Source organism: Leucoraja erinacea, chromosome 1 (assembly GCF_028641065.1).
Source record: "Leucoraja erinacea ecotype New England chromosome 1, Leri_hhj_1, whole genome shotgun sequence".
NCBI lineage: Eukaryota > Metazoa > Chordata > Chondrichthyes > Rajiformes > Rajidae > Leucoraja > Leucoraja erinaceus.
This window is the reverse complement of record NC_073377.1, coordinates 52,847,192-53,135,549: the sequence shown is the minus strand read 5'-3', so window position 1 is coordinate 53,135,549 and position 288,358 is coordinate 52,847,192. Positions and strand designations below refer to the sequence as shown.

Below are 288,358 nucleotides of genomic sequence, written 5' to 3'. Positions count from 1 at the left end.
GCCTCGTGGGGCTTCAATTGGCCCATTCAGTCTTCCATCGCCCGGCGTTGGCTTATAACCAGCCGCGGGATCTTCCATCGCCCGGCAGGGGCTTCAACATCAGGAGCCTCGATTCCATCAACGCAGCAATTTGACCATGGGGCGATGAAAGATCCCGCAGCCGATTTTAAGCCGCGCCGGGCTGGGCGATGAAAGGCCCCGTGAACAGGCCAATTCAAGCTCCGCTCTATGATCTTTGCTTCACCAGAACGTCTCTCTCCTCCATCCTAAGTCCCACCCCCCTACTTCCACCTCTGACCGACATCTCTCTCGTCCAATCGCCGCCCTCGATCATCAGTCCCACCCCCACTGTCTCGCGGAAAGCGGAGATTTTAAATAGATTTTCTTTTACACCAAATTTAAAAATCCGATTACAAAACATGGGGAGGGGGGGGGATTGTCCCCCACCTCTCAAAGCATGGAGGGGATGTGTCACCCCGTCCCCCCCCAGGATTTCTGCCAATGCCTGAAGGTGTGTGGCATTGAAACTGTGGCAGTGTGGCATTTGTGCAAAGATCAATCAATATTTTAAGATTGTGGACAGTTTAAAAAGCAGCCATGTGAACAGAGGTTTATCAGCTAGTGCAGAAACAGTGCCTGCAGGCATGGCAAGATCAATCAAGTGACAGAAACCAGGGCTTTGTATACACAGACCTGGCATGAGGAAAAAGAGTGACACTGAACTGGTTACTTTCTGCATTGAAGGATTACCATCCAGAGAATTCTAAAAATGTTTTTTTCCAAGATTCCTGTTCAAAATCGCCGGAAATGATAGTGAACTAATATGCAGCAGTAGGATGGATAACTGAAGCAGATTACTGTACAGAGGAGATTGAGTTACATTACAGGTCATTCAACATGCCAGCTCTGTAAGAGTTGCTTGAGATCATTGCCGTAGGTTTATAAGTCAATCTTGTTTACAAGAGATTTACTTAGATGCAACTGATTGACTGCAGTGAAAGTATTACTGGTCACAAACCATGGTTTCTTAATGGCTGTGTGTGTGGGTCAGAAGCATATGATGTGCATTCAGGCAAAACAAAGCAAGAATAGTCATGTTGGGGAAAAAACAACCTTAGAAGTACTGTCACAGGTTAATATCTCGTTCAGAAATTTCAAAAAAATAAAAATATTGGTTTTATCTTTGTCTGATAAAGATATGGGGCCATTTATATGATACCAATGAAATGATTGAAGTATTCAAAGTAGAATGCTTATTTTATTTAAATTGATGCCTTTGTCAACAATTATGTGATACCTGGGATGACAAGTTTTTGTTTGCATCATATTAGAACTGTACTCCAGGTTAGAAGAATGATGGATGATCTCAGATTCAGTTTAAGATTAGTTTATGGTCATTGTCACAAGAGAACAATTACATTGTTGTTTATGTGAAGTTCATAGAGTAAATAGTATACATACAATAATGGCAAACACAACACTAAATACAAAATTGAGTTCAAAACAGCAGAATGGTGCACAAATTGCAGTTCAATCTGAAGTTCTGCAAAATAATCCGAAAGTACAATAACACAATAATTGAATTAGATAGAATTAAGAGTAAAAGTACCCGTCAGCATTTCAGGAAGGGTGTGTGCAAGAGGCAACTGGTTGAAGAAAAAGACACAAAGTGTTGGAGTAACAGCATCTCTGGAAAACATAGTTTGGGTTAAAGTCTACAATGGGAATGAAGCTGTTCTTAAGTCTCGATATAAGGGCCACTTAGGCTGTGGGCCGAGGAGCTTTATTCCAGTGTTTCGTGACCCAAGTCCAGATATGGGACCTGAACATGTGGCTGAGGAACTGGTGCACGGGGCAGGGATTTAGATTCTTAGATGACTGGGATCTGTTTTGGGGTAAGGGGGAACTGTACAAAAGGGACGGATTGCATCTTAACAGGTGTGGGACCAGCATTCTGGCAGGCAGGTTTGCCACTGCTACACGGGTGGTTTTAAACTGAATAAGGGGGATGGGGTGTCGAATGGGATAGTGGAGGATGGAGTTAAAGGGAAAGGGTTTCTTAAATGTGTGAGCGTAGAGACAGAGGGGTGTAAAATGAGGGTAGAAGCAATAGGTAGCAAGGTGAAAAGTAAAAGTGGCAGGTCGGCAAATCCAGGGCAAAAATCAAAAAGGGCCACTTTTCAGCATAATAGTATAAGGGGTAAGAGTGTTGTAAAAACAAGCCTGAAGGCTTTGTGTCTCAATGCAAGGAGCATTCGTAATAAGGTGGATGAGTTGAGTGTGCAGATAGCTATTAATGACTATGATATAGTTGGGATCACGGAGACATGGCTCCAGGGTGACCAAGGCTGGGAGCTGAACATCCAGAGATATTCAATATTCAGGAGGGATAGACAGAAAGGGAAAGGAGGTGGGGTAGCGTTGCTGGTTAGAGAGCAGATTAACGCAATAGAAAGGAAGGACATTAGCTTGGAGGATGTGGAATCGATATGGGTAGAGCTGCGAAACACTAAGGGGCAGAAAACGCTAGTGGGAGTTGTGTACAGACCACCTAACAGTAGTAGTGGAGTTGGGGATGGTATCAAACAGGAAATTAGAAATGTGTGCAACAAAGGTAAAACAGTTATAATGGGTGACTTCAATCTACATATAGATTGGGTGAATCAAATTGGCAAGGGTGCTCAGGAAGAAGATTTCTTGGAATGCATGCGGGATAGTTTTCTTAACTAACATGTAGAGGAACCAACGAGAGAGCAGGCTATTCTAGACTGGGTATTGAGTAATGAGGCAGGGTTAGTTAGCAGTCTTGTTGTGCGTGGCCCCTTGGGCAAGAGTGACCATAATATGGTTGAGTTCTTCAATAGGATGGAGAGTGACATCGTTCATTCAGAAACAAGGGTCCTGAACTTAAAGAAAGGTAACTTTGAGGGTATGAGATGTGAATTGGCCAAGATAGACTGGCGATTGATTCTTAATGGGTTGACGGTGGATATGCAATGGAAGGCATTTAAAGACTGCATGGATGAACTACAACAATTGTTCATCCCAGTTTGGCAAAAAAATAAATCCGGGAAGGTAGTGCATCCGTGGATAACAAGGGAAATCAGGGATAGTATCAAAACAAAAGATGAAGCATACAAATTAGCCAGAAAAAGCAGCCTACCAGAGGACTGGGATAAATTCAGAGACCAGCAGAGGAGGACAAAGGGCTTAATTAGGAAAGGGAAAATAGATTATGAAAGAAAACTGACAGGGAACATAAAAACTGACTGCAAAAGCTTTTATAGATATGTGAAGAGAAAAAGATTAGTTAAAACAAATGTAGGTCCCTTGCAGTCAGAAACGGGTGAATTGATCATGGGGAACAAGGACATGGCAGACAAATTGAATAACTACTTTGGTTCTGTCTTCACTAAGGAAGACATAAATAATCTGCCAGAAATAGCAGGGGACCGGGGGTCAAATGAGATGGAGGAACTGAGTGAAATCCAGGTTAGCCGGGAAGTGGTGTTAGGTAAATTGAATGGATTAAAGGCCGATAAATCCCCAGGGCCAGATAGGCTGCATCCCAGAGTACTTAAGGAAGTAGCCCCAGAAATAGTGGATGCATTAGTGATAATTTTTCAAAACTCTTTAGATTCGGGAGTAGTTCCTGAGGATTGGAGGGTAGCTAATGTAACACCACTTTTTTAAAAAGGGAGGGAGAGAGAAAACGGGGAATTACAGACCAGTTAGTCTAACGTCGGTAGTGGGGAAACTGCTAGAATCAGTTATTAAATATGGGATAGCAGCACATTTGGAAAGTGGTGACAAAGTAAGCATGGATTTATGAAGGGTAAATCATGTCTGACGAATCTTATAGAATTTTTCAAGGATGTAACTAGTAGAGTGGATAAGGGAGAACCAGTGGATGTGTTATATCTGGACTTTCAGAAGGCTTTTGACAAGGTCCCACATAAGAGATTAGTATACAAACTTAAAGCACACGGTATTGGGGGTTCCGTATTGATGTGGATAGAGAACTGGCTGGCAGACAGGAAGCAAAGAGTAGGAGTAAACAGGTCCTTTTCACAATGGCAGGCAGTGACTAGTGGGGTACCGCAAGGCTCAGTTCTGGGACCCCAGCTATTTATGATATATATTAATGATTTGGACGAGGGAATTGAATGCAACATCTCCAAGTTTGCGGATGACACGAAGCTGGGGGCAGTGTTAGCTGTGAGGAGGATTCTAGGAGGCTGCAAGGTGACTTGGATAGGCTGGGTGAGTGGGCAAATGCATGGCAGATGCAGTATAATGTGGATAAATGTGAGGTTATCCACTTTGGTGGCAAAAACAGGAAAGTAGATTATTATCTGAATGGTGGCCGATTAGGAAAGGGGGAGATGCAACGAGACCTGGATGTCATGGTACACCAGTCATTAAAAGTAGGCATGCAGGTGCAGCAGGCAGTGAAGAAGGCGAATGGTATGTTAGCATTCATAGCAAAATGATTTGAGTATAGGAACAGGAATGTTCTACTGCAGTTGTACAGGGTCTTGGCGAGACCATACCAGGAGTATTGTGTACAATTATGGTCTCCTAATCTGAGGAAAGATGTTCTTGCCATAGAGGGAGTACAGAGAAGGTTCACCAGACTGATTCCTGGGATGTCAGGAGTTTCATATGAAGAAAGACTGGATAGACTCAGTTTGTCCTCGCTAGAATTTAGAAGATTGAGGGGGGATCTTATAGAAACTTACAAAATTCTTAAGGGGTTGGACAGGCTAGATGCAGGAAGATTGTTCCCGATGTTAGGGAAGTCCAGAACAAGGGGTAACAGTTTAAGGATAAGGGGGAAATCCTTTAGGACCGAGATGAGGAAAATGTTTTTCACACAGAGAGTGGTGAATCTCTGGAATTCTCTCCCGTAGAAGGTAGTTGAGGCCAGTTCATTGGCTATATTTAAGAGGGAGTTAGATGTGGCCCTTGTGGCAAAAGGGATCCGGGGGTATGGAGAGAAGGCAGGTACAGGATACTGAGTTGGATGATCAGCCAAGATCATATTGAATGGCGGTGCAGGCTCGAAGGGCCGAATGGCCTACTCCTACACATATTTTCTATGTTTCTATGTAACTACATGAAATTTTCACATATTGTGTAAAAAAATTATATAAATCACCCCTGAAACTCGTCATGAACAAGACTTGCACATTTTTATTAAATTAGAGAAAAACCGGAAAAATTTCGGGTATTTTTAGTCGAATCAAAGCACGTGTAACATTGAGTTGTCTGCCAGTTGGCCAATCACGCGTTTTGTTTCAGGCTAGCACACAACATAGCTGAGGGGGCTTCACTGATGCCTGTTTTACTGGAGATTCTGATTAAGGTTCTTTGTCGTGGAAACTTGCAGCAGGGTAATTGAATTTTGTGAGAAAAGCATTTAGTGAGAAAAGCATCTGAAAAATGTGCAGCTAAGTGGATAGAAGTGGAAGAAAGTCTCGAAGGCAAAGTCCCTGCTGAGGTGCTGCAGTCAAACTTTGTGAATCAACGAACTGTACGTATTGGTGGAAATGTGTCAGCCTTGATAACAATCAGCACGGGAGCACCTCAAGGCTGCGTGCTCAGCCCCCTGCTGTACTCACTCTATACTCATGACTGCGTAGCCAGTCACAGTGCGAACTCCATCATCAAGTTCGCTGACGACAACACGGTTGTGGGGTGTATCACTGATGGAGATGAGTCGGAGTATAGAAGAGAGATCAAGCAACTGCCCATATGGTGCCAGCACAATAACCTGGCCCTCAACACCAGCAAATCCAAGGAACTGATTGTGGACTTTGGACGGAGTAGGAGGGGGACCCACAGCCCCATTTATATCAACGGGTCGATGGTGGAGAGAGTCAAGAGCTTCAAATTCCTGGGCGTGCACATCTCTGAAGATCTTTCCTGGTCCGAGAACACTAATGCAATTGTCAAGAAAGCTCATCAGCGCCTCTACTTCCTGAGAAGATTACGGAGAGTCGGTTTGTCAAGGAAGACTCTTTCTAACTTCAACAGGTGCACAGTAGAGAGCATGCTGACCGGTTGCATCGTGGCTTGGTTCGGAAATTTGAGCGCCCTGGAGAGGAAAAGACTACAAAAGGTAGTAAACACTGCCCAGTCCATCATCGGCTCTGACCTTCCTTCCATCGAGGGGATTTATCGCAGTCGCTGCCTCAAAAAGGTTGGCAGTATCATCAAAGACCCACACCATCCTGGCCACACACTCATCTCCCTGCTACCTTCAGGTAGAAAGTACAGGAGCCTGAAGACTGCAACAACCAGGTTCAGGAATAGCTACTTCCCCACAGCCATCAGGCTATTAAACCTGGCTCGGACAAAACTCTGATTATTAATAACCCATTTTCTGTTATTTGCACTTTATCAGTTTATTTATTCATGTTTGTATATATTTATATTGTGGTATATGGACACATTTATCTGTTTTGTAATAAATGCCTACTATGTTATGTGTGCTGAAGCAAAGCAATAATTTCATTGTCCTATACAGGGACACATGACAATAAATTCACTTGATTCACTTGAACTTGAACTTGAACTGAAAGGTAAGAGCTAAAGTCTGAATTTATGAAAATTAATCTGCATGGACTTTAATTAATTTAATTGCACCCTTCATAATGTGAAAAAATGGGATTTGGAGGCTGTACATTCATTCATTCATTCACTCACTCACTCACTCATTCATTCCTTCATTCGTGCATTCATTCATTCACTCACTCACTCACACTCACTCCCTCACTGAAGTGGGCGCATGTGCGCATGTGTGGAGCTCTTCTAGAGTGTGCACATGCACAGGACATTTCTAGAGTGCGCATGCGCAGGACATTTCCGGAGTGTGCGCATGTGCGAAGTATTTCGGGCGGGAAAAGTCTGCGGAATCAGCCATGTTTGCCAGACGTTTCTGAGTTTGTGTATTGCAGAAATAAGTTGCTTAAAGCTTAAATAAAGTTAAGTTAATTACGAGTAGTGAAAGTTTCATTTATCTCACAACAATTTAAGCAACTTATCTCAGAAGTCAAACAGTCCGACTTGGGATGGAGAAGCTACTGAAACCACAACGCTTGGATCTGGATCCCAACTCACCTGCTGCTGCAAAAAATTGGAAGCACTGGCTTCGTATACTAAATAACTTCTTTGATGAGTGTGGCAATGATGCACCAGACAGACTCAAGACATTAATAAGCTTTGTCTCTTCTGATGTACATGATTACATAGAGGAATGTACAACTTATGATTCTGCTATTGATGTACTAAGCAAACTCTTCGTTAAGACGTGATATTCGCTCGACACCTCCTTGCTACTCGGAAACAAAAACCTGGTGAGTCACGATGAATTTTTACAAGAACTTCAAAGACTTAGTAAAGACTGTGCCTTCAAAGCAGTTACGGCTGATCAATATCGACAGGAAGTTATTCAAGACTCTTTTATCAATGCTTTGGCATCGCCTTTAATACGACAGACTATTAGAACACAAAACCTTGGATTTACAGTCAGCTTACAATCAAGCTTACTCTTTAGACTTGGCTCAGAAAAATTCAGATGCTTATGGCATCTAATGTGTATTCTGCTGCAACTACTACAAAAGAATTTCACCCATGTACTAATATGGAGCAAACGGAAACAATTTCTACTGATAAAGGTTCCCTTGCCGCAGCATATAATTATTCAAAAAGGAACTGTTACTTTTGTGGGGGTAATATTCATAAGAGAGAGACATGTCCTGCTCGAGAGGCAACTGGTAATAGTTAACCATATAACAATTACAGCACGGAAACAGGCCATCTCGGCCCTACAAGTCCGTGCCGAACAACTTTTTTCCCTTAGTCCCACCTGCCTGCACTCATACCATAACCCTCCATTTTCTTCTCATCCATATACCTATCCAATTTATTTTTAAATGATACCAACGAACCTGCCGCCACCACTTCCACTGGAAGCTCATTCCACACCACTACCACTCTCTGAGTAAAGAAGTTCCCCCTCATGTTACCCCCAAACTTCTGTCCCTTAATTCTGAAGTCATGTCCTCTTTGTGGCAAGAAGGGACATTATTCTAGAGTATGCAAGTCCAAAGCAACTACTAAAAGTGTGACTGCTGCCATATACACGCCTTCTTTATGTGCAATTACAGCTGCATTTCCTCAGAGCTTGTCTCATGCAGCTACAACGGTATCCATTAATGGCCATACACTTAATGTACTACTTGATTCTGGCAGTTCAGAAAGTTTTATAAGTGAACAAGTTGTGTCCCGACTAAATCTAACTATAATTCCTTCAAATAGAGAAATCTCGATGGCTCTGACAACTCTCAATACTCAAATTATAGGATCTTGTATTGTAGACTTTATTCTGAACAAAACTAGCTATAAATCTGTATGTCTTGGTATTTTGAAAAATTTGTGTAGCGATATAATTCTAGGTCAGGATTTCCAGAAACTGCACAGATCACTTCAAATAATGTATGAAGGAACTATGCCTGATCTTGTATTGTCAAAGCCACCAGTATTGTGTGGTTTTTCTGCTGCATCTGTTGAATGTCCTTCATTATTCACTAATTTATCCTCCAAGTGCAAGCCAATTGCTACAAAATCAAGACATTTTAGTAAAGATGATAGGAACTTTATCAACACAGAAGTAACTAATCTTTTACAAGAAGGGATTATAGAACCCAGCTCTTCCCCTTGGAGGGCACAAGTTGTCGTGGTTAAGGACCCCTTGGAGAGACATAGAAAGAGACTCTGCATTGATTACTCTCAAACTATAAACCAGTTCACGGAGCTTGATGCATATCCATTACCTCGAATAGAAGAGATTATCAATACATTAGCTAAGTATAAGATATTCTCTACTTTTGACTTAAAAATGCTTACTATCAAATTCCTCTGAAGGAATCAGAGAAGAAATACACTGCGTTTGAAGCAAATGGGAAATTATATCACTACTGCAGAGTTCCTTTTGGGGTAACTAATGGCGTGGCTGTTTTTCAGAGAGAGATGGACAAACTTGTTGAACAGGAAAACCTTAAAGATACTTTCCCTTATCTTGATAATATAACTATTGCAGGAAAAGACCAAGCTGAACATGATGAAAATGTACAACGGTTTTTAGATGTTGTACATTCTAAAATCTAACATTAAATGAGGCTAAGTCAATAACATCAGTATCATCGATTAATATTCTTGGTTATTGGGTTGGAAATGATATAATCAAGCCTGATCCAGAAAGACTCCGCCCACTCCACCTGTTCCAGCAACATTAAACTCTCTACGAAGAGTTCTTGGGATGTTTGCATATTATGCTAAATGGATACCAAATTTTTCTGATAAAATTCAACCTTTGATTAGAGCAAAATCTTTCCCCCTTGACTCTACAGCAATTGGTGCCTTTACTTCTTTCAAGAAACAATTGGAATCTGCGACATTACACGCCATCGATGAGGATCTCCCCTTTGTTGTTGAATGTGATGCCTCTGATTTAGCAGTATCAGCAACATTAAATCAAGGAGGACGACCAGTTGCTTTCATGTCTCGTACTCTCCAAGGTAGTGAATTGCACTACCCATCCGTCGAAAAGGAAGCTACAGCAATTATTGAAGCAGTGAGGAAATGGAGTCATTTCCTTGCTCGCCAGCACTTCACTTTGATAACAGATCAGCGTTCAGTAGCTTTTATGCTGGATAATCGGAAACGAACGAAGATTAAAAATAGTAAAATTCATGAATGGAGGATTGAATTATCCGCATATAGTTATTCAATTGAGTACCGCCCTGGTAAGGATAATGTTGCTCCGGACACATTAACTCGAGCATTTTGTGCCTCTGTTCATTCTTCTGCACTCACTGATCTTCACAATGGGCTGTGTCATCCTGGAGTCACTCGTTTGTTACACTATGTTCGTTCCAAAAACTTACCTTTCTCTACAGAAGATGTGAAGATGACATGTGCTTCATGTAGAATCTGTGCTGAATTAAAACCAAGGTTCTGCCGTCCTGAAGAAGGAAGATTGATCAAAGCTACTCAACCGATGGAACGTTTGAGTATTGACTTAAAAGGGCCTTTACCATCCTCCTCTCGAAATTTTTATATACTTACCTTAGTTGACGAATATTCGAGGTTTCCATTTGCCTTTCCTTGTCCAAATATTTCAGCTGCTACGGTTATCAAATGTTTAGATCAACTGTTTTCATTCTGTGGATTTCCAAGTTACATACATTCTGATAGGGGCACCTCATTCATGTCAAAAGATTTAAAGGACTACCTTTCTAAGAGAGGAATTGCAACAAGTAAAACAACACCATATCATCCTATTGGAAATGGTCAGGTTGAGAGGTATAACGGAATCATTTGGAAAGCAGTGAAACTGGCTTTAAAGTCGAATGATATACCAGATCAGCAGTGGGAATGTGTTCTACCAGATGCATTACACTCCATCAGATCTCTACTGTCAACTGCTACCAATACTACTCCACACGAACGGTTCTTTAACTTCAAACGGCGTTCTTCTAGTGGTACTTCTCTGCCATCATGGTTGACGAGCCCTGGGCCTGTGTTGCTTCGTCGGTATGTCCGATTAAATAAGAATGAACCTTTTGTTGATGAAGTTGAACTGACTGATGTCAACCCTTCTTATGCAACTATCAAGTATCGGGATGGACGTCTGTCAACTGTCTCACTTTGTGACCTTGCACCATGTCCATCTTCTCCATCAGCTCCGTCACTTCCTGATAACACTAATCAAGAACTTCCTCCGTCAGCTCCGTCGCTTCTTGATAACACTAATCGGGAACTTCCTCCGACACTTCCAGCATCCTCTATAGAAACTTCTACAAGAAATTTTAAAATTGAAAATCTAAATAACAATATGAGTGAAGTTGATGACCAAGCAATATATCTACCCCCAGCTATTGAAACACCGGTATCTCTTGAGGCTCCAGTGCTGCGACGGTCATCAAGACGTATTAAACCTCCTGACCGTCTCAACTTATAAATAGGAGGGGAGAATGAAGTGGGCGCATGTGCGCATGTGCGGAGCTCTTCTAGAGTGTGCGCATGCGCAGGACATTTCCGGCGTGTGCGCATGTGCGAAGTATTTCGGGCGGGAAAAGCCTGCGGAATCAGCCATGTTTGCCAGACGTTTCTGAGTTTGTGTATTGCAGAAATAAGTTGCTCAAAGCTTAAATAAAGTTAAGTTAATTACGAGTAGTGAAAGTTTAATTTATCTCACAACACTCACTCACTCACTCGTTCACTTATTAATTCATTCATGAAGTTGAGGGCCTAAACTATATGTATCAATAACAAGGTAAATTAAAAATGTTCACTGATGCCAGCTTGTTGTAGGGTAATAAGTTTTAACTATCTAATCTTGGAGCTGCCTGCGATAACTTACCGGGAAAAGGTGCTCCGATCGCGGGGCCTATGTATTTAACATAGTGAAGCCGCGGTCTCAATTAAAAAGCATCCGATTCGCGGGGGGGGGGGGGGGGTGGGGGGGGGATAACTAGTACGTACCTAAAGTCCTCAAAGATTTGACAGAGTTAATGTTTCCTCATCGTAACACAAGCTGAAATATAATTCTGGTTGGAGCAGTGACATACAGCAACATGGCAGTGGAAACAGAACACCGACATAATACATCCCACTTCCTACTTCAGTCTTGGAGAACTCCTGAAATTCTTCATATCTAACAGCCATTACACAACGTCAAACATACAACATCAGCATGCTATTTCCTGATCACTTTCGGTAAACTTCGAACATATAGTCAAAGCTCGATATATGAATGAATGAACGATGAGTCATTATTGGCCAAGTATGTACACATACAAGGAATTTGCCTTGGTGCTCCCCTCGCGAGTAACAACACGACATACAGTAAACCATTAAGAATAAAACATAACACGTTAAAACATTATAGTTTAAACAAGTGAATGAAGTAAAATACCAGAGGAAAAAGAGGCTACAGACTTTTGGTTATTGAGTAGAGCTACTGTTCATGGAAGAAAGCTTTTTATGCCTGACTGTGGCGGCTTTGACGGTCCGGAGTCGCCTTCCACAGGGAAGTGATTCAAAGAGTTTGTGGCCAGGGTGAGAGGGGTCAGAGATGATTTTACCTGCTTGCTTCCTGGCCCTTGCAGTGTACAGTTCGTCAATGGGAGGAAGGTTGTAGCCAACAACCTTCTTAGCTGATCGAACGATTCGCTGCAGCTTCCAGATGTCGTGCTTGGTGGCTGAGCCAAACCAGACTATGATGGAGAAGGTGAGGACAGACTCTACGATGGCCTTATATACCTGTAATTGGACGACCATTGCCCATGGCAGATTGTCTTTTCTCAGCTGCCGCAGGAAGTACATGTTGTGCCTTTTTGACTGTGGAGTCGATGGTATCAGTTATGTTTATCCTCTGCCACTTACACCCAGACCTAAGTTGGATTTTGGATTCTTACAGCTTTTGGACACTGCATCGGGGGTGAAAGAACTATTCCCTCTAACCTAGTCATGTGTCCCAATCTAGTCATCTTTCATTTTCTCTCATTCAGATATTCATCATAATATTATGAGCTATTGTGAGTTCTGGTCTCAATATAGTTTCCAATTTGAAAAAAACATTGCCTTTTTGATGCTGATGATTTTAAGCTATCATTTTGAAAACAAGATCTTCATCAAAATAATACCTCACTCATTGATAAAAAAAAAGTGCTTTTAATAGACAATAGAAAATAGGTGCAGGCATAGGCCATTTGGCCCTTCGAGCCAGCACCACCATTCAATGTTATCATGGCTAATCAATTCTAATCTGTACCCAGTTCCTGCCTTCGCCCCATATCCCCTGACTCCACTATCTTTAAGAGCCCAATCTAGCTCTCTCTTGAAAGCATCGAGAGAACCCGCCTTCACCGCCCTCTGAGGCAGAGAATTCCACAATCACCACTCTCTGTGAGAAAAAGTGTTTCCTCATCTCCTTATTCTTAAACTGTGGCCCCTGGTTCTGGACTCTCCCAAAATCAGGAACATGTTTCCTGTCTCTTGCGTGTCCAAACCCTTAACAATCTTATATGTTTCAATGAGATCACCTCTTACCCTTCTAAACTCCAGAGTGTACAAGCCCAGCTCTTCCATTCTCTCAGCATATGACAGTCCCGCCATCCCGGGAATTAACCTTGTAAACCTACACTGCACTCCCTCAATAGCAGGAATGTCCTTCCTCAAATTAGGGGACGAAAACTGTACACAATACTCCAGGTGTGGTCTCACTAGGGCTCTGTACAACTGCAGAAGGACCTCTTTGCTCCTATATTCGATTCCTCTTGTTATAAAGGCCAACATGCCATTCGCTTTCTTCACTGCCTGCTGTACCTGCATGCTTACTTTCATAGACTGCTGTACAAGGACCCCCAGATCCCATTGTACTTCCCCTTTTCCCAACTTGATGCCATTTAGAGAGTAATCTGGCTTCCTGTTTTTGCTACTAAAGTGGATAACCTCACATTTATCCGCATTAAACTTCATCTGCCATGCATCTGCCCTTTCCCCCAACCTGTCCAAGTCACGTGCTCTCTCATAGCATCCTCCTCACAGTTCACACTGCCACCCAGCTTTGTGTCATCTGCAAATTTGCTAATGTTACTTTGAATCCCTTCATCCAAATCATTGATGTATATTGTAAATAGCTGTGGTCCCAGCACCGAGCCTTGCGGTATCCCACTGGTCACTGCCCACCATTATTCGTCCAATGAAATTATTCCTCTTGAATTGGCATTCTTGTAATGTGTGGAAAGAAGCAGCCAATATGATTGAATTGCGATAATGACTGGACAATCTGTTATGTTGAATGGGGGATATTGGCCAAATCACCAAAGATCAATGGTTCAGTGGTTCTTCCCAATATCTTCCCTGCTCTTCAAAATAATGATTTAAAATCGGATGGAGCCTAGTTTAAGTTTTCATCTGAAAGACAGCAACTCTACCAGTCACTGTGTCTTCAATACAGAAATGGATTGATATACATAGGCCTCCAAATAGACAAGACATATGTTGACAGAAAGACATACACACATACAAGTTACGGTTAGGTAGACCCAACACTGAATACACATACAATTAGAGAAATACATGTAATAGACACAAAACATAAACACCCAATAATTCAAACAATTTTTGTTTATGTACAGGTTATATCTTGAAATAGAATATATTTGTTCAATTACGTTTTTATCTTTATGCTCCAAGATATTTTGTCAGATTTACTGCTCCTGCATGTTGTTATTATGGTTAGCACGCAATGGAACACCTAGAAATAATAACTGAAATATTTAAAGTTTATCAAAATATATTTGGAAGTTAAAAAAATAGCTCTTAGCTATTCCATACTCCTATTTGTTAATCTGTGAAAATAACTCTTGAAAATCATACACATATGGTGGAATTTACAGTTATGCAGATTCTTGGTAGATTTAATCTTCTCAATTTCGTTGATGCAAGGTTGATAATTTGGGGATGATGTATCAATCATCATGTACAAGAGTTGTTGGCTCAAATCAAATCAAGTGAACTAGTAAAATAAGGAAAGGACTTTATATTTTCAATGTACATTGGTCACCAGTTCTCTTTTACCTTAAATGTACCAGAAGAGATTTTCAGTCAGAGGTTGCTTAAAATGAAGAAAAATCACAAAAAATGAGCTTCTTATTGAGCACAGATCATGAATCTTCATTGCAGTATTTTAGAACATTCAATGTCAAAGATTTTGATATTTTAATAATAAAAATAACGTCTGTTCAATCAGGGAGCGGAAGTGTCCATACCGTTGCCAAATATTTTGTTTATACTTAATAAACATTTAAAATATAATAGTGTAATTGTAATATTGATGTCTAAATGAAATCAGATGAATTATTTAACATGGAACAGAAAAAAATCTGAAAGTGGAGTAAATGACACAAAGCAATGGTTTCATATATTTACCATCGCAGAGTCAACAACAGATGTAATGAAAATGTAATAGAAAAGGAAGTGCAGATAACCGTTTATACCAAAGATAGACACAAATTGCTGGATTGACTCAAAAGATCAAGTAGCATCTCTGGGGAAAATGGATAGGTGACGATTTGGGTCGGGACCTATTGGTCACCTATCAATGGCCTAATATAGGTCCCAGATCCTTGACCAGGATGCTGGGACTGAACTGTTTGAATTAAAATTTCTACCAAATTACAACACAAAATGAAAAAAATAAATTAGTGAAACCACAGGAAGTCAAACATTCCACAACAGATTGAAATGATAAAATAATTTACTATTCACAGTATTGTTTGGGGAAAATACTTTCCTGTGAGAAATAATGTTACTTGTTGGTTTGCAAGTCTAGAGTGGTAAGATTGGAAGATTTGCAATAAGCAACAAAATGTTTATTTTATGAGCAAAGTTAAGAACCAATGAAGGTCTGGAAAGGAGAAAACGCCTTTCTGTCAGAATTATTCAGTGCATATTTATACGGGATGTCTCCACTGGAGCCAATGCTTTCTTTGTGATATTTTAGATGTTTGCATTTGTACACAATATATAATTAAGGGATGGTTCTGTAAAATTAACCAACTGTTTGTGTATATTTTATCTCCCAAACATATAGCTAATAATTTACATCTAAATTAGGCTTTATAGATAAAGCCTAATAGATAGCCAGTTTGGTTTTAAAGCTAACATGGCTGACTCGTCTATGTATGCCCTAAAGGAGATTGTAAACAAATACAGAGGAAAAAACATCAGTTCTTATGTGCTTTATTGATGCTTCCAAAGCCTTTAGACCGTGTTAATCATAGAAAGTTGTTTGTTAAATTGGGTCAAAGAGGGGTGCCTAAATACATTGTGAGAATTCTGGCCTACTGGTATGTCCACCAGACTATGCAAGTAAAATGGGGGCAATAGGGTCTCAGCCCAATTTGGGGTTAGCAATGGTGTTAGACAATGGGGAAATGGTACAGTCCTTTTTAATCTTTATATTGATGATCTGTCCAAGCAACTAAAAGCCTGTAATACTGTGTGCATGATTGGTAATACTTTAGTGAACCATATTATGTATGCAGATGATCTTGTGGTGTTCAGTTCATCTAGCGCTGGTCTCCAGCAGCTCCTTACTATATGTTCTCTGTATGGTGTGGAACCTGATATCAAATATAATGCTGGTAGGAGTGCTGTTATGATCTGTAGAACCAAAGAGATCACTGTGGCACAAAGGCACAAAATTTGGCCAGTCCTCTTCCATTTCCCCCCGTGGTCGGGACCAGAGTCGGTTGGCTCTTCCCCACCGGAGACCGCAGCTTTAGGTTGGTGTAGGCCGCAGGCCGGCGGTCGAAGATTTAAGGTCCCCGACGCGCCGCAGCCAGAAGCACCACAGACCGCAGGGCCGGTGGTCGAACTCCCCTCCAGGGGTGATGGTAAGTCCACGCTGGGTCAGCGGTAGAAGTAGGCTGCGGGCCGGCAGTGATGGCTTCTTCTTCCCCCGGGTCCCACATGAGGGATCCCAGGCTGCAGACGCCGCGCCAGCTGGAGCTCTGCAGACCGCGGCTTCAGGCTGCCAAGGGCCAGCGAAATGGAACGCTCCGCTCCACGCCGAGAGTTCGCGCTGCGCCCGCCGCTGAAGCCCCAAGCGCGTCTCCGGGATAGGCCGCCCAATCCTCGTTGTTAGGCCACGGGGGAGTCGACCTGGAAAAATTTGCCTCTCCGTGGAGGAGGCGACCAAAACTATTTCCCCCAACCCCCCCTCCCTCCCCCCATGCAAAACACACAAAGAAACATTAAAAACATACTTTAAAACATACTAAAAAAACAACAAAAAAATTGAAAAAAACGGACACGCTGCTGACGGGGCGCCGGCTTGCAGCGCCCCCACCGACCAATCACATATACTGCACACTTGTGGTCAAACTACAGGAAGACAGGTTTACAGAGACTAAAGATGGCGTATAATTATGCCATGAGAACACTGTTAAGGAAACATAGATGGTGTAGTGCCAGTGAAATGTTTGTGGCTGTAGGAGTCAGTACTTTAGAAGCTATCCTAAGAAATCATATGTATCAATTTATTTGCAGGATTAATGACTCTGAAAATGTAAATATCTTGGTCTTATCAAACATAAGGTTTAGCACTACATGCTACCAATCCCAGCTGTGGAGACATTGGTATAGTTGTCTCATTGTCGGACTGATCTTTATTTTTATTCTGGATTTTAAATCATGTATTTTGTTTTTATGTATAATTGATGATGCTCTTATAAGTAATTTACTAAGCTTTTATAAGTATTTTATTGTGTTTTTATATGCAATGTATTATCATGTAATGTTGTCTCTTGTCTGGCCCTAATAAAATAATGTATTAATATCACCCATCATGTAGTTGGATACTTGGCCATAACAAATAACTGAGCCATCAATCTCCTTTTATTTTTTACAGCAGAGTACAAACATAATTTACTCATCAAATCAATTTTTTCTTGATCACTCATCAAATCAATGTTTTGATATAAATGCTGCAGGCACACACGAGGTTGCAGTTTTTGCCTCAGAGATCTGTATTATGAGTTTGGTGTGAGCCTGCCCCAAGTTGCCGCCAAATAAGCAATCTAATTCACAGTGGATTAAGAAAAATGAAACTGAGAAAACAGAAAACTAGCTAACATTGTTTGGTTAATTACATTGTTGGCAATAACCATTATGCTCCCCAATCTAATTATGAATTCCATCACTTGAAATGCAATCAACTTGTCTTAATGTTTCTCTCTTTCTGTAGTAAGTCCAAAATTGAGCAATTTGTTTCTGAAATATATGTTGAATTGGTTCTCAGTGAGAAAACAGCCATAGAATTGACCCGGCATTCTCCCAATATCCCATATTAACTCCAATGTAGATAAACAAAACTATGGAGAAACAACTATGGAGTTGATAAATAAGGCATTTCTGCCTTTCTCAGGTGGAAGGTAAATTTATTCCAAAAAATCTTGAACAAGGAACTAATCTAACCTTCTAAAAAATAAAGTGATTTAAATATCCTGTGGTAACTTCCTAAACCTGAATTGTAGCACGGAATTAGAAAGGTGAGAAAAGTTAACACACCATAGATTTTATGCATAAATGTGATTTTAATCCATCAATTTTGATAGAACACTATGTATAGCATTTTGTCAAAAACAGGGCGGAACGGTTCAAAGGTTCAAATGGTATTTTATTGTCACGTGTACCAATTAAGGTACAGTGAAACTCAATTTACCACAGTCATACTAAAAAAAAAGCAACAAAACACACAACTACATAAAAGTTAACATTAATATCCACCACAACGGATTCCCCACATTCCTCACTGTGATGGAAGGCAATAAATTCTAATCTTCTTCACTCTTCATTCTCCCGCAGACAGGGTAGTTGGGGTAATCGAAGATTCCACGTCGGGGCGCTTGAAGCTCCCACGTAGGGGCGATCGAAGCTTCGGTGATCGGGGTGGTCGAAGCTCCTGTGGCCTGGAGCTCCCGAAGTTGGTCCCTAACCAGGGACCACAAGCTCCACAAGGTTAAATCCTCCCAGCAAGAGGCCGCCATCTCCTCGATGTTAGGCTGCAGTGTGGACGGAGATACAATACAGAAAAAAATAATTGCATCTCCGTCGAGGTAAGAGCTTTAAAAAAGTTTCCCACAACCCCCACATAAAACAAATCTAAAGAACACTAAACCATATATTTAACACATACTAAAAAACAACAAAGAAGAAAAGGATGAGACAGACTGTTGGCGAGGCAGCCGCTGCAGCGCCACCTGGTGGTTCTAGAAATCTGAAAGTTCCCTGTCAGAATACTTTGTAAGTCTCAAAATGTTTGCTGGAATAATGGTGCTGAGGCCAAGTGCCAGCTCTTTGACACCTGCTCATGCCTACCTCTTGATTATGACCGCACAGATGAACACCTGGCCGTCATCTCCAAAACCATTTCTGATCTCGTCACCTCTGACCATCTGCCCTCCACATCCTCCAACTTTATTGTTCCCTACCCACGCGCTGCCTGCTTCTATCTCCACCCCCATAAAATGAATCAGAAGAAGGGTCTCGACCCGAAACGTCACCTATCCATGTTCTCCAGAGATGCTGCTTGACCTGCTGAGTTACTCCTTTTGTGTATTAACCAGCTTCTGCTTTTCCTTAGCTCTAGGTTTGAATGAGTTCTGGCGTAAATTAAAACAAAGAGGTTAGGTAACAGCTCCACTGTAATTTGGCTTGTGTTCAGACCAGGCAGGTTTGGTGTTATTCTGTGCAGCTTCAGATTTTCTTCTTGCATGGGTCTGAAAGCCAATACCTGCAACAGCTGAACTCCATAAAAAACCACGTGGAGACCGATGTTATGTTACATAAACACTGACACAACTTTGGGTTGTTTCCAAGGGAATTAACTAATTTGTATTCAGTTTGGACATACGGAGCTGTCCTTTCACATGTAAAATATTTAAAGGACCAGAGAAACATAAAACATTTATGACACAGAAGAGAGCTCATGGCCCATTGTGACTGCATTGGTTGAAAAGAGCTACGCAACCTAATCCCAGCAAGAGGTCCATATGCTCATCTAAACTGATACACTTACAAATTCATTGCCAGGCCTGAAGATTAATTGGCATCGTAAACTAACTTGTCTCCAGTCCTGAAGTATCGTGGAGCAGTGGTAGAGTTGCTGCCTTATAGAGCCAGAGACCAGGTTCGATCCTGACGATGGGTGCTGTAGTTTGTATATTCTCCTTGTAATTATGTGTGTTTTCACCAGGTGCTCCAGTTTCCACACACACCCCAAAGATGTACAGGTTTGTAGGTTAATAAGCTTCAGTAGAAATTGTAAAATGTCCCCAGTGTGTAAGATAGTGGGAATATATGGGGTTATCACTAGACACCGTGGACCGAAGGGCCTGTTTCCACGCTGTATTTATAAAGTCTAAAAGTCTTCAGTGCTGCCCTCTATCCTTTCAAAGTATTATTACTCTTCTCAAACATCAGCAACCCTTTTGTTTTTCCACTGTACTGAAATTACCCTAATCAAAGTCACAAATGGCCTCCGCATATCTTGAAACAAGTGTAATTTCCTCATCCCCCTTTATCTCTTTGGAATCTTTAATGCAGCTATCTGCACCATCTTCCAACAATAACTCCTTGTGCTTTTGGCTCAGCATCCTATGCATCATTTCTTTCTTGGGATCTAATGGCAGTCCCAGCATCTTTGGCATTGGCTTCTCGTCATGCCCTTTATTGCTACTATCCAAAGAACTGGGGTCAGTTTCCACATTTCCTCTGTGATTCCTGGCTCATTCACTCCGCTGCATGTCCCAACCCATCACCCGGCGTGAAGGTAGATGACTTCACCCACTGATGAGAGAAAACTGTTCCTTCCTTACCACAGCCAACTGCTCCAGCACATTTAGTGTACACTTTGCATCTTTGTGCTACACTTGTGATGACTCTCTTTTGCCTCCAGGATAAAATGATGTGTGGGGCTCCTTACAGAGTGATACTTGGTGGTAGGGTGTTAAACATGGACGTGATGCACCACTTAAGGGGCTGTCCCACTGCGGCGACCTCATCCGCGCGTTCAGAAGAGTGTGCCCTCGACTCATACTCGCAGCATGATCGACACGAGGTCCTAGGAGGTCTTTGTAATTCTCCTTCATGCTCGAGAGTAGTCCCCGCGTCCTCGATACCTCAGCTAGGTCGCGGCGTATTTTTCAACATGCTGAAAAATGCCCGCGAGTAAATAAGGTCGCCATGGAAAAAATTAATCTTTTTTTTACTCATGGGTTTAGTCGAAGTAGGTCCTAGTAGGTCGGCATGTTATTCGTAGGTAATTGAGGGTAGTCAAAGGCAATCGTAGATAGTCTTCAACATAGTCGAATGGAGGTCGAAGGAGGTAGTCTTCACTCTCCTCTATTCGGTGTCCAATTTTCCCGAAGCTAGTCTTCAACATAGTTGAAGGAGGTCTTCAACATGATACTTTTTCAAACTCTCCTAAACTCGTCCAATTAGGTCGCCGCAGTGGGACAGACCCTTTATGCTTTTCCTGCCAAAACACAAGTAGGATGTTGAGAAGAAAGTAGTACTGAGCCACCCTGAACATGCAGGTGGCATGGTGCTGTGCATGTACTCCAGTTGAGGATACATTGTGGTGAATCTTTAACATGTCAATCCCAGTTCTGGAGCAGGCTATCCCGCTTCATTATCTCCACCCTATTTCTAAATCCATTCCTTAAATGGTGTAACGACTCAGAGGGACGTTTGGTCCTTTTCAGTTAGTGGTCTTTTTAAGTTTAGTTTAGAGATACAGTGGAGGAAACAGGCCCTTCAGCTCACCGAGTCCATGCCGACCATCGGTCACCAGTAGTTCTATCCTACACACTAGGGACAGTATTGTATGGAAGCCATTCAACCTACAAACCTGCAAGTCTTTGGAATGTGGGGGGAAAATGGAGCACTCAGAGAAAACCCACAGGGAGAACGTGCAGACTACATACAGACATCAACCATAGTCAGGATCGAACCCGGATCTCTGGCGCTGTAAGGCAACAAATCTGTCGTCCCTTCACCCTACGTAGTATGAATAGTAAGCTTGCTGGGCTAGTTCTTTTGTTGCTCGCTATGTTTGGGAAGAAGTGCTGAGATGTAGGAAGTGGCGAAACACATAGTAATAAGGAAGCAGGATAAATAATGTGAGGTCATAAACAAATGTCTACATTTAAAGAGCCATGAGGTATCCATGGACCTCCATTGACATCCAAGGTGAATTCACAGGATACCCTCTCTACGTTTCAACAATTCCAGTTTCAACATATGACAGTCCCCCTATCCTGGGAATTAACCTCATGAACCTACGCTGCACTCAATAGGAAGAATGTCCCTCCTCAAATTTGGGGACCAAAACTGCACACAATACTCTGGGTGTGGTCTCACGAGGGCCCTGTACAACTGCAGAAGGACCTCTTTACTCAACTCCTCTTGTTAGGAAGGCCAACATGCCATTCGCTTTCTTCACTGCCTGCTGTACCTGCATGCATACTTTCAGTGACTGATGAACAAGGACCCCCAGATCCCGTTCTACTTCCCCTCTTCCCAATTTGACATCATTTAGATAATAATCTGCCTTCCTGTTTTTGTCACCAAAATGGATAACCTCACATTTATCAACATTAAACTGCATCTGCATGAATGTAACGCGTATAGCTTGGACCCAATAGCAGCTCAGAATCAGGCAGGTATAATTGGTAATGAACTTTATTACAATACTGTAACACAGAGTAGTAACGCAGGAATGGGTACACCGTACTCACACAGAGGCTCAGGATTGAGCGAGGGTTCCGAAGAGGGGCAGGCAGGAGACGTAGTCGGGGTAGCGGAAGGTCCGGTAACCAGGAGATCCAACACACGATGCAAACAAACCAGCGAGGGACAGACGAAAGGAGAGTCGAAGCCAGGCAGGAAGTCGAGGAGCCGTTGCAGGGATACACCAAACAGCCCAGGAGAGAGGCAGACAGAAACCAGGAGGTACGGGACGAAGGCCGTGGTCGGGGACAAAAGGCTGAGGTGATATCCGGGAAGACGTCAGGACGGAATGGTCAGGGGCAGGCAGGTTTGAATCCGTGTAGGCAGTCGGGAAATCGCTGGAGAGTCTTGCATGAATGCTGAGAACAATCTGGCACTGTGTGAACGGTGAGGAGAGTCTATATACTGGGTTAATTGGTGATCAGAGGCAACTGAGTGCAACTGGTGAGGAGAGTTGGGCTGATGAGAGGGGAGTGGCAGGCGAGGAGAAGGAGGGACCGGTGGAAAAGTACTGGGTGAAGTGGATGAGAATGAGGAGAGGGCAGACTGTGACAGCGCACTCACCCATCCTGTCCAAGTCACCCTGCATCCTCATAGCATCCTCCTCACAGTTCACACTGCCACCCAGCTTTGTGTCATCTGCAAATTTGCTAATGTTATTTTTCATCCCTTCATTCTAAATCATTAATGTATATTGTGAATAGCTGCGTTCCCAGCAGCTACTCTTTGTTTCCTGTCTGTCAACCTATTTTCTATCCATGTTAGTACCCTGCCCCCTATACCATGTACTCTAATTTTGCCCACTAATCTCATATGTGGGACCTTATCAAAGGCTTTCTGAAAGTCCAGGTACACTATATCCATTGGCTCTCGTCCATTTTCCATCCTCATAAAATTCCAGAAGATTAGTTCCGTTTCGAAACTCCATGCTGACTTAGCGATCTGGTTACTGCTATCCAAATGTGCCGCTATTTCATCTTTTATAATTAACTCCAGCATCTTCCCCACCACCAATGTCAGGCTAACTGGTCTATAATTTCCTATTTTCTCTCTCCCTCCTTTCTTAAAAAAGTGGAATAACATTAGCTACCTTCCAATCCACAGGAACTAATCCTGAATCTAATGGAAAATGATCACCAATATGTCCACAATTTCTAGAACCACTTCCTTAAGTACCCTTGGATGCAGAACATCAGGCCCTGGGGATTTACCAGCCCGGTCCCATCAGTCTACCCAACACCATTTCCTGCTTAATGTGACTTTCCTTCAGTTCCTCCGTCACTCTAGGTCCTCTGGCCACTAGTACATCTGGGAGATTGTTTGTGTCCTCCTAAGTGAAGACAGATCGAAAGCACCTGTTCAACTCGTCTGCCATTTCCTTGTTCCCCATAATAAATTCATCTGTTTCTGTCTTCACGGGATCCACATTTATCTTAACTATTTTTTTCTTCTTCACATACCTAAATAAACCTTTACTATCCTCCTTTATATGGCTAGCCTGCCTTCATACCTCATCTTTTCTCCCCGTATTGTCTTTTTAGATATCTTCTGTCCCAATCCTCTGGCTTCCCGCTCATCTTTGCTATGTTATACCTCTTCTCTTTTATTTTTATACTGTCCTTGACTTCCTTTGTCAGCCACGGTCGCCTCTTACTCCCCTTACAATCATTCTTCCTCTTTGGAATGAGCTGATCCTGCAGCATCTGTATTATTCCCAGAAATACCTGTCATTGTTGTTCCACTGTCATCCCTGCTTGTGTATCTTTCCAGTCAACTCCTCCCTCATGCCTCCATAGTCCTCTTCGTTCAACTGTAATACTGACCACTTCTGATTTCCCCTTCTTCCTCTCAAATTGTAGATTACATTTATCATATTATGGTCACTACCTCCTAATGGCTCTATTACCATGAGTTCGCTTATCAAATCCGGTTCATTACACAACACTAAATCCAGAATTGTCTTCTCCCTGGTTGGCTCCAGTACAAGCTGCTTTAAGAATCCATCTTGGAGGCACTCCGCAAACTCCCTTTCTTGGGGTCCAGTACCAACCTGATTTTCCCAGTCTACCTTTATGTTGAAATCTCTCATAACCACCGTAGCATTACCTTTGTTACAAGCCAATTTTAACTCTTGATTCAACTTGCACCCTATATCCAGGCTACTGTTTGGGGGCTTGTAGATAACTCCCATTAGGATCTTTTTACCCTTACAATTCTTCAGTTCTATCCATGCTGACTCTACATCTCCTGGTTTTATGCCACTCCTCGCAAGGGACTGAATTTCATTCCTTACCAACAGAGCTACCCCAACCCCTCTGCCCACCTGCCTGTCTTCTCAATAGGATGTATACCCCTGAATATTCAGTTCCCAGAACTGGCCCTCTTGCAGCTATGTCTCTGTAATTCCCACAACATCATACTTGCCATTTTTTAAAACTGAGCCTCATGCTCATCCACTTTATTTTGTTATACTTCACGCATTCATATACAACACTTTAACTTCAGTATTCACCTCCCCTCTCACACCGATCACTATTGGCCCTGACCTTACTCTCCTATCGCATCTCGAACTTTCCTTCCCATTAATTCGGGAGTCTTTCGTAACTTCTCCTGTACTCACTTCCACTTTAGCTCCATCTTTAGAATCCCAATTTGTCAACACCTCCCTCTCGCTATGTATTTTAAATCCACACGAGTAGCACAAGCAAACCTGCCTGCCAGAACGTTGGTCCCTCTCCAGTTAAGGTGTAACCGGTCCGTTTTCTACAGGTCACCCCTACCCCAGAAGAGATGCCAGTTGTCTATAAAATATGATTGCAAAGTATACATTATTACCGGTCAGTAGTAACTATGTGGTTATCACCAAACTAGTATGAATGTTAAATCCACTGTAATTAAACCCACTGGGTTTATCTGTTACACTGATTTCTTTTGTCAGATCACGGACACTGGAATGTAACAAGTCCCAATAAAGATGGAAAGATAAAGACATAGAACTGTACATGCTGGTGAATACACAAAAGGACACAAAGTGTCTTGCTGGAGTAACGCAACAGGTCTTGACCCAAAACATCACCTATCCATGTTCTCCAGAGATGATGCCTGACTTGTTGAGTTGTTCCAGCACTGTGTGGCCTTTCAAGATCTAAAGATCATTTCATTCACCGCAGGAAGAAATACATGAGATATATAATGCTTATTTTAACCCACAAAGATAATTGAAGGTAGACAATCTCCAGGGCCTGATCAGATATATCCATGGACGTTGCAGGAAACTAGAGAGGAAATTGTGGGAGCCCTGGTGGAAATTTACGAGTCGTCCTTAAATACAGGAGAAGTGCTGGAAGACTGGTGGATGGTAAATGTTGTTCCTCTTTTCAAAAAGGGCTGCAGGGAAAATGCTGGGAACTATAGGCCAGTGAGCTTAACATCTGTAGTTGGTAAGTTACTGGAGAATATTCTGATGGATAGGTTATACAGGCATTATGATGGGTAAGGGCTGATTATGGATAGTCAGCATGGTTTTGTACATGGGAGGTCGTGTCTCACAAATCTGATTGATGTTTTTGAAGACCTGACCTAAAAGGTTGATGAGGGCTAAGCTGTAGATGTTGTGTACATGGACTTCAGTAAGGCATTCAACAAGGTTCTGTATGGTAGGCTGCTCTGGAAGGTTAGATCGCATGGGATCCAAGGAGAGATAGCTGAATGGATAGCAAATTGGCTCCATGGAAGGAAGCAGAGGGTGATGGTGGAAGGTTGCTTCTCGGACTGGAGGCCTGTGACTAGTGGTGTGCCTCAGGGTTGGGTGCTGGGCCCGTTACTGTTTGTCATCTACATCAATGATTGGATGAAAACATACAGGGCAGGATTAGCAAGTTTGTTGACGATACAAAAGTTAGTGGTTTTGCAGATAGTGAAGATGGTTGTGAAAGATTGCAGCAGGGCCTGTCTCCACACTATATCACTCTATGACTATATTCTTTTAGAAGGAACAAACTTTGTAATTTGTCATCATATAGAATTTATGATGTCTTTCATGATCCTTTCAGAACATCCCAATATATTGTGCAGCCCTTTAAATACTCTTGAGGTATCAGATGTGTAATGTTGGAAGCATGAGCAAAATACAGAGTCTTAGAGGAACTCAACAGGTCAGGCAGCATGTGGGGAGGGGATGGACACCCGATGCTTCAGGTTGGGACTCTTCTTCAAACATCAGACTGGTGACTGAATACGTCACCTGTCCATTCCCTCCACAGATGCTGCCTGACCTGCTAGGTTTACCGCAGAACTTTGTGTTTTGATATCAGTTCCAGCATCTGCAGTTTCTTTTGGTTCCAATGTAGGATGCACAAATCAAGCATGATTAGGATTATCAAAGGCTGTGTATACTGGAATCTAAAACAAAAACAGAAAATGCTAGAAATACTCAGCAGGTCAGGCCATATCGGTAGGACAAAAACAGTCAATGCTTTAGTTCGGAAACCATTTATCAGAAAGATTATTAGGATTATGTTGTTGTTACATGAGCAATGTCCAGACAGGTTGATGTACACAAAAGTATCAAGATTCTTATCATGAAGGCACTGCTTGAATTAAAAAAAAACCCAGGAAAAACAGGTTGAAAAACCTCAGGAAAAACCTTGAAAAATGGCTATTGGCAGTTCTTCTAGTTTCTGAATTGTTTGGGTATTATTACAACATTCCTTTGATGCAAAGGACAATTAAAGCACTGTTCATTAGTTGCTTCTGGCTACGTCAGATTTGCCCAAAACTTGCAGTGGAGCTCTCTCCTGCCCTCGAATCTCTGTCCTTTGTTTACTGACACAGATGTACTTTGTTGTCAAACATGTCATTCCACTTATTCTTCAAATCTTTCATGACTGATCTTTCTCTGTCACCCTCTATGGTTTGTTTTTGGGTCTAGAGGCGAATATTGCTGTCACTAATTCATTCACTCAGACACAGAGTTTCAGGTAATCAACATTTGTGGCAGTTAATATTCAACTGAGTTCAGAAGTGTGTGTGTACAATTTTGCAAGGGCTGACCAGGTTTCTTTAACAGTCTACACCAAACGTATTGTAGAGTCATAGAGTGATACAGTGTAGAAACAGGCCCTTCGCCCCAACTTGCCTACACCGGCCAACATGTCCCATCTACACTACTCCCATCTGCCAGCATTTGGTCCATATTCTTCCAAACCTGTCCTATCCATGTACCTGTCTAAAGGGCCTGTCCCACTTAGATGTCCTTGGCACGCAAATTACGCGACCTCGTGGTCGCGTTGAGGCGCACGGGCATCGTGTGGCCGTGCGGGGCTGGTCCCACTGAGAATCGCGGAGGGGTATATAGTTGTGCGCGACATCGCGCGGGGCTCCGAAATTTTTGTAGCGAACAAAATCTTCACGCGCCAACAGCCTTTCGCGGAACTAACGGCCAAAGTGGGACAGGCCCAAGACCCTGGCACGACACAACGTCTCACCTCCAACAGCAGCAGAAACAGGAAAACGATCGCCAAACTTGGCCTGCGGCTCACGGCCGTTGCGGTCCGGATCCGCCCCCACTTCTACTCCCAGAGCGGGGCCAAGAAAATTGAAAATAGACACAAAATGCTGGAGTAACTCAGCGGGACCGGCAGCATCTCTGGAGAGAAGGAATGGATGATGTTTCGGGTCAAGACCCTTCTTTCAGACCGAAGAACCATCACCCATTGCTTCTCTCCGGAGATGCTGCCATTCTCGCTGAGTTAATCCAGCATTTTGTGTCCAACTTCAAATTACATTACACGCTCCAGACGGCTGAGCGGTCGAATGAAGTTGTGCGCGACCTTCGCGAGACCATAGAGGCTCAACGCAACCACGAGATTGCGTAATTAGCGTGCCAATGACACGTAAGTGGGACAGGGGCTTCACTGCTTCTTAAATGTTGGGATATCTACCTCATCTGGTAACTTGTTCCATGCATCCACCACCCTTTGTGTGAAAAAGTTACCCCAATGATTCCTATTAAATCTGGCCATGTGTAATAGGGATCGATGTGAAAGGTGAGATGCGTAAGGAATTAAAAGTATTGGATATGAATGCGCAAAGTATAAGAAGTAAAGTAGATGAGCTTGAGGCTCAGTTAGAGGTTGGTAGATATGACATTGTGGGGATTACTGAGACATGGCTGCAGGAGGATCGGGCCTGGGAAATTAATATTCAGGAGTATACATCCTATCGAAAGGACAGGTAGGTGTGCAGAGGAGGGGGTTAGCTCTGCTGGTGAAGGATGGAATTCAGTCCCTTGCGAGGGAAGACATAGGGACTGACGAGGTAGAGTCACTGTGGATTGAGATGAGGAATTGTAAAGGCAAGAAGACACTAATTTATGTTACCTACAGACTCCCAAATAGTAGCATGGATGTAGGGTGTAAGTTGCAGCAGGAGTTAAAACTGGCATGTAACATAGGTAATGCCACTATGGTGATGGGGGATTTCAATACGCAAGTAGACTGGGAAAATCAGGTTGGTTCAGGACCCCAAGAAAGAGAGTTTGTAGAATGCCTCTGAGATGGATTCTTAGAGCAGCTTGTAATGGAGCTGACCACAGAAAAGGCAATTCTGGATTTAGTGTTGTCCAATGAACCAGATTTGATAAGAGACCTCGAGGTAAAGGAACTGCTTGGAGGTAGTGATCATAATATGATTAGTTTTAATTTCCAATTTGGGAAGAAGAAGGTTCAATCGGAAGTATCAGTGATGCAGTTGAACAAAGGGGACTATGAAGGCATGAGAGGGGAGCTGGCCAAGGTAGACTGGAAAGGGATCCTAGCAGGAATGATGGTGGAACAGCAATGGCAGGAATTTCTGGGCATAATCCGGAAAACACAGGATTATTTCATTCCAAAAAGGAAGAAAGATTCTAAGGGGAGTAGGAGGCAACCGTGGCTGACAAGAGAAGTTAGGGATAGAATAAAACTAAAAGAAAAGATGTATAACACAGCAAAGAGTAGCCAGAAGCCAGAGGATTGGGAAGCTTTCATAGGACAACAGAAGGAAACAAAACTGGAAATACGGGCTGAAAAGATGAGGTACAAAGGGAAACTGGCCAGGAATATAAAGAAGGACAGTAAAAGCTTCTTTAGATATGTTAAGGGAAAAAGAGTAGCAAAGTCAAATGTGGGTCCCTTGAAGGCAGACAGGGGTGAAATTATTATGGGCAACAAGGAAATGGCAGAAGAGTTGAATAGGTACTTCGGATCTGTCTTCACTAAGGAAGACACAAACAATCTCCCAGATGTACTGGAGGACAGAGGATCTAAGGGGGTAGAGGAACTGAAATAAATTTTCATTAGGCGAGAAATAGTATTGGGTAGGCTAATGGGACTGAAGGATGATAAATCCCCTGGACCTGATGGTCTGCATCCCAGGGTCCTTCAGGAAGGTGGCTCTAGAAATAGTGGATGCATTGGTGATCATTTTCCAATGTTCAATAGATTCAGGATCAGTTCCTGTGGGTTGGAGGATGACTAATGTTATCCAACTTTTCAAGAAGGGAGCGAGAGAGAAAACGGGGAATTACAGACCAGTTAGTCTGACTTCGGTGGTGGGAAAGATGCTGGAGTCAATTATTAAAGAGGTAATAATGGGGTATTTGGATAGAAGTAAAAGGATTAGTCTAAGTCAACATGGATTTATGAAAGGGAAATCATGCTTGACTAATCTTCTGGAAATTTTTGAGGATGTGACAAGTAAAATGGATGAAGGGGAGCCAGTGGATGTAGTGTATCTAGACTTTCAGAAAGCCTTTGATAAGGTCCCGCACGGGAGACTGGTGACTAAAATTAGAGCACATGGTATTGGGGGTAGGGTGTTGACATGGATAGAAAATTGGTTGGCAGACCGGAAGCAAAGAGTAGGAGTGAACGGGTCCTTTTCAGAATGGCAAGCAGTGGCGAGTGGAGTACCGCAAGGCTCGGTGTTGGGGCCGCAACTGTTTACCATATATATTAATGATTTGGAAGGGGGAATTAGGAGCAAACTAGCAAGTTTGCGGATGACACAAAGCTGGGTGGCAGTGTGAATTGTGAAGAGGATGTTAGGAGGTTGCAGGGTGACCTGGACAGGTTGAGTGAGTGGGCAGATGCCTGGCAGATGCAGTATAATAGAGATAAATGTGAGGTTATCCACTTTGGTGGCAAAAATAAGTAGGCAGATTATTATCTCAATGGGGTTAGGTTAGGTAAGGGGGAGGTGCAGCGAGACCTGGGCGTCCTTGTACACCGTTCACTGAAAGTTGGCATACAGGTACAGCAGGCAGTAAAGAAAGTTAATGGAATGTTGGCCTTCATAACAAGAGGATTTCAGTGTAGGTTCTTCTGCAGCTGTATAGCTCTCTGGTGAGACCAAATCTGGAGTATTGTGTACAGTTTTGGTCTCCTAATTTGAGGAAGAATATCCTTGTGATCTGTGCAGCGTAGTGCAGCGTAGGTTCACGAGGTTGATCCCTGGGATGGCGGGACTGTCATATGAGGAAAGATTGAAAAGACTAGGCTTGTATTCACTGGAGTTTAGAAGGATGAGGGGTAATCTTATAGAAACATATCTATATTACTAAATCTCTGATCTTGACCGCTCTGTGTTCGATCCTGAGTACAGGTGCTGTCTGTATGTTCTCCCCGTGACCGATATGGGTTTTTTCCGGGATCTCCGGTTTCCTCCCACACTCCAAAGACATACAGGTTTGTAGGTTATTTGGCTGGGTATAATTGTACATTGTCCCCTTGGTTTATACTCTCTAGAATTTAGGAGATTGAGAGGGGATCTTATAGAAACTTACAAAATTCTTAAGGGGTTGGACAGGCTAGATGCAGGAAGATTGTTCCCGATGTTGGGAAAGTCTAGGACAAGGGGTCACAGCTTAAGGATAAGGGGGAAATCCTTTAAAACCGAGATGAGAAGAACTTTTTTCACACAGAGAGTGGTGAATCTCTGGAACTCTCTGCCACAGAGGGTAGTTGAGGCCAGTTCATTGGCTATATTTAAGAGGGAGTTAGATGTGACCCTTGTGGCTAAGGGGATCAGAGGGTATGGAGAGAAGGCAGGTACGGGATGCTGAGTTGGATGATCAGCCATGATCATATTGAATGGCGGTGCAGGCTCAAAGGGCCGAATGGCCTACTCCTGCACCTAATTTCTATGTTTCTATGTCCCCAGCGTGTCTAGAATAGTGTTCGTTCATGGAGAACGCTGGTTAGCGCAGACTCGGTGTGCTGAAGAGCTTGTTTCCATGCTCTATCTTTAAATTAAATTAAGTGAAGCTTCATTAGCCTGCAAAAATCTCAGCACTGCCAATTTGAACATTCACTTACTCTATCACTGGGCCAACAGGGCTGTACAGAGGAGTACAGCAATTTGCTCAAAACCTTTTTACAGCATCTACCTAACTCACCAACATATATCAGCTAGAAGGTAGAAGGTTAGAAGCACCACTCACTCAAAATCGTATGAAATATTGACATGGAACCACAGTACAACTCATTCATCGTCACTGAATAAATGTCCTGCCATTCTCCATTTAACAGTACTTTCGCCACAACAATACTGCCACCACAACAATGCAAGGAAGTGGCTCACCAGGTAATTTAAGCTTTGATACATATAGGTCTGAGGAATAAACTCTGGGTTCACCAGTGATGCCAATATGTGTAGGAAAGAACCTCAGATGCTGGTTTAAATCAAAGATAGACATAAAATGCTGGAGTAACTCAGCGGGCCAGGCAGCATCTCTCTCTAGAGAAGTAATGGGTGACGTTTCGGGTCGAGACCCGAACCCAGACTGATGTCAGGGGAATGGGCGGGACAGAGATAAAATGTAGTCAGGGACAGTAACACTGGTAGGAGAATTGGGAAGGGGGATGGGATGGAGAGAGAAGGAAAGCAAGGGCTACTTGAATTTAGAGAAGGCAATGTTCATACCGCTGGGGTGTAAGCTACCCAAGCGAAATATGAGGTTCTGTTCCTTGTGTGATATTGACGCCTGGTGCTCGTCTGTGGGATCATGGTCCAAGGATCCTGTGAACACAATATCCTGTAGATTAATAAATTAAAAGGAAAATTCCTTTTGGGATTGGTGTGGTTCTCGGCAGCTGTCTTCTCCTTGATAGAACAGGCCGCCTGTTACTAATCAGCAGGCTGGCTGATTCTTGGCGTATAGCTATGCTCCCTTTGGGTAAAGAGCCGGTGAGAAGACTGACTGCTAGCTCCTTTCTCACTCAGTGATTTGCCAACTTGCCTGTCAATAACATTATTTAACTCTGACTGACCACCAGTCACGTACAGCCCCACAGCCTTTCCAATATTTTCACCTTCAGCTGCATGTCAAGAAGAAATATCCATCATCATAAATGAGTGTCGCAACTGAAAAAAAAGACTGCAGCTCACTGTAAGCTGACCATTTCTTCACCTGCCCATCTGCCTTTTATGCACACTTTTAAAGCTTAAAGCCTGTGACATTTTGATTGCATTTGCGTGGCTACACGTGTTTTTTTTAAAGACTCACATCCATCTCAAAGTCTTTCATGAAAATATCAAAATGTGTCCTGACACCTTTTGGTTTGGCAGAAGAATTTTTCTTTTGCTTTTCCCGTTCTATGCATCATCTCTACTGGTGAATGGTACGGTTTAGTGAACGAACCTCTATGCAGAATTGTACCATGATTATCTGTGTCAGACTGAGCACGAGGAGTGTTAACCGCTATTTTCAGATGTTAAAAAATCGGAAATGTATTAACTTTTCCCTAAAGGCTCATTGCAACTGCAATCAATAATTCATTATACTGGGATTTATTTTGCAGGCCTTGGGAACGGAATGTCCACCTGGTTTTAGAAGGTATCCCTGTATGAGATGCGTATCCCCCTTGAGAAGAGTCTGCAACCTGACAGTGGTTGGGGCAGATTAGCAGGTGTCGGCAAACTTGCCTAGAAGCGAGTACAACTTATGACGGTATTTATGGAGGCTGAAAAGCAAGGTTTTGCTCTGAACTGGTGCTCCCCCTTCCATGGAATATTGGGCCTCAACTGCACGTGCATAGTTGCAATTCCTGTGCTTTAGCAGCAATGGTATTCTGGTCAGTTGTTGGCATTCTGGTCAGTTCTCCAGGTAGAACGGAATGTTAAAAACGTACTACAGGAATGACTCAAGCTTTTATATAAGAAGTCAATTGTCATATTCCTTAAACGGAACAATGAAATTCATACCTGCAGTAGCACAACAGATATGTAAGCATAGTATTCTACAAACACTATAATAAAAAAAACAAAAACAGTTTGATATATATAGATAATAATAATCCATAGACAAAAACAATCCCCCCCTCAAGTCCATGTAGTTTGAATCTTATTTGGAGGTTGATGCATTTAATGGTCTGATGGTTGTTGGGAAGAAACTGCTCCTGAACCTGAACGTTATAATTTTCAAGCTTATGTACCTTCTTCTCAAGGACAGGAGTGAAATGAGAGTGTGGCCGGGTGGTGCGGGCCTCTGTTGATGCTTGCTGCCTTTCTGAGCAACTCTTGTAGGTCCCTTCAAGGGTGGAGAGGTCAGTACCAGTGATGGATTGTCCAGTGTTCACCACTTTTTGCAGTCTTCGTTGTTCCTGGGCATTCGAGTTACCGAACCGGGCCTTGATGCAACCAGTCAATATGCTCTTATGCTGTACACTTATAGAGGTTCAACAGAGTATGTGTTGACATACTGAATCTTCTCAGTCTTCTAAGGATGTAAAGGCATTGATGGGAATTCTTTATGATTGCATCATTATGCTGGATCCAAGACAGATCTTCAGAGATATGCACACCCAGGAATTTGAAGTTTCTGACTCTCGCCACCATCACGCCATTGATGAAGACAGGTTTGGGGTTCCTCGTCCTGCTTCTTTTAAAGTCAACAATTGGTTCCTCTGTTTTACTGGCATTGAGAGCAAGGTTGTTCTGGAACCATTCGGTCATTCGATCAATCTCCCTCCTCCACACTGACTCGTTGTCGTCCATAATTCGTCCCACAAAATTTAAAAACTGCTTGACAAAGTTATGGTTACAGCATGGGTATATGCTGAAAATTGTGATAACGTGCCTTTCTCAATCTTTTTAAAGCACTTCCACCTCCTGTGGCTATACGGAATAACCTGCCAGAGGAGGGAGTTGAGGTAGGTTCTATAACATTTAAGACATTTGGAAAGGTACATGGATGGGAAATATTTATAGAGACATGGTCCAACCACGGGCAGAGGGAACTCGAGTAGAAGGAGAATCTTGGTCAGTGTGGGCAAGTTGGGCTGAAGGGCCTGTTTCCATGCTGTATGACCCTATGACTGAGTTTTCCGGTGTAGTGGGGATGCTTCATTACACTTAAGTATTGTGTCATTTATGTACACATATAAATATAATTACTGGCATTTTTAACTGGGAAACAGCAGCATCTTTCGAAGATGAAATTACTTGGCTGCTAGTATAGGGTATTTACATTCACCATTGAAACACAAACCTTTCTATGAGAGGCCAGGGAAATGAAGAGTATTCCTGTGATCCCATAAATCAGATTTCTCTGTCCAGAATTGTTCCTACAATTTTCCTGTGAGAGATGTCTAAAACTTCCTCTTCTCAACTTACATGGGAGCCAAAACTGACCTACATTTCACTTGCTATAGTCACTCTGGGTCTTTTTCCATCCCTGAGCATCCGCTGAAGCGGTCCAGCAAATGTTCTTTGCTATCTCCATCCGTGTTGCCCTATGCTTTTAATGACAACATTGTGGCAATGGGCAATGGAATGAATGTGAAGGTTGAAACTCAGGTTAGAGTCAGGCAGGTACCAGTTCTCCTACATTTCTCATCTGTTTTGTTATATTCCTGTTTACCATTTTAAAAGATGGTTATGCTGTTATAGAATATGTTTGACAAGTTGTCATCACCTTTCTCAGTCAAGCACAATGGGTCGTGTATGAGCATGCCTATATACCCTGGAGCTCAAATGCTGAAGAGTCTGAGAAATGTAGACCAAGGGTCCTTGTTTATATTGTGTTGTGAAACTGAAGGTGCTCTCCTAATATCCCAAGCCTAATTTGTACGGATAGAATCTAAGATTGCACTGATGTGTGTTATAATGACAAGTTAAATTCTATAGATGTCATGTGTCTCATATTTGCATCCTATATAGGTCAGTCAGCACATTGGGCCTGTGCCAGTTTTCAAAACAACCTCATTTGCCCTATTCTCCCAGTACACTAGGCAAAGAGTCGTGGAGTGATACAGTGTGGAAACAGGCGCTTCAGCCCAACTTGCCCACACCGGCCAACTTGTGCATTTGTTCCATATCACTTCAAACTTGTCCTATCCATGTACCTGTCTAGCTGGTTCTTAAATGTTGGGCTAGTCCCTGCCTCAACTACCTCCTCTGGCAGCTTGTTCCATACACCCACAACCCATTGTGTGAAAAAGTTACCACTCAGATTCCTATTAAATCATTTCCCCTTCACCTTAAACCTATGTCCTCTGGTCGTCAACTCAATTCAATTCACGTACTCTGGGAAAGAGACTCTGTGCATCTATCCAATCTATACCTCTCATGATTTTACACACCTCAATAAGATCATCCCTCATCCTCCTGCACTTCAAGGAATACAGTCCAAGCCTACTTAACCTTTCCCCTAGGGCTAAGACCCTCTAGCCCTGGCAACATCTTTGTAAATCTTCCCTGTACCCTTTCCAGCTTGACAACATCTTTGACTGATGAAGGCCAATGTGCTGAATCCCTTTTTGAGGCCTCTTGGATAGAAAATATCAGATTCACTACTGTCACGGTACAGTAATTTCTGTTCTGTACAAATTCTGTTCTGTATGGCTGATCCCTTATTTGGAGCCAGGTAAGAAATATGACCACATCTAGTGCATCAAGCCATGTAAAAATGCTTTTTGTAAGAATGTGGTTTCATGCAATGCATTCTCATTCTACTTTTATACTTGTACTTTCGTGTCTATTTTTGCATTTTTTTTAAAGAAACGTCAAGTTGGGAAAAGGGGAAGTACAACGGGATCTCGGGATCCTTGTACATCAGTCTATGAAAGTAAGCATGCAGGTACAGCAGGCAGTGAAGAAAGCGAATGGCATGTTGGCCTTTATACCAAGAGGAATCGAATATAGGAGCAAAGAGATCCTTCTGCAGTTGTACAGAGCCCTAGTGAGACCACACCTGGAGTATTGTGTGCAATTTTCGTCCCCTAATTTGAGGAAGGATATTCTTGCTATTGAGGGAGTGCAGAGTAGGTTTACAAGGTTACTTCCCGGGATGGCGGGACAGTCATATGCTGAGAGAATGGAGCAGCTGGGCTTGTACACTCTGGAGTTTAGAAGGATGACAGGGCATCTTATTGAAACATATAAGATTGTTAAGGGTTTGGACACGCTAGAGACAGGAAACATGTTCCCGATGTTGGGGGAGTCCAGAACCAGGGGCCAGTTTAAGAATAAGGCGTAAGCCATTTAGAACGGAGACGAGGAAACACTTTTTCTCACAGAGAGTTGTGAGTCTGTGGAATTCTCTGCCTCAGAGGGCGGTGGAGGCCGGTTCTCTGGATGCTTTCAAGAGAGAGCTGGATAGGGTTCTTAAACATAGCAGAGTCAGGGGATATGTGGAGAAGGCAGGAATGGGGTACTGATTGGGGATTTCAATAAGATAAGATATTATAAGTGTTTCAATAAGATATCCTCTCAACCTTCTAAACTCCAGAGTGTACAACCCCAGCCGCTCCATTCTCTTAGCATATGACAGTCCCGCTATCCCGGGAATTAACTTTGTAAACCTACGCTGCACTCCCTCAATAGCAAGAATGTCCTTCCTCAAATTAGGGGACCAAAACTGCACACAATACTCCAGGTGTGGTCTCACTAGGGCTCTGTACAACTGCAGAAGGACCTCTTTGCTCCTATACTCGATTCCTCTTGTTATAAAGGCCAACATGCCATTCACTTTCTTCACTGCCTGCTGTACCTGAATGCTTACCTTCATAGACTGATGAACAAGGACCCCCAGATCCCGTTGTACTTCCCTTTCCCCAACGACGCAATTTAGATAGTAATCTGCCTTCCTGTTTTTGCTACCAAAGTGGATAACCTCACATTTATCCACATTAAAATTCATCTGCCCTTCATTCTCATAACATCCTCCTCACAGTTCACACTGCCACCCAGCTTTGTGTCATCTGCAAATTTGTTAATGTTACCTCACATTTATCCACATTAAAAATCATCTGCCCTTGCCCACTTCTCATAACATCCTCCTCACAGTTCACGCTGCCACCCAGCTTTGTGTCATCTGCAAATTTGCTAATGTTACTATGAATCCCTTCATCCAAATCATTGATGTATATTGTAAATAGTTGCGGTCCCAGCACCGAGCCTGCAGTACCTCACTAGTCACTGCCTGCCATTCTGAAAGGGACTCTTTGTTTCCTGTCTGCCAACCACTTCTCTATCCATGTCAGCACTCTACCCCCAATACCATGTACCCTAATTTTGCCCACTAATCTCCTATGTGGGACCTTATCAAATGCTTCCTGAAAGTCCAGGTACACTCCTGCTAAAACCAATGGGCTGATGTGTAGTACGCTCCGGAGCGGAATGTCAGCCTTTTCAGTAAACCCGACCCGACCTTGTAAATCCCTCTCGTAGTGTAATCAGCGTTGCAGGGGAACAGTTTGTGTGTGTGATAGTGTTAGACCCATTATTCATAATTTTGTGAATTCATAATTCTGCTATTTTTGTTAATGATTAATGTCAATAAATTATAATTCTGTTAATTTTCTTTTTTTAATGTTTTTTTTCATTTTCTTTATTTTAAGTTTTTTTTTAAATTCCTTTTTAATGGTTCATGTGCTGTGTTTGAGTTGATGTTTGTATTAAACTTGCACTCTGTAATTCATTGTAACGAAATGGTAGCCATTGTAAGCAGGATCTTTGATTGTAGATAGAAGTGCGGAAACGGAAGACGGTTACCTAAATGGGGCCGAAGATTACCCATGAATCTGCCCATGACCCTACTACGTCTTTTTCGTCAAGTGGGCTATCTTGCTTGCTATAGGATCTTTGGTCTGAAGAAGGGTCTGGACCCGAAATGTTGCCTATTTCCTTCGCTCCATAGATGCTGCCTCACCCGCTGAGTTTCTCCAGCATTTTTGTCTACCTTGGAAAAAAATATGGTTTAAATCTCATTTAATAAATATATAGACATCTAAAAGAGTTTCTTAAGACAATTCCAGATGAGATTTTCATCCTATCACAAGCTGCTGAAGATCTATATTCTTTGCAGAACAGTGATGGAGTAACTCAGTCCCACATCGAATCTTCACCTCTCCATCCCCTCCAGACACTGAGTTACTTCAGCAATTTGCGAATTAGTGTTTTTTTTGTGTAAATCAGCATCTGCAGTTCCTTCCGTCTATATCCATTGGAGTTTAGAAGAACGAAGGGTGATCTTAGTGAAAGGAGGTGATTTAGAATTGTGATGAATCTGTGGATTTCTGGTGGGTTTGCTCGGTCGCTTCATGACTAAATGTATATTATTTTCAAAGGTCGGGCAGGCAACTGGCACTGAAGAGGAGACAAAGCTTCTCCGCCCCATCGCCAATCCCACCATCTCTTTCAACATTGGGCGCCTCATATTTTGCTCCGCCAGCGGTCGGCGGGAAGAGGACGATAGTTTCTCCAGCTCTGCTGCGGCCCACAGATCCTCTGGACACAGATCCTGTGCTGCAGACCCACAGATCCTGTGCTGCAGACCCACAGGACCAACTGCTCGCGGCTCTGTAGGTGTTTGCTGCCGCGCCCAGGGCAGCGTTCCATTTCACCCGCCTGTTGCTGCGGCGGCGGCGACGCCATTCCCCATTCCCTCCGCACCATCCACACACTCATCCCCTCTCACACACACACACTCATTCATTCTCAAACACAATTGTCGCCAAAGTTCCCGCCCACAGATCTCCGCTATAAGACGTTTGTTGCTCCCGCCGCACATCGTTGCATCGCGCGCACTTCCGCTTCCGGTGCAGAAGGCGCCGCGTACCGTTTCCGCACGCGCAAAGGCCGGGCCACTACTTCCGGTCCGTGCGGCTCAGGTGAGAAAGCGAGAGAGGGATGTCGGTCCCGGACCCGGTCCCGGAGAGAGGGGGAGTTACAGGGGGAGGGGGAGGGAAGGCGCTGGGAAGGGGGAAGAGGGCCAAATACAAAGTGAGCGGTGAGAGGGAGGTTCAGATGGAGAGGTGACAGGAGAGAGGGATGGAGATTCCAGGGTGAGGGTGAAATCCTGGGAAAGAGGAAGGGAGAGGAGTGAGTGGGATAGATTGAGAGAGGGGGAGTCGGGGAGGAATAGGGGAGAGGGACAAAGATTCAGGGGGCGATCCCAGGGTGAGGGGAAGAGAGGGAGATCCTGGGGTGAGGAAGATTCCACAGGGGTGGACTGGGTGGGTTGGCAATGCAAAGGGAGAGGACACTTTAGGTTGGTTTGGCGTGGATTAGATTAGTATAGGATGTGGAGTGGAATGGGACCAGATGAGGTTAAGATGTCGAGAAGACGTGATGGAGTGGGGAAAGACTGGGGGTAAGGCAGGGATTGGGTTGGGATGAGTTGAGCTGAAAAGAAGAGAGTGCATTGGGTGAGATGGAGAAGTCTCCCATCCCATGTATGCGATGGGAGACATGGCTTGGGTGTCATAGTGATTGATAGGATCTGATAGAGACAAACGTGTGGCTGGGATTTATCAGATTGTGAATAATAAGGGAGATTTGGAAAATGCCATTTGCTGTATTTGTATGATGTTGTTTAAATGTGGATCTATTTGATGCTAATGATTTTCCTTTGCAGACAAGAGCTTAGTTTCAACAAGTATTATAAAATCTGTGGCTTCTGTAAAGACTGTAAAGTGGACTGAAACTTTGGGTTTTTATCATGTAATGAGAATTGAATGCTGTATGGTGCAGGAAGTCAGCATGAGATAAATGATTCCGCAAGTAATGAATGTGAAGCAGGTAGAAAAACTGAATGGCCAACGTTTGCTATTTCTTAGATAACACCATGAAGGATTAACCACATTAAATATTTTGAAAGCTATCCCCAACTATTTTTGAGTATAATGCATGTATTTTTACCTTTTAGTTTAGAGATATAGCGCAGACAAAGGCCCTATTGCCCACCGAGTCTGCCGACTGGCGATCCCCGCACACTAGCACGATCCTACATACTAGGGACAATTTACAATCTTTATCAAAGACAATTAACCTACAAACCTGTACATCTTTGGTTGTGAGAGGAAACCAGAGCATGTGAGGAAAACCCACACAGTCACATGGAGAACGCACAAACTCCATACAGACAGCACCCATAGTCAGGATCAGACGAGGACCCTGACGCTGTAAGACATCAACTCTTCGGCTGCACCACAGTGCTGCCCATTCGGAGTACAACTTCATAATTAGAGGCACAGCTGGAATCCAGAATAGGCTGGAATGCGACCTAACTGGTGTTTTCCATCCTGATGTCAACATGAGGGATTCTCACACGAACTTGAAAGCACAAATGAAATGGAGTGGGGGATTTGGTGGTGGTTATCAATGGAAATCCTGTTTTGAGCACATTAAGGAACAGTTAAGTGAGCTAAACTGATCAGCAAGATAGAAAAAGTCACTGAAGGAGTGATGTAGGAAAGAAGGCTTGCATCTCACGTACGTGGCACCAGTATCAGGATAGGAATCTGCACCACTAGGTTGGGCTCTAAGTAAACCAATATCCTGGTGGGAAGGATAGAGATGCTGACCATAAGGATTTTAAACTAAGACCCGCTGAGCACCACCAGCAGTTTATTTTTCGGATAACCAGAGAGATTAAATTTAAGATCATCAGAAAAAGGAAGGAGCACTCGGGCAAATTATTTTGTGTATAAAACTGGACGAAACTTGTAGAGGCAGAGGATAGAATAGTCTCTGAAAGGGCAATAATTAAAAAAATATTAAGAAAGGCAAATGTATGGTTGAAGGGTGATACAATGCAGCTGAGTGCGTAGCTCCTTATGATGGGTATCGAGGGCTGAATTGATTCCTTTGTTTATGTAGTCCTCAAATAACTATAAAGTGTTCAGAAATGTCATCAGTGCTGTAGTGATTTGAGCTTTCGAATCTAGTTTCTACAACAATGAGACAAAATGATTGACTGTAAAGATGTTATGTACTATAGTTAAAAATCACATCTCTCTGGGAAGAAAAACCGATGCACGATTCATTTTCCACCAAGCGCAACTCAAAACAACTAAGCTGCTTATCTCAGGGGGAAGATAACAACTGCCTGATTTAAGACAATGTCGGCTTTTGTTCTGTGAGCACAATGTAGGATTGTTTGGAAAGTTCACTGGATCTGCAGAAGGGTCCTGATCCGAAATGTTGCTTACCAATGTTCTCCAGAGGTGCTCCCTGCTGAGTTACTCCAGTCTTTTAAGCCAATTAAACTGATTAGAGAGAAAAAAATATATATATTTTTATGATTATAGTTAACTTTATGGGACTAAAAGGAAACTCAATATTTGTTCTAGTGCAGTACAGGGGTTTGGTCCACTGAGACTCAAGTCCATGGAAAGCCACATATGTTGTACCTCTGGAGCAGAGAAGTTGAATATTGGCAACAAATTCTCCTTGACAAACCATGTAGCAGTTATGGCCAAGAAAGCACACCAACACATCAACTTCCTCAGCAGACTAAGGAAATTTGGCATGTCCTCACTGACTCTTAACCAATTCTACAGATGCACCACAGAAGCATCCTTTTGGGATGCATCGCAGCTTGGTTTGACAACAGCTTTGCCTGAGACCACAAGAAATTGCAGAGAATTGTGGAAATAGCCCATTCCATCACATTAATCTGTCTTCCCCCAATCTACTCCATCTACACTTCATGCTGCTCCGGGAAAGGAGCGAACACAATCAAGGACCCTTTTCACCCTGCTCCCCTTCTCCCCACTCCCGTCGGGCAGACGATACAAAAGCTTGAAAGCATGTACCACCTGATTCAGGAGCAGCTTCTTCCCTGCTGTTAACAGACGACTAAAAGACCCTTCCGTCAGCTAGGATACAGTCCCGATCTCCAACCTACCTCATTGCAGACCCTGCACATTTTTAAAATCTGCACTTTCTCTGTAATTGTTACGCTATAATACTGAAACACTATTCTGCACTGTAATATTTTTCTCGTTGCACCCCTTGTACTCGTGTGTAGCTTGATTGTACCCATGTACAGTATGATTTGATTGGATAGCATGCAAAAAGCTTTTCATCGTATCTCGGTACATGTGACGATTAATAAACTGATACCAAGTGGTCGTTTTCAAACTGAGCAAACTATCAAACTAACCTGCAATTCCTAATAATTTTGATATTATTCAGCGTAATTGAGTCGACATGAATACACTTTTCCTATTTTCAGTTTCAATTTTATTAAATTACATGTCTGGGTCAAAATCTACTTCAATAGTCGATATAAGGAACAGTTTATTCTAATCATAGTTACATTGAAATGAAAGATGAGCATTTTCAATGTACAAATTATGCTGTTTGAGGCTGTGTTGCTCAGATTTTCAGCTGGAAATAATAAATGATGAAGAGCAAATGCTGCTGGATAACAATAGACATGACAAATCAACCAGGGAATTCCCAAGATATTATCAAATAATCTGTTGATTAGGTTCACATTACAGATAGCACAACAATATTAGACCCGGGTAGACATTGGTTTACAGATCTAATTGATAAAACCATACAGTGAATAAAACAATATATTTGGTATAGGCTTTCTGATTCAAAGTGTTTGATTAATCCCAGATATGAGGTCTCTGAAAAGCTATTGCAAAGTGTTTAGCTGATCCTCAAGAACCATGCACAGGAATTCTACCTGAAAGGTTTGTTACAGTCCTTGATGATTCTTTATTTTAATTTCCTTGTATTCTCATCTTCAAACTATAAGGTAATGTCATTACATTTCACACAAATGTTATAGGTACCCTGTATTGTAATTTTGAAGTGAATGTGTGTGATGTCCATTAACAGAACCCTAGATGTACATGTAATTTCCAATTTGTTTTCTATTGCAGGCTGAAATGAACAAAAGGAAGTCTTGCTTACACTGTGTTTCCTTTTACTGTGCATTTCCAATATAATCTGGTTATCGGCCTTTTTCATTGAAGTCACTTTAGGGTAAGGAGTTTCATTCTCAGATGGAATAGCTTAATTGCTTAATTGTGGAGGAACAAGAATGTAGAATGACGGTTATCCTGAGTTTTAGTTTAGTTTACAGATACAGCGCGGAAATAGGGATTTTATTAAAGGGCATTTTTATACATTTTGGTTTCACCATGTAGAAATTACAGCTGTGTTTATACGTAGTCCCCCCCATTTCAGGGCACCATAATGTTTGCTTCACAGGTGTTTGTAATTCCTCAGGTGTGTTTAAATGCCTCCTTAATGCAGGTATAAGAGAGCTCTCAGCACCTAGTCTTTCCTCCAGTCTTTCCATCCCCTTTAGAAACTTTTATTGCTGTTTATCAACATGAGGACCAAAGTTGTGCCAATGAAAGTCAAAGAAGGCATTATGAGACTGAGAACCAAGAAAAAAACTGTTAGAGACATCAGCAAAACGTTAGGCTTACCAAAATCAACCGTTTTGAACATCATTAAGAAAGAGAGCACTGGTGAGTTTACTAATCGCAAAGGGACTGGCAGGCCAGTACCACACCTGTAGTATTGTGTTTTTGGTCCCCTAATTTGAGGAAGGACATTCTTGCTATTGAGGGAGTGCAGCGTAGGTTTACAAGGTTAATTCCCAGGATGGCAGGACTGTCATATGCTGAGAGAATGGAGCAGCAGGAACTGTACACTCTGGTGGAGTTTAAAAGGATGAGAGGGCATCTCATTGAAACATAAGATTGTTAAGGGTTTGGACACGCTAGGCAGAAAACATGTTCCCGATGTTGGAGGAGTCCAGAACAAGGGGCCGCAGTTTAAGAATAAGGAGTAAGAAGCCACTTAGAACGGAGACGAGGAAACACTTTTTCTCACAGAGAGTGGTGAGTTTGTGGAATTTTCTTCCTCAGAGGGCGGTTGAGGAGGTTCTCTGGATGCTTGCAAGAGAGAGCTAGATAGGGCACTTAAAAATAGCAGAGTCAGGGGATATGGGGAGAAGGCAGGAACGGGGTACTGATTGGGGATGATCAGCTATGATCACATTGAATGGCAGTGCTGGTTCGAAGGGCCAAATGGCCAACTCCTGCACCTATTATCTATTGTCTATTGCCAAGGAAGACCTCCACAGCTGATGACAGAAGAATTCCCTCTATAATAAATATAAATCCCCAAACACCTGTCCGACAGATCAGAAACACTCTTCAGGAGTCAAGTGTGGATTTGTGAATGACCACTGTCCGCAGAAGACTTCATGAACAGAAATACAGAGGCTACACTGCAAAATGCAAACCACATGTTAGCCGCAAAAATAGGATGGCCAGGTTACAGTTTGCCAAGAAGTACTTAAAAGAACAACCACAGTTCTGGAAAAATGTCTTGTGGACAGATGAGATGAAGATTAACATATATCAGAGTGATGGCAAGAGCAAAGTATGGAGGAGAGAAAGAACTGCCCAAGATCCAAAGCATACCACCTCATCTGTGAGACACGGTGGTGGGGGTGTTATGGCCTGGGCAAGTATGGCTGCCCAGGCCATAATATCTTCATTGATGATACAACTGCTGATGTTAGTAGCATAATGAATTCTGAAGTGTATAGACACATCTGCTCAAGTTAAAAAAAAAAATGCCCCAAAACTCATTGGCCGGCAGTTCATTCTACAACATGACAATGATTCCAAACATACTGCTAAAGCAACTAAGGAGTTTTTCAAAGTAAAAAATGGTTAATTCTTGAGTGGCCAAGTCAATCATCTGATCTGAACCCAATTGAGCATGCCTTTTATATGCTGAAGAGAAAACTGAAGGGGACTAGCCCCAAAAACAAGCATAAGTTAAAGATGGCTGCAATACAGGCCTGGCAGAGCATCACCAGAGAAGACACCCAGCAACTGGTGATGTCCATGAATCGCAGACTTCAAGCAGTCATTGCATGCAAAGCATATGCAACAAATCACTAAACATGACTACTTTCATTTACACGACATTGCTGTGTCCCAAACATTATGGTGCCCTGAAATGGGGGCACTATGTATTTTCTACATGGTGAAACCAGAATATATAAAAATGGTCTTTATTAAAATCTGACAATGCACTTTAACTGCATGTGATTTTTTTTTCTATTACAAATCTCAAATTGTGGAGTACAGAGGCAAATAAATAAATGATGGGTCTTTGTCCCAAACATTATGGAGGGCACTGTGCCTGTAAGTCTGGAGTGTGGGAGGAAACCGAAGATCTCGGAGAAAACCCACGGGGAGAATGTAAAACTCCATACAGGCAGCACCTGTCGGGATCGATCCCAGGTCTCCGGCGCTACAAGCGCTGTAACGCAGCAACTCTACCGCTGCGCCACCGTGCCGCCCATTGATAGTTACTCTGCAATTCTCCAGCATCAGCAGGAGCATGCAGCAAATGATATTTTGCAGATCCTTCCCCTTCTGCTCTGCAGTGCAACTATGAAGGTGTAGACTAGAAAATATTCATGTTAGTCTGTTTCAATATCATGACTAAGAACAGTAAAGATGAAGGCTATAACCAAGAAGATAATGGGGGATGATACAAAGAGTGCTTCCAACATAATGAGTAATTGTAGTCCAAATGATTTATCTTTACTTTTACAGGTCTTGGTGTCAACAAGAATGTTGGACATAAGAGGTTGGGCAGAGTACATTGTGGAATGGGCTGCAAAAGACCCTTATGGTTTCCTTTCGGCTGTTATCTTGGCACTAACTCCACTGTTCATAGCTAGTGCAGTACTGTCATGGAAACTGGCAAAAATGATTGAAGCAAGAGATCGAGAACAGAAGAAGAAGCAAAAGCGTCAAGAGAATATTAACAAAGCCAAGAGACCAAAGAAGGATTGAACCCGTAACCAAGAAACATTCCCTTTCTTGAACTAAAATACAGCTTGTTTTGCATATTTAACAATTACAATTATATTTGGTAATAACTTCAAGAGTGACACCATATTTCAAATGGTTGCTTCTTTAGATCTGTGCTTCTGCTTTCTAATAATTTGTTGTAATTTTTATAATGTTCATTAATTATTGGGATAATCACTAGTGCGCTACACCTAATTTTTCTACTTTGTTTACTATTTGAATTGAGTATATACATTTCTAATTCCTCAAGTACCTGTTCCATAATCTTGTGACTGAAAACATACTGAGAAATCGCACTGAAATCATTACATTGATGCAATATCTGCTTACTATTTCTAAATTATAAAAACTTGTAATTTATAACTGGTTCTATTTTTGTTTAAAGGCCTGATGTTACTGACTGAATTCAATTAATGATTGCAAAGTGATGAGAGAAGGGAAACACCCGAGATAATTTTCTTTGGTGACATGGTGCACATTAAAGTCTTCGAATGGCAAGGTTTCATTGGCATAGTCTTTAGCAAATCTCGACTTCTTTGTTACATTGAACAGTCTAGACTGGATGTTTGCATGGATTCACCCTTTTGAATCATATTCTGATATTAGCCTCAAAGACACTGATCGCAGGGGGCTTCAGGGATCGTGTACATGTGTCATTGTGATATTGTTCTCTTGTTCAAAGTCTACATTAATGGCAATGAGCTCATCTGCAAATGATGCATCATTGTCACTTATGCTACCTGGTTTCGCCTTGTGGAATGCGATTGTGTGCAAGCCCTGCCACATTAAGAGAGTCAGTGAACCTAGCTCAGTCCAGTATTGTCTTTGTGCTCATAATGGCCTTCAGGAGGTTTTTGCTGGAATATTTGCATGCTAATGGTTCACCAGTCCTAAACGTCACAGATCTAGCCCTCAGCAGATTACAAAGCACCTGGTTCATTCAGTGCTTCTGGTTGGGGCAGACTGGGAATGTTTTTATCTGTATATACATGTCCACATATTTTGTTATGAAGTCAGTGACCAACCGTGCACTTCTGTTGAATCCTTGAATTTGGCCCAATCCATCCACTGATTCAAAGCAAATATTCTCCTCTGCCTGCCCTGACCAGCTCTTTGTAGCCCTCTTTGCCGTTACCATATTCCTCAATCTGCCTGTAGGCACAAAAACAACCACAGCCAGGTGGTCAAACTTTCTAAAGTACGGGAGACCTGATGGTAGTATAGCAGTGGTCGAGTGTACGGTGTTGAAGATGGTGTATTAAAGGTGGCTTTGCAGACAAGTGAGCCTAGTTGATGTCCCCAGCAATGATTTGGAAGGTATTGGGAAATGTTATTTTGTGCTTATGTCATTCCCCGAGTGCCAGCTTGACGTCTGCCTGAGGCAGGCTGCAGTCAGGAAGGCGGCTGAGAACAGTGGGCATCTAACTGCCAGACCCCTTGGCACTTTCAAGATGGGAGCAGACGGAGGAAAACAACAATGTCAGTGAGTGGGCTGGGGTCTCACTTCCTGCGCCCTCGTAGAGGTTGAATATGGGGGGCATGGAGGCTGAGCGGTGGCTGACCAAGGGAAGGGATGGCGCATTCTTAGGTTGATGTGCGATTTGCCTGGATTGAGGTGTCCTTGGAGTGGGTCGTTGGAGGCCCTGCAGCAGCCCGGGGCTCTGTTAGATCTGGTGCTGCTTTTCAAGTGGCCAAGCTTGCAGAACAGACATGGCCAGCTGCGGCACAGAATGTTGCGGCATCATTGGAGGACATCACCACATCACCTAGCCAGGACAACCCCTGCAACTCCAAACCAGTTCCGCCACCAGGACAATGGACTTATGGCCAAGTTAAGACACAGCATTTTTAACAAATCTGAACTTGAAATGTACAAGATGGTTCCAGAAACGTGGCGATTCTTAAGTACTTTCTCAGTGTAATCTACTACCTTACACTATTTGTAGTTAGGTATGATTGTGCATAATATACAGTGAAACTTAATGAACTATGCAAAATAAAAATGCCTCTGTACCTCGATGCATGACAAAGTACCATTGAGATGTTCTAGGATGGGGGAGTGGGAACGTGACAAGACCACCATATTCAAAGACCATGATGAGTTTATCCTGAAACAGATGACACTGCATCTTTTCCTGCAGTCGAGTCCATTCTGTACGGTGGGTGGTAAAACATTGGCTGGAGCGCCGTGTTGGAGAGAAACAATGTGTCATGTCTCTGTAAGTACACAACTTCATGTTTAGTTTAGTTTATTTAGAAGATTGAGGGGGGATCTTATAGAAACTGACAAAATTTTTAAGGGGTTGGACAGGCTAAATGCAGGAAGATTATTCCCGATGTTGGGGAAGTCCAGAACTAGGGGTCACAGTTTAAGGATAAGAGGGAAGTCTTTTAGGACCGAGATGAAAAAATCATTTTTCACACAGAGTGGTGAATCTGTGGAATTCCCTGCCACAGAAGGTAGTTGAGGCCAGTTCATTGGCTGGATTTAAGAGGGAGTTAGATATGGCCCTTGTGGCTAAAGGGATCAGGGGGTATGGAGAGAAGGCAGGTACAGGATACTGAGTTGGATGATCAGCCATGATCATATTGAATGGCGGTGCAGGCTCGAAGGGCCGAATGGCCTACTCCTGCACCTAATTTCTATGTTTCTATTGTCACAAGACTAGACAGTACATGATTACAATCCAGCCATTACAATTTAGCCCATTCACATAGGCTAAAGAGAAAACTGTCCCTTTGCTTCCTCAGATGCTGTTTGACCCACTAGGTTCCTCTAACAGCTTGTTTTTCACTCATCTCACTTAATGCAACCTGAAGTGATCCTGTGGTCCAGATCGTAATCTAGCTGATGAGAGGACAGTTCAGTTGCTTGATAACAGCTGGGAACAAATGTCCCTCAGACACGGCACTTGCTCTTAGGTCTTCTCTCTTGTTCTCCAGTGACTACATTGGCCAGGAGGATGCTAGAGCTGTGGGGGTGGTCACATTCTTGAACACTCCAGTCTTTCCTGAGGCATCCCAGACACCCACATTGTCTAGGACCTGAGGCCTCCACAACACCGCCAGGTGATGTACGTTTTCCACGGAGCCGGATTTGCCAGGGGACTGTAAGATTCCTAATGCATTTAAATGGCTTAAAAGTCCATTTTCTAGCACTGCATTCTGGTTTCTGCAGATTTCAGCTTTAAAAATTCAAAACGCATCTGCGTTCCCTGCATGCTGCCTGCAAACGGTGCTTCTATCAAGTGGTGTCCTGAGAGAGATGATTTATCAGCATAATTTAAACTCTTCGACTTTAAAGCTGTTGTATAATTTAAGCAGCATTCTTTCCCAGTCCCTTGAAATATGTCAGCTGACATTTACAAATGACCACAATCAATTAAACTTTTCTTCAATTACGCTGGGGTTACCCACACCTCAGCCCACAAGTTTTAAGGTTCATCAAAATCTATAGGGTCTGGGGAAGTTTTAGAAGATCCAAAATTGCAGGTCAGCGTTTATTGTCAATGTTGGTAATGAAATAAATTATTTTTTGGAATGGTCTAACTTAACTACTAAGTCTTACATTTTGTGAACATTATTTTATGAACCTGCTATATTTATTATGATAGCATTCCACCCTCCTTTTCAATTGTGAAGAAATTGTTAATCTGAGTTAGTGGAAGAGGTGGGCCATAGTATTCCGTTACCGAGGTAGGATTACAGTTTGGGTGGTCGGTTCAGGAACCTGATGTTTGTTGGAAAGTAGTTATTCCTGAACGGGGTGGTGTGGGACCTCAGGCTCTGTACCTACTTCACAACGGTAGCAACAACCCTGCAGAACATGGACAGGTGGTGTTTCAGGTCAGGACCCTTCTTCAGACTTGTTTTTCTCTATGATGTGTTTTGCATTGTGTCATAGTTGAATGAAGTCTCAACTAATAAAAGAACTGTGGTGCATATTTTCATTTGTATCATTGATGAATATCTTGTTGGATATATAAATTCACTTGAATAATTTCAAAAGAGACTAAATGAATCTGAGGAAAGAAAGACAATAGGTGCAGGAGTAGGCCATTCGGCCCTTCGAGCCAGCACTGCCATTCAATGTGATCATAGCTGATCATCCCCAATCAGTACCTTATCCTGCCTTCTCCCCATATCCCCTGAAAGGCAGTGAACACTGAGGTACAGCTGTACTATCAGCAAGAAACAATTCCAATTGTATTGGCTGGGTATATGACTTGAGTATAAAATTAGTATCCTGAAACACAATGATCATGCTTCATTACTTTTGAGAAATTGAAGACTGGTGGATTGTTTGAGGTACAATACATCTATGAAAGAACATTTGGCTATTCAGAACATTTTATTTATTCCCTGAACTACCATTAACTAGTATGGTCAATTTTACTGGTGAACTATCCTGGTTAAATTCAGCATTATCATTACTCCTCCCAATATATAAAAAAAAATCAATCAGAACAGTGTAAATATTCTAAAAGACCATTATGATTATGATTGACCCTGGGGAGTTGTGAAATACATTGCCCAGTACTATTAGGAAGAAAGTACATGCTTTCTGTGAAATAGTCATCAGCTCTAATAAAGGAAACCGAACATCATTGATGGGTAAAAGACAATATTGTGCGATAAAAAACAGGGAATTATTTAGTGAACAGAGCAAACATCAAAATGGTCCATAGAGGATTCAATCACAACATTCTCAGTTATGGTTGCAATGGGGTTCTGCAAGATTCTTCTGCACATACTGTTATGTTAATTTTTCCAGCTTCAGATGGTTTTTCTGAAAATGCAGTGTGTGTGATTTGAAGAGCTACAAAGTTATTCACCCCAGTCAATGTGGTAATCTATTGTCACTTTGGTGTTCCCTTTGTACTGTGAAAGTTTGATCTGATTTTAGTTTAACTGTGGGTGGCTGGATTCTTTGATCCATGCGATTTTTATCTAATGGCAATATACCACAGTCTCCACCTCTCATGAGTTGAACAAAACATTCTCAGAAATTATAACATAGAGGCAGGGATGTTGATTGTGAGATAATTTCCAGCTAAGTAGTCCACAAGATGGCCATTACAATTTAGATATTAGTCTTCTGGTATTTGTGAGAGAACTTTGGAAAACTCGGAGTCAAGAGCACTTCAGATAAATCATAATCCAGTATCAAGGTTCTCTTCAAAATTCATGATGAGATTTGAACTTGTACCTGTTCAAGTTGTATTAAAACAGTCAGTCAACTTGAAATACAAGTTCTTTATTAAGTATATGCACAGAGGGAACATATTACGGTGCTATAAGCTCTAGACTCCAGGACTAATTAACAGGCTGATGGCTAAGGTGTCATTATATGCCAGCCGAATGATATATCGAAAACTCAGACTGGATTACGGACCGGATGTACATCATTGAACACAGACACCTCCAGATTGAAAATCCTTGAGAATACTCGTCAGATGAGTGAGAAAATAACATTAGCTGGAGAACATCCCTGCCTTTCTTCAAAAAGCCTTGTAATCGTTTGTTTCTTCTTATGAGGTCCAGTGGAACATAGTATCTATCTATACATAACTAAAACTCTGATCTTGTGCTCTTCCGGCTTGCGCGTTTTTCCCATTTGTGCAAAAACGGTGCACGATAGCGCTACATTATTTCGCCAGCTCACTCAGCGTTCTCCTGTGCTGCGAGTGCATCAAGTTTCGTTCCGATTGGTGGCATATTGTAAAAGTTAGCGAGGTTTAACAATCTTAAAAACCGCGCGTGCGCAGATCGATCCCCTCCTGCCAGTCAACGCCGCGCGGATTGGTCTCTTCTCCTGTCACACCCCGGGACGGTCCACCCCTTCCTGCACCATCGCGTCTTTACAGGAGCTGAGGGACGCTGTGGATGGCCGGAACCGGAAGCAGCGCGGAGTCGGAGATGTCGGCAAACGGAACGCTGATCCCGGCAGAGGAGAACGACCAGCGACCACTGTGAGTCCCCATCGCACCACCAGCTCTAGCCCCTTCCCCTCTGGTCCCCCCTCTGCAGTGATACCCCCCCTCTCCCCCATGGATCTTCCCCCCGTCTTTTCTCCGAGCTCTCTCTCCCCCCGCCCCGCCCACACACCTCTCCCCCCCCACAACCCCCCCTGCTCCCACACACCACCCCCACAACCCCCCCTCAGCCACACCCATCCCCCTGTCCACAACCCCCACAAACACCACCCTCCCATGTCCCCCTGCCCACCCACACCCCCTCCCACATCTTCCCCTCCCCCACCCACACCCCCCCCCCCCACACCATCGTCTCCCCCCTCCTGCATCCTCTGCCCACACAACCCCCCCCCTACCCTCCTCTCCTCCCCCCCCCCCCCCCCCTCACCAACCACCCCCCCCCCTTCCCTCTCCTCCCACACATGAAGAGGAGGGGGAGGGAGTGCTGGGGGATGAGGGGAAATGAGCCGCGCCTGCACAGTTAGGGGCTATGGGTGAGTGGTAGAATTTTGCATTTTGGAATGGGTTGCGTTGGGGGACCAGGCCTCCTGTGTGACTGGGACCCAATGGGTCCCACTTAGTCTAGTTTCAGATATAAGGCACAACATCCTACATTCTGGCACCCCCTCATTAAGAAGTCTCAGTCTAGAAGTAGGAGTTCCAGCTTCCGAACTGGCAACTGAACATCTCGATCCAGAGGTAAGTGTGCAACAGCAAAGCCACAATGACATTACATTTGCCTTTAATCTCTAGTGATTTCCTTTCCCCAACCATCCTCATTTATAACTAATACCTCACTGCAAAAAAAGATATACAATTCTTTGAGAATATACTGTCTTTCCAAAGTTATCTGTGGATAGAAAAGAATAAAGGATGTGCTCGACATCTCCTTGATGCAATATCCCATCAAATCCATAAGTTCCACGAGTGCTCAAAGTGGAGGAGCATTACGGATCGCATGACACTTTTTATACTTCCTGCAGATATTGGCATTTCTCTCATGGGACCTATTAAAACCCGAGTGCTTGGTCTTCAATTACTGCAACAGTTTCTGGGATAGTAAGTACATTGAAGAAGAACAGATTGCTTAGACTGGGACCATCTTCCCTATGGTTTAGGAAAATGAGATGTGACCTTATTGAAAGAATTCATAGAGGGCTTGACAATGTAGATTTAAAGATCCCTAGTCTCTGAATAGGGGGCACAGCTTAGAATGAGGGCACGGCCATGTCAGATTGAGAAGAGAGTTTACCTCACCGGAATGGTGAACCATTGGTGTTCTCTACACTGAAGGGCTGAGGAAGCTCAGTTGTGCGTTCTCTCAGGCCAGACACAGATCAATAGATTTTTTGACAAGGGGCTGAGGTAAAAGATCAGCCATGAACGATGAATAGTTGAGGGGATGTAATGAAACCTAAAGGACTGCCAGATGCCCATTGATTATTTTCTTGTCCTTGTATTTGTCGACAATTTAACCTCTCAAGTCGTTGTAGGAAGTGCACAATAAGCACAAGATAATACTCTTGAAAAAAAATCATTTAATTCAGGTATGATTGGCAGATGGTTGGACAAAGGCCAGAGATGAAAATTCAAAAAGTGTGAGGTCTGAAATGTGAAACCAGAGGAAGGAATATGGGTGGAAAGGGGAGAAGTGGTGCATATGCAGGTGTGATGGGAAAAGAGGGGTTGCTTACCAAAAATTACAGAATCAAATGTTCGTACTGTTAAGTTGTAAGCTATCCAAGCGGAATATGGTGTGCTGTTCCTCCAGTTTGTGTTTGGCCTTAATCTGGCAATGGCAGAGACCCAGGCCAGAAAGGTCAGTATGGGAATGGGAAGAGGATAGAGTGGTTAGAATGGTTAGAAACCGGGAGATCCGATACGTTAAGCAGAACGTTTGCCTGGTCTCGCCGAATTGAGGAGGCCACATAAGGATCAGCAAATGAGTCAAGACCCTTTCTCTGAGTCCAGCACCTGCAGTTTTTGGTCTCCAAAGTTTAATGGGGTATGGACCAAATGCAGGCAAATCATGGGCCGCGGAACCGGTGGGGTGGGGGGGGGGTGCAGCTCCCTCACTTTTTTGGCTAGACACGTTTCAATGTCTCCGGCTTTGGACGAGGTGCTGCTGTGCTCTGAGCAACCTTGTCGTGGGTTTTGGAGAGGCGGGGCGGAGGGAGGGATAGAAGCAGAAGCAGCAGTGGGGGCAGATGTGGACGGGGAGCCGGGGCTGGCGAGTGTTTGCGGGGCTGGCGAGCCGCTCGCTGCAGCTCCGGCTATGGAGCAGCCTCAGTGCAAGAGTCCCGGGCCTCGGGTCGAAGGCAAGGAGGAAACGTTGCGACGATGCCCTGAGAGTCTCTGTGCCGAATTCGCCCTGGTGACCGGCATGGACCAGGTTGCAGCTCGGTGTATCCTGGAGGACAACCAGTGGCTTCTGGAAGTAGGTACCAAGCACTGGGTAGAAGTGGTGGAAGATAGTGGCCTTCAAATGGGGGTGGTTGGAGAAAGCATCCTGCTTGCCTAGATTTTCACTCTTACTGTAACTGCAGGAAAAATGTTCCTAATGTTGGGGGAGTCCAGAACCAGGGATCACAGTTTAAGAATAAGCGGAAGGCCACTTGGGGCTGAGATGAGGACAAACTTTCTTCACCCAGAGAGTTGTGAATCTGTGGAATTCTCTGCCACAGAAGGCAGTGTAGGCCAATTCACTGGATGTTTTCAAGAGAGAGTTACATTTAGCTCTTTGGGCTAGCAAAATCAAGGGATATGTGGGAAAAACAGGAAAGAGGTACTGATTTTAGATGAACAGCCATGATCATATTGAATGGCAGTGCTGGCTCGAAGGGCTGAATGGCCTATTCCTGCACCTATTTTCTATGTTTCTATGCTTGAGTATATGGCAATAAAACTTGACCACTTGATTTTGAAGCATTAATGCATGGTGGAGGTATAATGTAGTCATAGTGATACAGTGTGAAAACGGGCTCTTTGGCCCAACTTGCCCACACCCGCCAACATGTCCCAGCTACACGACCTGCTTTTGGTCCATATCCCTCCAGACTTGGCCTATCCATGTATCACTGTTTCCTAAATGTTGGGATAGTCACTGCCTCAACTACCTCCTCTGGCAGCTTTTTCCATACACCCACCACCCTTTGTGTGCAAAAAGTTACCCCTCAGATTCCGATGAAATCTTTTACCCTTCACCTTAAATCTGTCCTCTGGTCCTCGATTCACCTGCTCTGGACAAGGGACTTAGTGCATTGAAATGTAAATTTCTAATGCATTTTATATTTCTCGAAAGTTTTACTTTAAAAAAAGTAAGGTTTCCACAAACATAAACCCCCTTTATTAATGTCATGGTTTGATGATTCTAAATCAAAATGAAATATACGTCAAAAGGAGAACGCATACTTTCAAAATACTCTGATTTTTTTCCCCCGAGCAAAACATAATTCGTATGACTTTTCAAAATCAGGAAATGTTATGATTATTTATTTTCCCTTTTCCCAACTTTTCCAAACAAAAAAAAAGCACTGAAATTAGAACACATTTAAACGTATTTTTGTCAAATTTTCTGTACCGTGGAAGGCACTGGCATCGATCCGGGGCGGGGGGGGGGGGGGGGGATATATCCCCCCACTTTTTGAGGTGGGGGATGGCCTGTATTATTATCCCCCAGTTTATGGAGGTCAAGCAATAACAAAATTAATATCACCGGCTCATTAATATCACCTGCACATCTCTCATGAAAGCCCGACATCTTAAAAATACTTCAAATAAAAAACATTGAAATCATACTTCTAGAATGCAGTAAACATGAATTCAATACATCAAATTTCAAAAGGTCCCCACCCTCCCCCCACTCGGTTGCTCCACTCCCTCGCCATGTAGCCCCAAGGCCAGTGATCGTTCAGCCCCCCCACTTTCAAAAACGCTCCGGCCCCTGCAAATGGGACACGAAAGGCATCTTGGACAGAGTTGCGTCAAAGGGCCTGTTTCCATGCTGTACAACTCTATTACATCAGGAACATTCACAAATTAGTGAAACATAATGATTAGTTTTCTATAAAACTATATCCTCTTTTAACATCCATCGTCAAGCATTTTTCGCTTTGCATTTATTCACTGGACATTGCTTTCCCTCCACTTTTGTAAGGAACTTTTGCTTTGTATTTTTTAAACTATCCTCGTAATTTCATTGCACCTTAAACTAAAACAATGATTTTCAAACCTGCTGCACAAGGGAAACTATCAATATGATATACTTCAGTGGACCCGTCTTAATTTCTGATAACTGGCAGTAAGCAACCTGAAGAAAGCCAATTAAAAGAAGGATCCAACAACAGATTAAAATATAACAAACTCAAGACATTTGAAAACCTATAGATTAAAAAATAGAGAGTATACTTCCCAAATAAAATAATCACTACATGCATTCAGATTTTTATTTACAATTCAAAAAGTGATGATAAAATGTTCTTTAAGGCCAATAAAATCTATTTTTTCTTGCTGGAGTTTTCTGGCGGTAACCAACTTCCAGGTTGGAAAGTATTTGCAGTACTACTAGGTCCTGAAGATTGTTTATCCTTTTCAAAGTAATTTGCAGAGGCATGCCCTTTAATTTGAGTTTGAACTGGTCGTGTCACAAGGCCTTCTTCATATTCTTTCTCTTTCCTTATCTCTTCATCTTGCTGAAGTTCACAGACCCGCAATTTAATCATTTGTCGATATTCTTCATTCTGCAAAATTTCCTTTTGAAAATACAAAAAAACACAAATATTCTATTTAGATGAACCTGTAAGAAATTCAGTTTTACATTGAACTTATTTTACTAACAATTTAAAAATCCTAAAGGAAATATCTGAAACAATATAACTGAATCAGCTACTAGATCTCAAAATTTTCCAGCATAGGGTTTCCTCTCTTTGAGGCTCAAGTTTTCATTCACTATTCGCATGCCATTTCCAATGCAATAGAACAATGCCATTACGTTACTTTCTAGATAATCTTCCAAAGAGCAAATCACTCTACCAATCTGCCCCCATTGTAAAGCACTGGCCACTGCTAATCAGGTCAGCAACAGACCCTGGAACGCCGGGACCACTTTCCGTACCTTTGGACCTACATTTCATGAATGATGAAATCCACCACTTCCTCGGCATTATTTTCAGCAGACTGCGGAAAAGTGTAATCAAAGACCAAGACGTCAAACCTGGCACCAAACCCTTTGCCTTTAGAACGGCAGTGACCCCGGTTTCACGTATGGTTCAGACGTCTGATAACTTAGTTGGCGCCTCAATGCACTGGAGAAGCACCACTGATGCTGTCTAGGCCTGGAAGTGCTCAATTCCAGGCCTATATTCTCTGTGTACAGATTCTGATCAACCAGTTCCAGTGGTTGGACCACATCATCCACTGGTATTAGTAATGGTGATTGCTGCAAAAACCTATCTGGTTGTCAAAGAAGACTTTTAGATCAAGGTATTAAAAGCTGATCTTACCCGATGAAGCCCATTCAATCCCAAGAAAGAATGAATGCAAACAGAGGGGTCAGTCGTCAGCAGAAAAGTGGGAATTGAAATTTAGTCTGCAGAAGTGTGCATGGGAGTGTTTTGTGGAAGGATATCCAAGGCCAGGGAATATAGAACTACTGGGAAGAGTAGAAGACGAAAGGTGGGAGTTTGCCTCCGCAGTAGCAGCTATGATGGGTAAGAATGCATTTCCTTTATTGGCCAAGGCAAGGCCCAAAATCTCATGGAAAGTGGGGAGGAAATTGTGTTATAATGTATGAAATACTAGATAGGCCACAGCTGCTTCCAGTACTGCTTGGTTGTGAGGGCTCGAGAATGTTTGTTATCATAAACCATTGACTAAAAATTGAAGCAACTATCTGCAGCCAGAAATGTTCTGTGAAAAGTACTGTGAAGATGAAAGGTAGGGAGTGCAAGGGTCAGCAACTTTAGATGAATAGAAATGTTGTCAGTTTACAAAAAAGGAAGCAAGCGTAAGATATAGGAAGCAGAAATCTGACAAGGTTCCTAAAGAATATAAAGGAAGTAGGAAAAAAACTTAAACCAAGAAATTAAAAGGGGCAAAATGGGCCATGAAATATCCTTGGCAAGTAGGATCATGGCATTTAAACATATATTAAAATAAGATAGGTGGAGAAATGGTAGATCCACTTGGAGCCAGAGGAATGTGGAAGTTGGCAAGGTCCAATATAAGTACTTTACATCTGTATTTACTGAGGAGAAGGAAATGGATGATGGCGAGATCAGGGAGACTTAAAAAAAAACATGCATATAATTGAAACTAGTTAAAAATGTTAAAATAGAGCAAAAAGCTTAAACATTCATCCTCCCATTTCATACATTGTTAACCCTGGCAAGCATATAAAATAAGGGATGCTGGAATCTAGAGCAACATGCAAGTGTTGTTTCATATGAAAGACATTTGAAATAAATTGACACCACAGCACATCTGAGAATCTCTATACTATTAAAAGTCTCATCTTGGATGTATGTATACGTGTGTGTCTTGTCTGTGTCTTTCTACTTTCATCAAACGCCACTCGCTTACGCAGACATTTTCATACATTATTAATCACATTAACCCTGTCGACAAAATAAACTGCTTCACATTACATGCTATATTTCAAAAGTTACAGTGTTTTAAAAATATCGAAAACAAACTTTTAAAATAGCAAACCGAGTGACGTCACAAAGGGGTAGTGGGCAGCCACCAGCTTCCAGTGACGTCAAGGGGAGGGCTGCATTTAAATTAACTTTCCACATTTTCCGACCAAGCCTTCAACTATCACCACCACGGTTGAAGTTTTTCATGGCCTTCACGGAGGGATAGAGACAGCAGCAGTGAAGGAGACATCGAGACCTCAGCAGTGAGGACTCGCGACGATTGGGTGAGGCATCGTGAAGGTGAGTCGTCGCGGCGGAGGTGAGGCCTCACGGAGATGGAGCAGCGGTGGCAGTAGGGGAAAGTAGCGGTGAAGGAGGGATTGGGGGAGTGGAGGAGAGGGGAAAGATCCTGGGGCGGTCAAGAGGGAGAGTGGGGGGATTGAGGAAGAGGAGGGGGTAGGGAGGGTTGCCATGTCAACACTCCCTCTCTCGCCCCCTCACTCTCTACCCTCCCTCCTCCTCTACCCCCTCCCTATCTACCCTCACTCCCACTCTCTCTACACCCCTCCCTCTCTACCCCCCACCCTCTCTACCCCCCCCTTCCTCTCTACCCCATCCCTCTCTACCCCCCTCCCCCTCTACCCCCCTCCCTCGCCCTCTCTCCTCTACCCTCCCCTCACTCTACCTCACTCCCTCTACTCCCCTCCCTCTCCACTCCCCTCCCTCTCTACCGCTCTCTGAGGGATGAGGAGAAATGAGCCGTGCCTGCGCAGTTAAGGGCTAAGCGTGAGTGGTGCAATATTGCGTTGGGGGAACGGGTGAGTGGTGGAATATTGCGTTGGTGGGAACCGGTTGTGTAGGGGGAACGGGTGAGTGGTGGAATATTGCGTTGGGGGAGCAGATCCAACGGGTCTGCACTTGGTCTAGTAGTTTTTTTAAACTGATGGATTCCAAACTTGCCAGCAGAAAAAAATATATAAAAATCATGTTTTTGGTTGGACAATGACTTTCGGGGATAGGTTTAGGGGAAAGAGTTATAGTTTTAAATGGAACCCGTGTAAGAACTTATTGACCCAGATGTGGTTAAAATTTGGAACACACTGTTTGAATTAATCATGAAAACAGAGACTCTCTGAACATTGAAGAAGTATCTAGACAAGCATTGCCAACATGTAGGTGGCTATGGACCAAGTGGTAATCAAATGGGAAATCAGGAGTCTAAACTATCTGCTGCCCCAATTCCCAGGTAAGTGATTGGATTTCAGAAGCAGTAAGGCAGGGGAGTTCGACATCGTGGTTTAAATAAGAAGAGTGCAGCCTCAAGGACATTCAAAAAATCAATTATTTAAAATCTGATACTAAGAATTATTTTTGGATACAAAAGAAAACAAGTTATGATTTTTGGAACAAATGAACATTTTTTTTACACAGATAAAATTTCCATCAAGATATTTGATGAGGAGGTATAAAAAGTGAAGCTTTTCATTTTTTAATATCATAGTTTGATTTCAAATATTAAAATGTCTGCTTTGTTTCACACTTACATAAGTTCTTTGTTAGGAGGAAGAAAGGATTTAAAATGCTAAAAGATAATACATCAGTAGATGGCCTCTGATCATTGTCTCCATGCATACAATTGGTGGAGATTGTGTTTTTCTGAATTTTCTAGCTTCTGTCTTTACATATATACAGATACAGTGAGAGACAAGCTCTTTGGCCCACTGAGTCTGCGGCAGCCAGCGATCACCCTATACGAACACTATCCTACATACTAAGAACAATTGATAATTTTAACCAAAGCCAATTAATCTACAAATCGGAGCACCCAGAGAAAACCCACACAGCCACAGGCGGAATGTACAAACATCATATAGACAGTCCCCATAGATAGGATCGAACCCGGGTCTGTGGCACTGTAAGGCAGCAACTCTACTTCTGCACTACACTGTCTATAGTCACTGCTCTCCTCTTAAAAGTGCCCCTTTAACTTATTGCCCCTAAAATATATGTACTTGGCTCATTTTATAAATAGCTGCATTTTATGGGAATTGGGGCATAAATGGTGCCAAAATCTGGCAACTGTTGCATATGGACTCAGTGGGCTGTCTCTATGCATTATGTGCTTAACCTGTATTGTCTTTAAGTACGGCAACAATCTTCTTGATCTGTATGCAAAAAAAAGAATCTCACTGTACCTTGGTGCACTAATTATAATGGAACCATTAAAATGTTACAACTGTTAAACCACAAAATGGTACATGTTCGATTGCTTTAATTGCTTGTGATTCTTGGATTTTTGGAGCTAAAAATAACCTATATTACTGACATATAGTTATTCTTATCGCACGATCCGTTTTGGGAGATCACTTGATCTGTTTTGTCATTCTTTGCAGATTCGGCATCATATGAAAACCTTTCATAGACTCTGAATATCTGCCAAACTAATAATGAAGTATATTGGCCAAAGTCTATGCACAATTGTGGTCAATGGCTTATTTTCTGTCAGAGTCAAAATGATGTCGCCAAGACAACATAGTCCAATTGTATACATTACAATTTCTGTTATTCAGTGTTCATCCTCATGTATCTTTGGTGAGCATTGTCATAACAAGGGGATTCTGGATATTTTTACCACAGGGAGAGGATAGGGTATATGATATACTGGTTACTTCCGAACCAATAATCTCACCGCAAATAAGCTGATGGTAAAGCTGTAAGAAAATACTGTCATATTCAGTTGGAGTTTCACAGTATCCTGACTTGTCGTCTTTCATTTCTTGGCAAAATCCTGGTATTTGCTACATAACAAGGACTACAAATGTCCAAGAAACCCCATTATGATCTTCTCATGGGCAATAAAGGATGTGTAATAAATGCCAATGAACAGGGAATGGTCATGTTCAGAGAATAAGTTTTTTTAATAAGTAATTGTTAATTTGATAAGTTGACAATTAACAGATGTAATAAAAAATGAATTGGCAGATTCTGTGAAGCAATCATTGCAGGCATTTTTGTAAAGCTTTGAAGAACAACTCCATTACCAGATAAGATATTATAACTTGCTATTAGATTCCGACAATATTGTACATGTCTTCAAGCAAAATATATAATTACTTCTTTCATTAACTGAATCCTATTTAATATTTTGTGATACAGAGGCTATTTTACTTGCTCTTAATTTCTGGATTTGTGATCAAACTCTCTGAGATTTGTCAAATTCATTTTAATTCATTTGCCTGAACACAACTGCATTTTTTCCAACCCATTTAGACTCTATTGTCACATTTTAACGATATCAATAAATTGCTTCGGTTTTTTCACGAATATATATATGTTTAAGAGAGAAATAGTTTGTGCACAATTTTACGCAAATTATGTATTTTTTTTCCCCAAACAGGGACATTTAGTCAAAATATGTGAATATTTACACGATATTAAATTAAAATGTAGTGTTAATTAAATTTCAACATGCAATTAATTGATAGGTTTAAATACAAACTATTCTGATGGAAACATAGAAAATAGGTGCAGGTGTAGGTCATTCAGCCCTTCGAGCCTGCACTGCCATTCAATATGATCATGGCTGATCATCCAACTCAGTATCCTGTACCTGCCTTCTCTCCATACCCCCTGATCCCTTTAGCTACAAGGGCCACATCTAACTCCCACTTAAATATAGCCAGTGAACTGGCCTCAACTACTTTCTGTGGCAGAGAATTCCACAGATTCACCACTCTTTGTGTGAAAAGAAATTTCTCATCTCAGTCCTAAAAGACCCCTTATCCTTAAACTGTGACCCCTTGTTCTGGACTTCCCCAACATCGGGAACAATCTTCCTGCATCTAGCCTGTCCAACCCCTTAAGAATTTTGTACGTTTTTATAAGATCCCCCCCTCAATCTTCTAAATTCTAGCGCGTACAAGCCATGTCTATCCAGTCTTTCTTCATATGAAAGTCCTGCCATCCCAGGAATCAGTCTGGTGAACCTTCTCTGTACTCCCTCTATGGCAAGAATGTCTCTCCTCAGATTAGGAGACCAAAACTGTACGCAATATTCCAGGTGTGGTCTCACCAAGGCCCTGTACAACTGCAGTAGAACCTCCCTGCCCCTATACTCAAATCCTTTTGCTATGAATGCTAACATACCAATCGCTTTCTTCACTGCCTGCTGCACCTGCATGCCTACTTTCAATGACTGGTGTACCATGACACCAAGGTCTCGTTGCATCTCCCCTTTTCCTAATCGGCCACCATTCAGATGATTAGTCTACTTTCCTGTTTTTGCCACCAAAGTGGATAACCTCACATTTACCCACATTATACTGCATCTGCCATGCATTTGCCCACTTACCCAATCTATCCAAGTCACCTTGCAGCCTCCTAGCATCCTCCGCACAGCTAACACTGCCCCCCCAGCTTCGTGTCATTCGCAAACTTGGAGATGTTGCATTCAATTCCCTCGTCCAAATCATTAATATATATTGTAAATAGCTGGGGTCCCAGCACTGAGCCTTGCGGTACCCCACTAGTGACTGCCTGCCATTCTGAAAAGGACCCGTTTACTCCTACTCTTTGCTTCCTGTCTGCCAGCCAGTTCTCTATCCACATCAATACCGAACCCCCAATACCGTGTGCTTCAAGTTTGTATACTAATCTCTTATGTGGAACCTTGTCGAAAGCCTTCTGAAAGTCCAGATATAACACATCCACTGGTTCTCCCTTATCCACTCTATTAGTTACATTCTCGAAAAATTCTATAAGATTCGTCAGACATGGTTTACCTTTCATAAATCCATGCTGACTTTGTCCAATGATTTCACCACTTTCCAAATGTGCTGCTATCCCATCCTTAATAACTGATTCTAGCATTTTCCCCACTATCGATGTTAGACTAACTGGTCTGTAATTCCCCGTTTTCTCTCTCCCTCCCTTTTTAAAAAGTGGGGTTACATTAGCTACTCTCCAATCCTCAGGAACTACTCCAGAATCTAACGAGTTTTGAAAAATAATCACTAATGCATCCACTATTTCTGGGGCTACTTCCTTAAGCACTCTGGGAGGCAGCCTATCTGGCCCATGGGATTTATCGGCCTTTAATCCATTCAATTTACCTAACACCACTTCCCGACTAGCCTGGATTTCACTCAGTTCCTCCATCTCATTTGACCCCCGGTCCCCTGCTATTTCCAGCAGATTATTTATGTCTTCCTTAGTGAATTCTCATTGCTATTCTGAAGATTGGATTTTTCTTCATTATTCTGATGAAAATTTCTGTGCATAAGAGGAACCAGCAAACTATAGTGTATCAAACTATATTTAATTTTAAATTCAGGAGGCAATTCTTGAGTGATATGATGCTGATCTTGCAGTTGTACATTGTTAGGTAATTTATTTAAAACTTTGTAAATACTTTCAATAAGAAGATCTTGATACCTACCTCTGTAGTGGGTGGCTCTTTTCTGGTTCCTCGTATCCAAGCTATTAAAAAGGCAAGAAAATTATTATTTACTAAAAATCAATACCATCACATTTTCTCATGTACCAAGAAAGGAAAGGATTATTACCTGTAAGCTAACCCACCACAAGATAAAGAACTAGATTTCCTGATGATGAATTAAATTTCTGAAATAGTCATTTGTATTTTAACTCTGGACATATTACTGAGTTGGTGATTAAACAATGGGATAACGTTAGTTGAAATGCAATTGTTTAAAAACTTGCACAAGTCAAAGAGCTCATATAATTAAACAAAAATTGCAACTACTGGAAATTTGAAAGAAAAGCAGAAAATTGTGCATAAAGTCAACAAATAACGTGGAGAGAGAGAGAAATGTTAATATTTCAGGGCAATGAGATTTCAGGAAAAACTGTGATAGTGCAATGCTTTAAACTGCATGGACCTTTGGAAGAAAGCTGTCATCTGTTCTGCAGCTGCATTGATGCATGCACAACTGCACAACATCTGCAGTTCCTTCCCACAAACAATGTTTTGTACAACAGCAGCATGACACCCTGACTCTTGCACTCAATGCCTTGGCCTATGAGGGCTAGCATTCCATATGCTGTCTTCACAACCGTTTCTACCTGTGTTATCACTTTCAAAATAATTATACACTTGTACCCCTAGGCTTCTCTGTTCAACGGCATTCCTCAGGGCTCCAATTGCAACTTCCCCAAATAGGACTTCAACTTGTGGACCAATCTTTTTTTTTTCCTTAACTAATAGAATTATGGTCACTGGTCCCAAAATGCACCCCCAGTGACACGTCAACTACATGTCCAGCCTCGTTTCTTAAGAGGTCAAATGTAGCCCCTTCTCTAGTAGGGCTCTTTACATATTGCTTCAGAAAATGTTCTAGGTAAGAATGAACAAATTCTGCCACAATTAATTCCTGAGCACTGAGGCTGTCCCTTTCAATATTAGGAAAGTTAAAATCACTTGCTGTTACATTCAATTATTCCTATACCTACCTGTCGTTTGCCTATGTCCATAATTTTCACATTACAAAATAAATTATGATGTCAAGTGCAGGATCCACAATGAGGTAGATTGCGGGGGGGGGGGGGTCAGGAATACATCCCTTAGTTTGCGAGAGGTCCATGATAATAGTTCACTGCACTTTGAATGGTGCACTTCACATCCATTTGACCAGGCAAGAGATTTTATTCAACATTTAACACATAATATTATGGAAATAGAGTATTGAATCTACAATTTTCAAAGGCAAAAGCGTGACCAATGAGCCGTGCTGATATTTAAAATATCCCCAGGGATAATGGAACAAATGCCATATCCTCAAATGAAAGCACACCACATCCTATTAAAAAAATATAAACTTCGAATTTATGGGCCAGTTCAGTTGTCATCAGTAGCTAAAATATCGTTTATAAGAGACTGTTGCTGCTTATTCAAAATAAAGCCAGCCATAAAATTGCTTTACACTTAGGTATCCAGTTGTAACTAAATCATTTGCCAAATAAAACAATAGAATTAACAATGTGTGATTCTAGCTTATGTCATTCTTGATATTGAATGGACATGGCCACTTATAACAGAGAAAGTTTGCTTTTGGCACCAAGCTGTGTGCTTGGAGTTTGAATTCTATTAATCTCACCATGTAATCAATGAATGCATTATCAATTAAGTAGAAAAGCTGAATCAGATATTTAGTTTGAAGAATTTTTCACCAGTTGCAAATTTGTTACAATATTTTCTCATTGCGATTCACTGTACTGCAAGGGAACAGCTCTTACCTGGGCCACAGATTACATCTGCACTATGGAAAACTAAAAAGACTGACTCTGACTTAACTGATGTACAAAAGCAGAGTTGACAAAATCATTAGAAGTATTTCTTCAGCAATTACAATAAAAATACTGGAAATGAAAATGTTTAAATACTTAAAACACCCCTTGCTCCATTAAAAAATTGCTGTAGTTTAAAAGTTGTAATATTTTTTACAATGATTCACTTGAAAGGAGCCATAACACTAACGGAAATTTTATGTTTCTAGGTGGCCTTTAGCTAAACGTCATCCATTTGGCAGGTATTCTGTGGATTGTATAATCTTGTGTTTTTATTTTATGTTTCATTCGGCAAAGACACCCAGCAACCAGTTTAAAATCATATGCAGAATAGATAGGGTGAATGCAGACTTTTACCCAGGGTAGGAGAATCAAGAACCAGATGACATAAGTTTAAGGTGAGAGGGACATAATATAATAGGAACCTGATACACAACCTGGGGGTATATGGAATAAGCTGCCAGTGGAGGTAGCTGAGGGAGGTACTGTAATCAGCATTTAATAGACAGTCAGGCAGGTACATGGATTGGAAGAGTTTAGAAGGATACTAGACCAGGTGCGGACCAGTTGGGCCCGTCCCCAAGGCACTGTTCCACCACTCACCCACAGCCCCCAACTGCGCAGGAGCGGTTGAGGGGTTCCCGTTGAGACGCCAGAGATCCCTGTTGTGACGCGAGTCACGGAAATCCTCCCCCAACTGTGCCTTGCCATCCCTCTTCCTATCCATATCCTCCTTTATTCCCCCTCATCCCCCAGCACTCCCTCCACCTTCTCATCACCCTCCCACTTCTCTCCTCCTCCCGTCCCCCCCTCCCTCTCTCTCCTTTCCCCTACCCTCAGTCACTCCCTCCCTCCCTCCCTTCCTCTCCCCTCCCTCAGTCACCTATCCCTCCCTCCCTCCCCTCACCTCCCTCCCCCCCACTCCCTTCACCTCCCTCCACTCCCTCCTCTCCCTCTCCCCCATCCTCCTTACCCCCCCTCCCACCTCCCCATCTATTCTCCACCCTCCCCCACTCCTCCTCTCCCTTAATCCCCCCCCCCCCCTCACCTCCCCCAGGATCTATCCACCATGGCACCTTTCCCCCACTGCCCTCCTCTCCCTCTATTCCCCGACCCTCCCTCCTCACCTCCTGCCCTACCTTTCCCCCCCCGCTCCTCTTCCCACCCAACCCCTTCCTCCTCTCCCTTAATCCCCCCGGGACGGGGACTACCTCCCTCAAGTCAAGTCACACATCCCCAGGAGATCTCGATGTAAAGAAAGTGGCCATGGCCCCGGACTTCCTCCAGCAAGTTAGCAATGAAGTTGTACCTGAGGCGGGGGCTGTCGGGGAGGGCGAACGTCCTGGAGCCGGGAGAGGGAGAGGCGGAGGCTGCGGCCTACCTTGCCCTGGGTGCCGCTCCTCTTCCTCCCCGCGCTCTTCCTCCTTGCGGGCCCGGTGCCACTCCTCGGGCGGGGACCTCCTGTACCCCCCTCCTCTCTCCTCTCCCTCTATCTCCCTGCTCCCCCACTCCCCCCTCCTGCCACTCTATCCTCCCTCCTCTCACACTCTACCTCCTCACCTCTCCCACCTTCCCCTCCTTCACCCTTCCATACCCCCCCCCCTCTACCCCCACTCCTCACCTCCCCCCTATCCCACCCCCCCCCAATGAAACTCACGATTAAAAATAAAAAAAACTACACAAAATATATGCGGTGATAATTTGCTTTCATTCTTATTTTGCGATTTATCATTAAAATTTTACTAGCTAAAAATAATACTTCCCTTCTGGACCTCCCTTAAGTCTCAAGCGGTCACCTATTGCTCTCTCATGAGAGAGCCAATTTTACAAAACTCCTACATTTCCAACCTTTTAGCATTTCCAAAAAATCACTATGCGTCTATAACTTCTCTGCCCTTCCTACAATAATGCAATGGTTCCCAAAGCAGAGTATGATTATTTGACTAGAGCCATAAGAATTTTCACATTCAATTTCAGCCTGTAATTTTATATCAAATGTAAAGAACAGTTATTTCTTTATTGCTATTCTTTTACATTTGCACCATCAGTGTATCTATTCACCAGGTTCCTTTCAAGAAAGGAATATATATGAATTAGGTTGCATAATAGAACATTTTGCAACGAATGGACATTTAAGATAAAAGTATTTTTACTATTATGGAAATATAGAAAGCAAAATAATGGATTTCACCTTGTCCTCTTTTGGCTTTCACTTCTAAGTACAACTTTTCAGTGACTCCAGATTTTGTCCTCTTAAGCATTCAAGGCCTTTAACTGTCCACAAAACATTGTGCAAATGTGGATTGAAGGCAATGTAATGAGAAGCAGAATGAAGGAAGCACAATGGGGCATGGTATCGTCATGGAAGCCAGGACTTTGCATTAATGATGCGAAAGTCAGTTGTGCTGTCACAGTTGACCCTGAGCCTACAACACACAGATACGGAAGTTCTGCTACCAATAGGGAGCAGTGGGCAGGTGCTATAGACCTGCATGGGAAGGTAGACGCTCCCGCCCCCATGAGTCTCGGGCAGATGGGGCTCGTCAGCCTGGGAAGGCGGTCCATCTAGGAGAGGGAAAACTTTGATTTAAAATCTCCACTGCCTTGTGGCCATATCCAGTCATAGAAAAGACTCCTGGAGTAAACCTAAGGTAGTTTGTCGTTGTCTACAACCTCGCTCTGGTAGCTCCTGCGATGGCGCTGGTGCCAAACTATAACGGCCCTGCTGTTCCTTTGGATCGATCAGCGACGTGGAGAGGGGCGACGTGCTGCATGGGCAACAGCCTGTCCTCCATATGACATCACCCAGGCTTGCATCCGACCACACATCACCTGCAAACTAGGATGCATCACCCATGGTCAGTCATGACCGAGGGGGAGCCTACTAACTACCAATAGACATCCTGATAATTACAGAACTGGTGTTTAAAGTATTAAAATGATTATGGAACAGTGCCAGCAGGAATTTGAAAACAAATTAAAGAAACAAGTACGTATGGAAAAGGGGTTGACTTATAGCCATGCAATTCGCTTTAAAATGTCCCAACATCTATACTCAATACCCCGACAGATGAAGGTCAATGTTCCATGAAGCCAATTCTCTATCCAGTTAGCCAGCTCTCCATGGATCCCATGTGATCTAACATTACAGAGCAGCCCACAATGCGGAATTTATCAAAGGCCTTGCTGAACTCCATATGGACAAGGTCTATGTCTTTGCCCTTGTAGACATTTTGGTTACTTGTTCAAAAAACTCAGATTCATAAGATGATCTCCCATGTATGAAACCATGCTGACTATCCCAAATCAGACTTTGTCTATCCAAATGCATATAAATCTTATCCCTCAGAATCCTATCCAGTAACTTGCCTATCACAGATATTAGGCTCACTGGTCTATGATTCCCAGGCTTTTCCTTGCAACCCTCCTTGAATAGATGCACAATACTAGCCACCCTCCATGAACCAGGGTCCTCAGGGAGGTGGCTCTAGAAATAGAGGATGCATTGGTGATCGTTTTCCAATATTCAATAGATTCAGGATCAGCTCCTGTGGATTGGAGGATAGCTAATGTTATCCCATTTTTCAAGAAAGGAGCGAGAGAGAGAAAACGGGGAATTACAGACCAGTTAGCCTGACTTCGGTGGTGGGAAAGATGCTGGAGTCAATTATTAAAGAGGTAATAATGGGGCATTTGGATAGCAGTAAAAGGATTAGTCCAAGTCAACATGGATTTATGAAAGGAAAATCATACTTGACTAATCTTCTGGATTTTTTTGAGGATGTGACAAGTAAAATGGATGAAGGGTTGCCAGTGGATGTAGTGTACCTAGACTTTCTGAAAGCCTTTGATAAGGTCCCGCACAGGAGACTGGTGACTAAAATTAGAGCACATGGTAATGGGGGCATTGGATAGACAATTGGTTGGCAGACAGGAAGCAAAGAGTAGGAGTGAACGGGTCCTTTTCAGAATGGCAGGCAATGGCGAGTGGAGTGCCGCAAGGCTCGGTGTTGGGGCCGCAACTGTTTACATATATTAATGATTTGGAAGAGGGAATTAGGAACAACACTAGCAAGTTTGCGGATGACACAAAGCTGGGTGGCAGTGTGAACTGTGAAGAGGATGTTAGGAGGTTGCAGGGTGACCTGGACATGTTGAGTGAGTGGGCAGATGCATGGCTGATGCAGTATCTATATTACTAAAAGTCTGATCTTGACCAAATCCTGTTGTTCTGTATATTGATTTTAGAAAAAACACTGTCACTTACGGGCGTGATTTTTGGCCATCTTATTCAGAGTCCCACTCCGCTGTGCAGGACAAGAGGATTTTTCCACATCGATGAAAAATAAAAGTTATTAGTGTTTAAAAAATGTTGAGATTCTCTCTCCTGAAGGCCATGCCCCTTCTGGAGGGACTATAAAACCCAGAAGTGTTGAGTGCCTCAGTCAGTCTCTAAAAGATGGGGGAGTGAGAGGATCACGTCTCTCAGTCTGAGCTGTGAATAACACTGAACACATGTCTACTAAACTGTGATTGTGGTTTAATTGACCTTCAGTACCCTTAATGTGGTTTGAAAATGAAAATGTGGTTGGTTTGAAGTGAAGCACAGCAAATGGCTGTTGGTGGTGGTTGGTTTGAAGTGAAGCACTGCAAATGGCTGTTGGTGGTGGTTGGTTTGAAGTGAAGCACTGAAAATGCACTTGAATTCGGTGGCCTTGCACCCTGCTTGATGTGGTAGGAAACTGCACCTGAATTTGGTGGCCTTGCACCCTGCTTGATGTGGTAAGAAATTATACTTGAATTTGGTGGCCTTGCACCCTGCTTGAAATGGTAGGAAACTGCATTTGGATTTGGTGGCCTTGTATCCTGCTTGAATTGGAATTTCAAGGAATAGCCTTGAGTCAACTGCCAGCCCACCAACCGTGAGTGAGCTGCCAGCACATCAGGCTTGAGTGACTGAGCAGCCACCCTAAGAATCCATTTGGCCCACAATGTCCATACTAGCCCTCTGGAAACCAGTCCCTTCAGTCCACAATACCTATACTAGCGCTCCAGAAACCCCACCCCCGCCCCACTGGCCACCAATATTGGATTTGGTGGAGAGGTGGAATATTGCATTGGGGGACCAGCCCTCCCGTGTGAACATAGGACCCAACGGGTCCCACTTAGTCTAGTAATATAAATAAATGTGAGGTTATCCACTTTGGCGGCAAAAACAAGGAGGCAGATTATTATCTCAATGGGGTTAGGTTAGGTAAGGGGGCGGTGCAGCGAGACCTGGGCATCCTTGTACATCAGTCACTGAAAGTTGGCGTGCAGGTACAGCAGGCAGTGAAGAAAGCTAATATAATGTTGGCCTTCATAAGAAGAGTATTTCAGTATAAGAGTAAAGAGGTTCTTCTGCAGTTGTATAGGGCTCTGGTGAGACCACATCTGGAGTATTGTGTACAGTTTTGGTCTCCTAATTTGAGGAAGGACATCCTTGTGATTGAGGCAGTGCAGCGTAGGTTCACGAGATTGATCCCTGGGATGGCGGGACTGTCATAAGAGGAAAGATTGAAAAGACTAGGCTTGTATTCACCGGAGTTTAGAAGGATGAGGGAGATTCTTATAGAAACAAATAAAATTATAAAAGGACTGGACAAGCTAGATGCAGGAAAAATGTTCCCAATGTTGGGTGTCCAAAACCAGGGGCCACAGTCATAGAATAAAGGGGAAACGATTTAAGACAAAAACGTTTTCACCCAGAGAGTTGTGAATTTGTGGAATTCCCTGCCACAGAGGACAGTGGAGCCAAGTCACTGAATGGATTTAAGGGAGAGTTAGATAGAGTTCTAGGGGCTAGTGGAATCAAGGGATATGGGGAGAAGGCAGACACGGGTTATGGATTGGGGACGATCAGCCATGATCACAATGAATGGCGGTGCTGGCTCGAATGGCCTCCTCCTGCACCTATTTTCTATGTTTTCTATGTAACCATCCTAACGTTTTCAGCTTGTCGTTCTCCATGGTAAAAACATACTCGTTGAGGACCTCCCGTGGCTCCAAACGGAGATGACAGTTTTGGCTTCTGAGGGGCCCTCTTTTCACTCTCTAGTTACCTTTGTTCCCTTAATGTATTTATAAAATCTCTTTGGATTATAGTACACTCCCAATAAGGTGATCATTCCCTTTTTATTTCTCAGCTCATCTTTTACCTCCACCTCGATCTCCTGTAGCACCTATACCCTGGAATATTAAGCTGCCAGTCCTGTCGCTCTCTTAGACAGGTTTCCGTAACTCCCCTAGTGCATCCGCTTTACTTGTCAGGTCTCCCCCACTAAATCTATTCGTAAAGGCCTTTAAAAAGAATAAATCTGACAATATATTTGATTTGTTATCATTTTCCATACTTTGGTAGTTTTCTTATTCATTAATTTTTAGTTATTGGGATACATGGCACAATTTTTTCTGTTTATTCAAAAGTGCTATATCTTTGTTCCACTTCTAGCCAAACTAAGAAGAAAATGATTCACCTAATTATTATGGTTCTGTCATTCAATGAAGAAAAATAAAGATTAATTTATTTCCCCTTTAAATGGAATCGTATGTCTTTATGGTTTTCCAGCCAGGAAAAAGGCATCAGTATAATTCTAGGACAATGGGCAAAAAAGCACAGAAATAAATGTAAGAAGATGTAGGCATAGTATATGATAATACTGAGGTCATGCCATTAAAAAAATAAAAGGGAAGGTATAAAAGAAAAAACAAAGTGACTCAATATTTGTCAGAAGCAATGAAATTACAAATAATATATGTAAAATCGGCTGTTGAAGGATTTCTAACTTTCAGAATTTCAAGTATCAAAAAGGAATACCTTCTATTATCGACTGCATGCATTACTGAGTGACTTAAGCTATATTTTACGACATAAAAATCGACATAAGACATTGTAAATGCTTTAATTATAAAAAATAAGCAGAGCACTGAAAAAGTACTCTCTGGAAAGGATAGCAATGTACCTACAAGCAATTCAATGAAAGGTGCATTTGTAGGTCAAAGTGGCGAATAAGCCCTTTGTAAATTATGTTTTTTTTTAAATCACATAATAAGCTGCTGTAGGTCATCCCATCAGCATACCTCTAGACTTCAATAGTCTTTGTTCACTTTTTAATTTATATGCTCATTAGTATGTATGAGCTTTTTGTCGATTAAATTCAACGACGAGTGGTGAATACACCATAATGATCATAAAATTTAGTGTTCCAATTAAACAGCATTGTAATCATGTTGTTACTCTGAAGAGACAAGGTGACACTAACATTCTGGGAGCATCATGCAATTACAGAATTTCCATGGGCATGGTGGAGATTCGCTTTTAAAAACCTAATTGACATAAACCTGTGGTGGCAAATAATTTCAGCTCTGACCCTGTGAAGTACTCTTACATCTAAATCAGAAAGGATGTGGATCCTTGAACGCATGGAATACCCACTCTTGCATAGCACTAGCTGCATTTTAGAGAATGGTTTTCGATGTGTAACACATGAAACTGAGGTCCCCTTAGTAAAAAATGCTGTGGAGAATTGTTCCTTGCACCCTGGCCACAAAATACAGTTAAGAAATGTTACTGAAGCAGATTAATTAAAAAAAAATATTTTTTTATTAGAAGTAATGTACAATAATATAAAACATGAATAACATATTACATTTCATGTACAACTTCTAAGAAAAGCAAGAAATAAAGATAAAGAGAATATTATATAGCTCGAAAAAGAAAACAAGAAGGTGATGTGAAATAAGAAAAAAAAAGAATAGAGAGAAGAAAAAAAGAGAAATTGAAAGGGATATACCTACGTATCTTTACCCACCCCTCACCCGGTTCTGAAACAATTAATTTCTAAGGTTGTGTTGCACCACATGCTTGTAAAAAGTTGATAAATGGAGACCAAATCTTTAAGAATTGGTCTGATTTGCCTGATAGGACGAATCTCATATCTTCAAGATGTAACATTTCCGACATGTTTGAAATCCATATTTTGTGTGGGTGCATTTTTCTAGTATGTAAGTATTTTTTTTGCCGTTATTAAGCCATAGTTAAGTAAGCATTTTTGAAACGAAGTCAACTTACATCCGTCTTCCATTGATCCGAAGATAATCAGTTCTGTATTGGGGTTCAATTTTATTTTAAATAATTTTGTGAAAATTCCAAAAATTTCATTCCAAAATTTATGAAGTTTTATGCAAGAGACTGAAGCAGATTAATTGATGATTTTTCCTGACTTTTGTTTTGGGGGCTTTCCAATGGGTTGCTTACATTATATATATGCAACATGTCAATTATGTCAAAAGTATTTTTATGGATCCTTAGTAAAAAAATATATTATAAGCTCCAAACAATGAATTAATCCAGAATGTTTTTCTAAACAAACTCGATTCTGCCTAAATTTGTAAATGACAATTCTAAATTATAATTACTTGAAACACCAAAATCTAAGTAATCTTGTTGCCATTATTCAGATTCATATAATTTTTCATCACAGTACTTCCTTCTGAAAAAGGAAAGGTTTAGATAAAATATTAATTAAAAAAGTTGGCAATAGAAGATTAGACAACAATTTGACTTTAGATATTCTGGTTTAGAACCCCTTTATTATTATAGTCTAATTTTACTTTAGTATAATACAATTAAAAGAAAATTAATTAATATTCCAAGATACATTTACAGTGCATTCAGAAAGTATTCAGACTCCTTCACTTTCTCCACATTTTGTTACGTTACAGTCTTATTTTAAAATGGATTAAATTCTTTATTTTTTATCATCAATCTACACACAATACCCCAGAATGGAGAAGTGAAAACTGGTGTTTAGAAATTTTTGCAAAGTAATTAAAAAGAAGTAACTAAAATATCACATTTACATAAGTATTCAGACCCTTTGCAATAACATGGCATGTTGGCCTTTATAACAAGAGGAATTGAATATAGGAGCAAAGAGGTCCTTATGCAGTTGTACAGAGCCCTAGTGAGACCACACCTGGAGTATTGTGTGTAGTTTTGGTCCCCTAATTTGAGGAAGGACATTCTTGCTATTGAGGGAGTGCAGCATAGGTTTACAAGGCTAATTCCCGGGATGGCGGGACTGTTATATGCTGAGAGAATGGAGTGGCTGGGCTTGTATAGTCTGGAGTTTAGAAGGATGAGTGGGATCTTATTGAAACATATAAGATTATTAAGGGTTTGGACACACTAGAGGCAGAAAACATGTTCCCGATGTTGGGGGAGTCCTGAACCAGGGGCCACAGTTTAAGAATAAGGAGTAAGCCTTTTAGAACGGAGACGAGGAAACACTTTTTCTCACAGAGAGTGGTGAGTGTGGAATTCTCTGCCTCAGAGGGCGGTGGAGGCAGGTTCTCTGGATGCTTTCAAGAGAGAGTTAGATAGGGCTCTTAAAAATAGCAGAGTCGGGGGATATGGGGAGAGGGCATGAACGGGGTACTGATTGGGGATGATCAGCCATGATCAAATTGAATGGCGGTGCTGGCTCGAAGGGCCGAATGGCCTACTCCTGCACCTATTGTCTATTGTCCATTGTCTATTGACCCTAAGCACACAGCCAAGATGACACAGGTGTGGCTTTGTGACAAGTCTGTGAATGTCCCTGAGTGGCCCAGCCAGAGCCCGGACTTGAACCCAATCGAACATCTCTGGAAGGACCTGAAAATAGCTGTGCATCGATGCTCCCCATCCAACCTCACAGAGCTTGAGGGGATCTGCAGAGAAGCATGGGAGAAATTACCCAAGTACGGGTGTGCTAAGCTTGTAGCGTCATACCCAAGAAGACTTGAGGCTGTAATCGCTGCCAAAGGTGCCTCAACAAAGTACTGAGTAAAAGAACTGAATATTTATGTAAATGTTTCAGTTATTTCTTTTTAATTATTTTGCAACCATTTCCAAACACCTGGTTTTGCTATTTTATTATGGGGTATTGTGTGTAGATTGATGATATCAAAAATAAATTTATCTCATTTTAGGATAAGGCTGTAACATAACAAAATGTGCAAAAAGTGAAGGGGTCTGAATACTTTCTGAATGCACTGTTTATTAACAGGAGGTTTGAAATTAATTGGAACATTTTTAATTTTAATGGTTTTTAATAATTGTCATTTAAATAATAGCATTTTTGTAACCCTATGTTTGATATCCTCAATATCCTGTATATTAAAGAAATAGGTGCAGGGCAGTAAAGATCAGATGTGATTTTAATGAATGACAGAGCAGGTGCAAGGGGTGGAATGCCCTACTTCCACCTCGATTTGAATTGAATTGGATACATTTTATTTGCCAAGTATGTCAAGAGTCAAGAGTCAATTTAATTGTCATTTGGACCCCTAGAGGTCCAAACGAAATGCCGTTTCTGCAGCCATACATTACACACAGATGTGATTTTAATGAATGACAGAGCAGGTGCAAGGGGTGGAATGCCCTACTTCCACCTCGATTTGAATTGAATTGGATACATTTTATTTGCCAAGTATGTATACATGCAAGGAATTTGCCTCTGTGCTTTGCTCGCAAGTAACAACACAATATACACTAAACAATTAACAATAAAACATTATAATTTAAACATGTGAAGAATGAAATAAAATACCAGAGCAAAAGGAGGCTGCAGACTTTTAGCTGTTGAGTAGAGCTACTGCTCGTGGGGAAAAAAAGCTGTTTTTATGTTGGGCTGTGATGGCTTTGACAGTCCGTTGTCGCCTACCAGAAGAAAGAGCTTCAAAGAGTTTGTGGCCAGGTTGAGAGGCGCCGCCTACCTTCCCTTCCTCAGAGAATTTGCCTCTCTTACCAACACGATATACACTAAACAATGCTTCCAGAAATAAAATACCAGCCTTGCAGTGTACACTGCTCATGTTCGTCGACGGGCGTCGCCTTTCAGAAGAAAGTTTCAAAGAGTTTGCCAACAACCTTCTCGGCTGATTTGAATGATGCGCTGCAGCCTCCGGCTGCATCCGGATGTTGTGCTTGGTATCTGAGCCAAACCAGGCCATGACGGAAAAGGTGAGGACAGACTCTATGAAAGCAGTATGAAACTGGACCATCATTGCCTGTGGCAGATTGTGTTTTCTCAGATGCCACAGGAAGTACATTCTCAGTTGGGTCTTTTTCTTATGTATTTAACTGATAAAATCTGTAGATAGCACTTACTGAGGTTCAAGCAAGGTTAAAAAATGTCAGTGTGATTAATAATAAAACAAAACCTTGTTGAATGCAAAAACTCAATCTATGTGAATGCATTTTAATTAAATGCTTCAGGATCCATATCAAATTAAAGAATATTTTTAATTTTCTTAAATGGGGTTGGAGGTGTAGAATGACTGGACATCCATGGTGAAGATGAGGGAATGGGGGCTTAGAAAACGTTAGTCCTGGAGTCGACGAGTCCATGACTGTCCAGTCACTCTACAACTCCATCCCTCACCAGGGGGGTCTCAAAGCCCTCCGTTTCGTCCTTGACCGTAGAACCAACCAATCCCTGTCTACGAATACTCTTCTCCGTCTAGCGGAGCTGGTCCTTACCCTTAATAACTTTTCATTTGACTTCTCCCATTTCCTCCAAATACAAGGCGTAGCTATGGGCACGTGCATGGGCACTAGCTATGCCTTCCTCCCTGTAGGGTACGTCGAACAATTCTTGTTCGAGACGTACCAGGGCCCTATCCCCAAACTCTACCTCCGCTACATCGATGACTGCATTGGTGCCACCTCCTGCACCCACACACAACTCACTGACTTCATCCATTTCACCACTAAGTTCCATCCAGTACTCAAATACACCTGGACCATTTCCGACATTTCCCTACCATTTCTTGACTATCTCCATCGCAGGTGATAGACTACTGACCAACATCCACTATAAACTCACTGAATCCCATGGCTATCTGGACTGCACTTCTTTCCACCCTGCTTCCTGTAAGGACTCCATCCCCTACTCCCAATTCCTCTGTCTATGCCACATCTGCACCCAGGATGAGGTGTTCCACACCAGGGCATCGGAGATGTCCTCATTCTTCAGGGAACGGGGGTTCCCCTCTTCTACTATAGATGGGGCTCTCACCAGGGTCTCTTCTATACCTTGTAACTCTGCTCTCACTCCACATCCCCCCCCAATCGTACCAAGGGCAGAGTCCCCCTTGTCCTCACCTTCCACCCCACCAGCTGTCACATACAACAAATAATCCTCCGACATTTTCGCCACCTCCAACATGATCCCACCACTGGCCACATCTTCCCATCTCCCTCCCTGTCTTCTTTCCACAGAGATCGTTCCCTCCGTAACTCCTTGGTCAATTCGTCCCTTCCCATCCGAACCACCCCCTCTCCGGGCACTTTCCCTTGCAACTGCAAGAAATGCTACACTTGTCACTTTACCTCCCCCCTTGACTCCATTCAAGGATCCAAGCAGTCTTTCCAGGTGCGGCAAAGGTTCACCTGCACCTCCTCCAACCTCATCTATTGCATCTGCTGCTCTAGATGTCAGCTGCTCCACATTGGTGAGACCAAGCGTAGACTTGGCGATCGCTTCGCCCAACACCACCGCTCGGTTCGCAATAACCAACCTAATCTCCCGGTGGCTCAGCATTTCAACTCCCCCTCCCATTCTGAATCCGACCTTTCTGTCCTGGGCCTCCTCCATGGCCAGAGTGAGGACCACCGTAAATCGGAGGAGCAGCACCTCATATTTCGCTTGGGCAGTTTGCACCCCAGCGGTATGAACATTGACTTCTCTAATTTCAGTCCCTACTTTCTACTCCCCTTCTCAACTCTCCCTCAACCCACTGGCTCCTCCTTTTCCTTTCTTCTCCCCCCCCCCCCCCCCCCACCATCCTCACATCAGTCTGAAGAAGCGTTTTGACCAGAAACGTTGCCTATTTCCTTCGCTCCATAGATGCTGCCTCACCCGCTGAGTTTCTCCAGCATTTTTGTCTACCTTCAATTTTCCAGCATCTGCAGTTCCTTCTTAAACATGTAAACAGCCCTTCCTTTTTTTTTACCTCCTGTCATTTTACTTTTCTCTGGAACCCACCCACTTCAAACACCCTTTTATGTTCATGTTGTAGGAGCAGAATTATGTCATTTGGCCCATCAAGTCTACTTTGCCATTCAATCATGGCTCATCTATCTTTTCCTGTCAGCCCAATTCTCCTGCCTTTTCCCCATAATTCCTGAAACCCTTACTAATCCAGAATCTATCAATCTCCACCTTAAAAAATATCTATTAACGTGGCCTCCACAGATTTCTATGGCAATGAATTCCACAGATTCACCACCCTCCGATGAATAAATTCTCCCTCATCGCATTTCTAAAGGTACGTATTTCTATTCTGAGGCTAAGGCCTCTGGTCCTAAACTCTTCGACTAGTGGAAACATCCTCTTAACATCCACTCTATCCAGGCCTTTCACTGTTTGGTAAATTTCAATGAGGTGTCCCCTCATCCTTCTAAACACCAGCGAGTACAGGCCCAGTGCCATGAAATGCTCATCATATGTTAACCTAATCATCCCTGGGATCATTCTCGTAAACCTCCTCTGGACCCTCTCCAATGCCAGCACATCCTTCCTCAGATATGGGGCCCAAAACTGCTCATAATAGGCCAACTGCCTTATAAACTGCATTACATCCCTGTTTTTATATTCTAGACCTCTCTAAATAAATTCCAGTATTGCATTTGCTTCCCTTACTACCGATTCGACTTGCAAATTAACATTTTGGGAATTCTGCACCAGCACTCCCAATCTCTTTGCATCTCCAATTTCTGAATTCTCTACACATTTAAAAAATAGTCTATGCCTTTATCCCTACTACCTAAATATGTGACTTCACACTTTGCTACACTGTATGTATTCCATCTGCCACTTCTTATCCCATTATCCCCTGTTCAAGTCCTTCTGCAGAGTCTCTGCTTTCTCTACACTCACCTACCTGCCCCTCCGCCAATCTTAAACTTAGCCACAAAGCCTTCAATTCCAGATAAATTATATATTACGTAAAGAGTAGTTGCCCCAGTACTGACCCCTGCCGAACATCGATAGTCACTGGCAACCAACCTGAAAAGGCCCTCTTTATTGCCACTCTTTGCCTTCTGCCATTCAGCCAACCTGCTATCCACGCTAGTATCTTCCCTCTGATACCACGGGCTATCTTCTTTGGCAGCCTCACATGTGGCACCTCATTAAAGGCTTTCTGAAAATCCAGGTAAACAATATCATAGAAACATAGAAACATAGAAATTAGGTGCAGGAGTAGGCCATTCTGCCCTTCGAGCCTGCACCGCCATTCAATATGATCATGGCTGATCATCCAACTCAGTATCCTGTACCTGCCTTCTCTCCATACCCCGATCCCCTTAGCCACAAGGGCCACATCTAACTCCCTCTTAAATATAGCCAATGAACTGGCCTCAACTACCTTCTGTGACAGAGAATTCCAGAGATTCACCACTCTCTGTGTGAAAAATGTTTTTCTCATCTCGGTCCTAAAAGACTTCCCTCTTATCCTTAAACTGTGACCCCTTGTTCTGGACTTCCCCACCATCGGGAACAATATTCCTGCATCTAGCCTGTCCAACCCCTTAAGAATTTTATAAGTTTCTATAAGATCCCCCCTCAATCTTCACTGACTCCACTGACTCTCCTTTGTCTATCCTACTATATATATCCTCAAATAATTCCAACAGGTATGGCAGGCAAAATCCTTTTCACAAAGCTATGCTGACTTTGGCTTATTTTATTATGTGCTTCTAAGTACTCAGAAACCTCATCCTTAATAAACCTCATCCTTTTAGCCTACCAATACATAAAAGGTTGTGGAAAGTCTGTTAGAAAAAGGGATTGGTATAGAGAGATTGCCACAGACAGTGTGTGCTGAAGGGCATGTTGTATGTTGTATGACTCTATGAATTTTCATTTATCTGAAGCTCAAGAAACTCTACATCATCCTCAATGAAGCAGCCTTGATTGATATCCCATCCACCACTATAATCATTTATTCTATACGCAACTGATATACAGTGGCTTAGTTTAGTTTACTTCAGAGATACAGCATGGATAACAGGCCCTTTGGCCCTTTGAGTCCATACCGACTATCAATCACCTGTACACTAGTTCTATGTTATCCCATTTTCTCATCCATTCCCTACAAACTAGAGGCAATTTACAAAGGCCAATTAACCTACAAACCCGCATGTCTTTGCAATGTGGGAGGAAACCGGAGCACCCAGAGAAAACCCACATGGTCACAGGAAGAACATGCAAATGCCACACAAACAGCACCCGTAGTCAGGATTAACCCCAGGTCTCTTCTGCATGCCACGCACGTGTACTACCTGAAAACTATACTATTGTTACTGGCCCAATCCATTCTGACAACACTTCCCAAGTCTGTGACTTCTACCACCATGGATGTCAGTAGAGGCATGGGAACGTCACCCCCTGCAGGTTGTGCACCATCCCGATCCTGGAAGTATATTACTGTTTCTTCACCAGCACTTGGTCTAAATCAGACAGCTCCCTTCATCGGAAGGATTGTTGTGGTTCAAGTGATATACCAACAGTAATGTCCAGTTCCCCAAAAGTGAATAAAATGTTTAAAAATAGCCCAGTATAATGTTAGCCTTCATTCAAATATTTACTGACTAAGATTTCAGCTACCACCCAGAATATGCTCTGTAGAAACCTCTAGAGCCTTGGTTTTAACATTATCTGCTTATTTTCCTGATAAATGGGGTTACATGATAAATGTTATCGAAAAAAAATAGTAATAACCTTAAATTCACCCTCACTTCTTAATTTTTAATTTGTGGCTAATAGTAGTTAAATTCTTCATAATAGTGAACAATTTGATTGAATAATACATCCTCTTGTTTCTGATCTAAAAGGGGGATTTGTATACGAAAGTGACAAAGACGGATTGTATTGAAACCGGAATGCAAAAGGCAAGCCTCGAGAGAAAATTTGTTACCTCAACTTAATCATGCTTTTGTGATGCATCTGTTTGGGATTCTGCTCCAATGATTCAAGAAAATCAAGTACATTTATTAGACCCCTATTGGGAATGTGAATCCACACACACATCTGGCTGAATTCTGGAGACAAGAAATGAACAGAGGATTAAAGGGACGGCAAATCTGTGAGGATCTGACCAAGTACAAATACTCCCTGACTCACGTAAGGGTTACGTCCCACGGACCCTTGCGCAAGTCATATTTTACGTATGTCGGAAACGGAAGTACCACTGGGCATGCATAAATGTACTATTCAATGCAGAGACCACGTGGGAGTTCCAATGCAGAGACAATGTGGGAGCATTCGCGATAACAGCTGACTGGCTTAAGGAGACGGCCGCATGCGCAGTAGCACACTGCCAAAACTACAGAGCTTAAAGGATTGCTTAAGTAACTGCGTGTTTACGTACGTTGCCTGTTACATAAATCGGGGAGTGCCTCTATTCCAAAATGTTATTGTAAACAGCTGATGGCTAGTTGGGATACTGACTTGAATTACCCTTGAGGAAGAGAATCCCCAAAGCAAACCATGCTCTGCAGTTTCCACTAATTTTCACGTCAAGAAGATAAGCTAAAAAAAAAAATCAAAATCTCGTGAGACAGATATCTAGATAAAGAAATGTGGCAAAACTGACTTTCATTTATTATAAATGTAGTGTCTTTCATGACCTAATGTCATCCTTTGCAGACCGTGAAGTACATTTGAAGTGCAGTCCCTCATAACTGGAGAAAAAAAAATTAATTCTTTGGCTGGTCTAACAGTTTGGGACAAAAAAGCATTTTTCTATTATCACACCTTCAAATGCCCATCGATCCTTTTTCATCATAGTTTTGCCAAATCTATCCATCTCCCAGTACAGTAATTTCCATTGTGGGTAAAATCAAATTACTCATCGTCCTGCAACCACCTCCCACTTTTCCCTCCAGAGTTTAAAATAGGTATTCACCGACTGAATTTGCAATTATTGTTAAATTAAATTTCATGTTCATCAATCCAATTCAAGTAATCAAACAAATCTTGAATGAAAAGCTGAAATAAATAATGGTAAGCATGAAACTATTAGAGTGCTGTACTGATTGATTCACTGATATCCCTCAAAGAATGAAATTTTCAATTCTTGTCTAAACATGCAACTCCCAACCAACCAATTTAGGTGATTCTGAACATCTTCTTCAAGTGGAAGATGCTTTCAGACTGAGGAATACCATGTCCATAGCACTTACTCATAGCATTTTCCCCAGCCATTTTTACTTAAGATGAAGAATTCATCAATGCAAATCTTGTAACCCTCATTGTGGGTGGAGAGTCACGCAGAAAACCTTCCTGACTCCAGGGTTTGTCTCTTTCTATTACAGTAGCACTCAAGATGTTGAAAGCAGGAAAGGCCCCCAGACCTGACAGCATACACCCGGAGTTTCTCCTATATTCTGGAGACGCTGCTACCAACTGGATCCGACAGTACCTGTCGACCTCCATGAAGAAGTGCAAAATCACAAAAATCTGGCGTTGTGCAATAGTCATCGCTCTCCCGGAGCCGAACAAGCCAAAGGATGATCCTAAAAGCTATCGGCCCATCTCGCTCCTCTGCATCCCATACAAACTCCTTGAGAGGCTGATCCCCGGGCGTATCAACCTCATCATAGACCCTCAACTACCCCACGAGCAGGTTGGTTTCCGCCATGGTCGATCTAAAACTGTAACCCTCCTCACCCAAGACATCGAGGTCTGCTTTAAGGCAAATGAGAAAGCAGGAGCTGTTCTTATAGATCTGATAGCTGCCGATGCCACCTTGTGGCACCGGGGACTAACTGCAAAGCTACTTCGGGTGCTGCCAGACAGGCACATGGTACACTACATCATGGAGCTCATATCAAACCGCAGCTTTGAGCTTAAGACCAGTGATGGACAGCAGAGTAGGCTAAGTAGACTGAAGAATGGCATCCCACAGGGATCCGTCTTGGCTACGCTGCTTTTCAACGTGTACATCCATGACCTCCCAGAGACCTTCGCTGGAAAACATGGGTATGCTGACGATCTAGCCATCCTGATGAGACACAAAGAGTGGAAGACAATCTAAAGCTCCTTGAGTCAAGACATGGGGACTTTGGCAGTATACCTACGAGCTGAGCAAAGTTCTGAATCGCAATAATCCCTCGCTACCGGCTGCAAAACGCACCCGTCCCCCACCCATTGCGGGGGGTGGGGCAGAGAGGGAGCGTGAGGGGGCAGAGAGGGGTGAGGGTGCAGAGAGGGAGGGGGGGGGGCAGAGAGGAAGGGGGGGTAGAGTTTGAGGGGTTTGGGGGGGTGGGGCGCATCGTCAGGGGAGGAATGGTTTCCGAACCTCGCTCCTGGCTTCAGTCTGCAGTCAGGGCCCGAGAACGGTTGGTCGGGGTGACGTCACTCGCAGTGCGAGCAAGAAGACAGTGTGTTTTTTTTCAAACTGTCTTGCGAGCGGCGCGGCCGGGCGTCGTGACTTGCAGCGTGTGAACACAACGTGCAGCCATTGTGACGTAATCAGCCAAAACCGTTTCATTTTCTAAGTTATTCGAAATTTTTAAATTTGAATAGTAAAGATTGAAATTTTCAGGTAAGCCGATTTTTGACTTCACCGGATAAATCTCTGCAGGAATATGTAAATATTTTATCGTCAGTGTGTCGTTTTTTCGAGCATTATGATTATACACACATATACATACACACACGGACGTCTACAAGGCAGAGTCCTACCGAATGCGAAGGGCGGTGAAGGACGCAAAGAGAAGGTACAGGGACAAGATGGAGTTACAGATGGAGCAGCAGGACACCAGAAGCCTGTGGCAGGGGCTACGGATTGTAACCAACTACCGAAGCACCACTCCCTCATCCGCATGTGCCGGCACCTCCCTAGCTGACGACCTGAACTCCTTCTACGCTCGTTTCGAGAGGGGCAACACCACTCCAGGTCTGCCGACTATCGACAATACCGACAGCGGGCTGGCTACCGAAGCTGAAGGGAGGAATATGCACACATTCTCGCTGTCCGAGCACGACGTGAGGAGGGCACTGACACGGGTGAACACAAGAAAAGCTGCAGGCCCCGATGGCATCTCGGGGCGAGTACTCAAGTCCTGTGCTACGCAGCTAGCTCCAGTGCTCACTACATTATTCAACCTCTCCCTGGACAAGTCCGTGGTCCCTGCCTGCTTCAAAAAATCCATCATTGTACCGGTACCAAAAAATGCCTCCCCAGCCTGCCTGAATGACTACCGTCCGGTGGCCCTTACCTCGGTAGTCATGAAATGCTTTGAGAGGCTGGTGAAGAATCACATCTGCGCCTTCCTCCCTCGGAACATGGACCCGTTGCAGTTCGCATACCGTCCGAACAGGTCCACGGACGATGCGGTCTCCCAGGTCTTGCACACCGCTCTCTCCCATCTGGACAGCCAGAAGGGGGGCTACGTGAGGATGCTGTTCATAGACTACAGTTCAGCCTTCAACACGATAGTCCCCACCAGACTGGCCGGGAAGCTACTGGAATTGGGGCTCAACACCTCCCTGTGTGCCTGGGTCCTGGACTTTCTCACCGCCAGGCCCCAGGTAGTCAAGATGGGAGGGAATACATCGAAGTCCCTCACCCTGAGCACAGGATCGCCCCAGGGTTGTGTCCTCAGCCCCCTATTGTACTCCCTGTACACACATGACTGTGTGGCTAGGTTCAGCTCCAATTCAATAATTAAGTTTGCTGATGACACTGTGGTGGTGGGCCTGATCTCAGACAATGATGAGAGGGCCTACCGGGAGGAGGTGGCTGATCTAGCACTCTGGTGCCAGGAGAACAGCCTCCTCTTGAACATCAAAAAAACGAAGGAGCTGATCATGGACTTTAGGAGGGCACATCATCCGAGGACGTACACTCCATTGAGTATAAATGGGGATCCTGTGGATAGGGTGAACTGTTTTAAATATCTGGGAGTCCACATCTCTGAGGATATGACATGGTCATCACACGCCTCAGCACTGGTGAGTAAGGCAAGGCAGCGCCTTTACCACCTCAGGCAATTGAGGAAATTCAGAGTGTCTCCGAGGATCCTCCAGTGCTTCTACGCAGCGGCGGTGGAAAGCATCTTGTCCGGGAACATTACCATCTGGTTCGGGAATTGCTCTGTCAAGGACAAGAAGGCTCTGCAGAGAGTAGTGCGTTCGGCCGAACGCACTATGGGAACTTCACTCACCCCCCTGCAGGAACTATACAACAGGAGGTGCAACTCCAGAGCAAACAAAATCATGAGAGACCTCTTCCACCCCTGCAACAGACTGTTCCAGCCGCTACGGTCAGGCAAACGCCTCCGTTGCCATGCAGTGAGAACGGAGAGGTTGAGAAGGAGTTTCTTCCCAGAGGCAATTCGGACTGTAAACGCCTTTCTCACCAGGGACTAACTGTACAGAACGTTTTTCCTTCTATTATTTATTATGTAAAATAATATGTGTGTTATGATTGTGTTTATAATTTGTTTGGTTGTTTTGTTGTTCCGCGAGCATTGCCACTTTCATTTCACTGCACATCTCGTATGTGTATGTGACAAATAAACTTGACTTGACTTGACATAGTCATACACACACACACACATCCAAGATCAAAGTTTTATAAGTATATAGATATGTTATGTTCATTGTGTTGACCAGGAGCAGCTGCTTCACTTGTTCTGGTTGGAGGAAGTCTGTCTAATGTGAACATATGTATTCAAGGAAAGGATGACAGTTGACGGGGTTTAAATTGTTCTGTTTTATTAAATATTTGTATTTTCAAGACTTTAATATTTCAAAGGAGCATCAAACAGTCATGTAAATAAAGTAAACCAAAAGAGCATGTCACAATGGACAATGCCTTCCTTTTTATTTCATTTGGTAGCAGTCGGCATCGTGGCAAGGTGAATTTATTGCACATCATAATTTGCCCTGAGAAGGTGGTGGGTGGTAAGCTACCACTTACAGCAGCTGCTGCTGCTCACCATTTGAATGAAGGTAGGACTACAGTACCAGCATGTCGACCCAGTGACAATAATATGTGACATTGAGACAATTTGTTGGTGATGATGTTCCCATATTGTTATCCTGGTTCATCTTGATGAAATTGTGCGCGTGAAAGATTTTGTAAATGCTATAGCGTATTTTGTAAACAGTACACACTGCACACAGAGCAGACAATGTATACATGCATTCCGAGGTGACATGCTGAAAAACCATTCTTACCTTCCCATTCAAAGGGAATGTTTCCTACTTCATAGTCAATTTCCTTTGGAATGACTGCTTCTATTATTCTTCTTGAGCGAATAGTCTGTCCTAAAACCAAGCAGAGAGCACGTTGAATAGGGTTGGTAACCTGCAGGAGCAGATAGCCACATACGATTATGATGTATTGATGATAACTGGAACACAGGTCAAAGACCAGGACAGAATTTAGCAAATAATTTCTTGATTACTAGGTGAATTGCAAAGGAACGGAAGGAAAGAAAATTGGCAGAGTGGCAGTACTGACCAAGGAAGAAATGATGTTGCAGGTGATAGAGGTTGCCCATGCGATGAAATAAAGAATCAATTGAAGTTAGAAGAAGGGAGCTTCCAGGCTTTGACAGTTTTATATGGGTTAACATATAGGGAGGAAGAACAATTCAATAGGAAATTACAGAAATGTGTACAGACTATAAAGAGGTGACATCAGGGAACTTCAACTATGTTGATTTTGAATGGAATAATATTAAAGAAAAAGGAGTGATTTTCATTCAGTTAAAAAAAGAGGTTCTTCTAAAAATGTAAGTTTGAAGGATCAAGGGTCACAATTTTGAAGACATGAGAAAAAGATACAGGACAGCAGCAAGGATGTTTTATTTAACAGAAATCCCTCAGAGTGGTCATGATCTGGAACTCACTCCCAGTAGCATCAAACAATGTTTTCATGGATCAATTATTAAATCACAACGCAGCATTTAAAAAAAAATCATGTTTTATTTTAAATATTTGCCAATGCCTGTCCACTGCCATACCTTCAATATGGCTTCCCAATCTATTACAGGCAACCTGTCACTTGTTCCTGCAGAGTGTCTTTTGTTTCTACTGAAAACCTCAGACTCTGACTGAAATGTATCATTTTCTAACTTTATCATACAATGGTCATTTTTTCCAAGGGATCCTTTTATAATAAGGATATTAATTAAATCTACCCCATTGCACAGTATCAGACCTAAAATAGTATTTTCCCTGGTCAGTTGCTTAATGTACTGATCTACAAATCCATCTCGTATACATTCCAGGAATTTATCTTTTTCATTCTTACAACTAATTTACTTTTGACTACTTTATACTTAGTCAGAAGTCCCTAATGTACTTCTCATTTCCTTATTTATAGGTGACCTGCATCATATCTCCCATTTGGAGACCTTTAAACAATTCCCACCACTGTTTTATGCCTCTTATGTGCCTGTCCCACTTATGAGACTTTTCAGCGACTTCCGGTACCCGTCATAGGTTGTTGTAGGTTGGCGAAAATTTGCAACGTTGAATATTCAGCGGCGACCAGAAAGATGCTATGACTCTTTGGGCGACTGAGGAGACTACTCATGACCATACAGGCGACACCCTGGTGACATTCACGGGGTGAAACCTGTATGGTCATGAGTAGTCGCCCAAAGAGTCATACCTTGTTCTGGTCGCCGTTGGATTTTCAACATGTTGAAAATTTTTGACGACCTGTGACGACCTATTGCAGGTGCCGGCAGTCGCCGAAAAAGTTGCGTGTGGGACAGGTCCATTACTGCTTCTTAGCACCATCCCAATTGATTCTACTTCCATATCATGATCCGTGAGCCAAAGTCCTTCCTAAGCACCATACTGATGTTACCTCCTTTTTCCTTTTTGCCTGTACTTTCTAAAATGTATGACAGTGGACAGGCATTGTCAAATACTCTGTAATATTTATTTCCCAGGTTCGGGCAGCCTGCTGTTATGTTTCTGTTACAGCAATTAAATGTTATCCATTAACAACTATTTACACTAAAAAAGAATCCACCTTGACACGAATGTAGCATGCATTTGAGAGAAGCACCTTTAAATTTGGCCTTAAAGTTTTTTCATATTTTGAACCCCCTTGCTATTTGACTTTATTTGCACTGTCCATTTATTTTGTACTGTCAAGGGTTGATATGTCTCTTTATTTTGTGATCTGGTTCCTTTTTACACCTTCCTACCCTATAATAATTTAGATTATCACTTAAAGACATATTTATTTTTGTTCAATGAATTCATTCATCTTTTTAATTAAAGCTGTAAATAGTACACATGTGATCTAATCGCTAATGCCAAGCAACTAGACAGGAGTTCTTGATTAGTAGGGGTGACAAACGTTGCAGGGAGAAGGCGGGAAAATGGGGTTGAGAGGGAAAGATAGATCAGTCATGATTGAATGGTGGAGTAGGCACGGTTGTTCAAATGGCCTAATTCTGCTCCTATGACATGAACTTATGAATTGCCCTTCATGTTCTGGTTCTGGATGATTGCATAAACTTTACTCATCAAAGTCTCATCAAAGATCATCACAAACATCCTAGGTCTGATTCCACTGTAACATTAAACACAGCTCAAACAATGATGATCGCTTCTAATTAACAATACGGTTTTAATCACACAAAATACATAACGTTTTTTTTTGCATTTTTCAGCCGACTGTTATTTGTCATGTTTTTTTTTGCCTGGTCACTATCATTCTTTATGGGAATCATAAGATACAACTCATTGACAAACACAGATGTCAATATCAGCTAAACATTCATAGCATTCAGACCCACTTAAATCTCTATTTCAAATTCACAGCTCCAGCAAAAAAAACACAGGCTCTCTGAGATAAACCAGTAGGTATTACTAAATACATTTGTAAATTTAGTCTTATTTATCAGCACTGCATGTTAATTCACATGTTCCTTTTAAATAATAATCTTCAATGCAGTGAAAAGAATATTATGGGATGACATGTAAAAAATTATTTCCACAAAAGTTTGAAATACATTGGCTTAACTTAATGGTGTGTGGTCAATTCAATGTTATCATTGTTCATGACTGACTTTTATAGTCACTAGCTTTTTATTCAAAATGTATTCAATTAGTTTAATTGATTTTATTCCATAATTTGAACACGTTTCTGCAGACTGATCCCTGAAGAAGGATCTTGACCTGAAACGTCACCCAATCCTTCTCTCCAGAGATGCTGCCTGTCCCATCCAGCATTTTGTGTCCACCTTCAAATTAAACCAGCATCTGCATTTTTTTCCTATAACTCAGCATATTGATAGTTTAGGGCTTGGGATTTTCAGAGTTAAATAACCACTATGCTGATCAACCATGAATTCAAATTTGAGCATACTATTGTATAATTTAAATTGAATTAATCAAATAAATCTGGAATAACAGCAGGAATCAATAACACTGACCAAGAAATGCTGAAATGTTGGAAAATCCCTATCCCCGATGACTTTCAAAGATGCCATCCTTATCCACTTATGCCTATACTTGATTCTCAACTTGCATCAGCTTCATAGCAAAAGGATTTGAGTATAAGAGCAGGGAGGTTCTACTGCAGTTGTACAGCGTCTTGGTGAGACCACACCTGGAGTATTGCGTACAGTTTTAGAAACATAGAAACATAGAAATTAGGTGCAGGAGTAGGCCATTCGGCCCTTCGAGCCTGCACCACCATTCAATATGATCATGGCTGATCATCCAACTCAGTATCCCGTACTCTGCCTTCTCTGATCCACTTAGCCACAAGGGCCACATCTAACTCCCTCTTAAATATAGCCAATGAACTGGCCTCGACTACCCTCTGCGGCAGAGAGTTCCAGAGACTCACCACTCTCTGTGTGAAAAAAGTTCTTCTCATCTCGGTTTTAAAGGATTTCCCCCTTATCCTTAAGCTGTGACCCTTTGTCCTGGACTTCCCCAACATCGGGAGCAATCTTCCTGCATCTAGCCTGTCCAACCCCTTAAGAATTTTGTAAGTTTCTATAAGATCCCCTCTCAATCTCCTAAATTCTAGAGAGTATAAACCAAGTCTATCCAGTCTTTCTTCATAAGACAGTCCTGACATCCCAGGAATCAGTCTGGTGAACCTTCTCTGCACTCCCTCTATGGCAATAATGTCCTTCCTCAGATTTGGAGACCAAAACTGTACGCAATACTCCAGGTGTGGTCTCACCAAGACCCTGTACAACTGCAGTAGAACCTCCCTGCTCCTATACTCAAATCCTTTTGCTATGAAAGCTAACATACCATTCGCTTTCTTCACTGCCTGCTGCACCTGCATGCCTACTTTCAATGACTGGTGTACCATGACACCCAGGTCTCGCTGCATCTCCCCTTTTCCTAGTCGGCCACCATTTAGATAATAGTCTGCTTTCCTGTTTTTGCCACCAAAATGGATAACCTCACATTTATCCACATTATACTGCATCTGCCAAACATTTGCCCACTCACCCAGCCTATCCAAGTCACCTTGCAGTCTCCTAGCATCCTCCTCACAGCTAACACTGCCCCCCAGCTTAGTGTCATCCGCAAACTTGGAGATATTGCCTTCAATTCCCTCATCCAGATCATTAATATATATTGTAAATAGCTGGGATCCCAGCACTGAGCCTTGCGGTACCCCACTAGTCACTGCCTGCCATTGTGAAAAGGACCCGTTTACTCCTACTCTTTGCTCTCCTACTCTTTGGTCTCCTAATCTGAGGAAAGACACTATTGCTATAGAGGGAGTACAGAGAAGGTTTACCAGACTGATTCCTTGGATGGCAGGACTTTCATATGAAGAAAGACTGGATAGACTCGGCTTGTACACGCTAGAATTCAGAAGATTGAGGGGGGATCTTATAGAAACGTACAAAATTCTTAAGGGGTTGGACAGGCTAGATGCAGGAAGATTATTCCCGATGTTGGGGAAGTCCAGAACAAGGGGTCACAGTTTAAGGATAAGAGGGAAGTCTTTTAGGACCGAGATGAGAAAATCATTTTTTACACAGAGAGTGGTGAATCAGCTCGAAGGGCCGAATGGCCTACTCCTGCACCTATTTTCTATGTTTCTATCAGTGTATTTAACTTTCAACTTTCCTCCAAAATACCCCATAATAACCACTCAGTTGCACTGAGTGAATAAAAAAGTCAAGAACCATGATAAAAATGAGCTGATCACAGTTCATCAACCAAGGCCAGTGGCTTTCAATGTTTTGACCAGAGAACCACAACTGAAATCTCTACTGGACAGTATCCAAAGTGACAGGCTGCTTCAGGCTGGTTATGGAATTTTGAAAGAAAAAAAGGAAAATGTATTTACAATTGTCAAGCCCCAGCTAGCTTGAGAATTGCGTGGTAGGCAGTTGATTGGAGGAATTCATTGAAACTGACCGAATAGTGAAAGGCATTGAGTAAATGTGGTGATGATGTTTCAACGAGTGGAAGAGTTATTAAGGACTAGAGGCCATAACCTCAGAATAAAAGCACGTACCTTTAGAAAGATGATGCGAAGGAATTTCTTTAGTCGGGGGTGGTGAATCTGTGGAATTCATTGCCTCAAACGGCCGTAGTGGGAGGTCAATGGATATTTTTAAGACGGAGTTTGACAGATTCTTGATGAGTAACGGTGCCAGGGGTTATGGAACGAAGGCAGCAGAATGGGATTGAGAGGGAAAGATAGATCAGTCATGATTGAATGGTGGAGTAGATTTGTTGGGCCGAGTGACCTAATTCTGATCCTAGAACTTATGAACTTATTAGAATTAGAATTAGATTCCTTTATTGTCATTCAGACCTTTTGGTCTGAACGAAATTATATTGCCTGCAGTCATACACAGAACCAATAAAAACAAAACATATAATAAACACAATTTAAATATCCACCACAGTGAGTTCACCAAGCACATCCTCACTGTGATGGAGGCAAAGTCTTAGTCTCCGTCTCTTCCCTCCTTGTTCTCCCTCTGCGCTGAGGCGATCGATCCAGGCCGGAGATGCCGCCCTCCAGTCCAGTGGAGTGGAACAAGGTCAAATGAGCATGTAGTGGATCACACACTCTTTTGCAAAATGGCAGATAGATTTCAACCCAAGCAAATGTGAGGTATTGCACTTTGGAAGGTCGAATGTAAGTGGAAAGTATACAACTAATAGCAAGACACTTAACAGCACTAATGTACAGAGGGATCTTGGGGAGCTGCCTCGACAACAGTCTGTCAGTCCCTTCTTTGTTGTTTTAATAATGTGTTAAATGTATGTTTCAGAGTTCTTTCACTTTGTTTTATGTGGGGGTGGGGGAGGGGGTTGGGGGAAACATTTTTTAATCCCTTACCTCAACAGAGATGTGATTTTCACTGTATCATATCTCCATCTGCACTGCGGCCTAACATTGAGGAGTTGGCGGACTCTTGCTGGAGATCGAATTGGGAGCTCCAACCGCGGAGCCTGCGAACATCGCGGAGCTTGCGATCCCTTTGCCGGGGATCGACCTCTGAGCTCCAACCGCAGGAGCCTGCGAACTTTAACATCGTGGTCCCTGGTTAGAGACCGACTTCGGGAGCTCCAAGCCGTGGGAGCTTCGATCGCCCCGACACGGGGGCATCGACCGCCAGCTGCGGGAGTTTCAATCATCCCAACGGATGCTTCGACTGGCCCGACCACGGGAGAATGAAGAGGGAAAAAGATTGGACTTTATTGACTTCCATCACAGTGAAGAATGTGGGGAATCCGCTGTGGTGGATGTTTATGTTAATTTTTATGTAGTTGTGTGTCTTGTTGTTTTTTTTAGTGTGGCTGTATGGTAATTCGAATATCACTGTACCTTAATTGGTACACGTGACCATAAAATACCTTTGAAACCTTTGGGTTCTAGTCCACGGCTCCCTGAAAATGGCAATACAGGTACCAGCTGTGTTATTTCAGCATTTTGGAAGGAAAAGTAATGAGGGATTGACATATTTGTTCAAGACACTAGATAGAATATAAAGCAACTTTAAAAAAGAATAAATTCTGTCGCCCAAACTGATGACCAAAGATTTACTTGTATATGAAATCCCCACATTATTGGGGGAATCATGTAAACTGATGCACGTTCCAAAAAAAAGCACACTCCTAACCTCTCTGCAATTTTCTGTAATGCCAAGCTGCGAAGAAACACGTCAGAAAAACAAGATTGTGTTGATTTATTTACTGTTTTTCACACAAATTCAGTGAGTCCATTTTATTCTGTATCTCAAATTTTTGGGTCGTGAATTGTGAATTCTGTAGGGACGAATTTCCATGTAATGTGGAGGTCGACTGAATAATTAAAACTAAGAAATACACCCTATCAACATTTATTTTCCTCAATGAACAATATAACACATAATCTACTACTATTATCTGATGAATGAAAGAGTATATAACTATCAACTTAGATCATCAATTGTTTCATATTCTAGTTCACTGCAATTTGGTTAAAGTACATCCAGAGAGAGCAATTTATGCATCAGTATACATGATCCACAATGTTATTACAGGATAGCTGGAAGATTGATAAAGATGCCAAGGGCACACAAGTGTCACAAATTATGAAACAATGATATATTATGCAATATTCAACACAGTAATATTCCTATTACATTTGTCCAAAGTGATTAATGATGATTCACTGCAGAATAAATATTCAACATCCACTGTCTTTCTGCACTGCTGTTGTTATCATCAGACACACCCAACAGAGGAGGTACAGTGCATTCAGAAAGTATTCAGACCTCTTCTGATATTTCAGTTATTTCTTTTTAATTACTTTGCAAAAATTTCGAAACACCTGTTTTCACTTCCTCATTCTGGTGTATTGTGTGTAGATTGATGATTAAATAAATGAATTTAATCCATTTTAAAATAAGGCTGTGACGTAACAAAATGTGGAAAAAGTGAAGGGGTCTGAATACTTTCTGAATGCCCTGTATATTAATTGCAGACCTTGATCTTTCACAGAAAGAAAAATGCTAAATAATCACCTGAAAACATCAGGATTCTTCACAAAATGTGTTTTAATAATTCTTGGTCTCTTTATCAAACCCCAAATTTCTCCTTCTTGTCCAAAAGTCGGCACCTGGTGCCAGGATTAGCTTCTTTACTGCGAACTTCTGGCAATGGGCCGCTGTAGGCCTTGCAGCAGCCGGCGGAGTGCATTGATGAGGCACTGCTGGACACCCCACAGAAGTCGGACAAGCATGCAAATCAGCCTGCAGCAGAGAGGAGCGGCTGTTGAAACTGACAGCATTGACAGGCCAGGCCGTTTCCTGCTGCTGCCAGGACAACAGGCCATTCAGGCCAAGATGAGACCCTATTTTTAAGAACTTGTATCTTGAAAGTCCGGAAACATGATGACTGTGGACTACTGCAAAATAAATCTCCTATTTTTACACTACATTCATTGTACTCTTCTGCTTATGTATAATTGTTATGTATAGTATGATTTTATTGGATTGTCTGAAAATAAAATCTCACTGGATCTTGGTACATGTGACATAAAAGCACAATTGACTGAAGTACATAAAATAGCCATTTTTCATTTGTATATTGCATCACGGGTACTGACTGGGAAACGTATGATCCTACCCTTACCCAATGTCAATAATTACATATTTTTCAATTCAAGTCATCAAAACAATAACTAGGACTACTTTCCCCTCTCGAAAGTAATAGTACAATAACTAGTTTGCATATCAATGTCAGTTATTGTTTAGCAGCCAGCTAACCTCTATTTAGCATTGGTCCAAACATGGACAAGTGCTGAATTCCAGAGGTGAGGTGATGGCGATTATCTTCTACCAGCGTTTGATTGAAATGCTACTAATTTAAAAATCAGGTTGATTATCCCATATGACCTAGCCAAAATTCATTACCTAAACAATACTTTATCACTAAATCAAATTATTGTACCTTTGACACAGTTGCACGTGGGAACTTGCTGAGCATTAAATGGCTCCTATCCTTTCTACATTTTTAAAGTACTTCATTAATTATACTTTGTGACAACCAAACTATTGAGCCATTATATAAATCCAATTTGGTCTTTTCTTTACACCACCCAAACTGGAACCACCAATTAGACCAAAGATAGAATCTTTCTGTCCCTTAATAACAGTCTCTGATTTGTCCCTGCTTTTCCAAGTAATCATTAATCCTGTCCTTCAGAACTTTTTATCCAACAACTATCCTATTACTGATATTAAGCTGGAAGTTTGGTGATTGCCAGGCCTTTTCCTGCTGCCCTTCTCGAAAAGGGGAACTGCATTTGCAGTTTTCCAGTCATCTGGTCATCGGCGTCACTCGAAACGAGCATGACTGTCCTCTCCTCTCCACAGGGTCGTCAACTTGTGGGTCTGCAGATGTCCGTAGAGGCCGATCCACGATCCACACATCTTGGTGCAACATGGGTAGTGGAGACTGGTGGTGGTTGGTAGTCATTGAGCCCTCTTCTCTCTCTCCTTACGGTGCTGTCTCTTTGTCTCTGCGACATGGCGTAGTTCCATTTAGTGACGTGCAGCTCCTTCCTGCACGGATTTCCTCCAGGAGCACCTGTCCAGTGCAACTGTGCTCCCAGTTGCTCGATGTGATGTGGAATTTCTTCAGACTGTTCTTGATGTTGGCCTTGAAGCGTTTCTTTGGCACGCCAGGGGCTCGCCGACCTTCCTTCAATTGAGAGTACAGGATTTGTTTAGGGAGACGTGTGTTGGACATGCGGATGACATGGCCAGTCCATCAAAGTTGGTGCTGCATTATTGTGGTGGTGACGTTGGTCATATTGGCTTCCTCCAAAATGCTGATGATGATGCGTTTGTCTTACCAGCCGATCCTCAGAATCTTTGATGGTATTATTCCAGGGCTCTCAGGTGCCTGCTGTAGGTGGTCCATGACTCGGCTCCATACAACAGGGTGGAGAGGTACTTCACTCACGGCCATCAAAGATTGAAAATTCTCGATCACAAGCAATTTCTTCCCTTGCTTGCTGCAGCAGACTGGAAGAATTCTGAGACTAATTCGGGATTTATGAGTTTTTGTAATGGAGCCCACTGAACAGTCTACACTTCAAACTTTTCAATTTGACCAAATTGTCATTACTCAAGCTTTAAAGTTACCTGTTGAGGGTTCAATTGTATAACAATCAATCCACTAATACTCCATTTAATAGTAGCTTCCACTCTGGATCCTTAAGGGCCTGTCATTTGGGCGTCATTTACCCGACATAATTTACGCGTCACGACCCACGACGCGTGCGTCGTGACACGTGCATGGCGTGAATTACGTCCGCATGGCGTGAATTATGCACGCATGGCGCGTGGTGAGGCGTGGTGGTGTAGGCAGTGACGCGCGGTGCCCCAGGATTTTGGGATTCTCAAAATCCTCGCGCGCCACCTGCGTTACGTGCAAATGACGCCCGAGTGGGACAGGCCGTTTATTTTATTAGTTTTTAAAATAATAAAATCTAACCTATAGAAGCACAAACAAAATGAGCCACTCTATGGAGGGCAAACATGCATTACAGATTTAATGTTGAAAAGTTTCAGCTGCAGTGAAAATATAGGTTTTTCTTTGCAGACCCAGATGCAGGAGTTACATTTTAATTAGTGGTATTCTTAATACATTGAACAGTACAACACAGGAACGTGCCCATCGGCCGACAATGTTTATGCCGAACATGATGCCCAGCTGAACTGATCTCATCTGCCTGAATGCGATCCATATTCCTCCATTCCTTGCAAATCCATGTGCCTATCTAAAAGCTTCTTAAACACCACTATCATATCTGCCTCCACCACCTCCTCTGGCAATGCATTCCAGGCATCTGAGTAAAAATAAGAACTTGCCCCGCACATCTTTTCCCCCTCTCACCTTAGAGCTATGTCCTCTCGTATTGGACATTGCCACCCTGTCTATCTTATCTATGTCACTCGTGATTTTATATAATTCTATCTACCCTCTCCTCAACCTCCGACGTTCTTGAGAAAACAACCCAAGTCTATCCAACCTTTCCCTGTAGCTGAAAGCCTCTAATCCAGTCAGCATTCTGATAGACCTCCTCTGTACCCTCTCCAAAGTTTCTACAACTTTCCTGTAATGGGGCGACAAGAACTGCACTCCAAATGCGGCCTGACCAAAGTCCTATAGAGTTGCATCAAGACTCTTATATTCAATGCACCCAGCAATGAAAGCAATTATACGAAATGCCTTATTTACCATCCTATGTACTTATATTGCCACCTTTAATGAGCTATGAACTTAGATTCTTAAGATCCCTCTGCACCTCAATCTTGTTAGGGGCCTTGCCATTAACTGTATACTCTCTCCTTACATTCAACCTCCTAATGTGCAACACTACACACTTGCTTGGGTTAAACTCCTCCTGCCATTTTTCAGCACATTTCTGCAATTGATCCATATCTTCCAGCAGCCTTCCTCACTGTCTGCAACTCCTCCAATTTTGGAGTCGTAGCAAGCTTATTCATCAACCCATCTACGTTTACGTTTAGGTAATTAAAAAAAATACAATTTAAAATAATTATTGTAATATCTTGGATTAACAAAATTATTGGGATAATAGTAAGTTAATATCTTTGTTCTAAAGACTATATTCTGGTGCATTTCTATGCCCTAAGCATTAGGTATGTGCAATAAGATAAAGTCTACACTAATTAATAACTGGGAACATCGAATATGCATTAATTCTTCACCTTGAAGAACAATTTAAACAAGTTTGGTTTACTACTATTGTCACAGTTTTGAGATACTGTGTTAATGAAAACATTTTTTTGTATTCCATCCAGGCAGTTCATACAATACATAAAGATATTTTTTGCAATATCTTGGATTACAGAGTACATTTGAGAGTCCAATAAAAGGATGAAGGAAGCTATTCTTGAGTCCAGTGCTACATGCTTTCACACTTTTGTTTCTTCTGCCCGACTTGAGAGGGGAGAAAATACTATGACCAGGGTGGGAGGGGTCCTTGATTACACTGGCTGCTTTCCCAAGTTTAGGCATTATAAACTTATCCAATGGAGGGGAGGCTGATCTTCATGGGACAATTTTCCTATGACTCGTCAACATTTCCTCCCAATACTCTTATAGTATTTTATCTCTGAAGGCAAATTGCTCTTTAATGCAATAGGAATTCCCTTTTTTATTTGTTTATTAAAATTCATATTATCTTGATGATGTGATTTTGAAGTTCACTTTTAGCAAAGTAGATAAAATGTATTTTATAGACTGATAACTACAGCACTAAACACAAAGTATCTCTAAGAAAACTGAGGAAGATATAACCCATTACCCCCAGACCTGAACACTGTGCTCTGCAAGGAAAGTGGCTGGAATAAACATTAATTTCCCTTATTTGCGCTTGCATGGAAATTGAAAAGCACAGGCTATTTTTAATTAAATTTTCCGATGTTGATCATCTTATAGATGACCCGTGATAGCTAAAATGTAGAAACAGATAACTATGGATGCTGGTTTATACCAAAGATAGACAAAAAGTGTTGGAGTAACAGTGAGTCAGCCAGCATCTCTGGAGAAAAAGGATGGGTGATGTTTTGGGTCGAGACCCTTCTTCAAAGCACTTTCTGTCCATCTGTAGGTGGCACTCTGTTGGGAACTCCAAGCCTGTTTTCATATTTTTGGAATGTGACATCTGGCATGACTCTCTGCATAGCTGGTTTACCTCACGGAAATGCAGGAATTGTTAAAACAACACAAAATAGGTCCAGCAAGACTGCATTCTGATAACTTGCTACCTACATGATGCATAATTGCCTACATAAAAAGGGATCATAGCCAGAGAAGACCTCTTGGAATTATTTTACAGTGTCTTGCTGACTAGTAGTGTTCTCGATACATTAACTGACCCTTTAGGTCTTAGTAATTCTCTTTTCTGTTCTCCCTCACTCAGTCTAACCTACAACCCTTCTGACTAGTAGCAACCAGCGTTGCCATCAAATCATCTGACAAAGTCAAGGACCCAACCGTCAAAGAAAAATTAGAGACTGTACTTCTGCACTTCCTTGTGTCTCCATTTTTATTCAATATTCTGTTTCCTTAGATTACTGCAACGTCTGTTGGATGCAGCCCCATTTCCTGCACGTTTAAGCTCTGAGCAACTTGAGGTTTACTGGCTGCCTGTTTCCTATTTATTGCAATCAGAACAATTCAAGAAAGGGAAATAATTATAAACAGTGCATATGTATACATGGATTTGATTATGCTAATGTAGAAACTTACTGAAGGTCAATTATGAAATTGTGTTTTTTAAGTTTATTGCTCGGAAATCAAATACCATTGATATAAACTAACAGAATATTTGGTCTAATGAAAACTTCAGTTAGCCTACGAACAAAACATCCAAATAATTTATTTATTCAACATTGTTTATGCACTTCTGTTTAGCTCCTAAATTTTACTGTTATCTAGATAACTGGGAACTCTTTGCAGTCAAATCAATAATGCTTATTCCATTGACACCAAAACACTCAAAACCAATACAACAAGCCTTAAGGCAGTAGCTTACTTTTCCATTATAAGAATGAATATAGCCCCACCAGCTGTGACAAGTACCCAAATGTAATTTTCCGTACTGCCGGCATGAAGCAGCCATATCTCCATTTAAAGATTTCATAGAAAGATAAAAACAGAATATTCATTTTTCACTAATGCACTTGGGGAAATTTATTTCATCTTGTCTATCCACAGAAATCATCAGGGGAGAAAATATTTTCAATTATTTTTCCAGTGACTTTTCTCCCATCAATAATATCACATTAGATGCAGTGGTGCATGGACTGACATTTCATAAACAGGTCATCTGTTAACTCACTGGTTGTAGAAAATGAAACATAGGTTTATGTGAGGAAGTTATTCAATTTGTAATGATTTGAAAGAGCTATTGGAGTAATTAAACTTGCTGGGGAAAATCCAGGTATGTGAACCGTAAACTTGAACTCATCTACAATGCTGCAAGCATTTTCTGTTAGTGAATGTGGACAGCCACGTGGAAGGAGGAGCTAGCCATTCAGTTAGTACTTAGACATTTTCAGACTTCAAGCCTGTAGATTTTTCGGGAAAGTTAGTTAAACAATGAAGTAATCCATTTGTGCATCTTACTCATCGTGTCTTCTGTGCAACTCACAATTTCTCCCTATTCTTTGCTTTCTCTTACATTTTCAAATTAAAGTGTAAATAAGTAACTGTCTTCGTATCATCCTCGCTCATTCTTTCATAGAGACATTGGATGATAACCAGCAATATAAATGGTGTGTTTTTATAAATAAAACAATTTAGAGATACAAAAGAGCTGAGCCTGCAACACTACAGACCTCCGCTCTGTTTGCAATAACCAACCTGATCTCCCGGTGGCTCAGCACTTCAACTCCCCCTCCCATTCCGACCTTTCTGTCCTGGGTCTCCTCCATGGCCAGAGTGAGGACCACCGTAAATTGGAGGAGCAGCACCCCATATTTCGCTTGGGCAGCTTGGGCACCCTAGCAGTATGAACATTGACTTCTCTAATTTCAGGTAGTCTTTACTTTCTCCTCCCCTTCTCAGCTCTCCCTCAGCACTCTGGCTCCACCTCTTCCTTTCTTCCTCCCCCCCCCCCACCCCCCCCCCACACCCTCACATCAGTTTGAAGAAGGGTTTCAACCCGAAAGGTTTAATATTTCCTTCACTCCATAGATGCTGCCTCACCCGCTGAGTTTCTCCAGCATTTTTGTCTACATACCACAGACAAACCTGTTTCTGCCCAGTTCACATGAAAAGAGTAATTGATCACATGACAATTCTTAAAGAGGTTACAATTTTATCTAGGTTACAGCAATAATCAAAATGATGTTTTCAATTATTTTCTAAAAGGAGGACTAATTTGCGAAAGGAAAGAAGTGTCTTTATTACACTTGAAGATATACACAGATCATTTGCCGTTTAAACATCAGCCACTGGAAAATGGATCCATTTTCACCACAGCCATTCCTCAACTTATAAAGAGAATGTTTCCTGAAAAAAGTTTTGTTGAACAAAATTTTGCAAATGCATTATGGGCATTTTGAGATAGTGTATTCACAGGAGGTGAGTGTGAGGTTATTGTTTGTTAACATTAAAGGCATGTTTGTTCATTCAGTCCACATTCCTCAAAGAGTCAATACTTCTAGGTCAAAAATCTATAAACTAAACATTCATATGAGGAATATTTGTAAAAGATAATCATTTTCCTTTCTCTCTAACAAAATTGTTGGCATATTTTCAGGATTGAAGTAGCACTATAGATAGAGAAATGCAGTGTATTCAGATTTCCAAAAACATTCCATAAAGTGCAACATAAGAGATTACTGCCCAAGGACCCAAAGGCAACACATTACTATGGACAGAAAAAGTAGGTAATTTTCAAGTCGGCAAACGGCTGGTGGGGTGCGGCAAGGTTCAATGTTGGGGCCTCAATTTACAATGCATACGAATGTCTCTGATGAAGCAACTATCCAAGTGTATTACTCCTACAAAGATATGTGGGTAACTAAGTTAGAGTGTCTGCAAGTTTATATGAACAGTAAGTGAATTTGCAAATGACACAAAGGAGGAGAAATACAGTGCCCTTCATAATGTTTAGGACAAAGACCCATCATTTATATATTTGCCCCTGTACTCCACAATTTGAGATTTGTAATAAATAAAATCTCATGTGGTTAAAGTGCACATTGTTAGATTTCAATATAGGCAATTTTTATACATTTTGGTTTCACCATGTAGAAATTACAGCTGTGTTTATACATAGTCCCCCCATTTCAGGGCACCATAATGTTTGGGACACATGGCTTCATAGGTGTGTGTAATTGCTCAGGTGTGTGTAATTGCCTCCTTAATGCAGGTACAAGGGAGCTCTCAGCATCTAGTCTTTCCTCCAGTCTTTACATCACCTTTGGAAACTTTTATTGTTGTTTATTAACACGAGGACCAAAGTTGTGTCAATGAAAGTCAAATAAACCAATATGAGACTGAGAAACAAGAATAAAACTGTTTGAGACATCAGTAAAACCTTAGGCTAACCAAAATCAACTGTTTGGAACATCATTAAGAAGAAAGAGAGCACTGGCGAGCTTACTAATCGCAAAGGGACCGGCAGGCCAAGGAAGACCTCCACATGACAGAATAATTCTCTCTATAATAAAGAAAAATCCCCAAACACCTGTCCGACAGATCAGAAACTCTTCAGGAGTCAGGTGTGGATTTGTCAATGATCACTGTCTGCAGAAGACTTCATGAACAGAAATACAGAGGCTACACTGCAAGAAGCAAACCACCGGTTAGCTGCAAAAATATGATGGTCAGGTTACAGTTTGCCAAGAAGTACTTAAAAGAGCAACCACAGTTCTGGAAAAGGGTCTTGTGGACAAATGAGATGAAGATTAACATATCAGAGTGATGGCAAGAGCAAAGTATGAAGAAGAGAAGGAACTGCCCAAGATCCAAAGCATACCACCTCATCTGTGAAACACGGTGGTGGGGGTGTTATGGCCTGGGCATGTATGGCTGCTGAAGGTATTGACTCACTTATTTTCATTGATGATATAACTGCTGATGGTAGCAGCATAATGAATTCTGAAGTGTATAGACACATCCTATCTCCTCACGTTCAAACAAATGCCTCAAAACTCATTGGCCGGCGGTTAATTCTACAGCAAGACAATGATCCCAAACATACTGCTAAAGCAACTAAGGAGTTTTTCAAAGCTAAAAAATTGTCAATTCTTGAGCAAGCAAGTTAATCACCCGATCTGAACCCAATTGCGCATGCCTTTTATATGCTGAAAAGAAAACTGAAGGGGACTAGTCCCCAAAACAAGGATAAGCTAAAGATGTCTGCAATACAGACAGGCCTGGCAGAGCATCACCAGAGAAGACATGAATTGCAGACTTCAAGCAGTCATTGCATGCAAAGGATATGCAACAAAATACTAAGCATGACTACTTTAATTCACATGACATTGCTGGGTCCCAAACATTATGGTGCCCTGAGATGGGGGGACTATGTATAAACTGCTGTCATTTCTACACGGTGAAACCAAAATGCATAAAAATGGCCTTTATTAAAATCTGACAATGTGCACTTTAACCACATGATTTTTTTCTATTATAAATCTCAAATTGTGGAGTACAGGGGCAAATAAATAAATGATGTGTCTTTGTCCCAAATATTATGGAGGGCACTGTACATGTTATCCATTTCAGTAGGAATAATAGAAAGTATTATTTAAATAGTAAGACACAAAGTTAGTGTGCAGGTATCAAGTAGTGATGACGCAGTGGCTGCCTCGCCAGCAGCTCATCAGTCCTTTCACCTGTTTTGTTATTTTTAATGCGTCTAAATGTATGTTTTAATGTTTCTCACTATGTCTTATGTGGGGGGTGGTGGGGGAAACCTTTTTTCAGTCACTTACCTGGACGGTGATGCGACTTTTCTCCGTGTCACATCTTCGCGTGTCTCCCCCCCTCGCGGCCTACCAACTGGACTGGTGCGGCCATTCTACCGAAGACCGGCCCAGAGCTTCAATAGCGAGCGCAGCGCAGACATTACCATCATGGAGCAGGGCGATCCCTTGCCGGGGATCAGCAGTGTTGGAGCTCCGTCCAGCTCGGCCTGTGGACTTCGGAAGCTGCGGTCTCCGGTAAGAAGCGGCCAATTCGGAAACTCCAAGCCGCTGAGTGTGTTCTGCTCCGTTTCGACGCAGGAGTTTCGATCATCCCGGCGAGAGGGCCTGTACATCGGGCCGTCCGTAGCAGCGACTGCGGAGGGTTCTAGGCCCCGACTACGGGTGAACAAAGAGGAGGATGACTGAACTTTATTGCCTTCGATTACAGTGAGAAACGTTGATTCCGCTGTGGAGGATGTTTATGTTAAACTCTATTGTATATTGTGTTCTTTTTATTCGTATGGCTGTACGGTAACTCAAATGTCACTGTACCAATTGGTACATGTGACAATAAATGTGAACTTGAACTTGACTTCTTCCAGCTTTCTTCTGCTCCCCTCCCCCCCCCCCCCACCACAATCAGTCTTGCCCCGAAACGTCACCTATCCATGTCCTCCAGAGATGCTGTCAGACCCACTGAGTTTATCACAGATGAGTCCCTCTCACGTATCTCCTCTGTATCCCGTAATTCGGCTCTTGCTCCCCCTCCCCCCAGTGGCAACAGGAAGAGTACACATAGTCCTCACCTTTCACCACATCAGCCATTGCATACAACACATCAACCTCCGACAGTTTGACCACCTCCAACGAGATCCCACCATGAGTCACATCTTCCCAACTCCACCCTTTTCTGCTTTCCTCATAGACCATTCCCTCCACAACTCCCTGGTTCACTCATACTTTCCCACCCAAACCACCACCTCCCAGGTGCCTTTCCCTGTAAAACCCAGGTGCACCACCTGTCCCTATACCTCTTCCCTTAAATCTGTCCAGTGACCCCGACTGTCCTTTCAGGTGAGGCAAAGGTGCACTTGCACCTCCTCTAATCTCATCTACTGTAGCCTTTGTTGACGGTGTGGGCTCCTATATATTGGTGAGACAAAACACAGACTGGATGATTGTTTCGCTGAACTTGGCCTCCTTAGCCTTTCACGATCTCCTTTCAGCCAAACATTTTAACAATCCTTCCCTTTCCCAGGCTGACCTTTTCGTCCCGGGCCTCCTCCAGTGTCAGTGAAGCCACACACAATTTGGAGGAACAGCACCTCATATTTTGCTTACAGCCCAGTGGTTTGAACGTTGATATCTCTAATTTCAAGTAACAGTTGCATTTCCTGACCCCCTAAGTTGTCCTGCTAGTTCCACTGATCGTATCCTTGTATTCCTACATTATTACCTCTTCCACAGCTAACAATGGGACATTATAGGTTGCATCCTGCCTTGGTCATTTGTTGCCAGCCTTGCTTTGTTCTGGCCTTTTCTTACCTCCAGTTCCCTCCCCTATACTTTCAGTCTGAAGATGGGTCCCAACCCGAAACATCACCTTCCTTTTTCTCCAGAGATGCTGCCTGACCTGGTGAGTTACTCTAGAACTTTGTGTCTACCTTTTCCCGGTAAGTTTTCGCAGGCAGCTCCAAGATTAGCTGTTAAAGACTTATTACTCTAGAACAGGTTGGAATTAGTGAAAATGTTTAATTGACTATATTATAGTTTAGGCCCTCAATTTCATGAATGAATGAGTGAGTGAGTGAATGAATGAATAAGGAATGAATGAATGAGAAGATGTAATACAATAGCTAATGAAAGAAATATCACACATCATAAGCATTAGGATACACGCAATATTTATCCTTGGCAAAAGTGATCTGTGACCAATCTCTATTACAATTTAACTATAGGCTCCGGTGGCACCCCTACTCATTTGGCAAAAAAAGACACAAAATGCTGGAGTAACTCAGCGGGTCAGGCAGTTTCTCTGTAGAAAACGAATAGTTGATGTTTCGGGTTTAGGAATAGTCACATTCTGAAGCCTCACCAATCCATGTTCTCTAGTGCCGAGTTAGTCCAGTAATTTGTATCTTTTTATTGTAAATCAGTATCTGCAGTTTTTTCATTCGGTGGTAGATAAAGAAAGGAACAAGTAATTTTCTTTCCTTGCCTCATGTATCCTGCAGTAGTTGTTTCCTTTCTGGGCTGTGGCGTCCCATGATCCTGAAAGCAATTATTCCCCTGTGAATTCAGGATTTGGCAGGCTGGTCAACCACTGCTTAAAAACATCGAACACCAGCATTCTATTAACATAGCCAAATTTCTGGCAAGACTCACTTAAACAAAAATAAGAACCAAGAGTATGGCCAGATTTCCCCCTTAATGTCCTGCCCATGTAAGCCACTGTAGTATTAGTCATTGCCAAGATCAATAATGTAAAAACAAATTAAATTTGGAACTTTATTGGCACAACTACTCTACAGGTCAGTTTTTATTCCTTTGCAGGATCAGGGCAGACAACAGGGCAGAACTAAACTGAGCTGAAACTGAAAAAAAAAGACATCCTAGCTCTTGAACTGCCGTAAATTTCCATACAAAGGTTGTCCCACAGTAAAATTGGCATGGGAGTTCCGGGAGATAGACTTCGGGATAATGGATACGTGACAATAAACTAAACTGAAATTGAAACATTTCTAACTCTACATTGAGTACACTAAAGGTGGAAATATTTATTCTGGCTGATGCATAAGGTACCAATGTAACATGCACAGTGTTAAGCTTCAAGTTTGCTGGAGCTGCTTCAAGTCCTGCTTCTGTAGTCAATACTATGTTTGCTAAGCTTCTGGTCAATAGTTGATAGTGGTGGACTTCACAGTCGTAATGCCGCTGGATGTCAAGAGTAGTTGGTGACACTCACCATTGTTGGAGATAGTCATTGCCCCGCACTTGTCGAGAATGATTGTTATGTGCCATTTATTAGTTCATGCCTGAATGCTAGATGCTTGCCAGCAAGGACTGGCTCATTTATTGAAAGGCAAATGTACTGAACATTAACCAATAATCATAGATCCTTACATCTGCCCATATGATGAAAGAAATATCACTGAAGAAGTTAGAAATACCCCAGGGAATTCCTTAAGTGATATACTAGAGCTGAAATGATTGGGCTCAACACACTGTCCTTGCAAGGTAAAATTCCAGTCACAAGAAAGTTCTCCGATTTTCATCAAGTTCTGCTTTTTCAGGGTTTAAATCTTATTTATTTAATGCTTCAGAAGCTCAGATGAGAAGGCAACTAGAGACATTGAAACATAACATACTACATGTAGCATGTCACTCGGATTCAGGTGAATATGCAAAAAGAAAATGTAAATTATCTATATTAAATGACAAGAACTAGAAAAGGTACCCCTCTCTGGCCATCCCAATCTCAGTCTCTGTCTATTTCCACAGTTTAATCCTCCACTCCCCCAGTGGTAATGTGCATGACATTTTAGTTATCCTCCCCCCACTCCCCCAGCCTCAACGCAATATTCCCCCCACAATGCAACCTCCTCCTCCCCCACTTTCCCCCCCCTCCTCTCCCTCCCTCACCCCTCCCTACCCCTCAGTCACTCCCTCCCTCCCTCCTATATCCCTCTATCCCCCCACTCTTCACTTCCCCTATCCCACCCCACTATCCCCTCCTCCACTCTCCCTCTCAATCCCCTCATTCTCCCCCACTCTTCACCTCCCCAGGATCTTTCCCCACTCCTCCTCCCCTTTCCCATCCCTCCTTCACCTCTCCCTCCCTCTCCTTTTCCCTACCCTCAGTCACTCCCTCCCTCCATCCATAAAAAGCGGCATCTGCAGTTCCTTCTTCCACAGGTCACACAGCTGCGGTTTAGATCCTGTTGACTTGATGATTGGACCAGTTTGCATCGTGTTTGTGTGTGTTTGTGTGTGTGTTTGTTTGTGTGTGTGGGTGTGTGTGTTGTGTGTGTGAGTGTGTGTGTGAGTTACTCAAACTCCGCGCAAACTGCTCGACCACCCTGCAAGCCGACTCTCCTTCCCTCCCTCTGCCCACTCAGGCTCAGCCGCCGCTTGCCCAACCCCGTCCTGCTCACCTGCCTGCTCGCTGCCGCCGCCGGGCCGGGCCGCGGGGGGGATGGTGTCGGCGTTCGTCACGGTGAGCAATACGAGTTTTGATGAGTTGGTGGAAAAGATCTTCTTCGGCAACGGCGGCGGCGGAGGAGACGGACCCAGGGAGACGGGTAGATGGGACCACCATTGCTGAGGAGGGTGGGCGGGGGTGAGTGAAGAGGGAGAGAGACGGGACCAGGGCCTCCACTGGGACTTCACTGAACCCCCCCCGCGGCCACCGCCGGTGGTGGGGGAGATGATAGACAAGGTACTGTGAGGAGAGGAGAGAGGAGTTTGTGAGTGAGACGGGAGAGGTGGGAGAGGCTGCGGCAGCGCAGGAAGAGGTGCCGCCATCCCGGCCGTGGCATTGATTGACAGGAGAAGAGACAAATATGTGTGGCGCTGATTGAAGGAATCTGCGCACATGTGGTTTTTAAGATTTTTAAACCTCGCTAACTTTCACAATAGTTCACCGATCAGAACGAAACTTATTGCACTCGCAGCACAGGCGAACGGTGAGTAACTTGCTGAAAAATCATAGCGCTATCATGTACCGTTTTTGCGCAAATAGAAAAAACGCGCAAACCAGAAGAGCACAAGATCAGAGTTTTAATTATGTATAGATATGGTCAGCAGTAATTACACTGAAATTCTTGTATATTTAAGACACAAATGCACAACCATACTCTATATAAAAATAAACAGTTCTAGGCTATATTGAAAATAAAAACTAGGATGGTGATGGTGAAAATTTGTTTAATTGGTTTTCAGTTTATTTTATTCATGATAGGAAAGTCCAGTCATAGATTTCCTAAAAGTTATGCAGTACAGGTATAAGTAAGTTACTAGAATATAGTTTATAATATAGTTTTCATAATTTGATCTTAAATCAATTTCCTTTTGCCAAATGCAGTGATAAGCTTTTATCCCTCTGGGAATTGTACATTTATCCATTTATATTGCAGAACGTTTTAAAAGAAATGGTAATGGTAGTACCTCAAAAGATGGAAGAACCACAGATTTTATCATTTCACCTCCCCTGCAGGCAATGGCATTTGATGATGAAAATATAAATTCAATCAGCAATTCAAATTTCACGAGATGTCTATCTTCATGCTGAATTTCCATCAATGTGTCAAAGCAAGTCGTGAATTCTCCTCTGAGAAAATACGTTGAATTGCAAATTTCAACAATTCCACCAGCATTTGAATTTCAACAGAGGGGACATCGAATGAAGGAAATAAACAGACACTGCTTCATGAAACAAGATGCTTCACACTGTGACCATTAAGGATCACTGCTGTGCTTGAATCATCAAACCACATGCCACAACGTGGTATAATCAAGCTAACAGGGAAGGTAGAGTAGCTGTGAAGTGTTACTAAAAATATTGAATTTGTTCGGAATAAGACAGTGGAAAAAAAAAACCGCAGACACTGGAAATCTAAATAAAAAAAAAAAGAGAATATTTAGCAGATCAGAGATCCTTTGTCAGAATAAAAAGGGGAAAAAAATAAGCTGGTAAAACTGCAGGAAGGGTAGGGGAGAAATTTCACTGATAAGGTAAAACTAGGGTGACCATGAGGGTAAACTGTAAAAAAAAATTCTGGTCAATGAGTGAATGGGATCAGTTAGAGCAGGGGTCGGCAACCTTGTTCTGCATAGGGGCCGGGACGCATATCTGTGAGCGGATGGCGGGCCACATCTATCACGTGTACACATGGATCCCGCCCCGGATGGCAGGCATCAAATCACGTGTTCACAGACGGTAGCCAAAAATGCTGGAGAAACACAGCGGGTGAGGCAGCCTCATGCCATCACCCGCTGAGTTTCTCCAGCATTTTTGTCTACCTTCGATTATTCCAATATCAGCAGTTCTTTCTTAAATGTGTTCACAGAAGGTGCTTGGGGCGCCAGGCCGTTGCTCAGGGCACTCGGCGGGCCGGATGACAACGGGAAAAAAAGCTGCCTGCGGGCCGGATGATTTTGGGTATCGGGCCGCATTCGGCCCGGGGGCCATAGGTTGCCGACTCCTGGGTTAGAGGATGAGAACATTGACAAAATAACAGAGAAAAATCAATGTAGGAGCTACAAAATGCTGAGCAGGAAGATGCAGAGCCTAAGCCCACCAGGTTAAAATTTAATTATCAGTATAGGACTGTGAGTGATAGATCAGAGTGGGATTTGAAAAAATAGACTGGGAGACAACAGGCAAGCTCAGAATCACTCCAGATTACTCCTGCTGTCTGAACGCGTGTTCCACAAAATGATGCCCAATCTGCATTTGGTTTCTTCAACGTAGAGGAGACTGCATTGTGAACACCAAATGCAGTACACTTGATTTGAAGCAATCATAGCACTACTTCCCCAAACATAGTTTATATATAAAACTGTAAGAGGTCTGGTCAGAATGTTGTACCTTTGAAACGTATTCTCCAAACTGCACAACCTCCTACTTTATTTCAGAAATACTCGTTTGTTTAAAGCAGCATTTTGGATAATTGGTTTAATTCTGTACATGTGTTATCTGATTAAATCTTAAGAAACTTTAAGATGTCTGAGCTTCACTGTTCTGTTTGAACTGAACTAGGAATATAATTTTCCAAAAGGCAGTAAAAATTTGTTGAAAGGTAAAATGAAAACAGAAAATGCTGAAGATACTCACTCAGCAGATGACTTGAAGTGATCAAAGTTTGGATGAAAGACCACTGAATTGAAATATGAACTCTCTCCATAAATGTTTCCTAATCGGCTGAGTATTCCCAATAATTTTGGTTTTCATTTTAGATTTCCTGCATCTGCAGCTTTTTTGTTTTTCAATAACATTTCAAGATTTCAGTTCAGGGATGAATGCGTAGAACAAGTCTATTTCGCAATAACCCATTCAACTGCTGTTAAAGCACTATAGTGTATATAATGGTAACTGTAACTTTAAGAACTGCGTAGCAGAATGGTATGATTTCTGCAGCAACTGATCAAATTTTGTTTGGCTTCGACTTGGAATACAGATTTCCAGTCCAGTTTCAGTTAGCTGAGCCAATTTTTTGCCCATCAACGTTCGTCTATTGACATAACTTGCGACAACTATTGGCAACTTCAGTCTTGCCTTTGTGTTGACCAATGCATCGATAGCACATATCTGTGCTTTTCCCAGAACTTTGCTGTGATGGCCTTTTCCATGTCTTGTCATGCGTGTTCTGGAACTGCCTTTTGACTGTTGACTGTGCCAGCATGTGTTGATCTAAACTCATGTGCACTTTGACATGCCATCACCATGACACAAATGATTTCATTCTAGTTCTCAGGTCTTAAAGTTACAGTTACCATTATATACATTAGAAGAACAATTACCATTTTTAGTTCGTTTTTGCAAAAATTAAAAAATAATTGATTGTTTTTAGAAATCACCCTTTTAATTGCTTTGTAATTTAGCATTGCAAATAATTGTAGTGTTATGTTATCCCTTTTATTGCTTAATATTTACCTAACCCTCTATCAGCCATCCATTTATTTAAAAAAAAAGAGATTTAACAATAGCTCACCTATAACTTGCCAGCTCACCTATAACATACCACCTCTCTTTTCAAGCTTACTCCCCTCAATTCCAATAAGAAGGATCCCAACACAAAACATAGTCTGTCCATTACCTCCATAGATGCTGGCTCACCTGCTGAATTCCTCCGTCAATTTGTTTTTTTGCTCTGTAATTTCTTGTGTTTCTAGTTTCAGATATGACTCAGAATTAAATCAGAGTTTTATTCATGAAAACCTAAGAAAAACTATCTGGGGTTTTCAGTTGAATATGCTAAATAATCCAATATGCACCAAATTTCAGTTGATCTGTCCAAACAACTGATTTAAACAAAAACAATAATCCAGAAACCAGACCAATGATTGGGTGATATTAATTCTCCCCCTCCCCCCTTACTAGTTCCACTGTTCCCATCCTTGTGTCCCCTTGTTATCACCTCTTCCTCAATCAACAGAGGGCCATTATAGGCTTCACTCTTCCTTGGTCATTTGTTGCGGGTCCTGCTTGGTTCTGGCCTTTTCTTACCTCCAGTTCCGGGAATTTATCGGGATGCATCACTACTTGATTTGGGAACAACTCCATCCAAGACAGCAAGAAATTACAGCAAATTGTGGACGCAGCCCAGGCCATCACACAAGCCAACCTCCCTTCCATTGACTCCATTTATACCTCTCGCTGCCTTGCCAAGGCCAGCAGCCTAATCAAGGACGAGTCGCACCCTGGCTATTCCCTCTTCTCCCCTCTCCTACCGGGCAAAATATATAGGTGTGAAAACCCACACTTCCAGATTCAGGTACAGTTTCTTTCCAGCTGTTATCAGGCAACTGAACCATCCTAGCACAACAAGAAAGTAGTCCTGAACTACTATCTCCCTCATTAGTGACGATCAGACTATCTTTGATCGGACTTTACTGGCTTTATCTTGCATTAAATGTTATTCCATTATCATGTATCTGGACACTGTGAATGACTTGATTGTAATCATGTATTGTCTTTCCGCTGACTGGTTAACCCGCAACATCAGCTTTTCATTGTACCTCGATATACGTGACTAAAACTAAAGAACTGAGCTATACAAGGAGAGATGTACAGTACAAGAATATGTCCTTCGGCCCATAATGAATGTGCCAAACAGGATGCCTACTTGCACATAATTGATATCCCTCCATACCGATATGTCTACTCAAAAGTCTTTTAAATGCCACAAGACCAGTATTCCTTTGGGTTTAGAAGAGTGGGATGATTCTTGCAGTGTGAATGCAGGGAGCATGTTTCCTATGTTGAGTAACCTTGAACCAGAGGTCACAACCTCTCAATTACGTGTACGCCATTTAGAAATTGAAGAAGAGAAAGTTCTTCACTGTCAAGGTGGAGAATCTTTGAAATTCCCTACTTCACATGCCTCTGTAGGCTCAGTCATCATTCATTCAAAAGAAAGGGTTATAGATTGAGGTAAATGAAGGGAATTGAGGGATATGTGGATGATGTAAGAATATGGAGCTGAGATAGAAAATCAGGTTCAGTGGAGCAGGCTAGATGGGCCAAGCAGTTTACTCTTACTGATAATTATTATATTCTGCTCCTAGATATCATATTCCCAACTTGCATATCGTGTGATAGACACAAAGCGCTGGAGTAACTTTTATAAATTGTAATTTTATATCATGTTTCTGCCATTCTGAGTATATTCGGCATTCAAAAATCAATTGAAAAATGCTGCTTTTTGGTCATTTTAGAAATGGGTATTACAAATAGAGGAGCTGTACAAGCAGATAAAAACAGCACTATAACTATTCTGAGTAATCCTTTTATACATTATGAAACTATAGATATTTACATCTCATGTTTGAAAGTATGTCTCCTCTGTCTGTACAAAATAAAATGCATTTTGTGACAAAACTGTCATGCAAATGAACCAGAAAGGCTGATTATTCTAGCATGAAACCAACTTGATGGATTGGTCATGTAATTATAACCACAAGTACCTGCATATTCCCTTCAAACAGAGTAACTCTGCAAACAATTTAAGTGCTTGCAAGCTCACAGTGTCTGGTTTAATCTGACTAAAAATTGAAATGAACTATTATATTTTACCTCCATCCTTCAACTAATGCAGTAGGCGAGATGGAAATCATAATCTATGGTATATCAACCATTTATGGGAAGCGACTTTTATATTTCACCTTGCAATAAATCTACAAATTGGCAGTTTAGCGATTTAACTAAAAGCATTTATAAATCCATTAAAAAAAAATAAAAAGCTACTAAAAAACTATTTACCAGATGCATTTGATTTTCCTGTGGCTCCAAATAGATCCATATTAGCGCCTATTAAGTGTTCATACGCCCAATGAAATGGAGTGATTTACATTTTGAACAGAATTTATCACATCATAACACGCAATGGAAATAAACTTTGTTACGATTAGCCTCTTTTAAATAATGAGGATTCTGATGAAATTAAATAACACCAAGTCACACATTCTCATCTTTTAGTGCAGACAACTTAGGTAATTCAGGGGACCTTTTAAGAATAATGTGCACTTCAATATTGCTCACGTGGAGAGTAAATGTCAAAGCTTTTTTAGGAATTGAATAATAAAAAATATTGCATTCCTGTAGCATAGAAGTAGATATTGTTAAATAATATAAAAAGATTTTGGACACAATCAAAATAATAGAGGAGTATTTCCTGTTACATAACTAGCTCAGCATTGGAAATCTGAATTTTTAATTGTCAGCTATGAAGAGCATTAATTCAGCTTTAATTTAGCTTTTTTCATATGCAAAAGAGAATTGTGTGCTTGCATGTCACAGAAAATGCATTTTAGATCTTTCCATTAACCAACTGTGATATCTCAGGTATATAATACAAATCTAAGTTAAGGTGTTTCTTTCAAATCAATGACATAAAGGATCAGAATGCAACAAAAACAATCATTCTGAAAACTGAACTAGAAACAGCTTTAGCCTTTATAAACTGCACTGATTATTCTAAATTAGACTTTTTGTATTGTACCGAAGTTCTGTTAACAATAAATAATTAATGACAACAGTTTGTTACTGCACTGCTGATGTGGTAAGCAAGAAGCACAGAGTACCGATTACCAAAGTAATAATATACTTTATAAGAACGCACAAAGATTACTAAAGCTTCCCAATCTAGATGTCAGCAGATCCAAGACAATGTAATGGAAACATAATTTTTGTCATGTAATTATTACAGCAGGGCATGCTGGGAAGGGTGGTGACATGTTGATACTTGCTAGATATTTGCCTTAAAACCCTATTGTATAAATTATATGGTGGCACCGTACAATGGCAGCCTCGTCCATTTCTTTCTTTGTTGTTTTTTAGTATGATGTTAAATATATGTTTTAGTGTATCTTTAGCTTTGTTTTATGGGGGGTGAGTGGGGGTTGGGGGAAACTTTTTTTAATCTCTTTTCCCTACGGAGGTGTGATTTTTTTTTCGTATCGTATCGTATCTCCGTCCACGCTGTGGCCTAACATCGAGGAGCTGGCAGCCTCTTGCTGGGGACCGACTTCGGGAGCTCCAACCATGGGAGCCTGTGGACTTAACATCGTGGAGCTCGCGGTCCCTTGGTTAGGGATCGACTTTGGGAGCTCCAACTGCAGGAGCTTCGACCGCCCCGATAGCAGCAGCTTCCATTGCCCCGACACGGGAGCTTCGATCGCCCCGACTACGGATGGTTTGACTGCCCCGACCGCGGGAGAATAATGAGGAAAGAAGATAAGACTTTATTGCCTTCCATCACAGTGGTATGTGGGGGAGCTGCTGTGGTGGATGTTTATGTTAACATTTATGTAGTTGTATGTCCTGGTGCTTTTTGTCCGGTATGACTGTGTGGTAAATCAAATTTCACTGTACCTTAAATGGTACACATGACAATAACGGACTATTGGTCTAGTATTATTGATGAAGCCGAGTTTTAGTTAAAAATATAAGAAGATATTAAATTGGTTTCTGGGCTAGCTTACAGCTTATATTTAGTGTCAAGTTAGGCTTGCCTTAGGTTGTGGGTGTGGTAGATAATAAATCCTATAACATTGTCTCCCAAGTGACAGGCAGAGAGAGAAGCAGCTAAAGATATCTTTGAAGTAGAGATCAAATGACCAATGTTTATGGGGGAGGAGGTGATAGAGGAAGAGAGACATAGGTGGTCACATCTTTGTAAACAGATGGACTAAGTTTAGGAGGAACCAAGTGACAAAGAAAAAAAACCCAGGAAAGTGGAAATCAAATGACCAATGTTTATGGGGGAGGAGGTGATAGAGGAAGAGAGATATAGGTGGTCACATCTTTGAAGCAAGAGGCAATAAAACAGATGGACTATGTTTATGAGGGACCAAGTGACAAAGAAAAAAAAACCAGGAACGTGGAAATAAAATGATAAAGCAGATGGTCAATGTTTTTAGTATATCTTGTACCATGTAAACAAAAGGCCTTTGATGTGATGCAATCTGTGGAAACCTTTTCCTGTACCTCTGACATGATTAATGTCTGTGGAAGGCGTTAAGGGGAAAAAACCCTATTTAAGGCAATGTAATTCTGTTGTTCAGAGAAGAGGACTGGGGACAGTTGAGTGTCTGCATTGGTCACTTAGCTGGAATCCTCGCTCCCTTCCATCGGCCGATGTTAAGTAAAGTTTTGAACTGGTCTACCGAACAGTATGTGTGGTGTCTGTTTATTAAGAAGCGAACCTGGTTTAGTTAAGATAAGTAGCTTTTTCATTATTACAATTTATAAAAAGAATACTTGAAAGAAAATCAGACAAACTAACAAACCAAATCTTAGGGACTATGGTTATTACCAAAACATACAAATTACTACAAATCTTTCTGTTTAACCTCCAAGGAAAACCTGTATGCTGTGTTGAATTGCAGGTAATTTTCTGAAAAATGTGTTATATGCTGCTTCAATATCAAAACCATATAACAGCTTTGAACAACAAAGTGAACAAACTATTTTCTGCAATTTATAATGGTTTCCCATTAATCTAAAAGGTATGAATGAAATGATTGAGATGTAATATTTAACATAATATTCTGCTCTTTTCTGGAACAAAGACCTGGGAGGGATGTCCAATTTCAGTTCAATTTAAAAAAGAAATTAGCTTAATTTATATGCTTTGTATATCTAGCATTTTTAAATTTCCAAATAGTTTACTGTCTCTTTTTACAAAAAAAAACGATTGAAGTAGTCAGAAAAGTCAGTCATAAAGATTTCTGCTCAAATAATGTATCGCAGTACAACTTCAAATTACTTTCTTCCGTGAATAACAAAGAACAAAAAAATCTACATATCAATTATACATGCATGTATTGACAAGATCAGTATTTACTGCCCACCCATATCACACCTTAATAACGAGATGTCCTGATGAACTATTACGGTCCTTCGGGTCAGGTGTGAGATAGGTTTGTGAGTAGGAATTTGATTTTTTTTCTCTTTTACAGGACGTAGATTCACTGGCAAAGACAGCATTTAGTTTAGTGTCCATCTTTTATTATCTTGGAACTGTGGTCATTTCAGAAAGTAGTAAAAAGTTGATTGCCATGTTGTGGGTCTTGAATCAGATAAAGTCCCACCTTCGAGTATTTGAAGGAATTTTTGTTCACCATTGCAGAGATATATTTTCATGATATATTTTCCATGATATATTTAATACAAATAATTTAAATTCACAAGCTGCCAAAATGGGAGTTGAACTCTATATGGTCAGACCACTTACTGTCGAACCCTCATCAGTGGTTACGAGGACTGTCACGTGACGTCATGGGTTAAGGGTAGTGTCCTGCTACACCAGCAGATCTTACCTTGAGATCATGAGTCAACAGGCAGCTCAGCTCGAGTCAACACCCTCGCTCAGCAGCAGCAACAATGACTCTTATGTCAGAGAATCCCAAATGCACATTTATATGTTAAACTTATCTCACCGAATAAAGTAACCGTTTGATCACGAAGTTTGGGCTAGCTACATTATCTTTTTTTTTTACATGATTGCTGGCTCTGTAACTTCTGTTATTGTCTATTTTCAAATGTAGACAAATTAGGCAAACTCTGGCTTAAATGTACCAGATTTATATGATTTATAAATAATTAAAAACAAAACAGAAAACATTGAAAAAGTAGCAGGAAGCAGTTAAATATGTCATGTCAATAACCTTACATCAGAGCTGGAAGCAGCTTTTGAGCAAATACAAAGGCAAGAAATGAGATTGTGGAAACCTATAATGGAATGGTAATAAGCAAGATTGATCTAATGGAAAAAGGAATGAGGGCAGAAATGATCTTAATTACTAAATCAAAGAAAAGGCAAATCAAAGAAAAGTGCTAAATTAGATTAGTATAAATGGATACTATTTAGTATAAATGGATAGTATAAATGTATCGATGGTCAGCATGGACCCGGTTGATCAAAGAGCTTATTTCTCTGCAGTACATCTTAACACAGGCTGGTTATCCTGTTGCAGGTGAATCAGTGACCAATTACCTAGCTATTCCACAACGTCTGGAATTTCCACTTTACAAATGGATTCCATTTTTACAGGCATCCATAAGTTGACATTGTCCACGTCAAAAAATATACAAAATCACTCAATACGGCAACCAGCCCTCCACGAATTTGTAATGAATTGTTTGATGAGAACCAATTAATATAAACATTTATTTCATGATCTCCACTACCTGGTTACAATGGTACAGAATCAGAATTATCCAGTGGTCAATGCCTTGCTTCGATGCATGTGAAGTATCAGTAGCTGTTTGGCAGTGTACTGTTGTCCAAGCATCAATAGAAGAGAAAGCTTGTCAATTTCCCGAACAGTTCTCAGCAGTGGCCTGCCGCAGTCAAAGTAGCAGCCCGCGTTCTTAAGAGACAATGGTAAGTGATTACTGCAGGGATGTTACATAGCGGCGGCGCTGAACTTTTCATCGGGAGCCTGGGATCTCGCGGCGAGATCGTCAGTGGTGAAGCTCCATCGAGCGCGGCCTGGTGGCTTCGGAAGCCGCGGTCTCCAGTAAGGGAAGCGGCTGTTCCAGGTGTTCCAAGCCGCTGAGAGGGTTCTTCCGACGCCAGAGCACCATCACCCGGCGAGAACGGCCTGGAACATCGGGCCTCCGTAGAGGCGACTGCGGAGGCCTCAATAGGCCCGACTATGGGTGAACTGGGGATGGGGACTGGACATTGTGCCTTCCCCCACAGTGGGAACCATTGTGGTGGGATGTTTTTATGTTTATTGTTAAATTTCTTTAATGTTATGTCTAATCTTTATCTGTGTGCTGCATGGCAAGACAAATTTCACTACACCATTTGGTGCATGTGACAATAAATGTCCTTTGTTCTTTGTTAACAGTTCGGTATGAATTTGAAACATTCTATCCAGCTGCGTTGCTGTGGCACACTAGCCAGAAGGTCTGCAGCAGTGTAAAATGATGAAAAGCTATCTTAAAAGGAAATAACCAGCTTTTTCTAATATGCTTCCAATTCCCAGCATCTAATATTTTGTCTTTGTTTACTGTACATACTTTTTAACGTGGTTTTGGATTAAAAAAATCTGCCATCTCCTGGCCAGTCTGCTGCAGTGAAACAGTTCTCAGGTTCATTACTCTTCTACCATTTCAATCCTGGACAAAACGAATGCTGCAATTAAATAATTACTGAAAAATATTCCCCTCCATTCCTTGTCACAACATTATTACTCACGATGTAATAATACTAGCAACACACTCTTTGAGAATATAAAAAGTATTCATTATGTATTCAATTATTTAAGAATTTGTTGAGAAACTGTAAAGCCTTGGTGTAAAAGGACGCCGTATGAGGAACTATAGAATAAAGTATGGATTGATCACTTGGTTCAGACAGGATTAAAATCCTGAGGTCATGAAAAATGCCAAATAAATTAAATACATTTATTTCCTTTACAATGTCTGGACCCTTTGATTAGAAAAAATGTAAATGTTATCAAAAAATGTCAGCAAGTTTCATGAGAAACCTAGCCTACATGCAGTGCATATTTTGTTGTTTTTATGTTTTTTTTGTCAAAGATATGTAGAGTGCATACCTCCTAAATACTGTCCAATGATGTATTTTGAATGAAACACCAAACTGATCCCCATCTGCCCTCTTGATGGGTGTTCAAGATCCTATGACACTAACAAAAAAAGAGAACAGGCTAATATTTATCATTAAACTAATACAATTAAAACAAATTATCTGGTTATTGTGGGCACAATGGCTGCAGTATTTACCACATTACAGCAATTACTATTTTTCATAACCATAAGATCACTCAACATTTTTGATTTAGCCAATCAGTGGCAGGAATCTGGGAAGGGTGTCTCATGCATAAGCAGCAAACCTTCCTGCGAGTGCGTAAAAACTGTTTGGCCAGAAGAAGTTTACGGCACACATTGCTTCCTGATGATCTCACCCTGGATTCTCTGCAAGAATTGCACCAGCTTTGGCCTGTTACTCCAAGCTGAACAGGTGTCGATATTTTGTAGATGACAATAAGACGACTGAATTTCTTGAATCATGTTGTCAATGACAACTTATCATATCAAAACTTTGGGCCTTCACTAATTCACATGCAATCCTTGAGTTGGCCACAGAACACAGCCTTTGAAGTGTGCACTCCACTCATCACTGACTAAAAAAAAGCATCCAGCAGAACTTACATTGACTGCAAGATAAACTTTGTATGAAACTTGATGATAGAAATCTATTTGTTCTGAACGATGCCTGAATGGTTCTTGAGGTTGCTAAGGTGGAAGCTTTCAAATTTCATTCCTACTTGGAGCAAATTACACTGCTTTTACACTGGAAACGGATAATATGATGGGCACAGACTTGACAGGTTGATATCATGTGCCTGGAGCACACTGTCCATTGTAAAATTGGGATGCTCTATGCAATTCAGACGTCCATGCATCTCATCGGAAGCAATTACAATGAGCCAAACAGAGCAGATAACCTCGACACAGCATACTCATGCATTCGTAAAGAAAGCCAATCAACGGCTCTTCTTCGTTAGAAGATTGAAGAGATTCACTATCTCGACGAATACTCTCTGGAACATCTCCAGGTATACAGTAGAGAGCATATTGACTGGTTGCACTACAGCCTAGTTCAGCAACTCAAATGCCCAGGAACAAAGGAGATTCCAACAAAATGGTGAACACTACCCAGTCCATCATGAATGCTGACCTCCCCAACCACGAGGGAATCTACAGGAGACGCTGTCCCAAAAAGACAGCCAGCATTATCATGAACACTCACAATTCATCCCTGTCATCGGGAAGATGGGACAGTAAACCCTTGCTATAATGGACCACAGGGGGGAAGGAATAGTGTCCGTTATTGTTGATTGTCCACTATGGTTGATTGTCCACTATACCATCAGGGGCGCTGCAGGATTGGCCTGTTTGCTTTTTTGTCTTTTTTTTTAAACCATTTTTAGTGTGTGTTAAAAGTCTGTGTAAATGTTCTCCAGTTTGTTTTATGTGGGGGGGTGGGGGAAACTTTTATGTTCACTTTCTTACCTTACCGGAGATGCGATTAATTTTTGGATCGCATTCTCCGGTCGCTCTGCGGCCTACCGTCGATGGAGCTGGAGGCCTCCTCGGACTGACCTCGGGCCCCACGGCGGAGGCGTGGACTTAACATCTGAGCCGATCCCTTGCCTGGGATCGCTTCAAACGTGGCCTGCAGACTTTACATTGGGAGCTCAGGGTCTCGTGAGAGGCTGTGGATGTCAGGAGCTCCAATGCCGCGGAAGGTTCAACCAGCCCCGATGCCGAGTTCGATTGTCCGGTGCGGGGGAGCTGACCTACCCCCGATGCAGGAGCTGATCACCTCGACGGGGAGGGCCCACGGCCGGCTACGGAAGTCAAGATCATCCCATCAACGAAAGCACGAGGCCCCCGACCGCGGGAGAGCAAAGGAAAGAGATTGAACTTTTTTTCGCCTTCCATCACAGTGAGGTGTGTGGAGGGTCACTGTGATGGATGTTTATGTTAAAATGTGTTTTGTGTGTTCTCTTGCTTTTTATTTGGATGATTGACTTGGCAAATTAAATTCCTCTATGTTGCAAAACATACTTGGCTAATAAAGTATTATTGTGATTGTGATTGTGATAACCGAGTAAGGGGGGTAAATAATAACTAGTTTAACCCAAGGCCCGGTGGGAAGAAACATGGCGCAGTAAGAGGAGGGTTAAAGCAGCGGGAATTCACACTTCCCCGTGACTTCCGCAGACTCTGGTCCCACATGGGATGCTCCAGTGATGGGCCTGGTAGTCAAACTACCTTCACGTCGCTCTCTCTCTGCACTCCTGCAACCCGGAAGCACGCCATGTGGCGCCACCTCAATAGGTAAGTTGGCGGAAGTGGGGGCGGTGCAACAGTAGCCTTGCGCCATTACCAGGCGACTGAGGCACACGTTGTCCGGGTGACACAGAAGCAGTGGCGCACGCTGCGTCTGCATGCAACACCCCAGGACCTCACTTTGTGGCAGATGCTGCAAACCTATGCCCAATGCAATGTTCTTGAGAGTATTTTACTGCTTGCTCTCCCCCTGCCTCCAGCTTTTCCACTGCCCAATGCTGCATTGCGTGCCGCCCACCAACAACTACCAAATATGGACGCCTCGGTCCACTATAACTGAAATCCGTTATTTAGATGTCTGTAATCGTGAAGGTTTACTGCATAGGAATCTGAAAACTGTGAAGTCTTCCCAACCAGGTTTAGGAACAGGGTCTTCCCAACAATCATCAGATAATGAACACGATGAACAACTAAACTCCAAACTGTCTTGGTTGCACTTAAGATTTTGGTTTTGCTTTGATCTGTACTATGCTTTCTTTTTATTTATTGAACTTTTTTGTTTGTTTGTTATGTTATCCATTGAGTACTGTGTTTACAAACCTGTTGTGCTGCTGCAAGTAAGAATTTAATGGTTCAGTTATCCATTGAGTACAAGGTGTTTACAAACCTGTTGTGGTGCTGCTGCAACTTCACGCCGGCTAAGAATTTCACCAAAGGTCAATGGTTCCCCCCTCACGTGACAGAAAATTTCGTTACATATGACACGCACTTTCCCACCCGTTAAAAACATCGCTTGATAAATCTCGGGTTGAAGCAAATTCAAGGCAAAATAGAAAGTGAGGCAATTACAAGGGGACATCAGCTTGTCAGTTCAAACATCATCGGTTCCTGCCTGGTGGCCATAATATCCTTACCAGAAACCGAGATGATGAACATTACAAGCAACTTCACGCCGGCTGTCACAACGCTGTATTGGGGCGACACACTCACTCTTTCTCCTCCAGCCCAATGTCTCGGGGAGAGGCGGCGCCCACAATGTGATTTTTGATTAGTACAGATGTCAGAGGTTATGGGGAGGAGACATGAGGGAGAGATAGATCAGCCATGGTTGAATGGCGGAGTAGATTTGATGGGCCGAATGGCCGAATTCTACTCCTCTTCCATATGACAAGTGTCAACGTCCACTCACCCGTCCACGTCTTCTGCTGGGGCACGTAATAATACTTGTTCCCCAACTGATCGGTGCCCACATGATGTTTCACAAGCCCAAACATTCGTGTCAGTAGAGTCCGGATTGGATTCATAGCGGAGGCAGCGCCACCACACAGACTCTGGTATCTATGCTCTGTCTGCACCAGACCTCTATAATCTTTGGTCTGTCTGCACCAGACCTCTATAATCTTTGGTCTGTCTGCACCAGACCTCTATAATCTTTGGTCTGTCTGCACCAGACCTCTATAATCTTTGGTCTGCACCAGGGTCTGGCACTTTCCCTGCACCCCGTCAACATTGAAGCCGCCCATTGGTGCGCGGGCGGGCGGGCGGCAGCAGCCAACCCAACGCCTTCTCTTTGCCTCCGCCCGCCTCTCTCAACATGGCGGCTGTGGAGGCCGTTGTCATGTGAACGTCCTGCACTCGGCCCATTGCTGGCGGCAGACCCCGGTCTCTGGTCGCCACCCTCGCACCCCTTGGTGGGGCAATACAACGGGCTTGGGCTCGATGCGGCTGGTCGGGGTTTCACGGCGATGCTCGCCCTTTTGGCAGCTCGGCGGAGCGGCTGCGATGATCCGCTGAGAGTGAAGCGAGCCGAGTCCACACGGAGGTTAGTGATGGAGTGAGCGCTCTTGCAATTAATCATCACCTGTCACAACGCAGGAACAAGGGCGCACCATGAGCTAACTAGTGTAACTAGTGTAACATCAGCAGTTTGCTTTTGATGTAAACAAAGCGGATAATACTGGACACGCGCAACTGATGAAGTAGCGACAGTGGAGACAGAGAGAGTTTACAAATCAAAACGTTTTCACCAGAATTAATAAAGATTTGTTGAACTGAAAGTTCCATAGATCCAAATAGTCCCTCGGTGTGAACCAACAATTCACTGGCACTTCTTCCACTTTAAGTACGTTTTGTATTCAGCATTCGCTCTTAGGTTTGAAGAAGGGTCTCGAGCCGAAACGTCACCCATTCCTTCTCTCCTGAGATACTGCCTGTCCCGCTGAGTTACTCCAGCTTTTTGTATCTCTCTTAGGTTTACACTTCTTACAACCCTGCTTCCTGCAAAGATTATCCCCTACTCCCAATTCTTCCGTCCATGCACCTTTTGGCCCAAGATGAGGTGTTCCAAATCAGGACATCCCGGATGTCCTCATTCTTTAGGGAACAGGGTTCCCCTCTCCCATCATAGATGAGGCCCTCACTTGTGTCTCCTCCATACCCTGCAGCTCCGCCCTCCACCTAGTCATAGCAGAGATAGTCCCCCTAGTCCTTACCTTTCACCCCATCAGCCGTTGCATACAACACATAACCCTCTGAGATTGTTGCAACGCTAATCCCAGCACTAATTACATCAATCATCTCCACCCCTTTCTGTCTTCCACAGAGAACGGTCCCTCCACAACTCCCTGGTAACTCATCCCTTCCCACTTAAACCACCCCCTCTCCAGGTACCTTCCCCTGCAACTGCAGAAGATGCACGGTTAGATGGGATCCAAGGAGAGATAGCTGAATGGATAGCAAATTGGCTCCATGGAAGGAAGCAGAGGGTGATGGTGGAAGGTTACTTGGAGGCATATGACTAGTGGTGTACCTCAGGGTTCGGTGCTGGGCCCGTTACTGTTTGTCATCTCCATCAGGGGCCTCATCTTTTCAGCATGTGGGCCACATTATATATTTGGCACATTTTTGCGGGCAGTAGGAAAAAATAAAGAAATGACACATACGCACACATACACACACACACTGACACACACACACACACACACACACTGACACATATACACCCACACACTGACACACACATATCGAAACGCACACATGGACTCACAGACAGACAGAGCCACACACAGGCTCGCACACAATCTCTCTATCTCTCTCCCTCACACACATACACATACACTGTGATCACCCCTCAGGCATATTAACAAGGACCCACGCATGCATTATGCTCACCCATCGGGCACATATACACACACACACACAGCCGGCTACCGATCCACCGAGGGAGGGAACCGATCCACAGGAGGGAGAGAGAGAGAGAGAGATGGGGGGGGGGGAGAGAGAGACACACAGAGGGGGAGAAAGAGACAGAGAGGTGGGAGAGACAGAGATACAGAGAGACGGAGAGAGAGAGGGAGAGAAAGAGAAAGAGAAAGAGAAAAAAGAAGGGCAGGAGTGGATTCCCCTGGCCGCACCGGTGATGAAACCGAATTTTAGTTAAAAATATAAGAAGATATTAAATTGGTTTCTGGGCTAGCTTACAGCTTATATTGAGTGTCAAATTAGGCTTGCCTTAGGTTGCGGGTGTGTGAGATAATAAATCCTATAACATTGTCTCCCAAGTGAGGAAGTGACAGAGAGGAAGAGAGACATAGCTAGTCACATCTTTGTAAACAAATGGTCTATGTTTATGAGGGACCAAGTGACAGAGAGGAAGCAGCGAAAAGAGCTAGGGTGATCTCTGGAGATAAAATAACCTAAAGCAAATGGCCAATGTTTTTAGTATATCTTGTACCATGTAAACAAAAGGCCTTTGATGTGATGCATTCTGTGGAAACCTTTTCCTGTACCTCTGACCATGACTAATGTCTGTGGAAATTGCTAAGGGGCCAAAAAAGACCCTATTTAAGGCAATGTAATTCTGTTGTTCAGAGAAGGTGGCTGAGCACAGTTAAGTGTCTACATTGGTCACTTATCTGGAATTCTCGCTCCCTTCCATCGGCCGATGTTAAGTAAAGTTTTGAACTGGTCTACCAAACAGTTTGTGTGGTGTCTGTTTATTAAGAAGCGAACCTGGTTTAGTAGTTATAAAAGTAACTTTTTCACCGGCACGCATCGGCGGAGACCCGGTCAAAGGGTCCATGTCAGTGTGGCAACCCCAGAACGGGAGCTGTTCATGGGTCACCCTCACGGGGGGAGACTGCTACACACCGACCCTGGCCGACCCTGCCGCCAACCAGTTCCCCTCCTCCACCTCCTCCCCCTCCCCCTCGCTCCACTCCCCACCCCACGCTACCACGTGCCTTTGCAACACAGGAGCAGCAGTAGAGTCGCTGCCTCACAGCACTAGAGACCCGGATTCCATCCCTACCACGGGTGCTGTCTGTACGGAGTTTGTACCTGCGTGGGTTCTCTCCGGGTGCTCTGGTTTCCTCCCACACTACACATTTGCAGGTTAATTGAATTTGTCCCGAGTGCATGTAGGATAGTGGTAGTGCATACGGGCATCATTTCGATGGGCCGAAGGGCCTGTTTCCGCGCTGTATCTCGAAAGCTGCGCTACCTCAGAACCTGTTAAATAGCCCGCCTCATGGAGCTTGCTGCGGGCTGGATAAAATCTTGTGGCGGGCCAAATGTGGTCCACGGGCCATAGTTTGGAGACCCCTGATCTACATCAATGATTTGGATGAGAACATACAGGGCAAGATTAGCAAGTTTGCTGATGTTACAAAAATAGGTGGTTTTACAGATAGCAAAGATAGTTGTGAAAGATTGCACCAGGATCTGCATTGATTGGCCAGGTGGGCTGTGGAATGGTTGATAGAATTTAATATAGAGAAGTGAGATGTTGCATTTTGGGATGTCTAACAAGGGCAGGATCTGCACAGTGAATGTTAGGCCACTGGGGAGTGTTGTAGAGGAGAGTGAACTAGGAGTGCAGGTGCATGGTTCCTTGAACGTCGAGTCGCAGGTAGATAATGTGTTCAAAAAAGCTTTTGGTACATTGGCCTTCATCAGTCAGAGTATAGAAGTTGGGAGGTCATGTTGCAGTTGTATAAGATGTTAGTGAGACCGCATTTAGAATATTGAGTTCAGTTCTGGGCACCATGTTATAGGAAAGATATTGTCAAGCTTGAAAGGGTCCTGAGAAGATTTATGAGGATGTTGCCAGGACTAGAGGGTATGAGCTATCAGGAGTGGTTGAGTAGGCTGGGTCTCTATTCCTTGGAGCACAGTAGAATGAAGGGTGATCTTAAAGAGGTATACAAAATCATGAGAGGAATAGATCAGGTAAATGCACAGAGTCTTTTGCCCAGAGTAGGGGAATCGAGGACCAGAGGACATAAGTTCAAGGTGAAGGGGAAAATATTTAATAGGAATCTGAGGGTTAATTTTTTCACACAAAGGCTGGTGGGTGTATGGAACAAGCTGAGGTAGTTGAGGCTGGGAATATCCCAACGTTTAAGAAACAATTAAACGGGTACATGGATGGGACAGGTTTGAGGGATATGGACTAAGCGCAGGCAAGTTGGACTAATATAGCTGGGACATATTGGCCGGTGTGGGCAAGTTGGGCCGAAGGGCCCGCTGTGACTCTTTAACACTTGTCCCAATACCTCCTCCCTCGACTCTGTCCAGGGACCCCGACAGTTCTTTCAGGTTAGGCACAGGTTCACTTGCACCTCTTCCAATCTCATCTACTGTGTCCATTGTTCAGATGTAGACTCTTATACATCAGTGAGACCAAACATAGACTGGGCGATCGTTTCGCTGAACACTTTTGTTCAGTCCGCCTGAACCTACCTGATCTCCCGGTTGCTAAGCACTTTAATTCTCCTACCCATTCCCACACTGACCTTTCTGTCCTAGGTCTCCTCCATTGTCAGAGTGAGGCTAAACGCAAATTGGAGGGACAGTATCTCATATTTATCACAGCTTACAGCCCAGTGGTATGAATATTGATTTCTCCAACTTCAAGTAACCCTGGCATTCCCTCTCTCTCTCTCTAACCCTCCCCCACCCAAGTCGCACCAGCTTCTCGTTTTCACCTAACAAACAGCTAGAGGTAGCCTGTTTCTATTATCACCGTTACGTTTTTGCGTATCTTTCATTAATTGTTCTTTATCTCTCTACATCATCGCCTATATCTCTCGTTTCCCTTTCCCATGACTTTGTCTGAAGAAGGGTATTGACCCGAAACATCACCCATTCCTTCTCTCCAGATATGCTGCTTGTCCCGCTGAGTCACTCCAGCTTTTTCTGCCCCTGTTAGGTTTAGGTTAGGTTCAGGTTTATTATTGTCACGTGAACCGAGGTACAATGGAAAGCTTTGTTCTGTATGCTTGCCAAACAGATCAGATATACTATACATAAATTAAATTAAACTAAAGTACAATGGTTAGAGCAAATGCAAATATACAAAGTGCAGAATATTGCTCTCAGTATTGTAGCGCATAGTAACGTATCAGGTCTGTAGACAACGTCCAATGTCTTCAGTAGGTTAGAGGTGAATTGGACATTACCTTAACTTATGGAAAGCTCTGTCTTCTACACTAAAGAAATGAAATGCTTAATGGTAAGCAAAACACAAACTGTTGGTGGAACTCAGTTAGTCAGCATTTGTGGAGGGAATGGAGAGACAACATTTTCCGTCAAGCTTTCTTCAGAAATATGGAATGGGAGAGAAAGCTGGAAAAGATAGGTGGAGTGAAGCAAACCCAGACAAATTATATGTGGATATGGATGAGGTGGGTAATTGGCAGATGGATGGAGATAGTGAAAAGGGCTGGAGGTGGAAAAGATACAAAAGGGTGTAATATGGAAAGAAGTGGAGCAGTGAAGTGTAAAGCTGGAGTGATGGATATGATGGAAGTGGGAGGGGAAAGATGGGGATAAAAATAAATATGAGACATGGGGATGGGAGAGGAGTGCCAAGGAGAAAAAGCAGCAAGGTGACTGGGGTGGTGGGGAATGATGAAAGGAATGGGTAGGCATGGGGTGGGGAAACAGGAAAGGGAGGGGTTGTTTGGGGAAAGGGGGGGGGGGGGCGGGGGGTGGAGCAGGTGCTACTTGAAATTGAACAATTCAGTGTTCAAGTCATTGGGTTGCAAACCACCCAGGTGAGATATGAGATGTTGCTCTTCCAGTTTGCATCTGGCCTCACTTTGGCAATGGAGAAGGCCCAGAGCAGGAAGGTCAGAAGGGGAATGGGATGGGGAGTTATAAAAGGTCAACTGTGAATAGACACAAAAAGCTTGAGTAACTCAGTGGGACAGGCAGCATCTCTGGAGAGAAGGAATGGACAACGCTGCGGGTTGAGACCCTTCAACTGGAAGCTCCAGCATAGCCTTGGCGGATAGAGCGTGTGTTCGGCAAAATGGTCTCCAAGTCTATGCTTCACCTGAAACAAATTCTAATTTTCTCCTTCTGTAGGTAACTTTCCCGTGTTTCCAGCATTTTCTGTTTTTGGTTGAGATTTCCAGCATTAGCATTATTTTTTATATCATTTAAGATGGTAAATAGCCCAAAATAACATAGACATTTGATTAATATCCCACCTAATCCCTCTTTTCAATTCCTCACTACTGCATCGAATATCAACATGGATTATCATGTTTCAGATTCTGTCATGGGGCTTAGTTCCATAATGCTCTTTTTTCCCCCTTTTACATTTTCTGGAATTTGGGCAACCCCTAGCAATTCAGCATTTTGAAGGGACCATTCCCTTCGCAACTCCCTGATTCACTCTCTGACTGGAGGATGCAAAAAACTGAGGTTAGAGGCCAAAGTTGCAAATGTTGTAATTTAGTTACAGAGTATGGGGAGAGGGATGCAGGGGAGATGGATTAAGTAGGTGATAGAGAAGAAACACGTTGGTTTATATCTTCCCAATATTCAATCCCAAATTTTCAGCTCATCAAGCATAGCATATCGATCAAGCAGTGTGACAAACAAAATATACTTAGATGAGATAGATGTGTAGTGTCATCAGTGTATATGTGTAATCTCACATTGTTTGCTGTTAATCAAACCACGAGACACTTGTAAAGGAAGAAGAGGATGAGATTGAAGAGATTTGACGACTCTGGAATGAACAATATCATGGCAAGAAAAGAGATCATTACAGAGCCGAATCTGGCTACAATTATAGAGATATTAATGAAACCAAGAGAGGGCAGTCTCGTCCAACTAGGTGATGGAGGAAGCAAAGGACAAAAGCACACAGAAGTTCAATGGAGTTATCATTAACTGTTCTTGTATTCTTGTATTTAAATTTTATTGTCGTTGCCTCACTTTGAGACAACGAAATGAATTTCCCGTACAGCAGTATCGTTAAAAAAAATCACAAGAAAAATAATAAAAATAAATAATAAATAAATAATAAAACATATTAAAAAAATAAAATTGAAATTGAATTAAAAATTTAACAAAAGCACAAACACAAAAAGTCCACAACACAACATAACATAAATGGCACCCAGGTGAGGACGGCACCATAGTCCAGCCAGCCTCCCCTCCGTGTCCATCCGTAGTCGGGGCCTTCCGAGCACCTGCAGTCGCCGCCCCGGGTGGCCCGATGTTCAGGCCCTCACGCCGGGCTGGTGGAACGCTGACGCCGAGCCCCGACGGTGAGCATCCTCCTCCTCAGCGGCCCAGACCTTCTGATCAGCCGCCTCCCGCTGCTGGAGTCTGCCGCTCCTGAGTCCACAGGCCGAGCTGGGCAGAGTCACAGGACCCCGCGCTGTCCATCAGCGCCGCCCGCGTTGGGAGCTCTGCAAACCGCAGCTCCTTGATGTTGGTGCAGCAGGTCCAGCACTCCGGGCTCCAGACGGCGACCCCCGGTAAGGCATCGCCAGCCCCGCGATGTTCCAGCGCTGTCCCGCCGCTGCTGGAGCTCCGGTCGATCCCGGCAGGAAAGGCCGCACCAATCCAGGTAGGTAGGCCGCTGTGGGGGGGGGGGGGGGGCGAGGACGCGACTCGAATAATAGTCGCGTCCTCACCAGGAAGCGGCTGAAGGACGGTATCCCCCGCACCGTGCCCTCTTCCCCCACAAAAAAACACAAAAAAATACACTTTTAACATAACAAAATAAACAAAAAAAACAAAAAGATACCGGGCTGTAGGTGGAGGCTGCTGGCACCAGCGCCACCGGAAGTTCTAGCTCAATCCTGCCAATTCTTGAGTTTTTTTCTTGAGGAGAAATATTTATGTATTCCACACTGTCATTTAATCTCAGTATTGCTTTACATTACTTTATTAATATAGTTATTTAGACTTCCGGTGGCGCTATGGTGGCTTAGGGCACGCACTATTCACGTCCACACTGTTAAAACGCCGAAAAACTACTGAAAATCCAAATTGGACAGATCTAAAAATACTCACCGGCAGACGTTCAGCAGTCGCGTAAGTAACGTCATCAGAACGCAACCCCCGTACTTTTAATAAATGAAAGGTAGGCGTCTGCCTAAACGGCCGAAACATCAACCGAAAGTTACTGAAGGCCAAGAAGAAGCCTCGACCTCGAGTATGGCACACCCCAAGAGGAAGCAGCATGGCAAACTCTGGGTTTGGTGCAGGAGATCCATTCAGCACTGTGTCAGGAGCTTTCGGCTGCGAAGGCAGAAATCTGTGGCAAGATTGACAAGATTGATGCCCGTATAGAGGAGGTGAATTCCAACCTGAAAGGGGAAATCCACAGGCTTGAAACCGACATCAGCCGTAAGTTGGAACCTATCCTTGCTACTTCACAAAAACAAAGTGAGGCTATTCGGGAATTGGAAACTACTGTGGCTTCAAATGTCAAGGCAACAGACCGGCTGACAGCTGAGGTGGAACGTATCTCCGGGTTACTAGCCAAAGTAACAGAAAAATGTCTTGATTTGGAAGGGCGCTCTAAACATCAGAACCTAAGGATTGTTGGAGTGAAAGAAGGCAAAGAACGTGGCCGAAATCTTCGAGATTTCACGGCTCAACTACTTCAAAACGTACTCTCTTTGGATGAAAAACCTAGACTTGACCGGGCTCACAGAGCTCTGAGAGCCCGGTCATACAGCACAGCCCCACCAAGACATTTCATCCTGAGGGTACATCATTGCCATGTTCTAGAGGACATTCTGCAGAAAGTTGCCAACAACAGAAACCTAACTTTTTAAGGTGAAAACATACGAATCTTCAGAGACTTTCCTGCTGAAGTCATTAAGAAAAGAGCACTCTTCTCCAAGTCAAGAGCTATTTTGAGGGACATACCAGACCTCCGATTTGACCTATTATATCCTGCCAAATTGCGAGTTACTTATATAGGGACTGAATCCTTTATTACCGATCCTGATAAAGCATTCAAGTCTGCCCAGGACACTGTTTGAGAAAGTTTTGGGAGAGAGGGAAGGGAAGAGGGAGAGATGGAAAAAGGAAGAGAGGGACAGGGGGAGAGAGAGAACAATTGTGTGAGACCGGTTGGGAAAGCGTTGGAAAGTTTTGAGAAAGTCTTGGAAAGATTTGAGAAAGTTTTGAGAATGTTTTGGAAAGTTTTGGAGAACTTGAGAGAGGGAGAAAATGAGTGTGTGAAACCGTTTGTAATCAATAAGTTGTTATAAATCTACTGACTTAGAGTCGAATAATATGTCTAAACAGTATTAATAGAAAGTTAAGTAATAAGTGCCGTATATTAGTTAAACTTCTCAATATTCAACTACTTAGTTAGAGCACCAAGATACTTAACTTCTTGGGAATGTTGATTCCCTGACGGAATTAAATGCTGTTAAACATTTTTAAGGTTTGTTCTGTTTAGTTTTTATTAACTCCTTAAGGTGCGGAGTTATTTAATATTATCTATCCTACGGAAGCTTTCACTAATCCAACCACCGTTGGGTGGTATTCACCAGCAGCATTCCTATATGCTGTAGTTTCTGTTGTTTCTCTTTTTCACTTTATAATTTTGTTATTAAATATCTTACCTATCTTTACTAATGCACATTTTTCTTGGAGATATCTCTGGGGGATAGGGGAAAAGGGGATAGGGCTCACCCACCCAGTAATTAAAGGAAATATTTCAAATAATGTGTTGGACCATTTAAATCAAAAGAGACCATGTAAGCTTTACAATGCAAGATGATGTAGCTAGGAAAATAGGAGGAATTACATTTTGTAGTTGGAATGTTAGAGGCGTTAATGAGCCAATTAAAAGGGGTAAAGTATTAGCCCACTTCAAATCTATTAATACTGATATAATATTTCTTCAGGCCGCACATCTCAAAAATGGAGCTCACAACAGGCTGAAGGGTAGCTGGATTGGTCAATTATATCATTCTACGTTTTCTTCCAAAGCAAGAGGAACAGCAATTCGAATTCGTAAAGGTATAGCATTCAAACGCAAATCCACTATAGCTGATAAGGAAGGCAGGTGCATTATAATATCCGGGGAATTGTATTCAACTCAATCAATTGACTATGGTGAATATTTATGCTCCTAATTTAGATAATCCCCAATTTCTTAATAAAATATTTAATATAATTTCAGACTCTGGTCAGCAGAATTTGATAATGAGGGAAGATTTAAATTGTGTATTAGATCAATACTTGGATAAATCTTCACGTCAAAGGAAAAGTACTTCAAAATCGAGTGAACTTTTAAACAATTATATAAATAATACAAACATGTGACGTATAGAGGATTGCCAATCCGTCTGGAAGAGAATACTCTCTTTATTCAGGTGTTCATAAAATTTATACTCAAATTGACTATTTCCTGGTTTATGCCAAACTTATCCCTTTTACCTACAACCCAAAATATCACAACATTATTATTTTGGATCACTGTCCTCTCACTTTTTCAGTAAAATTGGAAGGAATGTATAATAAACAATCGTTTTGGAGATTCAACCCACAAATACTAGCTGAGGCAAGTTGTTGTGACTATCTGAAGCTACGGATGAAAACATTTTTTGAGACAAATGACCCCCGGTATTTCTCCATCTTTGCTGTGGGAAACTATTAAAGCCTATGTTAGAGGCTGTATTATTGCATACCAAGCTTTTCAAAGAAAAATAAGACTGAACAATTGGAATTAGAAAAACAGATAAAACAGTTAGACCTAGAAAACGCGGCTGACCCAACCATTGCAAAACATAATAAGATAGCTGCATTAAAATTTAAATTAAACCAGATTCTCTCTGCAAAAATTATTAGGGTTTTTCATTATACTAAGCAAAAAATTGTTGAATTTGCTGATAAACCACACAAGCAACTAGCTCGTCAACTCCGCAAATTAGAGAATGACCAAACAATACACAAAATTAGATCAGAAAAAGGAGATCTGCATACATTGCCTAATGATATTAATGAAAGATTCTTACAATTCTACCAAACACTATATTCATCAAACACAACAGAATAGCCGATCCTGCAAAGATGAAAAGTTTTCTTGAGAATTGCAATCTCCCATTCCTTAATTAGGAGGAACGGGATGAATTAGGAGCAGAGATAACAACAAAAGACATCGTAGAGACTATTAAATCATTGAAAAGTGGAAAAACTCCTGGCCCGGACGGGTTTAGTAACAAATTTTATAAAAAATTTAATGATTTAATTTCAAAAAAAGATAAAAATCTCGTGGAGCCTGGATCCTATAGGGCAATAGCCCTTTTAAATACGGATCAGAAGATACTAGCTAAGACTTTGGCTTGTAGATTATGCTTGGTTATCGGTAAACTAATACATCCAGATCAAACTGGGTTTATACCTAAACGACACTCATTTTATAATTTGAGACGTTTGTTTAACATAATATATTCGCAGAGAATGCCAAATGAAGATCTAACAATTATTTCTCTAGATGCAGAAAAAGCTTTCGACCAAGTGGAATGACCTTATCTTTTCACAGTTTTGGAAACATTTCAATTGGGAGAAAACTTTACTTTATGGGAGAAGCTTTTTTACACTAATCTGACAGCTAGAATACTGACAAATCAAATGCTTTCACCTACATTTTATTTATCTAGGGGTAACAGACAAGGATGTGCCCTTTCTCCAATGTTATTTGCTTTAGCCATAGAACCTCTTGCCGAGAGTATCAGGTCCCATTCAGGCATTTATGGATACAATACCAAATATACCACCAATAAAATCTCGTTAAATGCAGATGATGTACTTTTATACATTACTAATCCCCTTGTTAGTATTCCAAATGTTCTAAACATTATAGAACAATTTGGTTCTTTCTCTGGTGGTGGGGTGACTTTTGATGTAGGTGGGGGCAAGCCCGTTAAGGGCTTTGTAGACATAAAGAAAGATCTTGAAATTTATTCAGAACCGCACAGGGAGCCAGTGGTGAGAGGCCAGAATCGGGGTGATGTGGTCCCTTTTTCGGGTGCCCGTCAGGAGTCTCACTGCGGCGTTTTGGACCAGTTGCAGGTGGGACAGGGAAGATTGGCTGATGCCAATGTAAAGGGAGTTGCAGTAATCGAGGCGGGTGGAGATAAATGTGTGGATGATCTTTTCGAGGTCATCAAACTGGAGGAATTGTTTTATTTTAGCTATCGTCCGAAGCTGGAAGAAGCTAGCTCTTCACTTTTTTTTATTTTAAGTCCTGTCCAAAAATGTTAGTTGGAGGTCTTTTTTGTGGTGGGTGGGGGTGGGGAAGGGGGAAACTTTGTTTCTTAGTCCCTTACCTGGTCGAAGAGGCAGCATCCCTCCGAGATGCTTCTTCTCCCCGTCCTCGCGGCCTACCATCGAGAATGGAGCGGCGTTTCCTGTCGGGACCGGCCGGGACTAGAGCATTCGGCGGCGGCGCAGCGCTGGGACACCATCATGGAGCGGGTGATGCCTTACCGGGTCGCCGTGCGGTAAGCTCCAGAGTGCTGTGGCCACCGACTCCCTACATCGCGGAGCTGTGGCTGCGGGCGTCTGGCCACGGGCGGCGCTGGATTTGGAGCGCCGCGGAGCCTGGGATCTAGTTTGCCGGGGTCGGAGCTGCCCCGGTCTCCGGAGAGGAGGCAGCCGCTCCAGACCTTCCAAGCCGCTGAGGAATGTTTCACCCGACGCTGGAGTTCCATCTTCACGGCAAGAGGGCCCTGAAAATTATCGGACTGGCTGCAAGGCCACAAATGGGCCCCGACCTCGGGTGTTTCACAGAGGAAGAGGACTTAACTTTCTGGTGCCTTTCCCCACAGTGGAATTTTTTGATTCTGCTGTGGGGGGACGTTTGTGTTGAAATCTGTAATGTTTGTGTCCATTTTTTTTTTTTTTTAACCTTTTTCTATGGTTTGTATGGAAACTTATTATATATTTTATGTAAAGCACTTTGGTGTCAATGCGAGTTGACTTAAAACGTGCCATATAAATAAAACTTACTTACTTTACCACGGCATTGACTTGTTTGTCAAATTTCAATGCTGAGTTAAAAATCACGACAAAGTTTTTGACGTGAGGTTTGAGTAATGGGGTAAGGCTTCCAAGGCTGCCTGCTATCATTTTGATTGAATCCGAGGGGCCAAGAAGGATGACCTCAGACTTACTTTCATTAGTTGGAGGATGTTCTGGGCCATCCAACACGTTATATACTCGAGGCAGTGGATAAGGTTCAGTAGATTTGATCGGTTTTTGGGCTTCAGGGGGAGATAGAGTTGTGTATCATCTGCATAGCAATGGAAAGAAATGCCGTGCCTTTGATTGACTTGGCCTAAGGGGAGCCTATACAGGGAGAAGAGAATGGGGCCAAGGATTGAACCTTGTGGAACCCCACAGCAGAGGCTAGCTGGGGAGGAGAAAGAGTTGCCTTATTAGGGATATTAGGAATGTCAGAGGGCTGCCCTAAGTTAACGATATTCCTAAGACGCTTCCTTGACTATGGTTTAATAACTGCGAAAAAACGTATACTTAAATTCTTGAAAAAGATCACATGTCCCACAGTGAAAATGTGGATCACAGAAATGACCGAGACACTACATTTAGAAAAATTAAGGCTTGTTTTGTCTGACAAACCAGATACATTTTCCAAAATATGGTCTCATTTCATTGAATTTCTTCAACAACATAATGGTTGAACACAAATTCAAAACCGACACTAGGGTCGGGTGAGCGGGCGTAGTGAAGGGTAGTGGGACATATCTCTGCTTTTTTGCACTTCTTCGTTAGTTCAGGGATTTTTCTTTTTTCTTTTTCGTATCTTTTTCGAAATTTTCTTTTTCCTTTCTTCTTCCTTTCCCTTCTTTCCTTTTTTCTTTTTTCTGATTTACTTATTAGTTTATAAAATGTTAAAACCAAAGCTGTACGAAAATTGTATAATTGTTATGTCGATTACTTTCTCCTTGTACAATTGCTTCTAATAAAATAAATATTTAAAAGAAAGAAATATTTATGTATTCCACACTGTCATTTAATCTCAGTATTGCTTTACATCACTATTATTATAATTATTAATACATTTGGGAATTTGTTCAGTAGGCAACAAAGAATTCAAACAAAAAGAATCAATTGAAAATGAATATTATTGTTAAAAATAAATCGGTGTTGGTGAAGGTAAACACAAACTTTCTGAACATTGATTTTCTTGTGATTAGATTGTCTTTTCTTTTGGGGCTTGATTGGAGTTAATCGCTTGAGGCATGTTGTACGGTCCTCTTTCAGGATTATGTATGCATGAGAGGATTTGTGGTAAATGTCCGTCTCTAGCAAAGTGATATGTTAGAATTGGAAAAGTGCAACTAGAAAGTGGGGGAACTAGGAGATTTGATGTCCAGTGCAACTCAAGACTAAGAGGCCCAGTGATTTTCCTTTTAAACTTATGTGAACGAAAATCCATTGGTATTTTGAAAACATAATGTGTAAATATTTATTTCTTTATTTTAATATTCAGAGTGTTAAATCTGGAATTAAACAACGACAGGGATGTACAGCGAATCCATGGAAGTGGAATTAACAGTCTTGATATTGATCCTGTTGAGCAAAAGTAGTGAGTATAACTATCAATGTACTGCATATCTATATTACTAAAAGTCTGATCTTGACCACTTCCTGTCGTTCTGTATATATATTTAGAAAAAAACGCTGCCACTTACCTCTGGGAGGGGGGAGGAATTATAAAACCCGGAAGTGTGGGTGTGGCTCAGTCTCTTGCAAGATGGGGGAGGGAGAGGTCATGACTCTGTCTGAGCTGCGAATACACTGAACACACTGAATGTCTACTGAACTGTGAATGTGGTGTTTATGTGGTGTTTTGTGCGGTTTTATGGTGGTTTCACCCTGCTTGAAATGGTATGAAACTGCATTTGAATGTGGTGGCCTTGCCCCCTACATGAAATGGTATGACACTGCATTTGAATTTGGTGGCCTTGCACCCTGCATGAAATGGTATGAAACTGCATTTGTTGCACAGGGTATTGGTGAGACCACATCTGGAGTATTGTGTACAGTTTTGGTCTCCAAATCTGAGGAAAGACATTCTTGCCATACTTGACGTGGTATGAAACTGCACTTGAATTTGGTGGCTTTGCACCCTGCTTGAAATGGCATTTCAAGGAATAGCCGTGAGTCAACTGCCATCCCACCAGCCGTGAGTGAGCTGCTAGCACATCAGGCTTGAGTGACTGTGCTGCCACCCCAAGAATCCATTTGGCCTACAATGTCCATACTAGCCCTCTGGAAACCAGTCCCTTCAGCCCACAACGCCCATACTAGTGCTCCAGAACACCCCCCCCCCCCCCCCCCCCACTGGCCACCAATATTGGAATTGGTGGAGAGGTGGAATATTGTGTTGGGGACCAGCCTTCCCGTGTGAACATGGGACCCAACGGGTCCCACTTAGTCTAGTCTATATTACTAAAAGTCTGATCTTGACTGCTTTTGGCCCACTGTGGTGCGATTTCTGATAGAACGCCGTCACCTAAGGCTGTCATTTTTGGCCATCTCGCTCGGAGCCCACGTCCGCCTTCCTGGACCAGAGGATTTTTCCCATCGATGAAAAATCAGAGAAAAATTAATGTTTTTAAAACATTTGCCATTCTCTCTGCTGCCCCTGCTGGAGGGAGGGGGAGGGACTATAAAACCAGGAAGTGGTGTGCCTCACTCAGTCTCTGCAAGATGAAGTAAGCCAGAGGGTCACGTCTCTCTGAGATCTGAATAACACTGAACACATGTATACTCTACTGTGAGTCCCCTTAATGTGGTTTGAAAATGAAAATATGGTTGGTTTGAAGTAAAAAGGCACTGCCTGCAAATGGTTGTTTGGGTGCTTTGGCTTGAAGTTGAAAGGCACTACTTACTGCAAATGGTGGTTTGGGTGCTTTGGCTTGAAGTTGAAAGGCACTATTTACTGCAAATGGTGGCTTGGGTGCTTTGGCTTGAAGTTAAAAGGCACTTCTTACGGCAAATGATGGTTTGGGTGCCTTGGCTTGAAGTTGAAAGGCACTACTTACTGTAAATGGTGGTTTGGGTGCTTTGGCTTGAAGTTGAAAGGCACTACTTACTGCAAATGGTGGTTTGGGTGCTTTGGCTTGAAGTTAAAAGGCACTATTGCAAATGCACTTACTTCTTGTTTGCACTATATATTGATTTTAGATAAAAACGCTACCACTTACGGCTGTGGTTTTTGGCCATCTTACTCAGTCCCCCAGCAGGTGCAGAGAATTCTTCCAATCAATAAAAAATAAAAGTGTTATTAGTGTTTAAAATATGTTGAGAATCTCTCTCCTGTCAATCACGCCATGAAGACCACACCTATTCCGGTGGGAGGGGGAGGGATTTATAAAACCCGGAAGTGTGGGTGTGGCTCAATCTCTGCATGATGGGGGAGGGAGAGGTCACGACTGTCTGAGCTTTGAATCAACTGAACACACTGAGTGCCGACTGAACTGTGAGTTTGGTGTTTTGTGTGGTTTTATGGTGGTTTTACCCTTCATGAAATGGTATGAAGCTGCATTTGAATTTGGTGGCCTTGCACCCTGCTTGAAGTGGTATGAAACTGCACTTGAATTTGGTGGCCTTGCACCCTGCTTGAAGTGGAATGAAACTGTACTTGAATTTGGTGGCCTTGCACCCTGCTTGAAGTGGTATGAAACTGCACTTGAATTTGGTGGCCTTGGATCCAGCTTGAAGTGGTATGAAACTGTACTTGAATTTGGTGGCCTTGCACCCTGCTTGAAGTGGTATGAAACTGCACTTGAATTCGGTGGCCTTGCACCCTGCTTGAAGTGGTTGGAAACTGCACGAATTCGGTGGTCTTACACACTGCTTGAAGTGGTATGAAACTGCACTTGAATTCGGTGGCCTTGCACCCTGCTTGAAGTGGTTGGAAACTGCACTTGAATTCGGTGGTCTTACACCCTGCTTGAAGTGGTGGGAAACTGCACTTGAATTTGGTGGCCTTGCACCCTGCTTGAAATGGTAGGAACATGGATTTGAATTTGGTGGCCTTGCACCTTGCGTGAAATGGAATTTCAAGGAATAGCCATGAGTCAACTGCCAGCCCACCAGTCGTGAGTGAGCTGCCAGCAGATCAGGCTTGTGGGACTGAGCTGCCACCCCAAGAACCCATACCAGCGCTCCAGAAAGCCCCCCCCCCCACACTGGCCACCAATATTGGAATTGGTGGAGCGGTGGAATATTGCTTCGGGGGACCAGCCCTCCTGTGTGAACATGGGACTCAACGGGTCCCACTTAGTCTAGTCTCTAATAAAATTTAAATTTTCTTCAGAGTTTCTATTTACTGCTGAGGAATCAATAGGCACAAATTCCTTTGAGAAATGACAAATGGAGTTATGAGTATCAAATCTTAATCTTTGAAAATTGTGTGCTTCTCTCACATCCAGGAGTAAATATAACTGTGTATTCAAAACCTTTTGTCATTTATTATATAATATAAGCATCATTTTATATCTTAACCTTTGAGGGTGGCACGGTGGTGCAGCAGTAGAGTTGCTGCCTTACAGTGAATGCAGCTCCGGAGATCCGGGATCGATCCCGAATACGGGTGCTGTCTATACGGAGTTTGTACGTTCTCCCCAAGACCTGCGTGTGTTTTCTCTGAGATCTTCAGTTTCCTCCCACACTTCAAAGAAGTACAGGTTTGTAGGTTAATTGGCTTGGTAAATTGAAAAATTATCCCTTGTGGGTGTATGATAGTGTTAGTAAGTGGGGATCGTTGGTCGGCCTGTTTCCGCGCTGTATCTCTAACTAAACTAAACTAACCTAACCTACAATTTTAAAAACTCTTTTCTCCCACTGTTATATTAAATTGTGGAAAAACCATGAAGAACTCAAAAAGAGTCAATTGAAAATGCATCACTAACTTTTCTCCCCAGTGATGTTATGAGGTTTTTCCTCTGCACTGTCTGTTTTTACCTCGGGTTTCAATATTTGTAATTTTTCACATTTTATTTAAATAATTAATCAAAAGATGAAATGTCTACATTGTTCTTAATGAAGGGTCTTATCACAATGCAAATTGATTTGAATACTTTGTCACATGTGACAAGTCTCAGTGAAATTCTTTGCTTGCATACCCAAGGTATGCAAATAGTTGCCCATAAAGGGCGCTAACAAAGTTACAAAGTACCCCTGCACCAGGTCCCCCTTTGTTAACTCTCCCTCCCCAGCACCAGGTCCCCCTTTGTTCTATCCTCCCCCCTCCCTCCTGGTAGCCCCCCCACGCTGGGTCCTCCTTTGTTCCTTCCCTTGGCAGCGGCGTCCTCACTCCACGTGGTTCGTCCTCATCAGTCGGCGCCCCCATCGCCAGACCGACCTCTCCACAATCGCTGCCGGGTCCTCTCCAGACGCCTCCGTGGCGTGCTGACCCAAGCCCCAGCCGTGGGGTCCGTCGTCTCGCGCCATGCGGGCATCGACCTTGGCCGCAGGCTCCACCAAGCCAGGCTCCATCAGCTACGTGTTCCGTCGGTCATGGGCGCCAACTCGTGGTTCTCCGGCCTCGGCTACTCCGCGACTCACCGCTAGTAGATTGGGGAATGGGGAAGTTGATGGGGTTATGAGAGGATATTTTACAATGTGTATGGGATTTGATGATTAGCATAGACATTTAGCTTTAAGGCCTGTGTCCATGCTATATCATTCTGACTTCACACGTCCATGAAAATGTTGTTTAGTTTAGAGATACAATGTGAACACAAGCCTACCATTGCTGTCCATTGGTCACCCGTACACTTAACCTATGTTATCCCACTTTTGCATCCTATACACTAGGAGCAATTTACAGAAGACTATTAACCTGCAACCCTGCATGTCTTTGGGATGTGGGAGAGCACCCAGAGGAAACCCACGCGGTCACATGGGGAACATACAACCTCCACACAGATGGCACCCGTAGTTAGGATCAAACCCAGGTCTGGTGCTGTGAGGCAGCAGCACTACCGCTGCTCCACTGTGGTCATTGACAGGAAAATCTTCATCCATAAATTTTCAAGTTGTAACTTGTTTTCCAAGGAAACTACCAGATACTTTTAAGAATTGGAATCTATATGGTACTGGATGAGCAAACTATGAAGGGCAGGATAGGCATCCTGTTTGAAACTAAAATGTAATGTTCTTGAAATAGCACAAACAGCTACAGTGTGCCTATACTGCAACTTTTCTAGTTTTAGTCCAGACACACTGAGTTGGTTGCATTATTCTACTATTATTAAATCTTGTTTATACTTTTAGCATGTTGTCTGGTGGATCAGATGGTGTTATTGCAATATACGATTTGGAGAATGCCACAAAAAAGCTACAGTATACCTGCAAGGCAATCTGTACAGTGGGCAGGTAAGAACATTTTATCAATAATGTGCTAACCATGCCATTTTAAATGTGATTGTTGATATAAAATAATATATATACAAATTATATTTTTAAAGGTCGCATGGTCATGTGCACAAATTTAGCGTGGAGACGGTTCAGTGGTATCCTTGCGACACCGGCATGTTTACATCAAGCTCTTTCGATAAAACGTTGAAAATATGGGATACAAATAGACTGCTGGTAAGTATAAAGAGAAAGTATTCCCCCCCACCCCCCTCTCCCCATCCCACCCTGCTCCCCTCCCTCCCCATCCCCCCCTCCCCCAAAGCTCCCTCCCCATCCCTCACCCCCTACCCCGCTCTCCTTTCCCTCCCAAATCTATCCCGTTTCCTCCTCCTCCTCCCTCCCCTCTTCTCACTCCCCCCCGCAAACGCTGTTTGGGAAACAGACCATAGAGGGAGTACAGAGAAGATTCAACAGACTGATTCCTGGGATGTCAGGACTTTCAAATGAAGCAAGACTGGATAGACTTGGCTTGTTCTCGCTAGATTTTAGAAGATTGAGGGGGGATCTTATAGAAACTTACAAAATTCTTAAGGGGTTGGACAGGCTAGATGCAGGTAGATTGTTCCAGATGTTGGGGAAGTCCAGAACAAGGGGTCACAGTTTAAGGATAAGGGGGAAATCCTTTATGACCGAGATGAGAAAAACATTTTTCACACAGAGAGTGGTGAATCTCTGGAATTCTCTGCCACAGAAGGTAGTTGAGGCCAGTTCATTGGCTATATTTAAGAGGGAGTTAGATGTGGTCCTTGTGGCTAAAGGGATCAGGGGGTATGGAGAGAAGGCAGGTACAGGATACTGAGTTGGATGATCATCCTTGATCATATTGAATGGTGGTGCAGGCTCGAAGGGCCAAATGGCCTACTTCTGCACTTAATTTCTATGTTTCCCTCTCCTCACCCCTCTCCCTCTCCTCACCCTCTCCCTCTCTCCCTCACCCCCCTTCCCTCTCTACCCCACCCCCTTCCCTCTCTCCACCTGCCCCCTTCCCCCTACCCCTCTCCTCCTCCCTCTCACTCCCCACTCTTTACCGTCTCTCTCCACCCCTCTCCCCCTCCTCCCCCCCCCTCCCCATCCCCCCCCTCCCCCCACATCTCTCTCCCCATCCCCCTCTCTCACCCCCTACCCCGCTCTCCTTTCCCTCCCAAATCTGTCATGTTTCCTCCTCCTCCTCCTCCCCCTCCCTCCCCTCTTCTCACCCACCCTCCCCCCCCACCTGTGAGTTTGGGAGGTGGTTAATTTGAGTGTGATGCCGCAGCCCCTACTCACCCTCCCCAACCCCCCCCCCGCAAACGCTGTTGGGGAAACAGACCCAACGGTCTGCACTTGGTCTAGTATATTACTAAAACTCTGTTCTTGACCGGTTTTGGCTTTCTGTGCTGCGGTTTCCGAGAGTACGCCGCCACCTACAGCCATCATTTTTGGCCACCTCGCTCAGAGCCCCCCTCCGCCGCATGTATGCCAAGGATTTTTCCTGTAGATGAAAATTGACAGAGATATTAATGTTTTTACAACATTCCCCGCTGGAGGAGGGAGAGGGAGGGAATATAAAACCAGGAAGTGGTGTGCCTCAATCAGTCTCTGCAAGTGGTGTGCCTCAATCAGTCCCTGCAAGTGGTGTGCCTCAATCAGAGCTTTGAATGACACTGACAAATGTCTACAGCACTGTGAGTACCCTTAATTTGGTTTGAAAATGAAAATATGGTTAGAGGTAAAAAAGCACTGCCTGCAAATGGTTGTTTGGGTTTGGGTTGAAGTAAAAAGGCACTCTCTTCCCCCCCCCCCCCCCCCCTCCTCATTCTCCCTACCTCTACCCCTCCCTCTCCTCTTCTCCTCCCTCTCCTCTCCTCCTCTCCACTACCCCTCTCTTCTACCCCCCTCTCCTCTCCCCCCTCTCCTCTCCTCCCCCCTCCTCTCCTCCCCCCTCCTCCCCTCCTCTCCCTCTCCCCCCCATCCACTCCTCCCCTCTCCTCCCCCCCCCTCACCTCCCCCCCTCTCCTCCTCCCCCTCACCTCCCGCTCCTCTCTCTCTCTCCCCCCCTCTCTCCCCCACCCCCCCTCACCCCTCACCCCCCCCCCCCCCCCCTCTCCTCCCCCCCCCCTCCTCCTCCCCTCCCCCCTCCCCCCCCCCCCCCCCCTTCCCCCCTCTCCTCCCCCCCCCTCTCCCCCCCCTGCAGGTGAATTTGGTTGGTATGACAGGTGTGATCTTTTCCCTGTTGATATGCATTGTCAATACAAATAGAACCAGTAGGGGTCATCAGATACCAATGAGGAAGTAGAGCTTTCAGGGATTCTGCATCCAGAAGTTACATATCAGAGATTCAATAAACAGGAGAGATTTTTGGAAATACAGGAAATAAGTGATTTTCAAGTCTTGAAAATAAAACAGCAACACCAGAGGTATTCAAATCAGGTAGAACTCAGATTTGGCCTCTGCTCCATGCTAGTTGGCTAAAAGCATTCAGTGCGATGATGGTGATATAATTCTATGTGACTGTTGAAAGCTTCTGTATTTTGTTGTTGTTTGAGAGAAAATACAAGAAAACTATCCAGTACAAAGCAATTTCAGATATATTGTTTCCATTCAGACCATTCATTTGCAGCTATTAAACTAACCACAGGAAAAGTGCTAGCCCATCCAAATGTGCTTGACTCTCTTTTATTTCCTTTGTTTTTGCTCTTTACAAGCAAAATTTCCATTTAATTTTCTACAAGGATATTCTATGAACGAGAATATATGGTGATAAATCTTTATTCTGTCTTTTTGATTTGCTGTTGTATTGTGTTGGCTCCATCATTACACTGAGTACAGATTGATTATGTAATTAACAGATAAACAGAACTTCAAGTCTAAAGTTGGGTATAAGGCGGATAGCAGGAGAATCAGTGGGTAGTAGATGCCACATTATTGCCGACTTCATAAGGAGATGTGTGGAGGAGTGCGTTGGTGCCAACACCATCTGATTGTTCCCCATCTATAAGCCTTGGTTGATCCATGAGATCCGTAATCTACTGAGGACCAGACCTGCGGCATTCAAGTCAGGCAATCCAGAGTCGTACAACATGTCCAAGTACAATCTCCAGAAGGCCATCCAAAATGCAAAGAGACACTTTTCGAGTAAACTGGAGACTCAGGCAGCTCGAGCTTGACAACTGTGGCAGGACTTGCATGAGGTGAAACCAAGTAGCTCAAGTGACAGTAAAACATCACTCCCAGATGAGCTCAATACTTTCTACGCTTGGTTCGAAAAGAAGCACAACAATGTAAGATCATGGGGCCTCCACAGAACCTAACGACCCTGTGATCTCAGTCCCCGATGTTGATGTCAAAAGATCCTTTTCTAGTGTGAACTTTAATAGTTTACCTGGCTACGTTCTCAATACTGGAGAACAAGATGACCTGCTTTAATGACTGCCGACCACTGGCACTCACGTACATTATGATGAAGTGCTTCGAGAATTGGTTTTGATGCAAATCAGCTCCTGCCTCAATATTGACATGGATCCACTTCTATCGGCACAATTCTAGCAGATGCTGCCTAACTGCTTCTCCAATCTGTACTGGACCACTTAAACATCAGCAACACATACACCAGGCTTTTATATCAACTACAGTGTTCATCGCCATCATCCTTTTCATATTAATATTCATATTATTAATATGAACTTTATTTAATGAAATATTAAGTACTTAAAAGTAGTTTTTCTGAAATAGCAAAGTTTTTATGCACTATGTCTAGTAGTAGCCCCGTGATGGGTGATGCATCCTAGTTTGCAGGTGATGTGTGGTCGGATGCAAGCCTGGGTGATGTCATATGGAGGACAGGCTGTTGCCCATGCAGCACGTCACCCCTCTCCACATTGCTGATCGATCCAAAGGGATAGCAGGGCCGTTATAGTTTGGCACCAGTGCCGTCGCAGGAGCTGCCAGAGCGAGGTTGTAGACAACGACAAACTACCTTAGGGGCTCTGACTCCAGATTTTCTTGAGGTTTACTGCAGGAGCCTTTTCCATGAATGGATATGACCACAAAGCAATGGAGGTTTTAAATCGGAGTTTTCCCTCTCCTAGATGGACCGCCTTCCCAGGCTGATGAGCCCCATCTGCTCGAGACTTATGGGGGCGGGAGCATCTACCTGTGCAGGTCTATAGCACCTGCCCACTGCCCTCATGACGGAAAGCTTATTTATACATGTTATAAGCCATTTAATAATAATAATTTGTAAACAATTGTTGTTACTGATTTTGGAATATTGGATTGTAAATGTAACGGAATGGCAAAGCAGCAGCTTCTGCAGAGAAACAGGGATCCACAGCAAGCTCTGGATTCCCACGTTTCTGTAGCACATCAATAGTCCAGAAGCTGCTTTCACTTTAATGGTGAATTGAAGGCAAACTCGTGCGGTCCTTAAAATCACAAAATCCTATTCAGTTTTTGAAGCATGGAAATCGTTTCCCATTACAGAAGTATCGCAGTATTGTTTTGTATGACAATGAAATGAAATTGTGAAATACTGTTTCAACTGCAATTTTTTTTCACATAATCTAAAATTGCTTTCTATTCATACAATGCCCTTTGTGAAGAGTTGAGTGAATTTTTTAGAAAATCAATAAAACACATTTTATTTTACAGCCTGCTGAAGTGTTTACCTTTGAAGGAACAGTCTACTGTCATCATATGTCACCAATTGCAACCAAACACTGTCTGATAGCTGGTTAGTATAATTATATGTTGTTGTATAATACAGCAAGGTAGTTTGCAATGTTATTTTTTTTTTCCGATTAAAATAATCTACTAAGTGCTCCCCAGAGATTCATTTCTTGAGGAACCTCAGGCTGGGATGAAACCTATGATGGAACTTTAGTTTAGTTTATTATTATCACGTGTACCGAGGTACAGTGAAAAGATTTGTGCTTCATGCTATCCAGTCAATGGAAAGATTATACGTGATTACAATGAAGCTGTTCACTGTGTACAGATACAGGATAAAGGGAATAACATTTAGTGCATAAGTCCAGTAATGTCTGATTAAAGATAGTTTGAAGGTAGACAAAAATGCTGGAGAAACTCACAGGGTGAGGCAGCATCTATAGAGCGAAGGAAATAGGCAACATTTCAGGTCGAGACCCTTCTTCAGACTCAAAGATAGTTTGAAGGTCTCCAATAAGGTAGATGGATAGTCAGGACTGCTCTTTAGTTGGTGAGAGGATGGTTCTATTGCCTGATTACAGCAGGGAAGAAGCTGTCCCTGAATCTGATAGTATGTGTTTTCAAACTTCTGTAACTCTTGCCGGATGGGAGGGGGGAGAAGCGAGAGTGACCGGGGTGAGATTGGTACTTGATTATGCTAGTGGCCTTGCCGAGGCAGTGTGAAGTGTAGATGGAGTCAATGGAATTGTGGGATGAGACAGCTGGGAAAGAACTACCAGCACATTGTCAATTTCCTAACCATAGAGCTCCCTTTTTCTCTGTAACCAAACTGTTGCATTACAGCTATGACACAGACATCTACTTGACAAAATGGAAACCTGGCCAGGTTGGCTTCGCCATGACAAATAAATCTGGTCAGTTGTACCATTTGTTGTCTTTGAATCAATAACAAAAATGATTAATTTTGTCAACAAGGGTGCTGTCAAGTGGTATTTACTCACCAATATCTTGTTCAGAAATTAAATAACTTGCTCAGCCATTCATTCTGAAGAGCGAGTCATGTTATAAGGTCATAAGTAATAGGTGCAGAATTAGGCCATTCGGTCCTTCAAGTCTACTCTGCCATTCAATCGTGGGAGATATTGAAGGGAGACAGGGGAGATATTAAAGAGAACATTCAAGTCATGTATTTATTAATTGATATTGGACTTGAAATATTCAGTGAGAAGAATTACTATGGGATTACTTTCTTTAAACAAATGGCTTATTGCTTTCTGTGTTTCAGTTGGTACCAAGAATCCTAAAGTACAGCTGTGTGATCTTAAATCTGGATCCTGCACACACATTCTGCAGGGTAAGTATTTAACCAGAAATCTAAGAATTGATAATCAGATTAAAATTAGTTCCTTATACAGTGTTAGTGCAATCTGACTTTTGTCAGCTGGACAGCACTAAAACGAAAATATTTATCATGTCAGGGAGCATTTGTGGAGAGAGAGAAATAGTTAATGTTGCAGACCATTCATCTAAATGAAATTGCACGTGATTTCAACGCGCTTTATTATTGTAGCCTGTTTGGAAGATTTATTGAAACCAGTAAAAGTTCATAACATAAGGTATCTACTATCAAAATATTTTTAACAAAATCATTTTGGCAATAGGATTTATATGCTTCTGGCAATGAAGAAAAAGATATTTGAAAATTAAAACATAGCCCTTTATCCGAAATGTTTAATGCCACAGCCTAAAAATTAAATTGCAATAATATTTTGATGCAATAAAAAACAAATGCTTGTAGGACATAAGGTAAAGGCAAACTCTTTGGGTGAAGGCCATGGTTCTACAAAATAATAAACCTAAAGGTGAATGTAATAATAAAATTAGTTAATCATCAAATCTAAATAATTCACCACCACCTCTGGGATCCATCACAAGTTACATCTTCCCATCTCTACCCTTTTCTGCTTTTCACAGACACCATTCCCTCCACAACTCCCTGGTTAATTTGGTGATAATTTCGCTGAACTCCTCTGCTCAGTCCAACTAGGCCTTTAGGGCGCCGTCCTGTATGATATGGCTGCCCAGCCTGCAGCTGTCCGTCTTTTCATCTCTTTTTTATTTTTAGTTAGTTAAAGTGTTTTTGTTATGGAGTTCTAGTCTTTTTTTATGTGGGGGGGGGGGGGGGGGGGGGGGGGGGGGGGGGGGGGGGGGGGGGGGGGGGGGGGGGACACCTTTCAGGGTCCCTACCTGGTCGGAGAGGCTGCTTTTCTCCGGGCTGCACCATCGACACGTCCTCGCCGCCTACCAGCGGGCCATGAGCGGCGTTTTCCTGAGGGGACCACCCAGAACCTCGGCTTCGGCGGCGGCACAACGCTGGAGCGCTATTGAGGAGTGGGCGATGCCTTGCCCGGGTCGCCGCGCTGGAGCTCCGATGAGCTAAAAACATTGCGGAGCGGCCAGCCACGGGTGGCAGCGCTGAACTTTCATCGGGAGCCTGGGATCTAGCGACGAGATTGCCAGTAGTGGAGCTCCAACCGGCGCGGCCTTGTTGGCTTCAGAAGCCGCGGTCTCGAGTAAGGAAGCAGCCGTTCCAGGTGTCCCAAGCCGCCGAGAGGATTCTCCCGACATCGGAGCACCATCACCCGGCGAGAACGGCCTGGAACATCGGGCCTCCATAGCGGCGACTGCGTAGGCCTCAATAGGCCTGACTATGGGTGGACATGGGGATGGGACTGGACTTAGTGCCATCCCTCAATGGAAACCATTGTGGGGGATGCCTCAGGGATCTGTGTTGGGTCCTTTGTTGTTTGTCATGTACATCAATGATCTGGATGAAGGTGTGGTAAATTGGATTAGTAAGTATGCAGATGATACCAAGATAGGGGGTGTTGTGGATAATGAAGAGGATTTCCAAAGTCTACAGAATGATTTAGGCCATTTGGAAAAATGGGCTGAAAGATGGCAGATGGAGTTTAATGCTGTTAAATGTGAGGTGCTACACCTTGGCAGGACAAATCAAAATAGGACGTACATGGTAAATGGTAGGGAATTGAAGAATACAGTTGAACAGAGGGATCTGGGTATAACCGTGCATAGTTCCTTGAAGGTGGAATCTCATATAGATAGGGTGGTAAAGAAAGCTTTTGGTACGCTAGCCTCTATAAATCAGAGCATTGAGTATAGAAGCTGGGATGTAATGTTAAAATTGTACAAGGCATTGGTGAGACCAAATCTGGAGTATGGTGTACAATTTTGGTCGCCAAATTATAGGAAGGATGTCAACAAAATGGAGAGAGTACAGAGGAGATTTACTAGAATGTTGCCTGGGTTTCAACAACTAAGTTACAGAGATAGGTTGAATAAGTTGGGTCTTTATTCTCTGGAGCGCAGAAGGTTAAGGGGGGACCTGATAGAGGTCTTTAAAATTATGAGAGGGATAGACAGAGTTGATGTGGACAAGCTTTTCCCTTTGAGAATAGGGAAGATTCAAACAAGAGGACATGACTTCAGAATCAAGGGACAGAAGTTTAGGGGTAATATGAGGGGGAACTTCTTTACGCAGAGAGTGGTGGCGGTGTGGAATGAGCTCCCAGTGGAAGTGGTGGAGGCAGGTTCATTGGTATCATTTAAAAATAAATTAGATAGGCATATGGATGAGAAGGGAATGGAGGGTTATGGTACGAGTGCAGGCAGGTGGGACTAAGGGGAAAGAAAAAAAAAAAAATGTTCGGCATGGACTTGTAGGGCCGAGATGGCCTGTTTCCGTGCTGTAATTGTTATATGGTTATGTTAAAGTTCTTTATTATTGTCATGTTTGTATTCTTTTTTTTATGTGCTGCATTGGCAACAGTTCTTTCCTACACAAAATAATTCATTGGTTCTCTTTCAGATTGCAACATGGAATGTCTTATTTAATAAACATCAAAATAAAAAATAAGTACTTATCTAAGGCAGCACAGTGGTGTACCTAGTAGAGCCACTGTTTGTTTACATCAGAGACTTGGGTTCAATCCTGACCTCGGGTGCTGGACGCACTAGTTTCTTCCCATAGCCCAAAAACCTGTGGGTTGGTAGGTTAATTGGCATTGCAAATTCTCCATAGTGTGTAAGTGAGTGGTAGAATCTGGGAATAGTCAATTAGAATATGGGGGGGGGGGGGGGGGGGGGGGGGGGGGGGGGGGGGGGGGGGAATGAGGTTAATGCCGGATCAGTGTAAATGGATTGTTAGCATCGACCCAATGAGGAGAGGAGATTGTTTCTGTACTGTATCCATTTGACTGTATGGATGATTTATGTGCTCCTTAATTTTTTTTTCTCCCCCACCTATCAAACCCATGTTCTCCCTTAGGCCACAGGGGTGAGGTGTTATCTGTGAAATGGTCACCACGTCATGAACATATACTAGTAACAGCAAGGTAAATGTTCTTATTGATTATCTCTTTATATCTAGCATTCCCACATATTCCTGATAATGTGTGAAAAATTCCTTAAAGTTATTAATAAGTTCGCAAAATGATAAACTCATTTTTTGCCAGCTTCTCGGACAACTTTCTCCATTCCATTTTTCTCTAAATGATAACAGAGATAACTTTGATGATGCAGTAATGTAAAAAGGGTGAAAGCTTTTTATATCTCCCAGATTTGTTTTGTCATTGTATTTATATATATATATACCAGACCAAGTGCAGACCCGTTGTGGGGGGGAGGCAGCATGCAGCGTCACACACACTAACTATCCCCCCCCCCCCCCCCCCCCCCCCCCCCCCCCCCGCATACATGTTAATTACCCCTTGATATTATATTAATATTATCAATTTGCTCCTTTTACCCCATAACCACCCTATCTACTGACGCATAGCCCCCAACTTGCAGTCACATCTAGAGGGGGGGGGGGGGGGGGGGGGGGGTAGAGAGTGAGGGCAGAGAGAGAAGGGGCAGAGACATAGAGAGGGGCAAGAGGGAGAGGGGAGGAGAGAAGAGGTAGGGTGGGTGAGGGGGGAAAGGTGGGGGAGGAGGGAAGAGAGGGGAGGGGAGGAGAGAGGGGGTGAGAGTGAGGGAGAGAGAAGGTGGGCTGAGAGGGGGGTGAGGGAGGGGGAGGGGTGCGGAGCAGGGAGGGGGGCGGGAGGGTGGAGGGAAAGAGGGTTGGGGCTGTGGAGGGGAGGGGGTTTAGGGGAGGGAGGGTGGGGGAGAGAGAGAGAGAGAAGGGTGGAGGGAGGGGGTGCTGAGTGAGGGGGGAGAGGGGGGGGTGAGGGTGAGGGGTGAGGGGAGGGGGGAGAGGTGGGGGGGGGGGAGGAGAGAAGGCGGTAGGGGGGTGTGGAGGAGAGGGAGGGTGGGGGAGGGGGATGGAGGGGGAGAAAAAGAGTGGGGAGAGAGAGGGGGGGGGGGGGGGGGGGGAGGGAGGGGAGGGGGGGGGGAGGGAGAGAGGGGGGGGGGGAGAGAGAGAGTGCCTTTTTACTTCAACCCCCCAAACAACCATTTGCAGGCAGTGTCTTTTTACTTCAAACCAACCATATTTTCAAACCACATTAAGGGCACTCACAGTTGAGTAGACAAGTGTTCAGAGTTATTCAGAGCTCAGAGAGATGTGACCTCCATCTTGCAGAGACTGATTGAGGCACACCACTTCCTGGTTTTATAGTCCCTCACCCTCCCTCCAGCAGGGCCAGCAGAGAGAATGGTGAAATTTTTAAAAACATTAATATCTCTTTGTTTTTTCATCGATGGGAAAAATCCTCTGGTCCACGAAGGCAGACATGGGCACTGAGTGAGGTGGCCAAAAATGATGGCCATAGGTGTCGACATTCTCTCGGAAATCGCAGCACAGTGGGCCAAAAGCGGTCAAGATCAGACTTTCAGTAATATACTAGACCAAGTGCAGACCCGTTGGGTCTGTTTCCCCAATGGCATTTGCGGGGGTGGGGGGGGCTGCGGCATCACACTCACACTAACCACCCCCCCAAACACACAGGCGGAGGGAGGGGGGAGAGGGAGACCCGGTTAATTTGGTTTGAAAACATAGTATGGAAATGCTAAAGCTGTGTTGCATTTGGTTTGGAAATGCTAAAACTGTGTTGCCTTTGGTTTGGAAATGCTAAAGCTGTGTTGCCTTTGGTTTGGAAATGCTAAAGCTGTGTTGCCTTTGGTTTGGAAATGCTAAAGCTGTGTTGCCCTTAGTTTGGAAATGCTAAAGCTGTGTTGCCTTTCAGGGCTCAAAATTAGTGGTTGCCCGGGTGCCATTAGCCACCCAAAGTGCCGCCGGGCAACCTAAACGGCGAGTCACTTTGTATTGTATTGTATTCAAATTTTATTGTCGTTGCCTCACTTTGAGACAACGAAATGAATTTCCAGTACAGCAGTATCGTTAAAAAAAATCACAAGAAAAATAATAAAAATAAATAATAAATAAATAATAAAACATATTAAAAAAAATAAAATTGAAATTGAATTAAAAATTTAACAAAAGCACAAACACAAAAAGTCCACAACACAACATAACATAAATGGCACCCAGGTGAGGACGGCACCATAGTCCAGCCAGCCTCCCCTCCGTGTCCATCCGTAGTCGGGGCCTTCCGAGCACCTGCAGTCGCCGCCCCGGGTGGCCCGATGTTCAGGCCCTCACGCTGGGCTGGTGGAACGCTGACGCCGAGCCCCGACGGTGAGCATCCTCCTCCTCAGCGGCCTGGACCTTCTGATCAGCCGCCTCCCGCTGCCGGAGTCTGCCGCTCCTGAGTCCACAGGCCGAGCTGGGCAGAGTTACAGGACCCCGCGCTGTCCATCAGCGCCGCCCGCGTTGGTAGCTCTGCAAACCGCAGCTCCTTGATGTTGGTGCAGCAGGTCCAGCACTCCGGGCTCCAGACGGCGACCCCCGGTAAGGCATCGCCAGCCCCGCGATGTTCCAGCGCTGTGGCGCCGCTGCTGGAGCTCCGGTCGATCCCGGCAGGAAAGGCCGCGCCAATCCAGGTAGGTAGGCCGCTGTGGGGGGGGGGAGGACGCGACTCGAATAATAGTCGCGTCCTCACCAGGAAGCGGTGGAAGGACGGTATCCCCCGCACCGTGCCCTCTTCCCCCACATAAAAACACAAAACACAAAAAAATACACTTTTAACATAACAAAATAAACAAAAAAACAAAAAGATACCGGGCTGTAGGTGGAGGCTGCTGGCACCAGCGCCACCGAAGTAAGTACAAAGAGCCCGGCCCTTTCTCCCCCCCCTCTCTCTCCCCCCTCTCTCTCCCCCCCTTCTCTCTCCCCCCCCCTCTCCCCCCCTCTCTCCTCCCCCCCCCTCTCCTTTGGTTTTGAAATGCTAAAGCTGTGTTGACTTTGGTTTGGCAATGCTAAAGCTGTGTTGCCTAATTAAAGTTGCCTTGCCTAATTAAAGTTGCCTTGCCTTCTATAAAATTAAAAGTCTAATCTTGACCACTTCCTGTTTGCGCTTTATTTTGATTTTAGAAAAACGCTACCACGCTGTGATTTTTGGTCATGTTACTCAGTCCCCCTCTGCTCATCAGGTGCCTAGGAGTTTTCCCATCGATGAAAAATAAAAGATTTATTATTGTTTTAAAAATGTTGATTCCCTCTACTGTCAATCAAGCCATGACGGCCACGCCTCTTCTGGTGGGAGGGGGGAGGGACTATAAAACCCAGAATTGTGGCCGTGGCTCAGTCTCTGCAAGATGGAGGAGGGAAAGGTCACGACTCGCTATCTTTAGTGGCCTTGCACCCTGCTTGAAATGGTATGAAGCTGCACTTGAATTTGGTGGCCTTGCACCCTGCTTGAAATGGAATTTCAAGGAATTGCCTTGAGTCAACTGCCAGCCCACCAGCCGTGAGTGAGTGAGCTGCCAGCACAACAGGCTTGAGTGATTGAGCCGCGTCCAAGAATCCATTCGGCCCACAATGTCCATACTAGCCCTCTTGAAACCAGTCCCTTCAGCCCACAACAGCCATACTAGCGCTCCAGAAAGCCCCCTCCCCCCCTGGCTGCAAATATTAGAATTGGTGGAGAGGTGGAATATTCTGTTGGGGGGCCAGCCCTCCCGTGTGATGCTGGGACCTTACGGGTCCTACTGAGTCCAGTACTTAATTAAAACTCTGATCTTGTTATCTTCCGGTTTGGCGGTGTTTCCAAAAGCAGCTTGCGATAGCGCTACGAATTTTTGCCAGTTCACTCACCGTTCTCCTGTGCTGTGAGTCCACCAAGTTTCATCCAGATCGGTTGAATGTTGACAAAATTTGCGAGATTTAAAAAATCTTCAAAACCGCGTGTGCGCAGATCGATCTCTTCTTCTGCCAGTCAGTGCTGCGCGGATTAGTCTCTTCCCCTGTCACTCCCCGGGACGGTCTGCCCCTTCCTGCGCCATTGCATCTTTCCTGGAGCTGAGAATTGGCCCACGGAGGTTTCCAACCAGACTTTCGGAGGCACCCGAAGCAGCCCAGCCCAGCTCCGCGCAGCCCAGCCCGGCGCAGACCCAGCCCCGCGCAGCCCCAGCATCGCAGCCTCAGCCCAGCCCAGTGTCGGAGATCCAGCCCGGCCCAGTCGGAAATGTCGCCGATGTCACCAAACGGAAAGAGGAGACTGATCCCGGCGGAGGAGAACGACCAGCGACCAGTGGCTGCTGTGAGTCCCCACCGCACCGCCAATTCCACCCACTATCCCTCTGGTCCCCCATGGTTCTTCCCCCGTCTTTTCTCCGAGCTCACTACTCCCCGCCCTCACACCCCTCTCCCACCCCGCCCACACACCCCTCTCCCCCCACACAACCCCCTGACACAAAATGTCACCTATCCATGTCCTTCAAAGATGCTGCCTGAGCTGCTAAACTACTCCAGCATATTGTCTTTTTTGTAATCCGGCATCTGCAGTTTCTTGGTTCTACTTTTAACTATAATTATCCTAATCTTTTTATTTTTCTTAAAATTTACAATATTCTCCGCAGTTTCCAATATATACCAATCCGTTTTCATAACACGTATACATGACCGATCTTAAGTACTTTCAACACCCTCCTTGAAATTTCCAGGATGGCTCAAATTATTTGCACATGGACTTGAAAAGCAGGAGAGAATTCCTGTCACAGTTCGGTTATTTAATTCAGTGATTAAATATGCCTGCAAGCCAGAACACGTGACATGATGAGTCATTTAATTTTGGTTGATTCTGCAGTGAAATGATGTAATTGGCTTCACTGATCCTAAATTTGGAAAGAGATTACAAGATCCTCTATTTTGTAATCTCACAGAGATTACAAGCTCCAGAAATAGTGGATGCATTAGTAATAATCTTTCAAAACTCTTTAGATTCTGGAGTAGTTCCTGAAGATTGGCGGGTAGCAAACGTAACCCCACTTTTTAAGAAGGGAGGGAGAGAGAAAATGGGTAATTACAGACCAGTTAGTCTAACATCAGTAGTGGGGAAACTGCTAGAGTCAGTTATTAAAGATGGGATAGCAGCACATTTGGAAAGTAGTGAAATCATTGGACAAAGTCAGCATGGATTTACGAAAGGTAAATCATGTCTGACGAATCTTATAGAATTTTTCGAGGATGTAACTAGTAGCGTGGATAGGGGAGAACCAGGGGATGTGGTGTATCTGGACTTCCAGAAGGCTTTTGACAAGGTCCCACATAAGAGATTAGTATACAAACTTAAAGCACACGGCATTGGGGGTTTAGTATTGATGTGGATAGAGAACTGGCTGGCAAACAGGAAGCAAAGAGTAGGAGTAAACGGGTCCTTTTCACAATGGCAGGCAGTGACTAGTGGGGTACCGCAAGGCTCAGTGCTGGGACCCCAGCTATTTACAATATATATTAATGGTCTGGATGAGCGAATTGAAGGCAATATCTCCAAGTTTGCGGATGACACTAAGCTGAGGGGCAGTGTTAGCTGTGAGGAGGATGCTAGGAGACTGCAAGGTGACTTGGATAGGCTGGGTGAGTGGGCAAATGTTTGGCAGATGCAGTATAATGTGGATAAATGTGAGGTTATCCATTTTGGTGGCAAAAACGGGAAAGCAGACTATTATTTAAATGGTGGCCGATTGGGAAAGGGGGAGATGCAGCGAGACCTGGGTGTCATGGTACACCAGTCATTGCAGGTAGGCATGCAGGTACAGCAGGCAGTAAAGAAAGCGAATGGTATGTTAGCTTTCATTGCAAAAGGATTTGAGTATAGGAGCAGGGAGGTTCTACTGCAGTTGTACAGGGTCTTGGTGAGACCACACCTGGAGTATTGCGTACAGTTTTGGTCTCCAAATCTGAGGAAGGACATTATTGCCATAGAGGGAGTGCAGAGACAGTTCACCAGACTGATTCCTGGGATGTCAGGACTGTCTTATGAAGAAAGACTGGATAGACTTGGTTTATACTCTCTAGAATTTAGGAGATTGAGAGGGGATCTTATAGAAACTTACAAAATTCTTAAGGGGTTGGACAGGCTAGATGCAGGAAGATTGTTCCCGGTGTTGGGGAAGTCCAGGACAAGGGGTCACAGCTTACGGATAAGGGGGAAATCCTTTCGGACTGAGATGAGAAACACATTTTTCACAGAGAGAGTGGTGAATCTCTGGAACTCTCTGCCACAGAGGGTAGTTGAGGCCAGTTCATTGGCTATATTTAAGAGGGAGTTAGATGTGGCCCTTGTGGCTAAGGGGATCAGGGGGTATGGAGAGAAGGCAGGTACGGGATACTGAGTTGGATGATCAGCCATGATCATATTGAATGGCGGTGCAGGCTCGAAGGGCCGAATGGCCTACTCCTGCACCTAATTTCTATGTTTCTATTTGTGAAAACTTAGCCGACGTTCAACTTCTTGCAGGAAATATTCAGGAGACCTTGACTGAATCATTTTGTGGGTAATCCTATGTACTTTTCTACCATGCTACAAATTATTCCATGGTGACTGTTGATGTACATTTCTAAAGATTTTTTCAAATTATCTTTCTCTTAGTGCCGACAGCAAAGTTAGGTTATGGGATATACGGAATGCTTCTGGAAGTTTAATTGTACTTGACCAGCACAATGGTGAAATCGCTAAATCATCTTCAGAGTCAGGTAATAAGCTTATAGTATTTTTCTCCATAAGATATATTCGTTATTTTAATACAAGCCATCTCATTTAATTTTTCCCCTGCAATCTTAATCTAGAACGCAAATTAGTGATATATTTTGTTACATCTGTGGGGGCGGATGGTATCCCAATACTTTTAAATGGTACCACCCTTTCTTTGTGGTAATGTGTCACTCTTGCTGATGTTAAATCCCACTGTTTGCTATGCTATATTTACAATTTGGACTCTGTTCACAGTCCAATAACATGAGTCAACGTAACAGGAGTCTATTGTGTCATGCTGAATATTTCAGGGCTGCCAACTCTCACGCTTTGAGTATGAGAATCATGTATTTGGCCAAATTCTCACACTCTGGTGTGAGAAATTCTGTGGTCAACGTGAATTTCAAAACTCATATCAAGTGCATGGGCCGCGGGTGTTGGAGAGCTGGGGCTGAAGGAGGGATGGAAGCAGAAGCGGCGGGGGCAGATGCGGACGGGAAGCCGGGGCTGGCAAGTGTTTGCCGGGCTGGCGAGTCACTCGTTGCAGCTCTGGCCATGGAGCAGTGCAAGAGTCCTGGGCCGTCGGAGGCGTCGGAAGCGTTGCGCCGCTGCCGTTAGTCTTTGTGGATTAGGCAGCGTCTCTGGAGAGAAGGAATGGGTGACGTTTCTGATCGTGACCTTTCTAAGAATCTCTACCCAAAACCTTTAGAAGGGTCTTAATCCGAAACGTCACCCATTCCTTCTCTCCAAAGACGCTACCTGTTCCTGCTGAGTTGCTCCAGCATTTCGTGTCTCTCTTCGGTTTAAACCAGCATCTGCAGTCCCTACTCACACAATGAGACTCAAGGAGACGGCTTTGCAACTAGTACCAGGTAGTTGTCGGTTGGGGGAGGGACGGAGATAGAGGGGATGTTAAAGAAATCAATATTCATAGTCAATCGGGGAAATTTAGTTGATATCTGTCTTTAAATTGATATTTTGTTCATCTTTAAATGTAAGCCTTGGATTCATGTATCATGGGAACAAATAAGCAAAGGCAAGATGGTAAATATAAACTACAAATTAACTTCAGAAAATGAAACTCGTAGAGATGAACTTTGCTCTTCACTTTGCAAAGAATAACCTCAGAGATTATGCAGTAAATGCCTTTCAAATACTCTGCAACCTTGGGATAATATTGTTCATGTTCATATCCGATAGGTAAGTCTCGATTTGTTCAATATTATAATTAGTTCAAAGATACAGACCTTCGGCCCCTCAAGTCCGTGCCAACCATCGATCACCCGTTCACATTGGTTCTACGTTATCCCACTTTCTCATCCACTCCCTACACACTAGGGGGCAATTTACAGTGGGCCAATTAACCTACAAACCCGCATGTCTTTAGGATGTGGGAGGAAACCGGAGCACCCAGAGGAAACCAACGCGGTCACAGGGAGAACGTGCTAACTCCACACAGACAACACCCGTGGCACATTAATTGTAATGCTAATACTTGGGCCTCCGCTGATATGCCGGGATGCTTACCCAATATTACTGATTATTAATCCATTGTATTATTGATTATATATGTTGCGCCCGTTCTCCTTTATGTATACATTGTGAACGGGGTGCTTGCATTTACCGGAGAGCGCACAACAAAAGCTATTCCCTGTACCTCGAACAGGTGGCAATAGTAAACTAAATCAATCTATTTACATGTATCTGTGTGTTGCTTTAACCGGCCTGTTAAGGTGCAGCAACTGAGAATGTCCTTGTTCTGATGTTGCTGCACGCGACAACTAAACACTTTTATCTTCATTCTACACTTGAAATTACCACAATGACATTTAACCGGCATTTGGACAGGTACACGTGTAGGAAGGAACTACAGATGCTGGTTTAAACCGATAGACACAAAGTGCTGGGGTAACTCAGCGGGTCAGGCAGCATCTCTGGAGGGAAGAAGTGGGTGACGTTTCTGGTCAGACTGAAGCACTGGTTAATTGGCTTGGTATAAGTGTAAATTGTCCCTAGTGTATGTAAGATAGTGTTAATGTGCGTGGATCGCTGGTCGGTACTGACTTGGTGGGCCGAAGGGCCTGTTTCCGCGCTGTATCTCTAAACTGAACCTTGTCCGGCTAGCAGGGCTGTGTAGGGCTGAGTGCCGGGACACGGTGACATCTGGCTCTGATCTCCACAAAGCCAATCACGTATCGAGCAGCGCCACAGATCAATGGGCCTCTGGTGCTTGGAATCTGGTGGTTGTTACTCTGGCTTTTTGTGTCTCAGTGACTTGGAGAGTGGGCTGGACAACGAGTGACGCAGCTGGTTGCGGCTCCCCTGATCTACCCTATTCCCACGCACTTATGGGCCTGTCCCACTGAGGCGACTCTTTAGGCGACTGTCAGGGACTAGTTTTACTAGCATTCACCTACGCCACCTCATGACACCTATGACAACCTCCAACCGCAAAAATTGTTGCCACTGTTGCTTGTAGTCGCCCAAAAGATCGCCTAAGTGGAACAGGCCCTTCAGGCTGTGGGACGGTGCATCCTGGAGGACTACCAGTGGCTGCTGGAAGTAGGTACCAAGCACTGGGTAGAAATAGTAGAAGATAGTGGCCTTCAAATGGGAGTGGTTGGAGAAAGCATCCTGCTTGTCTGCTAGATTTTCACTGACTGTAACTGCAGGTAAAATGTTCCCGATGTTGGGGGAGTTCAGAACCAGGGATCACAGATTAGGAATAAAGGGTAGGCCAGTTCGGACTGAGATGGGGACAAACTTTCTTCACCCAAAGAGTTGTGAATCTGTGGAATTCTTTGCCACAGAAGGCAGTGGAAGCCAATTCACTGATTGTTTTCAAGTGAGTTACATTTAGCTCTTGGGCTCGCGAAATCAAGGGGTATGGGGAAAAAACAGGAAAGAGATACTGAACCGCCATGATCATAGTGAATGTCAGTGCTGGCTCGAAAGGTCAAATGGCCTATTCCTACACCTATTTTCAATGTTTCAATGCTTGAGTATATGGCAATAAAACGCGACCACTTGATTTTGAAGCATTCATGCATGATGGAGGTATAATGTAGTCACAGTGATACAGTGTGAAAACAGGCCCTTTGGCGCAACTTGCCCACACCCGCCAACATGTCCCAGCTACGCTACCTGCTTTTGGTCCATACCTCCAAACCTGTCCTATCCATGTATCAGTCTAACTGTTTCTTAAATGTTGGGATAGTCCCTGCCTCAACTACCACCTCTGGCAGCTTGTTCCATACACCCACCAACCTTTGTGTGGAAAAAGTTACCCCTTAAAAAGTTACCTCTTAAAAATACTTCAAACAAAAAACATTGAAATCATACTTCTACAGTGCACTAAAACATAGAAACATAGAAATTAGGTGCAGGAATAGGCCATTCGGCCCTTCGAGCCTGCACCGCCATTCAATATGATCATGGCTGATCATCCCAACTCAGTATCCCGTACCTGCCTTCTCTCCATACCCTCTGATCCTCTTAGCCACAAGGGCCACATCTAACTCCCTCTTAAATATAGCCAATGAACTGGCCTCAACTACCCTCTGTGGCAGAGAGTTCCAGAGATTCACCACTCTCTGTGTGAAAAAAGTTTTTCTCATCTCGGTTTTAAAGGATTTCCCCCTTATCCTTAAGCTGTGACCCCTTGTCCTGGACTTCCCCAACATCGGGAACAATCTTCCTGCATCTATCCTGTCCAACCCCTTAAGAATTTTGTAAGTAACATGATTTTAATACATCAAATTTCAAAAAGTCTCTATCCTCCAAACCCCCCCCCCCCCCCCCCCCCCCTACACCCACCCGCAACTCGGTTGTTCCACTCCCTCGCTGGATACCCCCAAGGCAAGTGATCAGTGATGGCTCAGTTCCCCCACTTTCAAAAACGCTTCGTGGCCCCTGGTTCAGACAGAGAGCACTGCCAGATGTGACCGTGATGTCTGGATCCCAATGCTCAGCGCTTCGGAGTTGGCTAATGTGATTGATTTGTAATTAGCCTGATTGGTATTGTAGCTCCCAAGTAGTACACGAGGCCCGAGGTCGTGGTTAAATACGGGGTTTATTTTCGGCTCCAACCAACCCGTGAGAACTGAGCCAAAAACAAGGTAACAAAAAACAAAAACAAACAAAATAAAAATACAGTTTACAAAATACATGCATGTACGTCCATACAGCAACACAACACCACACTAACCAAGCAAATAAACAACATACCTCGTCCACTGCTTACTACTTAAGAGGTATTTCTTGGTTTCTTCTTAGTCATGGCTTCTGTGTGCGCCAACAACCATGCCACCCGTAAATTAAGTCGGTAATTAGTTCCCCCCTTAGGAACGCTACTATTTCAGGTAGGAACCAAAAACCGTGAGGTTCAGAATTTAACTAACTGCCGATGTGGGACAGTTACAGTAATTATTTGACTAAACCTTAATTTATTAATGCGGAATATCCAGGGGTATGGGATAATTGTAATATTAAAATGACATGCAAGGTGTCAGGCTGTCTGTCACAACATACAGCCCTGATAACTCATTATTTCCTTCAGTTAAATATTGGGAAGGTAGCACTATTGTCATTTGCCACTCAACTATTATGTTTGTTTACCTCACTGACTATTTCTAACCCCCCCCCCCCTTAAATTCATTTGACAGGTTGAATAGAAATGTCCCCAATCTCGCTGTTTTATTAATTGAACACGTAGATGAACATCCTCAAGGAGTGTAATCAAATAGAAACTGATTCAGATGCGATGATTAAGAGCTTGTTCAAAGAAGGGGCATATTGAAGTGGCGGCGCTGCCTTGCAGCTGCGGCTCGCCTGCAGTCCGTTTGTCTTTTAAAAAAAATTTTCTTTTGTCCCGTTGTTACAGTTTATTTCAGTTTATTTGGTTGTGTATGTGTGGGGAGGTGGGAGAAACATGTTTTTTGACTCTTCCTTCGGGAGGGGGATGCGACCTTTCTTGCCGTATCCTCCATCTCCGTATCCGTCTGTGCTGAGGCCTATTGCGGAGCTAGCGGCCTCCAGCTGGGACCGACCTTGAGGCTCCAGAGGCAGAGCCAGCCAGGACTTACCAAAGCGAGGCTGGCCGACTTCGGGGCTGTCGTGGCGTTGCGACCTGACTTCCGACCCGACTTCGGAGGCTCGGCCGCGGGCCCGTGAACGACATCGTCGGGAGCTTGCAGGTCACAGGTTGGTGACCTGTTTTTCCGGAGCAACAACAGCTTCATCCGCTGGACTGGAGGGCGGCAGCTTCGGCAGCTTCGACCACCCCGGGCCGCGGAGTTTGACCCGGCCCATTCGCGGAGCTCGGATTCAGCCGCGGGACTTGCTTACCATCACCCGGCGGGGTCACAGCATCGGAGGCCTGGATCGCCTCAGCGCAGAGGGAGAGCAAGGAGGGAAGAGACAACGACTTTGGGGCTTTTTGCCTTCCATCATAGTGAGGAGGTGCCTGATGGACTCACTATGGTGGATGTTAAACTGTGTTGAGTGTGTGTTTTGTTATTTATTCTATATTATGACTGCAGGCTAAACCATTTAGTTACATTGAAAAGTGCAATGACAATAAAATTGAATCTGAATTTGAATTTTAAAGGAGTGACAGAGATATTTGCAAGGGAATGTGCGAGGAGGTTATCTGTAGTTTTAGCTTGAACCAGACATCTGAAGATTCAAAGTTTAATATAGTAATTGTGCTGATACTGACTCCAACCAACCACATAATGAATATAATCCATTCCAGAGGTTTTATTTTTCTGATACCATTTAAACTCACTTGGATTTCAATCACTTTGTTTGGGAATGGGGAGCATTGGAACAAAAATTTGCCCTCGGTACATATTAACTGTAATGTAATAATGTATGCATGTTGGTAGGTGCAATCAAAACAAAGATCTTTATATCATTGTTGTGTTATGAATACCACAGAAAATATTATGTACACTCAAGATCACATTTAATAGAATAATATTGCTTAAATATATAGCTATTGGACTTTGCATTTCGGAAAAGTCCCAGCTGAAAGGAAGACTGCAAAATACTGAAAATATTGGGGGTGAAAATGACTTCAGGACAGTTTGTTAGGAAAATGAAGTAAATAGTAACAGAATACGTATGCAGCTGAGTTAGTATAATTTTATGGATGAGAAATTGTGTTCAACCAATTGATTACTTCTTTGACAATGTAACTAGCATGTTAGATAACAAGGAATCCAATGGGTGTAGCAAATTTTGTTATACAAAATTTGGTCTGTGAAGTGCCCCATGAAAAATTACCATATGAGATAAGCACCTGTGAACTTGAACGTAATAGGTTAAGTCCAAGGGGTCAGATATGGGGCTTTATGTGTGGGCCAGATATATTGTCGGTGCAGAGGGGCGCGGAGCAAGGCCAAGTGTGCATCCAGAGTCAAGGTCTGGAATAGTACTAGGTGTGCAGTCAAAGCTGGGACCAGGGGAGTGTTCAGCACTGGGAACCTAAGCAGGTAAGCAGCTGTGATCAGGGTAGAATAGGGGGCCAGGTGTAAGGCTGGACTCAGGATCAGGAATGAGAGAAGGTAAGCAACTGGAGTCAGGGTCAGGAGTAGTACCAGGTGTGCAGTGAGACCCAGGTTGGTCAACATGGACCAAGTGGTTGATTATAATCTGATTTCCATACATGAATACACTGAGATCATTCATGTTCTGCACCTGTTGATCAGAGCCTGGCTTTACTGTAGAATGTAATTAGGAATGTAATTTAGCATAACCTTATTCATAGCTAATCCAATTTAAAGCATAAATATTGCATTCAAGTGTAAGTTAAAAGGCTCGCTACAGTATGAACCAAACTGCACAATTTCAAGCTGAAAAATGCAAAAGCTCCCTACCATGGGCGGGGGGGAACCCCCCACCAACACCTTACCCCCCTCCCCCTCCCCTCGGTCGCTATGCTCCCTCAGGCTTGGTCTCTACACTCCATCGGGCTTGGTCTCTCGCAATTTCTCACTCCCAACTCTCACCCAATGTTGGCAGCTCTGATATTTGCACATGTTCTTTTCACTAGTGATCACCAGTGGTCAGTTGTGACAGGTTGCCTCAATATGCCCCTCACTGCCTCATCAACATTATCACATCCCTAAGGGGGATCACCTAATTTACTTTGGGACCTATAGATAACAAGTGAAAATTATTGCAAATGGTGGAAAACTAAAGTAAAATTGGTAAATTATTGAAAGGTGTTGAAAATCAATCCTCCTGAAAATAAAAAATATGGGTCAAGGATTTAGTTGTAAATATCCATCAAATTTCTTCTATGTTGACATGGTACTGATTTTATAATGATCTCTAACATTAATTATTGGAGAAATATTCATAACAAATTTATTTTCTTCTTTAACAGCCAACACTGCTCATAATGGACGTGCTAATGGCCTCTGCTTTACTAGTGATGGGCTTCATCTTTTAACTATTGGTACAGATGATCGAATGAGACTCTGGAATAGTTCCACAGGGGAAAATACACTGGTACTTTCTATTTTGTACGCATCATAAACCTAAATTGAAAAGATTTCAATTGTAATTTAGTTATTGAGTATTTTAAGTGGTTGTTAAATAGTTTTGCTATAATATAACTGGTAAAGTAACAAAATATAAATGCAAAATGACAAATTATTGAAACCAAACCATGCTAGAAATGCACGTCAACTTGGATCTGTAAAGATTTTATATTATGAACTGTTGATCAAATTTGAATGGATTTTTATTAATGGATTCTAGGCAAGTCCAGCAGTTTTGCTCAACCTAGTCCCCCAATGCAATCCGTTCCCCCAACGTAATATTCAACCACTCACCCGTAGTCTCCAATTGTGCAGGATGGGTCATTTCCCCTCATCCCCCAGCACTCCATCCCCCTCTTCTTTCCCCTCTCCTCCTACCCTCCCTCAATCTCTCCCTGCCGGCGCCCAGGAAGGTGGGCGCCGGCAGGGAGGCGGGCCGCGGTCGGTGACTGACAGCGGAGGCAGTCAATCATTGCTGGAAGGGGCGTCGCCGTCCCGGCCGTGACTGACAGGAGAGGAGACCAATCTACGCATGTGCGGTTTTAAAGATTTTTAAACCTTAATAACTTTTAAAATAAACCACCGATCGGAACAAACATGGTGCATTTGCAGCACAGTGAGCAAGGTGGCCAAAAATCGGAGGGCTATTGCATTCCGATTTTGCGCAAATGTAAAAACAACGCAAACCGGAAGATAACAAGATGAGAGTTTTAGTTATGAACTAGACTAAGTGGGACCCATCGGGTCCAAGCTTCACACGGGAGGGCTGGTCCCCCCAACGCAATATTCCACCTCCCCACCAATTCCAATATATACACACACACACTCTCTCTCGCTCTCTCTCTCGCTCGCTCTCTCTCTCTTAAACTCACTCACACACACGTCTCTCACTCACACATACACACAATAGACAATAGGTGCAGGAGTAGGCCATTCGGCCCTTCGAGCCGGCACCGCCATTCAATGTGATCATGGATCATGGCGGATCATCCCCAATCAGTACCCTGTTCCTGCCTTCTCCCCATATCCCCGGACTCCGCTATTTTTAAGAGCCCTATCTTGAAAGCACCCAGAGAACCCGCCTCCGCCGCCCTCTGAGGCAGAGAATTCCACAGACTCACCACTGTGAGAAAAAGTGTTTCGTCGTCTCCATTCTAAATGGCTTACTCCTTATTCTTAAACTGTGACCCCTGGTTCTGGACTCCCTCAACATCGGGAACATGTTTCCTGCCACTTGCTTGTCCAAATCCTTAACAATCTTATATGTTTCAATGAGATCCCCTCAAATCCTTCTAAACTCCAGAGTGCACAAGCCCAGCTGCTCCATTCTCTCAGCACTCTCCATTCACCCACCTTCCACACCATTCACACACTTCCATTCTACATTCACACACACACACACATACACTCACACACATACACTCACACACACACACACACACACACACACACACACACACACACACACACACACACACACACACACACACACACACACACACTCAGATACACACACATACACTAACACACACACTAACACGCACACACACACCCACACACACACTGACTCACACACCATATATATGACAGTAAACTTTCTTGAATCTACTCAAACGGCTGAGCGCGGCCTCTCCACTATGGGCTTCCGCAGTCAGCGGCACTTCCGCAATCAGCGTGACCTCTGCACTTACCGGAAATTACGCAATCAGCGCGACTTGTCCACTAAGAAGTCACGAAATGAGCGGGACTTTTGGACTAAACACAGTCGAACCGTCGGAAATAAAGCATTTATTCTTTCCAAACACAGTCGGACCTAATAAAGCATTTATTCCGTCCAAACACAGTCGGACCTAATAAAGCATTTATTCCTTCCAAACACAGTCGGACCTAATAAAGCATTTATTCCTTCCAAACACAGTCTGAGCTAATAAAGCATTGCAGTTTCAAGCACGGGCAGGGCAGCAAGCCAAACAACTCATGGCATTGTCATTTCATTTCATTTCCAATTGAGCATTGCCTTGCCTTGCCTCTGACAGTCCGGAATCGCCCTCCAGAGGAAAGTGATTCAAACAGTTTGTGGCCAGGGTGAGAGGGGTCAGAGATGATCTTACCCACTCACTTCCTGACCCTTGCAGCGTACAGACATCAATGGAGGGAAGGTTGCAGCCAATAGCCTCCTTAGCTGATCGGACGATTCGCTGCAGCTTCCAGATGTCATACTTAGTGGCTGTGCCAAACCAGGCCATGATGGAGAAGGTGAGGACAGACTCTATGATGGCCTTATAGAATTGGACCATCATTGCCTGTGGCAGATTGTGTTTCCTCAGCTGCCGCAGGAAGTATAGATGTATGTATAGATTTTGTACAAAATGGAAGTTGATGGGAAGTCAGGAGATGTGTCATTTGCTACAAGAGTACGGGCGGCACTGTGGCGGCATGGTAGAGTGGCTGCCTTACAGGGCCAGAGACCTGGGTTCGATCCTGACTACGGGAGCTGTCTGTACAGAGTTTGTATGTTCTCCCCGTGATCTGTGTGGGTATCCGGGAAGCTCCGGTTTCGTACCACACTCCAAAGACATACAAGTTTGTACGTTAATTGGCTTGGTGTAAATGTAAATTGTCCCTCGTGTGTGTCAGATAGTGTCGGTGCTGGGATCTCTGGTTGGCATGGACCTGGTGGGCCGAAGTGCCTGTTTCCGCACTGTATGACTAAACTAAACTAAGTACCCTGCCTCTGACCTAGTTCTGCAGTTAATATATTTACGGGGCTGGACCAGTTAAGTACTTTGGTTAATGGTAACCACGAGGGAGTTTGCAGTGGAACGCGCAGGATTGGTGATGGTATTGAATGTCAAGGAGAGGTGATTACATTCCTGAAATGCTATTCCAATGGAAGGTCATTGAGTGGAAATATTAACTCCGTTAATCTCTTCACAAAGGCTGGCTGACCTGCACGGTATTTACAGCAATTTCTGTTTGTTTGGTTATACTCTCTTGCTGGAGATGGTTATTGCTCAGCACTTGTGTGACCCAAATATTATGCCACATATCATTCAAGCCCGAGTGCCATCTAGGTCATGCTGCACCTTGATCTGAGGAATTATGAATAGAAATAAACACAACAGGTGAACTATCCCATTTCTCAACTTGAGATAGAGGCAGGCTATTGATGCAGCAGCTATAGTTTGTGCAGCCTTGGAAACGATCCTGCATTGCTACTTGCCCAGGGCTAAGGTGCTTCTTGATGCCATGCAATGACATTGACTCATTTTGTTCCAATGGAGAAATTTCTTTTTCCTATGGGTTGAATGTTTTAGTCCACTGTAAGACTAAAGCATGAGGTTTAATGTGAGGTTATCCATTTTGGTGGCAAAAATGGGAAAGCAGACTATTATCTGAATGGTGGCCGATTGGGAAAAAGGGAGATGCAGCGAGACTTGGGTGTCATGGTACACCAGTCATTGAAGGTAGGCATGCAGGTGCAGCAGGCAGTAAAGAAAGCGAATGGTATGTTAGCTTTCATTGCAAAAGGATTTGAGTATAGGAGCAGGGAGGATCAACTGCAGTTGTACAGGGTCTTGGTGAGACCACACCTGGAGTATTGCGTACAGTTTTGGTCTCCAAATCTGAGGAAGGACATTATTGCCATAGAGGGAGTGCAGAGAAGGTTCACCAGACTGATTCCTGGGATGTCAGGACTGTCTTATGAAGAAAGACTGGATAGACTTGGTTTATACTCTCTAGAATTTAGGAGATTGAGAGGGGATCTTATAGAAACTTACAAAATTCTTAAGGGGTTGGACAGGCTAGATGCAGGAAGATTGTTCCCGGTGTTGGGGAAGTCCAGGACAAGGGGTCACAGCTTAAGGATAAGGGGGAAATCCTTTAAAACCGAGATGAGAAGAACTTTTTTCACACGGAGAGTGGTGAATCTCTGGAACTCTCTGCCACAGAGGGTAGTAGTTGAGGCCAGTTCATTGGCTATATTTAAGAGGGAGTTAGATGTGGCCCTTGTGGCTAAGGGGATCAGGGGGTATGGAGAGAAGGCAGGTACGGGATACTGAGTTGGATGATCAGCCATGATCATATTGAATGGTGGTGCAGGCTCGAAGGGCCGAATGGCCTACTCCTGCACCTAATTTCTATGTTTCTATGTTTAGAGGTCTGAATTAAAGTAATTTTGGCAATAACCAAACTGAGCATCCATGAGTCGGTTATTTGTAAGTAACTACCACTTGACAGTATAGCAGGAGGCAGAGGTGCATTAATGACGATACTACTGACTGAGGATAGTTCAAATGCTAGGCAAACCCATTGCTTTGCTGATGATTCCGGTCTTATTTCTTAACTCTTTACATAGACTACTGCTTCATCTGGCTAGCATGTAGTCAAATGTCTGGGTTTTTAAATATTGATCCTGAGATACTTTTCAACAGTTTTCATTGAACCAGGACGTGCCCTGGCTTGATGCCAATGCTGAGTCATGAAGTGAATGTTCTGGTGGAACACAGATCCATTGTTGCTGAAGGTCCATAGGACCACATGGGACATCCAGTGTTAAGTTGCCACATTTGTTCTGAGCCATCTCATTTAGTTTGATATTAGTGCCATATAGTTAGACGAATTATATTGTTAGCATGAAGGTAGAATTTCATCTTCTCAAGGGCCTTGCAATGGTCATTTTTGCAAATATAACTGTGGCTAAGTACAATTGCATCTGCTGGATTAGTTTGGAAGAAATCAAATAGGATTTTATCCTTATTTTTGTTCCCTCAGTATTTGCCTCCGTCTTAGTATTTTAGCAATGTCCTTTACAAATGAATTCCGTCTGGATAACAATTGTCATAATAAATAATGATGACAATAGCAGGTAAATACATTTGAGGATTGATAAGAAGAGTCAATAACTATGGACTTTCATAAGGTTTTTGACCTGGTCTCATAAAATAAATGTGTGCAAAATTATAACACACTTGGATTTGGGAGAATGTATTCTTTACCTAGAACTGCAGGTTTTGCAACATAGGTTGTGCAAGATAATTAAAATGAGAAAAATCACAGAGGAAAACTGGAATAATTGAATAAGTAACTGCAGATTTATACTTTACAGGTGAACTATGGAAGAGTATGCAATGGAAGCCGAAAGAATCTCAAGTTGGCGGTGTCCCATGGCTGCAGGCCAGATTTTGCCTTTGTTCCTGTTGATAGCTGTATTGCCGTTTATGATATCTACGCTGGTCAGCTGCTAACAGAACTCAGGGGGCATTATAATTATGTAAACTGCTGCACATTCCAGTCTTACTTTCAAGTAAGTAAATTGATTAGTCTTTATTTTCATTGCTGCATTAAAAAGATCTTCAGCTAACACATAAAAAAAATTAAAAACAAGTAGAGTAGTGCAATTAGAATTTAAAGTTGGCATTTCTGTTTCCTCAGACAAAAGAACTGTTATTTTCCTTTAAACAGAGTGTGGATTACATTACTGGGAGAAATGTGATGAAATCTATACTCTGTTTAAAGGAAAATGCCAGTTCTTTTGGGTGAAGAAGATGAAATGACAACTTTCAATTTAAATTGCACTTCTCTATTTGTTTTTAATTTTTTTAAATGTGTAGGGGAAAAATATTGTGCTTTGAATGACCAGATACAATTGAGATTTGGTCTTCGAATATGTTTTAAATGGATTTCTTGATTTGCAGGAGCTCTATAGTGGTGGCAGTGATGTTAATATTTTAGCATGGATTCCAGATCTTGGTCGAATAGGTGTGGAAAATGATGAACCTAAAGAGGTGAGGAATTTATTCTTAATACATCTCTGTAGTACATGATATTGTAATTCCTTCTCTAATCAAATGAAAATAATCATGTCCAAATATGCTGCTTTTTACTTGTATCTTCTGCTTCAATTCTTCATTGACATTTCTCACAATGCACATTGTTTCTGGCTCTAACTGTAGAATTTTTCACAGTTTACTCTCCTCAACTTTTCTGTAACAATTCAATATAACTGCTTCCTCACATAAATAGCAGGATATCTTTAGGAAGTCATCGCCTTAATTTCAAAAAATCTGTAATACATCTGCTGAAGGTGCTTAATTAAAATAGATTAATTATTTCAAATATTCCACATAACAATGTTCCTATCCACACATTATTGTGAATCTAAAATGTACACTTCCTATGGCCTTTTCTAAAAATACATAGATCTGCATCATGACTAATGTTTTGTATAATACTCTTTTCCATTGCCACCGGAGCCTGAGACGCACCACTAGTCTGATTAAACATCCTTCCACCATCACCCTTTGCTTCCTTCCATGAAGCCAATTTTAATCCAGTTGGCTATCTCTCCTTGAATCCCATGCTATCGAACCCTCCAGAGCAGCCTGCCATGCGGAAATTGTCAAATACCTTGCTGAAATCCATATATAGTATACAATGTCTACAGCTCTCCTAATCAACCTTTATGGTCACATTTTCAAAAAAAAATCAGATTTGTGAGATACAGGTCGACTTGCTGTAGATCTGATGCCATGAGACTTCATGGGGTCTGGAGTCAATGTTGAGACCTGACAACATTTCTTCCCATCAAAACCAGTGTTGAGTTTTTTGTCTTTTGGTGAAACATGGATATTTGTGGATGGTAATGGAAGATTCTGAGATGTTAGCTGAATTGTTTAACTGTTAGCCTGATCAAGTTGTTGCTTGACTACTGTAAATATCACACACCCACTTTTGGCACATCCTGGATGTTTGTGTCGAGGATGTTACAGGGTCAACTGAGCCAACTAAGCCAACTCAAAAGGAAATGAAACAAAATATTTTTGTCTGTGCTCTTAACTTTGGTTGTTTGTTCAATTTTAAAGGCAACAGAGATTGGTGAGTTCTTATAAATATTACAGGGCTGCACACATTTAGGTGGCACATGGGGTATGGGCTTTCATATTTGAAATCAGGGTTCAATTCTCAACTAGATGAGTTCAGGGCACTGTCATGATACAAAATTAGCCTGTAATGGGCAGTTTCCTCTACAACTACAAAAAGGAATGGATATTTGAAAATATGACACCAAACACAGAAATATAATTTTCCGATTGATGCTCACTCTTCATAAAGCACTAGAATAGAATTGCTGTAATGTGAAATGCAATTGTCACACTGATCTGCTTATTTTATGGTAAGGACTGAGGCACATTATTGGGACAAAATCCAAGAAGCTGTTTGCACTCTATTCACAGTATTAAAATCACTAATTTTCATTAAAAAATGTGCAAAGTTTGATACCAAAAAATAACTAGTTTAGATAAAGCTAGTGAAATTTGGAACCGCGTTCAAGAGAAGTTGCAATCTACTTCTTTTAAAATGGGCTATATTTTATAAATAGGACATATTGCATTCCTGGGTAAACTTTCCTGAATGTTCCAGCCTAATATGGCATTTATGTTCATAGTGAACTTGTGTCAGGCTAGATATTTTGAGGTTTTGTGGTGATCGAGAAAAGCCTGATACATGAAGGAATTGCTTCTGCATCCTCTCCATCCTAGATACTGGAGATGGTTTCATTTAGGACATCTTTAAGTTGCTGTATCAGCTGACTGGGGAATGAAACAGGTTTTTGTAAAAGGGGAAGGAATTTTTTTTTTATTATTTGCATACTCTAACCAATTGAACTCCATAGTGATTTACGATCATTTGATTTAATTTAATGCAACAACAAACTTTAAAAAAATGTAACACATTAATTAGTACTTAGAAAGATCTAACCTATGTATATTTTATTTGGTAAATAATATATTTGAACAATTTAACATAAAATATTAATTTATAGTGACAATTAATCTTATGTTTTGCAGTGTGAAGCCAGAACTTCTCAAACTGGCATCTTCCAAGATGAATGGAGCAGCAGTGACAATGAAAACTGAATTTCATTTTATTCTTTGGGGCAAAAGAAAATGGTTCCAACATGTCAGTACAATTGTTCACAATTGTCCAAACACAAAGGTGAAAATCTTCATTACACTGCTAAAACATACAGTTTAAATGATAGAGCTAAGATTTATAATGGCTTCTTTGATATATGCATCGTTTATTATACTGCTAAGATTTGCAGACCCTGATTAATCACATGACTGATCTGAGGAAACTGTCCTCAGTTTGGGGAACTGGTTGAGTCAATCAGAAGGGTTCCGACACGACACGTTACCTATCCATGTTCTCCAGGGTTGCTGCCTGACCCATTAAGTTACTCCATCATTTTGTGCCGATCTTGAGGCCATTGAGTTCATCAATTGAGTAGCATCTGTAGCCTCAGGTCAGTAAAACATTGCTTGGTTCCAATTGGTACCACTGTCCAGATATCCTCACCATAATGTGCCTTTGTTCAGATAATTGTCAACCCACAGTCAACAGTATGTTCACTGCCTAAGTTCACATACAAATTTACATACGATAGAGGAACAGAAAGCTAGTTAGTTCTGACAGGTCATAGAAATATAAAGGTGGTTTTAATTAGTCATGAAGAGATGAAGATTTAAAAACTCAAATTAATTTGGCATACAAAGTACTCAAAAATATTTATTTTATGTTAAATTTTAAACTTATTTTGAGACTGATCATCTTTAATGATTTAAATGGGTTCTCAACACAGTATAATTCCAAGGTTGAATATTCTTGGTTTGAATTAATAACAAGACTGAACACTCCCAAGTAGTCACTGTCCCAGAAACACACGCACAAAGATGTATATACCTGATCTGCAGTTTAAACAACTGCAATTTATTTAATTTGTTACAACTAATTTGTGTTCAGATGATTGTTAAGAACACATGGATTTGACTGCAAAGAACACTGAACTTTATTGCTGTATATGTTTGATCTTCAATGTTTGATTTGCTATTTATCAGTAGATACTTTATTGTCTGTTGTATTTTACAGTAAGATTTATAACTGGTAAAATGCAGAGTTCACTGACATTGAGGAGTCTGAAAAGTTAATTTAAATTACGATCAATTATTGGAAAAGATTATTTTACATGACAAAAGAAGCATAAGTATTTAACAAAAAACATTTTCAATTGGGGTTGAAATATAAATGTATGCACATTAAATGAATATGTGTTCAATACCATTTAACCAACTGAATATGGTATTTGGAAGACTGCTTGTTAATTTAATAAATGGAAAAATCAAATTTGTTTATGAATTGCTTTTTGAATTATATTTGCACCAACAGAAATATTTCTACAGTGGATGTTGGAATGTGCCAATCTATTTCAATTATATAAAGGAGACATTATATGTGAAATGCTGCACTTTTTAGCAATTTCCCAAATAGAACATAATTAACTGCAGCACTAAATTAAGTTCTGCTAAGACAAGGAAGATATGAGGTTTGATCCCTAAGTTGATATTTTATCAAGGATGGCAGTTGCACTTGTCTCAATGTCACATCAGAAACATGGCCAAAAAGTGTTGGAGCTCATGTGTTGGAGCTCATCATCATTAAAAAATAATAATTTTAAGAGATATTGCAACCAAAAGTGGAGATTAGGAATAAAGGTCTTAAATTGGGGGAAGGCCAATTTCATTTAAATAAGACGGGACCTGGAAATGGTAGACGAGAACCATTTACTTAAAGAAGAAAGTTCAGGGTTAACATGTTCCTGTGAGGGTGAAAGCAAGGGGTAACAGGTATAGGGAACCCTGTATGAAAGGGAGTATTAAGGATTGAATAACGAATAAAAGGAAACATAAGGCAGTTCTGCATGGTAGGCTGCTCTGGAAGGTTAGATTGCATGGGAAACAAGGAGTGATAGCTGAATGGATAGAAAATTGGCTTCATGGAAGGAAGCAGAGGGTGATGGTGGACAGTTGCTTCTCGGACTGGAGGCCTGTGACTAGTGGTGTGCCTCAGGGCTCGGTGCTGGGCCTGTTTCTGTTTGTTATCTATATCAATCATTTGGATGAGAACATACAGGGCAAGATTAGCAAGTTTGCAAATGATACAAAAGTTTGCGGTTTTGCAAGTAGTGAAGATGGTTGTGAAAAATTACAGCAGGGTCTGGATCAATTGGCCAAGTGGACTGAGCTATGGTTGATGCGATTTAATGTAGAAAAATGTGAGGTGTTGCATTTTGGGAAGTCTCATATATAGGCAGGATCTACACAGTGAATGGGGGGGGGGGGGGGGGGGGTCTCCTCTCTGATCCATATTGAATATTGTTTCATTCTGGGCATCGTGTTATAGGAAAGATGTTGTCAAGCTGGAAAGGTAACTTAGAAGATTTACCAGAATGTTGCCAGGACTAGAGGGTCTGAGCTATAGGCAGAGATTGAGTAGGCTGGGTCTCTATTCCTTGGAACACAGGAGGATGAGGGGGATCTTATAGAGGTGTATACGATCATGAATGGAATAGATCGGGTAGATGCACAAAGTCTCTTGCCCAGAGTGGGGAAATCAAAGACCAGAGGACATAGAAACATAGAAAATAGATGCAGGAGTAGGCCATTCGGCCCTTCGAGCCTGCACCGCCATTCAATATGATCATGGCTGATCATCCAACTCGGTATCCTGTACTCTGCCTTCCTCTTGATACCCCCCCCCCCAACTACCTTCTGTGGCAGAGAATTCCCCTCCCCCCCCCCCTCCCCCCCCCCCCAGCTGTCCCCCCCTCTCCCCCCCCCCTCTCCCCCCCCCCCTCCCCCCCCCCCCCCTCTCCCCCCCCCCCTCCTCCCCCCCCCTCCCCCCCCTCCCCCCCCCCCCCTCCCCCCCCCCCTCTCTCCCCCCCTCTCCCCCCCCCCCCCCCCCTCTCTCCCCCTCCTCTCTCCCCCCCCTCTCTCCCCCCCCCTCTCTCCCCCCCCCCCTCTCTCCCCCCCTCTCTCCCCCCCCTCTCTCTCTCTCTCTCTCTCTCTCTCTCTCTCCCCCCCCTCTCTCCCCCCTCTCTCCCCCCCCTCCCCTCTTTTCTATTCCACCTCTCCACCAATTCTAATATATACACACACTTACACACACCCTCCACCTCACACACACATACACTCACACACTCACACTCACTCACACATACACACGTACACTCACACAGATGTACACTCATACACATACACTCACTCACACACTCACTCACACACAAACACTCACACACACACATACTCACACACTCGCATACACTCACACACACACATACATACGCTCACACAAACACTCACACATACTCACACTCTCACACACACATGTACACTCACACACACACACTCACTCACACACGCACTCACACACTCACGCACACACACAGACACTCACACACACACAAACACACACCATATATATGACAGTAAACTTTCTTGAATCTACTCTCACGGCTGAGTGCGGCCTCTCCACTGTGGGGCTTATGCAGTCAACGGCACTTCCACAATCAGCGTGACCTCTGCATTTACCGGAAATTACGCAATCAGCGCGACCTGTCCACTAAACGGAAGTCACAAAATGAGTGGGACTTTTGGACTAAATGCAGTCAGACCTAATAAAGCATTTATTCCTTCCAAACACAGTCGGACCTAATAAAGCATTTATTCCTTCCAAACTCAGATGGACCTAATGAAGCATTGCAGTTTCAAGCACACACAGGGCAGCCGGCCAAACAACTCATGGCATTGTCATTAAGGGCTAACAAATCATTTATTGCAAGTACATTGCAGATTCACAGTTCAGTTTATTCAGCTTAGAATGACAGTCATGGCTTCTCCCGCGCGATCTTGCAGGGTGACTGACTCACTTCCAGGCATCCGGGATTTTATTGTCCTGCCCCCCTCCGCCCCGGAAGGGGCGTTACCTTCATCGCGGTGATTGACCGGTGTGAGGACCAATCAGCTGATCTCAAGGTTTTTTAAACACTCATAACTTTTTAATTTTTCATCGATGGGAAAAATCCTCGGGGTTGGCACAGCGGAGGAGGACTGTGAGTAAGATGGCCAAAAAATCACAGAGATACAGGGTAGCGTTTTTTTCAAAAATCAATATACAGCGCAGACAGGAAGTGGTCAAGATGAGACTTTTAATTATATTGATGTTAATACTTTGAAAAGTGAATATGGAGAAAATACTTCCTTGTGTGGGAGAATCTAGAGAAAGGAACCACAGTTCAAAGTAAGAAGTCATCCATTTAAGACAGAGATGTGATAACGGTTTCCCTGGGTGCATTGCGAATTTTTGGAAATCTCTTCCTAAAAGGCTGGTGGACGCAAAGTTTTTGAATATTTTTATGCCAGAGATAGAAAAACGTTTGTTAAGGTTGGGAATGAAAAGTTATCATCGAAATGCAGGGTCGAGGTTACAATCAATTCATCTTTAGTCCTACTACACTCCTGCTATGACTGCACTGATTGGAATGTGTTTAGGGAAGCAACCACAAGCTTCGATGAGTATACGGACACTGTGACATCATCTGTCAGCTTTTGTGAGGACAGTTGCATTCCCACTAGGACCGGATCAGGTTCAACAATGACAAGCCCTGATTTACAGCAGAATTCAGACAGCTCTGCCTACAGGAGTGGGGATGCAGACCTCTACAGGCAGGCCGAGTACAAGCTGAGAACAGGAATCAGAACTGCCAAAGAAAGGTACTCTGAGATGTTCAGATTCAGATTCAGATTCAACTTTAATTGTCATTGTCAGTGTACAGTACAGAGACAATGAAATGCAGTTAGCATCTCCCTGGAAGAGTGACATAGAATATGATTTCAATAAATAAATCTATTTACATGCATACAGTCATAGTGTTTTTCCTGTGGGAGCAGTGTCCAGGAGGGGGGGACGTGATTGGCAGTTACCGAGGTACGTTGTTGAGTAGTGTGACAGCCGCAGGGAAGAAGCTGTTCCTAGACCTGCTGGTCCGGCAATGGAGAGACCTGTAGCGCCTCCCGGATGGTAAACAGTCCATGGTTGGGGTGAGAGCAGTCCTTGGCGATGCTGAGTGCCCTCCGCAGACAACGCTTGCTTTGGACAGACTCAATGGAGGGGAGCGAGGAAACGGTGATGCGTTGGGCAATTTTCACCACCCTCTGCAGTGCTTTCCGGTCGGAGACAGAGCAGTTGCCAAACCATACTGTTATACAGTTGGTAAGGATGCTCTCGATGGTGCAGTGGTAGAAGTTCACCAGGATCTGAGGAGACAGATGGACCTTCTTCAGTCTCCTCAGGAAGAAGAGACGCTGGTGAGCCTTCTTGACCAGAGTTGAGGTATTGTGGGTCCAAGAGAGGTCATCGGAGATGTTGACCCCCAGGAACCTGAAGCTGGAAACACGTTCCACCTCCGTCCCGTTGAAGTGGATGGGGGTGTGCTGCCGCCCCTAGACTTCCTGAAGTCTTCAATGAGCTCCTTGGTCTTCTTGGAATTAAGGGCCAGGTTGTTGTCAGCGCACCATGCTGCTAGGAGCTGGACCTCCTCCCTATGGGCCGACTCATCGTTGTTGCTGATGAGGCCAATCACTGTTGTATCATCTGCATACTTGATGATGGTATTAGTACCATGTACAGGTGTGCAGTCGTAGGTGAAGAGGGAGTAGAGGAGGGGGCTCAGCATACAGCCCTGTGGAACGCCGGTGTTCAGGGTGAGGGTTGAAGAGGTGTGGTGTCTAACCTAACAGACTGGGGTCTGTTGGTTAGAAAGTCCAGTATCCAGTTGCAGAGGGAGGGGTCGATGCCCAGGTTACCGAGTTTGGTGATCAGTTTAGAGGGTATAATGGTGTTGAATGCTGAGCTGTAATTGATGAACAGCATTCTTACGTAAGTGTCTCTGTTGTCGAGGTGGGAGAGGGCGGAGTGAAGTGCCGTTGAGATGGCATCCGACGTACTCCTGTTCTTGCGGTAGGCAAACTGATAGGGATCCAGTGTGGGGGGTAGGCAGCTTTTGAGGTGCGCCAGGACCAGCCTCTTGAAGCACTTGGTGATGATGGGGATAAGTGCAACTGGGCGGAAGTCGTTGAGGCTTGCCGCAGTGGAGTGTTTTGGCACTGGCACGATGGAGGTGGTTTTAAGACACATAGAAACATAGAAACATAGAAATTAGGTGCAGGAGTAGGCCATTCGGCCCTTCGAGCCTGCACCGCCATTTAATATGATCATGGCTGATCATCCAACTCAGTATCCCGTACCTGCCTTTTCTCCATACCCTCTGATCCCCTTGGCCACAAGGGCCACATCCACACGTGGGGACAACTGCTTGGGCAAGTGACAGGTTGAAGATGTCAGTCCAGACGTCTGTCAGCTGCGCAGCACAGGCCCTGAGCACGCGCCCGGGGATGCCATCAGGGCCAGCAGCCTTACGTGCATTAGTCCTACTCAGTGCCACGTATACGTCGTAGGGGGTGAGTGTGAGGGGTTGGTGATCAGCAGGGAGCACAGCCTTGATGGCTGTCTCTAGATTGTCCCTGTCGAAGCGGCCATAGAAGTGATTAAGCTCCTCAAGGAAGGAGGCGTCGCTGGATGTGGGGGTGGTGTTGGTGGGTCTATAGTCCGTGATGGCCTGGATGCCTTGCCACATGCGTCGGGGGTCAGTTGTTGAAGTGCTCCTCAATCCTGAGCTTATGGCAGTGCTTGGCCTTCTTGATGCCCCTCTTCAGGTTAGCCCTGGATGAACTGTAGGCTCGAGCATCGCCTGACCTGAAAGCGGTGTCCCGTGCTTTCAGCAGTAGCCTGACCTCGCTGTTCATCCATGGCTTCTGATTCGGGAATATGGTCACCCGTTTGAGGGAGGTGACACTATTGATGGTGGAGTTTATAAAGTCCAGAACAGAGGATGTGTAGGAATCAATGTCCGTGTGGGAGTCGAGGGTGGCCTGGGCTGCAAACGCCTTCCAGTCAGTGTTTCCAAAGCACTGCTGAAGTGTGGAGTCCGCTTCCTCTGACCAGACTTTAACTGTCCTCACAGTGGGTTTAACCCGTCTGATGAGTGTGGAGTACTTAGGGAGCAGGAACAATGAGACGTGATCAAACTGACCAAGGTGGGGGAGGGGGACGGCTTTGTAAGCTTCAGCCATGTTACTGTAGACTTTGTCCAGTGTCTTGTCTACTCTAGTGGCGAAGGAGACATATTGGTGGAATTTGGGGAGTACAGTCTTCAGGTTGGAGTGATTGAAGTCACCCGCAACAATGAAGGCTGCCTCGGGGTTGTGCGTCTGTTGTTTGCTAATGGCAGTATGCAGCTCTTTCATTGCAAGCTTGGCATTAGCATCAGGAGGGATATAGGCTGCAGTCACAAAAGTGGAGGTGAATTCTCTGGGCAGCTAGAATGGTCTGCATCTAACCAAGAGGAACTCAAGGTTAGCTAAGCAGTGACTCTCGATGATGGTGGAGTCCGTGCACCATGCTTTATTTACATAAATGCACAGACCCCCACCTCTGGTCTTACCGGAGTCTGTTGTTCTGTCCGCTCGGAGTAAATGACGCCCCGTTAGCTGGATGGCGCTATCAGGAACGTCGATGTTGAGCCAAGTTTCCATCAAGGTCAGGATGTTGCAGTCTTTGATCCAGTTGTGGGAGGTGATCCCTTAGCAGGAGTTCATCCATTTTGTTTTCCAGTGAGCTCGCGTTGGCGAGGGAAAGGCTAGGAATCGCTAGCCTGTGTGGGGCTAGCTCTAACCTGGCCTTTAACCCACCTCTGCGTTCCCGGCGGTGCTTTCGTACGCGTCGCCGTCTGTTGGTGCTTCGGGTCGGCCGAGCTGGCTTGGTGCGCGCTGGTGTTCTGCCGCTCTGTTGCTCCGCGCCTCCGTGGCTCCGATGGCGTTCTCCAGCCCCGCGGCTCTGGTGGCGTGGCGGTCTCCAGCCCCGCTGCTCTGGTGGCGTTCTCCAGTCCCGCGGCGGTTCCTGTGCTCCTTTGCTCTGACGAGCTCAGGAGCGAGACGGAGATTGCCCAGAAAGTTGTTGCAGCCACAGGAACCGAAGTCCAGAAGTTCCTGTCGGCTGTACGAAATGGATACAAGACTGCTCCATGTGAGCAGCCTTGAAACAGGTAGGGGAATTGTCGCTATTTTTCCCATTCTTGGGAGACACGGGGCGTCGCGATGTGCCCACGCCGCTTCCATTTTGTTGAGGAGCAAGTTCTCAGCAAATGACTCGTCTTCAGTGTGGAAGGTCTCCCGCTCCTTGGACAATCATCAGCAGACCAAAGACCTGAACGAGTTTGACTGCAGGTTTGATAAACAGAAACTGGTACCCCCTCCCCAATCACCACTTCACACTTACTCATAGCCTGACTCCAGTTTGCAAAGACTGGGCCCTTTCCCACCCACCCCTCTCCTTGCTGCCCAACATAGTCTGGCCAGTTCTCCATCACCAACAAACCCTCCCACCGCTCGGTCGCTTCGCTCGCTTGCCAGGTACCCCCGAGGCTGGTGATCAGTGATCTCCCACCCCCTCCCACTTTCAAAAATACCCCTGCTACAGGCCTGTCGCACTAATCTCTGTAGTCATGAGGACCCATGAAAGACGTGCTAGCCCAGCTACTACACTCCAAACTCTCCTAGTGAACTGTGCCTGAACCCCTCTGTCAGTGGATCACCAACCTCCAGACAGACAGGAAGCAGCATGTGAGGCTGGGAAAAGCACATCTCGGACCCGCAGACCCTTTGCATAGGAGCACCACCAACTCCACAGTCAAAAAGACCCAACAGAGGATGGACTTCCTGCGGCAGCTGAGGAAGCACAATCTGCCACAGCCATTGATGGTCCAGTTCCATATGGCCATCATAGAGTCTGGCCTCACCTTCTCTATCATGGGTTTGGCTCAGCCACCAAGCACGACATCTGGAAGCTGCAGCGAATCGTTCGATCAGCTGAGAAGGTTGTTGGCTCCAACCATCCCTCCATTGACGAACTGTGAAGGGCCAGGAAGCGAGCGGGTAAGATCATCTCTGACCCCTCTCACCCTGGCCACAAACTCTTTGAATCACTTCCCTCTGGAAGGCAACTCCGGACTGTCAAAGCCGCCACAGTCAGACATAAAAACAGTTTTTATCCACGAGTAGTTGCTCTACTCAATAATCAAAAATCTGTAGCCTCCTTTTGCTCTGGTATTTTATTTAACTCACATGTTTAAACTATAATGTTTTAATCTTAATGTTTTATGTTTTATTCTTAATGGTTTACTTTATGTTGTTACATACAAGCGGAGCACCAAGGCAAATTCCTTGTGTGTGTACATACTTGCCAATAAATGTATTCATTATAAATGACAGAGCAGGCTTGAGGGACCAAGTGACCTACTCCTACTCATAATTTGAATACGGGCACAAATTTGTCTGAAGAAGAGTTTCGACCCGAAACGTTGCCTATTTCCTTCGCTCCATGAATGCTACCTCACCCACTGCGTTTCTCCAGCATTTTAGTCTACCTACGATTTTCCAGCATCTGCAGTTCCTTCTTAAACATAATTTGAATAATATCCTTTTTTTCGGAAATGCCATTATTTCCTTCCACAAGGATAGTGGAACCCCAGGACTCCCTTCCAGTGTACTTTAATGCAATGTCCAGCAGGTGAGTGCCAATTTTCTGTAATACATCACAATTTTCACCTGGGAAATCTACCCCTTTAATCTAAGGCAGGTTATGTCACCCATCCATGTTCTCCAGAGATGCTGCCTGATTTGTTGAATTACTCCAGCATTTTGTGTCCTTTAGTGACTTCATTTATTTTACTTCAATGTAATGGAGGTTGATGAGCTTCAGATAATTTATTATTTTGATTTAATTAAGTTTACTTAATTGCATTGTTTTATGTTTAAAAATTACGACGTGATGATTAAAAAAAACATTTTTGAATATTTGGGGTTAAAGCCCCCTGCTAAGAATTGATTTTAATATCGGACGACATGCTGGTGCTGTATCAGGAATCCAGGGGTCCTGTCAGGCATTGCATTATTTAAAAAAATGAAAATATACTCTTTATGCAAATCAAATATACTTAATGATTTCCATTTGGATTTTGTGATCTGTTAAATATACTGTTATATATTGTAAAACACCATAATTACTGTCAAGTATTTATGGTTACGATGCATTCCTTGCCCCTCCAATGCAGTGGAACAGCATTCCATTAGTAGTAATGTGTTTTCGTTTTTGTATGTGATTTCATGCAGTATATATTCAAAGATTAACACTCATCTATTTTTTTACACAACTATCTGATGTCTGAAGAAGGGTCTCGAGCCAAAACATCACCCATTCCTTCTCTCCAGAGTTTGCTGCCTGACCCACTGAGTTACTCCAGCTTTTTGTCTATCTGATGTGAATTCTTGATTCAAATTCTCAAAATGAAAATTGCCATTCCGGTTCCACGAGAGATTAGTAACCTGATCTGCTCGTTTATTTAAAGCTGGGCCACTGTGGGACATTATTGAATTGGGAAAAAATTGCAATTGCAGTTTATACATTTTAAAAGCATTTTAAATAACACAAACTGAACTTTGCTCTGCTTAACTTTGGAACAAATAGTAGCTTCCAAAGTTTGTTTCATTGTCAACACCACCCGTTGGGCAGGTCTCACTGGCTCCGGTGTTCATTATGTAAACAGTGATCACACCCCTCTTTACAATGAATGGTAATCTCGGAATTCCTTTACAGTAGATCTCGCCAGCAGGGCACATCCCCTCCTCCATGAATATATTGGACAGGACCAAGATTCTATAGCGGAGCAAGATAGACCACTCCTGCAAAATCCAATGGACTGATGTGTGGTACGCAACGGAGCGTAACTTCCGCCATTTCAGTAACCCCGACCCTATCTTTGACCCGACCCGACTTCAGTTATGCGTTCAGTTAAAACGGCACATAGCTTGTACAGGGAGGAACTGCAGGTGCTGGTTTAAACCAAAGACAGACACAAAAGGCTGGAGTAACTCAGCGGATCAGGTAGCATCTCTGGAGAGAAGGAATAGGTGATATTTCAGGTCAACTTTTTCGATAGCTGAGGCTGCAAAAAGCACAATCTTTTTTTTGTGTGTTTTAAAACATTGCAGGGTCAGGTTTGTTTTTAGAAAGAAGGTAGAGAAGGCAAAATGCTGGAGTAACTCAGCGGGACAGGCAGCATCTCTGGAGAGAAGGAATGGGTGACGTATCAGGCCGAGACCCTTCTTCAGACACTTTGTTTTTAAAAAACTGTGTTTGACCTACAAAATCAATGCAACATTCCTGTGAAGGGGGAATAAACGGAGATGTGCAAGTGTCGGGATTTCTCTCTCTCTCTCTCTCCCAAACACATCCTGTGCGTGAATTCGCAGCTTTATCCTGCGCTACTTAATCCAAAGGCGAGCGAACAGACGGACGAAAGCAACGATCATAGAGCGGAATAGGTGACATTTCTGGTCGAGACCCTTCTACAGACTGAGTCAGGGGGAAGAGGAACAAGTGTATCAACGGTACTAAGGACAAATGAATGGAAGATATGCCTATATCTCCCGTTTCACTTGACTGTCAGTCTGAAGAAGGGTCTCGACCCGAAATGGCACCTATTCCGCTCTATGATCTTTGCTTTCATCCGTCTGTCCACACGTTCGCTCGCTCTACGATCAAGAACGAGCGAACGCGTGGACAGACGGATGAAAGCAAAGATCATACAGCGGATTAGGTGCCATTTCGGGTCGAGACCCTTCTTCAGACTGACGCTTCTCCCCTCAGACTAAACCAAACAAACAAACACACACACAGCATGTCTGGCAGATCGGTGTGGGCCGAGACCCAGGACCAGGGCAAAGGATGACATCAAACGGGTCATGGCAGCTATCGAAAAAGTACGGAAATGGTAAGGGGGACATTTTTTTAAACCACCTGAAGGAAATAGATGTTTAACAAAAAAAAGGGGGCCGGCGATTGCTCCGTGTCCGTGGGAAGGGGGGAGGGGAGGATGGTTTGAGTGGGTGTAGGATTTTCTGGAGCTCCTTCCTAATGGCAATATTTTGTATGTTCAATGTTAATAAGGAAGACTAGGCGGGAATATCAAAATGATCACCTGCAGCTGAGAAAAAAAAAAGATTTGTACATGAAGACGCCATGACCAAAGCAAAGATACCAGAGCGGAGATGGAAGCCTGTTACGGAAATGGTGCTGAAGATTACGCATGACCCTACTACGGCTTGTTCGTCGAGTGGACTATCTTGCTCCGCTATAGGATCTTTAGACAGGACCATACTCAATAAAGGTCTTGATTCAGCCAGTCTGCAATAACAAAAAGACACAAAGTGGTCACAAGTGATAGGAGGCCATTTGGCCCATCAAGTCTACTCATTCGTTCAACCATGGCTGATCTATCTCCCTCCTAACCCCATTCACCTGCCTTCTCCCTATACCCTCTGACACCTGTACTAATCAAAAATCCATCTCAATAGACAATAGCCATTCGGCCCTTTGAACCAGCACCGCCGTTCACTGTGATTATGACTTGGATCATCTGCACTGACTAGGCCTCTACAGCCTTGTGGCAAAGAATTCATTGCTTTGCCACAACCAGTCATTGAAGGTAGGCATGCAGGTGCAGCAGGCAGTAAAGAAAGCGAATGGTATGTTAGCTTTCATTGCAAAAGCATTTGAGTATAGGAGCAGGGAGGTTCTACTGCAGTTGTACAGGGTCTTGGTGAGACCACACCTGGAGTATTGCGTACAGTTTTGGTTTCCAAATCTGAGGAAGGACATTATTGCCATAGAGGGAGTGCAGAGATGGTTCACCAGACTGATTCCTGGGATGTCAGGACTGTCTTATGAAGAAAGACTGGATAGACTTGGTTTATACTCTCTAGAATTTAGAAGATTGAGAGGGGATCTTATAGAAACTTACAAAAATTCTTAAGGGGTTGGACAGGCTAGATGCAGGAAGATTGTTCCCGATGTTGGGGAAGTCCAGGACAAGGGGTCACAGCTTAAGGATCAGGGGGAAATCCTTTAAAACCGAGATGAGAAGAACTTTTTTCACACAGAGAGTGGTGAATCTCTGGAACTCTCTGCCACAGAGGGTAGTTGAGGCCAGTTCATTTGCTATATTTAAGAGGGAGTTAGATGTGGCCCTTGTGGTTAAGGGGATCACGGGGTATGGAGAGAAGGTACGGGATACTGAGTTGGATGATCAGCCATGAGCATATTGAATGGTGGTGGAGGCTCGAAGGGCCGAATGGCCTACTCCTGCACCTAATTCCACAGATTCACTGCCTCTGACTCAGAAATGTTTCCTCATCTCCTTCCTAAAAGAACGTCCTTTAATTCTAAGTCCTGGGCTCTCCCACTAGTGGAAACATCATCTCCACATCCAAAGTGCTGGCATAACTCAGTAGCAGAGGAAACATTTCTGGAGAATATGGATAGCTCACGTTCCGGCTCGTGACTGCACCTTTATACATTGCTTATCAGTTTCGCAGAGTAAAATTATGTAATTTGACTCCATCCCATTAAGAGTTGGTTTCGTGGGGGTGGGTGGTAGAACAGGTACTGGGACTTCTTCCAATGAAATTCAGGAAAAACCGGTTTCTGAAAAGCACGAACCCAATAAACCGCCGGACTGTGCCATTAGTCAATGATGAAGTGAAAGAATTGATTGCGAAAGCGCGCCGATACCGGAGCCTGGCCAGGGTTGGGCGCCAGACCGCAGCGTTGCCCCGGCTCCCAATGCTAATGAACAAGGTGCAGCCAATTGCTGGCAGCCCGGCTCCACTTTTCAAGCGACACCGCCCCTTAACGCGGGGAGAAACGTCGGCGAGGACTGAGCAAGGTGTTCAGTGCGTCTCACTTTACCCTCCCCTCCCGCGCTTCAACTCCTTAAACAGGTAGACATTGTTAGCTGAGTTTTTATAATTTAGTTTAAAGCTTTCGAATTTTTGCAGTTATTTTAAAAGGTTTATTAAAATAGTTAAAACAACTGCTGTTACCAACTAAGCTCCTGTTTGGGGTGAACACTTTTAATTTGAACGTTCTTATCCTTTGCTGCGAACGAATTTGGCTTCAATTTTCAGGAGCCCGAGGACATTTGGGGGAATTTTATACAATGAATGTACAACATCGCGCTTGATTTGCCTGTTGTTGACATGTTCTTTACGATTTCCAAATGTTCTAACAGTTTGAAGGAGACGGATGTTCCTTGTCTTAATGACTGAATGAAATCGTCTTTTGTTTACCGACTTGTGTGTTGCTATATGGTGGGTCGCCTACTTGATAAGGGAAGGTTTGATATTTAATATGTAATAATTTAATATGTAATAATTTAATATGTAACCATTTAATAATAAAAGTGGAGTATTATATTTTATAAAGTTTTGTTTTCAATACAACAATATTAATCCTGGATGATAAAATGGGTCGTATTTCCCCGGCACCAGTATTTCGTTCCATTTTGCTAATTTCCTTCCGACCGCTTGTCGAATCCCTCGTGTTTCGGACATGAATCAGCAGGTGTAATTACAGGTGTAGTGGTAGTTTAAGACCTGTCATTTAAAACAAAGTTACTATTTATCCTGCCTTTTTCTCATTAACACTTGTATATTATCAAAAAGGTTGATATTGTAACATTAATGTTTTTCCTTGTACTCTGCTATAATGCTTGTCAAATTATCCACTTATAAGACCAAACTTTTGCAATGTAGAGGCCGTTTGGTGCCTAATCCATCGAATGCCTCTCCCCAACACGTGTAGACCAACAACTCGTGGCGTCTATCCAAGGAGCTTTTTTTTTTCTAAATGTAAATTTAATAATATTATTTCAGGCGCATTGTCCGAGCGGCGCTCCAACGTATCAGATAAATAACGACAATGAAAACAGCAAAAACATCAAGTTTGTCTTTCAACCTTTATCAGTGAGGTCCAGTCCATGGAGCCCTCTGAATATTTATCCCTTTCTCCCAAGTCCCCTTTCTAATTCTTGTAATAGCATTAAAAAAAAAATACGTGCACATTTAAACATCCTTTTGCATAAAACCCAATATTTGACCGTTTCCCCCCTGGGGTAAATGTACTGACTGACTGAGAAAAGCGTATAAATTCGAGGTTGCACCTTGACTTCTGCTTTGGCAAAAACAGTTTGTGGAACCATTCCTGAAAACTCCATAATAGTCATGTTTAGTATTTTGTTACATATTCTTTGCATGCAATGACTGCTTAAAGTCTGTGATTCATGGACATCATTAGTGGCTGGGTGGCTTCTCTGGTGATGCTCTACCAGGTCTGTATTGCAGCCATCGTTAGCTTATGCTTGTTCTGGAGGCTAGTCCTTCAGTTTTCTTGTCAGCATAAAAAAGGCATGCACAATTGGGTTCAGATTGGGTAATTAACTTGCCTGCTCAAGAATTGATAATTTTTTTGCTTTGATAAACTCCTTTGTTACTTTAGCAGTATTTTTGGGATCATTGTCTTGTTGTAGAATGAAATGTTGGCCAATGAGTTTTGAGGCATTTGTTTGAACTTGAGCAGATGGGATGTGTCTATACACTTCAGAATTCATTATGTTACCACCATCAGCAGTTGTATCATCAATGAAGATAAGTGAGCCAGTACCTTCAGCAGCCATACATGCCCAGGCCATAACACCCCCACCACTGTTTCACAGATGAGGTGGTATGCTTTGGATCTTGGGCATTTCTTTCTCTCTTCCATACTTTGTTCTTGGCATCACTCATTTGTCCACAAGACTTTTTTCCAGAACTGTGGTTGCTCTTTTAAGTATTTCTTGGCAAACTGCAACCTGGCCAGCCTTTTTTTTGCAGCTAACCAGTGGCTTGCATCTTGCAGTGTAGCCTCTGTATTTCTGTTCATGAAGTCCTCTGGGGACAGTGGTCATTGACAAATCCACACCTGAAGAGTGTTTCTGATCTGTCGGACAGGTGTTTGGGGATTTTTCTTTATTATAGAGAGAATTTTTCTGTCATCGGCTGTGGAGGTCTTCCTTGGCCTGCCAGTCCCTTTGAGATTAGTAAGCTCACTAGTGCTATCTTTCTTCTTAATGATGTTCCAACAGTTGATTTTGGTAGCCTGTGGCTGATATCTCTAACAGTTTTATTCTTGTTTCTCAGTCTCATAATTGCTTCTTTGACTTTCATTGGCACAACTTTGGTCCTCATGTTGATGAACAGCAATAAAAGTTTCCAAACATGATGGACAGACTGGAGAAAAGATTAGGTGCTGAGAGCTCTCTTATACCCGCATTAAGGAGGCAATTAAGCACACCTGAGCAATTAGAAACGCCTGTGAAGCCATGTGTCCCAAACATTATGGTGCCCTGATAAAGGGAGGGGGGGTGGAGGTGTGATGGGATGTTAGGCAATTACAGCTGTAATTTCTACATGGTGAAACCAAAATGTGTAAAAATGACCCTTAATAAAATCTGACAATGTGGAGAGGAAAATGTACTTGTCTAAATTGTAATGTAGAGGAAGCAAAAATCTTTTGATTCTCTCAGAATTTGCCAATTAGCAAGATTACCAAAGTAGTATTTCCATGGTGTATAGATTCCAGATTAATATTTCTATTGAATAATTTGGAAAATTGAATAGCTGATCAATTTTTGAATAAATTGCGATCAGTAGCTTGGCTTCATCGGCACATTCCACCCCTTGATGGAAGGCGAGGAATTGATGGAATAGAATTTCATACGCAACACTTGCTTTTGACAATTATCCATTCCTTAATTAGATATAGATCAGGCATTACAACTTTGGGTCTCACTTCCCTTTCTCCAACTTTACTTGCTTTTTTAGTGTTAGGCTAAAAATAGATGTTATTTAATATCTGGACATGTGGAATCATCTCCTGCCATATAAAGCTAATTTGGAATTTTTGTTATTATCTTTCAAATGGAGGAGCAAATATTTGGATGTCCAGATGCAGACTTCACTCGTAGCTGGGACATGAGTGCAAAGGTTTAATGGAATTTCAGACATCTTGATGGATGCAGTTGAACTGTCGGGAATCAACAACCAAAAGATTGTTTTACAGAAATCTGATCAGAACTTTGCTCGGTGGTGGGTCTCATGCCACAAAGGACACTCTGATCTTGATTTGGTCAAGTGCCTATTGCACTTGTGTATGGCTTGACTAGTGTATAGTATGCACACACAGTTTTTCCATTGTATCTCTGTACACATTACTATAATAAACAAATGATGAAACCTCCTCCTAAAATGGAGAAACAAGAGACTGTAGATGCTGGAATTCAAGCAAAAAGTGGAGATGGCCAGATGTTCAGATGTCATAAGAGCAGAATTAGGCAACTCAGCCAATCATGTGCTGCCATTGAATCATGGCTTATCTATCTTTCCCTCTCCTCCTCCTGTTTTTTACATATTTTGGCACCCTTACTAATTGGGTATGATGCAGGGTCTTGACCTGAAACATTGATCATTCCTTGGCCTTCACAGGTGTGGTATAGACAATAGGTGCAGGAGTAGGCCACTCAGCCCTTTGAACCAGCACCGCCATTCACTGTGATCATGGCTGATCATCCACAATCAGTACCCTGTTCCTGCCTTCTCACCATATCCTTTGACTCCGTTATCTTTAAGAGCTCTATCTAACTCTCTCTTGAAAGCAGAGACTGCCAGCAGTTTTGTTTTATTTAACACCCTAGTGAAACTCGACTGCATCCTCTTAAAAGCCTCCCAACCCTTCCTGTAATGGGGAGACTGCATCTCTACCTCCAATGTGGACGACGACTTTTGTCCTGTTTATTTAAACTCAATACCCTGACCAATGAAGGCTGTATGCCTTTTTGCCACCTTACCTACTTGTGTTGCTACTGTCAGTAGCTGTGGACCTGCACACCTTGATCTGCAGAGTTATCCCATCACTTTGTGTCTATCTTTGGTTTAAATGAACATCAGCAGTTCCTTCTTATTTCTTCTAAGAATCCCATTTGGTGTATACTCTACTAGTATTGTGGAGTATTGTGTGCAGTTTTGGTCCCCTAATTTGAGGAAGGACATTCTTGCTATTGAGGGAGTGCAGTGTAGGGAATCTCAATAATAATTATTTTCAATCGTCTAGTAACATCGATATACAGCGAGTTAAAAACATTAATCAATGGGCCCATTATCTCAGCAGCCACCTATTTCAAAAACCCTGGGTGCAAACCATCAGGACACAGCAATTTTCCACCATTGAACATCAAGTCTCTTATACTTATCCCGTGAATAGTTTTTTTTTTTAAACTTGTTACTCCTTGTTATTTGAAATGAGCCTGTCTGTTATCAGAGAGATATTTGTAACATCGTCCATGAAGACAAAAGTTGAAAAACATTGATTAAACATCTGCCATTTCTTGTTTCATATTATTAATTCAGCCTTAATTGCTAAAGACTCTGCACCTCCCTTTGCTGCCTGCTTCCAATTTGCATTCTGATCTCCAAGATGTGCAGTGTTGACAAGTTACATTGGTCACTGTAGATTACCTTTAGCCTTTAGATGGGTGGTAAAACCAGTTTTCTTTGGAATAAATGATTAATGGAAATGAAGGTGAACAGCTGAACAGCTGATCAGTGATTAGGTAGAATTGGTTGCATTACTGATAAGGAAGAAAGTCACAGCTGCATTTGAAGGATTCATCCAGCAAGTTGGAATCAGAAAGGTGCAATCACGATGAAGGGGGCAATACAATGAGCCTTCCAATAACCATTGTGGCCTTGTGTATGGGGCGATCTTGTCTCACAAATTTGTGTTTGTATGAGGAAGTGACAAAGATGATTAACAAGGGTAAAACAGTGGATGCTTTCTACATGGACTTCAGTAAAGCATTTGACCAGATCCCTCGTGATGGGCTGGTCCAGAAGATGAAGTCACATGATGCATTAAGTAAATTGGATGCAAAATTGGCTTGATGATAGAAGACCATTAGAGGGGTGTTCCTCTGACTGGAGGCTAGTGACCAATGGACAAGGATGAGCATTGGGATCGCTTTAGATATTGGGTTGAAATTGTATATGGTCTAACAGTTGCAGATAAAACAAAAATGGTGGAATGTAGAATGTTGTCAAATCCAGGATCTGTTGGAAATTTGGGTTGAGAATTGGCTAATGGAGTTTAATACAGATCTGCCATGATCACATTGAATGGTAGTGCTGGCTCGAAGGGCAAAATGGCCTATCTATTGTCAATAATGGTGTATATTGTACATAAGATCCCCCCTCATCCTAAATTCCAGAGTATATAAGCCCAGCTGCTCCATTCTATCAACATATGACAGTCCTGCCATCCTGGGATTTAACATTTGACAAGGTGCCTCAAGAGCCTAGTGTATAAATTCAGAGACCAAAGTATTAGACAATGGGTGCAGGAGTAGGCCATTTGGCCCTTCAAGCCAGCACCGCCATTCAATTTGATCATGGCTGATCATCCACAATTAGTACCCCTTTCCTGCCTTTTCCCCATATCCCCCGACTCTGCTATCTTCAAGAGCCCTATCTAGCTCTCTCTTGAAAGTATCCAGAGAACCGGCCTCCACTGCCCTCGGAGGAAGAGAATTCCACGGACTCACAACTGTGTGAAAAAGTGTTTCCTCATCTCCGTTCTAAATGGCTTACTCCTTATTCTTAATCTGTGGCCCCTGGTTCTGGACTCTCTCAACATCGGGAACATGTTTCCTGCCTCTAGTGTGTCCAAACTCTTAATCTTATGTTTCAATAAGATCTCCTCTCATTCTTCTAAATTCCAGAGTATACAAGCCCATCCGCTCCATTCTCTGCATATGACAGTCCCGCCATCCCGGGAATTAACCTTGTGAACCTACGATGCACTCCCTCAATAGCAAGAATTTCCTTCCTCAAATTTGGAGACAAACTGCACACAATTGGAGGAAATGTTAGCAGGGATTGAATATAGGTCTTTCAGGCTGGAGGATGTACCAAATAGAATATCATAGAGGTTGATGTCTGGCTCTCAATTCCTTGCAGTTTACATTAAGAACCTGGAGGAGGAAATTGTATCCAATGTTTCCAAATTTTCTAACTACACAAGTAGATGGAAGAGTGTGTTGTGGTGAGGTTTCTGTGATTTGTGACAGAATGGAGATTGGGTGAAAATCTGGCAAACAGATGTATGTGGGGAAGTGATCAATAAGAAGAATCAAAGTGGATTATGAGAAGGAGAGATGCATGAGCCACAAATTTAGCAGCCAGGTCTAACCTGGTTACAAGGAAGAGGGCTTGTTGACCTTATTGCAAAGGGATTGGAGTTGCAGAATAGGGAGGTTTACTTGCAGTTGTAGGTCTTGTTGATTCCATAGCTGGAATACTGCAGTTTTAAATAAAAGGATGACAAAGCAGCTTTGGAGGCAGTCCTAAAGAGAATTAGATATGTATTTTTTTGAGTTTGGAAGAATGAGGGGGCTTGACAGGATGGATGGTTTAACTGGTGGGAGAGCCATGAACTGGGGACATAGCTGCAAAATAGGGTGCGGGTCCTTGAAAACTGGGGTGTGTCAATTTTATCTCGGATGGTAGTAATTTTCCGAAATCCTCTGCCCCAATGGTGAGGAAGCTGAACCATGATATCCATTAGATATTAAGATGGATATGTATAAAGATTGTGGATCTGAGGATCATGAGGAACTGACATAGTGGGGGAGTTGAGCGCCGGATGGATCAGCCATGTTATATATTAGTACCGCTTGAGGGGCCTACACTTGCTTCCTTTCTCTTGTCTTAGTCGTAGAACTGTTGGAAATGGGCCCTTTGGCCGAAATCGCCCATGCTGACCAAGTTGCTTAAATGAACTAGAACTATTTGTTTGTGCCTGAATCATATCCCTCCAAGCCTTTGTATCAATGGAGCTTCCAAATGTCTTTTAAATGTCATAGGCTTACCTGCCTCTAATGCTTCCTTAGGCAACTTATTCCAGATACTCATATCATGTTGAAAAAGTTGCCCCTTTTTAAATCACCCCACCCCCTTCTCGATGTAAACCTATATACTCCAGCTTCCCACCCCCCAAATCACCCCACCCCCCTCTCACTGTAAACCTATATACTCAACCTCCATCGGATGGCGCCACCACAGTGGCTGCCTCGCCAACAGTCTGTCAGTCCCCTCTCTGTTTTTATTATTTTAATTATGTTTTAAAAGTATGATTTAGTGTTTCTTGGTTTGTTTTATGCGGCGGGAGGGGAAATGGGGGAAACCTTTTTCAGCCACGTAAACTCGACGGAGATGCGATTTTTCTCTGCGTCGCATCTCCTCCCCCCCCCCCCCCCCGCGGCCTACAACTTGGAGTGGTGCGGCCCCCCCCCCCAAGCCCCGTGGCGCCCCCGCCAGCGGAGCTCCGACCGCGGGGCCTACTTTAACACTGTGAAGCCGGTCTCCGGCAGCCTGGTGCTCCATGCCGTGCTTTTTTCGATCATCCGGATTGACATGGATTTGAAAAGGGCAAAGGCCTTAATTTGGTGTGTATATCCTAAAATGAATCTCTTTTATTTTATATTTTGCACATTAATGAGCCACATAACATCTAGCTAATATTTAGATATCTTCTGGACTTTTTGGTGTACAGTTGTGTTTCAGGTTAAGATCCTTCTTTGAACCTAGCCACTCTGAAGAAGTGTCTTGACCCAAAATGTTGCTTCTCCTTGGATGCTGCCTGAACTGCAGAGCTCCTCCAGCACTGTTTATTGACAGCATGTATGTCTATCTGCCTCTTGGACATGTAAATAGTTGTGTAATTGTTTCCTTGTGTATGCACACATGACTTTGCAGTGAATCAAATTCAAAATGGCAGTATATACTGATATCCTGGTTCCTCTTCCAATCCATACATTTCATCGCAGCATTCGCAAAACTTGACACTGGAATGGGAAATCAGTTTCTGTTAATACAATCTGTTTAGCTGTGTGTATAACTTTGGTTTTGAAATCCAGGGTAAGCAGTAGTGCCTGATATAAAAGTTCAGGGCAGAATTCACAGGTTAATGTTCAGTTTGTTGCTCATAATTTATGCAATTATAGAGAGCCCCTTGATATTTGTGTGCAAATCCTGCACACTATTTAACTTTGCTGCAAATTCCTGCCCTCACCTTTGCTTGGCACCTGGTGTCCTTCCCTGTCCTCTGCTCCTGTAACGAGAAATTGCCCATGGCTTGACGTGGAGAATCTGAGGGAGAAGAGTTGGGGGCCGGTCAAAGCCTGGCAAGTTGTAGGTGGATACAAGGGAGGTGGATTTTGATTGGCAGATGAGTTGGAAAAGGTGAGAGATGAAAAGGACATTAACGGGGGAAGATTGAAATGTAAAGCTGGGGTTCAGCAAAACCAAGATATCCTGCAGACCTTGGTGGATTGAGTGCATGGTCAGCAAAACCATTACCTGGTCAATGATTAGTCTCTCTATTATAAAGGAGGACACGCACCAAATGCCGTAGATGGCATGATCTAAAGCGGCAAACTTTTTCCACTTTGCTCCAATGTCTTTTTTTGCCAATTGGCCTATCTGTATCCATTACAGGCCCTTGGTGCCTCTGCACAACTTGGTAAATCTCATCTTTGCATCAGCAGTAATTTGGCTACTGTACATTGGGTGACTTCTTCTACCATGAAAAGAATCTTAAACGTTTAGACACAAAGCTGGAGTAACTCAACGGGCCAGGCAGCATCTCTGGAGAGAAGGAATGGATGACGTTTTGGGTTAAGACGAGTGAAGAAGGGTCTCGACCCAAAACGTCACCCATTCCTTCTCTTCAGAGATGCTGCCTGTCCCACTGAGTTACTCCAGCATTTTGTTTTTGTTTTCGGTTCAAACCAGCATATGCAGTTCCTCCTTGCACTTTAAATATTTATAATTTGCCCAATAGTTTCCTGTTTATTCATTGCTAAGGGATCGACACTTACTCGAGCTGCAGAATGCAAGACAAACTGGTTCCTGCAAACTTGCTCAGGATTCCAGCATCTAATGTCTCTTGTCTTTGTGAACTGTTCTCTTCGTAGTACCCGAGAAATCATCTAACTTATTTGTCGCCCTTTAAAGTTATTACCATGCAGTTACTTTGTGCAGGATTAAGTCTACCTTGGAAACTTGTCTAGTATGGTCTGTCTCCATCTAAATACTCAGTTAATCTTGTCTGGAATTATTAATTTGTTCTACATTCTGACATTAGTTATTTGGTGTGTTTGTTTACATTGGTTTCTTCTGATCACAATTCAGTCTTGCTCCTTTGACAATCTTTAAATGTCAGATATACAAGTTAACGGTCAAAATCTTACTTCTGGCTATTCAATGGCCTAGGGTACAGCCAACATGAATCAAAGCAAGTTGATTTTATTGGCATATGCGCAAGTACAATGAAAATCTTGCTTATAGTAGTATCACAACAACTTAGACAAAAGGTAAAAAACAAATTATACATGATTTACACATTCTCCAGGACCACGAGGACAACTAGAAAACAAGTCTGATAATGCAAGTGGCTGTCCATTGTGTTCTGCTACTAAGGTAGGATTAGGATTGTGTAAATTGGTTCATGAATTTGATAGTGTAGGAAAGTAGGTGTTCCTGAACCCAGTGGTGCAAGATTTCAGACTCTTGGACCTTCTACCCCATGGTAGTAGTGAAAAGAGGCATGAGCGAATTGTGGGGATCTTTTATACTAGATGCACCACCTCGTGTAGATGCCTGTGATTATGGGGACGGCTGTGCCCATTATTAACTGGGCTGAGTCCACTCCTCTGCCATCTTGTCGATCTATGCATTGGAGTTGCCACCTTAGGACATGATAATGGATGTATCCAAGGATACTTTCTGTAGTGCATCTGTTGATGTTTCTTGTAGCATCTGAAGCATATTCAGTGACATGCTGAATCTCTTTGCTTCTAAGAAAGTAGAGGCCCTAGGTCACCACCTTTGATTATAACTCCATGCTGGGACCAAGACAATGCCCAGGAATTTGAATTTGCTAACTCTTTATCACCATTTCACCAAAGAACTGGTGCGTGGTCTCCTGACTCGCCATTCGGAAGTTGAAGATTAGTTTTTTGTTGATGTTGAGGAAGTGGTTGATTACTGATATTTTTACTGTGTCCCTCTTTAGCAAACCAATTTGCTTTGTTGCTATCGTATACTTTCTGCAGTTTGCATATTTAAATCCAATGCCATATCATCATCAACACAAAATTGAATGCATTTGAGAAATGAGGTTGCAATGTTACCTGATATTTTTGATAGTGATATAATGTCAATACAGGCTAGTATAATCCAGTGAAATTCCTAATGTTAATTATTGACGTAGTGTAGGAAAATATATTTGGAGAGGAAAATGTATTTGTCTAAATTGTAATGTAGATAAAGCAAAAATCTTTTAATTCTCTCAATTTGCCAATTAGCAAGATTACCAGAGTAGTATTTCCAGGGTGTATAGATTACAGATTAATATTTCTATTGAATAATTTGGAAAATTGAATTGCTGATCCATTCTTAAATAAATTGCAATCAATAGCTTGGCCTCATCAGCATATTCCATCCCTCGATGAAAGGCGAGGAATTGATGGAATAGAATTTCATACGCACCACTTTGACAATTATCCATTCCTTAATTAGATGTAGCAACAGATTGGGCATTACAACTTTGGGTGTCACTTCCTCTTCTCCAAGTTCACTTGCTTTTTACAGTGTTAGGCTAAAAATATTGGAACATGTGAAATCATCTCCTGCCATAAAAAGCTAATTTGGATTTTTTGTTATGATCTTTCGAATGGAGAAGCAAAGATTTGGATGTCCAGATGCAGACTTCACTCAAAGCTGGGACATGAGTGCAAAGGTTTAATGGAATTTCACCCATATCTTGATGGATGCAGTTGAACTGTCGGGAATCAACAACCAAAAGATTGTTTTACAGAAATCTGATCAGAACTTTGTTTGGTGGTTGGTCCTATGCCACACTCTGATCTTGATTTGGCAAAATAAGGCTTGAGCGATCATAGAATGTCATGAATGGAGTCGGTGTTAATTGAAAAGGTGCAAAACAAAAAACAGCATAGTCATCTGCAAATAGTGGTATAGGAAGGTATAACTTGGAAGAGATTGGATTTAGTTTAAGGTACGTAGTGTTATTGATGACAAGAACATTCTAAGGTGGTTTCATGTTCTTGAATAATGCATTCCATTGTAGCCTGGCAGAGGTGGCTTGAAGGAAACTTGTTCCTCAAGGTTCAAGGTCTTTTATTGTGTGTACCAATTAAGGTAAAGTGATATTCTAATTACTAAAAATTTAGCCATACTAAAAAAAGCAACAAGACACGCAACTACGTAAGAGTTATATAAACATCCACCACAGTGGATTCCCCAAATTCCTCACTGTGATGGAAGTTCAAGCTTCTTCCTCTATATTCCCCGCGGTCGAAGCCGGTCTCTAACATGAGACTGTGAGCTCCACAATGTTAAAGTCAGCAGGCTCCTGCGGTTGGAAATCCCGAAGTTGGCCTTGCAGCAGAGGGCGCCAACTCCTCAATGTTAGGCCGCAGTGCGGACGGAGATACGATACGGGAAAAAAAATCGCATCTCCATTGAGGTAAGTGATTTTAAAGCTTCACCCCCCCACCACAGAAAACCAGCTAAAGATCACTAAAACATATTAAAGAACACAAAAACATACATTTAACACATACCATAAACAACAAAGAAGGAATGGATGAGACAGGCTGTTGGCGCCACCCGGTGGGGGATTATATTTGATGGTTTTGAGCTGAGAATGAATACATTTTGGAAAGCTTATTTTTAAGTATCAATTGTCCATTTGCAACAAAATGCCCCTCTTCAGGTTAAATGGAACTTATGTCGGAGGAATTGTAGCTTTTTCCCCTCGCAGTACATTTAGCTCATAGTTATGGTGTTTATAGTTTGCTCATGTAGAACAATTGCTTATTGTGGGGATAGATTGTATGTGGAATGTGAAGGATTTCAACCTGAACTATTTTAAGATTCAAGTACCGTATGTGGAAAGACTTGTTTTAAGTAACCTTAGTAAATGTGCCATGTTGGCTTGTATTTGTTAAGGTTAAGGAATTTGTATTTAAATGGATCCATTAAAGCTTTTTGAAGAGACTATTGTATCCATTATAAGACTTTTCAAAAGAAATCAGGGTGATTCCCACCGCACTAATCTGTTTGGTGGTTTCTGAGTAATATATATTCATATTAAACATATCAAATTATGCCACAAATGCTGCTTAAAGCATACACTACGCTGATTTGATCGCTCCACATTTCTTGGTTCTGACAACAGATGAATCGGTTCAGGTTAGTTTATTGTCACATGTTCCGAGGTACAGTGAAAAGCTTTTGTTGCGTGCTAACAGACAGACAATATATAATTGAATTGAATTTCTGTATTTGTCATTCAAAAACAAATTTGAACGAAATTGTTACCATGCAGTCTATTACAATCCATCCATTTACAGTGTATAGAAACATTATAAAGGAATAACATTTCGTGCAAGGTAAAGTCAGCAAAATCTGATCAAGGATAATCTGAGTGTCACCAAAGAGGTAGCAGTTCAGCACTGCTCTCTGGTTGTGGTAGGATGATTCGGTTGCCTGATAACAGCTGCGAAGAAACTCCCTGAATCTGGTGGTGTGTGTTTTCACACTTCTATACCTTTTGCCTGATGGGAGAGGGGAGAAGAGGGAATGACCAGGGTGTGACTCATCCTTAATTATGCTGCTGGTCTTGCCGAGGCAGCATGAGGTATAAATGTATGAAAGCGTGAGGCTTTTCAGAAGACAAAGTCGGAAATCTCCAGGACCTGACAATGTTTCCCCCTCTACTCTTAAGCTCTGTGCCAAACAGCTGGCACCGGTCTATACAGACATTTTCAACCAGCCCCTCAAAACATGTACTGTCCCTGCCTGCTTCAAAGTCTCCACTATTGTCCCTGTACCCAAAAAGGCAAGGATTACTTGTCTTAATGACTACAGGCCTGTCGCACTGACCGCTGTAGTCATGAAGACCCTTGAAAGGCTTGTGCTGGCCAAGCTGAAAAATATCACGATCCCCTTGCTGGGTCCTAAGCAGTTTGCATATCGGGCCAATAGATCTGTGGATGGTGCAGTCAACCTAGGCCTGCATTTCATCCTCTAGCACCTAGACCGCCAGGGGACCTATGTGAGGATCCTGTTTGTTGATTTTAGCTCTGCATTCAACATCATTGTGCCAGAGCTCCTACACTCCAAACTTTCTGAGTCGACTTCACAGTCAAAAAGGCACAACAGAAGATGTACATCCTACGGCAGCTGAGGAAGCACAATCTGCCACAGGCAATGATGGTCCAATTCTACATGGCCATCGTAGAGTCTGTTCTCACCTTCTCCATCAAGGTCTGGTTTGGCTCGGCCACCAAGCACGACACCTGGAGACTGCAGCGAATCGTCCAATCTGCAGAGAAGGTTATTGGCTGCAACCTTCCCTCCATTGATGAACTGTACACTGCAAGGGCCAGGAAGCGAGCCGGCAAGATCATCTCTGACCCCTCTCACCCTGGCCACAAACTCTTTGAATCACTTCCCTCTGGAAGGCGACTCCGGACTGTCAAAGCTGCCACAGCCAAACATAAAATAAGTTTTTATTCACGAGTAGTTGCTCTACTCAACAGCCAAAAATCTGTAGCCTCCCTTTGATCTGGTATTTTGTTGGTTCACATGCTTGATCAATGGGGTTTTATTATTAATGTTTAGTGTTTTCTGAGTCATCCGTAACTGTCACTGTATGTCATGTTACTTGTGGGCGGAGCACAGAGGCAAATTCCTTGTATGTGAATACTTGGCCAATAAACTTACTTACTTATTCAATAAAAGGGAGATTAGTTTGCGTGATGGTCTGGGCTGCGTACACAATTCAGTGCATTTCTTGTGATCTTGGATGGAGCTGTTCCCAAACAAAGCTTTGATGTTTCTGAATGGTGGCCGATTAGGAAAAGGAGATGCAATGAGACCTGGGTGTCATGGTACACCAGTCATTGAAAGTAGAAATGCAGGTGCAGCAGGCAGTGAAGAAAGCAAATGGTATGTTAGCATTCATAGCAAAAGGATTTGAGTATAAGAGCAGGGAGGTTCTACTGCATTTCTGAATGGTGAATGAATGAATGAATTCGCCCACCCCTGCCCCCGATCAGTCTGAAGAAGGGTTTCGGCCCGAAACGGTGACTATTTCCTTCGCTCCATATATGCTGCTGCACCCGCTGAGTTTCTCCAGCTTTTTTGTGTACCTGAGGTTCTACTGCAGTTGTACAGGGCCTTGGTGAGACCACACCTGGAGTATTGCGTACAGTTTTGGTCTCCAAATCTGAGGAAAGACATTCTTGCCATAGGGGGAGTGCAGAGAAGGTTCACCAGACTGATTCCTGGGATGTCAGGACTTTCATATGAAGAAAGACTGGATAGACTCGGCTTGTGCACGCTAGAATTCAGAAGATTGAGGGGGGATCTTATAGAAACTTACTAAATTCTTAAGGGGTTGGACAGGCTAGATGCAGGAAGATTGTTCCCGATGTTGGGGAAGTCCAGAACGAGGGGTCACAGTTTAAGGATAAGGGGGAAATCTTTTAGGACCGAGATGAGAAAAAAACATTTTTCACACAGAGTGGTGAATCTCTGGAATTCTCTGCCACAGAAGGTAGTTGAGGCCAGTTCATTGGCTATATTTAAGAGGGAGTTAGATGTGGCCCTTGTGGCTAAATGGATCAGGGGGTATGGAGAGAAGGCAGGGATGGGATACTGAGTTGGATGATCAGCCATGATCATATTGAATGGCGGTGCAGGCTCGAAGGGCAGAATGGCCTACTCCTGCACCTATTTTCTATGTTTCCTGATAAAATGCTTTCTATGGTGCATCTAGAAGCTAGTGAAAGTTGTAGGGGACATGCCAAATTTCCTAAGCCTTCTAAGGAATTAGAGGCGTTGGTGTGCTTTCTTGGTTGTTGCTTCAATACGAGTGGTCCAGGAGAAGTTGTTGGTGATATTCACTCGTAGTAATTTGACGTTTTCAACCATCTCTACTTCAGCACCGTCAATGCAAACTGGGGTTTGCGTACCACTTTGCTTCCTGAAGTTGATCACTATCTCCTTTATCTTGCTGACATTGAGGGAAAAGTTGTCTCAAAACCTGGACACAAGTTTCTCTATCTCCGTCCTGTACTCTGTCTGATTATTTGATATCCGGCTCACAATGGTGTTGTATACGTGTTTTGAAAATTGAATTAGATTTGTACATGGCTGCACAGTCGTGTGTGTACAAGGAGTAAAGAAGGGGACTGAGAAAGCATCCTTGCGGTGCCTCTGTGTTGAGGATTATTGTGGAGGATGATTTGATCTCCATCCTCACTGATTAGAATCTGTTGGTCAGGAAGCCGAGAATCCAGTTGCAGAGATGAATGCTGACACCAAGTCCTGTGAGTTTGGTGATAGGCTTGGATGGTGTTATGGTATTCAATGCAGAGCTGCATTTGGTGTCTCTTATCCAATCAGTCATTTTCTGGAAGGAGACACAGAAATATAATGCCAATGGCACGGGGAATTGAGTTCAAATTCAACCTTGGCAAATTGCAGAATTCAAATTGATTCTCCAATCCCTATTCCTTTTCTTGTGTTGAGCATTTCCAGTTGATTCTCAACTCGAGGAAATTTTCAATATACATTCTCCCTTTATGTAATGTGTTCTTAATCATCAGCTGCAATAGAAAAACTATTGCTTCAAGCAATGAACTCTCTCTGGCATTGTCCTGTTAAATTAATTCTGTTTATCTTTGTAAGCCTTTCTCTGAAGGATATTAAATTGACCATGGCATTCCTATTGGAGGTTGAGTAATTGTATCCTTGACAACTAATTGCTACATTCTAAAAGTAACTTGGGTTTGCTGTGAGTTTAACATGTATGAAGTCTATCTACATATGTGTAATTTACCAGCTTTTAGTTTAGAGATACAGCACAGAAACAGGCCCTTCAGCCCTGAGTCTGCACCGAGCAGCGATTTCCCCTGTGCACTTGCATTATCCTATACACACTAGGGACAATTTAAATTTATACCAAACCAATTAGCATACAAACCTGTACATCTTTGGAGTGGTGGAGGAAGCTGAAGATCTCAGAGAAAAGATAGACACAAAATGCTGGAGTAACTCAGCAGGTCAGGCAGCATCTCTGGAGAGAAGAAATGGGTGACGTTTCGGGTGAGACACTTCAGTCTGAAGAAGGATCTCGACCCGAAAAGTCACTCATTCCTTCTCTGCAGAGGTCTGTCCCTCTGAGTTACTCCAGTATTCTGTCAAAGTAAATCCTCATGGTTCCATCTCCAAACGACCATAGACCTAGTTCCTGCACTCCTTTTGAAAGTTGGCTCGCCAGAATATTTTATTTCAATAAAAAAATTATTTGAAAATGAATTCAAGGTGGGATGGAACAGTGGTAGAGATACTGCCTTGCAGCACCATGGACCTGGGTTTGATCCTACCTACAGGTGCTGTTTGTACTTTCTCCTTGCGACTGTGTGGGTTTGCTCTGGGCTTCCTCCCACATACAAGACATACAGGTTTGTAGGTTAATTGGCTTCTGTAAATTGTCCTGTGTGTAAGTATAACTAGTGCATGGGGTAGACACAAAATGCTGGAGTAACTCAGTGGGACAGGCAGCATCTCTGGAGAGAAGGAATGGCTGACGTTTCAGACTGAAGGGTCTCGACCCAAAACAGTCACCCATTCCTTCTCTCCAGAGATGCTGCCTGTCCCGCTGAGTTACACCAGCATTTTGTCTATGTCTTCAGTTTAAACCAGCATCTACAGTAGTGCATGAGGTGATCGCTGGTCTGTGTTTACTCGGTGGGCAGAAAGGCCTGTTTTCATGCTGGGTCCTCAAGGCCAAATTCCAAGTGTTGGGGTGTTAATGTGAATAGCCTCCAATAGTTTGGAAAATCTGCTACTGTAGCACTGTAAATCCTGGGCATGCTGGATTATTGCTATACTTCATGGGGCTCTTGAAATCAATGTTTAATTCCACCTTTCTCGTTTCAACCTTGCTCAAAAGGGGCATTATGAACTAACTTTTGTATGTTATTTCTAGAACTGAAGAGGAATCTTGAACATAACAGATCATGTCTTTGCAAGAACTGACATCGAGAGCAGTGCTTTTATACGACGAATGGCTCAAAGATGCAGGTGAGAATTGTGAAATAGAGCTGTGGCATTGTTGCTATATTTGTATACATTGTGTCAATGTTTGTGAAATTCTTTTAAATCTTTAAAAGATCTATTCTTCATCTTTTGAAATTAAGAATTTGCCACCAGTTATTTGTGTAAGATTGGGTCTGTTCTGATAGTCTTGTACTATTGTGACATTGGTGTAGAGTGAAATTAAAAAGAGCCAGGTGACACAATTTCTTGATTGTGTAAGAATTCTTGAAACATTATTTACAAGGTGTTGGTAGTTGTAATTCGTCAATTTGCTAACCTTGGTGTTATTCATGAGATCAATATCAAGTGATCCAGGTATCGTCAGACAACTCCTTGTTTCAATAATTTAATGGAATCCCGTCAATGGAGATGGACATTTTTGTGTTAATTTCTCTAAACTTTAAGAAGTCAATGTTTAGAGCAATATTTCTCACCCCCCCCCAAAAAAAAATCTGTATTGAGCAGACGGTCTTTAGAAATCAAGTATTTATTTTTCATTTTGTAGATCCCAGGGTTGGAGACTGGCCACTAATGTCGTCACCCCTGCCACAAACAATCATCCTTGGTGCTTATATCTACTTTGTCACAACATTTGGACCAAAATTAATGGAGAACAGGAAGCCTTTGAACTTGAACCAAGTAATGATTGTGTACAATTTTTCGATGGTGATCTTTTCCCTGTACATGTGCTATGAAGTGAGTATTTTGTGACAAATTTTACTACTTGTTTTTGTTAACAATAAATGTTGGTCCAAAGTTATTTGAAATTGGCATTTAATTGCTGTATGAATGTTAAAGTATAATCCATTCCTGGGTTATGAATGTTCAATATATGGACTCCCATGCACAAGAACAAGCTCCCTGAGATGGCCTGTACTCCACTTTCACATTACTTGAAAATCATCTGCAACTTGCTGTCCTTTGTTCCCAGGAAGTTCCCCCCTTTTTTTTTCTTTCACATCAACTACAATTCTGGATTCTGTGATTACATATTTGCATTTCCATTAAGTATAAAGGTATAGTTTTGGTGGCTTGTATTCATTTGGTTTGGGATGAAACAATATTAAAACAAAAATACTATGGAACTGATAATGTTTGAAAGGGCATGCTATATAGACATTCTCTACAGAAATATACACATTTTCATATTTGGTGGAAATGCAAATGTACTCTGTATACAATCTAGAATTTGAGTTGAATTGGGGGGGGGGGGGAGAACAAATAAGAGCATCTGGGAGGGATGGGGGAGGGGGTCAGCAAGTTGCAAAATGTTTTCATCTAATAAGAAAAGAGAATGACTACAGAAAGAAACAGTCTGTTTCAGTATCAACACCTTTGTTAAAAAATTCAAATAGCCACTCTAGTAATGGCTTGCACGTGCAAAAACATCACGCGCCTTCCCTAAAGATGTTACGGAGCAGCATTTCTGGATATTTTAGCAGTGATACATGTGGTGCCTTTGCTTTCTAGAATGTCAGCATCTCATATTTCATTTAAAGGAATTTTGGCTCTAGATCATTATTTAATTTTCTACCTGGTGTGGGTAAACTTGTTGGTTTTAGAGAATGCTAGACTAAGTGGGACCCGTTGGGTCACTGTCACACGGGAGGCCTGGTTCCCCCAACGCAACCCGTTCCCCAACGCAATGTTCCGCCACTCACCTGTTCCCCATATGTAACCCGTCTTCCCCCCCACACAATATTGCACCACTTGCGCGCTTAGCCCCCCAACTATGCAGGCAAGGCTCATTTCCCCTCATCCCCGAGCACTCCCTCCCTCTTCTTCAGCCTCCCTCTTCTTTCCCCTCTCCTCTCCTCCCCAATCCCTCCCTCACCTCCTCTCCCTCCCTTTCCTCTGCCCTGTCACTTCCTCCCTCCATAACTCCTCTCCCCTCCCTACCCCAACCTATCCCTCTATTTCCCCCCCCCCCCCCCCCCCCCCCCCCCCCCTCCCTCACCTCCCCTATCCCCGCCACTATTCCTCCTGGCCTCTCCCACTGCCTGCCTCCCTCTATTCTCCGCTCCCTACCTCACCCTCTCCCTTTTCACACTCCTCCTCACCTCTTCCACTTTCCCCCTCCCTCCCTACCCCTTCCTCTTCCTCAATCACCCCTCTTCCTTCTCACCTCCCTGGGATCTTTCCCCTCACCTCTCCTTTCCCCTACCCTCAGTCGCCCCTCCATCCTTAAAAAGCAGCATCTGTAGTTCCTTCCTCCACAGGTCATTCATTGTTAGCTGTGGTTTAGATCCCGTTGACTTGACGATTGGACCAGTTTGCATCGTATGTGTGAGTTGCTCAAACTCTGCGCAAACTGCTCAGCCACTCTGTAACCCGACTCTCCCTCCCTCCCTCTGCCCACTCCGGCTCAGCTGCCGCTCGCCCCGTCCCTGCCCACCTGCCTGCCTGCTCGCTGCTGCCAACGGGGGGGTGAGGGAAGGTGGGATGGGGTCAGTGTTTAGATGAGCTGGTGGAGTAGATCTCGGAGAAGGCTGATGGTGAGTCACCGCGGCAGCAGAGTAGACTGATCGGGGGGGATGGGACCGCAGAGAGAGAGAGACAGGACCAGGGCCTCCACTGAACACCCCCCGCGGTGGTGGGGGAGACTATAGACATGTTACTGTGAGGAGTTTGAGTGAGGCAGAGCAGGAAGGGGCATCGCCATCCTGGCAATGGCATTGACTGACAGAAGAGACCAATCTGCGTGGTGCTGACTGAAGGAATCTGCACATGCGCGTTTTTTAAAGAATTTTAAACCTTGATAACTTTTACAATATACCACCGATCAGAACGAAACTTGTTGCACTCGCAGCACAGGAGAACGGCGAGTAACCTGCCGGAAAAAATCGTGGCGCTATCGCAAACTGTTTTTGCGCAAATAGAAAAACCCTGCGCACCGGAAGAGCATGAGATCTAATTTTAGTTATGTATAGATAGATAAACCCAAGTCTATTTTGATATGCGGGAGTTAAAAGCATTACTTTACAGAGATTTTTGTTAGGAAACTAAGTTGAGACATAAAAAATAATGTTCACTCTTTTCTTTTTAATGTCCAATGATTAACATTGTATTGCTTTCCTGACCAACAGTTTCTTATGTCTGGCTGGGCCACAGGATACTCATTTCGTTGTGACATTGTGGATTATTCTAGGTCACCGCAGGCCCTCAGGGTATGTCAATATTCAACTGTCCTTTTTTTAATCTGAAGGTAATATGAACAGCATGTTGTAGATCAGGTTAATGTAATGCATGGGATCAATGGGAGTGGAGCAAGTAGCAAAGAATGTGGATTTGCAATGAATCATGCCAGAAAAGTAAACTAGTATTATTGGAACCAGTAATTGTATAGTCTGAGCAATGCAAGTGTGACCTGTGATGTACCATAAGGATTAGTGCTGGGACCCTTGCTGTTTGTGTACTTCAATGATTTTGATTTAATATAGGAACTGTTCTGTTTGTGGATAACCAAATAAGAGGTGTTTTTGTACAGAATAGTTGGGAGAGACTGGATAGGATGGGTTTATTTTCCTTGGAACAGAGAGGGCTGCAGAGGGTCTGAATAATAGAGAAATGCTAATTCATGAGGGACACTGCTTTGATAAAAAAAAACATCTTATTTACTGTATCAAAGATGTCTAAACTAAAGGACTGAGGTTTAGAGGGCATCTGAGAATAAATATGTTGACAGAAGATGTTAAATCATCAGGGCAGAAGACTACAGACCAAGTGGTAAATTGAATTGCCATTAATGAGTACCATCTGCTTGGCACTGACAGTGTAATTTATTCCCATATTTATGTATTATGCAAAATGCCTTCATCTTTCATGCATGCTCTCTTTCAAGGGAGAGTGGGGGGCAATGAATGGCAAATTACAAATGTGTAAAGCCAATTGTAATGAATTTCTAAATTTAAATTATTGCATATATGGGGATGTAAGTTTCCACAGTATTTAATCATGTTAGATGAACAAGTCCTAGTCCAGCACACTAGCATTATCAAGCATAAAATACCATTCTACCAATCTGTAATTCCATATACGATCCTTCTATGCCTATGTTTTAATGTATAGATGATGAAGATAGACAAATTAAACTGCTGCAATAATACATTTTATTTCTTACTAAATGTTTAATGTGCTACCATATTTTAGATGGCCTGGACTTGTTGGCTTTTTTACCTCTCCAAGTTTATTGAATTATTGGACACTGTAAGTATCAGAAGTGTTTTGGTTTTTTTTTGCATCTGACATTTGCTACATGAACCTTTAACTATTAGTCTTAGATATTATTACATTGAACCAAGTTAAGGTTTGGCATCGTGTTCCATAAAGTTAGGTTAAGGTTTTACGGTAATGGTTCTGAATTATTAACTGTATCAAGAATGTGTCCTCTTTTAAAGCTACCAACCATCTTGTTGAATATTGTGCTTGGCAGCAACCATAGCTGAGTAGTGTTGCTTGTGGTGCCACTGCTTAGCTGTGCCACGATATTCAGTCCTGACCTTGGGTGCTAACTTTGTGAGTAAGCACATTCTCCCTCTAATAGTGTGGGTTTTCTTTGGTCTCTTGTTTCTTCTTACATTTCAAAGATGCGTGGGGTAGTAGGTTAATAGGCCACTGACATTCTCCCAATGTGCAAGCAAGTGTGGAAGAGTGAATGGTAATGTAGGGAAAATATAATTGTAAGGTTTGTGTAAATAGGTGGTTGATGGTTTGCATTGATGTTGTAGGGTAAAATACTTGTTTATGTGCCACATCTCTGACAGCTCTGCTCATGCCTCATATGGTGGAAACTGTTAATAGTGATTGAAAAGTTCTTGGATTACTGCACCTTGCTGCCTAATTAGAACCTACCCAAACTCCTTGACATTTTATGTGCATTAAAAGTAATGAGGTTTCTTATTTTTACTCTGAATTCCTGTTATTCATAAAATACCTTTTAAATTGCAAAAAAACAGTGTTAAGTGGTGAATACATTTCGCATGATTTCCCCGTACAGGTTTTCTTTGTGCTTCGAAAGAAGAATGGTCAAGTGACATTTCTTCACGTCTACCACCATACGATCATGCCCTTCACTTGGTGGTTTGGGGTTAAATTTGCTCCAGGTAAAATTGACAATGAACTCTCATTATTTGAGTGCGTTGCTTAATTCACCAATCAGCTATCATTGTTTTTAAAATGAGATGTTAAGTGAATCACTATTTGTGAGGAAGGAACTGCAGATGCAGGTTTCCTAACGTATGCGACAACCAGCGATGGTGATTATATGTCAAGATACAGATAAACTGAAGATAGATGCAAAATGCTGGAGTAACTCAGCAGGACAGGCAGCATATCAGGAGAGAAGGAATGGGTGACATTTCGGGTCAAGACCCTTCAGACTGATGTTGGGAGAGGGAGATGCGTAGATAAAGAAGTGTAAGGTGTGAAAATAGGACAAAGGAATCGAGATCAAGAAAAATGTAAAATAGATCATTGTTAGCTTGGAGAAATTAACAAAGCAAACAGAAAATGTAGTCAGACATTATGACTGGTTGGAGAAGGGGGAGGGACGGAGAGAAAAAAAGCAAGGGTTACTTACTTAATTATAGGCAGCATGAAGTAAATGAGGTGCTTGAGGAGTATAAGGAATGTAAAAAGAATCTTAAGAAAGAAATTAGAAAAGCTAAAAGAAGATACGAGGTTGCTTTGGCAAGTAAGGTGAAAGTAAATCCAAAGGGTTTCTACAGCTATATTAATAGCAAAAGGATAACTAGGGATAAAATTGGTCCATTGGAGAGACAGAGTGGACAGCTATCTGCAGAGCCAAAAGAGATGGGGGAGATATTGAACAATTTTTTTTCTTCGGTATTCACCAAGGAGAAGGATATTGAATTATGTGAGGTAAGGGAAACTAGTAGAGTAGCTATGGATACTATGAGGTTCAAAGTAAAAGAAGTACTGACACTTTTGAAAAATATAAAAGTGGATACGTCTCCAGGTCCTGACAGGATATTCCCTAGGACATTGAGGGAAGTTAGTGTAGAAATAGCCGGGGCTATGACATAAATATTTCAAATGTCATTAGAAACGGGAATAGTCCCCGAGGATTGGCGTACTGCGCATGTTGTTCCATTGTTTAAAAAGGGTTCTAAGAGTAAACCTAGCAATTATAGACCTGTTAGTTTGACTTCAGTGGTGGGCAAATTAATGGAAAAGATACTTGGAGATAATATATATAAGCATCTGGATAAACGGTCTGATTAGGAACAGTCAACATGGATTTGTGCCTGGAAGGTCATGTTTGACTAATCTTCTTGAATTTTTTGAAGAGGTTACTAGGGAAATTGACTAGGGTAAAGCAGTGGATGTTGTCTATATGGACTTTAGTAAGGCCTTTGACAAGGTTCCTCATGGAAGGTTGGTTAAGAAGGTTCAACTGTTGTGTATAAATGCAGGAATAGCAAGATGGATTCAACAGTGGCTGAATGGGAGAAGCCAGAGGGTAATGGTGGATGGCTGTTTATCGGGTTGGAGGCAGGTGACTAGTGGGGTGCCTCAGGGATCTGTGTTGGGTCCTTTGTTGTTTGTCATGTACATCAATGATCTGGATGAAGGTGTGGTAAATTGGATTAGTAAGTATGCAGATGATACCAAGATAGGGGGTGTTGTGGATAATGAAGAGGATTTCCAAAGTCTACAGAGTGATTTAGGCCATTTGGGAAAATGGGCTGAAAGATGGCAGATGGAGTTTAATGCTGATAAATGTGAGGTGCTACACCTTGGCAGGACAAATCAAAATAGGACGTACATGGTAAATGGTAGGGAATTGAAGAATACAGTTGAACAGAGGGATCTGGGAAAACCGTGCATAGTTCCTTGAAGGTGGAATCTCATATAGATAGGGTGGTAAAGAAAGCTTTTGGTATGCTAGCCTTTATTAATCAGAGCATTGAGTATAGAAGCTGGGATGTAATGTTAAAATTGTACAAGGCATTGGTGAGACCAAATCTGGAGTATGGTGTACAATTTTGGTCGCCCAATTATAGGAAGGATGTCAACAAAATAGAGGGAGTACAGAGGAGATTTACTAGAATGTTGCCTGGGTTTCAACAACTAAGTTACAGAGATAGGTTGAATAAGTTAGGTCTTTATTCTCTGGAGTGCAGAAGGTTAAGGGGGGACTTGATAGAGGTCTTTAAAATGATGAGAGGGATAGACAAAAGATGTGGACAAGCTTTTCCCTTTGAGAATAGGGAAGATTCAAACAAGAGGACATGACTTCAGAATTAAGGGACAGAAGTTTAGGGGTAATATGAGGAGGAACTTCTTTACGCAGAGAGTGGTAGTGGTGTGGAATGAGCTTCCAGTGGAAGTGGTGGAGGCAGGTTCGTTGGTATCATTTAAAAATAAATTGGATAGGCATATGGATGAGAAGGGAATGGAGGGTTATGGTATGAGTGTAGGCAGGTGGGACTAAGGGGGAAAAAAAGTTGTTCGGCATGGACTTGTAGGGCCGAGATGGCCTGTTTCCGTGCTGTAATTGTTATATGGTTACTTGAAGTTAGAGAAGTCAATGTTAATACCGCTGGAAGTAAGCTGCCCAACTGAAATATGAGATGCTGTTCCTCCAATTTGACAATGGAGGAGGCCGAGGACAGAAAGGTCAGTGTGGGAATGAGAGGGGGAGTTAAAGTGTATAGCAACTGGGAGATCAGGTAGGTTTAGGGCAGGGGTCGGCAACCTGGTTCTGCATAGGGGCCAGGACGCAAGTCTGAGCGGATGTTGGGCCACATCTATCACGTGTACACATGGATCCCGCCCTGGATGGCAGGCATCAAATCGCGTGTTCACAGAGATCCCACTCCTTCGAGGATGCTGCCAGGAGCATTGGACCCTAGTTACGGGTGCTCACGAACATGGCATACCTACGGACCATTGCCTTGGCTCTGTCCTGAAGGCGGTGGCTCAAATACTCGCACTCGCTTGTCCATGGCCTATTGACAACCCCAATCCCGACAGTGAAGCCCAGACACAGAAGGGCATTCCGCAGCTTTGTACAGGATGCGGTAAAGCCAGAGCTTGGCGCTGCCGTCACCGCGCCTTGGGCCCGGGAGGTACGGGAGATGATGGGCGTCTATGGGCCGGATAATTACTGGAAAAAAATACGCCTGCGGGCTGGATGATTTTGGGTTATGGGCCGCATTCGGCCCGGGGGCCATAGGTTGCCTACCCCTGGTTTAAGGTGACTGAGCAGAGGTATTCAGCGAAACAATCGCTGAGCCTGTGCTTGGTCTAAGGTTCCAACCTCAACTACTGTATCGTTCACTTTCACCTCCTCCAACTTCATCTACTATATCCCCCAACAGTCTTTTCAGGTGAAACAGAGGTTCACTTGCACTTCCTCCAACCTCATCTACTGTATCTGCTGTTCCAGTGTGGACTCCTATATATTGTCGAGAGCCATTCTACATTTCCATGATCAACATGTGCTTTGATCTGTCATTTTCACACCTTACCCTTTCATATCTCTAGTCCCCTCTCCCGACTGTCTGAAGAATGGGTCTCGACCCACAAAATCACCCGTTCTTCTCTCCCAGAGATGCTACCTGTCCTGCTGAGTTACTCCAACATTTTGTCTATCCTCAGAAAATTAATTGTTACAAATAATCTTTTTTTAAGATTGTAATTGTAAATTTTTCCAAGAGTTCATCTTAGGAACATTAATCTTTTGAAGTTAATGGCAAGATTTGCCATCTTTGGAGGTAGATTCCAGCAAAGTTTTATTATGCATGATACCATTGGGTGGCGCAAGACTCTTTCTGTGGTTGCTAAATTCAAAGTTAGTTCAATGAAGCTTAAGAATTAAATTACTGCAGGACCTATAATCAACAAATGTAGATGGGCGAATAAAGGTAGCAAACTAAGCCATACTGCTGCGAGCAAATAATCTATACATTAATCTAGCTATACACACCAGGCAGTGAAGAAAGCTAATGGAATGTTGGCCTTCATAACAAGAGGATTTCACTATAGGAGTATAGAGGCTCTTCTGCAGTTGTATAGGGCTCTGGTGAGACTACATCTGGAGTATTGTGTCCAGTTTTGGTCTCCTAATTTGAGGAAGGACATCCTTGTGATTGAGGCAGTGCAGCGTAGGTTCATGAGATTGATCCCTGGGATGGCGGGACTGTCATATGAGGAAAGATTGAAAAGACCAGGCTTGTATTCGCTGGAGTTTAGAAGCATGAGGGGGAATCTTACGGAAACGTATAGAATTGTAAAAGGACTGGACAAGATAGATGCAGGAAAAATGTTCTCAATGTTGGGCGAGTCCAGAACCAGGGGCCACAGTCTTAGAATAAAGGGGAAGCCATTTAAGACTGAGGTGAGAAAGGTTTTCACCCAGAGTTGTGAATTTGTGGAATTCCCTGCCACAGAGGGCAGTGGAGGCCAAGTCACTGGATGGATTTAAGAGAGAGTTAGATAGAGCTCTAGGGGCTAGTGGAACCGAGGGATATGGGGAGGGTGCAGGCACGGGTTATTGATTGGGGACGATCAGCCATGATCACAATGAATGGCAGTGCTGGCTTGAAGGGCCGAATGGCCTCCTCCTGCACCTATTTTCTATGTTTCTAACACTTTTTAATGAACAAATTGATCATAATGTTTTGTATGACTTTTTTAAGCTAAAGATGATATTAGGTTTGGTGTTTTTTGAGATTTTGTACTGCTAATCATATTCAAATACCAGCATGTACTCGGATACTAGCATGTACCTTTTCATGAGTGTATCCTTACAATGCCAATCCAATTTAGTTCTAAATCTGCCTTTTCATTCTCCTTGCCCATACAGGTGGTCTCGGAACATTTCATGCTCTTGTGAACTGCATAGTACATGTTTTCATGTATTCATATTATGGTTTATCTGCATTGGGACAACATTACCAGAAGTATTTATGGTGGAAAAAGTACATGACTGCAGTTCAGTTGGTAGGTTTTTAAATTTTGTCGTTGACTGACATTGGAAAAGCTGCATTTATTGACAATCCAAACTTTCTCAGAGGATTTAGAAATGGTCATATTTAAGGGACTAGTGGTGTAAAACCAATATTAGAGAGTAATATATGTCTGAAAATGGTGTCGGTTTTAACCTATCCTGTATTTCTTGCTGTCAGCTGTTATACTCGTAATTTCCTTTGGCAAACTGAAGTGTGAAAGCAGCAACACTCTGATAGTTTAATTGCCCATTGTACACTATTTGGTCTTTTCTATAATTCCTCAATTAAAAGCATTGTTCTGGTGGAAACGGGAACACAAATCAAAATTGAAAATGCTTAAGTCTGCATAGAATATTCAATCTTTCTTACAAAGTTTTGACCTAAAAATAATTGAATTAATGGGATTAAAATGTACTAACAATTTACAAGCTGTGGCCACAATGATGTATAACAAGTTTTTGCCTATCCTTTTAAGTTATTTATCATTGAATAATCCATGGTAGTGTCATTATTTAACACCATGATCAACAAAGTGCTTTACCACAGGTTGGAGCATGTCAGAGCAGGAGTTTAAGTGCATAGACAGCATAAGAGTATAGGCAACTAAGTTCAAGTAATTGAATACCTTGAAGGATACACTTGGGAGAGACATCAGAATGGTGAAAGAGGGACATTGGATAGCTCGGGTAGATAAGGTTAAAAATAATCCAATAAACATTAATACAAACGAGTAATGAGAAAGAGAACTGTCTTCTCTATGTGGCAGCTCAGGAGATTAGTGATGTGTTAAATATTTCTTGTTTACTATGGCGAAAGAGGTGGATGCCTGGATGCTCAAAGATACGAGTGATGGTGTGAAGAGTCCACATTATACAAATGTTCAAGAAATGCAATTTTTAAAACATTTAGACAGGTACATTGATAGAATGGGTTAGATATGGGCCAACTGTAGGTATGTTACAAAACCTACCTGAATCGTCATTGGGAATCTGCCCAAAGCCATGTCCGCGATTTTGGCGCTGTTTGGAGGGGGCGGGTTTAAAACGCGATTTTTACTAGGCTGTTCTAATCGCAGATGTTCAGCCTAGTAAATCATTAACGAAAAATCGCTGCAAGACCCGGTCGCAAAAGGTATTATTAGTTTTATAGGCCTCGAATAATAGTTATAATAATTTTAAAATCACTCTCTTACTTCGCAACCTCTCGTAGCCCCAGGGTTTTATAAAGCAAACAATTAAAGGTATGTACCTTATTTTTACATTAAATGGGGCGTGTATATAACCCTGTTTATAAAGTTTTCTATAGCGAGTAGTTCATTTTGGGCTTTTTATATCCCGCAGTATTTTTCTCGGCATTTGAGGGCACTAATCCAGCACGATGTGAACGTTCTAAACCAGCGCGTTCACAGGAACCCACTAGAAAGCCGATTTAAATGGGCATTTATTTACAGCAATTGAACACTAAATTCCTTCCATTTGGCCTATAAATTAATGTAAATTAAATATAAAAATCGTGTTATATTGTGAATTATTTGTGAATAATCTTTGGACACTTAGGCTATTTAAGAAATGGATAGATGTTTCTATCTAGTAATTGAATTTTGATTAAACATGATTTTCTTTTTTAGTATTTACTATTTGTTTTAGCGTTTAACTTTATAATCTCTACCTTTTTTTCTAAAATTGAAAAATTGAGGAAAAACAACGTGTACAGAGTTGCTTATTGGTTGCAGTCTGAGGAGTATGATGATGCTACTGATTATGATATGCCAATGTACCAGCTAGCAGCTGATCTTCTCCATAAAGACTTGGTCTTTTGCTAGAAATTGTAATTTATTTACCTATCCATAACTGACTTACAGCATATTATACAATAATATTAAAGTTCTGATCTTGAGAATATCACATTTTTGAATTTTCAAGGCAGTCTGGTTGTTTATTACCATTTCTGTCACATCGGTCAATTTTGTAATTAGCTACAATTAGGTAATTAGCTCATTATATGCTTTAATTTCATGTCATCCAAGTAAGATTGTTTTATATTTTTTCAGAATGCTTCAATCTATGATAGGTGAAAATTTCATTCAGTTCTCTTAATTCTTAAGAAAGTTACGGGCTTTTGACTATCCAAGATCACAGCTTTTTTGTAATGTCCATTGAAAATCAATAGGGAACAAGATGCTAATTTCCGAGTATGAAAATGGCCATAACCTTTTTAATACTTGAGATATGAAAGTGAATTCGGTGTCAAATTAAACTTGTTGTTATGCTTTATCTGATGGGATAAATTGCAGACTTGATTTTTTAAATCTCAAAATTTTGTAACATTGCTACCAACTGCAGGCAGGTGGGGCCAATGTAGATGGGGCACATTGGTCAGTGTAGGGAAGTAGGGCCAAAAGACCTGGTTCCACCCCGTTTGACTCTTGGAGGTGCTGGAGGTCTTAAAACACATTTGAGGTAGATAAATTCCTGGTATTCGATCAAAATGTATCCTAGAAATTGTCAGGCCACTGGTGAAGATCATCAATAATCATGAATGAGGTGTCAGAAAATGGGAGGGTGGCTAATATTGTGTTTCTATTTATGGAAACCTGGGAACTACTTGTCGTTGAGCCTTGCATCAATAATGGCAAGTTGCTGGGTGCGATTTTGGGACATATGCACCTGGTAAGCCAAGGACTGATCAGGAATGGGAATCATGGTTTTGTGCATGGAGAAATTGCCTTGCTTTTGAAGAGATGACCAAGAATATTGAGGGCAATGTGGTAGAAATTGTTGTATGGACTTTATCAAATCCTTTATACCAAATGTTAGGCTGGTCTGGAAGATTGGATCACATGGGATCCAGGGCAAGCTGGCCTGAAGGTGGTGGTAGAGGCTTGTTTCTTGGGCTGGAGCCTGCAACAAATGGTGTACTGCAGGGGTTATGGCTGGGTCCACATTTGCTTGTTGCGTGCATTAATGATTTGCATGTAAATATAGGTGGCATGGTTAATAGGTTTGTAGAAGACAGTAAATGGTGGTATAGTGGGCAGTTGATGTTATCTACAATTGCAACGGGATCTTGATCAACTGGTCCAATAGGCTGTGGAATGGCAAATACATTTTGATTTTAATGAACACAAGGTGTTCATTTTGATGGGGCACACCAAGGAAGGATTTGTGCAAAAAAATGCAGGGGGTGTGGTAAAATAGAGACCCAAGGGTGCAGGTATACAGTTCCCTGAAGCTGGTGGCATGGGTTGACAGGGTGGTGAAACTGTGTTGCACATTGCCATTATCAGTCAAGTTGAGTGCGGGATTTGGGATGTCATGTTGTACCTTAAATCATGGTAAGTCCACATTTACAGTACTGTGTACAGTTCTGGTCACCTTGCCAGCGGAAAGATGCCATTAAACCAGAGGGATTGAAGAAAAAATGTGAGGATAATAGATTTGGTGGGTTTGAGCTACACGGAGAGGATATATATATGCAGGGTCTTTGTTCCATAGCACACGAGCTGAGGGGTGACTATGATGTATAAAATCACGAGTGGGGGGTGGGGGGGAAGAAAGGTCAACAACCAGACTCTTTATTTCACCTAGAATATGGAAATCAAAACCAGGAGGGCAAGGGTTTAAGATGACAGGGGAAAGATTTAAAAGGGAGCAGACCGGCAATGTTTTTGCAGAAGGTGGTGTGTTCATGGAATGAGCTGCCAGAGGAATTAATTGAGGCAGGTATGATTACAACGTTTAAAATACCTTAGGATAACTGCATGGTTAAAGGTTTGGAGTGGTAATTTGCTTGGTGCAGGCAAGTGGGTCTTGCTTGGTTAAGCAACTTGGACAAGTTGGGCCAAAGGAGATGTTTTTGTTCATTATTCCTCTGACTTGGCTGTGTGGCACTCTAAACAATTTGCAGGCACTAAATAATGATCTCAAGATTGCCTATTTGGTTTCAGCAGAGTATATCGCAGGATATATTTAAACATCTTTCTTACACAGAAGCTTCTTGACTTTCCTTACCCCCCCACCCCCTGCCCTACAGATACCAAATGTTCCTGAAGGCCATTCTTTGGGTTTGTTGAAGTTAGCATTTGCTGAGGTCTGTTCCTGTTCTATGGCAGAAATTGATGAGTAGGAGACTATCTGAATTGAAATTCCTTGGCTGCTTATTGATCATTTTTCAGACCTCTGTGTAACGGGGAATGGTGATATTTCTTGTCCTCCAAATGACCAGTCTAAACGTATACCTGCGCAGAAATTCTCTGATCAAATCTGATCTTTGGGTCTCATCAGTCTTTCTGAAGACATCAGTCTGAAGGAAGGTCTCGACCCAAAACATCGCTTATTTCCTTCGCTCCATAGATGCTGCCTCACCTGCTGAGTTTCACCAGCATTTCTGTCTACCTTTGGGTCTCATAATATGGCTAAGTTCTATTTTTGAGAAGTGGACCTTCTATAAACTGTCGACTTAAATGCTACTTGGAGCCATTCTTAAATCTGCAATTTTATTTAAATAGATTTTTTTTTAATGGTTTACCAAAAATTAAGACAAACTGACATTTTTTCTTTTGCTTTCAGATCCAGTTTGCGATGATCACAGTTCATATTGGACAGTTCTTCCTCATGAAAAACTGCCCATACCAGTATCCAGTCTTCCTCTATGTAATATGTCTATATGGAGTTAGTTTCATGCTGTTATTTCTGAACTTCTGGTTCTATGCATACACACGAGGTCAAAGATTGCCAAAGAACACAACGAACAAATTGAAGAGCAGTAAAAATAATTAACTGGAATTTAAATACGTTGTACCTGGCAGAAATTAAAAACATTTGACAGTGTAGTCGAAGGCATACTTTTTAAAGAAAGAGTGGGTAATAGGCATCTATTTTTGTGATTGGTGTCTCTGAAGTTGATTCGTTTTAATGCATGCTACCATGTAGCTGCAAATTTTGTAAATTAAATCAAACCTCTTTAGAATGTGATGTGCCTCTAACTAGCTGCTTTGCTATGTGAAACTCATTTGTGTGCTTCCTTTCCTCCTGCTTGATTATGTTTGTGTAAAATGATGCAAATTAATTTTGTGGATAATGAACTGGAAGCTATACCAGTGGCAGATTAATATTTTGGTCCAGGTGGTTTGGCAGGAGGGATGCAGTTGGATGGGGGGGCTTTAATTTTGCATCAGTTTCCTTTGCACGGCCACAATGTAACTGATGTTACTGCAGTGTCCTTTTATTACTAAAAGGATGGGTGGCATTTCCAGGCCAACTTCTAATTATCCACCTCGGACCTAAAAGAAAAGATTTGCAAAAGCTGAGATTTTAAAACTAGAAAGCTGCAAGCAATTTGGGGGACCAGATCAAATAAAAATTGAAAACAATAAGGTAATTAAGTCAATCATTTTCAGTTCAATGATTTGCTGTTTGGGATATAAATCAATGTACAAAATTCACAGAAGTGTGCACTTTTAGGAAAGGCTCAAAAACCTCGTGCAGCATTTTGCTGAAAATATTGTTTGACCTCGTGGCCTTTGATTAAAATAACTTGAGAGTCTCCTTTTGAGAAGTACTTATTAGAAACATGGTGCCTTAACTGCCTGTTCACCTTCGTGCAACTGTCTTACTTGAATTAACATTATGCCTTTAAGGGGTACATAGCATGTTTTTAAACTTGCTTTATATTCTTCTCCCCAGCCCGAACCTTGCACCTCCCTTAGTTTTTAATATTTTTGTGATGGGCAAAAAATGGTGTTTGGGATGTTAAAGGGAAACTGAAACTTTTACTTATTTCTAGTCTTAATCTTGCCAACAGTGTCTTTTTAAAAAAAAATCTGTTTTTTGTTGCTTGTATCGAGTGAAATATTGTACATCAAGGAATGATTGCCTATTTCCACGTGGTTAGATCCTTTAATTTAGTCAAATTCTACCATTTTCTTTGCCGCTTTGATACTATGTCAAATCGCATCTCCGTATTCTTTTCATCTTGGGTTAAGAGTTACTTTCGGCAGTCAGGTCAATTTCTACACTGGAAAATGTACATTCCTCAGCCAAGTTTGTGTAACACTTTAAAGAACATAATGCAAGAAGTTGTCAAAGATTTTTTTATAAATGACACTGGAGTGAATTTAACTACTTACAAAATATAATAATGAATGTAGATGTTTAAATAACACCTAAATGCATAGTTCATTTTCAACTTGGAACCATCTAACTCCAGTTGCTGTTTAATGGGAGGCATCATCACAAGCTGGATATTCACAATGGATGAATGAAATGATGCATGAACTGGTGGAAGAGTAAACAGGAAATTGATAATGTATCTAAAGAGGGTTGAATGTTGCTTTTTTTAAACTATTATTTTCTAAAGTAAAAACAATGAAATATTTTCAAATATGAAATCATATTTGGTGGAAGGACATGTACAGATGCAAATATTCTGAGGGAAAACTGTGATGGGTCCACTAAGTTGCACCTTGAGGTTTTTCAGGTTTTTTTTTTAACACAAGAACCATATTGTATTGCACTCTGCAAGTGTTTCTAAATTAATTGTAATTTTATGAATGGTAATACTTGCAATTTCTTTTTGTACGTCCTTGAATATATATAATTAAAATGTGATTTTTTTGACATCTGTGCTCATCTAGCTGAAATCACTTATTTGAAAATTTAAATTTAAGAAATGGTTGCTCAGCCACTGTTTACGTTGATTGGGTTTTGGGAGATTTTCATGTGGCTCACTCTCGGAATGGAGGTGGCCCAAATGGCAAGGTCAGTACAGGAATGGGATAGGAATTAAAGTGGGTAACACCAGTCGCATTGTCCCATCCCTACTGCTTTCTGCAGAGCATGCTGTGTCTCCAGCTCCTTGGTTTGCTCATTTTCCCACCTCCCCGGGTACTTTTCCCTGCAACCGTAGGACACCACCTGTCCCTATTAGTCTTCCCTCACTTCTATCCAGGGACTCCAGCAGACCTTCGCGGTGAGATACAAGTTTGCATGTTTTCCTTTACATCAATAATGCCAAGTATAGGTTACAAAACAGTTTTCACGGAACAATTCTGTTCAGTCCACCAAGGCTTGTTGGATCCCCCAGTACCTAACCAACTTGCCATACTGATTTTTCTATCCTGGACTTCACTGTTATGTCACGGTGGCGCAGTGGTAGAGTTGCTGCCTTGCAACGAATGCAGTGACAGAGACCCGGGTTCGATCCTGACTATGGGTGCTGTCTATACGGAGTTTGTACCTTCCCCCTGTGACCTGCGTGGGTTTTCCCCAAGATCTTTGGTTTCTTCCCACCCGCCAAATACGTACAGGTTTGTAAGTTAATTGGTTTGGTAAATATAAAAATTGTTCCAAGTGGGTGTTAATGTGCGGGGATCGCTGATTGGCGCAGACCCGGTGGGCCTAAGGGCCTGTTTCCGCGCTGTATCTCAACTAAAAGTAAGACCACATGCATAGTGCAGGAACAGCACGTTGTATTTCTCTTGGGTAGCTTGTAACCCAACATTGTGTACACTGCTTGGAGTACAACTCTAGCAATGCAATCATCTTTTTTGTTTCTGAACACCCGCATGGGGGTGGTTAGAGTGTGTGTGTGAGACGCTAAAGGCCCCCCCCCCCCGCAACTGTGCGTTGAGGGGACGGGACCCAACGGGTCCCCCTTGGTCTAGTATGACAATAAAACACTCTTGATTTCTTCAACTCTGCCTGCAACAACCAATTTTCCTTCCCCTCTACTTGCCATGTGGCACTGAATGTAATCCAAGTGTTTAAATTAACGACGGTCTTGTCGCACAGTTTGAAAATGAGGCCCTTCGGTCCAAATGATCCATGCTGATGAAGATGGCTCATCTAGATGGGCCTATTGTATTTGTCTGTGTTTGGCCCATATCCCTCTAAACCTTTCCTATCCACGTACCTGTCTAAAAGTCTTTAAAATGTCGGTTTGTAGCAATGTTACAAAATTTTGAGATTTTAAAAATCAAGTCTGCAATTTATCCCATCAGATAAAGCATAAAAAAGTTTAATTTGACACCTAATTCACTTTCATATCTCAAGTATTTAAAACGTTATGGCCATTTTCATACTCGGAAATAAGCATCTTGTTCCCTATTGATTTTCTATGGACATAACAAAAAAGCTGTGATCGTGTGCAGTCAAAAGCCCATAACCTTCTTAAAAATTAAGAGAACTGAATGAAATTTTCAGTTTAGATCTATAAACGATTGAACCATTAAAGCATGAAGTTAGTTACCCAAGTGTAGCTAATATAAACTATAAAACTTACTTGGATGATTAACATTTTTTTAAATAGCCTAAGTAAAGCATAAATATGGATTAATTGAGAAGGGAAGGAATGGAATTGCTGTTTTTATCGGTACGAGTGCAGGTTCAGCGTGGGCCCTAAGGGATATAATGGGCCCAAAAGCTACAGGTTTATCCGGTTTCGGAAACCGAAAAGCTGAAAACCCGGCCATTTTTTTCTGTGTCTGCGCACGCTCGCGTTTGGCGCCAAACCTGATGGGTCCTGTTTGCCATGCTGTAATTGTTATATGGAGGGCTATATGGTTATAATTAGTTAGTTACCCAAGTGTAGCTAATTTCAAACTTCAATTACTAGATCTAAACATCTATCCATTTCTTAATAAATGATTAACATTTTTAAATAGCCTGTGTCCAAATAATATTCATAAATAATTCACAATAAAACATGATTTTTAGATCCAGCATTTACATTAAGCTTGTATAGGCCTGGAAATGCGAAGGGGTAATTTAGTGTTCAATTGCTCCGTAAAAGGCGGCCACAGCGCTCCGGAGTCACGGCGATTTTAAATCGCTCGCTTTCCCAGCGCTAGTGGGAGCTCCTCTAGGATGAACGCGCTTCTCGGAGCTTTAGAACGTTCACATTGCGGGGTCGGAGCCACAACCGGCGCGCCGCCCGCGGCCGACGGAGCCCCCAGCTCCGCGAGGTTTGTGAGTCGCCCCCAAATGCCCCCTTCAGAAAAATACTACCCTCCAAACTAACTGACTATATAATGGGTCTCCAAAGGCAGCTGAGACTTTTCAAGCCGCCCGCGCGCACCTATTAAAAATCTTTGTAATAAAATGTCCGAAATCCGATCTTAAGAAAAAGCCCTTTCGCAATTTAATGTAAAAAAGAAGCCCTTTTTAATGTAAAAATAAACAGCCTACCTTCTGTTGTCTGCTCTATGCGACCCTGACGGCTGCCGGTGGTCGCGGGTTTAGAGATTGATTTTTAAACTACTATAACTATTATACAAGGCCTTTAAAACTAATAATAGCTTTTGCGACGGGGTCTTCCAGCGATTTTTCGTTAATAATTAACTAGGCTGAACATCTTCGATTGGAACAGCCTAGAGAAAATCGCGTTTTAAACCCGCCCCCTCTAAACGGCGCCAAAATCGCGCACATGGGCTGGGACAGATTTTCAGCGACACTTCAGGTAGGCTTTGCAACATACCTAGGTATTGCACCAACTTCAATTCAATTGGCAGCTCAATTCGTATACCCACCACGTCTATGTGAAGAAAGTTGCCCCTTGGATTCCCATGTAATTGACTTCCCTTGTCGTAAACCTAAGCCCTCAAGTTCTTGATTTCCCTTATCCTGGGGAAAACGATTCTCTTACACTCGTGATTTTATATGCCTCTAAGATGCCTCCTACATTCCAAGAAATAAAATACAAACCTGCCTAATTTCAGTTCAGGCCCTCAAGTCCAGGCAGTATTCTTGTATCTCTGCAAGCTTCATCCCGATGACACCCTTCCTATGGACACAATACTCGCAGGGGCTCCGCAACATCCATTAGAGCTGTTATATAACATCCTAACTTCAATACTCTGTTCCCTGATTGATGAAAGTCCGTATGCTAAATACCTCGCCACCACTCTAAGGAGATGCAACTCTACTTTTGAGGAGAGTGCTCTACAGCATTCTCCAGGGCTCCACTATTCACTGTGAAGTTCTTTCCCTGGTTTGATTTCCAGAGATGCACCACATTGCACATCTGAATTAAACTTCATTATCCATTCATCAGGTCATCAGGAACCCACTGTCATTCTTGATTTAACCATCTTCACTGTCTATGATACCACATAGTGTTGTAAATGAAACAAACTAAATCTAATGGCTTGGCTGTTGCAGGGGCTAAAAGATAATTGGATGAACCATGTGATTTGAAAATGCAAGGAATTTTCCAGTCTGACCATTTGAACTGGGGGAAAAAAAGCAAGTCTCATAATTAGATATGCTTGCAGATATCAGTTGTGCTGAAGAGATGTTTACATAATGCATGATGTTCACAGACCCACCCTGGCTCTTGGCAGAACTGATGAGAGAAATGATTAGTGTTGAATCTGATTTGGTAGGATTCCAAGAATAGCAAAATGAGACACTTAATCCATTGGCTGTTTTGAAGAGTAATAAAGTGAATTATATTCCCCTGAAGTCTACTTTGAAACCCTGGAATCTTAACTTTATCCAATTCGCTTTTTGAAACTACTGTTGAATCTTTTGTCTGAGTCTGTACTTGTAATTTTGTTTGAGATTACTTCGAACATTTAAGATCTGATCTGAAGAGTAATCCGCTGGACTGCAGAGCGGCATCTTCGGCCTGGATCGATCTCCTCAGCGCAGAGGGAGAACAAGGAGGGAAGAGACAGAGACTAAGACTTTTGCCTCCATCACAGTGAGGATGTGCTTTGTGAACTCACTGTGGTGGATGGTAATTTGTGTTTATTGTATGTTTTGCTATTTATTGTTACTGTGTATGACTGCAGGCAACGTAATTTCGTTCAGACCGAAAGGTCTGAATGACGATAAAGGAATCAAATTCAAATTTAAATTCTTGGAATAAAATGGAAACCTGAGACGCGACCTGAGGGCGGCACAGTGGCAAAATGGTAGCGTTGCTGCGTTACAACGCCACAGATCTGGGTTTGATCCTGACTACGGGTGTTGTCTGTACGGAGTTTGTACATTCTCCCTGTGATCTGCTTGAGTTTTCTCCAGGATCTCCACCTTCCTCCCACACTCCATTATAATCTGAAAATCCTAGTGATAAAATGAGCCACACATGGACCAGAAAAAAGGTTGAAATGGCTTTCTTTTCCATTCCTAACGATCACGTAATCTTTGAAATTCACATGTGAATATATGAGTCTTGCTCACTAAACAGAAATGTACCTTTTGAGGGACCATTGAATGTTTGTTCATGTGCATCCAAGATGTCGTCTGAGTATTATTGCTGATCATTTGCATCTGTTCATCAAGTAATCCATTGAATGGTAAGGAGAATATTAAGTGCACTTTTTTGTTCTTTAAATATCATATCTTCTGTGACCTGATCTAAAAATCTAAGCTTATTTGATTGCTGGTATTCTTAAGTGCAACATATGGTAAGAAAGGTTGTATGTGAGGAGAATTGATTGTCGTGATTATTTTCAATCTTGCATAAATTCAGGATGCAGCAGACATTGGCATAAAAATTTAAGGCTATATGGATAATGCTGAATAACATTAACATTTGCACTACAGATTTGTATTTTTTGTTTAAGTCAGCCCTACTTGCTGAGATTAAAAATTGAATCTAATTTAGTCTGCTTATGGGGAGAATGTTGGCAACCTTTTTACAGCTTTGCTACTTCATTGAAGTTGTAGAAGAAAGAACTGCAGATGCTGGAAAAATCGAAGGTGGACAAAAATGCTGGAGAAACTCAGCGGGTGAGGCAGATGCTGAGTTTCTCCAGCATTTTTGTCTACCTTTCATTGAAGTTGTACATATTTGCAGTTTGGCTACAGTTGAATTTATTGTATCACTTTGCATTTTTTTTTTAATGAAACACAGAACACTCGGAGGATGATCTCTTGTTAGAGGTGCAGGTTGAGTGTGTTTTCGCACTTGGTTCCACATAATCAACTTGCTGCATTTCATTCCTGCTGCTTTTGCTTGGCTACTGCTTTGTCCAACTCCATGATAGACAATGGTTGAACTGATGGCAAAATCGCACAGTTCACAGCGGATTACGGCAAAGAATAATACCCCCCCCCCCCCCCCCCCCACTATTAAATGCCCTCAATTTACCTCTGGGTGCAAAGTGAGGAATCATTTTTCAGCAGCCATTTTGTGCTCATCATTAATGTCCTAGTAGAGGTCCCATTGTATCTGCTCAGTTTGTGTATTTTAACTTTGAATGCAATGAACAAGCATTAGAATGGGGGATAACCCTTATCCTTGGCCTGAATATAGGAAAGGCAGCTCTGATTGCCTGAAACTGAACGATACATGTGTGCTGAAATTAACATTGGAAACATCTATTGAAACAATTGCAAGTTGAATGTACTCCCTTAGTGTTAAGGAACACTTATTGGTTGTCAATCGCAGCAGTAAAAACCAAATATCTAAACTTTACGGAAGCCTGCAATGGTTGCAATAATTTATGTTTGGCTTGCTTGATCCTGTGAACTGAAAAAGTATATTATGCTGTTTTTCTGGAGCAAGGAGTTACCTACCTTAATGAACACTCAGACATGAAAGGAATCTGCTTCTGTAAACTGAAATTATCCTTGGACCAGGAAATTGAGTGAGATGATGAAGCAAAGTATATAGCAATATACATTTGGGATTGTATTTTGGTTTTTAGATCATGGATGTCATGGGGAGCAATCAGACACTTTATCCACCCTATCAGTGCTGACCATTGAGTGCTGATGTCTACTGATTCCCATTTTTAAGACTATTATGCCTTGGTGATTCATGTGCTCATCTAGATACATTCTAAATGTATCCCCTCATGTAATTGAATGCGGCTTGATAGAAGTGTTACCCATGTCAATAATACACTCCTGAAAATTGCAGTAAATGTGATTTTCTGTAAATTCTAGCTGGGCTGGAAGCTTATCAGTGATAAGCCCTTTTATGGTTCCTGTTGCAGTGTCCTATGGGTGCTTGTAGTGGCTGGGAAGTATCCCTTCTGCATGTCTATGCTATCCATAAAAAGGAGTCATAGCAAATCACATTGTAGTTAATTTTGGTTGCAGAGAAGTGGTTGAAAATCCAAGGAACTGTCTGTTCTGCATGAACAGAGTAATCTATGAGCATATAAGAGCAGTTTGTAAAGGTCAGGCCCCAGATGAAGGTTTACTGCGATTGGATCTTTAATACAGTTTGATTTTTTGAATTCTTGTTTTTCACACCAATGCCAATGAAAATCTCATCAATGAATTCAGGGCATTACATTTGTATTTAATGCTATTTGGCAGGGTTCTATGCTAGAAACTAAATGATAATGTGATGAAGTGTGACCTGCAGGTGCCAATACACCTGGAAACATGCAATAATATTTCCCCACTGTCCAATAAGGATGAGGTTTCAGAGTAATTGAAAACGCATGATAAAACAGGTCAGTCAGCATTCATTTATTTCGTGAGGACTAGAAAATAAAACCAAGCATGTAATGCTGAGGCTTTAGAAGACTGGTCAAACCTCATTTGGAATATTGGAGTGGGTTCAGAGGAGCTGCATGAGAATGATCTCAGGATAACGTACAAAGAGTGTTTGATGGCTCAGGGCCTCTACTTGCTGGAGTTTAGGGATGGGCTGGTCTCACTGAAACTTAATTTCTTTAGACAGCGGGTAGTGAATCTGTGGAGTTCATTGCCAGAGACACTGGAGGCCAAGTCACTGGGTATTTTTAAAGTGGAGATTAATAGGTTCATGATTAGTAAAGGTGTCAAAGGTTTCAGGAAGAAAGGAGCATGGGGGTGAGGGAAAAATAGATCAGCCAGGATCAAATGGTACAGATTTGATGGGCTGAATGGCTCAATTCTGCTCCGATAGAGAGGTTGCATGCATTCGAGGTCACGACCCGTGACCTGTACTGTTGCTACGCTACGCCAACCGGAGTACACGCAGTGAAGTATAGGTAAGCACTTACCATGGCTTCCAGCGTAGCGGGCCTATTAAAAACCGCCAAAATTGTCCATTTTTGCACTGCAAATTTTTGTGGAACTCTGGGTAACCGCGAGACATTTATCCTACTTCAGCATTCCAAAAGTGAGGAGAAATGATGGTAGAGAGAAGCGACAGATGAAGGAACAACAACAGCTAAAGTGGTTGGCGAACATTGGCCGTGCAGATATCAAGATTGAAAATATTGGGAATGATCATGTTTGCCCAATGCATTTCATCAACAGTAAGGTGTTATTTGTGCATTTCCTTGATTCCTTTGGTATCTAAAAAGTTTCAGAATTGATAAATCTGGCTGTAAAATTTTAAAATCGCCCATTGTTCTCAAGTGGATTTTTACTTGCAAAAAGAAAACGCTTCTGAAGCTAAATTTATCATTTAAAAAAAAAAACAATCGAAAACCATAAGTGGGTTTTGAATTTTACTCAATGCAAGCCAAGGAATGGCATAATTGTTAGCTGTTAATTGGACATAATCAACCTCAGCAAAGGGAGTGGGTGTTTCAGCTGTCAGGACATTTTATTTGCCAAAATATACATCTCAATAGCATAATGATAGAAAACTTTTCCACACACTGGGTATGTTACAAAACTTACCTTCAGCGGCGCTGCAGTTCTGCCACTGGCAGTGTGCGTGACTTTGGTGTCTTTGAGAGGGGGGCGGGATTAAAATGCCGTTTCCTCCTGCCTGTCGGGAGTCGATCGTCTCGGGCTGTTCAGCTGCTGCGGAGAAATCGCTCCGACATCCGTTCTATGAAGTTTTTCAAAAATCATCGCTGGATAATTTAATCACAGGAGTAAAATAAAAAATGACTTCTAACGCCGTCAACGGGACGGATCTCCCGTACGGGACAAATAAAGGTATGCCGTTTATTTTACATATAAACTTGCTTCTTAGGATTACTTTAATCCAAATATTACGTTGCGAAAAAGTGATTTTAGGCCCCATACGAACCGGCAGTGTTTTTCCTGCCGATATGGGGTTTAAATTCACCGCAAACCGTAACGTTCCAAACGGGAATTAAACACTAAATTCCTTCCATTAGGCCTATAAATTCATGACAATGAGATATAAAAATCATGTTATATTGTGAATTCATGTGTGAATGTTATTTGGACACTTAGGCTATTTTAAAATGTTAACCTTTTCTTAAGAAATGGATAGATGTTTAGAACTAGTAATTGAATTTTGTAATTAGCTACAATAAATTTAAAATTTTTTTTTAAAAAATGCCATTTATTGTCACTATACATGTACAATGAAATTAAAAGCTGCTCGTACTCAGTGCATACATATAATTTAGTACAAGAAACAAGAAACAGAAAACAAAAACAGAAGGGGGGGGGGGGAATAGGTGCACAATTCTGCGGCGCTATATACATATATACAGATGGAAGTCCGGGTGTTGGGCTGTGAAGTCAGTGCATGTGTGAATTTGAATTAAGAGTAGTTATAATTTTCGGAAAACAACTATTCCCGAGTCTATTTGTCCTGGATTTGATGCACCTATAGCGCCTTCCAGAGGGCAGCAGGTCGAACAGTCCAAACGCAGGATAGGAGCTGTAATGTTTGAGACCACGTAAGGCTCTGTTGTGACTAGCACAAGCAAAAGGAGAACACGTCCGACATCTTGTAAGTATGATTTATTCTGCCCCACCCAGGGACACTTCTCCAAGGTCACCTGCTCTCGATCACGAGGCAAAGCCCTTTATATTAAAGGGGCACAGGCATTTACATATACATCACAGGAGCTGTCCTTGATGATATTCTTTGCCCTGCTTGGGCAAAGCGGGAGGTGTAAATATCCATCAGGGAGGGGAGAGGGCAACCAATGATCTTCTGTGCTGTCCTAGTTACCCTCTGAAGCCTCTCCCTGTCTGCCATGGTGCAGCTGCCATACCATGCTGTAATGCAGTATGTCAGCAGGCTCTCGATGGACGAGCGGTGGGTCAGCAGCAGGTTAGATTCCAGGTTGTGCTTCCTGAGGACCCTCAGGAAGTGCAGCCGCTGCTGAGCCTTCTTGATGACCGCTGTCGTGTTGTCTGTCCAGGAGATATCAGCAGCGATATGGACGCCGAGAAACCGGAAGGTGTTGACCAATTAGGTAACTAACAAATTATATGCTTTCATTTCAGGTCATCCAAGTAAGATTGTTTCATATTTGTTTCAGAATGCTTCAATCAATAATAACTGAAAATTTCATTCAGTTCTCTTAATTTTTAAGAAAGTTATGGGCTTTTGACTGTCCTCGATCACAGCTTTTGTGTTAAGTAGGTATGTTACAAAACCTACCTGAATCGTGGCTGAGCATCTGCCCCACCCCTTGTGTGTGATTTTGGAGCTGTTTGGAGGGGGCGGGTTTAAAACCCGATTTTTACTAGGCTGTTCCAATCGCAGATGTTCAGCCTAGTAAATCATTAACGGAGAATCGCTGCAAGACCCGTCCCAAAAGCTATTATTAGTTTTATAGGCCTCGAATAGTAGATATAATAAATTTAAAAGCTCTCGTTCAGTTCGCAAGCTCTCGCAGCCCCAGGGTTTTATAAAGCAAACAATTAAAGGTATGTACCTTATTTTTACATTAAATGGGGCATGTATATAACCCTATAATTATAATTTTCTATAGCGAGTAGCTCATTTTGGGCTTTTTATATCCCGCAGTATTTTTCTCGGCATTTGAGGGAACAAATCCAGCGCGATTTGAACGTTCTAAACCTGCGCGTTCACAGAAACCCACTAGAAAACCGATTTAAATGGGCATTTATTTACAGCAATTGAACACTAAATTCCTTCCATTTGGCATATAAATTAATGTAAATTAGATATAAAAATCATGTTATATTGTGAATTATTTGTGAATAATCTTTGGACACTTAGGCTATTTAAAAATGTTAATCTTTCCTTAAGAAATGTGCTTTTGACTATCCAAGATCACAGCTTTTTTGTAATGCCCATTGAAAATCAATAGGGAACAAGATGCTAATTTCCGAGTATGAAAATGGCCATATCCTTTTTTTATACTGAAGATATGAAAGTGAATTGGGTGACAAATTAAACTTTTTATGCTTTATCTGATGGGATAAATTGCAGACTTGATTTCAAAAATCTCAAAATTGTGTAACATTGCTAATTTAAGTCATGCCATCAAATGGCTGAAACGATTTCAAGCACCTGGAAAAGATGCACAGAATTCCTGAGAACACCGGGACAGGCAGCATCTCTGGAGAACACGAATATGTGACGTGACATCAAGAAATAGTTTGTACGTGCCTCAGCAAGGAGGCGTTTCGTTTACATTCAATATTTTCAAAAACTGTTGGAGGGGACAGAATGTTGAACATACAGGTTGTGGCTTGTGTCGCAGCGCCCAGTAACCGCGCGCCGCCTTCCTCCTCCCGCCGACTCAACGCTTCGTCAACTCTCACTGGACGCGAGCCCTGCACAAGCCGGTCGCCCCTGGTTACCGCCTCCTTATAAGGGCATCGCCGCGTGTCACGGGGCTGCTGTCGCTGCCCAATCACAGCACGGTTTCCCCTTGTTCCCCCAGATTTAAACGGCTCGGGTTCCACGCACGAGGTGGATGGAGGGTAACGGCTAACGGGCGGCGGGGGGCGCAGGCAGAGGAGGGGTGAGCGGGGAGCGCAGGGGTGGGGAGGAGTGCAGGGTGAGCGGGGAGCGCAGGGGTGGGGGGAGGAGGAGGAGGAGGAGTGCAGGGTGAGCGGGGAGTGAGTGGGTGGTGGGGGGAGGAGGAGGGCAGGGGTGGAGGAGGGAGGAGGAGTGCAGGGTGAGCGGGGAGAGCAGGGTGAGGGGGTGGGGGGGGGGGGTGAGGAGGAGTGCAGGTGGCGGGGAGTGCAGCAGTGGTGGGGGAGCGGGGCGGGGGGGGGGGTGGGGCGGGGGGCAGTGAGGAGTGCATCGGGCAGTGAGCCACCCGCTCTGGGCAGGAGATCGGAGCAGACAGAGGTGCACAGGGCAGGATTGTACGGGGACCGGGTACACGGACAGACAGTGAGCGACGGAACAGCGGTGCCCGGAGCAGGGTAAAGGTGCATAGTACAAGTGGTACACGGGCAGGGAGTGGGTAACACGGGGTCGGGCAGCGGTGCACAGGACAGTCGGACACAGGGCAAGGGGATCAGTTGAAGCGGAGCGCACTGTCGACGTGAAGATCATGGAGAGCAGGATAACGCCGGGACCGTATCGAGCTACCAAGTTGGTGAGTTGCTCTGCTGTGCCCGAGTTAAAGCCTCGATCGATGCGTGTGGAAATGTGGGGCTCGGCCGTTGCCGGGCAGCCGTAGTTTGCTTTCGCAACGGCTTCAGTTGTTATTTCATTATGCAGTTTCCAAGCGTCCTGTGGTCAGAGCAGGTGGATTGTTTGAGTTATTTATCTTGGTGTTTAAAATTTCGTTTCCCTTTTCCCTAACTAGTCTGAATGAGCAAAGGTCGACATCAAATATATAGGGAGTTCTTTTAAAAAATGCAGTTCAGCCATGTATTCGGCAAGGAAGGATTATGTGGAAATGTCGGGGCGATCCAATGGTAAAAAAGTAATTTGCTAAAGGAGAAGGCTTATTTGAGAAATAAGCTAATTTCAATCGACTTGAAAATAAAATCATACACTCTACTCTGTACGTAGTTTAACTGGGAAAGAGGATTCCACGGGTCAAGACATGCAAAGGACCAATTTCTTGACAACATTGGAAAAGTGGAGAGATTGTGTTTCGAATGAACTGCATCTAAGAGCTTAAATGTAGACATTCACGTAGAGTTTCATGTACAGTCGTGGTCTCTGTCACAAATGGATGATAAGGCCGTGAAATGGTGCCAACAAATCAGTTTGAGTGATCTTCAGCAAAATCGCTTTGTGGTAAAGTTCTGGTCACTGAAGAGGATGCACGTGAGATGGTCACTGAAGAGCATGCAGGGGAGATAGTGTTAAAAAAACAAACTGCTGAAGCAACTTAGCAGATCAGAAAGCATCCGTGGAGGGAGATGACAGAGGACATTTGGGGTTGTGACTCTCCGTCCATCATCTGCAGTCACCATTAACAAAGATGTTACCAAGTTGCCAGAAATTTGGTGTCAATGCGGAAAGATATCCTAATTGTTTATGTGCAGGAATGAACCGACGAGAGTTCGGCACCACCCTCTCTCGCTGCTCCTCCTCTGATTCCTCCTGCTATCATTCATTGTTCTTTACCTCTCTACATCATCTATATCTCGTTTCCCTTTTCCCTAACTCGTCTGAAGAGGGGTCTCGATGTCACCCACTCCTTCTCCCCAGAGATGCTGCCCGTCCTGCTGTTACTCCAGCTTTTTGTGTCTGATTGTAGTGCTTACTTTGGAACACAAGAGTCCGAGGGAGGTATTAATTGAGGGGCAGGAAAATGTGAGATTGATTAAACAAAGGAGACCCAGAATTATAGAACGCCCAGAGCAGCGTTCAGATGGACAAGGACAGCAAATGAGAAAAGGGTGGCATCAAATATGCAGGGATTTCTAAAAAAAAAAAGCAGTTTTAACATGTAATCAGAGAGGAAGGATTGTAAGTGGAAATGCCAGGGTGATCAATGGTAAAAAGGTAATCTGCTAAAGGAGAAGGCTTATTTGAGATACTACGTGAATACTTTACAACAGTGTTTGTCAAGGAGTATGATCTATAGAATGCAGGCGATTGAGAAAATAAGCAAAAGTGAAAGAAAATCTTGACGTGGTAGATGTTCAGTCATGAATGCACAACCAGGATTGGTAGTAAGCACATTCAAATGCGGTATTAAAATAGGACCTGAATAAGTACTTGAAAAGGATTTGCAGGACAATGGGGAGAAGGCAAAGAAGCGGGATTGACTAGTTTGCTCTTGGGTCTCCTTTTTTGGGCAGTAACTTTGTTATTTCTGACGTCTATTTCCTTAAACAGCTTTGTCAGTGAACAGCGGGAATTGATTTAATATAACATTGGGAGGGAACCTAAGGAAGAATACAGTGAAAAGAGATTTTTTTTTTTGCTGCAGTGATCTGGAACTGATCGATTGAAAGTTGCGGTGACCTTCATCTTTAAAAAAAAAAAAGACCTGAATAAGTACTTGAAAAGGATTTGCAGGACAATGGGGAGAAGGCAAAGAAGCGGGATTGACTAGTTTGCTCTTGGGTCTCCTTTTTTGGGCAGTAACTTTGTTATTTCTGAGGTCTATTTCCTTAAACAGCTTTGTCAGTGAACAGCGGGAATTGATTTAATATAACATTGGGAGGGAACCTAAGGAAGAGTACAGTGAAAAGGGATTTTTTTTTTTGCTGCAGTGATCTGGAACTGATCGATTGAAAGTTGCGGTGACCTTCATCTTTAAAAAAAAAAAATAGTACTGGGATATGTACTTGAAGAGAAATGATTTACAGTACTATGGGATTTAATGGAAGGTGGGATTAAGCTGGGTAGATCTTGGTACCTGTTGTACGATTTCAATCATTTATTGACTAAGCTATAGAGCCCCTAAAAGTAGAGAAATCCCTAGATTTGCATTTATGTTCCGTTTCCCCTCATGTTTATAAATGGAAGTTCAGTTTGTTGAAGTTTACTCTGAATACCAGACTACTCTTTTTGGTATACAAAATGCTCACCCATCCCTACTCTCCAGAGATACTGCCTGACCCGCTGAGTTACTCCAGCATTTTGTGTCTACCTTTGATTTTAAACCAGACTGCAGTTATTTCTTATACTCTCTTTGGGGGTGAATTAGCATTTTGGAATTGTATCTATCAAAGCATTGTGAATTTTCCAATATTATAAGCATTGAGTGAATCGATGTAACATTATTTTGATTTTGCACCACATGAGGAATTGGGGAGACTGCCCCATGGATCCATTTGAATGGCATTTATATTGGCAAAAACGGGAAAGCAGACTATTATCTAAATGGTGGCCGATTGGGAAAAGGGGAGATGCAGCGAGACCTGGGTGTCATGGTACACCAGTCATTGAAGGTAGGCATGCAGGTGCAGCAGGCAGTAAAGAAAGCGAATGGTATGTTAGCTTCCATTGCAAAAGGATTTGAGTATAGGAGCAGGGAGGTTCTACTGCAGTTGTACAGGGTCTTGGTGAGACCACACCTGGAGTATTGCGTACAGTTTTGGTCTCCAAATCTGAGGAAGGACATTATTGCCATAGAGGGAGTGCAGAGACGGTTCACCAGACTGATTCCTGGGATGTCAGGACTGTCTTATGAAGAAAGACTGGATAGACTTGGTTTATACTCTCTAGAATTTAGGAGATTGAGAGGGGATCTTATAGAAACTTACAAAATTCTTAAGGGGTTGGACAGGCTAGATGCAGGAAGATTGTTCCCGATGTTAGGGAAGTCCAGGACAAGGGGTCACAGCTTAAGGATAAGGGGGAAATCCTTTAAAACCGAGATGAGAGGAACATTTTTCACACAGAGAGTGGTGAGTCTCTGGAACTCTCTGCCACAGAGGGTAGTTGAGGCCAGTTCATTGGCTATATTTAAGAGGGAGTTAGATGTGGCCCTTGTGGCTAAGGGGATCAGGGGGTATGGAGAGAAGGCAGGTACGGGATACTGAGTTGGATGATCAGCCATGATCATATTGAATGGCGGTGCAGGCTCGAAGGGCCGAATGGCCTACTCCTGCACCTAATTTCTATGTTTCTATATTAGTTCACATTACATTCACTAAAGAGGACATAAACAATCTTCCTGATATTGTAGTGGTCAGCGGATCTGGGGTGAGAGAGGAACTGAAGGAAATCAACATTAGGCAGGAAATGGTGTTGGGTAGACTGATGGGACTGAAGGCTGATAAATCCCCAGGGCCTGATGGTCTGCATCCCAGGGTACTTAAGGAAGTGGCTCTAGAAATCGTGGATGCATTGGTGATAATTTTCCATTGTTCTATAACTCGGGATCAGTTCTTGTGGATTGGAGGGTAGCTAATGTTATCCCACTTTTTAAGAAAGGCGGGAGATAGAAAACAGGGAATTAGAGACCAGTTAGCCTGACATCGGTGGTGGGGAAGATGCTGGAATAAATTATAAAAGATGAGATAGCCGCACATTTGGAAAGCAGTAACAGGATCGGTCTGAGTCAGCATGGATTTACGAAGGGGAGATCATGCTTGACTAATCTTCTGGAATTTTTTGAAGATGTAATGAGTAAAATGGACAAGGGAGAGCCAGTGGATGTAGTGTACCTGGACTTTCAGAAAGCATTTGATAAGGTCCCACATAGGAGATTAGTGGGCAGAATTAGGGCACATGGTAGAGTGCTGACATGGATAGAGAAGTGGTTGGCAGACAGAAACAAAGAGTAGGGGTTAACGGGTCCCTTTCAGAATGGCAGGCAGTGACTAGTGGGGTACCGCAGACTTAGTGCTTGGACCGCAGCTATTTACAATATACATCAATGATTTGGATGAAGAGATTCAAAGTAGCATGAGCAAATTTGCAGATGACACAAAGCTGGGTGGCAGTGTGAACTGTGAGGCGGATGCTATGAGAATGCAGGGTTACTTGGACAGTTTGGGGGAGTGGGCAGATGCATGGCAGATGAAGTTTAATGCGGATAAATGTGAGTATCCACTTTGGTAGCAAAAACAGGAAGGCAGATTACTATCTAAATGGCGTCAAGTTGGGAAAAGGGAAAGTAGAAAATTGGTTGGCAGACAGGAAACAAAGAATAGGGATTAACGGATTCCTTTCAGAATGGCAAGCAGTGACTAGTGGGGTACATCAATGCTCGGTGCTGGGACCACAGCTATTTACAATATACATCAATGATTTGGATGAAGGGATTCAAATTTACATTAGCAAATTTGCAGATGACACAAAGCTTGGTGGCAGTGGGAACTGTGAGGAGGATGCTATGAGAATGCAGGGTGACTTGGACAGGTTGGGGGAGTGGGCAGATGCATGGCAGACGAAGTTTAATGTGGATAAATGTGAGGTTATCAGAATCAGATCTTACTCACCAAGTATGTTTTACGAGGAATTTCACTGGCCAGGTCAATGATACAATTAAAAGCAACAGACTCAAAGCCACATTTTAACATGAACGTCCACCACAGTGATTTCTACACATTCCCCACTGTGATGGAAGGCGAAATAAAGTTCAAGTCCTTCCTTTTGTTCTTCCTCGGTCGGGGGTCTCGAGCCCTCCGTTGACGGGACTGTCTTGACTCCCGTAGCCGGCGGTGTTCGGGCCCTCCGCGTCGAGGCGTTCAGCTCCTGCATTGGGGGGTTGTCAGCTCCCCCGCGCCGGGCGATTGAACCTCGCGTCGTGGCTGGTCAAACCTCTGCGGCGTTGGAACTCCTGACTAGCCTCTCCTGAGACTGCGAGCCCTTGATGGTAAGTCCGCAGGTCGCGGTGGGAGCGATCCCAGGCAAGGGATCCCCTCCGATGTTAAGTCTGTGCCCCGGGGTGGGGCTCACGACAGTCCGAGGAGGCCTCCGGCTCTAGCGATGGTAGGCCGCAGAGCCCGGAGAATGAGATCTGAAAATTTATCACATCTCCGGGAAGGTGGGAACTTGGGAAAAAAAGCCTACTCCTGCACCTATTGTCTATTGTCTGTAGTTACTAGACCAAGTGGGACCAGTTTGGTGCGGTGGGGGTGCGGGGTGGTCTGCGGCGTCACACACACACTAACAAACCCCCCCCCCCTCCACACACACACACACACACACTAACCACCCCCGCTTGATATATTAATATTATTCATTGGCTCCTTTTTCCCCATCCCCGTCCTATCCACTGACGCATAGCTCCCAACTCGCAGGCACGTCCAGAGAAGGAGGGGATAGAGTGGGATGGGGGGTTAGAGAGAGAGGGCAGAGATCAAGAGAGAGGGGGGGGGGAGTGAAAGAGGGGGGGGAGGGGAGAGGATGGCAGGAGAGAGGAGGAAGGGGGGGGTGAGGAGAGGAGGAGGAGGGGTGGAGAGGAGGGGGGGTGGGAGGGAGGAGGAGGAGGGAGGGGAGGGGGGGAGAGAGAGGTCAGTGGAGGGGCAAGAGGGGGGAGAGGGAGGGGGGGAAGAGAGGTTGGGGGAGAGGAGGAGGGGATGCGAGAGGTGGAGGAGGGGGGGGGAGAGGGACCCGACCAGAGACAGACACGAGAGCTCTAGTACCGGGCCCGACTTAATAATAATAATAATAAATTTTATTTATGGGTGCCTTTCAAGAGTCTCAAGGACACCTTACAAAAATTTATCAGGTAGAGGAAAAACATGTAAGGGGAATGAAATAAATAGTAGAGACATGACTAGTACACGAAGTAAAGACAGAATACAATTCAAAACACAATATGAGGCAATTAATGCACAGATGAAAAGGGAGGGGGATGTGGGGCTAAGGATAGGCAGAGGTGAAGAGATGGGTCTTGAGGCGGGACTGAAAGATGGTGAGGGACATGGAATTGCGGATCAGTTGGGGGAGGGAGTTCCAGAGCCTGGGAGCTGCCCTGGAGAAGGCTCTGTCCCCAAAACTGCGGAGGTTGGACTTGTGGATGGAGAGGAGACCGGCTGTTGTGGATCTGAGGGACCGTGGGGGTTGGTAGGGGGAGAGGAGGTCAGTGAGATATGGGGGGGCCAGATGGTGGAGGGCTTTGTAGGTGAGGATCAGAATTTTGTAGGTGATCCGGTGGGAGATGGGAAGCCAGTGAAGTTGTTTGAGGACTGGAGTGATGTGATGCCAGGATTTGGTGTGGGTGATGAGTCGGGTGGCTGCATTCTGGACCAGTTGGAGTCGGTTGATGTAGGTGGAGCTGATGCCAAGGAGAAGTGAGTTGCAATAGTCCAGTCGGGAGGAGATGAAGGCATGGATGAGTCTTTCAGCAGCGGGAGGTGTGAGAGAGGGTCTGCGTTTGGCGATGTTGCGGAGATGAAAGAAGGAGGTTTTAATGACATGGCGGATGTGAGGCTCAAGGGAGAGGGTGGAATCAAAGATCACGCCAAGGTTGCGGGCCTTGGGAGATGGGAACTTGCTCGTTCTTCACCCGTAGCGCGTGGAACACAGGCCTCCGCAGTCTTCAACTATGATCTTTGACCTTCAGTCGACGGCCCGAGTTTTGAATAACGGAGGGGGAGGGGTGACATCACTCGCAGAGCGAGCAAGAACGGCAGGCAGATCCATTGTGATGTCATCAGCCAAAGCCAGCCGTTTTTTCCCCCATTTAATAACTCGAGAAATAATGCATGAATTTTTCGGAATCCACGGGATAAATCTCTATCGGAATATGTAAAAATGTTACCGTTTAGCGCATCGTATTTTCGGACGATTTTGGAATCCACGGGATAAATCTCTACTGGAGTATGTAAAAATGTTACCGTTAACGCGTAGTTTTTTCGAGAAGATGTGCGCGCACGCGCACCACACACACACTTAGAGTTTTATAAATATTAGAGATGAAGAAAGTATTGTACAGTTGAGATTTTTAGAGGTGAAGTGGAGAACCTTGGGATTGTGTAATAAAGTCAGTGTATTTGGCTATTTGTAATTCTTGGCTGAGTAAATAATTAATTAAAACAACAGAAAATGTTACAAATGAACAGAAGGTCAGGAAGTGTGTGTCCTCCGAATCGATTAAGGTCAATGCTCTTTATTCAGAAAAAATGAAAGCTCTTTTACTGGCAATTTTTACTGTTGCGTCTGTTATTGGTGGTTTGAGTTAAGCACGTCAGCACAAATTGAATGGTCAAAAGTGACACCAAAACATCCTTATTCTTATTATTATAACTATAAAACTCTGATCTTGGATGTATGCGTGTGTATTTATTTGTTTGTGTGTTTTCTCATCCTCTCGAAAAAACGTTGTGCGAACGGGAAAGTTTTTACCTATTCTGGTAGAGATTTACCCAGGGGAGATCGAAATCGATTTATTTGAAAACTTTGTGCTTTATTTCTTGAGTTATTAATAAAAATCTTCATAAATCCGATAAACCCAACTGGTTCCACTTGGTCTAGTTCCATCTATTTGTTTGTGCACATCGGGTTGATTGCATTAGTCGAAACAGGGTGGACCACGTGAAGGTTCCCTCTTGTGTACATCCCACAAGCTGTTTGAGCGCCTCCTGCTTGCCAGGATTTCTCCATTGGAAGAACCTGTTCTGCCCAGAGAGCAAGCTGGCTTTAGACCTGGTAGAAGCTGCGCAAATCAAGTCCTTGCCCTCACTACCAATATAGAGGCTGACTTCCAACATGTCCGGAAAACTGGTGTTGATCTAATCGATCTGTCATCAGCTTATGACACCGTGTGAAGACATGGTCTGTTGCTGAAAGCTTCCAGAATCTTGAAGTGCCAAACCACCATGCGTGCCCTCTCATCCATCCTCAGCAACTGTAGATTTGGGGTCTCACTTGGGAACCAGACCAGTACTGTCAGGACCTGAATGATGGTCTCCTCCAGGGCTCTATCCTAGCTCCCCTACTCTTCAACATTTATGTGAGTGACATGCCAACTACCTGTACCTTGTCCAGGAAGTTTGCATATGCAGATGACCTTGCCCTTGCCCACCAGGGAGCTGCCCTTGAGGATATCGGCAGAGTGCTAACCCAAGACTTGAAGGGGATGGAGGAGTACTTCACCTTCTGGCGACTTCGCCCTAACCCATCTAAGACAACTGTCACTGCCTTTCACCTCAGCAATCGGCTCACCAAAGCAAATCTCCGAGTGTCCTTTTGTGGTAAGCCGGTGAAGAATGAAGAATTCCCCAAGTACTTTGGAGTTGCCCTGGATCGCACCCTCACCTATCGTGAACACCGGATGAGTGTGGCTGATAAACTGAAAGCAAGGGTCAACATCATCAGGAAACTTGCAGGCAACAGCTGGGATCCAATGCACACACCCTCTGTACTGCAAACTCAGCCCTAGTCCACTCAACAGCCAAGTTTTGATCAACAGCTTGGGCTAATTGCTGCCACACCAAACAAGGGTCCTTAACTCTGCAATGCAGTTCATCACAGGGATGCTTAAGTCAACGCTTTTGCAGTGGCTCCCTGTCCTCTCTCATATCGCCCCTCCCAGCATACGCAGAAGGGAGAGGATGTTGAAAGATTGGTACACCATCGAGGCTAACCCTGACCTTCCCATCCATACTGACTTGAACAATCTGCTCAACATGCGCCTGAAGTCCCGCACGCCATTCTGGTCATCAGTCAAATACCTGGAAGACTTTGACTCTAAGACTGAATGGCACAGAGACTGGAAAGATGCCAACACCAACAATGGAGAGGTCATCACAGACCTCACAGTGAAACCATTGGGATTTAACCTCCATCACAAACAATGGCTAACCCTGAACAGAATCCGCACCTTCCATGCAGGAACAGCCCATCACCTACATAAGTGGGGGATGACTGACAGCCCTGCTTGCGACTGCGGACATCCAGACCAGACCATCCTACACATCGTGAATGACTGCTCACTGAGGCTTTTCCCTGGTGGCATCAAAGCCATCCACCCAGTAACTAATGCTGGCCTAGCCTGGATGTCTACCCTTGACCTACAACTTTAGGCTGTGTACGCCATGCGCAAGAAGAAGTCCAATTGAATTTTTGTTATAAAGTTAGGGTTGGTAGCTGAGGGGAGTGAGAATGAGTGTGCAGAAGTATTGCGAGTGCAAAAGTAAGATTTATTTACTGTTAATTTATTCTGCTTTTGTAAATTACTCCATTTACATTGACAAATTTTGGAGAGGCAAAGTTGTCTTGTGAATCTAATTCTGTATAATTACATTTGCGTTTTGAAGTAGTGATAAATGTTTAGGAGAACTGTTATATGAGGAAAGCCGAAGGAAGACCAGAATATAAACTGTTTTTTGGGCTAATAAATTAGTGGAGAAAAAAGCCGGAAGGAAGTGTCTAATTGGGTAAGTGAGGAGGGAGATGTAATTCTTGGGGACTACTGCATCTATAATTAATGTATTGAATAAAATACAATTTGAGAACAGAGAATGGTACCGCACAGGAACAGGTCCCTCGGCCCACAGTGTCTGTTCCGAAAATGATTTCAAGTTAGTCAACTCTGCTTGCACATGATCTGTATTCCTCAATTCCCTACATAGACAAATGTGGATCTTGAAATCTCTTATACACCACTATTGTATCTGCTTCATCCATCAACCATGGTAGTGTGTTCCAGACAACCACTACTCTCTGTGTAGAAAATTGTCCCGTACACCACTTTTTAACTTTCCCCCTCTGGTCATAAAGCTATGTCCTCTAGTCTTTGACATTTCCACCCTGGGGATAAAGGTTCTTATAGACTATTCTATATATGCCTATCCTATCCTCGATCATAGCATTCTCCGATGGTCTGTAAAACGTACTTTTATCAGGTCTTCCCCTCAGCCTCTAATCCTCCTGTGGAAACAATCCAAGCTTGACCAATCTCTCCTCATGGCTAATGCTTTCTAATCCAGGCAGTGTTGTGGTAAAGTGTAGGAAGGAGCTGCAGATGCTGGTTTTAACTGAAGATAAACACAAAATGCTAGAGTAACTCAGCGGGACGGGCAGCATCTCTGGATGGAAGGAACAGATGACCTTTCGAGACCCTTGTTCAGACTGAAGAAGGGTCTCGACCTGAAACGTCACCCATTCCTTCTATCCAGAGATGCTGCCTGTCCCGCTGAGTTACTCCAGCTTTTTGTGTTTATCTTCAGTATTGTGGCAAACCTCTTCTGCACCCTCTCTGGAGCCTCTCTTTCCTATATTGCAGAGACAAACTCCACATAATACTCCAAAAGTAGCGTCAGCAAAGTGTTATAGAGCAGGGAACATTTGCCTCCTTTACCACTCTATCTACTCATATTACATGGAGCTATAGACTTGGACCCCACGATCCCTCTGTACATCAATGTTGTTATGGTTTGTGCCTTTTAGTACCCTTCCCTTGCATTTGACCTTTCAAAGTGCAACACTTGCTTGGATTAAACTCCATCTGCCATTTTTCCTCCCTTATCTGTAACATCTATATCCCGTTGCATCCTTGTGATTGAGGCAGTGCAGCGTAGGTTCACGAGATTGATCCCTGGGATGATGGGACTGTCATATGAGGAAAGATTGAAAAGATTGGGCAAGTCCAGAACCAGGGGCCACAGTCTTAGAATAAAGGGGAGGTCATTTAAGACTGCGGTGAGAAAAAACTTTTTCACCCAGAGAGTTGTGAATGTACGGAATTCCCTGCCACAGAGTGCAGTGGAGGCCAAATCACTGGATGGATTTAAGAGAGTTAGATAGAGCTCTAGGGGCTAGTGGAGTCAAGGGATATGGGGAGAAGGCAGGCACGGGTTATTGATAGGGAACTAATTGTGGATGATCAGTCATGATCACAATGAATGGCGGTGTTGGCTTGAAGGGCCGAATGGCCTCCTCCGGCACCTATTTTCTATGTTTCTATGCATCCTTTGACATCCTTCCTCATTGTCCGCAACTTCACCAATTTTATTGTAATCCACAAACATATTAAACATCCCATCTATATTTACATCCAAGTCATTTATATATGTCATAATCAATAGGTCCAGCGCAGATGTGGTACAGTACATCACTGGTCACAAACCTCCAGCTAGAATAACACCGTCCCTCCCCAATCATCTATCTTTTTTGAGTAAACTGGTTCTAAATCCAAACTGACAAGTCACTGGATTCCATGCCTATTATTCTTCTTAATCTCCCTACCATGGGCGATTTTCTCAAATGCCTGACCTAAATTCACGTACACAAAATCCATTACTCGACACTCATCAATCATCTTTGTCATCTCAAAACACTCAATCAAGTTAGTAAGACCTAATCTGCTGTGGACAAAACCATGCTGGCTGACCCTGATGGGCCTGTCCCACTTGGGCAATTTTTCAGGCGACTGCCGGTGACTCAAGTTGCCGTCAGTCGCCTGAAAAACCGGCAACTGGAACGGTGACTCAGAGTGGAACATACACACATCGCTACCGGGATAGGGCATGCGGCGGGGGGGGGGGGGGGGGGGGAACGCTGCCTTAGTGAAATTCACACGGTGCAAAGCCAATGTGGTACAGACACATACCGCGAATTAAGAAGCTAAAAATCACAATATACGGTGTCCTTTAAAGAGGGGGGGGGGACCACTTTTAAGAAGCCAGAGATACACGACAGTGAAGCTCGGCTGACATTAACATTACTGGTCGGTTATCCTTGGTTCTGAAAACTACTGCTTTCGTTTTTTTTCCCCAATGAGCCATTGAAATTCACCAGTCAGCACCGGCTACAACCTACGAGAACCTTCGACCTGGCAACCAACTAGGACCTCCTGGCGACCCACCAATGGCACAAGAATTCTTGCTAGTCTCCACGGCGGTTCCATTCAAGTCGCTGCTAATTTTTCAACATGTTGAAAAATTTGCGGCGACCATAATGAGGCCGCGACTAGTTCCCAGAATTCGGGAACTCCTCACGACCATGAAGGCGACTCCCCGGCAACTACCCGCGAACATGTGGCGACTGAAGTCGCCCAAGTGGGGCAGGCCTATTATTATCCAATTCATTTTCTAATGCGAGTAAACCCTGTTCCAAAGGATCTTCACCAATAGCTTCCCTACCACTGATGTCAGGCTCACGGGTGCATAATTTCCTGGAACCTGACTTCTTAGACAAAGGAATGACATTGGCTATTAGCTTCTAGTCCTCCGGGACTGTGCCTTTGGCTGGAGAAGACGCAAATACAAGACGATACAAATACCTCTATCAAGGTCCCTACAATTTCTTCTCTAGCCTCTCTTATTAACCGAGGATGTATCCCATCAGGCTCTGTGGATTTATCCATCTTAATGCTTTTCAAGAGTCCCAACACCACTGCATCCTTGTTTTTGCGATCTTCCATGTTGTTCTTCTTTGTAAATACAGAAAATGTAACTAGATTGTTAAATTGAAAATACTTTTTTAAACATAAAATTTTCTACAGACATTTGCTCTATAGGAAGATAACTAGGGGGAAAGTACGCAAGATTAAGAGGCAATGATAATGGGCAAACAGTTAGAAAGATACGGTATTGGAGTTTGGGGAACAGAGCATTGGGTGTCAAATAATGTTACATCATTACCCCAGTTGTACTTGTTGACACAATAGACAGCAGATGTGGGTTTACCAAAAAAAGACACAAAGTTCTGGAGTAGCTCAGCAGGTTATCATCTCTGGAGAAAGTGGATAGGCGACATTTTAGGTTGGGATTCTTTGTAAGAGTGATTGAAGTCGGAGGGGGAGGAAACTGGAAGAGGGGTGGTGACTGGACAAAGCTGGTAAGTGCTACAGGTGAGGAAGATACACGTGAGAGGCAGCTTTTAATCGGCAGATGGTTGGACAAATGCCAGAGATAAAAATACAATAAGTGTGAGGGATATACAGTGCCCTCCATAATGTTTCGGAAAATAAAATATAGTGGCACAGCTGGTGGACTTGCTGCATCACACGCCAGGGATCTGTGTTCAATCCTGTCCTCGGGCACTGTCTGTGTTGAATTTGCACATTCTCCCTGCAAGCATGTAGATTTCCTCCTACATCCCAAAGATGCATTGGCTTTGTAGGTTAACTTGGCTCTGTAAAATTTCCCCTAATGTGTAAGGAGTGGGTGAGGAAAGTGGGATAACCGAACTTGTGTGAATGGGGAGACAAAAATGCTGGAGAAACTCAGCAAGTGAAGCAGTATCTATAGAGCAAAGAAAATAAGCGACGTTTTGGGTCGAGGCCCTTCTTCAAACTGATGTGAGGGTGCAGGGGGTGGGAAGAAGAAAGGAAGAGGCGGATACAGTGGGCTGAGGGAGAGTTGGGAAGCGGAAGAGAAAGCAGGGACTACCTGAAATTGGAGGTTAATTTTCATACCGCTGGGGTGTAAACTGCTCAAGCAAAATATGAGGTGCTGCTCCTCCAATATACGGAAGGCCTCACTCTGGCCATGGAGGAGGCCCAGGACAGATAAGTCGGATTCGGAATGGGAGGGGGAGTTGAAGTGCTGAGCCACCAGGAGATCAGGTTGGTTATTGCGAACTGAGTGTAGGTGTTGTGCGAAGCGATCGCCAAGCCTGCACTTGGTCTCACTGAGGTTGATCATATGCTGAATAAACCAACCAGAATTTTGTTTGGAGGTGGAAAGAAATAATAGAAATTGCAGTCATTGCAACGTGTAAAAGGAGATGAAATACAGTATTGTAATTTTGCTACATGTCATTGTGGTATATATCGTGTCTTGATTGGTGAATATGTTTAGTTTGTGACTTTATTTGAAGCAGAAATAATATGTGAATGCTTCATCGACCATAATTCCGAGCACATTATCGCACGTGTCATGCAAGCCGTCTTAAGTGACCACCTAAACTGTCATTTCGCAACCTAAAAAGTTGCCTAGGTTGCCCTGCTCTGTATTTCTGTTCATAAAGTCTTCTGTGGACAGTGGTCATTGACAAATCAACACCTGACTCCTGAAAAGTGTTTCTGATCTGTCGGACAGGTGTTTGGGGGGTTTTCTTTACAATGGAGAGAATTCTTCCGTCATCAGCTGTGGAGGTCTTCCTTGGCCTGCCAGTCCTTTTGTGATTAGTAAGCTCACTAGTGCTCTCTTCCTTAATGATGTTCCAACAGTTGATTTTGGTAGCCTAACGTTTGGCTGATATCTCTAACAGTTTTATTCTTGTTTCTCAGTCTCATAATTGTTTCTTTGACTTTTATTGGCACAACTTTGGTCATCATGTTGATAAACAGCAATAAAAGTTTCCAAATGTGATGGACAGACTGGAGGAAAGACTAGGTGCTGAGAGCTCTCTTATACCTGCATTAAGGCAATTAAATACACCCAAGCAAATACAAACGCCTGTGAGGCCATGTGTCCTAAACATTATGGTGCCCTGAAATGGAATAGGGGGGGACTATCTATAAACACAGCTGTAATTTCTACATGGTGAAATCAAAATGTATAAAAATAGCCTTTAATGAAATCTGACAACGTGATCTGACACTTTAACCACATGTGATTTTTCCCTTTCTATTCCAAATCTCAAATTGTGGAGTACAGAGGCAAATAAATAAATGATGGGTCCATGTCCCAAACATTATGGAGGGCACTGTGTTCTATTCCTATATCCTTCACATTTCACGCCTCTTCTATCCTTATCTCCTCATCTCACACTTTTCGTCTCCAGCCTTAGTCCTTTACACCACAGGACCCTCCTATTCCCTGGTCCAAATTCCCAAAAGACAACACTTCAGACATATGTGAATTAAGCTCCATTTACTATTCCTCAGCCCACTTACCCAGCTGATCAACATCCTGCTGTAATTTTTGATAAGCATCTTCAATGTCTGCAATACCGCCTATTTTAGTGTTACCTCCAAACCTTATAGCGAGACACGTGTTGTTAAACAAAGTGATCTTTATTGAATTAAACAAAGAACAGCTCACACGCGACTGGGGAGGGTTCTCCCAAGCCACGTGACGAGTTCTTCCCGCCAAATCCAGTCATGTGACGCCGACATTCCTTGGGCCGAGGGTTCGCCCAATAAGTGGCCTAACCACCGGGTGGCACCAGACCATATACATTTTCATCCAATCTTTGATTTTTTTTTGTTAGACAAGAGTACTGTGGAAAGTAGTGTTAGATCATCCATTATCTAATTGATGGGTTCACTCAGTTCGATTGTTGCAAGAAGTTTATCAAGATTCATTATTTTTACAAAATTTAATCTGCAGTTTTCAGTGGAAGAAACCAGTAGGTAAAGGATCTGGACAAAATAAATTGTAAATGTTTTGTACATTTTGAGGTTAGATTAAACCTCAAAATAAGCTTCAGCAGAAGACTAAGAACATATGTTATTTTGCTAATCTTTATATTTTTCCTACCTTTCTCAGTGGAATGAAATTATTGAGCTTTTTCGAGCTGGAATGCCTCTGAGAAGACATCGCCTTCACTTCCGGACTCATGATCGCTGCTTTACTGCTACTGAGGGGACTGATTGGTTAAATCGATTACTTAGAAGTAATCACAATTTTGGACCTGATGTTACTCGTTACCAGACTGTACAGCTGCTGAAAAAATTCTTAAAAAATCATGTGATTGAAGATATAAAAGGAAGGTGGGGAAAAGAAGACTTTGAAGATAATAATCGATTGTACAGGTATGGCAGCATTGCAAAATGTGTTTTGTGACAGTGATTTCACTCATACTTTTTATCCTTAACCACATCTTCAAATCTTACCGGTAGGAGAGAGCTCTTTGGTCCTATGCATTCACGTTGATTAACAAGAACTTGTATACTAATCCCATTTTTAATGTCCTCTTGCATCTCTGTCCACTTTCTTATCTACGCAAAAACAAACTTATGGAGGAGCTCGGTGGGTCAACCCGTTCCTGCCTTCTCACCATATCCCTTGACTCTGCTGTCTTTAAGAGCTCTATCTAATTCACTCTTGAAAGCATCCAGAGAATTGGCAGAGAATTCCACAGTTTCACAACTCTCTGGATGAAAACGCTTTTCCTCATCTCCGTTCTAAATGGCCTACCCCTTATTGTTAAACTGTGGCCCATGGTTCTGGACTCCCGAGTATACAAGCCCAGCCGCTCCATACTATCAACATATGACAGTCCCGCCATCCCGGGAATTAACCTCGTAAACCTATGCTGCACTCCCTCAAAAGCAAGAATGTTCTTCATCAAATTTGGTGCTTGGCCCTTTGTTTTTTTTAAAATCAATATCAATTATTTGGATTAGAATGTGCAAAGCAACGTTAATAAATTTGTAGTTTACAGGAAGTAGATGGTATCCAAGACGGTGCTTTGCTTCCTGTGGTTGTTTTCTTGGGTCAAAATGTCCATAATTAATCTATCTTACCTGGCAAGATAACACCTGGTTGATAAATCTTAGATTCCGATCAGAGCATTTCTTCTGATCTGTTCAGTTACATCAAATATTACATTTAAACTTAATATGAAAAGGCCAAATAGATATTGATAAAATTAAGAATGACTGGGAAAGAGAACTCCAAATGTATCTATCTGTAGAGAAATGGGAGAGGATTCTTCAATTAGTCAATACCTCTTCAATGTGTGCAAGACACGTTCTGATACAATTCAAGGTGGTTCACAGGGTTCATATGTCAAAAGATAAGTTGGCTCGTTTCTTTGGTCATATAAATCCTACCTGTGACATATGTAACTTTGAAGTGGCCTCACTGACCCATATGTTTTGGTCCTGCCCACTTTTGGAAAAATATTGGAAATACATTTTTGATATTATTTCTGTAGTCTTAGGTATTGATTTACAACCTCATCCTATTACTGCAAATTTTGGGCTACCAATGTTAGATTTTATTCATTTGTCCCGCTCCGCCCATCGGTTGATTGCTTTTACCACACTAATCGCCAGAAGATCTATCTATCTATCTATCTATCTATCTATCTATCTATCTATCTATCTATCTAACTATCTAACTATCTATCTAACTCTGGGGCTATCCATCCGGCTGCCGTTCGGATCCCTTTCTGCCTTTTGATTCGTGCCCGATACTCGCAGATGTCCAATCGGAATGGCCGATGCTCGCAGATGTCCAATCGGAATGGATCCATTTGCATGTACGGCTGCCGGCTGCATTTCTTCCTTTGATTCATTGCCACGCCCAATCCAGACGCTCAATCTCCGAGATCTTTTCCATTTCGGTAGAGATTTCGCTTTTCTTTCTAAGTATCCGCTCCTCATTACATTTTGTCGTGTTGAAGTACACGTTTTTAATCAAATCCTTCTCCCCCCTCACCCCCAAGTATTTCAAAAATAAACTGGCTTCTCCATTTACATGTCAGCTTCCAACACACTTCGAAACAAAGTTGCAAGACAGGAACACTCTGAACTTTTCACTGCTGCAGCAGGCAGGGGAGGTGCCATTGGATTTTTTTTTTAAATCCACTGCTGAGGGAGGCAGTGCAGTGCTGGAATCTTACTTTTGAGAACGGCTTCAGTTCCATTGGAGGAGACGGGTGCATGGTGGAATATTGGGTTGGGGGATCACACCATTGGGGAAGCAGACCCAACGGGTCTGCACTTGGTCTAGTTAATATATAAAACTCTCGTGCCATCTGACCGGCTGCCGTCCGGCTGCTTTTCTGCCTTTTGATTCGTTTCCATCGTGTGATGTCACAATGCCCAATGCTCGCAGATGTCCAATCACAATGCCCAATGCTCGCAGATGTCCAATCGGAATGGATCCATTTACATGGACGGCTGCCGGCTGCATTTCTTCCTTTGATTCACTGCAACTCGAAACCAGACGCAGAATCGCCGACATCTTTTCCATTTCGGTAGAGATTTCACTTTTCTTTCTAAGTATCCGCTCCTCATTACATTTCGTCGTGTTTAAGTACACGTTTTTAATCAAATTCTTCCCCCCCCCCACCCCAATATTTCAAAAATAAACTGGCTTCTCACCCATAGAAGCAGCACCAGCCCCAGCCCCTGGTGAACGTTCCATTGTGTGATGTCACAATGCCCAATGTTCACATATGTCCAATCGGAATGGATCATTTACATATGCCTTTGCAGGAGCCCCAGCCCATGGTGAACGTTCCATCGTGTGATGTCACAATGCCCAATGCTCAAATACATTGTTGCCATAGAGGGAGTACAGAGAAGGTTCACCAGACTGATTCCTGGAATGTCAGGACTTTCAAATGAAGAAAGACTGGATAGACTCGCCTTGTACTCGCTAGATTTTAGAAGATTGAGGGGGTATCTTATAGAAACGTATAAAATTCTTAAGGGGTTGGACAGGCTAGATGCAGGAAGATTGTTCCGGATGTTGGGGAAGACCAGAACAAGGGGTCACAGTTTAAGGATAAGGGGGAAATCCTTTAGGACAGAGATGAGAAAAACATTCAAATGGAAAGACTCCAACCCTCCGACCACACTCCAGTGTTACTCTGAAACGATATCATGTTTAAATTTAGAAAATATCAGGAGTGACATTGTTGAACCCTCGGTTAAATTTGATAAGACTTGGGGAACAACTTGCATACAACATAAATTACTCCCTCTCTAACCGTTATAAAAACTATTTTACCTCTATATGTTGAAACGGACTTGACGACAAACAGATTTAAATTGTTGAAATTCTCAGTTCTGATTCTGTTTTGCTTTGCTTTTTATTTATTTATTTTTACTTTCTTTTTTTTCTTTAGATTAGATTTTTCCTCTTTTTTTGTCTTTTTATCTTTGTTTTTTTTCTACATATATATGTTTTCTTTTAAATATTTAACTATATTTCCATAGAGACTGGGAGGTCTATATTCAACGTGTATTTTGACACTGGACTCATAGTAGGTTATACCTGTTGTTAATGTAATCCGGATTCCTATGTATCAATATCATTGTTATGTTTATCATTATTATTGTTTTTGCTCTTTTTTATGTTTTGTTTGTTTTTTTGGGGGGAAAAACTAATAAAAAGATTTTAAAAGAAAGAAAGAAAGAAAGCAAGAAAAGGACATTCCTCACAGTCAATCTCTTGTTGGTCATAAAAATCTTATTTTCTTAGCAGAATAGTTTACTATCATATTGTTGTGTTTTGCCTCCAAAGAAATTGAATAATATTCTCATCCATTAATGCAAGTAAAGATTGACAGTTTAAACAGAATGTGTTATGAATTTTCATCTGCTTTTGATGCTATGTACTGCACAAGGCATTGTACATGACTGCTGTTACTGGGTTGAAGGTATTTTGCACATTTAAAGCCAGGCAATTTTAAAGTTTATTCAAGCTCCACTGGTAAGCAAAAGTAATGTATAGGAAAAGGCATTTGTGGTTACAATTTTCTTTCTCCTTTCCTAAAATGTGGGTTGCACACCACAGTGTGTGATAAATACCTTGATTTGCCATGGCATATCTGGAAATGTGATTTTGCCTGCAGTTATGTTGTGACTTGAACTTCACTTTCCAGAAAGATTTTGTTCAAAGTTTACTTCATCACACTATATGTATCTAGTTTATGCAACATGGATACCATGGAATTGTGCTTTATTAATAGTCAACTCCTACATGAACTACACGAGGACCAATGCTAAACTATTGGAATTGTTGGCCTAAGTAGTGCTAATTTAATTTGAGGTTTATTATTGTCAAGTGTACTAAGGTACAAATGAAAAATTCTGTTCTGCAATCAAATCAGACAATACTACACATAAATACAATCAAGTCCAACTGGAGTCCAATAGATGGAGCAAAGGTGAAGATACAGGATGCAGAATATAGTACTCTGCGTTTTAATGCATCAATTCCTTTGACAAAGTTCAATGTACGCAATGGGTGGAGGTGAATCGAACAGTACCCTAGCTTATGGAAGGACGATTCAGAAGGCTGATAACAGAGGGGAAGAAGCCCAACATTAGTAGTCCTTGTTATCAAGTTGTTGCAGAGATGGGTTTTCAGCCAGGCAGATGGCACCTGCTGTTGTGACAGTAAGCAAACTGCAGTGGATCAAGGCTAACTGGGTGGCTGGAGTTAAAGTGTGCAATCATGGTATGTCGACATCTTTACAGTCAGTTTGGGTTGCTTCTCGATGCAAACTGCATTTGAACGTAAAAAATGGAGCAAAATCATTTTACATTTGTAGTATAAATTCTGGGCAAATTATTTTAATTTCCATAGCCCACTTATTGAATATTGTAATTATTAATGGTGGTATAAGTAAAGTCATCACATGATCTGTTCCTTTTATTTTTCAGATTTCCTCCATCATCCCCTCTTAAGCCATATCCAAAAAGGTCATGTCATTTCAATTCCAAATTTCAAAATTGGAGCGAATATGATGTTCCAAGGCCAGGTCATATCCTAGTAAGGCCTATAATTTTGGTAAGAATTTTATAAATTTATTGCAGTGTAAATTTGGGCACACAACTGATGTACATCTTCAGTTTTGCCACTAATTATTAAATGTTGAAAATTCCACATTGTGGTTAGTTTATTCTAAATCTTACTTCTAGTTATGTTTGGTTAGTTTTCAAGCAAAGCTTTTCATGTGGAGGAAGTATTTACAGAGCTTTTGTTTGAAGATGAAACATAGCGATTGTATTTGCATGACAAGAAGATGCATGATTTGAAGGTGAAGTGTGTGTGTGTGTGGTGGATCTCATGTATGCTACCTTTGTACTGTGATTCCCAACCTTTTGCAATAAAATCAATTTATTCACACTTGGTTAAATACCTATGCCACCTCCCACAATTCCGTAACACTTAGCATGGCAGTGGAGCTGCTGCCTCACGGCGCCAGAGATTTGGGTTAGATCCTGACTATGGGTGCTGTCTGTGTGGAGTTTGCACATTCGCCTTGTGATTGTGTGGGTTTTCTCCAGGTCCTAATTTTCTCCCACATTGCAAAGACATGCAGGTTTATAGGTTAATTGGCTTCTGTAACTTGCCCTGACTGTGTAGGATGTCTAAAATGGTCCAACATAGAACTAGTGTACGGGTGATTAATGGTCGGTATGAACTTGATGGGCTGAAGGGCCTGTTTCCAAGCTGTATCTCTAAACAAAACAAAACTTCATAAAATTGGAAACTGTTTTATATACAAGGATTTGAAGTTTTCCTGGAGAATGTAAGAAGCTCAAAAGCAAGGGCTTGCTAACTTGCGGAGTAGAATTTTACATTTTCAGTGAACTTTGTTGCTAAATTATCTCTTGTGTGATCTATGGCACCCTCCTTTAATTCCGTTTGAGGCGTTTGCATATCACAGGTTGAGAACCACTGTTCCTGAATGGGTTTGGGGTGTGCTTTGGAAGCAAAATGTTAAGAATCCTTTGCACGAGATGCACTGCAGCAAAAAATGGTGTACATTGTGGTTGCAATGTGCTGGGGGAGCAAGGTGCAAATAATTGAAGGTGATGGAAAGGGTACCAGTTAAATACCAAACACTTGGTTTGCTGCTGTGGTGGCCATAAACATAGTTTGTTGATAGCTGGGGATAAAGTAGATTTTTCCTCTCGCTGGTTCTTTCATTTGCAGTGCCTGATAGCACTGCCCTTCAGGGCTCAAGTGAATTGTTCTGGTAATTAATGTTACTATTGCATATCCTCCCAGAGGATATGCAATAGTCCTGCTACCTTGTGTGCTTTTTCTCAAATGTTTACTATCAACTGTCATTCAATATTTTGCAGAACTCTGAATTGTGGCACAAGCGCCACAGCATTGCAATTGGGGAAGTTTCAGAATGCAGAATTGTACATCGGGAAAAGGTTTCTCAAGGAACTGTTGAAGGAATCTGGAAATCAATGTCGTTAGCACAGTATGTACAGTTTTGCTTTCCTCGTATTCTTTTTCTTCCCTTCTCTAGCATCCCTTGCACCCACCTAGGTCATAGTGCAATTGTCACTTAGAAACTGCTTCTTTTCTGCAGAATGTTTTAGACATTTGGGCAGAACCTGTTAGGGACAATTGACATTTCTATGTCAAACGGGTGGCATATTTGCTGCCTGTGCATCCAAGTTTAGGACTTTCTACAAATGCGTAAGTTCCAACCTGATGGATGTTTTTTTCAGTGGACTTTCTAACTGCGCTCTATTGGAGTTCAGCAATGGAACGTATTTTCTGTAATTCCCAAAACAATTGCACCTGGAGTAGGAATTTTCCTGCTAAATATGTGCCAAGGTGGACATGGCTCCAGAGCAAACACCATCCATTAAATGGAACGGTTGCAATAGTTGCAGGTAAGTAGTGACAATCTGCAGATGCAAGAACAACCAGATGCCGGAATCCTGATCAAAAATTAATTTGCATTCTTTTTAATCAATTTTGGTTCAAAACTTTTGCCATTGCTTGGTTTTTAAATGTTATTTTAAATTCATATTTTGTATTTAATTTGCATATTTCACATGCCTTTCAATTAAGATGGATTCTTAATAACTTTGAAAACTGATAACCCTGTGATCATTGCTTAGCCACTTTAAATATGCTCTCCTTCCTTTAGTTGTTTTGTAGGCACAGGTTATTTTTGGTCTGCTTATAAAACAGCATTACATCAAAAATGAGATCCTGTTGCAACCTTTGGATCAACAGAATTTTTATCAGCAGTTGACACCAGTTCTGAACATGAATGTTGGTTGCTCCTAAGGCTAGCAGTGGGAGCAGATGATGATAAGTTTGTCTATGAATGTTCAGCAGAAATGCAAGCGAACCTCTGCTGTTTGTGTAGTACTTCCATATAGAGAAGAATGTATAAGAAAGTTGATGGAATGTAAATTCATAAGATTTCTCGTGCAACTTTTCACCTTTTTGAAACTGCAATATTCTTTCAACATTCAAACAAGGGGACATGACATGAGAATTAAGGGACTGAAGTTTAGGGGTAACATGAGGGGGAACTTCTTTACTCAGAGAGTGGTAGCTGTGTGGAATGAGCTTCCAGTGAAGGTGGTGGAGGCAGGTTCGTTTTTATCATTTAAAAATAAATTGGATAGTTATATGGATGGGAAGGGAATGGAGGGTTATGGTCTGAGCGCAGGTATATGGGACTAGGGGAGATTATGTGTTTGGCACGGACTAGAAGGGTCGAGATGGCCTGTTTCCGTGCTGTAATTGTTATATGGTTATATGTTATATGGTTATCTAAGGTAGATTGTATCGTAGACAGTGAAAAGGATTGTCAGGGATCGCAGCAGGATCTTCTGGGCAAGTAGGCTAAATGGAGGTCAGTGCGTGGGGTGTTGAATTTTGGGGAGTTAAACCTACCAGATAATGAAATGCCTCGAAAGCGTGGACATGGACTTAGCCAAAGGGTGGTGAATCTGGAATTCATTGTTACTGATGGCTTTGGAGGCCAAGACATTGGGTGTTCTTAAGTCAGAGATTGATAGATTCTTGATTAGGAAGGGTGTCAACGGTTATGGGGCAAAGGCAGGAGAATGAGGTTGAGAGGGAAAAATGGATTAGCCATGATTGAATGGGGGAGTAGACTTGATGGGCTAAATTGCCTATTTCTGTTCCATTGTCTTATGGCTAACCTTTTCACACAGAAGGTAGTGGCTATAAGGAATGAGCTGCCAGAGGAGGAAGTTATGGCAGGTACTATGACAATGCTTAAAAGACACTTGGACAGGTACATGGATAGGAACAATTTCAAAGGGTATGGGTAAATAGGACTAGCTTAAATGGAGCATCTTGGTCGACATGGACTTTGGATCCAAAAGGCCTGTTTTGGTGCTGTGACTGACTCGCAAGGTTTATGGTGGAAAGATGTGGTTGGCTCTATGTATAGGATGCATAGGGAGCTAGAAATGATGATACTGATCAATTTATTAAGATGTTATGTTGAAATATAACAATGGATGGAATAAGACCTACGCATGGGTTTTATAAGCAGTGGAAATTTTGAATTTGTTATGTTTGAGGGTAGAGTGAAAGTTAAGAATACAAACAATTGAGTGGTGCCTGGTGAAATGCAGTGATTACAGTAGAATACTAGACTAAGTGGGACCCATTGGGTCCCAGCATCACACGGGAGGGCTGGCCACCAACGCAATATTCCACCTCTCCACCAATTCCAATATTGCTCGCCAGTGGGGGGGGCTGTCTGTTGCGCTAGTATGGGTGTTGTGGGCTGATGGTACTGGTTTCCAGAGGGCTGGTATAGACATTGTGGGCGGAATGGATTCTTGGGCTGGCATCCAACTGTTGCAACGATTTTAAAAGCCAAGCCAAGGCAACCAATTGGGCTACAGCCACCTGAAAACCAAAATTAATTTTGTGAACACAAACTTGTTAAAAAGGCGTGGCAAACAATTGGGCTGCAGCCACCCGACAACCAAAATTCATTTTGTGAACACAAACTTGTTAAAAAGGCGAGGCAATCAATTGGGCTGCAGCCACCTGATAATCAAAATTCATTTCGTGAACACAAACTTTTTTAAAAAGGCAAGGCAAACAATTGGGCTGCAGCCACTTTAGAGCCGTATCGAGGGGACTCACCATGGAATAGACGTGCATTCAGTGTTATTTGCAGCTCAGAGAGCCATGACCCTCTCGCTTCCTGGGTCTGGCAGAAACTGAGTGAGGCACGACACTTCCTGGTTTTATAGTCTCTCCCACTGCCGCCAGCAGGAGAGAATGGTGAATTTTTTTAAAACATTAATATATCTGATTTTTCATTGATGGTCCCGGTAGGCGGAGAGGGGCTCTGAGCGAGCTGGCCAAAAATGATGGCCGTTGGTGGCCACGTTCTCTCGGAAATTGCAGCACAGTGGGGCAAAAGCGGTCAAGATTAGACTTAGATACAGTAATATAGATGTATGTCATAACTGCTGTCTTTCAAACTGGGAATTATGTACTAGAGTTAAGTTACAGGGCAATTAGTCCAATGAATGAGTCTTCCCTTCAATTCCAAATTTGAAATCTAGTGTTAATAAAAGTTAATGAAATTGATATTAAACACTGCTTGTTCAGTTCTTTAAGAAACCCTTGTTTCTTTGTGGGCCACCTAAAATTGGGTTATTTTTAATTGTTCTGTAAAGTGGCCTTGCAAATAGTACCATTGCATCAAGCTGCTGAACTTCAGTAGTTTCAGATGAAGTCCCCCGTTCTCAGCTGATCCAGAAAACTAACGTGTATGGTGACTTGGAGGAATGGATTACTGAAAGAGGGCAGAGGTTTGTGGTGATAGGGCATTATTCCCGCTGGTAGTCTGTGAGCAGTGGAGTTCTGTAGAGATCTGTGCTTGCATCTCTGTTTGTGATATATGGATATAAATGATTGGGATGTAAATGTAGATGGGTTAGTTAATAGGCTTGCAGATGACACCAAGATTGCTGGAGTTGAAGAGAGTGAGGAAGGCTCTCGAAGCAAACAGTGGGAGATAGATCGACCCCAGAGATTTATTCAACCAAGTGTGAGACGTTGCATTTTGGGAGGTCAAACATGAGGGGAAGTTGTACAGTTGATAATGAGACCCTTAACAGCATTAATATACATATAGTGGCAACATAAATAGACAATGGTAACTAAGGTATGGTGGCAACATAAATAGACAATAGTAAATAAGGTATATGGTATCTGCTCAACAAGACTGGTTGGACTGAATTTGGAGTAATGTGTGCAGTTCTGTTCGCTCCATTACAGGAAGAGTGTGGAGGTAGGGGTAGCAGAAGAGATTTACCAGAATGCTTCCTAAATTAGGTGTTATTTGGAGATGTTGGCAAACTTGGATTGTTTTGTTTTTTTGGAAGGCTGGAAGTTGACAAAATTGTATAAAAATTAGGAGAGGTGTAGAGAAGGTAAACGGTCAGAACTTTTTTCCCCCATGGTGGAAATATCAGAAAAACTGGAGAGGAAAGTGAGAGGGGCAATATTTAAAGAGAACTAGACAAAGTGGGACCCGTTGGGTCCCATGTTCACACAGGAGGGCTGGTCCCCCGACGCAATATTCCACCTCTCCACCAATTCCAATGTTGGTGGCCAGTGGGGGGGGGGGGGGCTTTCTGGAGTGCTGGTATGAGTTCTTGGGGTGGCAGCTCAGTCCCTCAAGCCTGATCTGCTGGCAACTAACTAACAGCTAGTGGGCTGGCAGTTGACTCATGACTATTCCTTGAAATTCCATTTCAAGCAGGGTGCAAGGCCACCAAATTCAAATCCATGTTCCTACCATTTCAAGCAGGATACTAGGCCACCAAATTCAAGTGCAGTTTCTTACCACTATGAGCAGGGTGCAAGGCCACCGAATTCAAATGCAGTTTCCAACCACTTCAAGCAGGATGCAAGGCCGCCAAATTCAAGTGCAGTTTCATTCCACTTCATGCAGGGTGAAACCACCATAAAACCACACAAAACACCAAACTCACAGTTCAGTAGACATTCAGTCTGTTCAGTTGATTCGCAGCTCAGACAGTCATGACCTCTCCCTCCCACATCATGCAGAGACTGAGCCACACCCACACTTCCGGGTTTTAAAACCACTCCCCCTCCCACCGGAAAAGGTGTGGCTTTCAGGGCGTGATTGACAGGAAAGAGATTCTCAACATTTTTTAAACGCTAATAACACTTTTATTTTTCATTGATGGGAAGAATTCTCTGCACCTGCTCAGCGGAGGGTGGACTGAGTAAGATGGCCAAAAATCACAGCCATAAGTAGTAGCATTTTATCTTAAATCAATATACAGTGCAAACAGGAAGTAAGTGCATTTGCAGTAGTGCCTTTTAACTTCAAGCCAAATCACCCAAGCCACCATTTGTAGTAAGTAGTGACTTTCAACTTCAAGCCAAAGCACCCAAGCCACCATTTGCAGTAAGTAGTGCCTTTCAACTTCAAGCCAAAGCACCCGAACAACCATTTGCAGGTAGTGCCTTTTACTTCAAACAAACCATATTTTCATTTTCAAACCACATTAAGGGTACTCAGTTGTGTAGACATTTGTTCAGTATTATTCAGAGCTCATAGAGACGTGACCCTTGGCTTCATCCGTCTTGCAGAGAGTGAGTGAGGCACACCACTTCCTGGTTTTATAGTCCTTCCCCCTCCCTCCAGCAGGTGCAGCAGAGAGAATGGTGATTTTTTTAAACTTCAAGCCAAAGCTCACGAGTCACCATTTGCAGTAAATAGTGCCTTTCAACTTCAAGCCAAAGCACCCAAGCCACCATTTGCAGTAAGAAGTGCCTTTCAACTTCAAGCCAAAGCACCCAAGCCACCATTTGCAGTAAGTAGTGCCTTTCAACTTCAAGCCAAAGCACCCAAGCCACCATTTGCAGTAAGAAGTGCCTTTCAACTTCAAGCCAAAGTAGGGGATATGTATGAATTGGGCAAACTTATCATTTCAACAATTAAAATTAAAATTTAAATTGAAGGATAATCAATATTTTAAATATATACAGGTATGTGACTTTATGAAGAAATATACACATAGATTTCAAACTATATTTTTAGACCCTTTAGAAGAAGCAATGAATATTAAGGCTGATTCACAAAAATTAATATCATACTTTTATAATAATACTAGACCAAGTGCAGACTCGTTGGGTCTGCTCCCCCAATGGTGTGATTCCCCCAACCCAATATTCTACCATGCACCCGTCTCCTCCAATGGAACTGAAGCCGTTGCCAAATGTAAGTTTCCAGCACTCCCCTGCCTCCCTCAATTGCACCTCCCCTGCCTGCTGCAGCAGTGAAAAGTTCAGTGTTCCTGTCCTGCAACTTTGTTTCGAAGTGTGTTGGAAGCTGATAGGAAGGAGCAGCGAATCAAAAGGAAGAAAGGCAGCCGGCATATAGATATTAAATAGAGAATCACCCTCAACAGAAGCACTAAGGGAAGATTGGGAACATGAGCTAATGATAAAGATCTCAAAGGATAGATGGGAAAAGTTTTGATGAATACACATAACTGTTCTATTAATGCAAGACATAATTTAATTCAATTCAAATTATTACATAGACTATATTATTCAAAAACGAGGTTGAATAAATGTTATCCAAACGTCTCTCCCAGATGCGATAAATGTTTGTTTCAAAACGCTAAGATAACACATTCATTTGTAGGATGTACAAAGTTGAATATATTTTGGAGTGATATATTTGATACTAGACCAAGTGCAGACCCGTTGGGTCTGTTTCCCCAACAGCCGTTGGGGGGGGGGGGTGAGAGAAGAGGGGAGGGAGGGGAGAGGAGGAGGAGGAAACGGGACAGATTTGGGAGGGAAAGGAGAGCGGGGTATGGGGAGAGAGATGTGGGGGGAGGGGAGGAGGGAGGGAGTGGGAGAGGGGTGGGGGGAGAGAGAGGGGAAGAGTGGGGAGGGAGAGTGGAGGGGAAGGGGGAGACATGGAAGAGTGGGGAGGGAGGAGGAGAGAGGGTAGGGGGAGTGATGGAAGAGGGACAGAGGGGTAGGAGGAAGGGGGTGGGTGGAGAGAGGGAAGGGGTGGGGTAGAGAGGGAAAGGGGGTGGGGGAGAGTGGGATGGGTGGGAGAGGGAGAGGGGTGAAGAGAGGGGAAACATAGAAATTAAGTGTAGTAGTAGGCCATTCGGCCCTTTGAGCCTGCACCACCATTCAATATTATCATGGCTGATCATCTAACTCAGTAACCCGTACCTGCCTTCTCTCCATACCCCCTGATCCCTTTAGCCACAAGGGCCACATCTAACTCCCTCTTAAATCTAGCCAATGAACTGGCCTCAACTACCTTCTGTGGCGGAGAATTCCAGAGATTCACCACTCTCTGTGTGAAACATGTTTTTCTCATCTCTGTCCTAAAGGATTTCCACCTTATCTTTAAACTGTGACCCCTTGTTCTGGACTTCCCCAACATCTGGAACAATCTTCCTGCATCTAGCCTGTCCAACCCCTTAAGAATTTTGTACGTTTCTATAAGATCTGCCCTCAATCTTCTAAATTCTAGCGAGTACAAGCCGAGTCTATCTTGTCTTTCTTCATATGAAAGTCCTGACATCCCAGGAATAAGTCTGGTGAACCTTCTCTGTACTCCCTCTATGGCAAGAATGTCTTTGACCATTGGACATTGTGACATCACACGATGGAACGTTCAGCGGGTGCTGGTGCTCCTGCAAAGGCATATGTAAATGATTCCATTCCGATTGGACATATGTGAACATTGGGCATTGTGACATCACACGATGGAACGTTCACCAGGGGCTGATTCTATGGGTGAGATGCCAGTTTTTTTTTTGAAATATTGGGAGGGGGGGGGAGAAGGATTTGATTAAAAATGTCTACATAAATACGACAAAATGTAATCAGGAGTTTCTATAAGATCCTCCCTCAATCTTCTAAAATCTAGCGAGTACAAGCCGAGTCTATCCAGTCTTTCTTCATATGAAAGTCCTGACATCCCAGGAATCAGTCTGGTGAACCTTAACCATATAACCATATAACAATTACAGCACGGAAACAGGCCATCTCGACCCTTCTAGTCCGTGCCGAAAACGTATTCTCCCCTAGTCCCATATACCTGCACTCAGACCATAACCTTCCATTCCTTTCCCATCCATATAACTATCCAATTTATTTTTAAATTATAAAAACGAACCTGCCTCCACCACCTTCACTGGAAGCTCATTCCACACAGCCACCACTCTCTGAGTAAAGAAGTTCCCCCTCATGTTACACCTAAACTTCTGTCCCTTAATACTCATGTCATGTCCCCTTGTTTGAATCTTCCCTACTCTCAGTGGGAAAAGCTTATCCACGTCAACTCTGTCTATCCCTCTCATCATTTTAAAGACCTCTATCAAGTCCCCCCTTAACCTTCTGCGCTCCAAGTAGGACGACAGATAGCACAATGGGCTAAGAGTTCGGCTGGCGACCGGAAGGTAGCCGGTTCAAATCCCGCTTGGAGTGCATACTGTCGTTGTGTCCTTGGGCAAGACACTTCACCCACCTTTGCCTGTAATGGAATGTTACGGCGGCAGGCGCGGGCACACCGCGACGCCCTGTGTCTCCCTTTCAAGGGAGATGCTAAAAATGCATTTCGTTGTCTCTGTACTGTACACTGACAATGACAATAAATTGAATCATTTCATTTCAATCATTTCCAAAGAATAAAGCTCTAACTTGTTCAACCTTTCTCTGTAACTTAGTTGCTGAAACCCAGGCAACATTCTAGTAAATCTCCTCTGTACTCTCTCTATTTTGTCGACATCCTTCCTATAATTAGGCGACCAAAATTGTACACCATACTCCAGAATTGGCCTCGCCAATGCCTTGTACAATTTTAACATTACATCCCAACTTCTATACTCAATGCTCTGATTTATAAAGGCCAGCACACCAAAAGCTTTCTTTACCACCCTATCTATATGAGATTCCACTTTCAGGGAACTGTGCACAGTTATTCCCAGATCCCTCTGTTCACCTACATTCTTCAATTCCCTACCATTTACCATGTAATTCCCTACCATTTACCATGTAAGAGGAGAGAAGTGGGAGAGTGGGGAGGAAGGGGTAGAGAGACTGGTGGAAGAGGGACAGAGTGGTAGGGGAAGGGGGTGGGGGAGAGAGAGATGGGTGGCAGAGGGAGAGGGGTGAGGAGAGGGACACATAGAAACATAGAAATTAAGTGCAGGAGTAGGCCATTCGGCCCTTCGAGTCTGCACCGCCATTCAATATGATCACGGCTGATCATCCAACTCAGTATCCCGTACCTGCCTTCTCTCCATACCCCCTGATCCCTTTAGCCACAAGGGCCGCATCTAACATTGACGGTGCTGAAGTAGAGATGGTTGAAAACGTGAAATTACTATGAGTCAATATCACCAACAACTTCTCCTGGACCACTCATATTGAAGCAACAACCAAGAAAGCACACCGACGCTTCTAATTCCTTAGAAGGCTTAGGAAATTTGGCATGTCCCCTACAACTTTCACTAGCTTCTAGATGCACCATAGAAAGCATTTTATCAGGAAACATAGAAAATAGGTGCAGGAGTAGGCCATTCTGCCCTTCGAGCCTGCACCGCCATTCTGCCCTTCGAGCCTGCACCGCCATTCGATATGATCATGGCTGATCATCCAACTCAGTATCCCATCCCTGCCTTCTCTCCATACCCCCTGATCCCTTTAGCCACAAGGGCCACATCTAACACCCTCTTAAATATAGCCAATGAACTGGCCTCAACTACCTTCCGTGGCAGAGAGTTCCAGAGATTCACCACTCTCTGTGTGAAAAATGTTCTTCTCATGTCAGAATGACAGTTAGTGAAGAATTTGAATAATCGCTGAGCGTTCTCTATGGCAACAATGTATTTGAGCATTGGGCATTGTGACATTACACGATGGAACATTCACCGGGGGCTGCGGCTGGTGCTGCTCGTGTGGGTGAGAAACCAGTTTATTTTTGAAATATGTGTGGTGGGGGGGGGGGGGGGTGAAGGATTTGATTAAAAAAGTGTACCTAAACACGACGAAATGTAATGAGGAGCGGATACTTAGAAGGAAAAGCGAAATCTCTACCGAAATGGAAAAGACATCGGCGATTCTGCGTCCGGTTTCGGAGTTGCGGAGAATCAAAGGAAGAAACGCGGCCGGAAGCCGTACATGCAAATGGATCCATTCCGATTGGACGTCCGCGAGCATCAGGAATTGTGACATTGCACGGCGGGAACAAATCGAAAGGCAGGAAGGGATCCGCACTGCTCGGATGGCGCATGGATTTGAGTTTTATATATTAATAGATATTTAATAAGCTTTTCAAGTCAAGAATAGAACCCAAAACGGAATGGATTATATTTGGAATAATAGGAGAAAGATACCAATTTAAATAAAGGCCAAAATGTTTTTTTAAATTATGGGTTAATAATTGGAAAGAAATTGATACTTAAATTTTGGAAAAATACAACCATACCAACTGTTAAAATGTGGATTAGGAATATGATGGACATAGCACGCCTTGAAGAAATGAGACTCCGACTAATAGATAAACATGACCAATTCTTAAGGAGTTGGTCTCCTTTCATCGACTTTTTGGAATCATGCGATGCAGCGGTACCGTAAAGATTGCTGATTTCAGTTCATGACGTGGATAGATCTACATCTCCGAATACAGATTTGAAAAATTCTCTTTTAAGGGGCCTTCTCTTCTATTTCTACTTTCCACTTTTTCTTTTTTTTTCTTTTTTATATACACACTTCACGTTTTTCTACCCTCTACCATCTATTTTTCCACTTTTTCCTCTTTCTATTGTTTTCTTTTTCTTGTCTTGCTTACTTCCTTTTCATAACATAAAACTAGAGGTTGTACATAGAATGGATTACGGTATGACATAGTTGGCACCTAAAATTAGGTTCCACTGTACTGTTTTGTACTGTATTAACTTCTAATAAAATAAACAAAAACAAACAAAAAAAAAACTTCAAGCCAATGCTTTCAAGCCACCATTTGCAGTAAGTAGTGCCTTTCAACTTCAAGCCAAAGCTCCCAAGCCACAATTTGCAGTAAGTGGTACCTTTCAACTTTAAGCTAACAAACCCAAGTCACCATTTGCAATAAGTACTGCATTTCAACTTCAAGTCAAAGCACCCAAACAACCATTTGCAGGCAGTGCCTTTTTACTTCAAACAAACCATATTTTCATTTTCAAACCACATTAAGGGTACTCACAGTTATGTGGACATTTGTTCAGCGTTATTCAGAGCTCATAGAGACATGACCCTTGGCTTCATCCATCTTGCAGAGAGTGAGTGAGGCACACCACTTCCTGGTTTTATAGTCCCTCCCTCTCCCTCCAGCAGGTGCAGCAGAGAGAATGGTGACTTTTTTAAACTTCAAGCCAAAGCTCCCGAGCCACCATTTGCAGTAAATAGTGCAATTCAACTTTAAGCCAAAGCACCCAAGCCACCATTTGCAGTAAGAAGTGCCTTTCAACTTCAAGCCAAAGCACCCAAGCCACCATTTGCAGTAAGTAGTGCCTTTCAACTTCAAGCCAAAGCACCCAAGCCACCATTTGCAGTAAGTAGTGCCTTTCAACTTCAAGCCAAAGCTTCCAAGCCACCATTTGCAGTAAGTAGTGCCTTTCAACTTCAAGCCAAAGCACCCAAGCCACCATTTGCAGTAAGAAGTGCCTTTCAACTTCAAGCCAAAGCACCCAAGCCACCATTTGCAGTAAGTAGTGCCTTTCAACTTCAAGCCAAAGCACCCAAGCCACCATTTGCAGTAAGTAGTGCCTTTCAACTTCAAGCCAAAGCTTCCAAGCCACCATTTGCAGTAAGTAGTGCATTTCAACTTCAAGCCAAAGCACCCAAGCCACCATTTGCAGTTAGAAGTGCCTTTCAACTTCAAGCCAAATCACCCACCACCATTTGCAGTAATTAGTGCCTTTCAACTTCAAGCCAAATCACCCAAGGCACCATTTGCAGTAAGTAGTGCCTTTCAACTTCAAGCCAAAGCTCCCAAGCCACAGTTTGCAGTAAGTAGTGCCTTTCAACTTCAAGCCAAATAAACCCAAGCCACCATTTGCAATAAGTAGTGCCTTTCAACTTCAAGCCAATAAACCCAAGCCACCATTTGCAATAAGTAGTGCCTTTCAACTTCAAGCCAGAGCTCCCAGGCCACTATTTGCAGTAAGTAGAGCCTTTCAACTTCAAGTCAAAGCACCCAAGCCACCATTTACAGTAAATAGTGCCTTTCAACTTCAAGCCAAAGCACCCAAACAACCATTTGCAGGCAGTGCCTTTTTACTTCAAACAAACCATATTTTCATTTTCAAACCACATTAAGGGTACTCACAGTTGTGTGGACATTTGTTCAGTGTTATTCAGAGCTCATAGAGACATGACCCTTGGCTTCATCCATCTTGCAGAGACTGAGTAAGGCACACCACCTCCTGGTTTTATAGTCCCTCCCCCTCCCTCCAGCAGGTGCAGCAGATAGAATGGTGATTTTTTAAAACTTCAAGCCACTTCAAGCCACCATTTGCAGAGGGAATGGTGAATTTTTTAAAAACATTAATATCTCTCTGATTTTTCATCGATGGGAAAAATCCTCCGCACCCGTAAGGCGGAGAGGGGCTCTGAGCGAGGTGGCCAAAAATGACGGCCGTAGGTGGCGGCGTTCTGTCGGAAATCGCAGCACAGTGGGCCAAAAGCGGTCAAGATCAAAGATTTAGTAATATAGATGTGCGGGACAATTTTTTAATTCAGAGGGGGTGGGTGCCTGGAATGCACTGCAAGAGATGGTGGTGGAGGCGGACGTGATTATGACATTTAAGAGACTTTTAGATAAGCATGTGGATATGGAGGAATATGGATCATGTACAGGTGCAACTCCAGAGCCAACAATATCATGAGAGACCCCTTCCACCCCTGCAATGGACTGTTCCAGCTGCTACGGTCAGGCAAACGCCTCCGTTGCCATGCGGTGAGAACAGAGAGGTTAAGAAGGAGTTTCTTCCCAGAGGCCATTCGGACTGTAAACGCCTATCTCACCAGGGACTAACTCTACTGAATGTTTTTCCTTCCATTATTTATTATGTAAAGGTATGTGTGTGTTATGATTGTGTTTATAGTTTGTTTGGTTGTTTGTCTTTTTGCACAAAAGTCCGCGAGCATTGCCACTTTCATTTCACTGCACATCTCGTATGTGTATGTGACAAATAAACATGACTTGACTTGACTTGCATATTATATCTACAGTGGGAGTGGCGGCGCCTAACGGCAGCGGCTCGACCAGTCGTCTGTCTTTTTTTATTTTTGTCTTGTTAAATGTATATCTTGAGTTAGTTTTTATTATTTTTTTTAGCTGTGTATATGTGGGGGGGCTGTGGGGGAAACCGTTTAAATCTCTTCCCTGTCGGGTGTCGGATGTCATTGGGCCTAACATCGTGGAGCCGGCGGCGACCTCCGCCCAGGACTAACCTGAGGGCGCCAGTTGCAGAGCCTGCGGAACTGAGATCAAGGAGCTAGCCAACATCGGAGCGGGAAGGGCTGTGGTGGCGTGCGGCTGCGACCCGACTTTGGAGTTCGGAGGCACCGGCCGCAGACCCGGTGGACGGGAATATCGGGAGCTCCAAGTCCCTGGTGGGAGACCGCTTTTCCGAGCTCCGTAACGGCGACTTCTCCCGCTGGAATCGCGGGTTTAAAGGACATGGAGCTGGGGCCTAACATCGCCCCGCGTGGCTTAAACGGCCTCAGGACTTACCATCGCCCGCCGGGGGCTTTAACATCAGAGCCCTAGTTCGCCTCGACACTGCAGTTGAACTGCTGGACCACGGGAGAAGGAACAAAGGGAAGAGATAAAGACTTTGCCTTCCATCACAGTGAGGAGATGTTGGAGACTCACTGTGATGGATGTTTATGTAAACTGTGTTAAGTGTGGGTCTTGGATTGTTTTGTAATGTAAAAAACTGTAGAAATGATATTTTGTTCAAACCTAGGTTTGAATGACAATAAATCTTATCAAATCAAATCGTATCCATATCATGTAAAGTTAGTTTAGTTTGGCATCATGTTTAGCACAGATATTGTGAGCTCAAGGGCCTGTTCCTTGCTGCACTTTTTCTTCCACAATATTTTTTATTAATCAAATTCTTAAGATGTTTGAGGAGAATATTTATTGCACTGATTTTATGAGCTGTTGATGAATTTTGCAGCTGTTTGTGTTGTATGTCTATGAGAAGAATAGATAAAATTGCATTTGCCTGTTTTCCAGTTTGCAGAAAATCTTGGGGCTTACTTCTCTGGAAGGAGTGCTGGATCCTAAACAAGTCAATTCCAAATATATCACCCATAATGTTCACCATGTCAATAAACAAGGAGTGGTAATTTTAGACAATAAATTGGGTATGTATTTTAACATTTGAAGAATTTGGATTAAATGGTAAAATTGAGAAATTATTTCAATAATTACATCTATATACTTTTAAAACTGTGTGTGTGTGGGTATATGGCATTTTGCCTTTGATTCGTTACTCCGCGAAAACCAGACGCAAAAACGCCAAGATTTTTTACCATTTCGCTAGCGATTTAACTTTTACATTCACACATCCACTCCTTGGTCAATTATTTCCCCAGACTTTGAGTAAAATTGATCACAAAACTCGATTTTTAACATCTTACCAGCTGCTGACGTCACAATGCCCACATGCCGACCAATCCAAGCCGCATCTCTCTCTCTTTCTTCGTTTGGCAGCCCGGCTCTGCTCCACTCCCCCCACCCCCTCTCCGTGCTCCGGGTCTGAAGCGCCAAGGATGCAAGGCCGTGGAGCTGAGGCTCAATCTGAGACCTTCGGCTGCTGGGCAGCCCTACCCCTCTCCTTCCCTCCCTTCTTAATATAATATCAATGGGGGTGGTTAGTGTGTGTGTGTGAGAGGTTGGTTAGTGTGTGTGTGACACCTCAAGCTGTCCCCTCCCCTTGCAACCGCGCGTTGCGGGAACAGACCCAACGGGTCTGCACTTGGTCTAGTATACCCTAAAAGTAAGTTTCCTCCTTGCGATTTGGAGTTGAGCAATTTTTTTTTTTTAACCTTTTGCTTCTTGTTTCGTTATTTGAACCTGTGATTAATGTTTTCTATGGATTCCACAGATCCCAATTGTCTTCCATTTGCTTGTCCAAGTGTTATTTTTGGTGAATCTGATGATAACAAGTAGCTGAACATGAATTCAAAAATTTAATTATCTGGGTTTTCTGTGTGTTACTTTAACTTTTAGTTCATATCATAATCATTGTTGTTCAGTTATTCAGGATATTCAGAAACCAGCAATTCTAGTCAACATTTCAGTGAAATATAGGTTAAAACAGCTATCTTGGTCTGATAACAGAACATGCTATCCAAGCATAGGATTTAGGAGCAAAAATCAAAGAATTTGGATTTTTCCCCTACAGCCTTGCATGGTATATGAAGACTAATTGAAGAATATGAACTGTTAGTCAGCTATGATTAATAAAAACTATTGATCAATTCTTAACATTCTTTGGATCTCTGGGGTTTAGTCATACATCCAAGTGTGTCTATTGCACAACATGAAGCCGATCAGGAAATTATATCTTTCAAAGCAAAGGTTAAATTGTTTAAAGGGTTGTGAAGGTTTTATAAGAATTTACTTGGAAGAAAAAGAGAAAATGTCATAAAGAGTGCTATAAATAACCTGGAAATCTTTCCATTTTAAAATAGAAGAGCTTCCACATTGGGTTCTGTCAGCCATGAGGTGTTTGGCAAACTGTAAGTATGAATGTAGTTACCTATAATCTTTTAACCTAGATAAAACAATAAATTAGACACAAATTACTCTTTTGAATTGCAGAAACTCGATGGAACTTGTTTGTACTTGAAACGATGATATATCCCCAATACTATCCTGACCTCAACTATGTCCTCCAGCAGCTTGTTCCATATAACAACCTCCCTTTGTGTAAAAAAACAAAGTTACCACTCAGTTTCCTATTAGATCTTTCCCCTCTCACTTTAAACCTATGTACCTTGGTTCTTGATTCTCCTACTCTGGTTAAATGGAGCACATGGGGATGATGGGTGATCTTATAGGAGTGTATAAGATCTTGAAAGGAATAGTAAATGCACAGTGTATTTTACACCCCCCTCCCAATTTATTCCTCTCACAATCTTATACGCCTTTATAAGATCACCCTCATGCTCCAAGTCAGTCACTTGCTCTGCAGGAGGAGGCGTGCACATTTATTAGCCTGACTAGAGTGTTTTGATACATGACGTCTCACCTTGGAGATATCAAACAACCTGCTCTGACTTTAGTGATTGAGAAATTGCTTCCCCACAGTAGGATACCCAGGCCAGAACTGAGACAATCGTTTCACCATACCATGCTGACAACCCTTCATGCTTGCGGAAGGCTCCCCCTGGGGAACATGAACTGAAGAGGGCCAGGCGTGGAGAGGCACATCAGGTCGCGGGACGACCGAAATGGAGGCGACGACTTCAAAGGGCCTTTGTTACTAGCTTTAGCTGGGACCGTAAAATGGTGCCTCTTGCATATGGACACAGTGGGCTGTTCTGTACTGTCTGGGGCATTTGTACTTGCGTATCGGGAAAGTCTAGCTGAAGTGTATGCAGAAAATGTATTTCACTGTACCTGGTATATATGACAATAAAGAAACCAATAGATCATGAACCCTTGAATCCACCATCTCCATAACTTCTGAGAGGTGGAGCAGCCACAGAAAGGAAGAATATTTATTTTCCCCCCATAAATTTATTTAACTGTTGCCTAGGATGCACTGGCACCACTTTTGAATGATATGTGGGGTTCGTAAAATTCCTTCACTTAATATAATACTTTGTTCATTCGCTTATACCTGTGAACTGGTGTATTATATGGTTATGTGGTCCAAGACTTTTTTTTAATATGACTTGCTTTTTCCTTTTCTGAGGGCCAAATGGAAGTGAATTAAATCGACCAATGTACCCAGGGTTTGAAAGAGATGTGTTCAAAACGATAGCAGACTACTTTCAAAAACCATCGGAGCCTTTGTTGACATTTGAGTTCTATGAACTTTTTATCAACACTTTAGGTGGGTAATTAATATAAACAATGTAACAAAAATTAACGTTTCTGATATGATTTGCATAGTCAGACTTAGGCAAAAAGTCTTGGATTTCTAGTAATCCTGAATTCTGCACTGGCTGCCAAAAGGCTCGAAACATGTTTTGAAGTGGTAATCTGCACTTGGTTAAATTATGAAACATTCTGTTCCTCATTTTTATTGCATGTAGGCCTCTCGGGTGTTGCCCACTTCACAAACGGGAATTTGACATTGATTAAAAGGAAGTTAAGTTATTGTTAGAGCAGATGGATGTGGTGCTTTGTAATGTTCTTGCTTGAATTCAGTTGAATATGTTTTGAATGAGCGTGCATCAATCTGCAGTAAATTATCTACAATGTTAAATTGCTTAGCCTGGGGCTACAGAGAATAGTTTAAATGTAAGATCACGTAGACAGGGGTGGCATGTCTTTTTTGGTTAATTGCCGTTGACTCATAGTCATGCAACCATGGAAATGAGAATTCCATTGATTGCCAACACAAAATGCATAATCCTAAATGGCCTAACCCCCTTAATTTGAGATGATGAGGCCTACTCTGAAAATCAAAAACAACAGATGCCAAAAATCTGAAATGAAAACAGAGGCCTGTTGTAAAAAACCCCATTTATTCTTGCTCTGCTTTCTATCAGTAAACCAGTTCTCAATCCATGCTGGTATTCCTCCCAATTCCAGGGACTCTTTATTCAACGATCTCCATTCTGGGGCCTTACCAGAAGCATTTTGAGAATCCAAATACACCTTACTCTTTATCTACCCTACTAATATATCCTCAAAAGATTATTCAAATACAATTTCCATTTCATGATTCCATACCTGCCTGCTCAATGATATGATTACCTGGGTATCTTATACTTTCTTATAGATCCAACGTTTTCCCAATTCCTGCCATCAGGCAAGCAAAAATATTGTTTGGAGGGGGTTGAGTAGTAATTACATATAGTACTCCTTGCAGGAAGCTTTCGAGAACCTACAGATAAGGTTTCAAGAGAGAGTTAGATTTAGCTTTAAGGGCTAAGGCAATCAAGGGATATGGGGAAAAGCAGGAACGGGATACTAATTTTTGATGATCAGGAAGCGGCTCTAGTAATAGTGGATGCATTGGTGATAATTTTCCAATGTTCTATAGATTCCGGAGCAGTTCCTGTGTATTGGGGGGTAGCTAACTTCACCCATCTTTTTAGGAAATACAGGAGCGAGAAAACGGAATTATAGACCAGTTAGCCTGTCATATGCTGAGAGAATGGAGCGGATGGGTTTGTATACTCTGGAATTTAGGATGTGAGGGGATCTTATTGAAACATATAAGATTGTTAAGGGTTTGGACATGTTAGAGGCAGGAAACATGTTCCCGATGTTGGGGGATTCCAGAACCAGAGGCCGCAATTTAAGAATAAGGGCTAAGCCATTTAGAACGGAGATGAGGAAACACTTCTTCACATAGAGGGTTGTGAGTCTGTGGAATTCTCTGCCTCAGACGGCAGTGGAGGCCGGTTCTCTGGATACTTTCAAGAGAGAGCTAGATAGGGCTCTTAAAGTTAGCGGACTCAGGGGCTATGAGAAAACTGGAACGGGTTACTGATTGTGGATGATCAGCCATGATCACATTGAATGCTGGCTCAAAGGGCCGAATGGCCTACTCCTGCATCTATTTTCTACGTTTCAATGAAATTTGGATAACCAGAGTATCAATAGTTCTCCATAGCCCTAGGGCATGGGTTTAGTTTAGTTTAGAGATACAGCGCGGAAACAGGCCCAGAGACCACACCGACCAGCGAACCCCGCACATTAACACTATCCTACACACAAGCATACACTCTAGGGACAATTTACATTTATACCAAGCCAATTCACCTACAAACCTGTATGTGCTTGGAGTGAGGGATGAAACCGAAGATCTCGGTGAAAACCCACACAGGTCACGAGGAGAACGTACAAACTCCGTACAGACTGCACCCAGGTATCAAAAGGCAGCAAGCATTTCATTCCTCTATAATTTCCTTATCACAGACTGATTGAGCTATACGGCTCAGAAACTGGCTCTTTGGCCCACTTTGTCATGGCAACCAAGTTGGCATATTGGGCCAGTCCTACTTAGCCCACAGCTCACTAACCCTTCATATCTATAAATCTCTCCAAATCTATATCCATATCTGTTATATACTTAAAAGTCTGATCTTGTATGTGGAAGTATTTAATTGTGTGTGTATTTGTTTTTGTTTGTGTATAATCACATCTTCTAAAAAAAACAAGGGGGGTGTATGTGTGGGGAGTGGTGGTTAGTGTGTGTGTGTGTGTGGGGGGGAGGGTGGGGGTGGTTACGTGTGCGCGTGTGTGTGACGCTGCAGGCCGCCCCCTCCCCACAGATTGAGGGGGATGGGACCCAACGGGTTCCATTTGGTCTAGCGCTGGGATGCAGAAGAAATTCACTAGGATGTCACCTGGTCTCATACATTTCAATGAGGTAACTTCTCAGCCTCCTATGGTCCAAAGAAAAAAGTTCAAAAATCCGGACTCTCCAACCTCGCCGTATAACTCAAGCCTGCAGACCCGGTGACATCCTAGTGAATTTCTTCTGCATCCTTTTCGATTTAATGATATTGTTCGTATAGCTGGGAAAACAAAACTGCTTACATTGGTCTCACCAACAACGTGTACAGCTGAATCATGATGTCCCTACTATTGTACTCAATACCCTTCTTTATGAAGGCAGGTGTAGCAACTTCCACTTCCAGGGAACCATGCACCTGTACTCCCAAATCTCTGTTTTACAACATTCTCAAGGGCTCTATCATTTACTGTGCATGTGCTGCCCTGGTTCACATACCGAAGTCTGACATCTTACCCTGTCTGTGTTAAATGTAATTTGCTACACCCTGATCCACCTTTCCAACTGATCAAGTCCCTATTGTAAACTTAGATATCCTTCCTTGCTGTCCACTAATCATCAATTTTGATGTCATCTGCAAATTTACTAACATTATTAATTACATTGTCATCCAGATCGCTAATGTATATAACACACAGCAATTTCCTTCCTTGCTTCCTACAAAGTCTGATGATGCATTTGGTCATGCCCCAAGAATTTATAACTTGAATGTGCTTTAAAACTATCAATACCTCCTTTGATAATTCATATTTGATCGAAGACATCCCAAATCCTATGCCTCAATTACATACCCAGTAAAAACAGAAGAGAATCATTTATTTAATGTCTTCCTCTTTTATGATTACACTAAGGAGGTCATGCTGATCTTTAAGGGAATCAATTTCTGTAACCACCCTCTTAATATACCTAGAGAATCATCGGTTTTTACATTACTTTGCTTGCCAGCTCCATTTCATGTTCTCCCTCTGCCTTTTTGATTGCCTTAACTGTACTCTACACTTCTTATCCTTGTGGGGGGGCGGGGGGGATGGGGGGATTTTCTAGATCCTGGTTGTCTAATTGTGATGCTATGTCTCAATTTTCCAGAGCCAAAAAATCTCAAAGCAACCAGGATTCCCTCGACATGCCAGCCTTGACCTTCAGCCTAACAGGAACGTTGCCCTGCACTCTTACTATCTCACTTTGGAAGCCTCCCATTTTCCAACCATCCCCTTACTTAGAAATAGACTATTGCAATGGGCCTCTTCAAGTTCCGACCTAATGCCTCCAAAATTGGCCATGCCCCAATTTACGACCTCAATTTGTTGGTCTGTAATATAATTACGGTCACTGGTCCAAAAGAGGAGGTTTGGCGTTGTGTCCTCTCGCATAGGGCCCTCAAAATGTTGATTAAGGAAGTTTTCTTGGATACATTCAACAAATGCCATCCCGTACAAATCCTTTACACAATGTGGTGGATGTTTAAGTCCACAATATTGTATGTTTTGGTCTCCCATAACACTAACCTATGATTGCAGGCAACATCAGCAATTTCAGACTGTAAGGTCTGAATGACTCTAAAGGATCTACCGACTATTGCAAGGCTATCCAGGTGCACAACAATTTTGATGTCATCTTCCAAATTTAAAAACAATAAAAATTACCATTTTCATCCAGATCGCTAATGTCTGTACACACAAAGCTCCTTCCTTGCTTCCAAACTTGACCCATGAACGACCCACGGTCAACCCAGGTTTATAACTACTGTGCTTTGCCTCCTCCCAATACCGGGGAGATAATTAAAACATTTGTCGAAGACATCCCTTAAATCCTAGCCTCAATTACATACCCAGTTTTGGAGGGCTTTTATGTGTCTAATCTTCCTCTTTATGATTAAGGGGGGGTGAAAGGGAAAACTTTTTCTTAGTAACCACCCTGGTCAGACCTAGGCAATCAGGGGTCAATGCCTTACTTTGCTTGCCGGCTCAGTAATGTTCTCCCTCTGCCTTGTTGATTGCCAACTGTACTCTACTGGGGCTATCCTTGTGGGGGGGCGGGCGGCGCTGGTTGGATTTTCCGAGATCCTGCAACTCTAATTGTGATGCTATGTCTCCAAATCCAGAGCCAGCCCCGTCTCAAAGCAACCAGCGTTCCCTCAGCGCTCCGGAGCTTACCCCACAGCGACCAGGTAAGGCATTGCCCTGCAGTCCGCTACTATCCCACTTTGCGAGCCTCCCCATTTCCCAACCATCGCGGAGCTAGAAATAGACGTATTGCCGCGGGCCGCGCAAGTTTGGACCTAATGCCTCCAGGAGTAGAGTTTCCTGGGTCGGAGCTACAACCGGCGCCGCCCGCGGCCGGACGCCCGTAGCCCCCAGCTGGGAGTTGGCGGCCACAGCGCTGCGGAGCTTACTGCACGGCGACCCGGTAAGGCATTGCCCGCTCCCCGCCTCTCCGACCAGGTAGGGGACTAAGAATTAAAGTTTCCCCCTTCCCCCCACCCCCACATCAAATCCCTCCAAACTAACTGACAAACATTTATGTAATGATTTACAATGATTCCCCGGTCTCCGGGGAGGAGGCAGCCGCTCCAAACTTTTCAAGCCGCCCGCGCTACCTACCTAATCTACGCTAAAAATCTTCCATTTGGAAATCCGAAAATGTCCGAAATCCAACAAGTGTCTGGTCCCAAGGCTTTCGGATAAAAGGTTGTGCACCTGTAATACAGTCCTATCAAAGTGATCATTCCCTTTTTATTTCTAAGTTCTCTCCATATAGCCTACCTGGACGAACCCCCGAGAGTATCCTCACTGAGTACTATAGTTAGTTCATCCCTGATCAAAAAGGCAATCCCGCCACTCCCTCCCACCTCTTTCCTCCCCCTGCTCCCTACCTGCATCCCTATCATGCCTGAGTATCTGTACCCTGGGTTACTGGGATGCCAGCCCTGCCCTTCCCTCAGTCAGGTTTCAGTTATAGCCATAATATCCCAATCCTCAAGCTAATCCACATGCTCAGTTTTGCCCACCTTATCAGTTACGCTTCTAGAATTTAAATGAATACAGTTTCTTTCTTTGCTATAACCTGCTTTGTCTGCTAATCTTGCTCTCTGACCACCGTATTTGCCCCCAACTTCTCATCTGCCTCTTTTCTGGCGTGTGACCTCTGCTCAATGAGCCAATTACAGCACACTTTTTCAGTCTCCCTGCTGCTGCTCTGCCTCCCCATTATACATTCTTCTGGCATTATATGAAAGGGATCACTTTTGTCCTCGTAATTTTTTTTCCTGCATTTTACATGTCCACAGAAGCTCTTACAGCTTTATTTTATGTTCCTCACTAAGAGGTTTTGGGCACAAAAACCTAAGAATGAAGGTAACAAAAAGTGAAAATGTTGAAAATGTTCAACAGGTCGTAACTATTGAAAGGTCTGGGGGCTGAAACATTAACTTGTTTCCCTTTTCACAGATGCTGACTGACCTTTTCAGTGTTTCCTATACTCCCAAGTGTTCCCTATACTTGCTATATCAGATTTACAAATCTTGTTTTTTTAATTTTCATAAAGATAAATTAGAAATGTATCTGATAGTGGTTTGTGGTGAGCTCTTTTTCCATTATTTTACACAAACTGGTATAATAGAGAAAATTAATTGAAGTAAAAAATGCTGTTTAAATTTGATGTCTTAAATTAGCTTTGGGTAGTTTATTTCGCTTCATAACAAGCGAAATAAACTACCCAAAGCTAATTTAATACATCAAATACATGGGGCAGCTGTCATTGAGCCCCATTTTATTTACATTTTTCATACCAAATTCAATTTACCTGATTTTAATTGTAGTGGCCTTTGGTTTAATATTGCACTATTTTGAAATCTAGGTCTTCTGCAGGAACAGCGAGTTGGTGTTGAAGCACTTCAGATTTGTTGTCTTCTTTTGCCCCCGGAAAATCGGAGAAGGCTTCAGCTGTTAATGCGGATGATGGCTCGAATTGCGCTTAATGTTGAAATGCCTCACCTTCATGAAGCTATTGCCAGCAGAACATTGGTGAGTTTTAGTTGATTAAATTGATTAAAAAATGAGCTTTCAATTTAGTCAATATTTTTACACTTTTGGAAGTTATCCATTATATTATTGGTATACCTTTATGGTAATGCATTTAGGTAGCTCATTCACCAGTCAATGGTAGCTAGTTGTATCACAATCAACATATGATGTATGTACCAATCCTGAAACAATTACAGTGGGACTAGACTCTTATGCATTTTCCTTCTTTCAAACATTGTACTTACTCCACTTGAACATTGTTCTTACAATATGAGCTTAATGTAACTAAGCAGGAACTTGTAGGAATAAGCAGTCTTTGAAGGTTGCTATAAAACATTAATAGTGCATCCAATCTAAGAGAAAGCAAAGAGAAATAAAGAATGGTGTCATAAACCTTAAAAAAAAATGTTGGTCGGATGCACTATTTAAATCAAAATCTTTTTTATTTAGTTTTCAGGACATAACAAAGTGCAAAATTGTCTATTTGTTACAGACAAAGTGTACGAAAAGAATAAATAAAAAACAACACGCTAACATATAACAAGACAACAACAATAAAAGAAAAATGAGATACCAAAAATAATCCCTCCCCAGTCACTGCCAGTGAGCATATGCAAATATCAGCCTGTCACAACAATAATCCACGATAAATGAATGGGTAGACTGTTAAGCTGTTAAACTGTGCTTGATGATCAAGCATTTATAAAGTCTGGAATGCATTTAAAAAAGGTCCCCACGCTTTCTGAAACCTTCCATTTGAATGTTGAAGTGAGTACCTGATTTTCTCGAGCTTTAGGCAGGACATAATATCTGTCAGCCATTGAGTATGAGTGAGCGGGGTAGGTTCCGTCCACCTGAGCAGGATTGTTCGCCGAGCCAGAAGAGAAGCAAAAGATATAGTGCGCCATTTATCTGCAGTTAATCTAACCCTGGCCCAACTTCCCCATGTGACCAAGATGCCCCATTCACACTTGTCCCACCAGTCTGCAAGTGGCCCACACCCCTCTAAACCCTTCCTCTCCATGTACCTGTCCAAATGTCTTTTAAAGTTTGTAATATTTTGTGTCATTTCATTTGACTCCAACACAGAATAGAGTAGGGTGGAAATAGGTAGCACAAGTAATGAAAAATCAGGAAGCAGAACAGCACACATAGCACCTTCTAAGCAATTTTATTCACTTCATATTACAAACTTTCAATGGTCATGTCCATTTAAAAAAAAATGTTTCTTTTAAATTTGAAGATGATTCAAACCTTTTCTCGCTGTATCCTGCGCTCAGAGGATGAAGTGGATCTTGATGAACTATTTGCTACAAGACTCGTCAGTTTCATGATGGATCATTATGAAGAGGTATTGGGAGTTCCAGACCATTTACAAAGTGCAGTGGAAGAACATTTGGCTCACCTCCGAAGAGTTCAGGTACTTTAAAGACCATTCAGTTTAAGACTGAATGCATGGCAATAGGATTTTGTTCAATTGTTAATGTTACAAAATATCTCCTCCTGTAAGTTATTGACAAATTTTGATTTTTAGTCTCATCAGAGAGAGTTCTTAACTGCATCTTTTTTTCCCTTCCCTAGATTAAGTATGCAGATGCTGATGCTGATGCTTCACTGGCCTCCCGCACTATTTGTCAGAAGATTAGTTCTGAAGAATTTAAAGAACCTTGGAGAAATCCTCAAGCTGCTTTAACAGCACAACTGGAAGAAATAATAATGTGTAAAGACATGTCTGTTAAAGAGAAGAAGAAGAAATTAAAACAGGTAAAGTGACAATAACTCAATTCTGCCATTTGTTTCAGAATCTTATGGACTCAAATTCAAAATTTTATGGTTTTTCATATCGAGCATTTTCTGTGATTCCATACAGCATTGAGGATGTGGACATGCTTCTTATCTGATTTTGTCCTTATTTTTATTTTTTCTCTCTTCATATTGCACTTTCTTCTGCTATACTACAAACTCCCAAACAAAAGGATGCAATGTGTGCCCCATGATAGCAGTTTAAGAAGTCTGAGCTGAAGAGAAACATAAAAAATAAGAATAGGTAGTCGTAGGCCTTTCAGCTCTTTTAAGCTTGCTCCTCCATCTGTGGCTGATCTAAATTTCAGGATCCTTTTCTTGCTTTCTCCTTTTATCCTTAATCATTGTAGCCATTTTCTAACACCTTGCATTTATTTAATTTGACTTTGATTGCTTTCGTGAGAGAGAATTCTTTGGATGACAACTCTTCGGATAACAAAATGTCTCCTAATTCTACTCCTAACTAGCATACCTCAACTCCTTGGGCTGTGACCCCCCCCTAATCTCCATGATCAGAACAACCTTCCAGTGTCGAGTCTGTCCAGTCCTATCGGGGTTTAGGTTTATTCTTTTTGTGTACTGAGGCACTGTGAAAAGCTTTGATTTGCACACTATCTGCAATTAGATCAGATAATACAATCGTGTCAGACCCAAGTTCAATGGGTAGAGCACATGGGAAGAAAAATAATGCAGAATATATTATACAATGCCAGCCTTGTAGCACATGTTTCTTACAAAGTCCAATACCTGCAATAGGGTAGAGGTGAATTGGACAGAACCTCAGCCTATGGAAGGATTGTTCAGATGCCTGATAACAGATGGGAATACTGTTCCTGAGTTTGAATTTCATAGGTTTCGCTCCTCAAAATGCCAAACCCTAGTGGACTTAAGTCTACTCATCATGTCAGTTCTGCCATCACAGGAATCAAGCTGATGCAGCCCCTCTAGAGAAGAATAGCCTTTCTCGGACAAAGACCAATATTGCACACAATTATTGATGTGGTCACATTGAGGCATCCCTCCTGCTCAAAGTGAAATAAAAGAACCCGCTTCTTGAATAATTTCTTCAAATCTTCTGTAAGTGTAATGGACCTGAAGCATCTATTGGTCTTTAATTCCAACAATTTATCTTGCTAGACCAAAGATACCAAAACATTTCTGTGAGGTTATTTGTCTTCTCCTTGATGAAGTGAGAGCAAAAATACTGGTTAAATTGCTCTGCTGTGTGTTTGTTCTCCGTTATAAATTCCATTGTTTCTGACTCCAAGTGGCTTGTGTTAATCTTCATTTTTTTTCTCACTACAAACTTTAATATTCTGTTTTTATGTTCTTGCAAGTTTCCTCACATTTGCATCCCCCCCCCCCCCCCCCCCCCCCCCTCTCTCTCTCAGGACATAATACAAACTTCCCTCATTAGTCATGGTTGTCATCCTTCCTTTTTTATTTTTGTACTTCAGACAGCTGCTTCATATCTGTATATTTCCCAATTGCAGTGATCACCACGCCCTATATAATACTCTTCCCTGTAAATCAAAATATGGTTTAAATGCCCTGCACAGTAGTGAAGAAATTGTACTACCTCCCATTAGACTACTGCAAATTTGTTGTCAGACCAACTTCGTGATGTCATGTTGGCAATTTTAGATTTTTCATTGGAAAGTTGCAGGTTGTTTGGAATATGTTATGAATATGCTGTTGTTTATACAGGCACTCCCCGACTTGCATGATAGACGATTTGTGTAAACCCACACTTATGTAAACAATTCGCAATAGGTGGCCTCGTTTCCTAAATAACGTGTTATTGCAATGGGAGGAAGATAAAAGCTTCCTGTCCTCTTCATAGATATAAGAGCGTTGCCCAGGCTTGGGTGAATCCTTCCAGTTTCGGCCACTGTTGGTGCGGCACTGGGAAGACGTGTGAGGACGAGGGAGACGGTGGAGAGCAACTCTTAGCCAATTCGCTGACATCTTCCACAAGGTGCACCATCAAGCCCTTCACCAACTGCTGCACCATCCAGTTGACACGGCTGTTGTTGTTGCCCCTGGCCAACACCATTTTCTTCAGGCTGCATCCACCGACAAGATGCTCTCAGTCACTGTAGGACTCCCTCTGCTCTCACCAGCTGCTACTTGTTGGCTATTGCTTTGTCAGTTCCCCCTCTACCTCCACTTCTGTCACCCCTAGACTGACTTCTGCTGCTCTTTAGTTCTACCTAGTTTTAAGGTGATTACGATGTGTAAAATCAGACTTGCAAGAGGGTTTACAGAACATGACCTTAGTGCAAGTCTGTATTTGTAAAATGATGCAGCCTTGGGTCATATAGTAAAATATTTCACTTTTCAGTTTCAGAAGGCCTACCCTGAAGTTTATAGAAATCGTTTTCCAACAACTGAGAGTGAATCAGTGCTGTTCCCTGAAAAATCAAAGCTGAAAACTCAACTTATGTTCTTCACAATGAGGAAATCATTCCAGCCATTTCATAGAACCAGGAGTTTCCGAATGTAAAATCACTTAGCTGACTGGTGCTATTGCGATCGTGAGGATTTTTTGGTTAATAACCTCAGTTTTCTCTGGAATTTGGACATTGGTGCTAAGAATATTTTTGTATAACCTCTCTTAGAATTCTCTAGATATTGTTGTAATGGATAACTGATTCTAAAATTTAGGAGATATTTACTCTGTATACATTTCCAGTGAATGAATTTATAAAGTTTTGTTTTGATAATTGAGTGTTCGTGTTGGACACAAAGTATTATTTAAGAGTTGTGTGCATTTTGTTGTTGATATTAAACAATAGTGGCACATTTGTGGTCCCTTTTTTCAGTGTTAATTTTTATGCTTGCTTATTTGGAAGATGACTAATCTCCTTAACTGCAGAGTAGCAAGTATTTTGAGCACAGGTTTAGCAACTTCGAGGCTCTGTTCAAATACCACTAAACTGAATTGTGAACTATAATTTGAAAATGTGGTTACGTGGTCTGGTATCAGAATATTTATATGACCTTTTATCGTCATTTCTTAAACATAACTTTTCACAAACAACTTGAAGAGATTCTTGTTTCTTTGTGGTTCCAGTTTCCTGGAGATTAGGCAGTTGACTTTTAATATGTGCAGCGAAGGATGGCAATAAATGTTGCCTTGCTAGCAATGCACAGATTCAAAAATATGATTAATTAAAGCAAATTTATTTTGGAATATTTGATAAAATTGATAAACATTTACTGTGTAGATTCAAGGCACTGATTGTAATTGTTACTTAGGCAGTAGCCATTACTGGCATTATTTCAGTTAACTTAGTTCTGCTGAAAATCGATTGATTTGAATGGTTTACTTATTCCTCCAGTCACACTATAGATTTAAGGTCCTTTTCATCCCGCTGGTAAGGAAATTAATTGCCAATCCACAAGCTATCTTTCTTTTAAGATCTATCAATAGTAAAGGATTATATCTGCACCTGCACCTACCTAATCTGTCAAAAAGCAAACTAACTGAGTATTGGTAATCTGAACTAAAGACAAAATGTTGGTAGGGAGGAGTTCAGGAAGGATTTGTCAAGTGATATAAATGTTTCGGCTTAATGAACTTTTCATCAGAACTTACCCTCGTGCTATTTTTTCTCTTCAAGTGATTACCAAGTGCTCAAATGCAGAGTGAACTGTCCGTTTAAATCCTTTCCAGTGCTTCCCTCTTTTGGCAAACCATCTGCTTGTAGTCTGATGCTGGGAATCATTTAAGTGAGAAAATTACAGTATTAAAAGAGCTGAGTGTTTTGGTGCACCATTGTGTTGTGCTATTTTGTCACCTAATTGTTCTATTTGTTTATTTTGGCAAAGGGATACTGGAAAATATTGAACATTTGCTGGCAGTAAACTAACGCTGCCATAATAGTAGAACAAAATGGCAAATCTAGAGGTGCTAATCTTTATTTGCACAGACCAAGCCTGTGCTTAAATATGAACTAAACAAACTGGAGGAGATGAGTTTGTATTTTCTAAAGTAAAAGACCATTCACTAACATCTCTGGTGTAAACATTAACTTTAAGAGCACAGGAGATTTGAAGTAAATTATTCTAATGATCTGGTTTTTATTAAAGCTTTCCCAAATCCAATCCTTACCATAACATTTATGTGCAAGTAATACATTATATACAATATTTTAATGACTCTTTTGGGTTCAATGTTTATCACGAACAATTCTTCAATCCAATAAAAAGAAAATTTAATAAAAGACAATTTGTAATGGAAGTGTCCACCTCAGATGCTCTGTAGAAAATGCTGTGCTTTTTGGCAATGATTTATATGAAAACCATAGGAAACTGAACAGCCAAGTTTAAAATGCTGCAAGCAAAATCTGGCTAAATATAGTTCTCCCCCATCCCATTGCCATAGGAATCTGGATGTCACAATTTATCAACCAGGTTAGGTATGGTTTGGTCTTAGACTTGGAAATAATTGCAAATGAGTGAAAGTTAAAATGACTTCAGTAAAAAAACGTGCTTCTGCAATTACCAAATAACGGTAAGCAGACTTTTATTAATTTTGCACAGTTGGTCGAATTTATTGTATGAGAATGAATTTTCATGGTTTGGCCTGATTTGGTAAATTGAAAGCCGCTGCTTAGATCCTGCATCTACTGTTACAAGTCTCAATCACTGAATATATTTTAAATTGTTATATTCTTCACTGTTACGCTTTGTTCAAATGTTACATCCGTGTTTTTATTGTTGTCTCTATCAACCTGAAGGTGTACTCTAGATTCATTTTTCTCAATTGTAAAGACTTTGGGTTTTTTCTTTGTACTGTTCTTTGGCCACAAGATGGCATAATGTCTTGTTTCCAATCTTCGAGTGATACTGCTGCTGCTGGTCAGCATGAAAGTGTTCTGCTTTAAGCAAGATGCTTTTTTTAAATAAAATCTTTCTGACAGGAATGTGTTTTCTTCAGAATTTGTGAATTTACTTATTTTTGACCATTTGATATAAGAATAACTAAATAATCTGTAAACGTTAGCAGTCAATGCATAGTTAAATAATGCAATGTAAAATAGTGTACATAACTAATGTTGCTTTTCTGATTTTAAAACAAAAGTAAACTTATGTTACCTCCAATAATGTACAAAGATCTTTTCATTTAATAATTGGTATTTACATGCACAACCTGGGTCTCCCTTTATTATAAATTGACAACCATGGACTTGAATTTCTGAAAATATGTGGTATAGTTTAAAAAAAAATTAACCAATGGAAAGTAATTGACAATTTACTTTCCATTTTTCTTCGTAGCTGTTGAATTGATTGAATTAATTGGCAATGAATTCCACCGAATCACCATCCGCTGATAAAAGCGTGTCCTTTAAATCCTAGACTTTCCCACTTATGGAAACATCCACTCTGCATCCACTCTATCGAGGCCTTTTGCTATTCGGTAAATTTCAATGAATGTCTCCCCTCCAGATCCTAAAATCCAGTGAATATAGGCCCAGTGCCATCAAATGCTCATCGTACGTTAGCCCAATCATCTCCGGGATCATTCTTGTAAACCACCTCTGGACGCACTTCAACGTCAACACAGATAACGTACAAAGTATTACGCCTTTATTCCTACTACCAAAATGCACGACTGTACACTTTGCTGCTCTGTATTGCATCTGCCACTTCTTAACCCATATACCAAACGTGTCCATGTTCTTCTGCAGAGTCCATGCTTTCTTCACTACCTGCCCCTCCACCTATCTTTGTATCATCCACAAACCTGGCCACGAAACAATCAATTCCATCAACCTAATCATTGATATACAATGTGACAAGTAGCAGCCCTAGCACTGATCCCTGCGGTACGCCACTACCCATTGGCACCCAACCAGAAACCCCCCTTTATTTCCACTCTGCCTTCTGCCATTCAGCCAACCATTTATTCATGATAAAATGTTCCCACTATTACCATTGGCTCTCATCTTCTATAACAACCTCACATGACACCTCACATGAAAAGCCTTCCGGAAATCCAGGAAAACACCATCGACTGATTCTTCTTGCTATTGGAAGTAAATACTGTAGGGTAGACAGATTTGTCAGGCAAAACTATGCTAACCAGCATATTTTATCATGTACTTCTAAGTACTCGGAAATAAATAATGGACTCTAAAATCTTATCAACCACTGAAGACAGGATAGCTTCGCTAACTGCTTTGCTTCGCTCACTTCTTGAATAGTGGAGTAACATTGCAATTTTCCAATTGTCTGGAACCACTCCTGACTCCAATGATTCTTGAAAGGTCACCACTAATGCCTTTACAATCTCCAAAGCTACCTCTTTCAGAACCCTGGGGTGCAGTCCATCTGGCCCAGGTGACTATGCAGCTTCAGACCTTTCAGCTTCTCAAGCAGCTTCTTAGTAATAGCCACTGCATCAACTTTTGTCTCCTGAATCTCTTGAATTTGTTGAATAGTGCCTTCATGGTGGTTGCAATTAATCTTTGCACACTACCAGGTTGAGTGTAACCTGCTCTAATAGGTTTAAGAAAATGCTGTTCGGAAAAACTACCACCAAAATACCTCATGTAGGTTATCTTGGGGGAGGTGGAGGTAAGGAGTTGGGGAGGTGAGGAAGAAGGGAAGTATATTTGATACTTTTCGACCTACTCTACCTGTTCAACTTTTAGGTAAAAAATTTCATTTCAGAAATGAATTGAAACACCAACTCTGCGTTGGGTCTCTGACGCTGGGCTGCTTCTTGGGCTGGGACTGGGTTGCTTGGGGCAGGTATAGGCTTCTTGGGGCGGGGCTGGGCTGCTACTGGTCCATCCGAAAGCCCAGTTGGAAACCTCCGCCGGCCATTCTCAGCTCCAGTAATGGCGCAGGAAGGGGCGGACCGTCCCAGGGAGTGACGGGAAGAGACTAATCCACGTGGCGCTGACTGGCAGGAGAAGAGATTGATCTGCACACGGACGTTTTTTAAAAGATTTTTAAACCTCGCTAACTTTTACGACATTCAACCGATCGGAACAAAACTTGGTGCACTCACAGCACAGGAGAACGGTGAGTGAATTGGTGAAAAATCGTAGC

General features: G+C 42.7%; 5 protein-coding genes across 10 annotated transcripts; 4 read left to right on the top strand and 1 right to left on the bottom strand.

The window, feature by feature from the left end:
- The first annotated feature begins 39,475 nt into the window (after positions 1-39,475).
- On the top strand, positions 39,476-47,023 carry smim15 (small integral membrane protein 15). Of its 2 annotated transcripts, none has more exons than XM_055634875.1 (3): positions 39,476-39,527; positions 43,542-43,644; positions 46,254-47,023. In XM_055634875.1, exon 3 carries the CDS (start codon positions 46,272-46,274, stop codon positions 46,494-46,496), a length of 225 nt encoding a protein of 74 aa, XP_055490850.1. In that variant the 5' UTR covers positions 39,476-39,527; positions 43,542-43,644; positions 46,254-46,271; the 3' UTR covers positions 46,497-47,023. The 2 variants fall into 2 exon arrangements, with proteins under 2 accessions (XP_055490850.1, XP_055490859.1); XM_055634884.1 differs by lacking the exon at positions 39,476-39,527 and adding an exon at positions 43,326-43,349.
- A 9,897-nt stretch (positions 47,024-56,920) lies between these two features.
- Positions 56,921-124,531, bottom strand: ndufaf2 (NADH:ubiquinone oxidoreductase complex assembly factor 2). Of its 5 annotated transcripts, none has more exons than XM_055634851.1 (5): positions 124,459-124,531; positions 124,195-124,365; positions 87,711-87,840; positions 64,562-64,602; positions 56,921-57,240 (listed from the first exon to the last, which is right to left on the bottom strand). In XM_055634851.1, the coding sequence occupies exons 2-5, from the start codon at positions 124,255-124,257 to the stop codon at positions 56,986-56,988; spliced, it is 489 nt and encodes a 162-aa protein (XP_055490826.1). In that variant the 5' UTR covers positions 124,258-124,365; positions 124,459-124,531; the 3' UTR covers positions 56,921-56,985. The 5 variants fall into 5 exon arrangements, with proteins under 5 accessions (XP_055490826.1, XP_055490833.1, XP_055490808.1 ...); XM_055634858.1 differs by lacking the exon at positions 124,459-124,531 and adding an exon at positions 120,743-120,832 and having other exon boundaries at positions 87,711-87,800; positions 124,195-124,349; XM_055634833.1 differs by lacking the exon at positions 124,459-124,531 and having other exon boundaries at positions 87,711-87,800; positions 124,195-124,441.
- Positions 124,532-124,596: 65 nt separating this feature from the next.
- Positions 124,597-176,167, top strand: ercc8 (excision repair cross-complementation group 8). The gene is made up of 12 exons (XM_055634825.1): positions 124,597-124,827; positions 138,796-138,891; positions 143,592-143,693; positions 143,786-143,909; positions 148,365-148,446; positions 149,668-149,736; positions 152,731-152,797; positions 159,335-159,438; positions 166,830-166,954; positions 172,097-172,294; positions 172,686-172,775; positions 174,840-176,167. Exons 1-12 carry the CDS (start codon positions 124,751-124,753, stop codon positions 174,906-174,908), a joined length of 1,203 nt encoding a protein of 400 aa, XP_055490800.1. The 5' UTR covers positions 124,597-124,750; the 3' UTR covers positions 174,909-176,167.
- A 12,441-nt stretch (positions 176,168-188,608) lies between these two features.
- On the top strand, positions 188,609-222,723 carry elovl7a (ELOVL fatty acid elongase 7a). The gene is made up of 8 exons (XM_055634814.1): positions 188,609-188,783; positions 206,020-206,114; positions 206,635-206,825; positions 209,216-209,296; positions 210,279-210,335; positions 211,126-211,231; positions 215,962-216,098; positions 220,675-222,723. The coding sequence occupies exons 2-8, from the start codon at positions 206,051-206,053 to the stop codon at positions 220,882-220,884; spliced, it is 846 nt and encodes a 281-aa protein (XP_055490789.1). The 5' UTR covers positions 188,609-188,783; positions 206,020-206,050; the 3' UTR covers positions 220,885-222,723.
- An 11,275-nt stretch (positions 222,724-233,998) lies between these two features.
- On the top strand, positions 233,999-286,224 carry LOC129696680 (DEP domain-containing protein 1B-like). The gene is made up of 11 exons (XM_055634801.1): positions 233,999-234,299; positions 249,952-250,217; positions 254,811-254,937; positions 256,242-256,369; positions 270,218-270,348; positions 271,681-271,728; positions 272,910-273,050; positions 279,324-279,490; positions 280,734-280,910; positions 281,072-281,254; positions 283,638-286,224. The coding sequence occupies exons 1-11, from the start codon at positions 234,255-234,257 to the stop codon at positions 283,797-283,799; spliced, it is 1,575 nt and encodes a 524-aa protein (XP_055490776.1). The 5' UTR covers positions 233,999-234,254; the 3' UTR covers positions 283,800-286,224.
- Positions 286,225-288,358: the final 2,134 nt, after the last annotated feature.

What these genes read in the sequence shown, in the direction of transcription:
- smim15 (XM_055634875.1), top strand. Translation starts at nt 46,272, where the DNA reads ATGTTGGACATAAGAGGTTGGGCAGAGTACATTGTGGAATGGGCTGCA.
- ndufaf2 (XM_055634833.1), bottom strand. Translation starts at nt 124,309, where the DNA reads ATGAATCCAATCCGGACTCTACTGACACGAATGTTTGGGCTTGTGAAA. An exon ending in CATTCCCTTTGAATGGGAAG is followed by an intron (nt 64,603 to 87,710) that starts GTAAGAATGGTT and finishes CCTTTTTAATAG; the next exon opens with CTTGGATACGAGGAACCAGA. An exon ending in AAGAGCCACCCACTACAGAG is followed by an intron (nt 57,241 to 64,561) that starts GTAGGTATCAAG and finishes TATTTTCAAAAG; the next exon opens with GAAATTTTGCAGAATGAAGA.
- ercc8 (XM_055634825.1), top strand. Translation starts at nt 124,751, where the DNA reads ATGCTCGCCCTTTTGGCAGCTCGGCGGAGCGGCTGCGATGATCCGCTG. An exon ending in CAAACACTGTCTGATAGCTG is followed by an intron (nt 148,447 to 149,667) that starts GTTAGTATAATT and finishes TCTGTGTTTCAG; the next exon opens with TTGGTACCAAGAATCCTAAA. An exon ending in CCACAGGGGAAAATACACTG is followed by an intron (nt 166,955 to 172,096) that starts GTACTTTCTATT and finishes TATACTTTACAG; the next exon opens with GTGAACTATGGAAGAGTATG.
- elovl7a (XM_055634814.1), top strand. Translation starts at nt 206,051, where the DNA reads ATGTCTTTGCAAGAACTGACATCGAGAGCAGTGCTTTTATACGACGAA. An exon ending in CCCTGTACATGTGCTATGAA is followed by an intron (nt 206,826 to 209,215) that starts GTGAGTATTTTG and finishes CCTGACCAACAG; the next exon opens with TTTCTTATGTCTGGCTGGGC. An exon ending in GGTCACCGCAGGCCCTCAGG is followed by an intron (nt 209,297 to 210,278) that starts GTATGTCAATAT and finishes ACCATATTTTAG; the next exon opens with ATGGCCTGGACTTGTTGGCT.
- LOC129696680 (XM_055634801.1), top strand. Translation starts at nt 234,255, where the DNA reads ATGGAGAGCAGGATAACGCCGGGACCGTATCGAGCTACCAAGTTG. An exon ending in CGTATCGAGCTACCAAGTTG is followed by an intron (nt 234,300 to 249,951) that starts GTGAGTTGCTCT and finishes TACCTTTCTCAG; the next exon opens with TGGAATGAAATTATTGAGCT. An exon ending in CATGAGGTGTTTGGCAAACT is followed by an intron (nt 271,729 to 272,909) that starts GTAAGTATGAAT and finishes TCCTTTTCTGAG; the next exon opens with GGCCAAATGGAAGTGAATTA.